Source organism: Lynx rufus, unplaced genomic scaffold (assembly GCF_022079265.1).
Source record: "Lynx rufus isolate CCGP_SWC_20201006 ecotype Redwood Valley unplaced genomic scaffold, mLynRuf1.p SCAF_2, whole genome shotgun sequence".
In the NCBI taxonomy this organism is placed as follows: Eukaryota; Metazoa; Chordata; class Mammalia; order Carnivora; family Felidae; genus Lynx; species Lynx rufus.
The window spans coordinates 51,908,020-52,196,377 of NW_025814834.1; the positions used below are offsets into that span (position 1 = coordinate 51,908,020).

General features: G+C 37.2%; 2 protein-coding genes across 7 annotated transcripts; both read right to left on the reverse strand.

The window, feature by feature from the left end:
• Positions 1 to 431: 431 nt before the first annotated feature.
• Positions 432 to 124,582, reverse strand: PPP1R1C (protein phosphatase 1 regulatory inhibitor subunit 1C). Of its 2 annotated transcripts, none has more exons than XM_047086072.1 (5): positions 124,502 to 124,582; positions 122,782 to 122,842; positions 61,350 to 61,387; positions 59,031 to 59,091; positions 432 to 520 (listed from the first exon to the last, which is right to left on the reverse strand). In XM_047086072.1, the coding sequence occupies exons 1-5, from the start codon at positions 124,580 to 124,582 to the stop codon at positions 432 to 434; spliced, it is 330 nt and encodes a 109-aa protein (XP_046942028.1). The 2 variants fall into 2 exon arrangements, with proteins under 2 accessions (XP_046942028.1, XP_046942027.1); XM_047086071.1 differs by having other exon boundaries at positions 122,782 to 122,855; positions 124,497 to 124,582.
• A 56,744-nt stretch (positions 124,583 to 181,326) lies between these two features.
• Positions 181,327 to 221,419, reverse strand: ITPRID2 (ITPR interacting domain containing 2). Of its 5 annotated transcripts, none has more exons than XM_047082513.1 (18): positions 221,116 to 221,419; positions 220,712 to 220,757; positions 217,751 to 217,800; positions 216,840 to 216,896; positions 214,503 to 214,542; positions 214,314 to 214,412; positions 212,928 to 213,136; positions 211,420 to 212,120; positions 203,120 to 203,192; positions 198,901 to 198,989; positions 196,074 to 197,282; positions 193,930 to 194,007; positions 193,722 to 193,849; positions 193,176 to 193,326; positions 192,049 to 192,102; positions 190,635 to 191,099; positions 183,053 to 183,170; positions 181,327 to 182,283 (listed from the first exon to the last, which is right to left on the reverse strand). In XM_047082513.1, the coding sequence occupies exons 1-17, from the start codon at positions 221,324 to 221,326 to the stop codon at positions 183,066 to 183,068; spliced, it is 3,765 nt and encodes a 1,254-aa protein (XP_046938469.1). In that variant the 5' UTR covers positions 221,327 to 221,419; the 3' UTR covers positions 181,327 to 182,283; positions 183,053 to 183,065. The 5 variants fall into 5 exon arrangements, with proteins under 5 accessions (XP_046938469.1, XP_046938468.1, XP_046938470.1 ...); XM_047082512.1 differs by having other exon boundaries at positions 192,037 to 192,102; XM_047082514.1 differs by lacking the exon at positions 192,049 to 192,102 and having other exon boundaries at positions 221,116 to 221,418.
• Between the last annotated feature and the right edge of the window lie 66,939 nt (positions 221,420 to 288,358).

Sequence of the window (288,358 nt, forward strand, 5' to 3'; positions counted from 1 at the left end):
GTTAAACATTCTTCTGTAAGTTAAACCCAGACACACAGTCATGTCTAAATGTATTTAGCGTTTATTTTTTACTCTTTAAAGTGAAGCTATTTACATTTGACCTTAGAAGGCAAACCGCTTCAGTAGGACATCAGGGATTAAGCTGGGCAGTATTAAAGTTAGAACACTCACATGTATGCAAATGTCATTAAAAGGAAAAATCACCATAAAATAAATGTTTATTCTTTAATTGGATGTAATATCGAACAATCTGTACTTAGTTCTAAAGTTCAATCAGGGACAGCTTCCCAGGAGGTGTATTACTACTGTATGAGTGTGGAGAGAAGAGGTGGAGAATGCTTCTGGAAGTCAAGGAGTGGCCTTCCATACGATATTCAGAAAAGTTAATAGTTCAGTTATTCCCAAGAAGCCTTCTTGCTGCAGACCCGTAATTAATGGTCCCACTGCTCCTCTCTTTCGTTTACACCTTCTTCTTCTTCAGGGAATGCTGATTCATTCTGGCCCTTCAGATGCTTAACTCCTGAAATTATAAAAAATTCTCTATTTAAGTGAAATTTATTTCTAACAGGTTCACTGCTTTGCTGCAAGAGGTGAAGAAAATGAGTGGAAAGTATTCTCTGGTGTATATGTGTTTTCTCCAAGAATTTCAATAATGTAACCCTATGTAAACCTTTTAATTCACTGAGAAATAAAAACACACCCAGCCAAATTTCCATTCGAGACAGGCTCCCTTTGTAATTATATCTTCTCCATGAAGAATTGCATCACAGCCTATTAAAAACCTGTTAACTAAAAATCCACTCACAGACTCTTATTGTAATTTTCATATATCATTTAGTTCAAATATTTCTTTTGGCATCCCTGAAATCTAGTACAATGAGAACCATTGAAGAAACCCCTAGGAACAAAAGGGATGTGTGTGCCGTTTCTGTACCCTGTAAACAACAAAAGAATCACAATATTGTTAGTCTCCTTTAGGAATCAGAATATACTCCTTTTATTACAAAAAATCTGTACACAAAATTCTTCAGTAACTTCCCCCACAGCCCACAGAGAGGCAAAACACTGGCACCCCTCTCAAGGTACACAGGCTTATATGATCCAGCCTCTCCCTACCTATGTGGACTCATTCCTTCCCAGCCCTTCTAGCTTCCCCTTTCACAGTAATTTAGGAGTTAGGAGTTAGCAACACTAATCTCTTCCACATTCCCTGATCACTCCAGGCTCCCTCAAGCCTCCCAGCTCTTCTCGCTCTGTTCTCACTGCCAAAGAGCTTCTTCCCACTCACCCACCTGATAATCTCCCACTCATGCCTCCGCCTCAGCCTGCCTCTTCTGTGAAGGCTCCTCTTATTTTCCAAGCGGACTTGGCTAGATCTTCCTTATATTTCACTACTGCTCTTGGATCATTTTCTCTTGTATCAATTACCTTATAGAAGTGATTTGTTTACATATCTTTCTCATTAGAGCAAACTTCTTGATGTCAGAATTATGTAGTTTCAGTTTGGGGTCCCAGGCACGATGCCTGGCAAATAGTTGGTGCTCGTTAATACTGATGGAATAAATGACTGATATAGTTAATTAATAAACAACTTGGCATATGTCTTGGCATGTTTTTCTTTCATAATTTCAAATTAATCCAAATTTTGAGTATTAACCAGAAGGCAATTACCACAACCATAGTCAATCTACAAAATTACCTTTCATTTCACTTGGATCTGTTCTGTTAACACATAATAGCTGACACTTCATGCATTGATACTTAAAATGAAAAATTTTATACATCTTGCATATTTTAGAAAATTGGTTTATGAGATTTTTCTAAGTATTACTGAAAAATATTCCAGTTAGAATTGGTAAGTGAAAGGAAGTCCTTGCTCTTGTTTCCTATGAAACAAAGAAACTCAAAAAAAAAGTGTAGATTTGCATGCACTGTAGTCAGCAAGCCCCAGTGTGCTGTTTGGCAAAGAATGACATCCTTGGGCTTGGTGGATTTTCTTGCAAAAATATTTGATCAGTTGTAATAATATTTAAATACTTTAATTTCATCTGTAAACACAGATCACTCACAATTCCTGTTGACCCAAAACTGAAGAAAGAGAGACACTTATTATTAACAAATGGAACTTATTTCATATTATTACAAATTACAGGGTGGGATGAAGAGGTCTAAATGTTAAGAAGGGAAGAGAGTTCTTTCAATCAGCATCCTATCAGTTACTCTGCTAGAGTCTTATATACCTGAGTCACTAAACCTCACAACTCCATGACGATACCTGGATGGTAAAATTTAGACTTGAAGAAAGTATGTGATTTGTTCAAGGTTGTAAGGATAGTGTAGTATATATATATTTTTTTTACTGTTTATTCATTTATTTTGATTAAAAGAGCGAGCGAGCAAGCAAGCATGAGTGGGGGAGGGGCAGAGAGAGGGCAGGTAGAGAGAGAATCCCAAGCAGGCTGGACCCTAGTGTCAGTGCAGAGCCCAGTGCAGGGCTTGAACTAATGAACCATGAGGTCATGACCTGAGCCAAATCAAGAGTCAGATGCTCAACCGACTGAGCCACCCAGGTGCCCCAAGGATAGTGTAGTTTTAAGATAAGTTATGACACATCATATTCCTGCAGTATATACTGATTTACTGAATAGATGAATAAGTGAATGAGGCATAAGGTTTCATTGTCAGGAGACCCTAATTCATTTTCACCTTTAGCTTTTTGGTTGCTGACCTAGATTTTCCTATCATTCTCTAAGATTTATTGTAGATTTACAGTACCTATTAACCTGGCTCAGACAATATTGGGATTTCCTCTGAAATATTAAAGAACAGTAATCTTTCAGCCACCTCTTAGTCCCCTGAGCTGAAATGTCTGTACCTCTCTGAGTTTGAAAGGTTCTATTACCTCCAGAGCTCATCCCTTTCATCCACAAGGTAACTACAGAGCAATAAAGTTGTGTTCAAGACTACTTTCTTTAAATTAGGGTTAATAGCTTAATGGACACATTGATTTGTTTATATGAGGGGCTCAAACATTAAAAAAATACGGTAACCAAAAAAGTCCAACTTACTAAACCATTAGTCAATCACTTCCCTTACTTGAGTATAGACCTACTTGCTTATCCTGATCCACATTTATTTTATAATAATGGTCACAAAGTTATAATGGGAAGCTTTTTTAAAAGTAAAATCACTCGGGCAAACCTTGGAAGATGCCTTTCTTAGCCTTTTTTCAGGTGTGACATTAACTATTTCTGGGTGAAAGATTTGGTGAGGCAGGAGTTGATAACATACGAACATCTCCACAGAACTGACACATTCTTTGGATCTCAAAGCAATTTACATTCATGTCATCTTTCCCTTGGATAACAGATAGTTGGTTAACTTGTGCTTTGAATCTTTTCTCCTATCAGCAACAATTGTTTGCTTATCCATGCAGTAACACTAAGATTAAAGTGTGAGGTCCATGAGGACTATCTAATAATTTCTTTCTCCCCACTGTCTCCTCCTATTCCCAAACACACATATACTTTGTGCTTACATTTTCTTTAAACCTTCGTTTAATATTAAGGTCATTGTAGAGGTGGAAGAAAATAACTTGGGCTGAGGACTTGCTAAAAAGTCCTCAGAGCCTCCTCCTCTGCCAAATGCTAATAAGCACGTATTTAAACACCTTGGCGGCACCAGCAGACTCGGCACGGCGCGGCAAAGAGTCTCCCGGAGCACGCACAGACTCAGCCAGCCCTGAGCACAGGCAGAAGGCAAAGCGACCCCCCAAAACACAACTGAGGTTCTTTTCTCCATGTAAGACCAAAATATGCAGTACGAACGCATGAAGGAATGAAGAAAACAGAGGGTGAGTAACAGAAGGAAAGGAAAGGAAATAAGTGTTGCCCCAAAGAGGATATAATCCCTCTGGTCTTCTCCAGTCTATAGATCAGGTGAGTAAATGTGAGTCGGATGAAATTGTAAAGCGACTGAGTGAGGGACTATGAATAATGAATCCACAGAGGGAAGCTTCTATTTGGCAAGCCACAGGTCAATATGTTTACCAGTTAATTTGGAGTGATGGAAGGCAGGCTAATTATTTACATCTGTAGACGACATAACAGAGGAAAAGATGGCATAATGAAAGACAAAACTAATACTCCAGAAGCTTTCTAAGAGCTGGGAACAGGCTGATGGGAGGAAGATTCAGGTCAACAGGGAGTTTCATTTTTAGAAAGATTACATTGCTTCTGGGGGTTGCTTCTGGGGCACCTGTGTGGCTCAGTCAGTTAAGCCTCTGACTTTGGCTCAGGTCATGATCTCACAGTTCATGAGTTCGAGCCCCACATTGGGCTCTGTGCTGACACCACGGAGCCTGCTTGGGATTCTCTCTCTCTATCCCCCTCCCCCGCTTGCCTGTTCTCTTTCTCTCTCTCAAAATAAAAATAAGATAAACTAAAAAAAACAAAGAGGGGCACCTGGGTGGCTCAGTCGGTTAAGTGTCCAACTCTTGGTTTCAGCTCAGGTCATGACTCATAACTTCATGGGTTCGAAACCCACATTGGGCTCTACGCAGGCAGGGTGGAGCCTGCTTGGAATTCTCTCTCTCCCTTTCTCTCTCTCTTTGTCCCTTCCCCATTTGTGCTATCTTTGTCTCTCTCAAAATAAACAAATAAACTTAAATTAAAAAGCATATATTGAAGAAAAAATACAAAACAAAAAATAAACAAAAACAAAAATAATAAATAAAATTATGTTGCTTCTAAAAAATACAGAATGAGGGCAGCTTCAATTGATTATAGTTAGGGGTTTAAGGTGACCACAATTCCAACATGACTCAGTAGAATCACCTGTTTAGGGACCAGGCTCTTGGTGGTGTCAGCACAGCATCCTAACAGCAATCAGTAGTTTAATGAACTACTTCCCACCCGTGGGTTGTCAGACCTTTTCTGGAATATGCTGCCTAATTGTGAGCTCTCTGTTTCAAGAGTTCTATTAACTGAGATTAAAAGTAGTCTTATGAAATCACTTTTCTAGAACAATTGTATCTGAAACTGGAGTGCCTGGCACACAGAAAATTAAGAGAGGACAAAAGAGGCTGCCTTTGAATTCCTAAAAGACTGGAAAAAGAACTAAAATGTATCTATGTAGCTTCTGAGAGCAGAAATAGGATCAGTAGCTGACATTTATGGGGTAGGGGCAGATTATAGTTTAGTAGAAAGAAGAAAATCCTAAACTCTTTATGTATGTCCAGCAGTAAACATGTGAGTGAGCTCTCATCACTCTGTGGGTTCAAGTCTAACCTAAATGTCTATCTCTGAGAAGAGTCATAGAAGGAGTAAATGTCTATCTCTGAGAAGACTCATAGAAGGAGGCCGGAATTGTGGAGCAGGAGGGACAGACATCCTCGCTGGCCTTGAGACACTAGTAGTCCATAAAAGAGATCTCTTCTACTGAAAAATTTGCTCTGCTGTGAGTACTTTAAGTTACAAAAAAATAATTATGACTTCTAATGACATAAATGGCCCAAATCCACATTTTAAAACTAATTCACATTGAGAGTAGCAAATGGATTTTTATTTATTTATTTATTTATTTATTTATTTATTTATTTATTTTAGCCACATACTTTAGACCTTAAAAATCATTCTAAAGTCCTCTAGGGAATATGTGGGTGGATTTTACAGAGCCTCTGACCCTCTTGGAATTCTATTTATAGTCGTATTTGTGCTTTAGGGGGGAAAAGGCCCATGGTTTTCAGTAGAATCTCAGAGGAGTCTGACCCACAAATAATTATGAGCATGAATCCAGGTTTAATCCCTTTAGTTTAAAGATGAAGGAACAATTTCAGATGGCAAAGTGACTTGCTTAAATTCACACAGAAGTCATTGGCTGATCTGAGACACAAACCTTGGCCCCTAAATCCTACTGGGGTCTTTTCATCTGGGTCACCAAGACTCAGTCTTGCCCTGTCATTGACTTTTCCCAAGTTAAAAACTGAAGAAAAATAAAGGGACAAGATCACAAGGCCCTTTTCATTATCACATTCCTTGAAAGGACCTTACATAGCTGATAGAGTTAGATGTAACTGTTCAGTCTGTTGTTGTTGTTGTTGTTGTGGCTGTTTTTAATGGAATTTAGAATAAAAAAGGTGTAGAATTTAATCTCACCCAGGAACATTCCCAGAACAGAACCAAGTTACAAATAATGTTCAGAATATTACAAAAAAGACAGCCTTTCTCTCTGCTATGCTCAAACCTGATACAGGACTCTGGGAGACACAAAAATATATCATGGTCTAGTCTGGCAGATGAGACAGTAATCATCAAGCAAAATGAGTTAAATATAATAAAGTTATAAAGCCCCTACTGTGTGTTGAGCATGGGAGAGACACAACTACAGATTAGATGGGGATGTAGGTCAAACGGTGATGATGTATACACACATGAAGTTAATCCTGTGAATATGTGTTATGGACCAGTACTACAAATAAAACATTTGGAGAGTTCTGCTATGAGAAAAAAGGCTTCCAACTTGGGATATATAAATCTGGAGAGCTATTTATTGAGGAATACACTGGATAGAGTAAGGGAAACAGCAAGTCTGAGTTCTATATATGAAAACTATTTGCAAAATACAATTAACAGCCATTCATTTTCGGAAGGCCTACTTCAGAAAATCTCAAAAGACTGTCTTTAGTGGCCCTAGAAAGATGATTTTCTAATGGTTCCTTGTGTATTGACCCTTCAAATTTTATCAAAATAATCATACTAGATATATTCAAGGAATGTAAGGTAACCTATGATATGCATAGCAGGGCCCAACATACCTCAGGATGAAAATGTGCTGTTTCCCCAAATGCTTTTGCATGTATTTTGTTAATCTTCTTGTCATTCACTTATAATGCACTGCTAATACAGTAATACACTTAGGGTCACAAAGATCAAGAGACATATTGATTTCATTCCACAGCTAAATGCATATCATCTCCTGAATTTACCTTAAATCTATCTCTTTCTACTTTATTTGAAATAAATTACATACATGCAGCATAGTTAATCTCTGTTCTGAAATGGTGACTGGTCAGTTAATATAAACTGCAAATCAACACATGATCATTTCATTTGACACCCTATTACATAGGGAAGCATTTTTCTGGAGAGGAATAAATATGTAATATGCTTCTCTTTCCATCATACATGGGAATCGGGGTGGCATGTTTATGTGATACTCATAACTATTTGTAAGTATTATATGTCTTATGTGTAATTTTACTATGATGTATTTTACCAAAGCTGTTGCCCAAGAGTAAACCCTAGGTAAATGATTTAGCAGTAAATACAGAGAAGAAGATAGGGGAGGAGGTATACTTACAGACTGTTTGTTAGAAGTGTGAATTCAAATAATATCTTTGGGGAGCAGTTTAGCCTTACTTAAAATGTAAAGTGCTCACATCTTTGCAGTAAGTGTGAGGTGGGGGCCAGAATTTTGCAAAAGTCCTGCTACTCAGCCTAGGATGAGAATCACTTTGATAGCCTGAGTGTCTCTTTTGCCCTCTACAGTCAAGTGCCCTTCTAATACCCCTTTTTGATTCTAAGCTAATGCATTTCCTATGAACTCAGAAATAGAGTTAAATTTTTAAGCCTACATATAATGGAGCTAAATGTGTTGAGCAATTTCACTTTAGAAAGGGACAGAATGGCTCCCTAGCTTGCAAGACTTGACTGCCATTGATTGAACACAATAGCATGTCTAAAATAAAGAATGCATCAATCAGCAGGAGTCAGTGGTTAGCCCTGAAAGCACTAAAAATAAAATAATGAAAGGGGAGTTGCATTTACAGCCACAGAAGCTAATGCTGTCTGTGTTTTTTAAGAATGCCCACAGGAGGATGTCCTGTGCTGGCATTTTAGAAGGCTCTGTCTTCTAAGCGGGGTACTTTTCTGTTGAAGCAATGATCACTATAGGCTACCATAGCCTGATGCCAATATATGCCCAAACATAATCAAATCATCCGGCTCTGATTCTAATCTCACTGAGAAACCTTGTGACAACAACAGAGCTTCCTCACAAGGAGAAAAGACCCTGACTGGACTGAAAGAAGGTAGGAGTGAGTTGTGAAGCTAAGTGGGAGAAGACCGTCCCAGGCAATGGAACAAAAATTGTAAAGGCTTTGTCTCAAGCATGCCTGCTGTGGTCAAAGGACAGCAATGAGCCTGGAGTGTCAGGAATGAGGTAGCAGTAGGAGGTAAGCTCAGACAGATGAATCCAGGCAGGGAGGAGGAGCCTGACGATGTAGGAAAATGTAGGACCTTGTAGGGGATATTATGAGCATTTTGGCTGTTATTCTATGAAGCTACTAACAGATATTTTTGTTGTGTTTGTTTGAGTAGAAGAGTAACATGATCTGATCTGCATTTTCAAAGAATAACTCTATGGTCCACGATATAAAGAGTTTAGACTTAGATGTCACCACTCTATTGTAACAAGTAAAAAGCTGAACAAGCTAAAAAAAATCAACAACTCTTAGATCTACCATTAGAGAAGTAAGGACACAAAGCAAACCACTGCCAAAATATGGAAACACAGAAAGGTGGATACAGAAAAACACAACTTACAGGAGCAGAAACCCATGCAGGAAGCACTGCCAGGGAGGAAAACCTGAGCTGTACTGGATGAATGGCTGAGGGCTCATTGTGGACAAGATGGACAGATTAAAAACTCCAGGGGCAGGAGCGCAGCCATTTAGGGCCCTCACCTTTTTGTGAATTTTACCTCCTGGAGCTCTACTAGATTCTTGCAATAAAAAGCAGAGAAAAAAATCTCCTCATGCTTTTTAAAAATGTTTTATGTTTATTTATTTTTGAGGGAGACAGAGACAGCATGAGTGGGGGAGAGAGTGAGAGAGAGGGAGAAAGACAGGGTGGGGGGGCCCGTGGGGGGCAGAGAATCCCAAGAAGGCTCTGCTCCCGTCAACACAGAGCCCAAGGCAAGGGCTCAAACCATGAGATCATGACCAGAGCTGAAACCAAGATTTGGACATTTAACTGAATGAGCCACCCAGGTGCCCCATCCTCTTGCTTTTGACAAGGAAGACAAATAGTGGCCATTTTCAAAAACAGAGCATTCTGTTCTTCTTAACAAGGTCTGCTCTTAAGAGGTTTTTACCAGAGCTTAACCTTCTGGGGTTATCAAAGACTAACATACTTGGGGGTGGGGGCAGCAGAGAGAAATACCTAATTCCATTCCCTTCAGCCATCGTGTCCTACCTAAGTGGGGAGGAAGGAGACCGAGGTTTAAAGTCCAGAGGCACAGGCTCACTAAAAGGTTGAAATCTATTAATAGACTACAGAACACTTCCTCCCTGCCCCTCACTACCACATTACTGAAGGTCTGTTTGCCACAGTTCCTTTTACCCAATACATCATGTTCACCTTTCCACAAAAATTACAAGGCATTCTATAGGCAAAAAACACAGTTTGAAGAGACTGAATAAAATGAGAACCAGAGTCAGATATGATAGTAATGTTGGAATTATCACACCAGAAACTGTGTTTTAAGCTATAATTAATATGCTAAGGATGTTAATGGAAAAAGTAGATAACCTGAAAGAACAGATGGATAATGTAAGCAGAGAAATGGAAATTCTAAGGAAAAATAAAAAAAGAGACACTAGAGATCAAAAACACTGTAACAGAAACAAAGAATGTCTTTGGCAGGCTCATTAGCAGACTGGACATGGATGCGGAAAGAATGTCTGAGCTTGAAGATACGACAATAGAAAACTCCAAAACTGAAAGGCAAAGAGAAAAAGAAAAATACAAAACAGAAAATTCAAGAACTGTGAGACAACTACAAAAGGTGTAACATACTTATAATGGGAATACCAGAATGAGAAAAAAAGAAAGAAAGAAATAGAGGCAATATTTAAAGACATGACTTGAGAATTTCTCTCTAATTAATGTCAGACACCAAATCATACACCCAGGAAGCTCAGAGAATTCCAACACAGGATAAATGCCCAAATTACTACACCTACAAATACAGTAGTCAAACTACATAAAATCAAAGATAAAGAAAAAAAAGGAAAAACACAGGAAAACAAACAAAACAAAAGAAGAAGAAGAGGAAGAAGAAAGAAGAAGAAGAAGAAGAAGAAGAAGAAGAAGAAGAAGAAGAGGAGGGAGAGGAAGAAAGAAGAAGAAAAAGAAGAAGAAGAAGAAGAAGAAGAAGAAGAAAGAAGAAGAAGAAAGAAGAAGAAGAGGAGGAGGAGGAAGAGGAAGAAGAAAGAAGAAGGAAGAAGAAGAAGAAGAAAGAAAAAAGAAAGAAGAAAGAAAGAAAGAAAGAAAGAAAGAAAGAAAGAAACCCTGAAAGAAGCCAGAGGAAAAAAACATGTTACTCATAGTGGAACAGAGATAATAATCACATCCAACTGCTCCTCAGAAACTATGCAAGAGAGAAGAGAGTGAAGAGTAATATTTAAAATGTTGACAGAAAAAAAACCCAGCAACCTACAATTCTGTACTCTGAAATTATTCTTCAAAAATGAAGGAGAAATAATGACTTTCTCAGACAAACAAAAATTGAGTGAAATTTGTTGCCAGTAGACCTGACTTGCAAGAAATGTTGAAAGAAATTCTTTGGATAGAAGGAAAATAATATAGATCAACAACATGATCTACATAAAGAAAGGTAGAGCATCAATGAAGGAATAAATGAAGGTAAAAAAACCTTAACTTCTCTTATTCTTAATTGATTTAATAGCAGATGTTCAAAATTAATAATAGCAACAATGTATTCAATTATATATGCTTATGTATATATGTTATATATATGTTTATGTTGCTTATATATAAGTGAAATGAATGACAATGATGATTTAAGGTATAAGAGAGAGGAATAAGATTACTGCATTATTTTTATAAGGTATACTATCTGTGAAGTAGTATAGTGTTATTTGAAAGTAGTCTTGGATTAGTTGTAAATGTATGCTGCAAATTGTAGGGCAACCACTAAAAATTTTTTTAAAAAGTATAAGTGGGGTGCCTGGGTGGCTCAGTCAGTTAAGCGTCCAACTCTTGATTTCAGCTCAGGTCATGATCTCATGGTTTGTGAGTTCGAACCCCGCATCAGGCTCTCCACTGACAGTGTGGAACCTGCTTGGGGTTCTCTCTGTGTGCCTCTCTCTCTCGTTTATGTTCTCTCTCTCTCAAAATAAGTAAACTTAAAAAAATAAAAATAAAAAACAAAAATAAAAATAAAAAGTATACCTAATAGGCTAAGAAAGGAGAAAAAATGGAGTATACAAAATGCTCCATTAAAACTACAAAAGGCTGGGGCACCTGTGTGGCTCAGTTGGTTAAGTGTCCAACTTTGGCTCAGGTCATGATCTTGTGGTCCATGAGTTCGAGCCCTGTGTGGGGCTGTGTGCTGACAGCTCAGAGCCCAGAGCCTGCTTCAGATTCTGTGTTTCCCTCTCTCTCTGCCCCTCCCCAACTCGTGCTCTCTCAAAAATAAATGAAAACATTAAAAAAAATTTTTTTAAAACTACAAAAGGCAAAAAAGAGTGGGAGACAAAAATAGAGACAAAGAACAAGGGTAACAAACAGAAAGCATGGTATTTATTAATATAAGACCCAACTATAGATTGTCTATAAGAAATTTACTTTAAATAGGTGAGGTGCCTGGGTGGCTCAGTCACAGTTAAGCATCAGACTTCAGCTCAGATCATGATCTCACAGTTCATGAGTTCAAGCCCCACATCAAGCTCACTGTTCTCAGCACAGAGCAGCACAGAGTCCACTTTGGATCCTCTGTCTCTCTCTCTGCCCCTCCCCTGCTTGTGTGTGTGCATGCTCTCTCTCCCAAAAATAAATAAACATTTAAAAATAAATAAATAAATAAATAAATAAATAAATAAATAAATAAATAAAAAGACATATACAGATTAAAAGTATAAACATGTGGAGAAAATATATTTTGCTAACATTAATCGAAGAAAGCAGGAATAGCTATATTACTTTTTTACCAGCTAGACCCACAGATCTGACCTTTGTACTCCTGCTTGTACTCCTCCACCTTTGTCCCACACTTTTCCTTAAGCTTTTTTCCCCAGCTTGTCTCTAAACTCAAGCAAATGGAAAGTGAAATCACCCCTTGAGGGATACCAACTGCTCTTAACAAGACCTCCAGTTGGCCCAGACCACTCAGACCAGTAAACCCACCTCAACCCTGCACAGATGGACCATGGAGTGAGCTCTAGAATATCCGACAATTACATTTACCTCATTGTAATACTAAAATCTCCACCCAAGGAGGAGTATAAGCCTCATTTACATAACATACAATGTATATATAGGCATGTTTCACAACCTTATGCCTGCCTCTATATATGGTGACAAGGCTCCCCCTTTTAAATATTTATCCTAAGTCTAAATAAAAGGAACCCATCCACCCTTGTTCAGGGAGTCACGGCTTTGAAAGTTATTCCCTGTGATCTCCTTATTTGCTGCAAAAATAAAGTTTACTTTGTGCGACATTTCCACCTGGTGTATCTGTAACTCACCAAGGAGCGAACTCACTTTGGTTTGGTTTCACTTTCAGACTAAACAGACTTCAAAGCAAGGAAAATTATCAGAGATAAAGTAGAGCATTATACCTGACGGAACAATTGATATAAAGCCCAACTCTCTATAGTCCTAATGCCTAAACCTAGACAAGTAAACACAACTGACACAAAACTTACAACCATGAAGATGGCTTTCACATAAAACTTTTAACCACATTTCTTAAGTAAGCTTCAACATTTCCTGAAAGATATACTTCATTTTCCTGTTTCAATCATTCTTAATTTTTTCACTCCTAGAACAATGCCTTAACATCATAGATGCTTAGTTCATTTTAAGTGAAGAACTGACTTCAATCGCACTTTCATTAAAAACATTTCCTATTCAAAGATTAAATAATTTTCAATCTAGCCAATTTTTTTTTTCCCCAGATGAATGAACTTCTTTTCCACCGACTGAAGTCACATCTTCTATGATAGAAAAAGTAGAGTGTTCTTGGTCTGGAGTTATTTTGTTCTTCTCAGTTTCCTATGCTTTTTTAGGTTATCAGTCCAGACTCACTTAGCAATTATTATTCTAAAATTCCACCTAGTTCAAGAAAATGTGTAGTAAATCTTAAAGATGGAAACAAGAAATGGTACTTTCCCCAGTATACAATGTTGCTCTGATCACCAAACACAGGTAATTAATCCCATTGGGCATATGGCTTTTACAACAAATGGATTTAATTATTTTGGTCTCCTCAGTGTTTCTCTTGTTACTTAACATTTTCTTTTATTGGAAAGTGCTAATCTTGATGAGTTGATAGTTCTCATCCAGTCTCAAAACTCTGCTCAGTTCTCTCTATATCCTGAGGCTGTTTTCCTCCACTTTGTCTGTGGAGGGCCTCAGCTCAGTTTGCTTCTCATTATGCAGCTTGCTGGCCGCCAGGAAGCTTCTGAATGACGAGATTGTTCTGCTGTTTCATCCTCTGCCCGACCCAAGGACATGCAGTTCACACTCAGAGCCTTGCAACTGTTTTGCTCTGACCCTGCTTTTCTGTTCATTTACCATTGTTCTGTTAGCCATTCTGGTTCATAGCCAGTGTAACTCTCTGACCATCCCTTTAAATAACAGCAATTCTTTGTATTGCCATGGGGCTCACTGACCTACTTTCTTCTTTGATTTGCTGCCCTATAGTTGGTCTGTTTCACTTGTCTCCCAGATGTAAAATCACAGTATCTCTTCTTTTACATAGATCTTTAGCAAACTCTCCTCGGATAAACTGATACCATTTTTTTTCTTATGTCTTCTTAAATATTGATTTTATTAAACATACTTGATGCAAAGGAGCAATTGTACACTCAAGTTCTACAGGGAGTAGCAATTTTACATAGTTTACATGACGAAGAAAAATAATTAATACATTTTTTTGCTTAAAATGATAATATTCTGTTATTTCTACCTTATGATATTCAAATGTAGTAGCTAGGGGGAAAAAGCATTTACTTACCTCATTTCCTTAGTTTCTCAACACTTACCTGAATTTTTTTTTTTTCATTACCAAAACTGGAACCCCCAACTCTCTCGAACATTATAAATCAATTACTCTAAAATCTTGGCTTTGGGGCGCCTGGGTGGCGCAGTCGGTTAAGCGTCCGACTTCAGCCAGGTCACGATCTCGCGGTCCGTGAGTTCAAGCCCCGCGTCGGGCTCTGGGCTGATGGCTCAGAGCCTGGAGCCTGTTTCCGATTCTGTGTCTCCCTCTCTCTCTGCCCCTCCCCCGTTCATGCTCTGTCTCTCTCTGTCCCAAAAATAAATAAACGTTGAAAAAAAAAAATTAAAAAAAAAATAAAATAAAATCTTGGCTTTTGAATTTGCAAATTTCTCTCTTAAAAAGGTAAACAATCTTATTTTCAGTGTACAAACATTTCATTCAATTTATAAAAATGTATAATTATCTTCTAAGATTATTAATAAAAATTAATGTATGTTTTTTCAAAACCCCATGTTGAATTTCATTTAAACCCGCAGTTGGAGAGGAAGAATTCTCTTGAAGTATGTTTATGGCTTATCACACCCCCCAAATGATGTCAAAGCATTTCAGTTTGTTCCCCAAATTTGCTGTCCATTCATCTGTTTAAACTTTTCTTAGTTATTTATTTTTATTTCTCCTTCAAATAATGGAAACTACTCTGAAGAAAAATATAAGGTAATCACAAGATTTTTAGAAATAAAATGAAATTATTGAGAATAGACAGCACTTTTATTTTTGGTTTGATATACTAACTAGAAATAGTTTCCAGTTTACTAACACAAGGGAGCAGCACCTCACACACAAAATGTGAGACGGGTCATTTGCCTAGGACCTCTTATGCAACACTTGGCATGAATTGGGCTATTGATATAATCTCCAAATGGGTTCATATGTATATATGTGATTGTATAATCACAGATATATTTATTGACAAATTTAGTGATAATTTAAAAAAAAATCTCATAAAACTTTACACACATCTGATTATTAGATCATAGTACCTGGATTATGCCATGAATTATTCTTTTTTTGTAAATGTCATAATTATGAACAGTTTAATTATATTATATCCTAAGTATTTTTATGTCAAATGAAAATAATGACAAATCTATCATGCTTGCAATCCTGTTTTGGTATTACATCATTTATTAATACAGGGAACCTCAAAAAAAGGAAAGTGGCCAGAGTCTCCTGTCATCCAGATGGTTTAATAAGGAAGACATAGAAACCAATGGGCACAGAAGGAGAACAGCCTGTGTTCCTGCTCCATCCCCTTATAGTCTCCTCCCCATATAACTATTAGCCCAGAGAGTTGCCTTCCCTTAAGTAGCAATAGTGCTGTAAGAAAGCACATTTTCTCAATCACAGAAGTACAACCTTTAAGGGTTGAAAGAACTTTAAAAGGTAGTCTTGAATATAAATAGCAGTCCAGCTTCTTCCTAACACGTACATACCACCAGAACCACCACCAGCACCACCATCATATTAAGATGTAGAAACCAAGGCCCATTTTCTGAAGTCTCATAGCAAGTAGCAGTCACTCAATGCAGAATACAGGTCATCAGACTTTTATTCCATACTGTCTGCATCATACCACACTAGACATAGAGAGTGCCTAGGGATCCCAGCAGAGTTACTTTTCATGCCCTCTCTCACCCAACCATGATCTAGTTGCATGATGTCCACTAAGAGGTAAATCACTAAGAGGTAAAATGTATTCCATGGTGTGTGGAAGCTGGGCTCTTTAGAAAGATACTCTGATGAATGTTTGGTGACATTGAAATGGACTGTTACTATAATAATTTAGGCATATTATGGATTCTGCTTCTATAAACTGACTTAAAAAATACCACTCATTGGTAGCATTGATTCTATGTATTTTCAGAGCCAAATCCCTTACCAATTTTCAGAATGCGATCCTTTTTTATAATTGGAGGTTGCATGTTGTGAAAATTCACCAATAGTAATACCAGAATATAATTAGAAGTGGGCAGAAATAAGAGGTATGATTTTCTAAGTTTCTAAGGAAGATTTGTTTACTTTTCAACAAATATTATTACCCATGTATTCTTGATTTGTACTTTATAATGAGTATTTATTGATTAGTCTTTTCCACGATGCTTCTTACCCTCCCCTGCTTACAGGGGATGACTCTTCTCTTCACTCATTTTCTTTAAGGAACCACTCCAAACATGGGGTAATCATCAGCACTGCCCGGTTCTTATATTACCTTGCCCTGTGGCCATCGTTGCCAACACGAGGGGCACCTGACCCATGCTGGGCCAATCATAATGCTTCCTTTGTGATTTTGCTGTCTGAAACCAAGTCATTACAAGTGCATTCTGAAATTATAGGTGGTGTAAAATGTTAAACTTGCTTACTCTTGATGACCATACTTCCTACATGAGGAGACGGCCCGTCTGCCCTGGACCACAAGGAGGATGAAGTCAATAGACAAAGTAAAGGAAATAGAAGACAGGCAGCCTTTGATTATCCATTTCCTGAGACTCAGCTGCTTCCTTTCTTTCCTTTGCTCCTAGTTTGTTTACCCTTAACATAAGGTAACTGAGTAATCTTTCAATAAATTTCCCTTTTGCCTGAACTAATTAGGTTTGGGTTTTGACATGTAAAACCTAAAGTGTCCTGAATAGTCTATTCTCCTTATCTTGTATCTTCCCTGGAATCTTCTCTTGGCATGGAAGACAGAAAAGAGAAATGAAAGGCAACTGGGATATTTCTTTTTTGTTCTTTTCTTTTTTTTTTTTGCCTCTACCTCCAGCTTTGAATGAAACATATGATGACCTCAGAACCAGACAAAAATGAGAAATGTTCCCAATATGTCTCAAGAGTGTCCTTCAAATTAAATCTAAACCTTAGATCCATTACTGGTAAAGTAATAGAGGAGATTTAGGAGATTTTTTTTTTTTTTTTTTTTTTTTTACAAAATCAGTAATTGTCTCCTTATGGCAAGGCAAGTTCTGAAGGATGGATATCATAAACTTGCAGGTCAGAGGTCAAAATCATTGCAACTTATTTCATGGTTTCTTTGGTTCCTGAGGCAATAGTTTTATTATTACAAAACCCTGAACATTTATGGTCAGCTCTTATTGTGTAGATCTGTAAACAACCAGATGACAGAATTTTAGTGATTCTAAAAGAAGTGTTTTGCCCAGAATTATCACAACCTAGGCTTTATAATGCTTAAAATCTGTCAGTTTTCTCAGACGAAACATCTACTTCAGTAAATTGTGAAGATATACCAGGCATTGACACACATGATGTCATAACACATTAAAAGCAATCTCCTGAAGACTCTAGAAAAACATAGCAAAGAAAAACTTTTTTAAAATCCCCAAATTAGCTCTTCAGCTTCCTCCTTATCATTATTTCAATTGGCTTTGAAATACAAATAAATTGGATCTATAATTTTTGATGCCATACTTTTCTTGCTGTTCATCTATGTTTTCCCATTCACCTAATTTACCCTTGTATCATGATCTCCGCCAATTTGAGGCAATCAGTTTAGGCATGGTTTACCTCAACCCCCAGGTGGGACATTCAATCTGTCTTGGGGTAGAAGATTACTTTGGAAATTTCATTCTTTTCTTTTTTTGCACCTTCATCCTATATTATCAATTTTTGTGATTAACATGAGCTAACCTAATATGGGCCTCCCTTCTGCTTTCCCTATTATTTTCCTGATTCTAATTCTATCATCCTGTTTAATAATAGTAAGAACATATTATAGCACTTTTCAAATTTTCAAGGCAATAAATATATTTTTCTATCCTTAATATAATGCTGAAAAGTGGGAAGGACTACTGTTATTACTCCCATTTCACAGTTGGAGAAATTGTGTCTGCCAATTATTAAATGAGTTGCCCAAGATCCCCTAGCAAGACAGTATCAGAACTGGTATCAGAACTCAAAATTCCTAAATTCTAAGCTAGTTATTTTTACACTCTGGCACCCAATTTCTCTTTCCCTTTGGGTCAAGATCTCATTATTCCAGTCACAAGCTCTTCCTCCATTCACTTGTGACATAATATGATGAACATTTTAAAAATTTATTTATTTTTTCCTGGAGAATATGGATTCTTTTCCCAGACTTCTAAAGAAAGGTTCAAGTAATGGCAATTTTAATCCAGGTGTCAAGAAAGATCATGATAGGTGGAGATGATTTAGGAAATTAGTACTGTTCCTTTACATCACAATATTTAGATAGGTCTCTGTTCTCTGCTTGCAGGGCTGAGGCTATTTAGGAATAAGGCTGATATTTTTCCAGGACAGGATTACTTTCAAATATTCTTAAGTACTTTTCCATAAATTATGGAAATGTCCTAGGAATTCCAACATCTCTTGAACTACTTCCTACACCAATATTATTGCAAAATTGCAGATAACCTCAGGCCTGATTTTTTTCCTAGAAAACATCACTAAAAGAATGTAGAGAGACAGATTACATCTGTTGGAGAGTTGATTACTAGAATCAAATTTTTCATGTTTTTTTTTCTACAAAGTTATTTTAGGAAGATTATTATATTCTCCCAATTACTTTTAGGTATTTGTTTTAGGTTAATACTCTGTACACAAGTAACTGTAGATCAGTGTGTGTTGAGACAGAACAGCTTGTACCTTTTTGTTACATACCAAATATCATCATAAGAAGCCACATCCATCATATTTGAAAAAAAAATCCAAAATTAATGAGCATTTTTTTTTTGCTCTTTCCATTAGTCAAGAAGTCTACAAATTAAGAAGAGTTTGTGTTCCAAAAATGTGTTTGTAAGGTGTTTGGAACTCAATCTATTTTTTTATAAGGACAGATGTAAAATGTGGGGAATTTTGTTTTACTTTTCTAGATTGCTGACATACAAAACCTTCAGAGGAATAGACCTACATTTGCTGTTTTGATTCATTAATAGTGGAGGCTTTGGGGACTATGCTATCAACTGGCATCCAGGATTCAGAGAAAATTGTAGGATTATTATGCATGTGAAAGAAAAGGGAACCTTTTACTTTTGGAAGAGAAGGGACAGAATCAGAAGGGCCTGGGTAGCATCTCAGGGAAAGGAAGAGGGAAGGATATCGGTTGGGTCACATGAGAGGTAGAGAGACCTGAAAGGAGACCAGTATCTCATGAAAATTTAGAGAGTTTACCTTGGAATATTTGATAGCAGACCCTGTCCTCATTTTATCTTATGAAATTGTCAGTAAATACTACACCACTGCAATAAATGTACTTGAAGGATCAGGAAGAGAAAAATGGGAAGACATAGTTTGGGTTTCATGATAGTTATCCAGGGAAGACTTCAATGCCTAAATAACCCATAAAGATCCAGAAATGCAAAACCAGCATATCCATTTTAAGCCAAATCAAGACTAGCCTTATTTCTATAACCAAATACATTTTAAATTGTTTTGCAAATAATTTTTTCCAATTCCATTCTTTCCACGGATGGAGTAAAGGGTTGAATTGCATTCTTAGTCCCAGTAGTAAACTAATTTTTTTATTCCCATGTCAATTCAATCAGAATTGGTTTGGGAGTGGTGGGGAGGAAAGAATTCTCATCATTTGACCCTGAGTGACTGATTTCTAATCATTGTATTTCCTTATGATGTACTACAAAACACATCAGAATAGAAAGTTTGATATGTGTGAGTGTATGTGTACAGGAGTAAATATGTATTAAGTTTATCTACCCCTTAAGGATAGTTGATTAATATTTCAAGTACACTAATCAGGACTAACACTCCAGGGAGAGCTAGTTAGCATTTGAAGGACCCTAATGGAAAGTCCACTTCAGAAGAGCACCATTTGTAACTCCAATCAATATAAGAAAGTTTATTAATTAGTATACAATGTGCTAGAAATAGTTTTTCTTCAGGGAAATGAGTGGTAGTTAAGGTATTTCTGCTGCTAGATAAATTGACTGGGCACCCTTGCATTTGCATGAATAAGGTCTAAATATCTAGTAAGCCTAATAGAAACATTCTTCAAAGTAGAAGCTAGGGATTCCAATACGTTCTGTGGGCAGTCTTTGTCACTTGGCTCTGACTAGCAATTTAAATTAATCCTGCTACTAGGAAACTGTCCCGCTTGCCTTGAGTAAACCTTTCATGCAAGTTGCTTGTTGGTTAATTTAAAAGGGCAGAAAGATAAAATCCACTGAGATTTCAGAACAACTTGTGTGGTTCTCAGGGAAGGAGCTGCTTGTTAATAAATGTTTGCACATGTGGCAAAATTAGCAGCCAGCCATGTTGATTAGCTGAAAAAAAAAACAAATGCAATAAAGGAAACTGAAAATGTAAAGGCACAGAAACTGGAGGGAGCTTGATATATTTAAGAAAAGGGAAGAGGGCCACTGACGACAGAAAATAGAAGTGCATTTAAAGTCAAGTGGAGATTGTGAATGGAAGTCAGAGGACGGGAGCAGCCAGCTCATGTAGGGCCTGACTAGCCATGGTGAGGAGTTGAATCTACTTCTAAGGGTACTGGAAAACCTCACTGGAACACAAATTACTTGTTAGTTGAATACTGCAGACACATTTGCCCAAAGAGGCCAAGCAGGATGAAGGAGCCATATTATAAAAAACAGTAGCTCATGTTCCATAATAGATGATGATTGACAGTAGACTTAAATGTTGAGGATACAATAGTGAATGGCTAGGACTTTGGCAAATGAAGATCACATGCTTTATCTTGTGAGCCTATGTCCTGGAGGACGGTGGTGAGGGGACAGCCTCAAATCAGATCCAGGTGATTGAGGTCATACAGAGGTGTGAGTCAAGTATTGCCACATCCTCTTGCTTTCCAAAACAAGCCATACATCTGAAGCTTTGAGTTAAGTCTATTGTTTAAATGATGACAACTTATTAAAAATAAAAATAAATTATTATATGAGATAAACAAATCATGAACTTAAACAGGGCATGTGAGCTATTTAAACAGGGCTTGTGAGTTATTCCACAAATAACATCTGATTGATACAGAGAATGTTTAACTTTCAATATGTATGAAACCTTTCTTCACCTTACCGTTCTTATAAGTTATAGCTTAATTATTCCTACTTTGGAGGTAAGAAAATAAAATATTTCAAGCTAATCCCAATTTTATTTTTTTAATTCTACAATCCAACAGCTTTTCATTCAATAAGTATTTATTGCGTGCCCATCATGTTCTAGATGCTTGAAATATGCGAATAAAGAAAAGATAAACATTTTTGCCCCCGTGAACTTTGTAAAGCCCTGGGAAGACACTTCCATTTAAAGGATAAGTGGGAATAGCAGGAAATGAAAAGGTCACAAAGGATTGATGGGGGGGGGGGATGGGCATTAAGGAGGGCACTGGTTGTGATGAGCACTGGGTGTTACATGTAAGTGAGGAATTACTAAATTCTACTCCTGAAACCCACTATACACTATATATTAACCAATTAGAATTTAAATAAAAATATTATTAAAAAGGTGACAAAGGAGGTTGAGGGTGGAGAGGTGGAAAAGACAAGTGATAAATGTAACAAATACATATATTACATAGTATTATACAAGGTAACTAATGCTACAGAGAAAAGAAAAATAGAGCAGGGTAAGGGAGATTGGGAGTGCCCATTGTCTTGGGAGGATTCCCATACACATCCCCAGCTCTAGTCTGCTCAGGGATCTGCATTTGCTTTCTATCTAGAACTTCATTCTCTCCTCTCTCTACTGCTTTCTTCCACTCAGTTTGTAATACACACTCAAGTATCTTCTATACTAAAAATAAGCAAATAAACATAAACCTCCTTTAACCATGCATATTCCTCTTGCTTGTATCTCATCCTGTAAGAAATGAAGCTGTTTATGTTGCCGGGCCCAATTTCTCACCTCCTGTGCACTCAACCCATATAAATTTCCATATGATTTCCACTCCAATCTCTTCGCCAAAACTGTTTGTAGGTAACCTTTGACTGGCCTAACCCAACTGGCATTTCTTAAGCTTTCATCTTATTTCACCATTCCTCAGCCTTTGCCACTGTTTTTTTTTTTAATTTTTAAAAAATGTTTTCATTTATTTTTGAAAGACAGAGAGACAGAGCATGAGTGGGGGAGGAGCAGAAAGAGAGGGAGACATAGAATCTGAAGCAGACTCCAGGCTCTAAGTTGTCAGCACAGAGCCCGGTGCGGGGCTCGAACTCATGAACTGTGAGATCATGACCTAAGCCAAAGTCAACGCTTAACCGACTGAGCCACCAAGGTGCCCTGTGCCTTTGCCACTGTTAAACGTTCACTCTCTTTTGAGGATTCAACCTCTCTTGCCTTCTAAGATATCATTCTACCAGGAACCCCCATGCTGCATTTGATTAGTCCTCCTTCTCAGTCCCCTTTGTGTTACATTTTTCTGCTTTTACTAACTTCTTAAATGTCAGTATTGTCCCAACATAATTTATTACTTCTTCAAGATTAAAACATGTCTTTACCAATACAGGCAATAAACTCAACATATCTAAAACTATACACTCATTTATTCTCTTTTAATTTTGATCTTGGTTAACTGCTTTTAGTATTTGTTTCTGGGAAAGGAAAGCAAAACTTCTGAATAATTTGATCTGCCCTGGGAAACAGGTTACCTATTTTTATTTTCAAATTTTAAAGTTTTTATTTTTAAAATAATGGTTTATAGTCTCATGTAACTGTGAAGACTGTGCATATGCACACAGGAAAATTGGATGTTAAAAAATTTAGTCTGAGGCTTAACATGTTATGGGAAACTTACCAGTTATCATCTGAAAGCATTTGACTTTCAAAACCTGGCATATTACCTAAATTTATTGTCTTAGAGAAGTTAAGAATTTTAGAGAAATTCTTATAGAAATTAAGATTGTCTTGCCATTTCTGGGAGATTACATTCAGAGTGTTTTTATCTATTCATCCTAGACTATCTTTTTCAAAATATTCAGTTTAAAAATATTAAGCACAAAATTTAAAGAAACTGGGTTTATCTAGTCATCAGACGTTAGAGCAGAAATAAATTCTAATCTGGTTTTCATCTGTTATAAACAGCAAATGTCACCCAATTTACTACTTGTTTAAGATTGAAAAAAACTTTTATCCACCTGCAACCTTATTTTAACAAAGTATATTCAACTACATAGCTTCATCTATCTCTGTCTCTACTCTCTCTCTCTCCCTCTCTCTCTCTCTCTGTCTCTCTCTCTCTCTCTCTCACACACACACACACACACACACACACACACACAAATTTATAATTCAAGAAAACTGTTTAATAGTAATCTGACATAACATCAGGTGACAAAATGAATTTTGGCCTAGGTTTTGAACTGCTACCTAATCAGAATTAGTATTTATCTTTATACAAAACATTTTTTTGGATAGGTTTGTGAAATCTCCATAGACAAGAATGTCCAAATGAAACATATATACTATGCATGAATACTAAGAGAAAATAAATCCATTTCTTCTTGAAAGACTAAATATTTATACTTGAAATGATTTGCTTTTGGTCAGATGTTCAAATGAAAGTCAAATTCAAATGTATAACTTATAAATATGTGAGTAGTCAAAATAAACTATAAGCATGTAAACATGGAATAGATTTAAATAAATATAAATTTTAAAATATTTTGTGCTATTGGAAGATAATGCTGGGCACAGAATTAAACTAAGGAAACTTACTTGCCTAGATAATAAAATTATTCAATCTAATTTTCAGAGATTGATATGTACTATCATTCATTTTATTAGTAACACAGTATATAACCAAGAAGAGTACTAATTCATTAGCAATATAGTGATGATTATTGTGGTTAAAGGAAATTGCCAACTGGTTGTCTACCATGTTGCTCTGTATTCTTGCATACTTTATGCTGTGTAATTAAAATGAGACAATCCATAGAAATATCTATGCCTGCTTGCTATTTAAAAATTTTTTTTTTCAACATTTATTTATTTTTGGGACAGAGAGAGACAGAGCATGAACGGGGGAGGGGCAGAGAGAGAGGGAGACACAGAATCGGAAACAGGCTCCAGGCTCCGAGCCATCAGCCCAGAGCCCGACGCGGGGCTCGAACTCACGGACCGCGAGATCGTGACCTGGCTGAAGTCGGACGCTTAACCGACTGCGCCACCCAGGCGCCCCTCTGCTTGCTATTTTAAAAAGACAAAAAAACTCTGTCCATTTTTAAACTGGATTCTTTGTTTTTTGGGTGTTCAGTTTTATAAGTTCTTTATACGTTTTAAATACTAACCCTTTATCAGATATGTCATTTGAAATCATCTTCTCCTTTTCTGTAGGTTGCCTTTTAGTTTTGTTGATTGTTTCCTTTGCTGTGCAGAAGATTTTATTTTGATGAAGTCCCAACAGTTTACTTTTGCTTTTGTTTCTTTTGCCTCAGGAAATATGTCTAGTAAGAAGTTGCTGCTGCCAATGCCAAAGAAGTTCCTGCCTGTGTTCTCCTCCAGAATTTTGATGGTTTCCTGTCTCACATTTAGGTCTTTAATCCATTTGGCATTTATTTTTGTGTATGGTATAAGAAAGCAGTCCAGGTTTATTCTTTTGCATGAATACACATTTTTCTAAAGAAGACATACAGATGGCTAACAGACACATGAAAAGATGCTTAACATCACTGATCATCAAGGAAAGACAAATCAAAACTACAATGAGATATCACCTCAGAATGGCTAAAATTAACAACAAAGGAAACAACAGATATTGGTGAGGATGCAGAAAAAAGGGAACCCTCTTACACTGTTGGTGGGAATGCAAACTGGTGTAGCCACTCTGGAAAACAGTATGGAGGAGGTACCTCAAAAAGTTAAAAATAGAACTACCCTACTACCCAGCAATTACACTACTAGGTGTTTACGGAAAGGACACAAAAGTACTGGGGCACCTGGGTGGCTCAGTAGGTTAATAACGTGTCTGACTCTTGATTTCGGCTCAGGTCATGGCCTCACAGTTTCTGGGATGCAGCCCCACATCAGGCTCTGCGCTGACAGTGTGGAGCCTGCTTGAGATTCTCTCTCTCCTTCTCTCTCTCTGCCACTCCCTTGCTCATGCATGCTCTCTCTCTCTCAAAACAAACAAATAAATAAACAAACATTAAAAAAAAGCTGATTCAAAGAGGTACATGCATCTGGATGCTTATAGCAGCATAATCAACAATAGCCAAATTATGGAAAGAGTCTAAATGTCCATTGATTGAAGCATAGATAAAGAAGATGGGGTACACATCTTCTTCTCACACACACACACACACACACACACAATGGAATATTAGCCATAAAAAAGAATGGCATCTTGCCATTTGCAACAATGTGTATGGAGCTAGAGAGTATTATGCTAAGTGAAATAAGTCAGTCAGAGAAAGACAAACACCATACGATTTCACTCATAAGTGGAATGTAAGAAACAAAACAGATGAACATAGAGAAAAAAAAAAAACGAGACGCAAACCAGAAAACGGACTCTTAACTATAGAGAACAAACTGAGGGTTACTTGAGGGGAGGTGGGGGGTAGGGTGGGAAATGGGCTAAATAGGTGATGGGTATTAAGGATGAGCACTGAGTATTGTGTGTAAATGATGAATCACTAAATTCTACACCTTAAACTAATACTACACTTTATGTTAACTAATTGGAATTTAAATAAAAACTTTAAAAAGGTAAAAAGAGCTAATTGTGAAACAAAATGTACAATCCACGGACAATTATGACTATTGAGGAAATACATAAAAAGTTTATCTCAAAACTGGAAAATTTTTTAAAATTTCCTGGAAAAGGACTAGCCTTTCCACTTGGAAATATGCACATGTAGCAAATATTCATGCTCATGCTTGGAACAATTTGAGACACCAAGAGATTTGAGGTAGTTGGGCCAGTTAAAACCACAAGCAAGAATTAATCTCTTCCTCTTACTATCCTTTCCAAGCTCCTGCTGAGTGGGAGTGCTCTTTAAGGATTTGGCTTTTATGTACCTGCAACTCCAAACCAGAATTTACTACTGAGAGTCCTTTTTGTGGCAGTATTTAGCTGTTCTCGTGTTGAAATAATCTAAACAGCTGGAATCTATTTCAGAATTGTCTGGCTTTCCCTGGATATGCCTTTGAAAAAAAGGCCTTCTGTTCAGAGCTGGATTTTCACTGTAATCACAGAATTAAGTTTACAAAACCAAGCCATAAATGGTGTTCCTACACAGGGCCAGTTTGACCCGGTTGCCTAAATAGAAGAAACCGTAACTGCTTATTCATTCTCTTCCTCCACTATTTGAGATTATCTCACTCTATTAAAAAGGTCCAGAGGTCTAGTTCCTAGTGGAACTTTGTTAAGATAGTGTAAATGAATTTAAGTAAGAAATGTTGTGTGCACCACGTAATGATTCTGATTCATTTACAGTAAGCATGTTTACGGCATGCTTGCTACTAGAAACCCTGTGAGCAAAACTGTTTACATTAATTTTGATTACATTGAGCCAAACATGTAGAGCGAAGAAAAGAAACACACCACCAAGGAACAGGGGTAAAGGAATAATCAATGTAGTCGTAATATCCATTAAGCTTTTCAGGGCAAGATGAACTGAGTGATAAGAAAAATTGCCAAACCCTCAACCAGCCTTGCCAAATGTCAGTCTCTGCATTGTTATGGGAAATCACACATGTTCCTTAGTTAAAGCCTCACTCTGTGTCCCCATCACCCTGACTACTCTCCAAGAACTCTGATGACTGTGCAGGCAGATAAACATCACTTATGAGGCAGCTATGGATCGGCATCAACAATCCTCCTCTAAACTTTATACAACCGTGGTTTCCAGTTTAGTGACAGTTTAGAAGTCTCTTGAAATGTAATTGTGGACTAGAAAATTTCTATAGCAAGAGTCCCCAAAACATGTGTAAACTGTTTTTAATACTCCAAAGCATGATGATCAGAATCTACTGATGGTAAAGTCCTTGCATAGGAAATGGGGAGTCGTCACTGTCTCTTTACTGGTTATCCCAGTAAACCAGAGAGAGAAAATGTTCAAGGCAGTTGCCTGAGAAAGGCAGCTATCTGCAAAGCTTTAAATCTTCCATGCAATGTCTGTCTACAATTAGAGAATGCACGTAGGTTTTAAAATTTTCAAAATAAAACTAAGAGAGAGAACCACTACAAAAATTCAAAGAAGCTACTAAGAACTACTGGAAAGAATTTTATTACTCAAAAAAAATAGTAAAATAAAATTACTCTTGTGGAGCAACAAGAGATCTCTCTGCTCCCAGAGGACAGGGATAGCATTTGGATCAGTTTACTACAAATGATGTAGTAGCAGGTGATTACCTTGCTCCATTTCTTAGTCTATGGTTATGCCCTATGGGAATTCATTAAGTACGTACTATCTTTGTGTAGCTCATAAAGCTTTATAAGTATTTCTAATTTTGAGCAACAACAACAAAAAATTTTATCATAAACGATAGACTTATGACCAAAGGTTGTGTTGTAATTAAGTTCTCATTCTCATTCTTTCATTCATTCAGCCAATATTCATGTAGTATACTGAGTGCTAAACTGTGTGCTAGGCTAGGCTCTGAGTATCCAACAGTGACCCACACAGACATGATCACAGCTTATAGTCAATCATAGTCCATTAATTCACTCAATGGATATTTCTGGAGTATCTGCTATGTGCCAGGCATTCTTCTCTATACTGGAATATGCAAGTAAACAAAAAAGAAACAAAAAACATTCTTCACTTGTGGAGCTTATTTTTAGTAGAAAGTTTCCAATAATAATCACCAAACATGATAAATAAATAAATGATGAAACATGCTAGAATGACAAAAGTATTATGTCAAAATATAACCCAGGGAAAGGGGTCTCAGAAGTTCAGTTCAAGTGGCTGTACTTTAAATCTAGTAGTCTACATAAGTTTCATTGAGAAGGTGACACATTTGAGAAAATGTGACTCAAAGGTGACTCAAAGAAACTAGGAGTTGGCCATGCAGATATCTAGAGGAAGAAGGTACTGGGGCAGAGAGAATAGACAGTGCAAAGGCACTAAGGTGAGTGGATAACTGAAGCCACTGTGCTTCAAGCAGAGTGAGCTAGTGGTAAAGTGGCAGGTGAAGAGGTCAGAGAGGTAACAGGGATCTAGATCCTAGGCCTTGTAGGTCTTGTAAGAACCATAAAGAATCACTCTTGTTGATGTAGTTAGAATAGACTCTAGTATACAAAGTTAAAAACAGACCCATTAAAAAGTAATTGCCATAATCCAGGTGAAGAGAATTGATAGCTCAAACAAGAGTGAAATGTCTTCTCTAAGCAGAGCCAAAGGGATTTCCTATTAGACTGGATATGAAATGTGAGAGTAAAAAAGAAGTCAAGGAAGACTAAAGTTTTTGATCTGAGCAGTTGGGAGAATGGAAGTGTCATTCACTGGGAGGAAGAAGGTTGCAAGGCAGCAAGTTTGGCTTTTTGTTTGTTGGGTTGATTTTTCCTCCTTAGTGAGGGAGGTGGCTACAGAACTAGAGATCATGGTTTCTGTTAGGGATATGTTAAATTTGAGGTGTCTGTTACATATCCAAGTGAATACCCTTTTACTTCCAAGGTGGTTTGATATGTGAACATGGAATTTAAAGATATAAATTTTGGAATCATCTGCGTATACAAGTATTTGGAGCTACAACACTGGATGACATTATCGAGGGGGTGAATATGGACAGAGATGAGGACCCAAACTAATTGCTCGGCCATACCACCATTGAGAGGTCTGAGCAAGAAGGATAAAAAACCAAAAGGAACCAAGAAGGCACAACCAGTGAGGTAGGAGGAGCATTTGGTAGGTGTGGTGCCTAGAAGTCACCCAGAGAAAGTACATCGTGGAGGAAGAAGTAATCACACGTGTCAAATCCTGCCAAGTAAATCTTGTGGTAAGAATTCATGACAAGATTTAGCATAAAAAGGGAAAGACCAGAAAAATCATTAAAAATATGAATAAAGTCACAAAAGAACTGTTCACAATAGAACTTCTCAGTGATGTGTACTAGCTAATCACCATCTAGTAATAAATTTTCTTCTAACTCTACAGATATTAAGTTGTGTGGTGTTCATCTCTTCTCTCATTGATTCATATACAAACTTTAATGGCCTAATCTTAATACAGAAGGTTTGATGTCAAATATAGTAATATCCTAAGTTAATGCTATATAAGCTTACCTCAACAGAGAGAGAGAGAGAGACAGAGAGAGAGAGAGAGATTCTTTATACAACTTTTATATTACTATGGATATAGTGATATATATCACTTCCAATTTGTTTGCAGACTATATTCTTTACCTGACAAGAAAAATAGAAGAAAAATTTACTTCTTCAATATCACCCATCCATTAAAAATTGTATCAGTCATATAATAGGTCTTACATAGGTATTTCTGTATTAATTAATGGACTTACATGTTTCTTTTTTTAAATTTTATTTATTTATTTTGAGAGAGACAGAGACAGCACAAGTGGGGGAGGAGCAGAGAAAGGCAGAGAGAGAGAAATCTAAGCAGGCTCTGCACTGCCAGCACAGAGCCTGATGTGGGGTTTGAACTCACGAACTGCAAGATCATGACCTGAGTCTAAACCAAGAGTTTTTCCATTTTCACTATAAAATTGAGTTCAGATAAAGTAGGTATCATTGTCAATCTAGGTTTTTTTCACTTCATGTTTTAATTGGTTATTTTTTCCATGTCATGTTTATAACAGATTCATAAATGCAGAATTTTGTAATAAGAGGTTGAGTATTTTTCTGTTTCTTGCAAAAGTGGTACCAATTTATATTTTCCAATAACAATGTGTGAATGTTTCTTTTCCCACACTCTCACAAAGTTTGAATATTATCTTTTTAAAGAGATTTCTAAATTTATTGGTTATTTTATCTTATATTTCTTTAATTATGAAGGAGATTTAGCTATTTGGGAAAACAACATTTTTCTATAAAGTGTTCATACCTTTAATTCATTTTTCTTTCAAAGTATTAACATATTTTCCCCCTTGATTTATGAGAGCTCCTGATATAATGATGCTAATGTTTTATCTGCCATGTTTTCTAGTCTGCCACTTACCTTTCAAAGATATTTTTATTTTCAGATGTTTTTGTATTCATTTTTATAGTCCTGTCTTTCATTTTTTATTTTCTGTAAATTCTCACCTTAACTTTTCATTTATATCTTAGATAGATTCTGTAAATATATTTATTTTTCCAGAGCAATATTTCCTATGTACCCATATAGTCTTCTAGGTGATTTTATAGTATCATTTTAAAAGTTTTATTCTCTGATCCATCTAGATTCATTAAAACTTGTTTTTAAAAATTTTTTTTTGAGAGAGAGAGAGACAGAGCATGAGCAGGGGAGGGGCAGAGAGACAGGGAGTCACAGAATCCAAAACAGGCTCCAGGCTCTGAGCTGTCAGCACAGAGCCCCACGCGGGGCTTGAATTCACGAGCTGCGAGATCATGACCTGAGCCAAAGTCAGATGCTTAACCAACTGAGTCACCCAGGTGCCCCAAGAATTCATTTTCAAAATGTATTTATCAATATGCTTTCAGTTGACCAAAACACTAAAATAAGCTGGAGGGCAAAATAGACCAAACGTGTGTTATATGATCAGTTTTCTTACCTGTCCCTTCTCTGTTTTAAAACAATCTCCCTTGTGGCATGTTGCAGTGTAGTTTATTCATTGAAGAGATACCAAATATTTGAACTTGAAGAAGTATAACTGGGGTTGACTCTGTCATACAGTCAAAGCAGACAGTTGCATTACAGAAAAAAACATTCCACACAGGAAATTCTTTAGGGATTGTTTTAGTGTGAGAAGCTAGAGGCAATAAAATACAAGATATTTCCCAGTTTGTCTAAAGTGAATTGAACCAGAATTTAATTATCTCTTGGAAGTATCATCTTTGGCACCCATATTCACGTTTCTGTTACAGTGAGGGCCGGAGGGTAAAGCTACATAAAATACTGATAAACATTTTAACAAACAATTTTTAGTAACTACTTATTTCTTATGATGAAAGGATGGATTTGCAGAATGTTTTACTTTTATTGGAGAAAGCTGTATATTCCCTACAACTGAAGGACAGATACTTAGAATGTTTTATTTTTATTAGAGAGAGGTATACGTGTTTACATGCATGGACATAAGTGTGTTTAGGGGAAAATTTGCAAAATAAAATATTTAAAGGAAAATTAATTTTATCCTTAATCTAATTATTTAACTCTGTCAATGAGAAGACTCAAACTAGAAACCTAGAAACAATTGGAAATATGAAATTTAATCTTTTATCATTTGACTTTTCCTAGACTTTAGCAAACTGAAGAATCAATGGGATCTTAAAATCAGCAATACTTCAAATCCTTTTTTTGACTGTTGGACCCAGGTTAGGCCTCTTTAAAAAATTTTTTTTAATGTTTATCCATTTTTGAAAGACAGAGAGAGACAGAGCACAAGCAGGGGTGGGGCAGAGAGGGGCGGGGGTGGATACAGAATCTAAAGCTGGCTCCAGGCTCTGAGCTGTCAGCACAGAGCCCAATGCGGGGCTCCAACTCACGAATCGTGAGATCATGACCTGAGCCTAAGTCAGACGCTTAACCGACAGAGCCATCCAGGCGCCCCTCTCAGGCCTCTTTTAAAATCCACTCTGCCCTGATCCTGTGTTCCAAGGCATTCAGGACTTTTTAGAGTATAAGTGTGTGACAGTGTTCACACATAAGTGTAATCCAGTTAGAGTGTATGGATTCTGTCCCACCAGGTACAGCAATCTCCCACTGGGTGTCACCAGACTCCACTAAGTGCTGCAGCTTCCCATCAGGTACATCTTTGCTCCATAAACCATGGTCAGCTAAGACTCTTCTTGACCTCAGGGCAAAAGGTGGTCAGAGTAGGAAAAAAATGCCCTTTCTCCCTTCATCTCCTGGTTGATTAGAGAGGCCCCCTATCACATTGCTTAGGTCTTCCATGTTTGAAACAACTCTTTGAATCTCTTAGTCTTTCATATTTTTCATGCCAGCATAGTCAACATATATTCAGCACTAAATGAGCCCATCTTCTTCTGAACTCAGACATGGGGTCAATGAAAGCAGAGTGGGAAACAAGTGTGAGTGACAGGAGCAGGCCTCTTCTATGACTAAGGCTTACTGTATCAAGCTGAAACTCAGTGAGGTTGGTACCTTTGTCCTTCGGAGTAACTTTCCAACCGTGATTTCTATGCCATATACATGCAATTTTGCTTTACAGGTAATGCTTCCTAATTTTGTCAGATACAATCTGTATCCTTAAAAACCAGGTGAGCCTTTGCTACAAAGTATTTTCCTATCTGTACCCCCTCTGATCATATTTCTATCACTTTAAAAGCAAATGACTTACAGTATCACATGCATATATTCATCTGTTGCTTTATGATGTGTTTCTATCCTTTGCATGGGTGCAGGGAGAATTCCTAACCAGCTCATAATCTTCTTATGAGTAAAAATATGTTTTTGTGTGTCCTTTTGGGAGACAGAGGGGTAGGTACAGGACAATATACAACCCTGAACAAATCTCAATACGTTCTTATCTGCTTTGTCAAAGTAATAGTTCAGCGTTTATTTCTTTAAGCTGAGTAGAAAAAGTATTTTAAAATTGGATGTGTGTATATATATAGTTTGAACTTTTGGGTGTTTATTTTCCCATTAATATAAAGTTTCTGTACATGAGGCTTCTCTCCCAGACATTTACGACCTAGTGGTATGGAGGATGTTGTTAATACGCGGAATGAAATATGTATCCGTAGTGAAATGGGCATGGCCTTACATAGGATATGAGGTATTCATGAAATGCTGTCTGAATGGCTTTTCAACCACACACATTAGACTCAGTTAATGTAATTGCTGTTAAGTGCAGTTTTTATTGATGGTGTGACATTTTTAAAAGAAGTCATCCAGAAGTTATGAAAGCTCATCTCTATTTTAATCCTGCTAGTTCTATCTCAGAATTAAGGCTCTCATTCCCTTTGCTAGGTGATCACTTTCTGCTGATCCAATATGCTTCAGAATGCCAACATTCAATAGGTGCTGAAGGTATGTTGATTATTGCAACATTAGAAATACAGGGATTTTTAAAGTTTCTATCACAATGTTCTAATTCTTTCTGTCCAGAGACCTCATATAACTTCTGTGCCATAATGGATTGCATACTCCTCTAAAATTTTTTTTTGAGTATTTTTTTTTTGAGCATAGTTGACACACAATGTTACATTACTTTCAGGTGTGCAACATAGTGATTCAACTCCTCTGTATGTTATGCTTTGTTCACCACAACTGTAGCTATCATCTGTCACCACACACTGCTATTACAGTACCATTGACTATATTCTCTATGCTGTGCCTTTTATTCCCTGACTTATTCAATCTGTAACTGGAAGCCTGTATCTTCCACTCCCCTTCACCCATTTTGCCCATCTCCCCTACCCAGGTCTCATCTTCTTTTCAAAAGAATGAAAAAAAGTTAAGAGAATTTACCTAGAATCTGAGACCCAAAAAACTTTATTATGGACAGTCACCATTTATTGAATGCTCACTGTGTGCTGTTAAGTTCTTATAACACATCACATCCCTTCTTATACATAAGGACACCAGGGAGCACTCAGCTCAGGAAGAGTACATCCCTAGCCTAAGGATTTGCTCAACAGCAGTTAACGACTGAGAAGCCAAGTTCTTCCTAACAATTGCATACACTGCACCCAAATGACACTGCTTTGTTAAAATGCAACAGAATCTGGAAATATACTTTAAATGAAATGAGCCATCAAATGAAACAACAGATAGGTGCAAGATTTTTAGAGAATCAATGTCTACAGGAATCTAAAATTATATCTAATAGCTAACATTTATTAAGCATGTAGTAGGGGCAGAATACTATTCCAAAACATTTACATATGGTTTTCTCATTTAATTCTTATGTCAAACTTGTGGGTAAGTATAATTGTAATTAATGAATGATAAAGCATCATCTGTAGGATTAAAAAATGTAAATAACCCTTTCAAAGTCACATTTTAACGATAAGGGAACTGAGGCCAGACTTGTGGAATGTCTGGACAGAATCCATGCCAGATCACCATGCCTTTGTTTACATCATAGATTAGAAGCATAGTAAACATTTTCCTTTTTTCCCCTCAAAGTTTCTCTTTTCTCCATAATTGAGCTAGTTCACATGCAGAGCCACCAAGCCCTCTTTATTGTATATTATATTTTTTCATTAAATCATTAAAGTCAGACCTATTGTCTGAATTAAAGGAAATGTAGTTTTTTTAAAAACTTTTTAATGTTTATTCATTTTAGGGAGGAGAGAGAGGGAGCACGAGTGGGGGAGCAGAGAGAGAAAGGGAGACAAAGAAACTAAAGCAGGCTCCAGGCTCTGAGCTGTCAGGACAGAGCCTGATGCAGGGCCTGAACTCATGAACCGTGAAATCATGACCTGAGCCAAAGTCAGATGCTCAACTGACTAAGCCACCCAGGCGCCCCGGAAATGTAGTTATTTTTGCCCTCTGAAATGTGTGTGTGTGTGTGTGTGTGTGTGTGTGCATTTATTGTGATTTACTGTGTGACTGTTTTATGCTATTTCTCATCCGGGTGAATATTAAAGCAGCCTGACCTAGAAAGGAGAAATGGGAGCAGAACAAGTTAATTGCTTTCATGGTACACTCAATAGGACCAAATGGTTGATTAAACAAAACAATAAATAAGGAGGAGTTATAGCATAAGTAAACGGGGTTGGTAATACCACTTATAAGAATTGAGGAATCCAGTGGTTCTTGTTTGGGGTGAAAATGAAGGCAGGTTTTTTTGTTTTGTTTTGTTTTTAACTTTATTCATTTATTTTGAGAGAGAGAGAGAGAGAGAGCGAGCACATGTGCATGCATGAGTGAGCATGGTAGGGGCAGAGAGAAGGAGAGAAAGAATCCCAAGCAGGCTCTGTGCTGTGCCCAACATGGAGCTCTCATGAACCGTGAGATCATGACCTGAGTTGAAATCAAAAGTTGGATGTTTAACAGATTGAGACACCCAGGCACCCCATAAATGAAAGCAGTTTTAAGTGGCTTGTGTTTAAAGTACCGTGGGCCACTAGGGGATGCTGTCTAGCACATATTCATAACTGGGCATCTGTAATGTCAGTGAAGCTGCCTGAACTACAGATAAAGTTTGAGAAGTCACCTTAGCTAAAACATCCACAACAGGCATTGTTTTATCTAGTGCTTTAATTACAATTCATTTAATCCTCAAAACTATCCTGAGGTATGTAGTAAGTTAAATAGTGCCCCTTGAAATTCATGTCCACTGGGAACCTCAGAAAGTGACCTTATTTGGGAATAGGGTCTTTGCAGATGTGATTAAGATGAGGTCTTACTGGATTGGGTATCCAATATCCTCAATCCAATGATTAGTGTCCTCATAAGAAGGGGAGGGGACACACAGAGACAGAGAGGCTGTGACGACACAGCCACAGGCTAGACTTACACTGTCACATGCCAAGGTACAGCTGGGGTCACCAGAAGCTGGAAGAGGCAAGGAAGGATTCTTCCCTAGACTGTTTGGTGGGAACACGACCCTTCTGATAACTTGGCTTCAGACCTCTGGCTTCCCGATCTGTGAGAACATACATTTCTGTTGCTTTAAGCCAGCAAGTTTGTGGTAATTTGCTAAGGCAGCCCTAGGAAACTGATACAAAGCGTACACTTTTATATCAGCATTTTATAAGTGAAGACAGTGAAGCACAGATGAGGGTATCCCACGTGCTCTCTCAAGGTCACAGAGCTAAATAGAACAAAATTCAAACCTGGCTTTTCTGGCTTCAGAGTTTTGCACTTAACCACCACCTATACTGCCTCTATTATTTTTTGATTACCTCATGATAAAGAGTGACCTAGCTGTGTATATAGAACTAGAGACAGCACAGCATTCCCTAGAGGCAAACTGTTACTCAGAAAATATAAAGGTTAAGGTCAAACCACTTTTCCCTATCCTGCTATTTGATTGTGAAACCATTAGGTACTGTCTTGTCAAAACTTGATATAATGAAATAAACACATTTACTACATATGTAGCAAAAGGGAGCTATTAAAGACATGAGTTTATTTGTCATACTCTATGACAACTTCTACAACTCACTTTCTAAATACCCTCATCAGAATATACTGTTTACCTAAGTTCTTTTATAGCCCAATATAATAGAGGTTTCTTGGACCTACACTTATGTAGGGTCAACTATACTTCTGATCCTGTCTCCACATCAAAAAATAAATAGGATTAGATTATAGATTGAGTGACTATGGTGAAGTCAAATCATATTTTTTTTCAATAAAAACTATATGTTTTATACGATTGAACATATGTTATGTGGCCACGCTTTTTGAATTTTTGGAAGGGAAGTTGTTTCTCTTTGACACTCTCTAGATCATTTGGTTCGTTGGAGGAGAAACCCAGATTTCTCAGTAATAGGTTAACCACAATTAACATACATCTGCTACATGTTAGACACTGTACATACATTACTTTATTTAGCCCTCTGAAGCTAAACAATGACTCTCTGGGAATTTTATTGCCATATTATAGATGTGAACAAGAAGGAACAGAGAGAATAAATAACTTGAAGAAGACTACACAGATTTTGTCAAAGCTGGGACTCAAGGCCATGTTTCTCCAACTTCTGTCCTCTCTTTTTTGACTACGTTTAGCCTATAACTTTTAGTCTATACCAAATGAAGACAGCCATCAATGCCATAAAAATGAGAGGCACAGGATTTTAATTGATCAGTTTGAAAAAGATGTTTACATGTTTCACTTACCACCCCTGTAGCTGGAGTAAGGGTAACATAAGGCTCCCTGTGAATAATGCCCTGCCTTATGGAGGAATAGAGCTATTAGCGTGCAGCTGATAGGCTCATGAATCTTACTTGCATTGGAGTTGTCCAGAAAAATTGTCTGCCTACTGTTCTAAAGCCTGCCTTTTATTGCAAAGAGTAAGATAGTACAGGCACACAATGGTAGAATGATTAAAGACAGAAAGTGAGTAGGGTGGCTCACAACTTAAGAAACATAAAAATGAGAAGTCTGTCTATTGCTTATTTCTTTTTTTTTATTTTTATTTTTAATTTACTTTTGAGAGAGAGACAGAGATGGAGACCGAATGGGGGAGGAGCAGAGAGAGAGAGGGAGACACAGAATCCGAAGCAGCTCTAGGCTTTGAGCTGTCAGCACAGAGCCCAACGAGGGACTCGAACCCACAAATTGTGATCACAACCTGAGCTGAAGTCAGAAGCTTAACCGACTGAGCCACCGACTGAGCCACCTGGGTGCCCTGTCTATTGCTTATTTCTTTAGTTAACCCCCTTGCATACCTGAAATGACACATTTATCTCTTAAGAGGCTCTAGTTCTTTTTTTTTTTAATTTTTTTTAACGTTTATCTATTTTTGAGACACAGAGAGACAGAGCATGAATGGGGGAGGGTCAGAGAGAGGGAGACGCAGAATCTGAAACAAGGCTCCAGGCTCTGAGCAGTCAGCACAGAGCCCGACGCGGGGCTCGAACTCACGAACCGCGAGATGGTGACCTGAGCCAAAGTCGGACGCTTAACCGACTAAGCCACCCAGGCGCCCCAAGAGGCTCTAGTTCTTGAACATATTCTTTTGTACTTTTTAAACTTTGTAAACCAGCAGAGGGAGCTATATGGTCAAAAGCAGTTTGTTCTTTTTAAAATGATGTAATACGTACTGAATGTGAAGCTCTTCTTTCTGGCTTCATTGCCAATGAAGAAAATATGAACCCCCCCCCCCCCCCGCCTATATAGTGTTTACTTAAGGGATCAAAACCCTCCTGGGGGGTCTAGTGGCCAATTACCAGGGGGTAGAACAGAACATTATTTACACAGCACACACTGGAGTGGCTCCATGGGATCTGTTCTGTTCTATTGAGTAATTATATAATTACATGAAAAAATATATTTATCTCAGAGATCAAAAGGGATTAAAATGTCTGTCTGGAAAACTAGGAATGCTGATATAAATGCAAAGAATTCTTTGGTTTGGCCTTACAAGTAAAACATGGGACCTGTGGTAATTCAACAATTAATTAATCTTAATGAGATGAAAGAAAGCTTTGGCATTAACAAGGCCCTATGATATTTACTTTTGGAATATTTTTCATTGCTAACTTCAATAAATTGATATGTTAATTGAATTTATGTGCATTAAAATTAAGGCTATGCCAGTGTTTCTCTATTTTATCTTGGTTCAGCTCTTAGAAAATGTATCTTAATCCAAAAAAAATCATTTAAGTTTATGACATTTCAAGTTATTCAAAAACAAGTAGCAATGTTTAAGTAATAGGAAATTTGAAGCATATTTTGCCATGCTTTGGGATTCTTTGAGGTCATAAAGGGCAGTTTTAGTTTTCATTTTTCAAGTGTGCATTCATGTTGTACTTCTTTTTAAATTTGAACATAGGGTAGAGGTTTTTAAAGTTTTCATTATTTCTACAATATATCTGTATGTCCTAGTAATTATAGAAGATTAACTAAATAATAACCAAATGACATTTTGCCTATCATCTTCCAAGAAAGCCCAAAGTAATATTAATTCTATTATTATTTTTTTCACAATGTTTAGGATGAGCAAGATGGGTACAAAATGTAGAGTTCAACATTATCAAATATGCTAAGATTGGCAAACAAATCTCTTTCCCATATTTCTTCATGGTAGAATTTTCAGGTGTGGTATAAAAATCCAGTTGAATTACTTAATAGTAGAAAAATTGTAATGTTGAAGAAAATAGCATAAGCAGAATACTATAGGCTTATATAATTGGGAATAAGCCATAGGAAAAGTTTTGGAGGAAATTATTACCCAAGTGCTAATTAATTTATTGTTTAGAGGAGGAATTGCATCAAAGAGTAATAGTAGGGTTGGAAGCTTTGAAAAAACTCTGATCAACTTCATTAACCATGAAGGTTGAAAGAATGAAAGGGGAGCAGTATTGGAAATCTCAGTTCCAATAATCCTTCCCCCCATTTCTCTGACCTAATTTTTACATGTGTTCTCCTTCCATAACATCAAAGGTAAGGTCAGGTACCTTTTGCTTGTGAATTTTAAAAAGATGAACAAATGGAAGGAGAGGACTTCTCTTCTTGCCCCATTCTTCCAGAAGTTCAAAATCCTTGATAGAGACACTAACAACTGTACCGAAAGATCCAGACTAATTCCCACAATAATAGAATAAATGTTTTCAAGGCAAACATCAAAATAATAAATAGTGGAACTAAATTAAAAAGCTAAAATTAAAATAACATTCATTATAAATACACAGTAAAAATACATTTTTAATCAGTTTTCAAACTTTTTTTTTTTTTTTTTTGCCAAACAGAAAGCTGTACTGAGACCTATTGTTACACAAGGTAAGGGTTATCATGCAGTGGCGATTTTCAATACATGAAATACATTTATTTTTCACTTAACTACAATAAGAGGCAAAACTGATAATCTAGAGATTATCAAATGAACTCAAAATGGAAACTGTCTTCAAAATTTGAACTAGATGCTTAGACTTCACGGTTTCACATGAAATGGACAGAATCTTGCACAGGGTCAACAGTCAATAAGAATTTTAAATTAGGTGAAATATTTCTCCAAGCATCACAGTATGGAAGAAAGATTTATTATTGCTCTAATTATTACTTATTTTCTGAAAGAGTCCATAAAAAGACCATTTCAATGTGATTATCTGTGATAATGAATCCCTATGGCATTGGCAATTTGGCTCCAGAGAGCTCACCACTCCAAAGTGAAAAATAAAAATACTTCCTACTGTTGCATATTTTAATAAATTTTCCAAACCAGATGAAACTCTTTGTAGGGACTGGAATAAAACTTGAAAGTTGGTCTTTACCTCTAGATTTCTGAGAAAGATCTTAAAGGAAACCTCTGCTGTGAGTAGGAGGTAAGGTGCTGATGTAGGAACATTGCTTAAGTAGGCCAAATTTGTTTACATACCCTTCCCAATGTCCCGGAATGACTAGAAGGCCAATTGATGAGCTACTGAGCTCTAGACCCCTCCCTGTTTCCTGTCACCTCACATTCTCATTAACCCCGTCATCACTCTTCAAGATAACAACAGTGGCTGGGCATCAAGGCTTCAGAAAGAGGAAGCATGAGAGAGTCTACGTGTTTGTATTTCCATGGAATGAGAAGCACATACCATCCTGAATAGGAGCTACTAAAAAGGGGCACCTGGGTGGCTTAGTCGGTAGAGTGTCCAACTCTTGATTTTGGCGGGGGTCATGATCCCAAGGTCCTGAGATCGAGCCCTGCTTCCGACTCCACTCAGCACAGAGCCTGCCTAAATTTCTCTCTCCCTCTCCCTCTCCCCGGCTTGTGCATGCCCTTTCTCTCTCTCTCAAAAAAAATAAATAAATAAGTAGGATTTACCTTCCTACTTATTTATTTATTTATGCTTATTTATTTATTTTGAGAGAGAGAAAGAGAGCATGCAAGCAGGGGAAGGACAGAGAGAGACAGAGAGAGAATCCTAACCCGGCTCTGCACTGTCAACACAGAGCCCCACGTGGGGCTCAATCCCACAAACCATGAGATCAAGACCTGAGTGGATATCAAGAGTCAGATGCTTAATGGACTGAGCCATCTAGGTACCCCTTCCTACCTTTTAAAGTACGTATTATATTAAAATAGTACAAGTTTTTCCTTAGTGACTTTAGGCCACTGTTTCGATCACCTTTGTCCCATGTGGTGCTGTAACTATGTGCATAGTTAAAAAACTGAAACAGTAAACTTTCCTCAAAAATTTGGCCCAGGGTCATTTGCTTGTGCTTCATCCCTGCCCAGACAGCTCCTGTAGCTCTTGCAGTCACTTTACTTGTTACTTCTACTGCTTACTTCTTTTTTCATGTGCCTCCAGATTTCCAGGGTCCAGGAGGACCATAGGTTTTTAAGAATTAAACATTTAATAATAGACTAAGCAACAGCATCAAATGCAGAAGAGGCAGGATGACGTCATTTCAAATGCTCCAAGTCCTTTATCAATTCTAGTCCAGCTCTATTTAAAGCTAAGATGTCTTTTGGCTGCTATACTGATGGAAACATGTGAGAGCCTTGCCCTAAGACAGCTTCTTAGACATCAATAATTTTTTAAGACTTTTAAAAAAATTTTTAAGTAATCTCTACATCCAACTTGGGGCTGGAACTCATAACCCCAAGATCAAGAGTTGCATTCTCTATGGACTGAGCCAGCCAAGCACCCCTCAATAAGGTAATTTTAAGTTTGTTTTTTTTTTTTTTAATTTTTTTTTTAACGTTTATTTATTTTTGAGACAGAGAGAGACAGAGCATGAACAGGGGAGGGGCAGAGAGAGAGGGAGACACAGAATCGGAAACAGGCTCCAGGCTCTGAGCTGTCAGCACAGAGCCTGACGCGGGGCTCGAACTCACAGACTGCGAGATCATGACCTGAGCCGAAGTCGGACGCTTAACCGACCAAGCCACCCAGGCGCCCCTTAAGTTTGGTTTTAAAAATAAAATCTTACATAGTTACTCGAAAGTGCAGTGAGTAAAATTTCTGTTCAAAGAAAACAAAACAAAAAAAAATAGCTTCAGCATAACTATGAAGCATAAAGAAAGTACAGAATAGATCCCATTGGTGATTACTCCAGAAAGGAAGAGATGTACAATATAGATCATAAATGCAGGGAAGCCTGGGTGGTTCAGTTGGTTAAGTGTCCAACTCTTGGTTTCAGCTCAGGTCATGATCTCAGGGTTCGGGAGTTCAAGCACTGTCAGTGCAGAGCCTGCTTGGGATTCTCTCTCTCCCACTCTTTGCCCCTCCTCTGCTCGCACTGTCTCTGTCCCTCTCAAAATAAATAAATAAATGCAATGCATATTACGAAATTTTTATCTTGGAGGCCTATTAATTTCCTAAAACTGTAACCTTCTACTTGGTATTTTATCTTTTAATGAAAAAACTGAAACAGTAAACCTTCCTCAAAAAATTTGTTTAAGGTAACATACAGCTCAGAGCTTAGCACAGAGTTTGAGTTAAGTAAATATTTGTATACTGATTGACAGCAATGCTGATTCCTCTACTATCCTATAATAAACATGCCACAGAAAGAGTACAGCCAGATCTGGCAACTGAAATGTGGGCTATTTTGTCATGAGGACCTTTTGAGAAAGGGATTAGTGAAGCTGTTTTAAAAATTATCTTGAGGATCAGACCTTTTCTTTCTTTCTTTTTTTTTTTTAAGGTTTAGATAAGAATATAAGGTTCTAAGAGGGAAAATGTTTAGAAAAGTTATACGGACTGGCACAAATTTGTAAAGAATGTAATTCTATCTTAAATTTGCCCCACTAAGCACCAGTTTCTCAATTTATCTTGACATTTTTATATTACAACACATTGCTAATTGGGTTTCCATTACTTTATCTGGAAAGATAATATAATGACTATTTCGGCTTCTCACAAGTCATAACTGTTATTTAGAAAGTCTAAATGCATTAAAGAAAAAGAAAGTGAGGTTAGTACTAGCAGTTAGCCATTCTTATATAAATAAGAGCATTGCAAACAGGCAGATGAACTGAGGCAAATAAGATCTAAGGTAGACTAATCTTTAAAAGTTAGCTCTGTAAATCAACTTCTTTGTCCCTTCCCTGCCCCATATTTTCAAAGCACTCAAGAGAACATGGTACATATCAAGGACTCTTAAGAATTGTCCAAAAGTCCTCTGTGGTCTTGGGATAAATTCCCAACACCTGAGCACAAGACACACAGGAAGGACCTTTTTTTGACAAGTCCCCAGCATCTCTCCAGTATTCTTTCGTCCACACATTCTACCCTTGGCTTCACGATGTTCCAGGTTCATCAGCCCTTTCACATTCTGTGCCTCCACGTCTGCTCCACCCTTTGCCTGGAACCCATCCCTTGGGCTTCTCAATGAAAATCTTACTCATTCCCTCAACTAACAGATGAAGTTCATCTCTTTTGTGAAGCCTTCACTATCGGTGACAGGGAGAGCTAGCGATTTCTGTCTCTGCTTCCAAATACTGCTGTCCATATAATCATACAGAACTTATTGTTATTTTTTTCCATAACTTTCCTTTTCACTTGACTACATTTTTTCCTATGGACAGAGACTGCGTTTAGCTCATCCCAAACTAAAAGAGCCTACTACACGACCGGGCAGAGAGTAGACATCTATAAATGGTTACAGAATGAGTAAGTGGCTGAATAAAATATACACCAAATTTATAACTTTTTCCATATGGCTAAAATTAAGCTATTAAATTCACATTTTTAAACCAGAAACCTCATTCACTCACTGATTCAGCATTTACTAAAAGCCTTCTGAAGACAAATGGAAGACAAGTAAGTCACTGGTTCTGTCCCCAAGGAATTCAGTCTAGCTACGTGGGATTACAGACACACACAAATAAGTGTGTGTAATACATTCTGAGTCTCAAGGCAGCACAGCTCAAAGAATTTAGAAGCACGGGGAAGAGAGAGAAGTCTTTCATGCAAATGAAGCTACAGAGCAAATGTGCAGGCTAGAAACCATGTATTATTTTCAAGGAGCTCAATACAGCTCAGCATTGCTGCAGCCTGAAATACAAGGAGACTGTGGCAGGAGGTGGGACTAGACAGGTATGAGGGGCCAGATCTTAAACAGCTCTGCACATTCTTTCCAGGGCTTTATTCTAAAGGAATCAGTGCACATTTAAAGGGTTGTAAAACAAAAAGACATGGGGCCAGATTTCTGTGGTTCAGCTGTTGGGAGCTAGGTTGGGGGGTGCAGGAGGAGGTGGGTTGGAGAGAGACAAGATTAAAGGCAAGCTTAGTTTGAGTACAAAACTGTTATTATATAGGGACCTATAATGTGAGTTCAAAATACAAAACAATTAAGAGCAAAGGTGCTAAGCATTCTGTAGTAACTTTGATATAAAAGATCTTGTAAAAACTTTCCATTAAGTTATAAAGTTGAGGGATCACTGGATTTTATTAGGGCAAACAGGATAGATGGGTAGAGTAAATGGAAAAAATGAGTTCTATTGTTATTCCATCAGAAAAGCAAGAAAGGCTCATGTCACAAGTTAGCCTTGTAAAGAAGAGTGACATTTAATGGGGATTCTGCTCTTCCATGAACCTTTCTTTTAAAATAAATATCCTATTTATCTTACAAGTTTTCTGTAAAAACAAATGAATTAATCAAAAACACATATGTTGCATATATTGAAGCACTACACAAGTATAAAGTGTTATAAATGATACTTTCTAAAATCTTTGATTTAAGTAAGGCAAATAGCCAATCTCCAAGAAGCAAATGTATTACTAATTCCACATCTATAAAGTGGCAATACAAATGCCATACCAGAAAACATTGTATTAGGTTTTAAATGAAGGAAGGCAAGCCCATGAAGATGACATCTGCTCTTAGCTGCTGTTTTTTCCTTCCAGGAACTTCCATTACCATTAATAAGAGTAAAGAGTGTACATCTGTATGCTGATAGTGTAGCATTAACCCTCCTAAACACTAATGGATATGATCCACTTCTGCAGAGCAAGAGATAGATTTCTCTATTTTTAGTAACTATGTCCCGATGCAAACATATACTTTACAGTATACTGACTCAAATAGAAAACAAAATTGTAACTTGAGGGCTTCTTGGAGAAATGACTGATTCTTAGACCGGGGCAGAAAATACACAAATGAACCTGGAGTAGCATGTAGTGCCAGAAAGTAACAATATGCTAAAACAAACAAACAAAAATAATAAAACGACAACAAAAACCCCATAATGATGGGTATGTCAAAGGGAATGGCAATTAACTGGAAAAGCTTCCCAGAACTAGACCTGGAATAATCTGAGCAGCAAAATAAAGTAGCACTGGTTTATAATCTAAAGTATAAAATAAATATCTATGACTCAATACTGATAAAAATAAATTATTGAATACGTAAAGAAATGGAGAAGAAACGAATGTCCTGTGCAGAAGAATTTCAAATAATTTATACATTCTTCAAGAAGGTGGAACACAACTTCTCACTCATCAAGTGTAAGCTACACATAATGACTCCCTTCCAAAGAGTACAGTATGGACAGGAAGCAAAAAACAGTAACTGTACTGTGGAGAATCCTGGCAAATACCACCTCACCCGTGATCAAGGTCAACATCAACAGTGATAAGTCAGGTTATCTCTATGTACCCTGGATGTCATGTGATGAAAAGGTCACCTTATATCTGCAGTCTTCCTCCCCCAAACCCACAAACCCAGTCTAATCAAGAGAAAAACATTAGACAAATCACAATATAAGAGCATTTTAGAAAATACCCACCCACTGTTCTTCAAAACTGTCAAAGTCATCAAAAACAAGGGAAGTCTGAGAAACTGTCACAATCAAGAGGAGGCTAAGGAGACTTGATAACTAAATGTAATATTATATCCTGGGTGAGTACCTGGAACAGAAAAAGGACATTAGGTAAAAACTAAACAATGAATAAAGTATGGACTTTAATTAATAATAATGTGTCAACATTGGTTTATTAATTGTAACAAATGTACTATACTAATACAGGGTGTAAATGGTAGGGGAAACTGGATGCAGGGTACATGGGGACTCTGTACTATTGTCATAATTTTTCTGAAAATCTAAAACTGTTCTAAAATATAAAGTTTGTTTTTTAAAGCATAATTTGAGCTGGAAATTACTGTTTTGAAAAGAATATTATTGGAGTACCTGGGTGGCTCAGTCGGTTAAGCAACTGACCCTTGATTTTGGCTCAGGTCATGATCTCACAATTCATGGGATCAAGTCCCACATTGGGTTCTGCGCTAGCAACATGGTGCCTGCTTTGGGATTCTGTCTCTCCTTCTTGCTCTGCCCTTCCTCCACTCATGCATGCACACCTTCTCTCCAAATAAAGCAACTTTTAAAATGGAATAAAATGCACAAGGATTTCCAAATACTTTGGAAAATGTTGTCTACACAGTCCATTCGTGGGACCTACTTAAACCTTGTACTGCAGCAGAGGTCTTTGTAATGATCCATGCAGAAATTCACTCTATATTAGGGTATCATCTTAAATGCTTTCTAAGTTCATATGAACAAGAGGGATGAAAATGATGAGCCATGTATTATACTTTTCCATGACCTGGTCCATTTTACTTTCTAGGCACCTGTGTAAAGATAACTGTTCCTTCTGTAATATGAAAGTGAATTAATCTCCTGTCCCCCAGGCCTAGTGAGTCCTTTCAGACCCCCTGATACCTTTGTCAAATCTCTATTCCAAGATTCATTTGGGTGTGCTCTACCTGTCTACTTATGTGTTGCTTCCTCTAGACTGGTCTCCCATTGGGCAGAGAACTTTGCTTTTCATCTCTGTAGCAATGGCACTCTATTGCAGTACTTGGTATGCAGTGGATGCTGATATGTGATTTGTGGCAGTATATGATTAGTGCTTATATAACTGAATTTTACTATTTGCATATTTGGAAAACATCTTGACACTATATCTTAATTCATCTGTTCCAACCAAAGGCAAAAGTTCATCTCCTTCCCTGCTTCTAAGATAGGAAGCAACTTTTAAAGTTGCATCATTATTATTGGGGCACCTGGCTGGGTCAGTCGGTTAAGCGTCCAGCTTTGGCTCAGGTCATGGTCTCATGGTTCATGAGTTCGAGCCCCACATCAGGCTCTGGGCTGACACGTCTGAGCCTGCTTTAGATTCTCTGTCTCTGCCCCTCCCCCACACTCTCTCTCTTAAAAATAACATTTAAAAATATTAAAGTTGCATATTATTTATACAGAAATGTAAATGAAAAAGACTAACTTAAAGATAGGTAAAGAGAGTAAAACCTTGGGTTGAGAGTAACTTGTTCTGTGAGTGTTCCACAACACAAGTAAACATTTTCTAATAAATTTTAACTTGATAAACAAGTGATGTCTTGCAATATGAGTAGTATGTAATGCCGAATGTCACATGATCACAACTGAGTTGGTGGTTCTTCTCTCTCTCTCTGAGATTGTGGGTGATCATCTCCCATGCTCAGATACTCAGTCTCGGGCTATGGCGTTTGGCAGAAATCAGTGATTTTTCAGAATGTTGGAAGGTACCCACAACTGGCAATAGTGTTATTTTTTTGTCACTTCAAAGCACCTATGGGCAGTCCTTTGCTTTTTCAAACAAGAGTAAGCTTAGGAATGTTCTGCTTCCTTCTAGGTCAGTCTGCCTGCAGATATAGACCCTTTCCTCTGCACCTTATTGCCAGTTACATTAAATACAGTATATGACAAGAGTTTATTAATACTCTACTGTAGTCAGCATCCATGCACGTGTATACAATGGCCCCTATGCAGAAAGATTCCATTGAGCCAATAAATAGCAGTGATTCTGTTAGTGATAGTGAAAGTTGTCCTTCGCAATAACCCTCTTCTCTTGTCTCCCTCACACCAGTCACAAAGGTTTTCAAAAGTAAGTGCAGGTTATTTTTTTTTCTTTTTCCTTATATTTTGCATTTTCTTTACTATTTTGTAGTACATTACAGTATTATGATCATTTTTATATGAATATTTTTGGGTTGTGGAATGAATCATCTAAGTTTCCATTATTTCTTATGGGGAAATTCACTTTGATATACAAGTGCTTTGGATTACAAGCAAGTTTCTGGAACGACTTATGCTTGCAAATCAAGGTTTTACTATATACACAAACGCATGAATGGAACCATATTGACAAACAGTGGTCTCCTTTTCAAAGTATAAGTGGCACCACATGAGATTAAGTTTCTTGTCCCAAATACTAAATTTTCAACTTAATTCATCTCAAGATCTTTTAGACCTTTCAACCTAATACTCATCAGCAATGCTATGGAATATGAAGTCTACTCATTTTTGCTGGCCTTTTCCACTTGCTTTACTCTCTCTCAATGTTGAACTCAGAAAAAAAAGACATCTTAGTGGCTTTCAGGAAAAGTACATTCTCAGATCAGTTCTCCACCCTAACCCCACCCTCTGCATTTAAAGATAGGAGGAAAGATGTGCAAATACTTAGTGGAAGAAATTAAAAAGAAGTGAAGGAAGTGGATCTGGAAATAGAAGCATACTTGTTTTTTTGTTGTTGTTTTTGGATTTTTTTACTTTTTTTTTTTTTAGAAATAAGCAAGACTTGTGTACCTTATTATCTAGAAATCTGTTGAAATGTTTCTTGAGTTGCATAAATAAGCCGTACCCTACTAGTAAATAAATCAAGCCAGCACAAACAAAAACAGCTAAGTTTTAGAAAGGCAAATGTGCTGAATACCTGGCAAAACACCCAAAGAAGGATAGAAATGTTTAAGAAAAGAATGTAGTATGGTAGAGATTGCCTGATGAGAAATTAAAAGATCTTGTCTTCTCTCCCTGTCTTTGATTTTCACTGTGCAGGGGGTGATAAGAACAATCTGGTCTATTCCTTCTGAGTATTTTTTCAGTCACAATTATAAGAGACTTGAAATCAGGAGGAGAGACTTGGTTGCAATTCCATGTCATTATTGTTAGTCTACCTTCATTGGCTAATTATAGGCTGAATTTAGATGATGTGATTCCTGCTCATCCCTGTGGCTAGACATATATATGGCATAATCTTTAGCAATCCCTAAATTCACCATTAGCCATCACTTTGTTCTTATGCTTTCTTGAAACACAAGATTTATTAAATTAAATATAAATACTTCTGAGAGGGCTGTTAGCTGGGAAATAAGGTACACAGTACCTGAGGTGAAATGAAGGAAAACCCAGCTGGCTTTTGTTGAAAAGAAAGTGAAAGGTCAAAGATTAGCTGCACAAATCTACCTCAGACAGGGGCAAATAAAAGTGGAGCAAATGTTGCAAAGCTGGATAATCCACATGCTTATTGGGTGGGCACTCTTAGGTGGATGGGTACCTTATAGGATTGGGCACCTCTAACTCTGACTTTTCAATTGCCACCAGAGCAAAACCCTGGCAGGTATTTCATTCTTCCCCAAGTCTTTTTGTCTTCTCCTCCATCTTTCTCCTGACCTCCTGCCTCCCTTATACAGGGCTCAGTGGAAATGGAAAAGAAGTGCTTCTGACTTAATCCAGAGTTCAAAGAATTATTCAAAGTAATTCCCACATACTGCATGCCTGCCCTAAACATTCTCTTTTCACATATTGTTTCATTATGTCTCTAGGGCAATCCTTTGGGGTAGGTATCATCAACATTTACCAATGATAAAGAAGAAATTAAACTCATTGACTTGCTGAAATTGAATAGTTAATAAACATTGACACCAAGGTTTGAACCCTGATTGCTTGTCCTCCAAAGTCCATGTCTTTTCATGTTGGGTCCAGTAAAATCATTTTGATCAATGGCTTTCTCTGATTTGAAGATTATCCTTCAGTTAATATGACATGTCACATCCTTGCCACTATCATCTACCATGCTCTAAAAACCTACTTAGCCTTTTTTATTGATCCAGTTTTATTTAGTTCCCATCTTGCATTATTTGCATTTATTGCTTAACTATGAAAAGAGGCTGAGTTAAGATAAAATATCAAGATCACAATCATCCTTGGAGAAACAGAATGTAGGAGTTATAGTGCTGCAAGCATTCAAAGACCTGTTTGATATATGAACTATTGGACATATGAGAAGAACAATCTCTGGACACCGAAGTAACTACAATTTTCTCTTAAAGAAATTACAAAGAGTGAGAGAAAGATATTCTTCAGAAGTACATATAAAATCTGACTTGCTTTGCATTAAGAATGGTAATGTAACACGCTGCTATGCAATGCTATTTTTCAGTCAGCTGATTCGTTTCATGTTCAAATTTCCTTTTAAATCGATAGCACTTGCTTTGCTCTCTTCAGTTAAAGGCATTTGCATTCCAGTAAAACACACACACACACACACACACACACACAATGAGGATGGAAATGAGTCAGCTATTTCCTGTCCCAAGATTCAAATCTGCCTTGCTTTTCTGAAAAGGTGATTCAAGCTCTTCAACAAAACCTTAACTGGCTGTTCTGTAAATTACAAGGCTGACCACAATATAAACACAAAAAAAGTGCACATGAAAATTCAGTGATCAGCTATCAATTTCTGATAATCCTCAGAACTTTCTACTTATATAATTATGAAGCACTATATTACAAAAGGTAATAGAAAAGTAAATCTGTTTTCTATGCAAACTTCAACTTTTGTCATTTTTATGTTATAATATACATTATAAATTTATGATTCATCTGTACAGATGAAAAAATGTGGTCAGCATAAAAATAAATGAAACACAACAATGTATCTAACAATATCCTTCACAATATCTTCTGGTTTTAAGGACTGGAGTCCTGTTATATAAGTCTATTTCATAATTGTTTCAATGGTGGCATTCAGGGAGATCGATGTCAACTAGAGAGAGATAATGTGTGCTACAAGGCCCTCTCTTTGCCCTGTTCTGTTTGATATGTTTATTACAGATGTAGATAAAAATACCAAAGATAAGTTTATTTTATCTGTGGATGAAACGTGACTGAGATAAGAAATGGATGACAGAATCAAAATACAAAATATGACATGTTCATGTGACTGCCTGATTCTAACAAGAGAAAGTTCAATTGGGTTGACAGCACTGTCTTGCTTTTTTGGTTCAAAAAAGACATAATTTTAAAATGGGAAGGGACCCCTGCATGGCTCAGTTAAGTGTCAGAGTCTTGGTTTCAGCTCAGGTCATGATCTCACAGTTCATGAGTTCAAGCCCCATGTCAGGCTCTGTGCTGACAGCATGGAAGCCTGCTTGAGATTCTCTCTCTGCCCCTTCACTGCTCCTGTGTTCACATGCATGCTCTTTCTCTCTCAAAAATAAATAATAAAAAAGACTTGGAAGTTTTGAATTTACAGTAAGTTCACTATTTTTCACCAATGTATATGCCTGCCAGAAAAGTTAATAAGATTTTAGGTTGCCTTATTATAATTAAATAATCTGGGAAAAGGGGGTGATAGGCATCATTAAAGTCTCCATTCTGTTCTGATCAAACCACGTTTAAATATTAGGTTGATACTGAATGATATACTTCTATATATCAAAATGGAGCTTATTAGGAGATCAAGAAAGAATGTGAAAAAACAAAGTGGCAGGCATAACTGACATTGAGATATTTTAACCTTGAAAGAAGTAAATTAATGGTGAGGTAGGGACCTGATAGATGTCCTGAAATATTTAGATAGCTGCCATTTTTAAAATTTGTCATAAATAGTAATAAGATACAGAACAAGAATACAAGAATACAAATTTTTAGGGACCTCAACAGAAAAAAAAGGCCTTTCTAACAGACCAGAGATAAAGTAGATATCCACAGGAAATGATTCATTCACCAACATTTGTGTGTTGAGTATATTTTTAAAATTTATTTTAAAATATATTTATAAGCACTGCTTATGTCTCAAGCATTATGTTAAGCCCTGCAAATATAGTAGTAATTAAAATAGACACCTGTTATTGATGCTACTACATGCATTACTTCCAATCTAGTTGAAGACAAAGACATTAGTAAATAACTGGACATAATTACTTGCTATGAAAAAACCCTAGAGATTATAACTATCAACAGAATTTATAGCTATAGGGAATTTAGATAGAGAGTTAGCAAAAGCTCCTTTCAGGAACTGATCTCTAGGGATAGGACCTGAATGTTAAGTAGGAGTTAGCCAATGAAGAATGACAACAAGGAGGAGGTAGGGAAAAACATTCTAGGTGAAGGGAAGAATGTGTCAATCTTTCTTGAATCAGGGAAGAACTTGGTGCATCCAGAAGCTGGCAGAATACCAACATGTCTGAGACCTAGTGGAAAGAGAAGAGGCAGATTGGAGCCTTGGGCCAGTAAGCTTTGAAAGCTTTGCTCTGGAATAGGGATTTTATCTAATGGCAATGGGGAGCTATAAAAGAGTTTTAACCAAGGAAGGAGCATAACCACTTCTGAGTTTTAAATGTTCACTTTGGTTACAGTATAGAAAACTCATGGGAAGCAAGAAGAGAAAGACTGGATGTTGAGTAGTCAGTTATAGGTATAGCTTGATTTATTGCACTTCTCTTCATTGCATGTTGCAGATACTGCATTTTTTTTTTTTTTTACAAATTGAAGGGTTGTGGTAACCCTAAATCAAGCAAGGCTATTGGTACAATTTTTCCAATAGCATTTGCTCACTTTGTGTCTTGCACCACATTTTAGAAATTCTTGCAATATTTCAAACGTTTTCATTGTTATCACATTATGGTGATCTGTGATCAGGGGTCTTTGATGTTTCTACTGTTAAATGTTTTGGGGTGCCATGAACTGCGCCCATATAATATGGTGAAATTAATTGAAAAATGTGTGTTCTGACTACTTCACTGACCATCTGTTTCCTATCTCTCTCCCTCTTCTTGGGCCTCCCTATTCCCTAAGACACAGCAATATTGAAATTAGGCCAATTAATAATCCTACAATGGTCTCTGAGTCCTCAAGTGAAAGGAAGAGTCACACATCTCTCACTTTAAATCAAAAGCTAGGCATTATTAAGCTTAGTGAGGATGGCATGTCAAAAGCCAAGATAGATCAAAAGCTAGGCCTCTTGTGCCTAGTTAGCCAAACTGTGAATGCAAAGGAAAGTTCCTAAAGGAAATTAAAAGTGCTACTCCAATGAACACACATTACAAAAAGCAAAACAGTATTATTGCTGATATAGAGAAAGTCTGAGTGGTCTGGGTAGAAGATTAAGCTGGTCTCAATACTCCCTAAACCAAAGCCGAATCTGGAGCAAGGCCATAACTCTCTTCAATTCTGTGAAGACTGAAAAAGTTGAGATGCTACCGAAGAAAAGTTTGGAGCTACCAGAGGTTGGTTTATGAGGTTTAAAAAAAGAAGGCATATCCATAACATTACAGTGCCAGGTGAAAGAGCAAGAACTTACGTAGAAGCTGCAGCAAGTTATCTAGAAGATCTAGCTAAGATAATATAATGAAAGTGGCTACACTAAACAACAGATCTTCAAGGTAGATGACAAAGCCTTCTGTCAGAAGAAGATGTCATCTAGGACTTTCATTGATAGAGAGGAAAAGTTAATTCCTGGCTTTAAAACTTCAAAGGACAGGCTGATCTCTTGTTAGCGCTAATGTAGCTGGTGACTTTAAGTTGAAGCCAATGATCACTTATGTTCAGACAATCCTAGGGCCCTTAAGAATTATGGTAAATCTACTCTGCTTGTACTCCATAAATGGAAAAACAAAGCATGCATGACTGCACATTGTTCATAAAATGGTTTACTTAATATTTTAAATCTCACTGTTGGGACCTACTGCTCAAAAAAAAAAAAAGATTCCTTTTAAAATATTACTACTTGTTGACAATACACCTGGTCACTCAAGTGCTCTGATGGAGATGTACAATGAGACTGATGTTGTTTCCATGCCTACTAACATAATATCCATTCTGTAGCCCATGAGTCAAGGGGCAATTTTGACTTTTGAGTCTTGTTCATTAATAAATGTGTTTCTTAAGACTATAGCTGACATAGATAATGATTACTCCAATAGATCTGTGTAAAGCAAATCACAACTTTCTTGAAAGGATTCATTATTCTAGGAGCCACTGAGAACATTCATGACTCATGGGAAGAGGTCAAAATATCAACATTAACAGAACAGGAGTTTGGAAGAAGTTGATTCCAACCTTTATGGAAAACTTTGAGGGTTCAAGATTTCAGTGCAGGAAGCAGCTGCAGATGGGGTAAAATAGCTAGAAAACTAGAATTAGAAGTGGAGCCTGAAGATGTGACTGAATTGCTGCAATCTCATGATAAAACTTGAACAAATGAGGAATCACTTCTTATGTATGAGCAAAGAAAGTATTTTTTTGAGATGAAATCTACTCCTGGTAAAGATACTGTGAAGATTGTTGAAATGACAACATTGGATTTAAAATACTACATAAACTTAGTTGATAAAGCTGTGGCAGACTTAGAAAGGACTGACTTCAAGTTTGAAAGAAGTTCTACTGTGGGTAAAATGCTTTCAAACAGCATCACATACAACAGAGAAATCATTTATGAAAGAAAAGTCCATTTATGTGGCAAACTTTATTGTTGTCTGATTTTAAGAAATTGCCACAGTCACCCCAACCTTCAGCAACCACCACCCTGATCAGTCAGCAGCCATCACAATGGAAGCAAGACCCTTCACCAGCAAAAACATTATGGCTTGCTGAAAACACACAATGGTTAGCATTTTTTAGCAATAAAGTATTTTTAAATGAAGGCATATACGTTATTTTTTAGACATAATGCACTTAATAGACTACAGTATAGTGTGAACATAACTTTTATATTCACTGGAAAACTAAAATATTCATTTTATTCACCTTATTGTGGTGGTTTAGAGTATCTTCGAGGTATGCCTATATATCCTGGCAAAGACATGATTGTGATTTGAAATGTGGTGATGATGTTGAAGATAAGAGAAGACAAAAGGTGGGAGAGATAAGAGATAGTAATGGGGTGAAATCCATGAAACCTGGTGTTCTATTATTGAAGAGAGTGGAAGAAAGAGAGAGGTTCACTGGAGGCTCTCAGAACTCAGCAATATGCAGCTAGGCAGATGGATATTCCACTTGCTGAGAAGGGAAACAGTGCAGGTCAAACTGATCTGGTTTTGAAAAAATTCAAAGGTCAGTCTTGACCATATTAATTTTGATCTCATTATCTCTTTGATCTCCATGAGACATGTTAAGTAGGTGATTGGATATTTGAGTCTGGTCAATCTTTAGACTTGCTGCAGCAGAATCACTTGGAACTTTTGATTATCTGGCTCTACCTCCAGGCCTAATATACTAGAATCCTCAAGACAACACAGCCAATGTATTACCCTGAGGTTATATGCAGTGGAAGAAATTCAATCATCACTGGGTAGTTACACTAGTTAACCTTTAAGCTCCTTGAACACACTGAATGCCTACGATATTATGAATAGAAAAACAGCCAGATACAGTACCAAATCTATTATTATATCCTAAGAGTAAATGTGCTGAATGAACCACGAAATACCTCTGAAGGAAGAGAGCCATATCCAGACTCTTCTATTTACATTGCCATATTTATATCATATGGTGCTGCCACCCTGGCCATAAACTATTGATCCAGGCCCCACCTCATGGTTCTGGTGGTCCTTGAGATGATCTTTCTTAAGAAGCCAGCCCAACCGATGCACCATTCTGGATGATAATTAATGTACCAAATTATATGTTTCTCTTTGATCAGAGGGGACAGGAGTGGGAAAAAGTAAAACTAATAAAGCAGAAGTATACATATAATTAGGAATACAAGACTTAAGGGAGAATCTGGCAAAGAGAGAAGCAAAGAGAAATATAAGCAGAATACACATATGAAAATTAGTAGAACAAGGCTTAAGAGACATCCTCTTCTCAGCAGATGACAGTGTGACTGGATTTCCTAGTTCATTACAGTTCATTTATTCATCTAGTACTTATCAAGCAGCTAAATGTGTCTGTCAGGCACTGTTCTAGGTGCTGCAGATACTCAAATGAACAAAATTTATCACAGATACCTCCTTCATGATAAGTGTTATGGAAAAAACAAGGCAGCTTGTAAAGACATAGACAGTGATATAGGAGGAGTTAGTAACAGGGAAGGAAGGCCTCTAAGGAGGTAACATTAGCTGAGGCATCTGTGAGGCCACTGGGCAAAGAGTATTCCAGACAGACAAAATAGAAAGGACAAATGTTCTAGAACGGAATTTCTTTGGCATGTTTAAGAATAGTGAACACGCCCATGAGGTTGGGCTCCATTGAAAAGGGGCAGTGTGAAAGGAGATGAGGTCAAAGAGAGAGGCTGGTGCAGAGCATTTAGGGACTTGGTTGGATTTTCAATTTTATTCTGAACGTGATAGGAAGCCATTGAGGACTTTGATCAAGAGGAGGGTATGATATCATCTGTAAGTCAGAGGAATTACTGTGGCATCTGGGTGAGCACCAGATAGTGGAGAGAGGTAAGAGCAGCATCAGGGTGACCAGTAAGAAAAAGACTCCAGCAGTCCAAGCAAGAAAGAATGGTGACCTGCAGGGGCGCCTGGGAGGCTCGGTCAGTTGAGCGTCTGACTTCGGCTCAGGTCATGAGCTCACGGTTTGTGGGTTCGAGCCCCGTGTCAGGCTCTGTGCTGCCAGCTCAGAGCCTGGAGCCTGCTTCAGATTCTGTCTCCATCTCTCTCTCTCTGCCCCTCCCCCACTCACGCTCTGCTCTCTCTCCTACTCAAATATAAATAAAAAATTAAAAAAAGAAAGAAAGAATGGTGACTTGCATAAGATAGCAGCTGTGGAAGATGTGGGGAGTACTCAGATTAAGAGGTGCACTTTGAAATTAGAGCTAACAAGAACAGACAGTCAACTGGGTAAGGGAGAGAAGTCCAGGATTACATGAAGGCTTTTGTTCTCAACAGCTGAATATAATTTATTAGTATAGGGAAAACCAGAAAAGCGCCGAAGAGTTTCACTTCGGACATACTAAATTTGAGAAGGCTAATAACAATCAGGGGAAAAAAAATCAGAGGTTGGTTGGAATTGGCAATCTGAAGTTCAGGAGATATGTTAGGATTGCAGATATAAATTTGGAAGTCATCACTATATCAGTCTTGACAGTATGACTGTTAAAATGGTTTCCTCTGCTCTATTTCTTATCCACATACCTTCATATAAAACCCTCATCACAAGAGGTAACCTGGACATGTCTTTGTTTCCTGAAACCTGCTGGAGACAGAAGTGCCACCGTTACCGAAAAAGGAAAAACTAAATGCACTTAGGAGAAAGGAGATCAGTCTGTCCATGCATTAATCAAAACACTATAGGTAGGATGTCGCCTCTCTCCCTTCCTGCTACTTTGATCTCCGTACCTGGCAACTCCTTACAACTGAGTAAAGGAAGGGGAGAAGGAAGGAATCTGGCTAGTTTGTGTTTGTTTCATTGTATTTTGTTTTGTTTCACTAACCAGTTATTTGCTAGGTCCTTCATGAAGTCCTAGTTGGCCTTTTTGTCAGAGTTAATTTTTTCAGAACTATTAATCACATCTGTTGCTGCTTTGCTCTCTCAGCAAACTTTTTTTAATACTCAATAATGGATAATCACGTTCCACTCCAATTTGAAGAATTACACATTTTGGAGCAATTGTATTACTGTATTTAGCATCTCAATAACATTTCCTTTGCTAATTCATCTTTCTTATGATTGAAGCTTCTTAATGTGCTCACAATGCACCATATGTTACCATAGCTTAATTTTGTCTTGAAATATTCATTTCTAGCTCTTGGGGACAGGTAGACTGAATAAAACATGTGGATTTAGCTTTCTCTCTCTGTCTCTTTATTTTTTTATCAGAAGCAAGAGATTTACCTAGGTATTTACTGGTTAAAATGAGGACCTAGGTGGCTTATAGTAACACACTAGTATCCTCTTGAAAGAATTACTGTGCTTTCTCAAGGCTTTAACTCATGACCAAAATGACTGTCACTGAATAGCCATCTTGGAGGGATCGACAGTAGTAAGGTCGCCTGTGAAAATGTGCAATATGACTAACTTCCCTAAATGTTAGGATCCCACATTCTTATGATATTTGAGAGCTAAATATAATGAAAGCCCTTGGGGTTTTGATTTTAAGAATTTCCTTTAAAAATAATCCTATTATTCTCTGAGGACACGAGAACAGTATTACTTTATTTAGTTAAGCCAACCTAAAATAGAACAGAGGAAATCATTAAACAAGTGAACATATATTCTTTACTGTTGCCCACTCATGCCAAAACTTATGTGTATTAAAAGTACAAGATGACTTACAATAGGAAATATACCTTCAAATGATCATATTTGTCATCAGAGAGGGAAGCCGGATAATCTCAACAGTTACCCTGGAATAAACTACAATGTTGATGATTGTGTTATTTACTGCAGTCTTACAAACAAACAAACATGGGGTTTTATAGCTGCGCAGGAAGGAAGTTTACTGAGAGTAGCGATTAATGTGTCCATTTATATTCCACTTCCCTGAAAAAGCCTCAAATCTAGAGAGACTACAGAGTGGAAAATTTCACTCCCAATTTAGACATCTCTCCAGACTCCAGAGGAAGCTGCCCAGCTGGCCTCTCCTGTAGTTGAAACGGAGCTTGATGAGCCACTGGGCCAATGGCCCAGGTGACAGCCTGGTGCGGGAGCTACTGGACTGAGCACTCTGCCTCACGTCAGGAACATTTTTGTGTGAGAAATAAAAGAAGCCTTCCCTGGAACTAGTGTCAGTCAAAATTCTGATACCCTTAGATGTTCTTTTAGCAGTTCCAATTTGGGGGAAGAAATCTGGAAAAATGCCAGGATATGAGCTAGCATTTTTAGTTGTTATTTGAACAGCTGTTACATGTACAGCTAATAACTGGGTTTCTCAGAGCTGCTCTTGACACAAGGCAATGAGGCAACACTTTACATTAACTGTGCCCCCAATTCAAGTTATTCTACTTTGCATAAGCCTAGGAAAAAAATGGCAATTTTCTGGCAACAGTAATTAGGGATTCTGGAAAGATCCCTTCAAAAAAAATATAAGGAAGGGTAAAAGAAAAGCCTTTGTTATTATTTTGGAAAATGTGAATTTCCAGACTGAAATTCAGAGACCTCTCTAGTTATTCCTTCTTCAGTTACCTGTTTTACTCTTGATGAAACTAAGTTTTAAATGGATAAAGTATCTTATTGAAAGTAGCATTACCAAGTTGTAAAACTGCGACCAGATCAAGCTTATACTCAAGCATATGGTCTTTGAGAACAGACAGCGTACCAGCCATGAGCTCAACATTCACGGCAACCCGAAACAGTACCTGAACAGTACCTTTCATGGCCGGTGGTGTGTACACGCTCTGCTTCCTCTGCTTAGGGGATGCATTTTGTGACTGTGGACAAAAAGAAAAGAGGAAAAGGTGTATTTGAATAAAAATTGACCCTGTGAGGGAAATACACTGCCGTATTTCAAAGAGCTTTCTGATTCCCCGTCGTGAAATACAATGCAAATCAATGAGAAATTATATCCATGTTCATTGATATCACAGTTTTATTTATTTATTTATTTATTTATTTATTTATTTATTTATTTATTTTTTACTTTTTTTTCATTTTTGTTATTTTTTATTTTTTATTATGAAATTTATTGTCAAATTGGTTTGATATCACAGTTTTAAAAGTAAATGAAGCTATTTTATCATAAAACTCTTCATCCATTGCAGTCTTGAAATTACTCCTTTTATTTTCTCACTTAGTAATGTTTGTTTATTTTAAAAAGAAACAGAAAAAGAGACACCAATCCTTTTTGTTTGCCAGGACAAAGTATACTCAAAAAGCTATGTCCATGGTATAACTATACCTGCTCATAGGATTTTTGAGTGGTTTTAGGTACACAATGAAGGTTGTTGGTAAGTAATACCTATTTATAAACCTCTGGAATTGACATGTTCAATCTAATATCTCCATTGACTTGGAATTACAATGTTGAGATAATATTCTCTTCTATTTGTAAGAGATAAATAAGTTCTTTCCTAACAAAACTGCTATTTAACACTCTTACCTATGGACACTAGACCAGGATTGAATTATTGAAGAGAGAATTTTTGTATTAAAAATTATAAAAATTGGAACACAGAAACATATTTCAGGGTCAAAACCACAAACTATTTATATATATATATATATATATATATATATATATATGAGTATATATAAATTAAACTATCCCTACATATGACTATATTATTTATTATGATAAATTACATATGTAGTCTATTTTCTAATTGGATTATGTCAAAGATTCCTTTTTAATAGTGTATTGATTTATATTTCATTGTGGCAAAAGTAGGGGTCTTAATCAATGAGTTTTAGTGTGTAGAGCAATTATTTTTGCTTTGAAAAGGTCAGGTATAAATGGTAACAAGATGCTTTTTTGGGGATTATTCTAGGCTTTCATGTGTATTAGAAAGAACATAACCTACAGTCTGAAAAAAACTAGAAACTATTTCATTGAACAGTAAATAGAACTTGAGGTATTTTTCCTTGTACATACTAAAGCTTAATTGCCCTCGAAAGTATCATGAAGATGTAGACACTTACCTGATGCAAAAACAATATACTAAAAAGGAAAAATCCAACCAAATATTGCCAAATCCATATCAACAAGCAAATGGTCCAAGCACATTTCTCCAGAATGGAATATGTGAGTACCAGTTCATTATGCCCAGATGCAGGCAGAGGGACTCTATGCTAATGTTAAACATGTAGTGTAAACACAGACAGTTCTGGTGTTCCTTTACTGTATTCGTCTCATCCAGTTGATTTCAAGAAGCAATCACTTTTGGTATTTCTTATATATTTATCTCCATACATATATTCAAAGATCAAGTAGAAAATTAATTCGACAGAAAATTTTGCTTTGTAACACATAGTACAACTTGTTAAGTAATAAAAACTGATTTATATTTATGTAAGAGTTCAGTTATCAAAGCATTTTCACATTTATAATCTCTTTAAAAATTTAGAAAAGTCTTAGATATTATTTGGCATTTTGTTCTTTCTACATTTCCTCTGGGTATTGCTATATGCCTAATGCAGCTACGGGAGTTGACTACTATGTCTGCACAGCAGTCAATCTTTGTCCTATTTCTGAGTACAGTTTACTTACTTTTTTGTATTCCATATATTCTATATTATTAGCTTCCTACCCTCCCCTGGTTCCTATTTTCCATCTGAACTCCTACATGTGTATGTGAAACTCTGGCCTCAGGGTGTGCTCTTGGCTTCACACACCAGAAGACCCTTTAAGAGGTGTCGGCCCCCGTCTTCTTGCTCCAGGATTCCAACATTGGCTGGCCCTAGCCCGTAGATGGTCATAAACGAGTCACTAAATTGAAAATAACAACACCATATCTTGCCACTAAAAGCAATGGTTTATTTTACAAGTTTTTTCAGGGGTTGGCATTTCATAGGTTGAGAACCAATGTAGCACAGAGGCAGAGATTTAACAACCCCATTTTACTGTTTCTTCGGTCAGGAAAAGCAAACTAGTTTTTACATTAGTTATATTGATATATTTTATGTAACATCAAGCCAAGCTAATTATGTCTTTAATTGAACACCTATTTATACAAAATATAAGGAAACTTACTTCAGCTTGTGTGTTGGTCACCCTCTTGTCATCTATTTCTGTAACAGAAGTAGATATAATTTATTAGAAAGGTGATTTCTTTATAATATGCATATTAACATTTTTGATAACATTAACAATATGATAAAAAATAATTTAATAATTACCTTATATTTATACAACATCTGTGGCTTAGGGAAAGGGGGACAGAGGAGGTGGTTTCCTTCTGAGATAACCTTCTCCCAAAGCTTTAAAAAAGGCAGTTTAAAAAAAAAAGGTATCTCTCTTGAAATACAAATTGCCCACCTTCCAGAAATCAGAAAGGAAACCAGGGAAATGGCCCTTGAACCAACTGTTTGTGTCACCAACCTCACAGTGCTAAGGCATAAACAACCTCCTCCATGGATTTTGCTGCCTCTGTCTGCTCAACTGTAGTTTGTCAAATTTCCTCAAGTTTGCTGCTAGGCTGAACAAAGCACCTTTCCCACTCTGCCTGATCACTCTGATTCTGAGACAGGCAGCACCCTCTTGTCTATATGCCCCTGGAAAGAATCATTTGCTTTGTCAGAAATATTTCTTATGACAATGCTAGGGAAAATAGTACAAATGCTGTCTGTATAAAAACGAAAATGAGAAGGGGAGAGAGGAGGAAGAGGCGCTCACATACTGCCCCTTCAACAGAAGGAAGACCTTCTGAGTTTCTTTTGTACCCCCTCATCTACTTTATATGGATCTTGACTTTTCTTAATGGTTATTTGACTTCCCTAAAACATTCCTCCATCTCTCATCTGTACTGCAGAGGCTAGGTTTCTCAATATTTCAAAAAAAAAAAAAAAAAAAGACTAGGAAACTCTTTTCTCCAACCAAACTGCCGCCAGATATTGTGCAATCCCCTGACTACCATGTGCCAGGGACAACCACAGCATTGCAACTATTGGGGTGGTCAGTGTGGGTTCCCACATGGGACCTGGGGGGTGGAGGGGTTGTTCTCAAGTTTGAGAATCACAAAGCTATCCTATATTAGCAAAGTCATCTGACTTCGATTCTCCTTAAACATCTAGACATGGAGAACCTAGAGCTCCTTAGTTTCCCACCTTTTAAAATGTTCACAGGCTTTGGTTACCAGAGCCATCAATTGTAAGAAACCCTGCCCCATGCATGTTGGCACATCTGCGATCGGAAGGCATCTTACAAAGGCAAGAGGCAGGGCACCTGGGAGGCTTAGTAGGTTGAGCGACTCACTTTGGCTCCGGTCATGATCTCAGGGTTCATGAGTTCAAGCCCACATAGGGCTGGCTGCTATCAGCACATAACCTCTGTTTCCCCCTTCTCTGCTCCTCCCCCATTTGCACTCTATCTCTCAAAAAAACAAAGTTGGGGTGCCTGGGTGGCTCAGTAGGTTAAGCTGTTGACTGGGGCTCAGGTCATGATCTCACAGCTCGTGAGTTCAAACCCTGCATCAGGCTCTGTGCTGAAGTTCAGGGCCTGGAGCCTGCTTCAAATTCCATGTCTCCCTATCTCTTTGCCTCCCACCTTCCATTCATGCTCTGTCTCTCTCTCTGTCAAAAATAAATAAAACATTAAAAATTTTTTAATAAATAAATTAAAATTAAAATTAAAAACAAAAGGCAAGAGGCTTCACAATATTGGGTCCAACTGGGCGACTCTCAGGGACAAAGGTGTGTCTCACCCACTTTGAGCCTTCTCTGTCTTAGGAACATTGACAGTTCGGCCTGGAACAAAACGGTGCTTAACTGAGGGTGAAGGAAAACACTGTGCTGAGAAAAACGCTCAGCGAAGCAGAACACGTGTCCTTGTCTAGCCCTGGGACCACTGGAGGCTGGGCAGGGCTGACAGGCCCTCTGGCCTCTGTGAAGGGACAGTCTGGTGCTAACCCACCGGTGACTGCTAATCTCAGGGAACACCCGGCAGAGGTAAGAACATTGACCTGGTTTTCCTACAGCAGGCTGTGTTTAACCTTCCTGCACTTCACCCCACTTCTAGCTGCAATGGTGAAGGTAAACCTTTATTCCACTGAGTGGCGTATCCAATTCTGAAGGAAACCGAGCTGTGTTCGGTGGCATTAAATGTGTTCAACTGTAAGAGAAATGTCCCACCCTTGGCACCGTTTATGAAATTTGGCCTTAAATTCACACCCAAAGAAACGTGCGTGAACACGGCTCTGTCCACAGCTCCTGGCCTGGGTGGGATCTCAGAGGGCCTCGACCGGAAGAGCCCAGACATCCTGCTCAGTCCCGCCCCTTCCCCCTCCCATCCCCCACCTCCCCTCCACAAAGCAGGCAGAGGGCTCAAGAGTTGGCTGCTCAGTCAAATGTAGGCTTCCAGCGGAGCATTTTAAATATTTATGTATTGAGAGAGAGAGAGAGAGAGAGAGAGAGAGAGAGAGAGAGAAGGGATAGGGGTGGGGTAGCAGCAGAGAGAGGGAGAGAGGGCGCTGTTGGGGCAGAGCCCCACGCGGGATCCACCCCACTAACTGTGAGATCGTGACCTGTTGTGGAGCATTTTAGAAGCAACTCTCCAGATGTCTTTTGGCTTCCCCTTGGAGATGAGTGTGCACGGCTCGCAGGGCAGCTTTCTGGAACGGGTAGTCAGCACCTGCTTCCCTACATCCTGTTAGATCACAGGCCTGGACTCCAGGTTCAGCATGCCCATGGACATCGGCTACGTCTTCGTTCCCCGCAGCTCCACCACATCCACAGTCCCAGCCATTAAAATGAATTTCTTGATGAAGATTTCCAGGCTTCCTCGAACCTGGCCAGGGTGGGCGCAGGCATGGACTCACAAGAGGTCCACGTCGCCTTGGCTGTGGGGGTGGGAGGCTGGGCCGGACATCCAGTGGTGCCTGTTGAGCTCGCTGAGGGACAGCCTGGGAAACATGCCCTTGCCCCGCCGCCTGCCAACCAGTTCAGCACGCGCAGGGGATGGAATCTTCCTCCAAGAAGGAACAGCTCTTCAGTCCTGTCCTGACAGCGCATGGGCTCCGGAAACAGGGCAGGGCCCGGGCTGACGCTGGACCTGTCGTCTTCCAGCCTGGCAGCCTCCCGCCGTGCACTGCAATACCGATCTGTCCTCGTCCTCAGCTTTCTCACATGCCCAGGCGGCTCGGGTTCCCGGGAGGCACTTTCTGGCACATTCCACCAGGTGCTCATGCTCCAACCCACCCCAGCCAGCACCACGAAGTGGGGCGTGTAGTCGTTTCTCAGGCGGGAATTAAGTCCCTCTCCACAGATCTTTGCTGTATTTTTGTGGCGCTGAGGCAGTGGAGACCAACTGTGTTTTCCGGGTAAGCAGTCTCAGGGGTCACCTCCGGGAGAAGCGGTTCCGGGTCAGGACGCGGTTCGAGGTTCAGGCGTTCGCGCCGTCTCTGTGCCTTCGTCTGTGAGCCTGCGTGCGGGACCTCGCCGGACATGCCCGTCGCGTGCGGACCTTTACCATCTGCACGCGGTCCTGTCGCTGCCTGGCCGCCACCCGGAAGAGACCTGTGCTTTTGGAGGTAAGCAGAATTTCACTTGTGCTCAAATCCATTGGTTGGCGAAAGTGCCGACTTTTCCAATAACGTATTTGTCTCATATCTCGATTCTGAATTAATAAGAATTCCTACCGAACAAAATTCTCCAAACTTGTTTGGGGATGCCACACGAAGCGTGTTATCCAGCGTGGTGACTTCAATTTCAAACTTTTCTTGCCCATCCACTGTAGCCAAAATGGGCGTGGGCAGTCCGGATAAGGGAGGAGAGAGCCGGGATGGGGAAAAGCACCGCCACCGCCGAACTGCCTGTGGGGTGGGGCCGGGTCGGGACCCGGCCTCGCGCGGTGCCGAAGCTGCTCTGCCGCCACCACCTTAGCCGCCATCCCTGGTCTCGCTGCCTTGACCTACTGTCCGGGTTACCCTTTCCTGACCCTCAGGTGAGCGCCAAGGCTGAGAGGCTGAAGCCCATGGTCCAAACACTGAACGAGGTGTTCATCAAGGAATAACTGTCTCAAGTCAGTGATACAGATCTGCATCAATTGACATGAAAAGATGTACTAAAAGGATTTCAAAAGCAAAGGAATGGTATTTTTATTTCATAAAGTATAGATAACCCAGAGAGAGATGATAGAGAAGTGCATGTATATTCATAAAAGGATATATTCAATATGTTAACTGTAGTTATCGCTCGGTGATTGAATAACACTCTACCTGTACTGTTTCTTTTTCTAGTGAACATACATTACATACATACAATGAAAAACTATGTGTACGTATCGTGTGGATATATAGAAACACGTATATAGGTAGTAAAATTTCTATAGAAGTCCACAATGCATACAGTCGATATTTCATGTAGTAAGAGACCAAAATAGACAAGCAGCAAAAACAAAACAAAACAAAAGACAAGCAGCTAGAATGAATAGTATATGGAACTATTATTTATTCTAATCTTATATCTTGATTTCTAGACTTTTAGAAGTTATGGAATTATGGAACCTAATAAATTTGCCCTCCCTTGTGTAGGGGTGAGCAGACAGGAACTATTGGCTAAGGACAGCAATCACAATTGTTTGACATTCCTGGAAGTATCTGGGTCATTATCAGGTAACTGTGAATACACTGAATTGAGCAGTTATATCAAAGCAAAATCTTTTGCTATCATCTTTTAAGTAAATATGAAATATGATCCACTTTAACAATGCATGTACTATGATCCATTGGTTGGTTAAATGTCAGTTGTGTTTCTTAAGATTTTATTTATTCCTTAGGAGTTTTCAAAATTTATCCCAGGACTCAGAACCTATTGTTTTGAGAACAAAATGGTGTCCAGTCATTCAGCCTTGTGCCTTCTTACTGTCTGAATATAACACACACTAAAATAATGTCTTTTCAAGACAACTGTATAGACTTCACCGTTTCATAATTCAGTGAAAAAGGTTTTTTTCTTGTTGGTTAGTTTTTCTTATTAATATCAGTCTCGAGCTGATTAAGTTAGCCAGTTAAAAGTACTTTTAAAAAATATACAATTTTGTTTTATATTATGAGTCTGTTTTTCATGATTCCAAAATAGCTTCTGTTTCTTCTCTCCTCTGAATTTTTGGGGAGTATCAAAAAAGGTAACATAAATTACATTTTTTTTTTTAGAATTTAAACATGTTTTTTTTCCCACTTCACTCATTTGGGACTTATTTTAGTTAGCTGACAGGAATAAGTAAAATAGACAGGAATTTAGTCTATTTTAGCCACTTGACAACAAATTATAATCATACATGTTTGTTATATGATCATATAATCATTTTCTTTTACTGAAAATATTAGAACACAATAAAAAAAACCTGCATATTTTGTGATTTTAGGTAATTTCACACCAAAAGACCAAATCAGGAATAACTAATCCTAAAAAGCAGTAAATAATTTCCTTTCCTCAGTTTACAAAATTGCAGGTTGAAACAGCAAAACAACATTCTTCTGTGTTGTTGCAATGATCTCACATTTGTGTTATTGATGTGGGAGAGTGTTACAGGAGAAACTAGTGTGTCTAATCATCATCCAGTACAGTAGAATTCATTATAAGAGGATTGAATTTGACAAAACCACCATTATTATGTATGATGACAAGTCTCATACACACGCGCGCACACACACGCACACACACACACCAGCTAAATTATAGATTGTTTTATTTATCACGGCATTCCTTTGGCATTGTCTAAACATAACTTAGCAGACAAGGTAACAGCCAAATATAACTGCTCAAACAGGAGGAAGGAAATTGAGATTTCCCAATATCCTTTTCTTTCAATGACAAAGACTATAGGTTTGTTTTCACGGGTTCTTATTTTATCTGTCCAATTTAGCATGGAGTCAGAACTCTGGCCACCTAAAGCATATGCAAAACCTTATTACAAATAACAATTTTGAATTGTTTTGTGACACTCACATGATTAATGTGTCCACTCCATCATTTAAGTGCAGTGTAATAAATTCAGTTTCCATAGTTTCTCTTCTCTGTAGCCAATTGCCATAAAAACCATGCTTTAATCTGTTAGTTGCCTGTGACTTTGTTGGAATTATAGGTTAAGAAAAATCAGATTCTCCCATCCCTATTGTCTCTACCAAAGGAAAGTTCAGGAATGAACATTGGAATGGCCTCTTTTAAAAGTCTGTTTGCCATCCACATTGAGTTTCTACTGGATTGCTTTTTTATAGGTATACTTGAGATTGTCACTTGATGTTCTAACTAGTATATATTTATCTACTTAGGGAGATGGTTACAAAGTCAAGTGAAAAGGATTCTAAAATCTAGAAAAATTTTGTATGACAAAAACCTGGATGAAGATTGATTCAAGGTTCTTAATTTCCTATCAATTGAATGTTTTGTTGTATGTGGAATTAAGTGTTCAATCCATTAACTTACAGCACTTTCCATAATTTTTTCATTAATAACTGAAAAAATCTTGCATCTCTTCCATATTAAGCAATCTAAGACAGTGCCTCTGCAGACAGATCCTTCTAAAGGCAGCGATTGTAGGAGCAGAGGTCATTGACACCTTTATATTTAAACTATAATTATTCAAAACCATCCCTTAAAATAAATCCTGGAAGAGATCAGACTAATTTCCTGAATTACCTTTTTTATTTATTTTGCTAAAATTTTTGTTTCAGTGTCATTTCATACTTTACTAAATTTATCATTAAAAATCCTTAATCTACAATTAGTGCTTTATCGTATTTTCAAAAATGTAGGAAAAGTATATACTATGAATCATTATATTATCACATTTTTAAAAATTTTTATAAAATATTAACCATCTGTCTTCACTAAACCTGAAATATTTCATATACATCTTTAAATCCAAAAATTGATGGTTTAAATATATTCAAAGAGTGGAGATAGATATGGAGAGGTTATTTTTTGGCTGTCAACATTCACTCCTATATGCTAGTCAAGTTTTTGATTAAAAAATATTTTCTATGTGTCTTCTGAGGCAGTGAGACTCATCTAATAGATCTATAAGAATCGCATATGCGTTTAGCAAAGTTTGAATTGAAAAATAGAGGTCATGTAAGTTTACAAGACGTGATGACAAAGTAGTAATTTCTTGACTGATTTTTACTTTTTAAAAATGTCCACCAATGGAAATACTACAACCCATGTGGTAATGATATTTAGTTACCAAGAAAAACCAGGACTGGCTCTTATGAACATTACCACTTTGTGCTCTAGAACTCTGAAACGTCCCTCATTAAACCACAGTATTCCAGCTGCCATACTAAATATTACTAGAAATTGATTTTTCCCTTCTTCTACTAATCTACCAAGAGAGTAAACGCTACAATTGCACAGATTTTACACACTAACCAGCATCTAAATTATTCTTCCTCTTTTTCAGGAACACTAATAATAAACTGGGCACAGAAAATATTAATAAAATTGCAGAATAAATCTCATTCATGCACATATTCTTTCTCCCATTTCTTTTTCTATCCTGTTAAGCTAGTGTTCGAAGTGAATGCCCATCTTTTGCCATCAAATTCCTTAGTAAAAGTAGATAAGGATAAGGATAGGTAGATAAGGATAGGTTATTTTTGCATCCAGTCTGTGTGTGTTGCTGGATTATAAAAGGCTTAGCTGCCGTTTTGTTTTTGTTTAAAACCAGAACGTACTTCCTTCTCTATGGGAAGCTTCTCTGAACATTCAGAGAGAATGTTTTTGATTCTCTCCTTTGTAAAGTTAGTCAAGAGAGAATGTTTGACTGCTATAATACAATCTGGTTGAAATTGTGGTCAAATGTGTTCTGGGACTCACACTCTAAGGAAATGTATGCAAAGCACACCCAAATTGATAAATGATGTGGAAAAAGCCTTCTACGTTAAAATGTTTTTCTTTTGAAATTTCCTCTCAGCTTTGCAGTTGTTTTGCACTCCACTTTATTGTAAAAATACAAGTGCTGGTTTATAGATGACGGGAAGACAGATATAACTAAGTGAAGCAAGGTATTTTGGCAGGGGTCTGGAAGAATAAGGTAATTAAGCCAGGCTGTGGGATCAATGCATGACGTATTACCAGAGTGTGACACTGATCAGAGAACTGATGAGGGTGGCATCCGAACAGGTGGTCTGGAGGTACCATTAAGAGTTAACACTTGGGGCGCCTGGGTGGCGCAGTCGGTTAAGCGTCCGACTTCAGCCAGGTCACGATCTCGCGGTCCGTGAGTTCGAGCCCCGCGTCGGGCTCTGTGCTGATAGCTCAGAGCCTGGAGCCTGTTTCCGATTCTGTGTCTCCCTCTCTCTCTGCCCCTCCCCCGTTCATGCTCTGTCTCTCTCTGTCCCAAAAATAAATAAACGTTGAAAAAAAAAAAAATTTAAAAAAAAAAAGAGTTAACACGTGGACAAGCAGAAGATTGCAGTGTTGAGTAGGTAGTAGAGGCAGCATTTTTGTACCCAAAATACTGAACTGGAACAATGTCAGCAGATAGATTCGAATTCTGAGAGGCAATTCAGTCCTAAAGACCAGAATTGGGATTTCAAGCTATAGTACAAGCTGGCAGGGTCATATAAGTAGGTGGTAAAGATCAGCTTTCATGAAACTAAGCATTAAGATTAGGGACACAGCCACTGAGAGTCTGGACTATTAGAGAAAGATTACTAAAAGACTGAGTTGAAATTAGATGGGATAGTCACAGAGCTAAGAAAGTAAACAGAATAATAAAACATGCTTTAATATGAAATTTTGAGGTTTTGCTTGGAGTGGTATGTATCAGTTCACCACAGGCCAGTGATACCACTTATCACAACTAGAAAAGCAAGATAAAGTAAAGAATGCATGAAGATCTGCAGAGCAAACTACAGAGACCAGAGACATTGCAGAGTGACAGGCCAGGCCACCAAGTCCGATTTGGCCCCTGGCAGAGGACTACTGTGGGGGAACAGAATCCAGAGATTTTGGTGATTATGTGGGACTGGAGTAACAAAACTGAAGACTTGCCCAGCATATCTTTCTGTTCTATGTTCCACTTTTTGTCTAATAAATGGAGTTATCCGCCTTGGCAGATACTATGCTAGATCCCTAGTGTATTTTCAGTCAGTGTTTCCTTTTCATTTTTCCTAGCACTAATTTGTGAAAAAAGAATTAATTCTCTCCCATAGAGGAGTAGCAGCAGAGAAAAGCAATTCATAGTCTTCTTTCTGAGGTGCCGTGGAGACTAAATCACACGGGCATTGGTGCCATCTTTGACAGTCTCAGAAGGAATTTACCATCAGATCTCTGAAAACAGCAGTGAAATCTAAATGATTACCTTTCTGCAGATTCTCTATTTTGGTATCTAACATATTTGAAGGTTGAACATCTTCTCAGAAACCCTTGGATCACAACTATTGACGAGATCATCTATGGCTGTGTAATACAGAGAAAGGCGGAGTTAAAGACAAAAATTGTATAGATGGCACTATACTGACTGTATAGAACAGTCACTGACCCGTGAGCCTTCAGAACTGAATAAGATAAATCAAATGCAAATGAAAGAAATTGCTGTGCACAGCTCAGCTCTTCATTGGGCATGTAAATTTGTCATTACCTTGTGGTTTTAGCATTCCAGCATAGAATCAGTCAGTTAAAAGTGCCAGAGAAATCTATCATGTGTTTCTTACATAGAACACTCACTGTTTCTTTTTAGTAGGGCAATGCAGAATCTCCTAAGACAGCTATGGTGAAACCTCTTTCTGACTTGTTATCAAACTCTCCACTTTTCAAAATGAGCTCTAGTCAGGGGCCTTTTTGCAGAAAGCCTGCTGGGCTCTGTTGGAGGCCTATCATTTGAGGCTGTGAGTTAAGCCACTAGGCAGTGGTTTCAGCTGTGTTTTTCTTTGAGTTCTTAGATTTAGCCAAAACTGGGGCCCAAATTAAAAACACCAGAGCAATGAATTTATATGCGCTGGAAAGGAGACATGGGGAAAAGAAGCAAACAGTAGAAATAGTTTCATCCTGTTGTGCCAAGATTCACACAGCTGTATTGTTCTTTCAGTATTATTTATAGCTTTCTACTTTTAACTGATAGAAGTTGGGATATAACCTCATTACCAAATAGGTTTTTATCTCTCAGAATCCCCTACAAAATGGTTCATTTCTGTGGCAGTCAGTGAGAATCAGATATATATTCTATGTGGAAATAGTGAAGGAGATGACAAGGAAAACAAAATGGATCATGTTGGTTTATTAAGAACTCTCAACCAGCAATTGTCTTATGAGAGAGGTTAGAAATCTTCCAAACTGCTTTTATGCTTATATTTCATCATTTCTGCTGCCACTTCCAAACACAGTAAAAAAAGAACAGAAAAATCAGATCATTTAAAACCTCAAAAGTCTGCTTTTCATTAGTATTCTTGATTTTTATAAACTTGGTTTCTCTTATAAAACATATTTTATCCTACCACAGAATCAGCTTACATGAGGGCCAAAGAACTGTTGCGTCATCCTATCAGTGGTGATTCTCAATCATAGGTAAAGTTGTTCTGCCTATCTGGAGTTTGGATTTCTCACATTTGCTCCAGGAAAATAAATTTACTCCTTTAATGCATGTTTTTTAAAATTTTTTTCAGGAGAGGGTAGGGAATGACATCAGTTTAATCACCCACACTTGTTTTAGTAGCTCTAATTTTTTAAAATTCCGTATCCTTTGGGGTGCCTAGGTGGCTCAGTTGGTTAAGTGTCCGACTCTTTATCTTGGTTCAGGTCCTGATCTCATGGTTAGGTTCATGAGATCAAGCCCTGCATAGGGCTGTGTCCTGACAATGCTGAGTCGGCTTGGGGTTCTCTCTCTGCCCCTGCCCTGTGTGCTCACATGCATTCTCTCTCAAAATAATTAAATAAACTTTGGGGGAAAAATTCCATCTCCTTTTCTTAGAATTACCTAGAGAACTGATGATAAATTATACATTTTATTTTTACATCAATTTTATCCATTTACTTAAAAATAATTATCAGATGTTTCAGGTAATGTGGACAACCAATCAAGTAATTATTTAATGAACACTTATCTTCCCCACAATGTGCTCTATGTCATTTTGACCTAATAAAATTAAATCTAGTTAGGATTTGAATAGGTTTTAACCAATTTAAAACACTAAAATTTCATTATTCTATCACAGAAAATGTCACAAAGATATTCTTAGCAGAGTCCCCAAATGAAGTCCCATAACTAGGCACCTTATAAATAAGAGTAGAAGAAATGATTGAGGTGAACATGAGAACAATATTCAGAGGTTAATCATTTGAATGGTAATGATAGAAAATTTTGAAGAAATTTTGAGAACTTTAGAGATGGATCTGAGTGGCATTGGAGTTGGAAAAGAATTGGCTGTTTACCAATATTTGGAATATTTAGTACTCTTTGCACTCCATAGAACATTTCCTCTTTTTTTCACACTGGCTGTCAAAGTTGACAAGACTTATTAAATTTGCTTTGCAACTTACATCAATCATTAGAGAAAATATAATAGTTTCAGTTCGTAAAAAAGATAATGGAATATAAAGTAAACTTCAAAAATATTTCTTTATATCTTATAAATTTAATTACTTGACATGATTATTCAACTTGAAATTATTTCTAATTTGAATTATTAGCTCCTAATTTTCAAAGGTCAAGTTGGGGCTACAGTTCATGCATAAAAACTGGCAGGCAAAGCTAAACTTAAAATTAGGTTTCCATGTATTCTTATGAAGCCAAATATAAGTGGATATTTGACAATTTTGGAGTCTCTCTACCTTCATCAAACTGCTAAACTACAGGATTTCTTGTTTAAGTCAGATTCTTACTTCTTAATCATGCTATTTGATATTCTCTATTGAAAAAAATTTAATTTTTTTCCAAATTCCTCTGTGTTTCAACTGTGTAGACACACCACTGTGAATTTCAAAATAATTTTATCTGAGTAATTCTGTTATGAGTAGACCATTGTAAAATGACTTAAAATGAAGCACCAGTCTCCTCCTTTTAATGAGAATTTTCTATAACAAGAGGCAAACATCCCTTTTTTAGTTTAAATGGAAGATAAATTCCTAAAAATTACAAGGTGTCACTCAACACATTGAGTACATGTGAGTACCTATAAACAACAGGATAATATTTTCATGGCTTAATCAACTGAAGGCATTCCTATCACTGATGGTAAATACGCTTCTGTTAGTTATGGAAGGAAAGGTCAGTAGAACTATAATTCTCCTCTACTTTACATAACTTTTTGTAGAAAAAGTCTTGAAAGTCTTGGAAAGTACAGAAGTTAGCTTTCGTCAGTAGATCATCTATAAACATTATTTCACATTCTAGGTAATATTTCTCACAAAAAAAGATATTTCATTCACTCAGTTTTATTTTTATTTTTTAATTTTTTAAAACCTTATTTATTTATTTATTTATTTAATTCATTTTGAGAGACAGAGAGAGACAGAGCATGAGTAGGGAAGGGGCAGAGAGAGAGGGAGACACAGAATCTGAAGCAGGCTCCAGGCTCTGAGCTGTCAGCACAGAGCTCCATGCAGGGCTCGAACCCACAAACTATGAGATCATGACCAGAGCCTAGGTCAAACACTTAACCGACTGAGCCACCCAGGTGTCCCTCATTCACTCAGTTTTAAAGATTGAAGGAATTAAATATCTGTGTAGTCAGGTTGTCTTTTCAACTCTTGGTATTTTTCCTGTCCTGGAAACCTTAACCTTCATGCTGTTTCTCAAAAAAAAAAAAAAAAAAAAAAAAATCTCAGATATAGTTTACTTGAGGATTTCACAGTATAGAAAGAAATGACTATTTATAGTAGATACATGGAAGAACTATTAGAGGAAAAAGTATTATAATTAGATACTACTTCAACATGTTTATCACCAAGTTCAGATAGGAAAACAGAAAAATCATGTGTGTGTCTGTATGTGTGTGTATCAGGAGGGAAAAATAGCTTTATATTTTAAACATTTTTAAGTCTTAAAACATTTTTTCCTATGAATGGTGATATAAGAAGAAAATTAAATGAAAACACATAAATGCAGTTTATCGGTTATATGATAGATTGTGTTTTTTAGAAGGCTGTCACCAGGGATCTAAAATGCATCCAGTATTTTAATAATAATTTATTGCATGTATAATACGTTTAGGGCATCCTGCTAGGAACTGGGGTTCAGCCTGAAACAACCACAGTACAGTGTTATAAATAAAGACTGTGATGGAGGAAGCACAAGGTGTGGTACAAGCATATGTCAAGGACATCAAGCTTAGTTTTGGCAGAGCCACAGAGACTTCTCAGAGGAAAGGACATCCAAGCTGATGTGACAGCAAAGGTAGGTGGGATAGGGAAAGTTGATGGGACAAGGAAGTTAGATGGGGGGGGGGGAGAAGAGATTTTAATCAGAAGAGGCTATTTTTGGGGATATCCCGAGGTGTGAAAGAGCATGACAGTTTCTTAGATATTGAACAAAACTCAAATATTTGGACTGTTGAATGATAGGAGTAGGTTCAGAGAGAACAGAGTGAAAACTTAAGAAGGAGCTAGATAATTTGGAGCTTTGTAATGATATTAAGAAGTTTGATGTTCTTTCTAAAGTGATGAGAAACCACTGATGGGTTTTAACCAGGTGAAGGCATGATCAGATTTCCCTTGTAGAAAGATTATTCTGACAATTGTGTGGAGAATGGATTGCAGGGGTCCATCTTGGATATATAGCTAATTCAACTAGGACAGTATTTCAGTAATTCCCATGATGGAATATGATGATTTGAACAAGGTTAGAGAGATGTTTAAGAGAAAGAATGGACTGGACTTTGTGACTGACTGGATGTGGGAGGGGAGTGACAAAAGAGGAGAAGGAAGTCAAATATTATATCAATTTCTGGGTCATAATTGGAGTACTTATGGAATGTTGATTTTGAGGTACTTATTAATGTTTCAAGTGGGAAGAATTCAGAAATCATCTCTTGGAAGTGAAAGCAGAGCGAAGATACAGATCTGGGAGTCATCAGCATGTAGGTGGTCAGTGATGCCATGGGAAAGGATGACAATGAGAGAGAGGGTGGAGAATTAGAGAAGCAGAGGGCCTACATGACAGCCCTAAAAACAAAGGGAAGAGGTAGGCTGGGGAAGACATGCCTATAAGACAAAGGAGCAGCCGAAGGGTAGATGGGGAAACTCCATTGGCAATGTATATGATTTAAGTCATTCTTTAGAGTGGACCTGAATTTGTCCTGGGTCACCCATTCCACTTTTAAACTCATATGTGTAAACTGCTTACACAAAGCTTGCTGTCTAGATAATTTGTATTGTACTATATCCGGAATATATATAATAAAAATAGATACTATGTAGATCCTTTTCTTTTTGTGCATATTTTATGTTTGATTTCAGTATGAGTGGCATTGTAACAGGCAAATCAAATACTCTTTTGCCTGTTTTTAGTTTTAATTTAAAAAAACAGCATATTTGAGAAAGTTCAGTACAATAACTATATTTCAGACTCTGAGCAGGTTTGGCAGGAGGTTGGGGATATCATAAGACTTGTTGGAAATCAATTCTTGTAAAACAAAATGTTGGTGGTTTAAGAAAATAATTCAGGGACAGATGGATCAAATTTACTTCCACACACTTGAATTTGAATATGAAGTGGTTGACCAAATGCATTTTTCACTCATCTAAACATAACTCTATAAATACTGAATTTTTAAAATGCTGATTTGTGTGTTCTTTTGCTCTCCCAATAATTGGCCATCATCCTTTCCTAGTCAATTCCTTCTTTGATTTCTCTGGTGACTCAATGTTTGGAGTTGCATACATAGTTTTAAAGGAAGGAAGTACAAATCAAAACTACAAAACTACAATGAGATATCACCTCACACCTGTTAAAATGGTTATCAAAAAGACAAGAAGGAACCAGTGCTGGTGAGGGCGTAAAGAAAAGGGCACCCTTTTGCACTGTTGGTGGGATTATAAATTGAGAGCAGTCACTATAGAACACTGTGTTGTACTTTGTCAAAAAATTATAAAAAAATTATATGATCAAAAAAATTTATCAAAAAATTATATGATCCAGCAATCCCAATGCTGGGTATATATCTGAAAGAAATGAAACCAACAATCTCAAAGAGGTATCTATACCCCCATGTTTATTGTAGCATTATTCATAATAGGTGTGACCTGGAAGCAACCTAAGTATATGTGGATGGATGATTGGATTAAAAATGTGATTTTATACACACATGCATTAAAATATTATTCAGCCAAAAAAAAAAAAAGAAGGAAGTTCTGCCTTTTGTGACAACACTGATGGACTTTTAGGGTATTATGTTTAAGGGAAGTAAGACATATGGAGAAAAACAAATACTGTTTGATTACGCATATATGTAGAATCTAAAAAAAAAAAAACCACCTCAATTTATAGACACAGAGTAGAATGGTGGTTATTAGGGGCTAGGGGTGGAGGAAATAAGGAGATGTTAGTCAAATGGTACAAACTTCCAATTGTAACATGAATGAGTTCCGGGGATCTAATGTCCAGCCTAGTAATTATAGTTAATAATACTGTATTATATACTTGAAAATTTCTAGGATAGCACATATTCAGTATTCTCATCACACACATGCACAAGCACACACAAAAGGTAATTATTGATCATTCTGCAGTATGTACATGAATCAAATCATTACATTCTATACCTTAAACTTACACAATGCCATATGTCAGTTATACTTTGATAAAGCTGGGAAAATAAAATCCTACTCAAAGCAAGAATCTTTTCTGTGAATCCTAACAGACTGTCTGTCTTTCAATATCAGCTTAAACAGTTTTAGTAAAAGGGAGTGAATTGAGGAATTTTTATGCAATCTGTTATAAAATTTAACCATTAGAATATTGTTTTCTGTTCTGAGCTAAAATCTACCCTCCTGGAGGTTCAGCCCACATCCACATTACTCTTTGTCAGTTGATGACCCTCTTAAAGCTGATTTTCAGAACTGAACACTATATCCCAATGAGGTACATCATAGTTCTCTTAATGTTGCAAAATACTACATCAGTTGCCATATATAATAGGGTCACATAGCCTATTTTGTGTAAGTCTATGGATTTGATTCACATAAACCTTTCTTTCTTTTTCTTCCTTCCTTCCTTCCTTCCTTCCTTCCTTCCTTCCTTCCTTCCTCTTTCTTTCTTTCTTTCTTTCTTTCTTTCTTTCTTTCTTTCACTTTCAGTAGTTAAACAAAGGATCTTATATTCTTCCCTGATGTATTTAATCTGGAAGGCTTTCAACCTTTGTCTTTGATTCTACCATCCGATATCTACATAAGTCTTCCCAGCTTTGGGGTTTTAGCAAGACTTCACTTAGAGTCATTAATAAAAATGTCAAACAAAATGGCTTAAGAAGAGGCAAATCATTTAGTTACTAGGCCCGTATATATCCACTGATCTTTAGGTAGGGTTACATGAAAAATTATGAACTAAGTGCATTATAATCCAGAGTTATTTTTCATCCTATATATATGAATATCAGGAGATATTTGCTAGGTGTCTTATTGGTATACATATGTTTTAAGCATTGCCTAGATCAATTAATAGTGTATATCTGCTAAAAGAGTAAAAATAAAGTTGTGGGAACATGATTTGTTTTTAATGAACCTACTTGTGTCTAGGAATCAACATTTTAGATTACTGAGAAGTCTGGAATAGAGTTTGCTTCAAATTAAGGTCAAATTAATTGTTCACAGTTTCTAAACTCTGCTGTTCTCTCAGCTGTAAACATCAAGATTCCCTGCAGTCTTCTTCCAGTTCATTTATTTTACTTGTATCTTTAAATGTTGACAGCAATAGCTCTTTGGTCATAATTGCTATTTTTTTATTATCTTATGATATACTTTTTTTCTGAGCCTGGGAACCTGAACTTAAAGTAACAAGCAGTACTCTCTCTCTCTCTCTCTCTCTCTCTCTTTATTACTAAGCTTATCTTCAGGTCTGTTTTAACAATGCTCATAGCACATCTTCACTTAGAGGTAAATTCTCCTTACAGAAAGGGATGAAGGAAATATAAAAGTTGAAGACCTCTTTTTGTTTGTTTGCTCTTGTTTTTAAACTAAAATTACTGCATCTTAAGACAATTGGGAATGCCTTTTTTTTTTTCTTGCTCCTAAAGGATCTAAAAGCTATTTTATATGTGTGTTTTATTTTCAAGCTTCAACTTGTTCTGGTATTTAGCCTCTCTGATAGAATTTTTACAGATCCACAAAACTCTCTGAAATTTATGTGTTGCTAATATGTTGCCTCTTTCATCTTTGTGTTCTCAAAACTGAATGTATAAGACTTTATTCTTTTTAAAATTGCTAACTAGCATAACAGAAGGATAGGCTAAGAAATATAGGCCTTTAGTGAGTTTACCTTGAAAATGTGACTTACAATGTAAGTACTTATGAATGGATCATTTCATGTTTTGTATATATATTCACACATTGTATACACATATTTATATATACATGCACATACCCCTATAGTGATCTTTAAAACAATATTTTGATAAGATACATTATGGCTCTATATCAAATATTTTGTCAGGAAGTGCAAGTTATAATTATTACATTGTCTTTGTTCTCAATAAATTTAGAACTGTGGAATGTTGATATTGGAACTGCATAGAAATATCTTAGGAATCACCTTCTAAATGAACATATTCCAGTTGATTATTGCAGCTGTCCAAATAGTAAAAATTATGCTGAAAATCAGAATTAAGTATTAGTATGCCTGTGTAGTAATTTCATGTTTAAAATGTCTGTTAATTTTATATATGCATATGGAAGTGAGCAGTAAATAATAATAAAATAATCTAATAACTGCTGTTTGAGTACTTACTTTGTATCAGGACTTGCTAAGTCCTTTACATATGTTATCCTATTTAAGCCTTTAAACAACATTATTGGGTAGTTTTCATTATTCTCAGTTTATAGGCGATGAAAGGGACACATCAAATAGTAAGTGGTAAAATCAGGATTTGAAAACAGATCTGAGCAGACCCACTGAATCATTGAGAGGAGAAACTTTGTAGAGTTACAGACTGTAAGAGGGAAAGGAGCTCTTGTTCTACCAAATAAATTTAAAAAAATTTTTTAATGTTTATTTATTTTTGAGACAGAGAGAGACAGAGCATGAATGGGGAAGGGTCAGAGAGAGGGAGACACAGAATCTGAAGCAGGCTCCACGCTGTCAGCACAGAGCCCGATGTGGGCCCGAACTCACGGACTGTGAGATCATGACCTGAGGTGAAGTCTGATGCTTAACTGACTGAGCCACCTAGGCGCCCCTCTACCAAATAAATTTAAACCCAGTTTGCATTGACTTTGTAGCTCCAGCCTTCTACCTCGTTTCATGGAAGGGGCTTGTTTTGGAGAATCTACTCTCCCTTCCACCACTTAGTCAAACCCCTTGTCTATGAAGAAGCAAAATAAGTTGTGTTTAAAGCACAATGAAATTAATGAGGACAACTTAGGTCTCTATAGTAAAGCCTTTGTTGGATGATTCAGAAACAAATTTAGCTTCTTTTATCCCCCTAGCGTATTTAGAGTTGGCAGTAAGAATGCCAAGAAGTAAACTGTATGTGGAAAAAATATATACATAAATCCTCATGGCAATTATTTTTTATAACCGAGGCACTTAAATGATTGGTTAGAGGTTTATTCTTCAAAAAATAAGTTGAGCAGTTGTTAAAAACTGATGAAACATTGTAAAAATGTTTTACTTAGGCATTTGATTTTAAAACCTAGCTTTGTATCATAACAACCATTTCTTCATTCATTCACTCATTCATTCATTCAGTAAACTTTCTTTGTGAATCAGGTCTCCTGCTCCATGTGGGGGTGAGAAGAAGCAACGTGATATAGTGATGGAGATTCCAGATTCTTAGACTGCTGAGATATTTAACAGATACGTACATGGGCACATAGTCACTTGTCATTCCCTCTCCAAGTAGTTATTGAGCAACAAGGTACCAGGCATTGGGCTAGGTACTAGGAATACAGAGTGAAATCAGATACAGTCCTTTCTTTCAAGAAGACACAGACCAAAAAATCACAGTGCAGCGAAATAAGTCGTATGTTAAAAGTGTGTAAGGGCTATGGGAGTGCAGTTCAATCCAACAAACTTTGCATTCCTAATATGTGCCAAGGACCATGGTGAGTGTTGTGAATCTTTCTTGATTGTGGTCAACACATGTTGATTCTAGTCATTTGTTGATTTATTGGCCTAGCATCTCATTTTCTGCCCAACAGCAACCTGATAGATTTTGAGGAATAATGATTTTCTTCTTGGGATGAATGTGGAGAGATTATAATTTGCTTTCTTGACCCCAGGATCTACTTGAATTCAACCTGTTGATCAGCATTCCCACCACGTCTATGACTTCCTTATATCTTCCAACTTAAACTTTTTATTTAAGTTGGCCCAAATTGGTTTAATAGGTATGAGTGACTAGAAGATCAGCTGGGCCAGTCCAGCCCTCAAAAAAGCTCATGGTGTATTGATGGAGAAATAGTTTCAATATAATATGGTAAACACTTCATCTCATGACACTTTTGCTGCACAACCTTTGCTCTTTAGTCTCAGTGGCCTTGTCGTTCCTCAGAAGCACTATTCTCTTTCCCAGTCAGGGCTTTTGCATATGTTCTTCCTTCTACATGAAAAAGTTTATATTCTACCTTGGTCCCTTTTTACACATCACATATTAATTCCTGGAAGAAGACCTCTGATTCCTCAAACTAGGCTACATATATTTCTCATTATACAATCTGATGACACCTTTAAGTCTTTTTGATAGCATTTATCATGATTATCATAAATTAATCATTTGTGTACTGATTTATTTAATATTTGTCTTCCCTTCCTAAACACACACTCAGTAAGGGAAAGAACTTAGCCTTTATCCCAAGTAGGACAGTTTCCTAGCTATAGTAGGCGCTCAGAAATGTTTCATTGCATGAATAAATCAATGATGAAGTATATTATGTACACACAGATTTAAGGAAACCTGGAAAAGACACACACATTAGCCTAGAGTTAAAAAAAGAGCTTCCAGAATCCATACCTGAATCATGACAAAGAGGAAGAAGTAGATCACTGGAAGATTCAGAAAAGCCTGGCAGAAACAAACAGCATGAATAAAAGGATACATTTATAAAATAGTATGCTGTGCCCTGATACCTAGAAGCAGTTCAGATTGGTTTAGGGTAGGGATGAGAATAAAAAGAAGTCTTGTCATAGGGAGTCTTTAACATCATGCAAATGAACTTGGTTGGACCTTTTCTGCAACTTGGACCTTTTCTGCATTTCTTGGGGGCTGGTTTTAAAGTGTTTAAATAGGGCATGGATCTGGTTAGATGTTTATTTTAAGACTATCACTCTGTTAGAAAAGAGAAATATAAAATCAGAGTTGGCCTGAGTCGTGCAAGGTTATTGCAGAACAAAGATGGTAAGGGCCTGACTTAAGAATTGGTGGTAGCAATGGAGATGTGGGGTACATTTGAGAAATAGAATATAAAATTGGCAGTAATTGGGGATTGGTTGGATGTCAAAGAATACACGAGAAGTGGCAGTTGTGAGGAAGTGCAAGGAAGTGTTAAATTTACTTTCTTATATGTTAAGTTTGATATACCTCTGGGACACCCAAAATAAGATGTCTAGACAATTTTTAAACATAGACATCTAAAAATCAGGCAATATTTTTGACTCAAGACACTGATTTGGAAGTCATTAGTATATGTTTGACAGTTTTCTAGTTTTAATAAATGCTCTAATATTTCTACAATGTAACAGGAGGAAAAGATACTGAGGTTGTAAAACTTAGAAGTTGGTAAAGTTCAGGGGTGCCTGGGTGGCTCAGTCGGTTGAGCGTCCGACTTTGGCTCAGGTCATGATCTCACGGTTTGTAGGTTCGAGCCCCACATCAGGCTCTGTGCTGATCTCTTGCTCCGAGCCTGGAGCCTGCTTCAGATTCTGTGTCTCCTTCTGTCTCTGCCCCTCCCCTGCTCACACTTTGTCTCACTCTGTTCTTCAAAAATAAATGAATGTAAAAAAAAAGAAAATAAATTAAAAAAAGAAGTTGGTAAAGTTCAGTAATTTTTTTTCACCTAAGAGGTAATAGCTCTTTAAAGATCACTGTAACATTATGAAAAAAAAAGTAATAGACACCATTATTTTAACTAATATTTCAAGTTATTATCAATTGTGACTATACAATGAAAAATGAAGAAATTAGAACTTCTGTCTTTCCTCGAGCTTCTTCTCTAAACCCTGAACTTTTTCATTCAAATTCTTTTATTTCAGGATTTGTAATATTTACATTCTTTTTCAAAACACAGTTGTTTAACCTTAATGGTAAGAATAGATAGCTGCTTGCAAACATAACAGTTTCTTCATCCTGAATATTTTTTGTTTTAATTTCTCTTTGAGTTTGCTGGATATCATTATTGTTGTTTTTTTTTTTTTTTTCAGAAGACCTCAGAGAAGTTCAGAAAAACTCTTTCCTGAGTTCTTGCATGTTTGAGAATATCCATACTTTGATATACAAAGATAATTTGACTAGAGTAAATATGTTGAGTTACATTTTCCTTTAGAACTACATAAATGTTTCCCCTACCACCTTCTGTGAGAAGGAGCAATTTTTTTTTATATGCCTGCACATCGGAAAAATCATTTACTATTGAATTGTAATAATGTAATACTAATGTTATTTTATCTTAGTCACACTACACAATCTTTTATTGGATCATCAAATTCCCTTTCAATCTTCAGTTATTTCTTCCATTATTACAATAAAAAATTTGCTGCTATAACTTTGGGTTTCTTATTTCATTGTCCTTTGGTGGAGAGAGGAAGTTGAGACCAATTGTCCTTAAATTGGATTGGATTGTCTTTGCCCTCTCTATCTTTTTTCTAATTGTTTCCATCTGTAATTTCCCTTTGCATGAATCCAAAGTATCTCAAGCTTTTCTTCCATATTGGGAATTCTATTCTTGGCTTGCCTATTATGTTTCATTTCTGTTGGTAAGGTATTCATCAATCCTATAGTGGTGTCATGCTGGCCTATAATCTCCTTTTTATTTTATTCTCTTTTCTCCTCATCTGAAGTTTTAGCTATGGTACCATGATATTCATGTTGTTAGTAAGCATTTTTGTATTAAGCATTGATGAGTATATTTTCTTCTGTTCCTTGCATACTATGTTCTTCCATACTGGCTTCTTCATCTGTATTAGCAAGCTGCATTGTAGTGTTTATTTTTTTCTCTGTATTATGTTTACAAAATTGCCATCCTATTTCTTTTTTATTTCATATGATAAACTATATATCACTAGTCTTGATAGAATTCCCACTTTATATTTGACTTATTTACCTTCTTGCCAACTTACAGTGGAGGACTGAGAATTTTTATATAAATTTTAAATAACTTAAGGATTTAATAAGGGAGGAGTGGGGAGGGAGAACTCCATTGGTCTTGGCTCTGTTATTTCTTCAACATCTTATTAAATTCCCTACCTCAGGATTTACCCCACCAGTTAGTAATGTATGTTATTCATAAGGGTGATAACCTTATTCTTCCCATGATCTATGGAAGTGTGATTATGATGATCTCTAACGGATTTTCAAGCTTCTACTGAGACCTTGAGATTTTACAGTAGTGGATGACAACTTCCTACTCATCAGGGTTTTATTTTCTTCCCTGTGATTTTTATTGGATGCCCCAGAATAGAGGTCTTTCCAAATTGAAGTTTTTAAATAAAAATAAGGATGTATTATTGCACTTCTTATGGGGGTGGGGTTGAGGACAGAGGAGGAATGAGAAGCTACTCTGTGTTGAGATAGAATCATCTATTTCTTTTCTTGGCTGCCACGTTTTAAAATTCATGGCATGTGATTTTACTTTTTAACTCTTTTAGGTTCTGCTACTTTTTATCTTATTATTTTCTTGCTGTTTTTACTATTTAAAAAGAATATTTTGAAGAACTGAGAGGGTACAGAATGTAATGCAGCTTCATTAAACTTTCTCTACCCAGGTTTATGAGTTATGCTCTCTTAATCTCTGATTCCTCGCACCCACCTTGCACCCCCCCCAAACCTAGCACAGTGGTTCAAAATACATTTTGAATTTCATTGAAAATGTAAATTGACTTGAGTGTAAAGACTGTATTAACCAAAAATTTTCATCTATTTGTTTTCTACAACGTATGGTGGGGACTTCTTTAATTAAACTATTCATTTCATTTAAATAATAGCATAAATTAAGCATTGGCTACTAATTCTGTTCAATATTTCTGAAGAAAACCTACAGTTTAGGGGCACCTGGGTGACTCAGTGGGTTAAACATCTGACTTAGGCTCAAGTCATGGTCTCACAGTTCATGGCTTCCAGCTTCACCGCCCCACCTCCTGCTCTGCGCTGACAGCTCAGAGCCTGGAGCCTGCTTCAGGTGCTGTGTCTCTCTCTCACTCTCTGCCACTTCCCCACTTGTGCCCATGCTCTCTCTCTCTCTCTCAAAAATAAATAAGCATTAAAAAAATACAGTTTAAAACAAGACTAGAAGAAACATCTACTCACAAGTTATTCATTGACAACCAACCCGCTGTAGAGTCTGTCTTATCATCTAACCCTGATTGTAAACCGTATGAACTTAGGCTTTTCAACTGTGGTCTCTCCTTTTCTTGCTGTTTCTGACTGTCTCATTTACAGATAATTATTGATCACTTACAGTATTACAGTGAGTAGCTCTGATATCTAAAATGTTGGTCCCTTTTTGTAATAATCACTTTCTTTTTTTCTGGAAAGGGATAAATACTTTCTTGATACTTTGTAGAGTTTCCCAGATGCCCCTTTGTCTGACATTATTTTTCATCATTAGCTCCCTTCTGCCTAATTGTTCTTCTTTCTAGGAGAAGTTTAAAAAATGCAAAAAGAAATAGTTAATGACTGTTTTCCTGTATTAGAGATTCTAACATCTTTTCTTTCTTCCTTCCTTCCTTCCTTCCTCCCTTCCTTCCTTCCTTCCTTTCTTTTCTTCCAAAGTCCTTAATTGTTTGGGGAAGTCTGGGAGCTGCCCATGGATTGGTGTTCCAGTCCCAGTCTTCCAGCTTCACCAGTTTTCAAGTCTCTGGCACCCCTGCTTCTGTTCCTGGGTGGGGCAGGTGGTCTCTTCTGACAGGCTACTTGGTTGGCTCCTTCGGGTATTCCCAGCACTCCTTTTATTTAGTTGATAAGGTTAGATGACTTGAGTTTTAGTAATAGATTCTCACAGCTAGAAGAAACTTTTTAAGAGTCTACGCCCCAACTCCTCTTTAAATAATGGAGGGCGCTTTTCTACCACATCTCTGAGAGACAGTCATCTGGATTCTGCTTGAGTTACAGAAGATTCACTTCCATTCCAGCTCATATTTCCCATGGTGGAGACTTTGATTGTTATAATGTAATGCTTTATATTGCATTAAAATGTGTCCCTATAACCTCAGCCCATATGGTCTGCATCAAAATAATGTACTTTGCTTGGTCTATTATGTTATACATATTTTGGATTATTAGAAGGGCTCCCTTGACATTAAAAAAAATTTTGGGGGCACCTGGGTGACTCCATTGGTTAAACTTCCGACTTTGGCTCAGGTCATGATCTCCCGGATTGTGAGTTCAAGCCCTGCATTGGGTTCTGTGCTGACAGCTTGGAGCCTGCTTCAGATTCTGTGTCTCCCTCTCTCTCTCTGCCCTTCCCCCACTCACACTCTATCTCTCTCAAAAATAAATAAAACATTAAAAAAAGGTTTTTTTTAAATGTTTGTTTTCTCTGTTGAGGTCCACAGCTGGTTTCTACTGTGCTCTTTCCTTAAGACACTTGACTTTCACTAGTTGGAAAATTCTGAGATTGTACTGATATTATTAGAAAAAATCTTTACTGCCACTCTCAAGGAATTGTCAAAATATACAGTTCTATTTTGTCTATGATGTAAATGTACTCAGGAGGCTATTTTTTAAAAATTCATTTCAAAAATATTTTGTGACTATAAGTTTTGGGGCGCCATTCAAGTTCAGGTATATCTCTCAGACAGATATATCCCAGAAAAATTTTAGAACAGAAACAATTAGAATGATAATTTTTCCATTTACAAAACTCTAAATTTGAAATACATTTGGAAAATTCAGATTTTTCAATAACTATTTTAAAGTGGAAATATAATCAGCAAACATCGATTAACTCCCTACCATTTGTAGAACAATCTCACCCTGTAAATCTGTCAATTGGAGTATACAGAGCACATCATAGTTGTTTGCATTAAAGAAAATTGTTATTTAAATTGGTAAATGCTGAAGGGATACAAAATGCAGTGGGTAAACCATAAAGACTTAGCTGGAAGACATGCAGTTGGTGACGCTTATTCTGAAGCAGAGTAAAGAATAAACATTTGAGTGGCATCTGGGTGGCTCAGTCAGTTAAGGGTTCGACTTCAGCTCAGGTCATGATCTCACAGTGCGTGAGCTCTAGCCCCACGTCAGGCTCTGTGCCGACAGCTCAGGTTCCTGAGTTTGAGCCCCACATCGGGCTCTGCACTGAGAGTTCGCAGCCTGTTTCAGGTCCTCTGTCTCTCTCTGTCCCTCCCCCATGCTCGCTCTCTCACTCTCTCGCTCTCTCTCAAAAATAAACATTTTTTTTTTAATGTAAACATTTGAGCCCTGGAAAATCACCATTTCTTGGAGGTGGTCAGGACAAAGAACCACCTGTCAACAATACAGAGAAAGAGAAGTTATCCTGGTCATGAGAAAAAAGGAGGGCATGGAATCACAAAAGCCAAAGGTGGAGAGAATTTCAAGAAGGAAATTGTTAATAGTTTCAAAAGTAGCTGAGAAATTGAGAAAGAGAAGCACAGAGAAAAGTCAAGTATGTTTGGATAAAATGATCTTAGATGATTTAGTGAAAGCCAAATGGAACTGGAATGAGTGATTAAAGAGAACCTAAAAGCAAGGACAGGCAGGCTAACCTTTGAAAAGTTGAGTCATAACCGGCCAGAGAGAAATCAGGCAAGAAAGGGTGGTATAGAAAGGGGTGGCCAAGATCGGACAAGAGTTTTCATCTTCTTAAGATATAGGCTCCTATTCGTGTTACAAGGCAGAAGAAAGGAAGAGGGTTAAGATGCCAGAGCCTGGGGGACTAAGAACTTTAATAAAAAGAGAGGAAAACAGTCTAAGAATAGAAGGAGAAACTACATGTTGAGAAGAGTTATGATTTCCTCTGAGGCTGTCAGGGGAAACATGCAAAACAGTGGTCAGGGTGGGAAAGACCTCAAGGGGCTACTTATTCGACTTTAGCTTTCTTCAAATGTCTACCTTTACCCTTAGATCCCTCATGGTCAAGAAACCTTCTGTGATTCTCAGAAAAAGAGCTAGGAAAGTACAGGTTGTATAGTCTCTTTGGGGTTCTTATACCCCAAATCTAGAATCTAACAGTTTTTATTATTTACGATATTACTTTTCTTTCCTCTAATTCTATGCAATCATAATGTGGAAATTAAAAAGTATAATCTATTTACCTCAGGTTTTCCTGTGAAGACTCATAGTATGAATATTTATGAATACATTAAAACAATTATCAATCAAATCAAAAATCAAAATAATGCTTCTTTTACTTAAATACCTATAGGGGATTGTAATCTTTTTCATCTTTCCTTCAGTTATCTGTAATCTCATGCTCTAAGCTGAGAACCAATGATATCGAATGAGTTTTCAATATTAAATGTCAAACAGACATCTAATTTTTTTAAAACCAGTTTCAACATGCTCATATTTTTGGGGAACTGATTTCTTAATTTTTTTAATGTTTATTTATTTTTGAAAGAGAGAGAGACAGAGTGTGAGTGGGGGAGGGGCAGAGAGAGAGGGAGACACAGAATCTGAAGCAGGCTCCAGGCTCCGAGCTGTCAGCACAGAGTCCGACGCGGGGCTTGAACCCGCAAACTGCGAGATCATGACCTGAACCGAAGTCGGACGCCCAACCAACTGAGCTACCCAGGTGCCCCTTAGGGAACTGATTTCTGAAGCTTCTCAATTATTTAATATATCTGATATATTAAGTTGCTGTTACAGAGATGTATCTACATGTCATTGCCTGCTTTGAAGAAAACTTCACCAAATTAGTTACTAAGCTTGGCTTCAGTTCAGGGATTTCTGTTTCTGTCTTGTTGATTTAATAAGGCCCTGGATATGATCCCCAGATCTTATTTCTATGCTGTCTTATGAGACTGAATAACATTCATAATTATTAAAAATTCTATGTTTAAGAGTACAGGGTTTACAGTCAAATCTGAGTTTGAATCCCACCTCTGCCACTGATTTGTCATATGGCATCTGCTACATTACTCAATTTCTCTGAACTCATTTCCTCACCCAAAAATGGGGAAAGCAGCTGTAAACAAACCCTGAAAGAGACACAACTCGTAAGTGTTTCAGAGCCGCACTAATGGGTTAATACCAAGAAGAGAGATACGTATTTGACCAAACAAAGCACGGTGCCATTGAATGACATGGAGGCCCAGGGCAGAGGGTGGCTACTAACTGAAAAAAGATGTGCCTGGTGGTTGAAACAGCTGAAAGCAGTAGCAGCTGGGCCCAGTGAAGCAGTAAAAATAATGAGAAGTGGTACATATGTGATGCTTCACCCAAAGGATCCAAGAAAATATTTGATTAGGGAAAGCACTTTGCATGGGGCTGGAGGACTCACATTAGCAGGTAATGGCACAAGGGAACTTTAGGAATTATTATAAAGAAAGTAATATCTGTAGCCATAGACTGGCAAAATGTAGAGAACTTCAAGCTGCATCTATGAAAATACAAACCTCTACTTTTTTTTTTAATTTATTTTTTTTCCCCAACATTTATTTATTTATTTTTGGGACAGAGAGAGACAGAGCATGAACGGGGAGGGGCAGAGAGAGAGGGAGACACAGAATCGGAAACAGGCTCCAGGCTCTGAGCCATCAGCCCAGAGCCTGACGCGGGGCTCGAACCCACGGGCCGCGAGATCGTGACCTGGCTGAAGTCGGACGCTTAACCGACTGCGCCACCCAGGCGCCCCAAACCTCTACTTTTTAAAAGAATCTCATTTTTAGGGGTACCTGGGTGGCTCAGTTGATTAAGTATCCCCCTCTTGATTTCAGCTCAGGTCATGATCTCATGGTTCTTGGGATCAAACCCTGCATCGAGCTTGCACTGACAGTGCAGAACTTGCTTGAGATTCTCTCTCCCTTTCTCTCTGCCCCTCTCCCTTCTCAAAATAAATAAACTTAAAAAAAAGAATCTCATTTTTAAATAGATTCTATCATTTGCCTTCATTTTTGAAGTTGGATTTTTGTGTATAAGCATGTATATATCATGACATAAATATGGTTATAACCATAATATATATAAAATATCAGCAATGTGTGGGGCACCTGGGTTGCTCAGTTGGTTAAGCATCTGACTTCTGCTCAGGTCATGATCTCATGGTTCTTAGGTTTGAGCCCTGCGTGGGGCTCTGTGCTGACAGCTCAGAGCCTGGAGCCTTTTTCAGATTCTGTGCCTCCCTCTGTCTCAGCTCCTCCCCTGCTTGTGCTCATTCTCTCTCTGTTTTTCAAAAATAAATGTTAAAAATTTTAAAAATATCAACAATGTGTATGTTACATATACTATATGAATTTGTTTAATGTGTCATTATGTAGCTACATAACCATTACTTTTGCACTTATGATTAATTTTAATACAAAATTATTTCCCTCCTCTGGGTTTCCCAGTCTCCCCATTGGAACCCTGCTTTACTCTCTGAGCTTCCTTATTAAATGCCCATTCAGGCAGTCAAGGATTCAGGTGATAAATTGATTCATTTTCCTCAACGCCTCACAACTTAGTGTTTCACAATCCATTACTTTGCCATTGCCCAGTTTAGAACCTTACCACGAATTCCCAGACCACTATTGGTCTCCCAGCTGACCCTCCTGCTATTCCTCATTCCGCACCATGTTCTGTAAGACTGACCTTCATTTGATTACAACATGCACTAGTTCATACAATGCCAGTAATGTCCACTTTGCAAGACAAATTCAGAACTACTCATTTTAGCTTCCACACATTGGCTCCCACATACCTAAATTCTCATTAGTCTCCTGTGTGGACCATCTGCTGCAGTCCAATTGACCTGAGCAATCAACTTCACATGTTCTGCCTCTGAAAATTCCCACAAGACATGCCTGGAATGAAACTCCACCTATTCTATAAGAGCAAATGAGGGTTCTCACTCCTCTGAACTCTTATAAGCATATACTGTTGACATCATTCATTAAATAATGAATCATTGGGGCACCTGGGTGGCTCAGTCAGTTGGGCGTCCAAGTTTGTCTCAAGTCAGGATCTCGCGGTTTGTGAGTTCAAGCCCCACGTCAGGCTCTGTGCTGACAGTTCAGAGCCTGGATCCTGCTTCAGATTCTGTGTCTCTCTTTCTCTGCCCCAGCAAACTTGAGACATTCTATCTCTCAAAGATAATTAAACATTAAAGAGTTTTTTTAATTAATGAATCATCTGTCTTACTGCACCTACTTTATACTGTTTCTCACTTCTATTATTTGTTCTAATTTCCATGTCATTTCCTAACACTAGTTTGTAAGCTCACAAATCAGATCCTTGCAATCTATTTTATCTAGCACACATAACACAGAAACTGGTCTGTTACATTCTCAATATTTTTATTTTGGTTTAATTTAGATAGATCATTACAGCCAAAAGGTATACAGTGTGAAGTCATTTTTTTATATTAGTGACCATTTTTTTTCTTTAAATATTTAAGAACCTAGGATCACAAAGACAAAAGTTGAGAGATAGCAATAGAAATGTTTATTATTGATTAATCTAAATGGATATAAAGTCTCAAAAAACTTGAACTATAACCATGTTCTTTTCGCTGACATTAACTCAGAGTAACAGCCTTTCATCAATATAAACAGTACATAATTTTAAAGTACAAAACAAAAGAGCATGATTTTTCTTTTTGTTGACTTATCCCAGAAATCTAGAACTTAAGCATCACACGTCTATTTTTTTTTTTCAACGTTTATTTATTTTTTGGGACAGAGAGAGACAGAGCATGAACGGGGGAGGGGCAGAGAGAGAGGGAGGCACAGAATCGGAAACATGCTCCAGGCTCTGAGCCATCAGCCCAGAGCCCGACGCAGGGCTCGAACTCACGGACCGCGAAATCGTGACCTGGCTGAAGTCGGACGCTTAACCGACTGCGCCACCCAGGCGCCCCTTCACACGTCTATTTTGAGACTACAGAGGGTTTGCAGTATGTTAGTTTTAATGACAACAATGCATTTGGTAGTAAAAAATGTGGGTGAATGACTGTATTTTGCCAAATACAGCACAGGTCATACATTTTAGCTTATTTCTCTGATATGATGAACACAATTCCACAGAAACTTCATACTGGAGATAAGGACTTAGTGACTAGACTCCTTCTCCCACTAGTTCTCACTGGAATGTGTGTATCAAAAGAATGCATCACTTTACCACTGCATCTTCAAATACCTAGAACATGTAGTCAATGCTGAAAGTCTTTTAATTTATTGAATAAATGAATGAATTAAAAATTATTTCAATTTAATTCTGGAAGTCTTTAAATGTTAACATTCTAATGTGCAAGCAGGGCTGGAGTCCATGAAGAATAAATAAGATGAAAAAGACGGAACTGTTTTTCAGTAGTTTACAATCAAATTGAATTAACTGAGGTCTGTTCTAGAGTCATGAGATTTGAGCAATTATAAATACCCCTATCCAATCTCATTCTGACATCACTAATTTTTCATTTGTATGGAAACCTAAAGCTGTACGGGCAAGAACAGTGAACAAGGAGAAAGTAGTATGAATTTTGTAATAAGTAGGATAAAAAGTGAAATGAAAAATCTATTTTGATAATATTGAATTTAGCATTATGAAAAGGTAACTGGATAATGGTTTAAAGAGTCAAAATGTGTAGCTCTGTCAAAGATTAAAGAATACTTTGGCACAGCTCTGAGAGTTCTTTTAAAGAATTTCTACCATGGCATATTTACTTCACATTATGTAACCTTCATTTGTGTTTTTGTACAAATTTTTTTTCTCTCCACCTATAGCTAAGCACGACATTCACTAAGAAGAACTCCAATGAGGGGCGCCTGGGTGGCTCAGTTGGTTAGGTGTCCAACTTTAGCTCAGGTCATGATCTCTCAGTTTGTGAGTTCAAGCCCTGCATCAGGCTCTGTGCTGTCAGCTGAGAGCCTGGAGCCTGTTCCAGATCCTGTCTTCCTTTCTCTCTGCCCCTCCCCCGCTCACACTCTGTCTCTGTCTCTCTCAAAAATAGATAAACATTGAAAAAATTAAAACAAAAAAAACCTCCAATGAAGCAGTAAGCAACCTCCATCTTAAGGATCTACCTTAGCCTTCTGGAAACCTCCTCCTAGGTCCCCATAGTTTTCTTTTCTTTTCTTTTCTTTATTTTTTTCCTCTATTGCCTTTTTTCATTTTCTCCCTAGCTTTATTGAGGTATAATTGGCAAGTAATATTTCTTTGCTCCCATACCCCCTCTCCTGAATATGAGTGATCACATGAGCATACACACACATGCACACACACAGGCGTGAACATGTTTGATTTGCACAACGATTTTGCTTTCTCTCCTGTCTTTGGTTATACCTCAAATCTGCTCTGTTGAACAAACTTCCAGTATCACCCTCACACTTGCCTAGCATCGAAACCCTAGCTGTACCATGATTTGGACTTAGCCTTGATTCTGAAAGCCTTCCCTGGTCTCATCTCATCAAGGAAAATAAATGACACACCTTCATTTTATATACAAGCAAACCAAATTCCTGGAAAAGTTTATTAACCTGCTAAGTACCATAACAAATTGGAAGTGGACCTAGACTAGAACTCTATTAACTGTCTTATGCACAAAATGTAAATTATTAACTCTAAAATGTGTTGACATATCTTGGTTACATATATGTCCTTCCAGAAATGTAGCTTTTTTTCTTAATTTGTATATAAATAAATTCATATGAAATAAATAAACAAATGACCTAAAAGTAGAGTTGATCCACTTGGAGTGCTCACCGCTAGTGGAAACTTACAAAACCTGTTGGCCTGCCAAGCATTTGGCAAAGACTTCAAAGATGGCTGAACCTCTGCAAAGATGGATAAACTGTATACAGTCATGTATTTATGATGACAAAGAAAGATTCCTTTTGGATCATGGATGAAAGTGAGATTAAAACTTTAGTTCTATAATTGGAAATTTGGCTATGAATCACAGAAATTTAATATTTTAGGACCTGGCGTATAAAATGACACAAAAATTAAACAGATGTCTAACCACTTTTAAGCAGTTAATAGACGGATAAGTGTAATTGACCATATAATCAGGAACCTAGACTCATTGTTAGTTATCAGAAACAGAGACAAAATTAGATAGTCTGACTAAATGATGGTTTAAAGAAGCTGGAATGTTAACATGTTTTATCTATGAAGAATAGGAATCAGTTTCTCTTTCAAATATTTTATGTATATAATTATTTCTTTTAAAATGCCAAATTAATCAAATTTTATGTTTAAAAAAGGAAACTAACATTTCATTAAGAAACTACATGTGCCAGTCACTATTATCTCATTTAATCTTCATGTAATAGTCACATGAGATGAATAACCCTGTACTGCTTTCCAGATGAAGAAACTGTGTTTTAAAAAAATTATGTTACTTTTGTAACATAACTACTTAACTACTCAGTGGTAAAACTGAGATGCAAACCTACAACCATCTTACTCCAAAACCCTTATGCTTTGCCCTACTACTTTCAAAGATAAAGTTATCACAAAATATTTTGTAAGTTTTCTTTGATTGCAAACCATCAATAATTACAATAACAGCACTTTAAAAAGTGAACATAATCCTTTGATTATGTTCTTTGAATGCATTGATTCTGTTCCCCTTTAGCAATGTGCCTTTACCAAAGGTATAAGCAGTGACTTGGAGGGGTCTCTCCTATATCTTATCAGGGATATCACATATACTCCGCTCACATTAAATATAATTTGTTTATAACTATATTCTTTGAGTGCAGATAACTAGCTGATATTACACTTTATAGAAATTTACTCAAATACATTGATTTATATTGAAATATTTTAAAGGGTGCCTGGGTGGCGCATTCAGTAAAACAACCAACTCGTGATTTTGGCTCAGGTCATGATCTCATGGTTTGTGAGTTTGAGCTCCATGTTGGGCTCTGTACTAGTGCAGAGCCTGCTTGGGATTCTCTCCCTCCCTCTCTCTCTGCCCCTCCCCAGCTCATACCCCCACCCCTCTTTTCTCAAAATAAATAAATAAACTTTAAGAAAATAAGAAATATTTTAAAATACACTAAATCCATTTAAAAATTTTAGGCCCTACATTTTTCAAGATCGGTAGAACTCAGTCTCCAGGCATTATACCTTTATTGACTAATGGGGAAAAGCCAGCACTGAGAAAATAAAGACAAACTGCCTTACCAAACTTACTTGCTTAGTGGAAGTAAGGATGAGAACCCCTGTTGTCTAGTTTTATTTTACCATCATATGCCTCAATATGTCATTATTCTCAAAAGCATAGAATTCTGTATAAGGCATTATATATAAGACATAAAATAAATGGTCTCTCCTATGATGCCCAGGCTTTGAGCAGAATTTCAATTGAATATTTAATGGCATTTGGATTTTAAAAGAAATGTAACTAAGGTATTAGTAGTATAGGTATTTTCTAAAATCATACACAGTCATAGGATGATGGAACATAATGAGCAATCAGTTATATCATATGCTAAAATATCTGTATAGGTGATAAATATCTGTGTGGATGTGTGTATATACAACGATAATATAAAATTATTAAATTTCAATACAGGGAAAGTTAGAAGATGTCATCTCATCAAATCTCTTCAATAGATACAGAAAATGACACTCAAGGCATGAGGTGATTAACCCTTTAATGGCCAACTTGAAATTAAATCCAGATTTCCTGAATCCTAGTGTACAAGTCACTGGTTTTGCTTTTGTTTTTAATTGTTCCCATGCTGCTGCTGCATAAATAAGGTAACAAAAAGCAAACAATTTCTGTAGATGAAACATGATAATATAGGCAAGGAAATTTGTACTCTACAACCTCATTTGATTTTTTAATTTTTAAATGTTTATTTTAAATACAGTGTGTGCATGTGCATGTGTGTGTGGATGTGTGGCAATGGGGGGAGGGGCAGAGGGAGAAGAAGAAAGAGAGAATCCCAAGTAGGCTTCATGCTGTCAGCACAGAGCCCAACGCGGGGCTCAGTCTCACAAACCTCGAGATCACGACCTGAGCCCAAATCAAGTATCAGACGCTTAACCGGCTGAGCAACCCAGGCACCCCCAGCCCAGGCACCTCATTTTAAAGACTAATATGATGAGTACTCTGAAAATCATTAACAAGCAGTGAGACAAGCCAAGTTAACCAGTTCAGATCCTGATATGTCAGTGTTTCTTCAGCCCATCGTTTTTACTTTGATCATTGCACACAACTTTAAGCTTCTTGCTTTTTTGTAATACCTCAAATATTTCAATACTGGCTTATGTGTAAGGTTGGATTTCAGTTTCTTTGTATTTCACTCATAATGTACATGGCCTCACATGCATGTTTTGGCACATCTGCCTTTCAAGAGTAAACTGCTTAAAACTCAAGGCCACTGTTAACAAAAGTAAAGATAAAACAGAAAAGATGTCAGGAAAGTTTAAAGACAATTTTGAAGTTAGTCCATGCGGTTTTATTCAAAATTGTAACCACATTCAACAATAACATATATCCTTCAATCTTGAGAACCTTCAATCTGTCACCATCAGATACAGACAAACTGGCTGAAGTATCACTTTTTTTTTTTAAGTCTTCTTGTTCTGTTCATGCTATAGACGATTTGTGAAGATCTGATTAACTTGAAGTCCACTTTTAGTCTCTCTCACCTAATCCTTTTTTTCTAAGAAATTACAAGACCGTATTTTTAAAGAATCTTGGGAAGGTTCCAGTGAAGATCAAAGTAAATGTCTTTGATCTTTCATAACCACAGCCTTACTTTCAAATACCATTGTTTTTGTTTTGTTCGGTGAAATCCTAGGCAGTAATAACAGATATTAGTCCAAATTCTCTTTCAATGATTTTTGAGTTACCAGCTCCTTAATTTCAACCAGTATTCTTTGGGGACACTTCATCCCCCCAATTCCTAAAATCATCATTAAACACAACCAACAAGTGCCATGACTAGATTGACAGGATTTCCAGTTGAGGAAAGTGAAGTGCACATATTCTTTGCTTCAACAATCTAAAGTATTAATGTTTTATTCTTATTGCTATTGACTCTAATACTGTGATGACATGCCATTTTTATTCATTTTTATTTTCAAAACAACTCTGTAAGGTAGATATTATTAATTTATATTTTATATGTGAGCAAATTGAAGTTCAGAGAGGATGGGTGACTTACTTTAAAGCCACAGAACTAGTAAATGACAGAGCTGGGATTCAGGTCTAGGCCTTTCTGCTTCCAGACCTTACATCTTTTGATTATACCATGCTTCTAGACTTATAATTTTTCTAAGATTGAGATGAAATGGACTGAGAACAACAGAATGACAAAGTGTATAGTGTAGTCAGGCATTTATTTGAGACTTGAAAATGATAGAATAAATAACACAAATGATAGAAAATGTGTGTGTTTGTATGGACTATAACAAATGCCCATAGTTACAGATTGAAATAATTTGCTGCTTCTGACTGCCCCAAACCCTTAAAACTTCCAAGATCCATACTTAGATAACTTTTTCAGTCACACATACTCATTTTGTTAAATGTTGAAAATGAGAAGGACATAAAACTCATCAAAGAAGAATAGAAAATGTTGTTCTAATCGGGACTTTGAATTTAAGTAGATGTGTTGAACTGAGGTCATACACTTTGGGATAAGTTATTCCTTGGAGCCTGTGCATATGGAACAGCTGTCAGAGGCAGGATAATAGCCATGCTCTAGATAGTCTGGCAGCATATTAGTGACTCAGCACATAAGTAGATGTGAGTAGTTAATGTTAATTGCTTGACTGGCGATGTATGTGTCTAATTGGAGTTTTTTAATGATTAAGAGCAATAATTGTTTTTCAGGTAGTTATACTGAGCCTATAGTAGATGTATTGCCAACATTATTAAGATAGTAATTACTAGGTAAACATTTCCTTCTCATAAGCACATCGTGCTTACTCTTAAGAGACTCTAGTAAATTGGTTTTTAATACCAGTGGCTCCATTATTGAGGTATTACTTCCAGGGATGTTATGAATATTTCATATGGAATTAGAATGAGAGCTATTTATTTTATCCACTATAACTGAAGTAATGTGTTCCACTGTGAAGTCATCACCTTTCTCCACTCCTCTGCAAATGTGCTCTGCCTTCTTAGGAAAGGCCCTGGCATACATAGACTTAACTCAAACTTCTTTTTTATCACCATCTCCCTCTCTGCCATTCAATTAATCAAGTCCACTGACTCTCCATGCATTCAGACTTTCTCCTATGTACCGGTTCCTTGTCTGCAGCCTCAGAGACCTTTTTAGGATAAAATCTGAGCATGTGAACCCTCCTGCTTAGTGGTTCCTAATCTTAACTCCTTAAAAATGTTTACAACAACCCCCAACATAGTGTCTGCTTGATTTCCACCCCCACCTGATGCCATTCCATGCTGAATCATACTGGACCCCTTTCAGTTCCGTGAATCTTCAGTGCCTTGCCCTGCTTATGAGTCTTTATCTTGTTTTCCCTTTGTCTTAAATGATCAGTCTTCCCTGACTTTCTTTTTTTCCAAGTTTCTCCACAAACTTGTTTTCTCCATTAAGCCTACTGATTGAGTTATGTCCTTTTACTGTGTGCTTCTAAAGTATCTCATGTTTCTGCTAGCACAAACTCCATTGCATTTCACTGTGAAGCCTCACATTGTAGCACACTACATGGCCTATGATAGATGATCAATAACTAACTGTTAAATGAGTAAAATTTTGGTCCTCCACTGAAAAATATGAGTATTACCATGGGGCTGAACAGTGAGATTTCTGAAAACCATATCATGATTGTAAAGCTAAATGTAAGTGAAAGTTTTAGAGAAGAGAGAACTGAGGGCAAAGGAGATATCTGTCCCCAAACACATGAAGGGTTCTCAGTTGGAAGAGGTATTAAACTTTTCCTGGTATATTTTAGAAGGACATACCAGTATCCAAGAAGGATATTTCAGCTAGATATAAGGCAGGACTTTATAACGATTAGAGCTATCCAGTCATAACCATGGTGTTTCAAAAAGAGCTAAACTGTTCATCACTGAAAATGGTCAAGTAGATCAGACTAATCATCAGTTGGAATTCCTAGAGAAAGTAATCCTGCATAGAGTTGAAACCAAAGTAGAACCAATACCACAGTTTTTACCAGTTTTCCTTCATGGTTCCTTTGCTTGTCAAAATTAATGAAAAAGGATGGTTTTAGTGGAATATAGGGTGGCTATTGAGCATTCCTTTTTTTCAAAGATTATTTACACTATTCCAAGTCCAAATGGTAAGATTCATTTTTTTAGGTTTATTTATTTATTTCCAGAGAGAGAGAGGAGGGAGGGAATCGCAAGCAGTCTCTGCACTGTCAGCGCAGAACCCAGCACAGGGCTCAAACTCACGAACTGTGAGATAATGACCTGAGCTGAAATCAAAGACCCAGATGTTTAACCAACTGAGCAGCCCAGGTTGCCCCAGTAAGGCTTATTAAAACAAAAACAAAAACAAAAACAAAAACAAAAACAAAAACAAAAAACATGGTAATTTGACAAAAATCATAGAGGTTATCATTGAGTTTATTAGGTTGGAGATGCCACAAGACTGAGTTAATGTCCACCTGTAATGAAATGTAGGAAACTTGTGAATTTAAGCCACTATAAAACTGCACTTACAGTATTTTTCAGCTCTGAGCTGCTAGAAAATATATTTCTGATAAATATCTATTTCTAGAAATGAGTGAAATGAAATAGAGCTGAGTATTTTAAAAACTGCAAATATTTGGTAAAATAGAGTCATAGTTGGGGGCATTCTAAGTAGGACATAATTTCTGTTCAGAGATTTTAGTGGAGATGAGATAGTGAGAGGTGAAAGGTAGCCTGTCTGACCAGAGATGTAGGCTCAAGTCTAGGAATAAAGTGGAGTTGGGGAATTTGGCTTGACCCAGACTGTCAAAGATTTGGATATTAGGCTAAGGAAAGAATCTAAGTATTCTTCTGTAAGGAGCAGAAAGTGAGCCAAGGCAGTGAAATACAAGAGTACTAACTATCTGGAAAAGATGAGGCAAGAGTATCTAGAGTGGATCTCAAATATAAGCACAAATTACATATGCCTTTATCATAATAGTTTAAAAGTTTGACGATTTAGGTGTTCCTTTATAATTCCAACCATGTTGATAACAGTTGATGCTTGAACAATGTGGAAGTTAGAGGTGGCAACTGCTCCTGCACTCGAAAATCTGCATATAATTTTTGACTCCCCCCAAATTTATTTATTTTTTTGATACTAACCTTTTCTTCCTCTATTTTTTTTTATATGAAGTTTATTGACAAATTGGTTTCCATACAACACCCAGTGCTCATCCCAAAAGGTGCCCTCCTCAATACCCATCACCCACCCGCCCCTCCCTCCCACCCCCCATCAACCCTCAGTTTGTTCTCAGTTTTTAACAGTCTCTTATGCTTTGGCTCTCTCCCACTCTAACGTCCTTTTTTTTTTTTTTTTTTTTTTTTCCTTCCCCTCCCCCATGGGTTCCTGTTAAGTTTCTCAGGATCCACATAGGAGTGAAACCATATGGTATCTGTCTTTCTCTGTATGGCTTATTTCACTTAGCATCACACTCTCCAGTTCCATCCACGTTGCTACAAAAGGCCATATTTCATTTTTTCTCATTGCCACGTAGTATTCCATTGTGTATATAAACCACAATTTCTTTATCCATTCATCAGTTGATGGACATTTAGGCTCTTTCCATAATTTGGCTATTGTTGAGAGTGCTGCTATGAACATTGGGGTACAAGTGCCCCTATGCATCAGTACTCCTGTATCCCTTGGGTAGATTCCTAGCAGTGCTATTGCTGGGTCATAGGGTAGGTCTATTTTTAATTTTCTGAGGAACCTCCACACTGCTTTCCAGAGCGGCTGCACCAATTTGCATTCCCACCAACAGTGCAAGAGGGTTCCCGTTTCTCCACATCCTCTCCAGCATCTATAGTCTCCTGATTTGTTCATTTTGGCCACTCTGACTGGCGTGAGGTGATACCTGAGTGTGGTTTTGATTTGTATTTCCCTGATAAGGAGCGACGCTGAACATCTTTTCATGTGCCTGTTGGCCATCTGGATGTCTTCTTTGGAGAAGTGTCTATTCATGTTTTCTGCCCATTTCTTCACTGGGTTATTTGTTTTTCGGGTGTGCAGTTTGGTGAGCTCTTTATAGATTTTAGATACTAGCCCTTTGTCCGATATGTCATTTGCAAATATCTTTTCCCATTCCGTTGGTTGCCTTTTAGTTTTGTTGGTTGTTTCCTTTGCTGTGCAGAAGCTTTTTATCTTCATAAGGTCCCAGTAATTCACTTTTGCTTTTAATTCCCTTGCCTTTGGGGATGTGTCGAGTAAGAGATTGCTACGGCTGAGGTCAGAGAGGTCTTTTCCTGCTTTCTCCTCTAAGGTTCTGATGGTTTCCTGTCTCACATTTAGGTCCTTTATCCATTTTGAGTTTATTTTTGTAAATGGTGTGAGAAAGTGGTCTAGTTTCAACCTTCTGCATGTTGCTGTCCAGTTCTCCCAGCACCATTTGTTAAAGAGGCTGTCTTTTTTCCATTGGATGTTCTTTCCTGCTTTGTCAAAGATGAGTTGGCCATATGTTTGTGGGTCTAGTTCTGGGGTTTCTATTCTATTCCATTGGTCTGTGTGTCTGTTTTTGTGCCAATACCATGCTGTCTTGATGATGACAGCTTTGTAGTAGAGGCTGAAGTCTGGGATTGTGATGCCTCCTGCTTTGGTCTTCTTCTTCAAAATTCCTTTGGCTATTCGGGGCCTTTTGTGGTTCCATATGAATTTTAGGATTGCTTGTTCTAGTTTCGAGAAGAATGCTGGTGCAATTTTGATTGGGATTGCATTGAATGTGTAGATAGCTTTGGGTAGTATTGACATTTTGACAATATTTATTTTTCCAATCCATGAGCAGGGAATGTCTTTCCATTTCTTTAAATCTTCTTCAATTGCCTTCATAAGCTTTCTATAGTTTTCAGCATACAGATCCTTTACATCTTTGGTTAGATTTATTCCTAGGTATTTTATGCTTCTTGGTGCAATTGTGAATGGGATCAGTTTCTTTATTTGTCTTTCTGTTGCTTCTTTGTTAGTGTATAAGAATGCAACTGATTTCTGTACATTGATTTTGTATCCTGCAACTTTGCTGAATTCATGTATCAGTTCTAGCAGACTTTTGGTGGAGTCTATCGGATTTTCCATGTATAATATCATGTCATCTGCAAAAAGCGAAAGCTTGACTTCATCTTTGCCAATTTTGATGCCTTTGATTTCCTTTTGTTGTCTGATTGCTGATGCTAGAACTTCCAGCACTATGTTAAACAACAACGGTGAGAGTGGGCATCCCTGTCGTGTTCCTGATCTCAGGGAAAAAGCTCTCAGTTTTTCCCCGTTGAGGATGATGTTAGCTGTGGGCTTTTCATAAATGGCTTTTATGATCTTTAAGTATGTTCCTTCTATCCCGACTTTCTCAAGGGTTTTTATTAAGAAAGGGTGCTGGATTTTGTCAAAGGCCTTTTCTGCATCGATTGACAGGATCATATGGTTCTTCTCTTTTTTTTTGTTAATGTGATGTATCACGTTGATTGATTTGCGAATGTTGAACCAGCCCTGCATCCCAGGAATGAATCCCACTTGATCATGGTGAATAATTCTTTTTATATGCTGTTGAATTCGATTTGCTAGTATCTTATTGAGAATTTTGGCATCCATATTCATCAGGGATATTGGCCTGTAGTTCTCTTTTTTTACTGGGTCTCTGTCTGGTTTAGGAATCAAAGTAATACTGGCTTCATAGAATGAGTCTGGAAGTTTTCCTTCCCTTTCTATTTCTTGGAATAGCTTGAGAAGGATAGGTATTATCTCTGCTTTAAACGTCTGGTAGAACTCCCCTGGGAAGCCATCTGGTCCTGGACTCTTATTTGTTGGGAGATTTTTGATAACCGATTCAATTTCTTCGCTGGTTATGGGTCTGTTCAAGCTTTCTATTTCCTCCTGATTGAGTTTTGGAAGAGTGTGGGTGTTCAGGAATTTGTCCATTTCTTCCAGGTTGTCCAATTTGTTGGCATATAATTTTTCATAGTATTCCCTGATAATTGTTTGTATCTCTGAGGGATTGGTTGTAATAATTCCATTTTCATTCATGATTTTATCTATTTGGGTCATCTCCCTTTTCTTTTTGAGAAGCCTGGCTAGAGGTTTGTCAATTTTGTTTATTTTTTCAAAAAACCAACTCTTGGTTTCGTTGATCTGCTCTACAGTTTTTTTAGATTCTATATTGTTTATTTCTGCTCTGATCTTTATTATTTCTCTTCTTCTGCTAGGTTTAGGCTGCCTTTGCTGTTCTGCTTCTATTTCCTTTAGGTGTGCTATTAGATTTTGTATTTGGGATTTTTCTTGTTTCTTGAGATAGGCCTGGATTGCAATGTATTTTCCTCTCAGGACTGCCTTCGCTGCGTCCCAAAGCGTTTGGATTGTTGTATTTTCATTTTCGTTTGTTTCCATATATTTTTTGATTTCTTCTCTAATTGCCTGGTTGACCCACTCATTCGTTAGTAGGGTGTTCTTTAACCTCCATGCTTTTGGAGGTTTTCCAGACTTTTTCCTGTGGTTGATTTCAAGCTTCATAGCATTGTGGTCTGAAAGTATGCATGGTATAATTTCAATTCTTGTAAACTTATGAAGGGCTGTTTTGTGACCCAGTATATGATCTATCTTGGAGAATGTTCCATGTGCACTCGAGAAGAAAGTATATTCTGTTGCTTTGGGATGCAGAGTTCTAAATATATCTGTCAAGTCCATCTGATCCAGTGTCTCATTCAGGGCCCTTGTTTCTTTATTGACCGTGTGTCTAGATGATCTATCCATTTCTGTAAGTGGGGTGTTAAAGTCCCCTGCAATTACCACATTCTTATCAATAAGGTTGCTTCTGTTTATGAGTAATTGTTTTATATATTTGGGGGCTCCGGTATTCGGCGCATAGACATTTAAAATTGTTAGCTCTTCCTGATGGATAGACCCTGTAACTATTATATAATGTCCTTCTTCATCTCTTGTTACAGCCTTTAATTTAAAGTCTAGTTTGTCTGATATAAGTATGGCTACTCCAGCTTTCTTCTGGCTTCCAGTAGCATGATAAATAGTTCTCCATCCCCTCACTCTGAATCTAAAGGTGTCCTCAGGTCTAAAATGAGTCTCTTGTAGACAGCAAATAGATGGGTCTTGTTTTTTTATCTATGTCTTTTGGTTGGCGCATTTAATCCATTTACATTCAGTGTTATTATAGAAAGATACGGGTTTAGAGTCATTGTGATGTCTGTATGTTTTATGCTTGTAGTGATGTCTCTGGTACTTTGTCTCACAGGGTCCCCCTTAGGATCTCTTGTAGGGCTGGTTTAGTGGTGACAAATTCCTTCAGTTTTTGTTTGTTTGGGAAGACCTTTATCTCTCCTTCTATTCTAAATGACAGACTTGCTGGATAAAGGATTCTCGGCTGCATATTTTTGCTGTCTAGCACCCTGAAAATCTCGTGCCAATTCTTTCTGGCCTGCCAAGTTTCAAAAGAGAGATCAGTCACGAGTCTTATAGGTCTCCCTTTATATGTGAGGGCACGTTTACCCCTTGCTGCTTTCAGAATTTTCTCTTTATCCTTGTATTTTGCCAGTTTCACTATGATATGTCGTGCAGAAGATCGATTCAAGTTACGTCTGAAGGGAGTTCTCTGTGCCTCTTGGATTTCAATGCCTTTTTCCTTCCCCAGTTCAGGGAAGTTCTCAGCTATTATTTCTTCAAGTACCCCTTCAGCACCTTTCCCTCTCTCTTCCTCCTCTGGGATACCAATTATGCGTATATTATTTCTTTTTAGTGTATCACTTAGTTCTCTAATTTTCCCCTCATACTCCTGGATTTTTTTATCTCTCTTTTTCTCAGCTTCCTCTTTTTCCATAACTTTATCTTCTAGTTCACCTATTCTCTCCTCTGCCTCTTCCATCCGAGCCGTGGTGGTTTGCATTTTGTTTTCCATTTCCTTTAAAGCGTTTTTCAGCTCCTCGTGACTGTTCCTTAGTCCCCTGATGTCTGTAGCAAGAGATTCTCTGCTGTCCTGTATGCTGTTTTCCAGCCCAGCGATTAATTTTATGACTATTATTCTAAATTCACTTTCTGTTATATTATTTAAATCCTTTTTGATCAGCTCATTAGCTGTTGTTATTTCCTGGAGATTCTTCTGAGGGGAATTCTTCCGCTTGGTCATTTTGGATAGGCCCTGGTGTGGTGAGGGCCTGCAGGGCACTTCCCCTGTGCTGTGGTGTATAACTGGAGTTGGTGGGCGGGGCCGCAGTCCGACCTGATGTCTGCCCCCAGCCCACCGCTGGGGCCACAGTCAGACTGGTGTGTGCCTTCTCTTCCCCTCTCCTAGGGGCGGGATTCACTGTGGGGTGGCGTGGCCCGTCTGGGCTACTTGCACACTGCCAGGCTTGTGATGCTGGGGATCTGGCGTATTAGCTGGGGTGGGAAGGCAAGGTGCACGGCGGCAGGGGGGGCAGGCTTAGCTCGCTTCTCCTTAGGTGATCCACTTCAGGAGGGGCCCTGTGGCAGCCGGAGGGAGTCAGATCGCTGCCGGAGGTTTGGCTCCGCAGAAGCACAGAGTTGGGTGTTCGCGCGGAGCGAGCAATTTCCCTGGCCGGAGCCGGTTCCCTTTGGGATTTTGGCTGGGGCATGGGCGGGGGAGATGGCGCTGGCGAGCGCCTTTGTTCCCCGCCAAACTGAGCTCTGTCGTCCGGGGGCTCCGCAGCTCACCCTCCCTTTGTCCTCCAGCCTTCCCGCTTTCCGAGCAGAGCTGTTAACTTATGACCTCCCAGACGCTAAGTCGCGCTTGCTGTCGGAACACAGTCCGTCAGGCCCCTCCGCTTTTGCAAGCCGGACTCGGGGGCTCTGCTTGGCCGGCGAGCCGCCCCTCCGCCCCGGCTCCCTCCCGCCAGTCCGTGGAGCGCGCACCGCCTCGCCGCCCTTCCTACCCTCTTCCGTGGGCCTCTCGTCTGCACTTGGGTCCGGTGACTCTGTTCTGCTAATCCTCTGGCGGTTTTCTGGGTTATTTAGGCAGGTGTAGGTGGAATCTAAGTGATCAGCAGGACGCGCGGTGAGCCCAGCGTCCTCCTACGCCTCCATCTTCCCAGAATCCCCCCCCCCAAATTTAATTACTCATAGCATACTGTTGATTTGGAAGCCTTACTGGCAAAGTGACATGTAAACTATGATTCTTAACTTTTGTTAACCAATTTATGACTACCTTCTTTTCTGAATTTTTGCTTTTCCAAACCTCCATATTTAAATAACTTCTGATCGAATACAGTGTATCACAAAGCTGTCTGACTTGTATTTCACTTTCTACAGAGGCTATTTCTATGACAATGACAAGGAGTCTGTGAAATGTATGCACCCTGCATGTGGTCAGGGAATTGTATTTGTTTTTGTGCATGCACCTGTAATTATTTTTCAGTTGAGTGGAGATACTGTTGTACTTATAAAATATGGCATTTTCAAGCATTACTGGTTTTATTGTCACTTTTTGTCATTATGTATTATTTTCAGCTGTGAGTGCTAAAAATACAGCTGCATGTAAGTATTCTCAAAGTCATTTTCTGTTAAAAAGCCTTCATTTGGAAAATGCACTATAAGCAGATCTCACAATAAGTAAACTAGAGACAAGAAAATGTTATTTTTTTAACGTTTATTTATTTATTTATTTATCTATTTATTTATTTTATTTTGAGAGAGAGTGTGTGTGTCTGCAAGTGCCATGTGCAAGCGTGTGCATCAGCAGGAGAGGCAGAGAGAGGGAGAGAGAGAATCCCAAGCAGGCTCCGTGCTGTCAGCAAAGAGTCTAACATGGGGCTCACACTCATGAGCCATGAGAGCATGACCTGAGCTGAAACCAACAGTCAGACGTTTAACTGACTGAGCCACCCAGGCTCCCCCAGGAAAATGTTATTAAGAAAATCATAAGGAAGAGAAAATAGATTTATAATACTGTACTGTATTTATAAAAAACAGAAAAAACAAAAAACAAATCCATGTATAAGTGGACCCAAATAGTTCAAACCCATGTTGTTCAAGGGTCAACTGTAGTTGTCATGTTATTAACCACCACCACCTTTCACCTGAGGAAGCTCCTTGCTCTGCTTGGTTATGGGAGAAAACACAGACCAATCCTGTCCCAACAGGATGGTTGATGGCAGTATTTTGGGTATTGCTTTTGTTTTTGTTTTCACCATGGCTCTGCATGGAATAGTTCTACAGGTTACAGAAGAAGAAAAAGAATTACAACATACAAATACTTGGGACCAACTTATAAGCACATCTTTTCTCATGTACACTTCCTACTACCAAAGGTTTGGTGGCAATTAATATTGGGTATTACCGTATTTGTAATCTGGATTTGAAGTGTCTAAAGCGTGTAAATCAGTGTAGATAATGGAGCATATTAATGAACAATGTTAAATGCCAATAATTTTATTTTCCAGTTTGGAAATATCATTGCAGTACCTTCTGTCTTAGTAATTTTCTTTTTTCTTTCATCAAAATGTTAAATTAAAGCTATTACTAAAAAGCAAACTCTGAGTATTCTAAGAAATCTTACTGATTGTTGCATTATTAAAAAATATAAATCTGATGGCATATATAAATTGTTTTAAGTTGTTTTATTTTTTGTTTTGTCTTGCTTTCTTGTAGTTTGCATATATTCATTAGTCTGTAAGATTTGTAGTAGGAAGTCATATTCTACTTCATCTTAATTTTTTTTAATGTTTGTTTTATTTTTTAGAGAAAGAGAGAGAGAGGGAGAGCAGGGGAGGGGTAAGGGGTAAGGAACACACAGAATCCAAAGCAGGCTCCAGGCTCTGAGCTATCAGCACAGAGCCCAACGCGGGGCTCAAAGTCAGGAACCCTAAGATCATGACCTGAGCCAAAGTTGGTGTTCAATCAACTGAACCACCAGGCGCCCCTCATCTTAATTCTTTTATGTCAGAGTTTCAAATTTCTTTTACATCTAAGAAAGCTGTGTTCTCATAAGGAGCTTAATGCTAAAGTTTTTCAGATTTTTTTTACTGAAGTGAACTGTAGACCTATAGCTCTAAAAACAATGAGAGCAGTTCCAAGTTCTAGCTGCTGCACAGAAAAACTTAATATTAAAAGGGAAAAAAAGAATCTCAGTAGAGAGTGGGTTGTGGTATGTCTGGAAAAATTGCCAAGAATGTCCAACTAAGTTAGAAATACGGAAATGGAGCTGATGCCTGCAATGAACTCATTTTTATGTAATATACCAACAGTATGCCCGTAATGATGGACATGTTAAGAAGTACCCAGATAACAGAAATACATAGACTACAATCTTATCTGACTCAGTCAGAAAATAATAAAGCAGCTGGAATGTTGTAATGTGAAACTATGTATCAGTATGCTTACAAATAATTCACTGGGGCCAATGTAAATTATTTCAATGGTTTCCTTGTGTAAAAAGTGAGGGAAAGGAAGAATATGGTACAAGGTCCACTCTGAAATTATTTTTCTTGTAGTTACTAAGTTCCGCTTACAAAGGAATCTTATATGCAAACCAGTCGAATGGATTTTTTTAGGTAAAGTTGTGTAATTTTAAATGCTTTTGACAAGTAATGGACTGTTTGATTTTCAGTATTGGCTACAGGTTACTATTTCCTGGTAGCTTATTGTTTAAAAAAGGAAATTGTTTAAGGGGAATTATTAGGTAAAATGTTTATTTCACAATTCAATGGAAATGAAAAGAAGACCTACCTCCTATTTATGGACTCATACATTAGTTAACATAGAAGGAAAGTACATAGCCATTCAGAGGGATAGATTGCTCCTATTTGAACTCTCGAACTCCCATGCTGTTAGAAGAAAGCAACCGAACTGATAATACTACATTTTCCACCATCACCATTTTACTGACATTTTAAAATCAGTTTCAATAATTTGAAGACAGCTAAAGAATAAAATTGGTCATTAAACAAAACCTACTGAGGCTTTATATTATCCTATAAAACATAAGAAATCCCCAAAATATTATTATTATGCAAAATGATCTATGTATCCGCAGTCACTAGCTGCCTGTGGTGCTTAATTCAGAACATTTTCTATATGAAAATAATGAAACAAGCAGCTCAAGTCTTCTATTAAAATTTACTTTCTTCAATCCTTAGAACCTTATTCTGCAGCCCTGCTACCCAGAAAGGACTTACTAAAGCTTGAGAACACATGGAAGGGCCTTGTGACTCAATCTTTCTTCCTCTGACTCACATTAAAATGTATTAATTCTATAATCCATTCCTTCAGTGCATTACTAGGTGACAGAAAGTCACTGACAATCGTTTGGAGCAAATGAGTTAATGGATCCACTGACTTGTTACTTTTACTGGAATAAAGCCTTTCAGCCGGAGTGGCTAGTGAAGGTTTCACAGAGAAAGGGGGATTTGATCTTAGTCTAGGAGGATAAGAAAAACTACAGTAGATACAGATAAGGGAAGATGACATTCTAGTGTACAAATCAGTCATGTTCAGAGTTAACTAGAATCCAAATGTAAACTGTTAGCTTTCCAACTAAAGTTTTAAATCAAGACAGTGTTTTTTTTAAATAAGTGAATTCATATAGGTAGGCAACCAGAAACATGAATAAATAACAGAATCCAACTATAAGAGTGGAATAATGGGTGAGATTTATTTTTCTGTTTGGCTATCTTTCTGATTATATAATAAAAAAAAATCTGATGTTAGTAACTCTAAGAACGCTTATCTAATAAATTATCAAAGAAAAGAAAAAAGTGTAGTATGTCCTCTCCAAAATGAACTCACTTACATTGGGATAGAAAGAAGTACATTCTGTTATTACATCAAACAGGATCTCACTTGGCTGAGCCACAATGAGGAATTTGCTTATAGTTACTTCCATGAGGAAGATAGAAATAAAATAGCAAGAGAATAATGTTGCTTATTTGTAGAAGGAAAAATATTATTATTGAAGTGAAAAGTGCATTAACCTGGGATAGATAACCTATGTTTAAATTTCAGACCTACTAACTTACTAGCTTCTTTAACCTTGAGCAGCTCACCTATCACCTTCCTTCTGTAAAATGAAGGTTATAATATTTATTTCACAGAGTTCTTGAGCATAAATATCATAGGTGAAAAATATGTTTTCAAAGTATAAAACTACCAAAAGGAAGATAAATTACTATTAATCTCTTTAAATTTGCCTTTGAGTTTGTACGGGTTTTTAAAATTATTTGTAGCTTAGAAGTATTCGTCTTTTATGTCCTAAAGATATTTCAAAATATATTTGAATATGTTTTTTATACTGTAAGTGTCCTTATAAACAGTACAGCTGGTTTTTGCCTTGACTCCAATGATGGCTGTGAACCATGGAGCTAGCATATGAAAATATCTTTGTCTCCAAGACCTTAAGCAAAAAGGTGCCCTTCATTGGCTGAGTAAAGCGGGAATTCTGGGCTATTCACCAAGTAAAATGACCTGTGGCAGAATTTGAGATGAGCCATTTTAGCTCAATCATTCATGACATTTTACTTCACTGAAATGTGATGGTGAGTGGGTCTCTGGCATTATTTCCTGAAAACCTTTTAATCATTGGGGGGCAAGTGGGCAGTGCTTAAGATCCATGAAGGGAAAGTGGATAATCCTTAGAGTACTTTGGAAACCAAATCCAGTCTGAGTCTCTCCTGCTTGATCTGAAATTCCTCCACATATGGAAAAGTTATTTTCAGTAGGAAGGTACCTATGGCAAATGAGCAAGTTTCCTGTATTCAGTTTTAGAGCCCTCAGCCAAAAATAAAGAAGGCAATAGAAAAGAAATTATAAAGCAGTAATGTTAACCATAATATAACACAATTTTCATTTTGTCTGTATATTTCTTTTCTTTAATTAAATCTCAGCCTTAGTACAATTATAAACAATTTAGGTAACAAAGATTCCATAGACTATGGAGGAAACAATTGACTTATTTAAGCAAGAAATAGGAATGATGTGTAAATGATATTTAAATATATGAGCTCCTCCTGAGAAGACCTCATGTGCCTTATCATAGCCAATTAAGAGCTTGGACAGGTAAATTATAGGATACAAATCAGAGCTCATAACAAATGAATTATGAAAAGTAAAGCTGCCCCAGTCCATCACCCGTTGTATAATTACATCTTCCAAAGCCTCTCACACAAGCCAGAGTGGAAAAAAAGCAAATTTACCACCAATAGTGTTGCTAGCATACATCATCTTACTTGATTCCAGCAGGAAAACTAGTTTTGGAGTTACCATGCATGATCTGTGCTTCGTGGAATTAGAAACTAAGACAGCGTTTCACAGTCATGCCACGATTTGATTTTAAGTCATGCCACGTTCACTTATTCTAACATTAGGGCTCAGCTCTACACAAACCACCTCCCAGTGTTAAAGTCATGGAAAAGTGGTTTGGAAGCTACTGTACTTTATTTTGGAATAAAGCAATAACTGTCCTAGCCTGAGCAGAGGCAGTAAAAACATGGGGGATAGAGTCAACCTTCACAATAGAATCAACAGAAAAGCCATGGCTAGATTTAGGGGGCAGGTGGGGAGAGAGAGGTGTCAGAGGTGATTCCTAGGTTGTTATGGTTCAGATTAGAGGAATGGGGATACCATTAACATAGTTGCTGAGGTTAAGAGTTTAAATGTTGATTTTAAATTGGATGACACATTTCAGCTAGACATTGACTTTTAGGTGGTAGCAGGAGGAGCTCACTTTTTATTTGTTATAATACTTCTTGTATTCACGAATTATGAAACTGGGAATACAAAATCTACCCAAATGAGAAGATAGTCTTAAAGCAATTAATATTCAATACATGTAACTTATTTTTAAATGCTCTTTTGATTTAAAAAATAGTCTCATCATTTAAATCCATAATTTCAATGTTTTTTTATTCATGGTTTTCCAAACATTATGATTAGTTTTTGATCTATTGGTTTTAAATCAAAGGATTAAGAATTTAAATAATTATTTTAAACTTTATTCCATTTATAAACTGAATTCACAAAGCTTTTCTAGATACTTTATTAGGTCCTGGCCTTTTTGTAAGTCAGATCACTTAGTGGAGGTTGATTTTATTACATGAATAAATTGCCTGTGATATTTGTACACATAATTGGGTATTCAACTTATGTGTGTGTGTGTGTGTGTGTGTGTGTGTGCACATGTATATCTGTGGATATGTTTCCTAATATTTCATTTTTTGTCAGATAGCAAAGAAAGCATAAAATGATACTGCATTGAACCAAATTATTCTAAAAATTGAATTCTAAAATAAACATTTTTTCAATTTTCATTTTGTGCATTCAGTTCCATTTTTACAAACAAGTCAATATGTATTTATATGTAAAGAATGTGATTCTGAAAATTGTTTCCTATAAACGGTGGAAAATTACTCCCAGAGAATGAAGAAGGAAGGAAGGAAGGAAGGAAGGAAGAAAGGAAGGAAGGAAGGAAGAAGGTAGGTAGGAGGGAGGGAGGAGGAAGAAAAGCAACCCATTTCCTAGCTTTTCTTACTTTATATAGTACTTTTTCCTTAGCATTATTGCCAAGGTCAAACTGTAATTGTATTCTAACCAGACTGCCAATATATTTCCCTTTGATGATGCAGATTTGGCAACTTATTTGGCTTAACAAATTAGTTTTATTAAGCACTATAATTGTCACTATATCAAATTACTCTGAGTGATACAAAGTCATTGAGTTAAATTCAAAAATAATCTTCTATCCACAGGACAGGGAAGACTCACAGATACAGACGTAACATTTCCCAGTATGGGCTTGGGGCCTCGAAATACTGGGGAAGACCTGAAGGGAAGAAAGCAATGACCACAAACAGACTGGGAGTAGGAGATGACTCTGAGGTCCCTACTTTGCAGCTGAAATATTTGCTTCAGGATATTCCTCTCTCTCTACCTCAGGCTTTCACAGGTTCCTTCTGAGCTCCAGGTAGAGTGCTTTTCTAGTGTCAGGGACGATGTGTTACATCTGGTCAAGTTCTTACAGTATAGAAGATAGGGTATAGTAACAATAATAAGAACTTTGAAAGGTACAATTTTAGGTAGCGTGGAGACTGACCACTTGGGCGCCCCTATTGCTCACAATGTTGGTTTTGTTTTGTTTTGTTTTGTTTTGTTTTGTTTTGTTTTGTTTTCTTTCTTTCTGCGTATTTCTGTATGTTTCATTTGAAAGACTTGAATGGAGCTTGTACCCTCCAAGTAGACCACAGTCCCCATCACAGTGTCCCACACAGAGCCTAGGTACTCATCTATGTCACCTGCCTGAGCCCTTGGGGCATTTCAATTCTGCTACCAAATTGTATCTGGAATTTCTGGAACAGTTTCAGATCACAGTTTGGTGGAACTCAAGAGTAGAAAATGGTGGGAGAAAGGGGGGAAAAAGTCCCAAAGCTTGAAGGCTTGTTCCTGAGCAGTTCTAAAATAAACATGGAAATGGGGCGCCTGGGTGGCGCAGTCGGTTAAGCGTCCGACTTCAGCCAGGTCGCGATCTCGCGGTGCGTGAGTTCGAGCCCCGCGTCAGGCTCTGGGCTGATGGCTCAGAGCCTGGAGCCTGTTTCTGATTCTGTGTCTCCCTCTCTCTCTGCCCCTCCCCCGTTCATGCTCTGTCTCTCTCTGTCCTAAAAATAAATAAACGTTGAAAAAAAAAATAAAAAATAAAAAAATAAAAAAAATAAAATAAACATGGAAATAACTCCTCTCTATTCATTACACAGCTTGGCTAGACTTTTTCATTAGAGGTTGTCAAGTACTACTAATTTACTATTTGCCTTAAATGTGACTATGAACTAGAAACAATTAGAGCTGTTAGTGACTTTTTCAGTCTTAAATTTGAAACTGAACGTGCCCTTAAACTCTCCAGAACAGCTGACGATGACATATGTAGCCCATATGTATTATTCTGCAGACACAAAAATGTACATCTACTTATTCAGTGGACTCAGAATAGCCTTATTTCTAATGAATGTATTTTATATTTAGTGAAATACGGTAGCGTTGAAAAAAGAAACATGCATTTCAGAGCCACTTGAACCCAGCTTCCTCACTTAATGGGCCTTGGGAGGATAAGCCACTTCCCTAGGGTAAAGACAGGGAGGGAGTAAACGGCCATCTGAGATCCATATCCAGACCTAAGTGATTCCAACATCTCTACTTCTAAGTGCTATGTGCCTGCCTCCCCAAAATAAGAGTTGCCATTTATCAAGCACCTAGTCTTTATACTGTACTGTCTAATATTATAATTGAATTTCCCAAAATGTCCATCAGTAGACATTTCTGTGCCGAATTGAAATATATTTTGTATTTTTGCCACATGCTGTTGATTCCACTATCAGTATACATGTATCAAATTATAGATGTCTCAGGTAGTTTTCTCCATGAGGGCAGAGATAGTGACTTAACCTGTTTTATCTCCGAGAGCAGCTAACACTGTGTCCTAATCAGAGTAAGTACCCAAAAAGTTTGATGCATTGCCATTGGATTTGAGGATCTGTTTTGGTTTTTTTTTTTTTTTTAAATCCATTTAAATTTAATAGCTCACAGGTATGTAATATCTACTCAACTAGATATTCACTCTACTAGTTTAAGTAGATATAACTATTATACTAGTTTGAAATAAATAGTAGAATTTTAGTTCTGACCCTAGTCATTAAAAGGTTAAAGCCCTAAGATCAAAGTAAGTCATACAAATGCTTTGTAGATTAGTGAACATGAGAAATAAGTGCCTCTAGGTCTTGGCCAGAATTAATTTTACCCTGGTCTGAGCAGTTAGAATTTATATTATTACAATTGTATTCTGGTTCATGGAGATATATTATTTATTCTCTATTACCTAAATCGCATGTTCCTGGAGGATTTAGAATAAGGACTGAATAGGGGCGCCTGGGTGGCGCAGTCGGTTGAGCGTCCGACTTCAGCCAGGTCACGATCTCGCGGTCCGTGAGTTCGAGCCCCGCGTCGGGCTCTGGGCTGATGGCTCAGAGCCTGGAGCCTGTTTCCGATTCTGTGTCTCCCTCTCTCTCTGCCCCTCCCCCGTTCATGCTCTGTCTCTCTCTGTCCCACAAATAAATAAACGTTGAAAAAAAAAAATTTATAAAAAAAAAAGAATAAGGACTGAATAAATACTTATTGAATTGAATTGAATATATAATCCAATAAATAGCTTCAATAGTTGGAAGTGGGAAGAGAGTATTAGAATAAAAAGCTAGACAATGGATGAAACCAGTCAGAGAAAATTTTTGAGATTTAAGTGAGTTTCATACAGTAATTTAAATAAAAGAAATTGTTGGAGAAGCTGGAGACTGATTTACACAAATGAGTCTGTCTAGACTAAGCCTTAAGATCTGGCAAAGGAACCAAAAGAAGGAACCAAAAAAAGAAAGCTTAGCCAAAATATGGCATTAGGATGGTGTATGGAAGGAAGTGAGAAGAAATGGAGTGGAAATAAATGTGAGCAATCAAATGAATGTTTGATAGATATCTCTGAAAGATTTTTATACTCAGTAATCAACCTTCTTTCTGTCCACATACCATTAGAATATGAATTTCATTTTTGGTCAAATACAAATCTGCTACGAGGATCTCCACTGCTTTTTGTAACTTTATAGACATCAGTACCTTGTTTTTTTAAAGAAAATTCTGAAGGACTAATATTTCAGGAAAGTATATTTGTAAGCAAGACAACTCAGTTGGACAAATATCACAGTATAAGATACATAACAATTCCCTAATTGTGTATTCTTATCCTAATGAATTAGGAGATGTGATAGATACATCTTCTCTCTTGTCAAGAACTCCAACTCTTGAGGACACTTTGACATGGCCTAATGCAGTCGAAATCAGAAAGGAGCTAAGCCATCTTCCAATAAGAAATACAGGTTTTAGGAGAACATGGTGTTTCTCAGCAGGGGTATAATAATGCAGGGGGGTTGCATGTCTTCAGTATCTGTCTGGTTGCAGGCACTGTGCTATGCATTTCATTTTACTGAGAAAGGAGGAAACTGAGCCCGTGGAGGTTGACAATACACACAATGTCTCACCACCAGTAACTAGCAAAATTGAGATTCGAACCCATGCCTTACTCCAGTCAGTGCTTTACCTACTACCAACGCTGCATCTTTACATCATGCAAAAGTACCTCAGAGTTATTTTCATCTGCAGTATCCCTCCACAAGTAGGCAGACAGAAAACCAGAAAAATGAAATGAATTGACCCTACTATAATTCTCTCATATTTCACTAAGGTATTTCTAATTAAAATCAACATAAAAAGTAAGCAATATATGTTATTATTCAAAATAAGCAAAAGTAGTAATCTTGCTGAAATAAAATAGAACTATTTCGTAGTTTTATGATTTTCCCTTTAATTTTTTTCTTTAATTTAATTTGAAGATTATATTAGTTCCTTTGAATACTTAAAGTGTAGCAAACCTTGGCATTACTAAGAACTGGAACCTCATCCCTGGCTTATAGTTATTCTGACTGAATAGGTGATTTGGCTGCTGCACAGATTGAGTCTTTATGGGAAAACAAGTCAATCAGTTGTGCAGTACATGAATCTCTGAAAGCCACATGCATCACTTGTCTTTAAATCATTCAACATAGTTTGGCATTCAATAACTCATAGAAATAAATGCTGAGGAGAAAAAAAAGGCGAAATAAATATTGAGACTTTTCTGAAAATTCCTTAGAAATTAATACCAGTTAACTCTTAAATAACCTTCAAACTTGGGCTTTTCTTTGTTTCATATTGCCATTCACAATGAGAAGGCAAAATAAATGCTGAATAATCAACAAGGATTGTGTATCAGAATGATTTAAAATGACATTCCCACAGAAGATGAGAAAACAGAATGAAACAAAACTGTATGGACTGTGAATCCCTTTCAGCTCTTATTTGAGTGCATTTGATTGAAGGTCCTTGGAGGTGACAGGCACCACCAGGTATGGGGTTGATGATGTCTTACCCATCCTTAAGTCCCAGGAAAACCCTCAGTGGTATTCTTGGAGCTTGCACTCAAGGTGCCCATTGCCTTTTGACTACAAATCATTTATTTGGTAAAATAGAGGGTCTCCATGATAAAAGATTGTTTGCATATGAATGCCCCAACAACTGGATATAAATTTCCACTTTAACTTTGTTGACCCTGAAAAACCTCTCATTGGTCAGAGATTCCTGGGGCCCCCTATGTTAAATAACTCAGTCTCAGTCCAGCAATACTCTCTAGCTATCTATCTATCATCCACTGTCTCAGCGTTATTAATCCAGAGCTTTCAAAACCTTATTAGGTATCTTAGTGTTGGAGTCTGAAAGTGCAGGCTTCATTTAGAAAGTCATATGCTACATCCAGAATGGACTGTGGCTTCTTTCTCAGTCTGTGGAGCCAAAGAGCCTGATCAGTTGGCAACCCCAGTTCTCTCTACTGACTAGACTTACTGTCCTACTCCCTCAAGGTTGAAGAGAGATAGTGTGATATTTAATTCATGTGTCTCAATTAATTTTCAGGATCCTCACCTATGTGAAAATGCTTTTGTTTTATTCTTCATTTCTAAGAATGTTTAAAGCCAAAAGCATCAAAGAGAAAGTCAATCTCGGGGCGCCTGGGTGGCTCCATCAGTTAAGCGTCTGACTTCAGCTCAAGTCATGATCTTGCGGTTTGTGAGTTAGAGCCCAAGTCAGTCTCTGTGCTGACAGCTCAGAGTCTGGAGTCTGCTTCAGATTCTGTGTCTCCCTCTCTCTCTGTCCCTCCCCCATTCATGCTCTGTCTCTCTCAAAAATAAATAAACATTAAAAGATTTAAAAATAAAAAAGAGATTCAATCTCTCCAAAATTCAGCTGTGATAGAAAGTTCAATAAATATCCCCAGAAAACTATTACACATTGTAATTCTGGCCCCACTTTTTAGATGTACAACAAACTTTTAAATGATGCCAAAACCCTTGGGTACTTATCCAAACCTTCACTAAGCTCCAGACCTCTTATGGTTCACTCATGCATAATAGGCATCAGATCCGTTAAGTTTAATTGTATCTATATTGTCTCTGGCTAAAGTAAATGGGAGAGAATGAATGCCACAAACTTTAATATTCAGAAGGCCTAGGATGGCTTTTTACTGGAAGACCATGTCCAGCTCTGGCTCCAAAGGCCGAAAGACAAGGAAAATTTGGGTAGAATTCATTAAGGCCCTTATAGGGACTGAAAGTATTCAATTTAGGAAAGAAAATAATGAAGACTTCTTTTGTGTATTTAAAGAAGTGAGTAAATAAACTTTTATTGAAGAGCATGAACAAGGAGTTATTTTAGAATAAACTGGGGGTATTACTGATGTTTGATGAAACTATTTTCTAACATCTAAAATTATTGGATCTGGAATTGAAAAGTAGGGGTAATTATAGATTTTTCTTTGACATATATAAAATAAAACAAGTCTCAGGGACTTGGGTTCATTTATGCATCTTTCACAAAGATGTGTGGTTAGATTAGGTATTTTCTGAAGTTCTTTTCAATTCTAGATTTCTGATTATGGTCGCCAAATATACAGTTTTGTCATAGGTCTACTTAAAGTAATGTTTAAGTAAATCTAGAAATGTGATGAAATAAATTGCAGAAAATGGCATTGCCATTTACTTCTAAATGGAGAGGATTTGTGTGTATTCCTTTAAGTAAAAACATAGAAACCAAACCAGTCAACTACAGATTATGCAAGAGTAAAAGCAAACAGCACACAGTATAAGAGCAATGAAGCTCTGCTGTATAGCCTTTGAGAGCTCATCATAAATATTCCCTTAATTGGAAGGTGAGCTGAAAATAGAGAGAAATAAGCAGTTTGTTGCAAGGTCATTCACACTAGCAGCCCAGAAAACATTTGGAAAAATGAAATTTGTCTTTGGTGCTTTTCTACTTTACATTTTAAGCTTCAAGTATCTTTTTACTGCCATCTGGCTCTTCAGAGTCATTCCTAGCAGCAAACGCATAGTTTCTGCTCCCTTTATCATAAAGACACACCCTTTGTTATTAAATTGTTTCAGGCATGATGACTTCAACGCAGATTTTTTAGTGATATTTCCCATTATTTTGAGTTAAATTATGGTTTATGTATGCCCAAGGATGACATATCCTAAATAGGTTATGTGTCTGTTTCCATAGTGCTTCACTGCTGAGAATTCTGGGCCATTGCTTAGAAAAGGACTAAGGAGACATTTTGCTGTGCCTGAAATCCTACCAATCACATGCCTACCTCATCTATGTGTTTTGACCAGCATAGATGAACTAGCAAACCAACAATCTGGATTTACATGTTCAAATATCTTTCTCTTCTATTTCCCCTTTATCAGATATAAACAATGCATATGTTTTTCTGAATCTAAAAGCAAATCAGGGACATTGAGTGGCTCAGTCAGTTAAGTGTCCTACTCTTGATTTTGGCTCAGGTCATGATCTCAAGGTTCATGAAATTGAGCCCTGTGTTGGGCTCTATGCTGACAGTGTGGAGTCTACTTGGGATTCTTTCTCTCTCCCTCTCTCTCTGCCCCGCCTTGCTCATGCACTTTCTCTCTGTCTGTCTCTCTCTCTCAAAATAAATAAAATTTTTTTAAAAAGCAAATAATTGTGGGGCGCCTGGGTGGCTCGGTCGGTTAAGCGTCCGACTTCGGCTCAGGTCATGATCTCACAGTCCGTGAGTTCGAGCCCTGTGTCGGGCTCTGTGCTGACAGCTCAGGGCCTGGAGCCTGTTTCAGATTCTGTGTCTGCCTCTCTGCCCCTCCCCTGTTCATGCTCTGTCTTTCTCTGTCTCAAAAATAAATAAACGTTTAAAAAAAAAAAAGCAAATAATTGTTTCAAATACTTTTTAACTGTTTCTGCAAACTCTGGGAAAGATTAAAAAAAAAGGAAGTTATGTTTAATTCATTTAACAGTGATTATAATATACCTGTCTCATTATATGAATTGGGAGGGTTTGTTAATTATGTCTCTCTAATGGAAAATTTAATTTTCTTTGCTACATTAATTGGAAATAAAGATTTTTGGGGATTTTAATTTTAAACAGCATTAATGACAGATGATTCCAAGAACATTCAGTTACTTCCTGGGGAATCTCAGTAAAATTGAAGAGATTTGTTTATCTTACCAGGATTTAGTGCTGCACACAATTTGTATTTGTCACAGTACATATTGCTTTTTAGGGCTAAAAGAAACAATTGCTTTAGGAAGGTCATTTAACACTTGAGGTTTTTGTTGTTGCTGTTATTTTGCTTTGTTTTGTTTGATAGGGAATGGTCAGATAATATTTGGAACATAAAGAATTGTTGGGTTGGGCAGAAATATTTAGTATAGAGGAGATTATGAAAATTCTATTCTTAACTTTTAAATATCCCATGCAAAGGTTGTATCCCAGAGCACATCAACTAATAACACCTAATATTTTTTGCACTTTGCAGTTTTTAAGGTGTGTTCACAATAAGTCTTTCAATCATTACAACAACCTTGTAAAGTAGAAAGGATGAATATTATCTCTGTTTTATAGATGAGACCATAAAGTTTGGAGATGTTGTCCCTTACCCAACCAAGACCACACGGGTAATAAAGATTAGTATCCAAGTTTGGTTTGGTTCAATGTGGTATTTGTTCTTTTGTTGCCATTGTTTTGTTAGGTCCTTAGATTTATTTCTTTAGTAATCATGGTTCTAGATCATTTTTGCTGGGGAAGCTATATAAGTGATTTTTTTTTTTCCTGCAGGAACCCAAGTCCAAAAATCTCTGCTTGCCATACACATTGCTATACACAGGCATAGGCTGATGGGTCTCTTCTAAACTGTTCTGATTTCCAAAAGGTTGAAGATGCAAGGAGATGACATTACTAAAATGACTTGGTTCTCGGTGCGATGCTATTTGCATCTAAGTTCTTTCCAATGCTGCTTAAAAACGTGGAGAAGTATGGAGTCAATAAGGGAAATAGGACAATGCCATCTCGTGATTAGGAGATCTGGTAAGAAAAAAATTTCTAGAGAAAATCTAAATATGATTCACAGGGATATTTAAGTATAATTCTAATCTGCTAAATGTAGTGGTCTAGACAGATTTGTTTAAAGTTTAGGTTCGCTTGTCAATAGGGCCTCAAGTCTGGTCCCATTTACAGAGAATTCATACTGAAATGCAAACTGAAATTTGTAGGGCCAGCATCATGCAGTAGAAAATGCATGGGCTTTAGAATGACCTTTATCTGAGTTTGTCTGTATAATCTGACTCTTATAGTAGAGTAACTTCTGCAGAAATTACTTTACCTCTCTGGTACTTACTGTCCTCATCTGTAAATGGCACATATTTGGCTTTTAAAAAACATGAATTCCTATTCCGGGGGCTTGAATGAGAGCCACAAGGGTCGTTTATGTGGCTTCACTATGTTCAAACAGTAGCAATACCCATAGCAGAACACTTAAAAATCAAGCTAGGCAGTACCTTTTAAGGATGACTAGGGAGTTAAGTTCTAGGACATTGTGGAAAAATTGCCACTGTAAGCAAAGACAGTGGTGGAAACTTGCTGTAAAATTACCTTCAATCTGAGATTTTAGTATTATGTTGACTTCCTTGTATTTATTTGTGAACTATAAATGCAAACTATTTGCACCTCTTATTAAACCAAAATAAGTTAACATTTATTAAGTGAGATAATATATTTGAAAATAATTTTTGTCAGTTTATTTATTTATTTTGAGAAATAGAGAGCAAGTGCGGGAGGGGCAGAGAGAGAGAGAGAGACAGAATCCCAAGCAGGCTCCGCACTGCCCATGCAGAGCCTGATGTGGAGCTTGAACACATGAAACTGTGAGATCCTGACCTGAGGCAAAACCAAGAGTTGGACGCTTAACTGACTGAGCCACCCAGCCACCCCTGAAAATAATTTTTAAGTGCTATAGCACCTTAAGGAAGAAGAAATAGAAAAAAAAAGTCCTATTTTCATCAGTAATATTTTTGCTTTGGTTTCCCATTAGCTGAAGACCTTCTTGTATTTAGGCTCAATGATATATATTCTATTCCAGCTTCACTTTCATATGTATGCTTCTCTAATTAGAAAGGAATCTGAAAAAAATCAAAGACTGTTTTGCCTTGGTATTCTTAAAATAACTGAGCTTAGACTTATTATGTTTCTACTCTTCAAACTCCGTTTGTCCACCTGTATTATTTAGACCTGCAAAAACCCAAAACCAAGTCCTGCCTGTGTACAAATTAATGCCATGACCTCTGCTGTCTTGTTTGCATTTCTAGAAACAGCACTTAAATGTGTGATTAAAATCATGTCCGTTCAGTAAGTAACTAATAATGTTTGCATCTTGAAGATCACAGTCATTTATCAGGAATAAGGCAGCTTTACTTTTTTACAGGAAATAGAAAGCAAAACCTCAACAAATGGATGCAACCCTTCAGAATGGCTCTCAAATGGGCAGTGCTGAAAATTGATCTGGTTACTTGTCAATTGCATTATTCAGACATGACATCAGAAACAAAGCTGTAGCCAGTGCTAGCTCATTGCCCAGCCCATGACAACCTTTCATAAATAAAAAACCTACTCTGTAAAGATAGAAGCATCTCTTGGACTGTAAATTGAGCTTTGAAACCTAATTAAACAACTTTCCACCAGCCGCATTAATAAGCACTGAACCAGACTCTACGTAAACAACAAAACACTTTATAGCATATCATCACAAATGTGTCATTATCTAGAGGAAAAGCAGACTGTTGACTGAGATAGTTCCTATATTTATTTCTGATTTTGCTTATGATCCATTTTATAGACTAGCTTGTTAGATTATAATTTGGCTGAAATCCTAAATTGAAATCTTTTGGCAATGACACACTCTTTCATGTTCTTCAAACAATTCTGTTCTGTCCCATCAGTGCAAAAAACATCATGCTTCTTTACCTGGGGGATTATGTTCATTGAGAATCACAAGTGATGCTGGTGTAGGTCTTCTTTTTCTGATCTGTAAACAAAAAAGGCCCAGTTGAGGTCAGTGAGAATCAGACACTGCCCCCGGTTACTCTACAGCTTGCAAAGCTATTCCATCCTCATCTTTTCCCAATATATATATAAAAAAAAAAAAAGCAAACTTGGGGAGAGCACACAGTAGGTTCTCACTATTGGGAATTATAGAAAGACAGATAATAGAACCGTCAGGTTGTAGTATTACCTTCTTTGGTCTAAAAAGGTACCTTTCCACAGAAAAGAAATAGTTGTATATGATCCAGTGATGCCACTAGAATAGTATGCAGTGTAGGTAGGAGGATGACTTTCAGTGGCTCTCTTGGAGCCTCATAGTATTGATGATGCTTTCGAGATTCACTGTCCTTATTCTTAAGCAGAGTAAAGACACTTGCAAAACTTAAATTTCTAGCAGGTTAAATTTAACAGCATTAGTTCTTAATTTCAATTAATAAGGCTTTCTTATTTTCTAGTAAAATATTTAGGACAAATAAAGAATGAGTATGGATTTTATGAGACTAATTAATTTAAAACTAATAGGTTTGATGTAGGTTTTTTTTCTTAGTTAAGAGTTACAGAAGCATATTAAGATTAGAATTTCTAACGTGCTCTTGATTTCTTAAACATACAGGTAAACTCTTAAAGTCTATGTCAGTAGAACAGAAGATAAAATTTACCAATGACATTTTGTCCAGGACAGAACCAATGTCCCATTCAACATAGATACATGTTCAAGGTTATGTTTATCTGGGATGATCTACTTCAGGTTATCAAAATATCCTAGAAAGTTATCAGCCCCAGATTCAGTAATCATTTTTAAGACTTTGTATAAAGTATTTGTAAAAGGATTCAGGGATAATTTAGACTTTAAGAAATTAATGAATTAGATTGATGACCCCATAAATTGTATCTGCTTTTGCCCCCCTACTGTTGTAATTTTACCACAAATGGTCTTTTAAGTGGTTCCATTGCATCAAGAGTCTAAGTAAATCCGAATATGAAAGGTGATACATGTAAATCAATCTTACAGGAAAGAGAGAAACAGAGAAATATAGAAATATAGATACATAGATATATTAGACATAGAAAAGGAATCTGGTAAATGTTTGCTACTATTTAATATCTGAATAAAATGTGTTAAATTATACATACACCTGCAAATCCTGTCTATCGTGTATTACATATAATTACTGCTTTGAATATATAATGAAAAGTCTTTAAAAAAATATTAACCCTATAATCTGAAATTATTCCAAGGTTTAATGTTTTCATTGTTAAATGAATCTTTTTTATTTTATAAATAATGAAATAAAAGATTGCTAATTATGAGAATTTTTAAAGTTTCTCTGAATGTTAAACATGTTAATTTAGTAAGCAAAAGCAAACAGATTTCTGGATCCAAATCTGAATCACTAATATAAGCATTTTTCTCCTTAACTGGGGCTAATTTTTTATCACACGAAGTGTTACATTTTAGCCAATAGGTCACCCAATGCAACTCAAATACAAGTGCCATATGGAAACCAACTTATTTCTCGTTCACATAGCGTGGAACGTCACAACAAGGCAGATTCAAGAAGCAGAAAAGCTTTCGGTTAATAAGAACCTATGTCCATGTTACCTTAGATACAGGAACTGGTCCCCACCCAACCCCACCTACCTGCTCTGCTGCTTCAGGAGCAATCTGACTCTGGAATAAAGGCACAGCAAATTGTATCTTTTTGGGACTGTTGGGCTCCATGATAATGATGAGAATTAGAGACGTGAAGGGCTCAGAAAGACTAACCCCAGGTGATGTCTGGGATGTCTTTCCTCAGGCACACTCCACCCAGCCACACAGGGCACTTCGTAATAAATAGCTGTAATTCCAGAGCGAGCAAGTGAAGATGCAGAGGTCTGAGTAAATCCCTTCTTCAACTCCGCAGTGATGGCTGGCTTGCCTGTTCCCCCACCAATCCCTTGGAACCTTTCAGCACAATACAGAAAGGAACAATAAGCTAATTGTGTGCTTCTTCACTAATACACATGCCAAGCATTCACTCAGCAGCTAATTGAAAATGCAATGCTAGCCTTGAAGGACCCGCTGCCCTGGGATTTGAAAGAAAGGCTCTATCCACTGTACATTACTAACCGGCTGCTCAAAAGTGCAATGTAAGCTCCCTCTGAGTATTGCAGGGATGGGCCATTCATTATTGATGAACATAAAGCAGGAAGTTTATACGGTTGGGGGAAGGGTTTGGGTATGAAATCATTTCATTTCTCTTGTAGCAACTTGTAAGTCAGACACCTTTGCCATTTCACATTCAGCCACCAAACTGATGAATGGTCACAGACAGTAAGCCACAACCAATAATATCAGGTATATTTACGCTGTGAGATCTGGTTAGGTAAGACTGACCATGGGAAGCAGACTATCTGTGGTATAGTAAGGACACTGTCGTCCCAGACTGAGCAGATTTTAGTTCAAGTTCCATCTCTACCATTAATAAGCTCTGTGCCCTGAGGCAAATCACAGGCTATGTCTAGGCCCCCCAAACCTTCATCAGAAAAACGATGAGATCGGACTCGGTGACCTTTAAGCTCCTGTTCTGTTCCAGCATTCTATAATTGTAGTTCACAGTTTTCATTAGAGTGGAAAGTATTGGACAGCTAAATTTAGCAAATAGCTTGAAAGTCACTGCTGCTGTAATGACCTCTATTTCATTTCCTGGTGGAGCCAGTTATATCCTCTGATTTGGAAGAATACAGAAGTGACTAGAAAACATTAGTGGCAACCTAATGATCCATCATTGTGGTTTATTGTCAATAGTGGGGATATATGTAAAGAAAAGGACTTGAAAAAAAAAAGCATAAAAGAGGTTATCTCCAGAATGATAGAGGATAATGGTCATGGTGGGTGGTGGTGAAGGTAGAGGGAGACAGTGGCCTGATCTCCACATCTGTTAATATCTAAGGGGAGGCAGCAGCATAGCTAGATGGCCTTCCTGCGTTCAACTCCTTTTGTGAAGGTAGCCTGAAAACGAAGTTGTTTAAATGCAAGAGAGAACTTGAGTACTCTACTTTCTTATTTGAAAGATTTTGTTTGATGAACATTAGATTTTTAATATGTTTTTGCATTTATATAATACATTTAGACACTGAATATTATACCAGGCACTTACAAATGAGGTTTTCTTTCTTTTGCTTAAATTCTGAGTCCATACTAGGAATCCATCTTAATGATTGAAGTATGTGGTGTTCTGTTGAAGGAATATGGAAAGTAGTATGCATTATTCAAGTAGTTTTCTATACCCACTAGGGGAAAAAGCAAATGAAGATGTGGATGTGAAAGCACTTTCAGTCAGAGAACAGTGCTGACCAGCAAGACATCTTGTGATGCACTCATCCTTGCAGTGTCAAAGGGAAACTTAGAAATTACATTTTGTGTTACCGTTTACAAAGTCCCAGAGTGGAACCTGAATCAATATCATTAATGAAGTAAATTTCTCTATTTCTTCAAATTATACAAAAGGAAAACAAGACAGTATTTCTAGTGAATAATCAATCCAGAACTTCACTTGGCATAGTAATTTCGAGCATGCACTTGGCAGCCTTGGGTTCAAACCCTGGCTCTGCTACTTACTCAGTTTATCAACTTGGCAGGAAGAGAACTTTCTTCTTGTGAGTTTTAGATGAATTAATTCTTTAGAAGAGCTCATTGTAAGGCCAGTACATGATAACTACTCAGAGAGCTATTATTTTTTTTAAACTGGACTTCAAAAGACTTGAAGATGTACGTTCTTAATCTGCATTTACTAGGCTCTCTGCCTATTTGGAATATTTTGATACCAATCAGAACACTAGGTGATAAAGTAAAATTTATTTCTATCCACAGAGGGTCTAGACTCATCTTTGTGTTCCCAAAGCACTCAGCTTAACCACTACTTAGTATAATAATTACCAGTTTATCTTTTCTGTTTAGCATTTCACAATGTCACTCATTGACATAGTGCATATTTATTGAGTAGATAGTAAATCTACTCCATGCCAGGCCTTTTGCTATGGCATTAGAAAAGAAACTGTGTTAAAAGATCGTTGGGGTCCTTTTCAAGCAAATTGCTATTTCAAGTATCACTTAAAATGCAACTTAAATTTGAAATAATCAAAAACTTAAATATGTTTATGTGGGCAGTATAATTATACTAAATATTAGGTGTACATTTTTTTCTCCCTGTTAGAGATAATAGTAATAGCCTACCCTTATATAACACTTAGCACATGCCAGGTGCTATTTGAAGTGCTTTATCTGCACTAATTTATTTAATACTCATAATCCTTTCAGGCAAATATTATTGCTGTCCTCATTTTTAATTTAAAATGAAGAAACAGAATCAGAGAATTTAGGTAATTTGCCCAAAGTCATCTGGCAGAAACAGGATTCAAATGCCATCAATTTTGCCTAGAGCCTGGGCTTTAATCAGATGGCTGCTATTCTATAAGGGTCTACAGAGAGGGGGGTGGAAGGTACCAGAACCTACAATGGCTAGATGTTCTACCAGTTCAAGTTCCATGGTAAGAGATCTTAAGATGACATGGCATATGGATAAAAGGAAAGAAAGTAGCATGATTATAGGATCCTAGTAATCAAGAAGATCTTACATTTCATGTTAGATATCAGAATAAAATGGAAACTCTAGAGTTGGGGGTTTTGTCACCAAGCTGACTTAAAAGAAGGCAGTTTTACTTTCTCTCTCTCTCTCTTTTAAAGTAATGGGTTCTATCATTAAAGATTAAAAATGCCTCTAGAACAAGCAATAACTGTAGTCTCTCTTCAAGATAAGTGATACTGTGAATAAAGAAGGTAGTACATTAGGAGAATAGTCCATTAGGCCTTCCTAATTTTACTTTATAATCTCTGACCCTATTTTCCACAGCCCCTTCAGGCCGCACTTGACCCCACAGCCAGCTTTTCTGTGGCCTCCTCTACCTTCCTGAGAAGCTTTCCTGCCCTCCCTCCTTTTCTCCAAATTGAATTCATCCTCTGACTGCACTTCTTTAGGATGTCACCCTCAGATTCTTCAGATAAGATGCACCACTCCTTTCATTCTTCTCCTAGTATTTACTTACATGTACTTTTATGTTATTCTACAACGTCCTATGTGTTCCTTCAGCCTCCCCTCCTACACTGCAAACCCTTTTCTGTTCTATCTTAAACATATCCAGAAAAGCATAAGGTTGGCCAGGTAGTAGTTACCAAATAATTCTACTTAGGAATCTCCTATCTGATATTGTCAGGAAATGAGATGTTTCAATATAGTGAATTTTCCCCAAGACTACAGTTCAACCTTTTAAGCACCACGCCAGGCTTTTATTTTGATATTTTAAGTGGACATTTAAAACATATTCAGGGGCTCCTGGGTGACTCAGTCGGGTAAGCATCCGACTTCAGCTCAGGTCACGATCTCATGGTTTGTGGGTCCAAGCCCCACATCAGGCTTCACGCTGACAGCTTGGGGCCCGGAGCCTGTTTCGGATTCTGTGTCTCCCTGTCTTTCTGTCCCTTCCCCACGCATCATCTGTCTGTCTCTCTCTTTCAAAAATAAATAAATATTAAAAAAAACATATTCAGTATTTTCATGCCTTTTAAAAGAGTATATATCAACCGCAATTTGTCTTTTTTCGTTCATAGCATTCATATAAACCTCAGTTGTACTCGCATATACAAAGATGCCATCTGAAGCTATTGGTATTCCTTGTTACCCTAACTGGTTCCAAATTCCATAGATATATAGTTCTATGACTGTTCTGGAGTTTTTCTTTATCTGATGATTTCCAGTAGACATTTATAAATTGTCATTTGTCTTAGTCTGTTCAGGCGGCTGTAAAAAATACTAGAGACAAGGTGCATTATAAATAACAAACATTTATTTCTCACAGTTCTGGAGTCTGGGAAGTCCAAGATCATGGGGCCAGCAGATTTGGTGACTGGTGAGGACCCACCTCCTAGACAGCTGTCTTTTCACTGTGTCCTCACCTTGCTGAAAGGGCAAGGAATTTCTCCAGAGCCTCTTACATAAGGACAATAGTCCCATTAATAAGGGCTCTACCCTCATGACCTCACTTCTCAAAGGCCCCACTTCCTAATACCATCACCTTACCAATTAGGATTTCAGCACATGGATTTGGAGGGAACATAAACATTCAGTCCATTGCATTCACCTGACATATAACAAATGCTTTATTTTTGGAAAGAGGAAAGAAAATGAAAGGGTAGGGAAGAGAAGGGAAGGGAGAGGAGAGGAGAGAAAAAGGTTTGCTAAGAAAATCAAACAATTTTTAAAATTTTTAATGTACTTCCTATTCAAAGTTCTGTTTCAGATGTCTTGATTTCACAAATCTTGAGATATTTTATTTAACATTCAGATGGCTATCACCAAAAACAAAAGCAAATATTTATTGCACATGTTTATAAATATATAGGATTACATTAAATGCTGAAAATACCATAATGAACAAAAGCAGACAACATATCAAAGTGTGTAGATACATATTAGTTGGTAAGGTTTATAGCCCTAATATAATGGTTTTCAACCTCATGTGTTCAACATTTTGACGATGGCAGGCATATATGAGATGCACTGCCTTCCCCCCTTCAGTTCTAGCTGTAACTTTATTCACTTCTTCCATTAAAGAAAGCCTATCATAATGCAAGCAAGAATGACATTATTATTGGGATCGTGTAGAATAATCTTGATTGTTTTTAAAAAAAATTTTTAACATTTATTCATATTTTGAGAGACAGAGCATGAGTGAGGGAGGGGCAGAGAGAGAGGGAGACAGAATCCAGAGAAGGCTCCAGGCTCTGAACTGACAGCACAGAGCCCAATGTGGGCCTCGAACTCACAGACCATGAGATCATGACCTGAGCTGAAGTTGGACGCTTAACCAACTGAGCCACCCAAGGGCCCCTCTTGATTATTTTTAATGAAAATAGATGGAGAATTCCCAAACTTTGAATATTGTTTTAACAAATTACTAGTAAAGCACCGATACCTAATAGAGACAAATATGTGCCTCTGTAAAATGTGGTTGATACCACTAATCTAAATGAAATGGACCACTGTCTCCCAATACCTATTTAAATTAAATTTCTCCCAGAGAAATCATTAATCATATTAATTCCCTCAGAACATCTTTTAAATTCATCCATGCCATTTTAAATATTATATTTTGGGGTGCCTGGGTAGCTCAGTAAGTTAAGCATCCAACTTCAGCTCAAGTCATGATCTCACAGTTCGTGAGTTTGGGCCCTGCATCGGGCTCTGTGCTGACAGCTCAGAACCTGGAGCCTCCTTCGGATTCTGTGTCTCCCTCTCTCTCTCCTTGCCCGCCCCCACCCCCCTGCCCCACTCTGCTTGTGCTCTATCTCTCTTTCAAAAATAAGTAAACATGCAAATTTTTTCTTAAAATATTATATAATTTTTTTTCAAATTCTACACTTAAAAGAAGACTCCTGAGATTAAGCTCACTATATTGCAATCTTATAATAAAATCTGAACTCCACACTACTTAACTATAGAAATGTACTTGCAATCACTCTTGTGCTTAAAGGCTGACATCATTGATACATTCTTTCATTTATTTAGTGCCTGCCATATTCCTTAAAACTGTTCCTTAATTGCTTTATGTTTGCATGTTTTTATCTTCACTTCCTCTAACTTAAATTTTGATTTACTCTGGGATCCTCATATCAATTAATGCAGTTTTTACAATATGTGTTGAACTGAAGAATCACTACTGTGTTGTTTAATGTATAATATTTTCCTGATCATCACTCAATTGTTTCATCTCTATTCTTGTTGAGGCAGGTTCACTAAAGAAAATCAGAAGCTGATGAAGGGTTTTCAGCAAGTGCATAACATGAGGCTAGAGCAGTAAGTTCACCTGAGAGAAAGGGAACTCTTGGGATTTGTAGAGCTGGGGCCTCATCTGAAGGACTATGGGATTTTGTTCACGCCACTCTTAAGGAAGCAATTTCCTCAGGCAAAGGAATGGCATGCAAAGACAGAGTCAGTCACAGCTTGGTGTGGACCATGGGACCTCTGAAATGTCAGGCCAGGTGAAATATTAAGAAGATTTTTACCTCAGGTCCAGGAAAGGCACAGGAGTAATGGGAAGAAGAGTTGGAATCCATTCTTGGTTCTCTTCATATCCATCCCCTTTTTCATTTGTTTTGGTAACTTTCACTTTCATTCATTTCCATGGCTTAATTTTATTCTTCCCCTGCCTTTTATTTGGAGGAGATGATTATTATATGAACTCTAGAAATTGTAATTCTTGAATTTACATAAAAATGTATTAATTTATAAAATATTTTCATAAATATTATTCATCCAACAACTATGTATTGAGCGTCCTATTCTATGCCAAACACTGGGACGTAAACATGAACAAGATAAAGTTTCAACCTTCAGAGAACTTATAGGTAAGAGAAGAAAGCAAAATCCTAAACAAGTGAGCAGCATAGAGCTAAAGATGCTATGTTAGAAAGAGGTAATAGGAAATAGAAAAGAGACCTTGGTAGGAAGTTGATGGGTGACTCTGGGTCACAAACAGTTTTTATTTGCCTACCCATAATTTTTTTTAATTGAGATGACATTTTAAGACAAATAAAAATAAAAGATATCCAGCTTCCCTTAATAAAATAGATAGAAAGCTGGGCTCTCATATCCACAAGGTTACAATCAACTCCAGTGACATAAAGCTACCTTCTGTAAGCATGGCGGTGATTTCTACACTGGTAATCACTCTAAAACAGTATATGCATGGTATTGCTACATAACCCAACTAGCTTCAGCTAACCTCTGAGCTGGAGAAGAGGAAGATAGGCATGACAACATTGCATACTATGCAAAGAAATGTGGGATTTACTGTGAAGGCAACAAGTATAACTAGAGAGATTTAAGTAGGAGGGTATTATGATCTGACTTGAGTCTTAGAATGGCCACTGTGATGTCTGTGTGGAGGATAGATTGGAAGGGTACAAGACCAAAGGTGAGAACATCTGAGGATATTACAGTATTCTACTCAAGGGATGACAAAAGCCTTATCTAAAGAAATAGTAGTGAAGATGGAGAGAGGGAGATATAGTTATTTAATGGAATTGGATGGTGACAAGGGAAAAGATAAATGGAAGAATGTGTCTAATAGTTTAGATTCAGCAGCTTTGCATATGGGGATATCACGACTAAAATGTGGATGGTTGCAGCATTCCACATATTTGTCTGCAATGTGCCCTTACTGTTCCCTCATTAAGAAGTGAAGTCAAATTCCCCTGCCCTTGACTCTGCCTGGCTTTAGTGACTTGTCTGTAACCAATAGAATACAAAGGAAGTGATGCTGCATGACTGCAGAAGCTATACATAAAAGGCCATACTAATTTCTCTTAGTTCTCTTGCAACACTTACTTTCTAGAGACTCCCTCCATCTGGGAATGCTCCCTCTTAGAAACCAGCCACGGCACTATGAAGGTTGGGGGATTCACATGGAGGGTACATGTAAGCACTCTGGCTGACAGCCTCAGATGAGCCTAACCTTCAAGTCATCCTTGTCAAAGTGCCAGACATGTGAGTTAAGAAGCCTCCAGAGCATTCTAGTCCCTAGCTACTCAAGTCATCCCAGCTGTTTGAGTCTTCAGAGCTGATGACATCAAAGTGCAAAGAATGCATCCCTGCTCTGCCTTGTCTGTCTACACTCCAGATACTCCCTCTTATAACATTTCTTTCAGAATCCAGTTGGTATGCGTGAGAAGCCCTAGCCATATGGAGAGGTCATGTGTTGACGCCAGTCAGTTGCCTCAGTGAAGACCAGCCTTTGAATCACTACAGCCATCCCATGAGACATTAAGTGAAGAAGCCTCCAGATGATTATAGCCTTTAACTGTGAGTCACCTCCAGCTGTTTGTGTGATCCAGCTGAAACCCCAGACATCATGGAACAGAGATAAGCTATCCTCACTTTACCCTACCTGAATTCTTGATCTATAGAATCTAGATGAAAATTGATTGTTATTTGTAGCACTAAGTTTGGAACAGGGATATAGAGGCAAAACTCAGTAATTGTTGGCTACTTTTAAAATCATTATTACTTCTTACAGCTGGCCATTTTATATGTGTGTTTATAACTCAGAAGCAAGGTCTGTCTTAATAAAGATATACATATAAATACATGAGTTATTATCAATTAAGCAATTAGGAACATGGAAGTAGATAAATTAATCCAAGCCGTATGTAGAATGCAGAGTAGGAAGTCAAAAATTTTAAGAATCCCAAAGGTTAAAGAGAAAAGGCAAGACAGAATGAAAAACAAAAATCTATAGAGGTAAGAAGATCAGGGAAGAATCATAACATGGAAATCAAAGTTGAAGATAGTTTATTTAGGAGCATTGTAATCAGCACTAAAAAATAATGGTAGAGGATGTAATTGTGATCATTAAAAAATATCTGTTGTGGGGCGCCTGGGTGGCGCAGTCGGTTAAGCGTCCGACTTCAGCCAGGTCACGATCTCGCGGTCCGTGAGTTCGAGCCCCGCGTCAGGCTCTGGGCTGATGGCTCAGAGCCTGGAGCCTGTTTCCGATTCTGTGTGTCTCCCTCTCTCTCTGCCCCTCCCCCGTTCATGCTCTGTCTCTCTCTGTCCCAAAAATAAATACACGTTGAAAAAAAATTTAAAAAAAAAAATATCTGTTGAATTTTAGTAGCTAGACTGAGGGAGAGAGTGAGAGATTATCTAAGTGAAAACAAAAATTGAAACTAGTCCTTCAAAACAAACAAACAAACAAAAAACACCATGGCAATTAAAAAAAAAGCCTCCTTCAAACACAGGACCTAACAGTAGACAGCAAGAGTGAGAATGGGGATCTTTAGGTTTGTTTCATAGATGAACAAGACTCGAGTATATCCTGTGTTACAAGGAGGTGGCCAATAGAGAGGCTGAAAATAAAGAAGAGAGAGGGGAAAATTTCTAAAAAGAAATGTAAATATAATTTAAATTGAAGAGAATAAAATGTAGGCAATTTATTTCAGATTATGCGTCTATTTTCTGTTCTGGAATTACTACTCATGGTTCCTAAATAGTAGGCCAGTTTTCCTTCTAGGAGGTCATAGAAATTTTCCTCTTAAGACAAATAAGGAAATGAATGCATAAACAGTCCATTTGTAAAATTCTTCACATTTTACTAATTTTTGATGACACAGTGAGATAAAATCACACTCTTGGTTGTTGGTATGGCTTTCAGTAATTAAATATTTTTCATGGTGTATTGTTAACCACAGTTAAGTTAAAAAAAAAAGGTTCTTAAACAGTATGTCTAATGTAATTCCATTACATATTTATATGGGTATATACACACAAACACCTACACACACAAGTACGATGCATAAAACACATATTGATATATATATACATAGACACATATTTGTATTTTTGTGTGTGATGTGAGAAAAATGTTTGGGATAACCACTTCTGAAATGTTACTAGGAATTATCTCAGATGATGGGATTATAGATCCTATCTTTGCTCTTTATGTTTCTGTATTTTATATAATGGGCAGGTATTAATTTTGTAGTAAAAATCAGCTTTCATAATAACAAAGATAATTTTTAAAATAATATTTTCTTTAAAAGGTCTTAATTTTCATGTATAAAGAGATTATTTTATACACTCCCTAAAATCAGAAAAATTAAACTAAAATAGTTTTTAAAAAAATGGTATTTTGTCTTTTAATTAAAGACAAACTGCTTTGGATGAGATCATTGTTTCCATAAGCATACTGAATTTACTTCACCTATTAAATGCAAAAGAACACAGTTTTTAACACTTTTATATTGACCTATAAGAGCAATATTGCAAGAAAGACTGTAACTACACAAAAGCGTTTCTAATATACTTGCTGATGTATGCAGTATAATGCATATAAGCTACAATGAAATTAGGAAAACATCAGGAGCAATTTGTTTTCTCATAATCTCCTTGAAGACCACTATTATTTTCTTGTTTAGCTTTGTTGATTTCATTCTCTAAGCTATGCGTAAGTAAAACATATCCTTACTTTTATTGTTGCATAATTATGATAGTATGAATGAATGAATGAAAGAGAATTAACACAGAAGAAAATGAAGCTCCTTAAACTTTAAGGAATTTCAAGTCTTCTACTCAAAAAAAATGTTCGAATGTAAATGGTATTACATACATACAAAAATGTGATCAGGCAAAGTGTGAAATATATTCAGATAATACTTATCAGTCAGAGAAGCTTGAAGGAACAAGTTTTCTCAAAGTCCTGCCCAGTGTTACTTTTTAAGACGCCTTTCAAAAGAGAAATTTAAATGGACAATACATTCTGAAGAAAACAAAATAGGCAACAGATAACTCCCAGGTAAAATACTGTCTTCAATTTAGTTCCTTAAACATGTCATCAAATGCCAGCTAGAGAACAATCAATATCAGTTACTGCCAAGATTTTAGATTCATAATTTTTCTAAGTAGGGTTTTGTGAGTCACCTAAGGTAAGTGTCTTGTAACTTAGTTTGATTGATGTCAGGCACAATCTTGATTGTCATAAAAATTTTGGTAGACTCTTAAATCCTTTCATTCATTTTACAGATATCAGGAAAAACATTTTGTGCCCTACCTTTATTGAGAGATTATTTTTAAATGATTGAAGAAGACAGGGAGAGACTGTACTCCTGAGATGGCGAGGCACTTTACTTTAAAATCTTTGCAATCTTTTCTGGGGCACCTGGGTGGCTCAGTTAAGCGTTCTATTTCGGCGCAGGCCATGATCTCACAGTTTGTGGGTTCAAGCCCTGTTTTGGGCTCTGTTCTGACAGCTCAGAGCCTGGAGCCTGCTTTGGATTCTGTGTCTCCCTCTCTCTGACCCTCTCCCACTCACGCTCTGTCTCTCTCAAAAATAAACATTTAAAAATAAATAAAATAAAATGTATTTAATCTTTTAAAGGGTACTCAGGTGTACCTAGTAGAACAGCAGGTAGATCCCAGCCAGTTGCTGCTGCCAACCTAATTCTGGGAACCAGAGAGGGTTCTGATTTGTGCTTCTCAGTTTAGGGGATTCTGACACCCAAAACCACCTTCCACTGTTGCTTCAGTTCATCTCCCCTCTCACCCCTTCATGCTTGGACTGTCTCAAAGTTTCTTCTAACCCAGGACACAGCTGGAAAACCTGAGTTCCCCAGAGGAATTCCAGGAAGGGTCCATCCTGTGTGTAAGGTTGTGATTGATATGCTTCAGATTTATCTTAATTCTAGAAAAATCACATCTCAGAGTGGATACTAAATCTTTGTAGAAGAGGCATCACCAAAGTTCTTCCAGTTACAATTTGTGACCAAAAATAGAACTTAAGTTCTGTAATGACATAAAAAAGCAGATAAGATTTTTTCATTGAATTTTTGGTGGTTCTGTCAAATGTTTTAACATCATCTTACCTGCAAATATACTCTGTGAAATCCAATTTGAAATGGATATAACAAGTAAGAAACAGTCTCACAGTATAATCTTCTGTATGTTACTTTAATTAATATGCACACCCATCTCAGATTCCTGTGGGATGAGTGACAAACAGCACATACATAATTCAAACCAACTCTAAATATTGGTTCCAATTTTCTTTCCATGATGATTTTTTAAACCTAAAACTCTCTCTATACATGTATATATAAACCTTGTGTTAAGGAGTACTCCAAGGTGGCATAATTGACTGACTTAAGTCTCATCTCTTATCCCTAAATCTTCCTGCCTCGGGTAAAATGCTAATGCTTAGGAGATCGCTTAAAAGGCAGGATACAGGGAAGATAAGACTGGAGGCAAATGTCAGCATAAGCCACAAATTAATTCATCAATCTCCAGAAACAGAAAGCTGATGCTAATAGTAATTGAATTGACAAGTTTCTCAATTTTTTTTAAGAGAACAAGATGTAAATTAAGTATATATGTGATTTCAAAGTTGCATGTAATATAGAAGTCAGTGAAGTCATGGTATTATATGAATGATTATTTGGTTCATATTGAGTATGTTTTCCCTTTTTTAAAAGTATATTTGATTAGAACATCTCTGTGGAAGGAAGCCAATTGTTTCCTGTGCTCTCAGTATCAGAGAAAGATCTGCTTTGGCAAAAATCCTTTTCTTCCAAAAAAAAAAACTAAATCAAGAAATGATTAAGTTGGTACTTTAACACTTAACCATTTTGCCTCTTTTTATTATCAGTATAAAACTTGATACACATTCTCTTCTGTCTTACTTTTCTGCTCATCTGTATTCCTACTACCTAAATATTACTTACACATCTGGTACTTTGTGTATGCTCTTTGTTCTAACTTCCATTTACACAAAAGTAAATTCTTTTTTAAGATGATTACAACTTTTGGCTTCATGTTGCAGTTTAGCGATCTTCTGGGTCTGAGTGGAATCTAAAAAGGCACATGATAGCTATTCTTGAGTGTTTGCCTGTGTTTCCACACATGACATAGGCTAATTCGTATCCACAAGTAATCTTAAGTAATGGAAATTAAAAAAATAGAATAATTCACTGATTAGGATGAGTCACTTCCAGTAAACGCAAACCTTTTAGTAAGAACATGAAACCTATATTAAACAGCTGAGGGCGTTTGCCATGGTTTCCTGGTCGTGTTGGACTGCAGTGACAGGAAATCAGTTGGTCTGTAAATCAGAATTGCTTATTGATCACATTTATTTCTTAGCAACCTATTATGGGGATGATCAGTGCTATCTCACAGTCTCTGTTTCTTGAGAGTTCAAAATGTTATAAACCTTTTTTATGATTTTCTAACCACTTAGTTTTAAGAGAATATGACTCACTAAACTGTTTGTATAATATATGCATAATGATTTTGGAAGCAAAGAGATATTCTTAATTCAGAAAGAACATGAAATATCTATCAGGTTGTAATGTGCTGAGCCTTATTTTCCAGTGCACATAATGAGTCATGGAACAAAATGGATGATAAGAGTAGATAATTAAGAAAGTATGATAAGGAAGTCAAACTTACATCATTACCTGGCAAATTAGAGAAACAAAAGGTTAAGAAACCTTATTTTCTAGACACATCTCAGGCCATGCATCCTACAGCCACCACTGAACTTCTTACTCTATCTCGAATAATCCAGGCCCTTGCACAGTGCTGCACCCTTTTTACATGGGGACACTTTGTTCAGAATATCCTTCTACCCCACCTTTGTTATTGAAATATACTTCTTCCTATAGAACCTTGTTCAAATGCCCCTCTTCTGAAATGTCTTCCCAGAATCCTCTGAGCTTTCACGAGTCTTTGTTCATACATTGTTTCCTTTTAAAAATTGATTATACTAATAATTAATGTAATAAATAATATTCATTCTCAACATCTACCCCCCCGGAAAAACAAGAAGCTTAGCATGCCCTTTTCCCCAGTCTTCACTCACCTGAGATGGTAAAAGGATCTTTTATTTTAATTTCAGGGTGTCGTTTTTTTTTCTTTATAGTATATTCTGGCGGTTTCATTTTATTGGTTTCTTTGCCCACATTGTTCCTATATCCTACTTCTTTAGATTCATTATCTGTTTTGCTGAGCTGTGTTCTTCAGTAATTTTTAAAAAAATGATTCATAGGTAGTAAATTCTCTGTCTTTGCATATTTAAAAAAGCAAATCTATATTTTGCTCTCCCACATGAGGGAGTTTGGCTGGGTAAAGAACTCCAGGTTAATTTTTTTTTTCTTTCAGAATTTTGATGATATTTCTCTTTTGTCAACCTGTATCCAAGATTGCTGATTTTAATTAGAACTCTTTCATAGGCAATCTGTTTTTTTCTCTTGAGAAACTTTTAGGATTTTGTCTTTAGATTTGGCATTCTGAAATTACATTGGGGTGTGTCAAAATGTAGATAGTATTTTTCTCTTCATGCTACTTTTTGGATCCTTTCAGTATTTTGAATGACTCACTTACATGGTTAAGCTTCTTCAATTAGTTTGTAGTTTGGGGTTGCTATTTATATTTGTGGCTGAGTATCTTTATCATAACAGGATATTTGAAATGTATTTTATCAGATCAAAGGAGAAGCGCTTTTGCAGTAGGTGCCATTAAATTCTGAATGTAGATGACTGCTTTGGATGTTTGGAAGGGGAGGTCACACTGGGAAAATGTGCAAATAACTTTTATTTAGGGTCTGAGGGCTTCTCGGCCCTGCTGGTTGTTACACCGTATCTGGGGGTATCCTGTGTCAGAACTCGCATTTCAGATTATCCCATTCCCAATTTGTTCCTGTGGACAAAGAGAATAAGTGGTTCTCCTTCCTTCCATCTTTGCTGTGGATTCAAAAGTTCCAGGTTAGCTCAGACTCTGCTTTCCTTCATCTCCAGCCCCAACCTTCATACAAGGGACTCTCTCCTAAGGAAGTAACTCACTGTGTGTATGAAACAGTCCTCTAGGATTTATCCCAAGGCAAACACTACTATTGCCATCCGCTTTGGGGGGTTGGGGGGGGGGCAGCCGGCTGGCCCAAGCTATTCAAATAAGTCTTTAATTAATTGCCCTAACTGTCCACAGGGGCCCCTCCCTCTCTGATTTGTTCAGTCTGAGCACATTTCTCCTAGTTTTCTTTAGGAAATGCTTAAATAATGTAGAGCTATCTCCAGTTATAGCCTTTATATTTTTTTCTCTTTTCTGCTTTCTCCAGCTAGATGATACTATTTATCTGTTTCTTACCATCAAAAAATTCCTCAAAATTTCTGGTCTGCTGAGTTTATCTTTTTTTATTTAGGCTGTGTTATGGATTTATTATCTAGTGAAACATTTTCTATAATGTCTATGTATTTCAGTAGAATCTCTGCAATTCCTATAGGTACATAACAGTAGCTAGAGCATGTTTTCATTCATAACTTTCATGAATGTATTGCATTGTACACTAGAGTAATTGTTCTCTGCTCACATAAGTCTCATTTGCTGGAAAATCACTCCTGGATGACAGCATGGTAATTGTAGTGGTAATCTGTAAGTGGAGAGACTGCATGAACAGAGCACAGAAATAGAAAAACATGAGGCCTCATGGAAGAGAGAATTCTTATTTTTCTGTTAATGGAAAACAATAGAAACTGGTGAGAAGGATGGGAGGGAGAGGGTGTATATGGAGAAAATAAAACTCTAGAATAATGGGAAACTTTTCATGTGGGATTTAGGTTGTTCTTTTTTTTTCTTCTTTTTCTAAGTTTTTATTTTACATATTTTATTTTTTTAATTTTTATTTATTTTTGAGAGAGAGAGAGAGACAGAGAGAGACCGAGAGAGAATCCAAAGCAGGCTCCAGGCTCTGAGCTGTCAGCACAGAGCCCAATGTGGGGCTCGAACCCATGAACCACGAGATCATGACCTGAGCCAAAGTTTGATGCTTAACCAATTGAGCCACCCAAGTGTCCCTTATTATTATTTTTTTTCAACGTTTTTATTTTTATTTTTGGGACAGAGAGAGACAGAGCATGAATGGGGGAGGGGCAGAGAGAGAAGGAGACACAGAATCGGAAACAGGCTCCAGGCTCTGAGCAGTCAGCCCAGAGCCCGACGCGGGGCTCGAACTCCCGGACCGCGAGATCGTGACCTGGCTGAAGTCGGACGCTTAACCGACTGCGCCACCCAGGTGCCCCTATTATTATTTTTTTAAGTAATCTCTACACCCAACATGAGCTCGAACTCACAACCCTGTGATTAAGGGTCGCATGCTCCACTGACTGAGCCAGCCAGGTGCCCCTCATTCAGGTTGTTTGTAACCCTTTTCTGAGCCCCAATTCTCCCATTTGGGAAAGAGAACATAGCTACAAGACGCCTATATTCTTTTCCTGTTTAAATCACTGTGTGATTGTATGAATTAGATATTAAAACTCAATAGAGTTTATCAGACCACTGATCTTCTCCCAAAACCCTCCAGATAGAAACCATATGATTTGCACTCATCCTAAAATGGGTAGGACCAGACTTCAGTAAAATGGGAGAACCTGCTCTTCTCTGTGATGTGTGAGCAGTTCTCTTTTCCCTCAGACACTTCTCCACTACTATTCTTGATTTTCCCTCTTTCAGGCATGATTTCCCAGTGATTTACTTTGTGGCTAATTCTACAAATTTCTGATAAGGCATTAACTGATAAGGAAAGTGTTAGCTAGTAAGGGCTGAGGGCAGATGCTTTATAGAGTTATATACAGTTTTTTGAGGCAGCATTTAATTAAAAGCATTATTTTTAAATTTTTCAAGACTTTTTCAGTTAAATTTTTTTTAATGTTTATTTTTGAGAAAAAGAGAGAGAGAGAGAGAGACAGCGTGAGTGGGGGAGGAGCAAGAGAGAGGAAGACACAGAATCTGAAGCAGGCTCCAGACTCTGAGCTGTCAGCACAGAACCCGATGTGGGGATCGAACTCACGAACTGTGAGGTCATGACCTGAGCCGAAGCCGGAAGCCTAACTGACTGAGCCACCCAGGTGCCCCCAAGACTTTTTCAGCTGTAAGGAGAAAGATCAACATATAAAAATGTGGTTGAACAAATTTGCCATCAAAGACACACACACACACACACACACACACACACCCCATTGGAGCCTCCTTCAATGACACGTGATTCTATAGCATGATTATCTAAATTAAAAACATAATTAATGCAGAAGTCCTAAAATGCTAGTATAATGATATACAGTGACATTGATATTTGAGAACAGGCATACTCCTGTAAACCTTTTCAAGTTCTAGTCCAGGGTCAAATAGACATTTCTCTCCTGCCTAACTATCAAGTTTCAGTCTATAGCAAATCACAGCGCTTTTTTTTTAATAGTCTTATGCATCTTCATTGAAAGTGTGTTTTGTTTTGTTTTTTTCCTATTTGAGGCTAAATGACTTGTTTCTGATTCTTTGCATTCATACAGATATCAAAACATTTCCACATATTTCTGCCAGGATGCTATAGTCTTAAATTGGAGCTAGAAAGTTTTAGGGTGAAAGCTAGTCAACATGAAATATTTCTTATAAATTTTCTTAGTTGATAGCATTAAACTTTGCTCTACACAGACCAAATTCAAACAGATAAAACCCTTGATTTCTACAATGAACAATATAAGAGAGATCTTGTTGATTCATACCTAAATGACTTAAAAACTTAAAAAAATTATCAGTTGAATGAAGAAATATTTAGCACCCACAATTTTATTTGTGAGAAGACAAATTACTCACCAATATCAGCATTTATCAAAATGAGGTTGCTATCTTCAAAAGTTTCTACAAAATTTTTAACTGTGAGTTTTCAATTTAACCCCAGTTTAAAAAACAATCTACACACCCAGAATGGTTAGAAGCTACAGACCAAGACCACTAAGTGGGGCTGAGAATACAGAGCAACTGAAATTCTTATGCGGTGCTAATGAGAATTGAAAGGGCACAATGGCAGTATCTACCAAGGCTTAATAAATGCACAGTCCACGCAGGCAACTCTACTCTCAGGTACTTACCCACAGACCTCCCAGAAATGCACACATTTGGGCTTCAAAATACACTCCCAAGAAATTTATATCAGCATCACTTATAATAGCCCCAAATTGGAATGAAGCAGGGCAAACACAGGCCAGGTATGAATCATGAGATTGAGACATGTTTCAAAAATCCATGCGGCACGAATATTAAATTCATGAATCACGCTGTGTATTGTACAACTTTATCACACAAGTTAGTTACACAAGAAAGGTAGAAGAGGGAATTAACGAACTACTTGGAAGAGAATCTGGCAAGGAGGCATCAAATGCCAGGAGCGAGGCACACGTGTGGTCCTGTGACAAACATTGGCCAGAATTGTAGTCAGGCTGCCTTCTGGACTGACAAAGCCTCTGGCAGTCCAGCTGGAACAGTATCTCCACAAGTACAGCATGGGTGGTCCTCCAGTCTTTGAGCCGCTACTAGTCAGCAACTTCTTCTAGGGAGTCTGTATAGCTGGGTGTAATGGTTACACCTGAGGGTCTTTGCCATGTCAGTTCGGTCCACTGGGCCTCACCAAAGTCTTTCCGAGGATGTTGGCAAACTACTCTAGCTTATCTCTAGGGATACTTTAAGTTCTACGCTGGGGGCTGACAAACTGCTAGAGAAGTTCACATTGGCTGCTGTGATTTCCTTTTGTCATATTGTTAGTTTATTCTCTATCTTCTAGGAGTATGTATCACATACAGGGTATGTGACACGGAAACAAACTAAATGCCCAGCAACAGTAAAATGAATTGTGAAACAGCCATATAATGGAATACTCCAAAGCAATGAAAAAGAATGAACTACCACTAGATGCTACAACATGGATGAATTTCACAATAAGTTGAATAAAAAAGCCAGGCACAGTAGAGTATATGCTGTAAGATTCATTTATAAAAGGGTAAAAAAAAACATGCAAGCAAAACTATAATCAGAGAACTGGTTACCTTTTCAAAGGGTCTATTGATTGTGAGACAGTACCAGGAAGACTTCTGGGGTGCTTGTATTACTCCATATCCTGATCTGGAGTTGCAATTACCCCTGGGAAGAAGGCTCCACTGCCCAAGGTATGGCTGCATAGGCATTGCTCACCCACTGCGCTATAGCAGATATGGAAGGTGCTCCACCCATATCCTTTTAGATCTCCTCATAAGTCTTGTGCTTCCTTATGAGTCCCTCAGCTTCTATATGTTGCACTTTTGACAGCACACAGCTGTAATCTTCAGAAGACTACCCTTTGGCCAAACCTGCATAGAGCTGGAGGTGCCAGGGAACTTGTGTCTCTCAAAGGGCAGCCTACATCCAGTGACTGACCGATGAGGAAGAGTGAAAGCCCAGCTCCTTTTCCTCAAGATAAGGTAAGCTCTGAAATGTAATGTCCTCTGCATAGCTCCCTGTAAGATCAGGCTGAAGCTTGACCTAAAACTGCTCTCTTGCTTAACCTCTTTCCCTTCGTTGTTGGGCTTCCTGTATGCCTCTACTGGATTTTCTTGGAAGTACCGCCTTAACAAATCTCTTGCTCACAAATCCTCATGTCAAAGTCTTCCTTTGAGAATCAGACCTAATGAGAATCAGACCCCCCAATGGTCATATTGGAAATCCAGTATCATATGGATGTAGATTTCTTTCTCCTGCTACCCTTCCAAATACTTACTACTATTTTCTTATTGCCTAGAGTTTATACCCCAAACAGTTCCTTTTAGGAATCAAGGTCTTGAAAGGTTTCCATTAACTGAATGGGAACACAATCTGGGAGGCATGATTTATGAAACCTCTGTCAATGATTTGCAGTTTAGCAAAATGCAGTATGATTAGCAACACAGTCATCTGACAAGTCCCTCAGCCACCAAGAGACCCACCAAAGGCTGTGATGATGGGGGCAAGGAATGATGTTCAGGAAAGGTCTGAAGCACAAGCCTTGCCTGGAAAGGTGAGTTGAGTAGGGTAGGAGAGACACATTCCTCAGGCTATAAGCATCAGTGTCAGATTTTGATCACTTGGCCGCAGAAAGGGAAGGAAGAAGACCCAAAACGGAAACAGTTTTGAGCAGAAGATGATCCAACCTCATTTGTGATTTTTACGTAGGACTAGCCCTGAACTAAGTAATGTTTGTTAATTCTATGTATAACCAATGTAATGAATGCATTTTATGATTTAATAAGTCATAATATACTATATATTATACTATAATATTTTTCAGTGGTTGAGAATGGGTAAGTTACTACCTGTCCCTCAGGAAACCCAGATGACTTCATGAATTGAGTGAGATTTCAGGAGCTTGCTTAGTAAGAGTACAGTTATCCAGTGGGAAAGTACGTCAGTACTACTTATTCCAATTAAAACAGCTGATCAAATATTTTTTGCCCAAAATCCATTTTAAGTTTTAACAACGTGAACAGCTGGTGGTGTGAGCTTTAGAATTAATTACAGAGTGAGTCAATAAACATTAAGTTATGTAACATTTCAGACAGGGATCTTTAAAATAATATATTTTAAATCTATATCTCTCAATTTCAACTTACTTGTATCCAAAATAATCTTCGATTGACCTTTTTAAATAGCTTGTGCAAAAAAATAAAGGTGTTAAATATTGCATGATTGCCTTAATTGGAGTAAATGGTAATAAACATTAACAAAAGAAACTGACACACAATGAGGTGAATAAAACAAAAAAAATGTGTATAACATAAATATGTGCCTAGAAAAAAGGCTAGACTGAAGCACACCAGCAATTCAGTAGTGTTTCTCTCTGTATCCTAAAATGATTGAGGATCGATTTATTTCCTTCATCATGAAAAGTGTTGTTTATGAAAAAGATATCATAGAAGATCCTTTCTCCAAATCAAAGTTCCCTCAAATAATGGCTTAGTTGTTTGATGAATGTCACCTGATCACAGGCATGTTTTATGAAAATATATTATTAGAAAGGCTTGTGCAAATTAAGTAGACTCACTTTGATCTCTTTCAATTACCATATACTGCCTAGGAAACATTCTAAAATAAAGGAGTGTTGCAGACCAAAATAGAACTGTTGGTAGTGGTGAGATTAAACAATCAGATATTTTTCTAACATCTGTTTCCTTGATGGACAAATACTGAAAAGGAAAGGATAAATATATCCAAACATACACACATGACCTTTACCTGGTGGAAAAGAAACTATATTTGTGCAGGGCTCCCTTAAGTAATTGCTCAATGACTCCCTTGCAGGTTATAAATGTCAACCAATTTGAAGGTATGGAAAAGGAGAGAGAAAAATGGAACAAATTTCAGAGAAGAGGCACAGCTGATGAGAACAGCATTCTTATCAATGAGGTTTTTAAATATCAAGTTTCCATCACACTGAAAGGGATCAGCTGTGAATCTGTGGGACGGTTTCTTTCATACTTGGCATTTCCTGTGAGTCACACCTTTCATCTGAGCATCTTAGAATATTTTATAAACACAAAACCTCAACAACATCTGCATTATTTTCTTTGTTTTATAAATGGATAATAAGTCATCAAAGAGCTTGTAAAGTTGACAAAGGTCACCTAGAATGAGATTGATTCCATATCAACACCTCCCTCCATCGTGGTCTCTATTAGGATTCGAGAACTCCACAGCTTCCACATTCTGTAACGTGAAAGCTATGTCTTTAACCTTTTCAAAGTAATTTTTAAGGAGACATCTCTAGAAAAAAACTTCTCTATGTATCCATATACATAGATAAATAGCATCTAGCATCTAGTATCTAGTATCTAGGGCAAAAGAAATACCTAATAGTATACCACTCAACACCAAAAGAAACTGACACAATGTCAAAAACAAATAATCCAGTTAAAAAGTGTGCAAAAGACATGAACAGACATTTCTCCAAAGAAGACATACAGATGGCAAACAGACACATGAAAGATACTCAACATCACTCATTACCAGGAAAACAAATCAGAACCACAGTGAGATATCACCTCACACCTGTCAGAATGACTAGACTCAAAAACACAAGAAGCAACAAGTAGTGGCAAGGATGTGGAGAAAAAGGAACCCCTGTGTTCTGTTGGTGGGAATACAAACTGGTATAGCCACTGTGAAAAATGGTATGGAGGGTCCTCAAAAAAATTAAAAATATAAATATCATATGTTCCAGTAATTGCACTACTGGGTATTTACCCAAAGAATATGAAAACACTAATTCAGAAGGATATATGTACCCCTGTGTTTATTGAAACATGTTTTTAGTCAAGTTATGGAAGCATCCTAAGTGTCCATCAATAGATGAATGGATAAAGAAGATGTGATGTGTGTGTGTGTGTGTGTGTGTGTATATATATATATATATATATATACACACAGTGGAATATTATTGAGCCATTAAAAAGAAAGATTTTGCCATTTGTAACAATGTGGATGGAACTAGAGAGTGTAATACTAAGCAAAATAAGTCAGAGAAAGATAGATACCATATTATTCCATTCATATGTGGAATTTAAGAAACAAAACAAATGAACAAAGGAAAAAATAAAGAGATAAACCAAAAAACAGACTCTTAACCGTAGAGAACAAACTGATGGGGGAGGCAAGTCAAGGGATGAGTGCTCTTGACAAGCACTGAGTAATGTAGAGAATTGTTGAATCGCTATATTTTACACCTGAAATAAATGTGAACTGTGTTCAGTATACTGGAATTAAAAAAAAAGAAAGAAAGAAAAAAAAGAAATACCTAACAGTTTTATTTACTAAGTAGTTATGTTGGAACACTGTAATAATAGTAGTTGGTGTGATGTCCCAACAGATGGTGCTATGCTCATCCCTGACAATTTAAACTCCCGCAGGGCTCCTGACAGTTCCTTGTGAGTGACTACTGGACACCTGGGTTCCATTTGGGACCCAAGGCTTTACATCATCTGTGAACCAGGTGGAGTGAACAGCAGAGCTGGCGTTGGAGGAATTTGAGAATAGGTGAAAGAGACTCCACGGAGTTCTCATTCTCTCATTTTAGGAATTCTAGAAAGTTACCTGGTTGCAATAAAAATGCCTACTGCTGCCCTTTAAACTTAATTACTGCTGTGCTCTCCCTAGGAGAGAGGGGAACAGCTGGTCTCTCCTACCCAGTATGTATAGCCTATTGCTGTGTGAGGTTCAGCTATCTCCTCTTCAGACGAAAACCTCCAAAATTGTAAACCTTCTAAGTTGGTTTGCTTTACTCGTTTTACTTTTGCATTGTCTATGACTCATTCTCCAACCCACATGACCTTTATACCTATACAAATAAAATCAGTCTCTATTTATATCTGAATCACACAAAAAGAACTAAACATGTTTTTGTAAATACTAGAAGTTTGTTTGGTTCAGCCAGATTTAAAATATAAGTATAAATGCAATTCGTTCCCAGGGACCCTGAAGGGACACCCCAAAGAACTAGGTAGTCCTCTGACCCAAAAACGAGCTTTGATAGCACATCTGTGTGCTTGCTAGTTGAATGAGAGGTGCTGGATGCAGTAAGATGCCCTGGACACAGGAAATGGTGGTTTTAATATTTTTTTAAATGTTTATTTTTGCAAGAGACAGGGACAGAGCACAAGTGGGGGAGGGGCAGAGAGAAATGGAGATACAGAATCTGAAGCAGGCTCCAGGTTCTGAGCTGCCAGCACAGAGACAGGGCTTGAACCCATGGCAAGATCGTGACCTGAGCTGAAGTCAGACGCTTAACAGAGCCCCTAGGAAATGGTTTTAAAGGAAACTGCAGGTGAGCAGTCACAAGAGCGGGATGCATAAACTACAGGCATGGATTGGCCACGGAACAGTTTCTCACACAGGCAAGTCTGTGAAGCATGTATTTGGGAGAGGAGCATCAAGGATTTGTTTTCTTTAACCAGTGATCGGTGATTCTCCTAAGCCACACCAAGAATGGCAGAGAGTTTCTAATTAGGCTCTGGTGAGGACAGAATACTCTGTTCAGAGTGAAATACAGTCCTTTTTTCAAATAAGAACTATAGAAAGAATACCTGCCAAGTGCCAGGCACCATGCAGGTTGAGCAGAAGATCAAGTCCCATGTTGGAAGATGAAAAGGAAAAGGACTTCTCGCCTATCAGAGTTGGGCCTGGAGGTTCAGAACAACAGGAGGTTCTTCATCACAACTCGGAGGAAATGGAGGAGATGTTAGGCACTTTTCACTTTCCTCTCTGGCCTCAGTTTACCCTTTTTTAAATGAGGGGGTTGGACTTCATGATTTCTAAGCCCTAAGGTTCTGATTCTAGCACCACATAAAGTTCACTTCAAAGTCAGTGAAAGATTTGCAGCAACATAAATAGACCTCAGGGTATAAACACTATGTTATCCAAAGGGAAAATAAAGATGACAGACTACATGTTTTAAAATAAACTCACTGTGGTTTTTAATTCTCAACTCCAACCTTGAGTTTTATGAGTATTGATTTCCTAAGAAAAGAAAGCCTACAACTGCTACCTTCCCTAAGTACCTTTCTATTCATTTTAAGTAGAGCCATTAAAAGTTTTCAGGCCCAATTATACATAACTTTCAGTTTAAATGTCCTTCTTACCCTCACCAAAAGGACCTTTCTTATGTAACTAAAACAAATGGTTTGATTTTGTACACAAAAAGTCAGGCTTGACATTTATTGGGCATTTATAAGAAAACGATACTGATGGGGCGCCTGGGTGGCTCAGTTGGTTAAGCAGCTGACTTCGGCTCAGGTCATGATCTCGCGGTCCGTGAGTTCGAGCCCGCGTCGGGCTCTGGGCTGATGGCCCAGAGCCTGGAGCCTGCTTCCGATTCTGTGTCTCCCTCTCTCTGACCCTCCCCCATTCATGCTGTGTCTCTCTCTGTCTCAAAGATAAATAAACGTTAAAAAAAAAAAATTAAAAAAAAAAAAAGAAAACGATACTGAAAAAAAAAAAAGCCATCTCAGCTGTGCTTCAGACATTGACATGAAGTGTCACTGACAACACAATGGGCACATCAAGAGACCTAGACCTAAGCATTTGTGACTTACTGAAGGTCACACAATTATTTTATGGATCTGCCTCATTCTCATGTTATGTATCCCTGACAGTAGACCTATAGAAATTTCCCAGCTCTACAGACAAGGAAATTGAGTTTCAGAAATACTACGTTCTTGCAATAGTACTGTATTCAAAACAGATCTACCTATCTCAGAATCTCTTGCAGTTTTCCCCTCTACCTTGTGAGATTCTAGCATATAATCCCTACTTTCCAAATTGGACATTCTCACATGATCAAATGGGAAGAATACCTTCATTTTTTTGTCAGAGAATGAGAAAGAGGCAGTTGTAGAGGAGGGACAAGACAAAAAGTGATGTTAAAGATCTGCCACATTACTCTAAAATGTTTTCAGACTTACTTATCCTCAGCCCTTCCAGACCTTCTAGACTGCTACAGCCTCACCAGCCTCTGCTTCTCCATTTCTTCCTCTCAGAACTCCCTTTCTCTCATTTCCACTTACTAAAAAAGTGAACATCTTTTAAAGTCCATTTCATGAGTCGCTCCCCTTTCATGGGCTCCCCAATTACAGAGTGGAGAAAAGAATTCTTACTGACATAATAATACTCACCTGGCAGCATCATTAAAATGATTATATGACACCTCAGTCAGTAGTAAAATGTAAAAAGAAAATAAATGTATTATTTCTCACTGTTAAAAATAAAACTTTAGTATGTCTGTCCATAGTTTTTATACTCACTCTTAGATAATGTTTTGGTATTGAAAGTTCCAGTCTAGTCTAATTATTACAAAACTGGCATCCAGTTCAATAAAGAATGAAAATATCTATAAACTCTTATTCAGTGCCAAGCTTTCCTCATTCCTCAGAGCAAGTTGAGGTGGTGGGTATGGTTGGCTGCTTAAGCAGTTCCTCCTCTGCTGCTTTCTTACTGTGCAAGCCACAGTTTTGGTCTCTCCAAAGTCAACCTAGGGAGAGAAGGACTAGAGGAAAGGGACCGGGTTCCATGCCTGGTGTACTGCAGTCTGACCTCAGTGCCCTCAGGACTGTAGAAGTATTGCTGACTTTTCCTCTGATGGACATTTTTGTTCTTTGGAGATTCTCACTCAAGATCACCAATGAAATTCCTTTGCCCATGGCATGCCCTCCTCTGGGTAGCTCTGCTCTGAGCATTCAGCAACTCACCATTTCTTTATGTATCGTAACCCACTGAGGAGTCCTCTCAGAAGAGATTCTCTGTTAAGATGACCCGGGCCAGCTCACTTTTGGAAAGTGTCTCATTTTGTGCTCACAAGCCAATTTGAGTAGAAGTGCATACTACCCCAGTGGATTTGCTATACACTTCTTGACTTTAGACTTTTCAGACTTAAGTCAAACAGCATTGTCTATCTCCCTCAATCTCCAGGACACAGAAACTAAAATTGCCTCAGAGTTTTCACTCATCGGCTAGTTGTGAAAGGAAAGCATCCTATTCTCATGAGGAGGGAGCAGAGAATATCACACCAAGTTCACACAAGGACATCTGTCTAATCAGCTTTTTTCTGTCTTATGAGCTGCAGTGCATGATCAAGGTGGCAGGAGCATCTCATTATCCCTCAGTACATTATGCACGGGTGGTCCAGCGCTTCACTTTAGTATCCAGGGCATTAAGTGGGGGAAGAGAAGTATTCTTTGGAATCTACTACATTGTTCTTTGTCTTTGGGTTCCATTTTAACAACGTGTTACATAAATAGTAGGCTTAAGTAGTAATTGGACCATGCATGTGAAGGTCATCAAGAACCAAGGAAGCTTTTCTCTAGTGTCAAACCTTAACTCTGCTTCTCCCTGCTTAGAATCTCTCTAAACTGTCTTTGTTTCTCTGTGCACATATAAAAAACAGCTACCCCACAGCTTCCAATGTTTTATGTGTGCTCCCACAGACCAGCAGAGAGACTAACTAGTTTGAATCCCACTTCAAAATTCCTAGAGAGGAAAGATAATTGGCCTAGTCTGGACCAGGTGTCTGTCCCTGATCCAGTCATCTTTGTTCAACGGGTGGGTTATCAGAGACTCTCCCTGAAGGCAGGGAAATTCGCAAAGAAAGGAGGTAATAGGCTGGGTAGACACTCCCCAACAGTGTTAGAAATACATGTATTACCTGGCATGAGACCTAGCATAAGTGAATACTTAGCGTGTTTTTCTCCCCTTTCAAGACATTTATTCTCTTCTGAGGAAATAGATATGCTGGGCATTGTGGTTAGCTTCCCAGCATTACTCTCCCTTTTCCTTAGTCACGAATGAAATATTCATTCTGATATCTTCACCTCCGCTGGGTATCTCACAGTAGCAGTGGGAAGAGTGACTGAAGCTTAAACTAATGAACACAAGAGTCCCTCTCCTGGTCACAGTATTTGTTCCAGAATGACTCATCTCAGGCTGACCAAATCAAAGGACAGGTCCTCCCCCTCCTGAGAAGAACACTCTTGGAAACGATCCCTTCTATCTCCATAGATGTGCCTAGAGAAACACATTCCCCAAGGATGTTAACACAACCATCTTGTGACAATGAAGTAGAACCAGGCTTAAGAAGAAGCTGAACCTGCATGAGACAGAGAGGGGAGATAAAAAGAAACTGAACCTTGAAGACATGATTGAGCAGCTGACAAACCAACCCTAAAGCCAACTTATATGTCAAATTCCACTTATATGAGCCAAAAATCCTATCATTTTGATCAACTTGGATCGGATTCCAGAAAGATCTAATTTGTATGTTCACCCAAAATCCTAACATGTCAGGACAAACTGTCAGTAAGTATATTTGCAAACAATTCCTTTTTTTTTTTTAATGTTTATTTATTTATTTGAGAGAGAGAGAAAGAGCAGAGAGAGGGAGAGAGAACATCCCAAGCAGGCTCTGTGCTGTCAGCAGAGCCCGACATGTGGCTTGATTTCATGAACGGTGAGATCATGACCCAAGCCAAAATCAAGAGTCAGACACTTAACCAACCCAGCCGCCACAGAGGTGCCCCTATTTGCAAGCAATTCTGATATTCCCTAAGAGGACATTATAAAAGGACTCTAGAAAAAAAGAATCCAAGAATTAAATCCCTCCAAACTGAGGATAAAAGCAATCTTAAAACCTCTTAGTGAATATAGCAGATATGCACAAAACTCAGGGAAAGGAATAGGAAGATGCTTGAATTGAATCATAGGAAACTGGCTGATTTTGTAGTAAAAGATGGTATTTCCAGGTGACCTTATGGGATCCCATATGGGTTGTCTTCTAACTCTGCCAATGAAGGTTATTGTTCTAAATCTAAATCTCTGAAGAAATTAAAGAGGATATCAAGAAATATGTCACATCTGGTAATACAAATAGGACCTGAAAAATAAAAAGTGTTTATTTTCTACATAGAAATTACATACAATAATAATATTGCTAAGGGGAGTACACTTTCTATCACCATTAGTAGGCTCATCTAAAGGAGCCCTTGCTCACCTGAACCCAGGACAAAGAGGAGACACGGAGACCTCAGCAAACCCTGTATCATACTCCAAGGTAAGATGTAGATAATGTCAGACAGGCGGCAATCCTGAGTCCATGTGGGGGCCATGCAGGTACTACCCATAAGAACTCTATACCAGAAAACCCTGCCAGAGAAGAGAACTTTATCATAGGAGTTCTAGCAATACCAAGGGATAGAGACAGGTAAGAGAAGTAGCTTAGAAAAGAGTGCTGCTTTTTTTTTTTTTAACCATTGTTGTTACTTAGTTCCTCTCTCTCTCTCTCTCTCTCTCTCTCTCTCAAAGAGAGAGCAGCAGAGTGAGAGAGAGGGAATCTTAAGCAAACTCCATGCCCCAGAGCTGGTTCTCATGACCTTGAGATCATGACTGAACTGAAATGAAGGGTCAGATACTTAACAAACTGAGCCACCCAGGCGACCCTCTTCTCAATTATTTCTTATGCATGGGTAGTAAATCTGTATTACATTTGTGCAATGAAGTAATATTTTGAATTACATTACTATGCTTTTCTTTTTGGCACTTCCTTGTATTTGTTGTTGTTTTTATTGTGTAATCTTATCCTCATTCAACTAGGGCTGTTCATTACCTTTGAGAGGATTAAGGTTGTTATGATTGAAAAGGAAAAAGAGTTGGTAATTAGAGTTTGGCTTTTGGCTTTCAGAATTAGGTTTCCAAAATCATATTCAGTAAGGACAGTCTTGAATTTGGTCTTCAATTTCAAGAGGCAAGCAAGAGATTGAGATAGAGAAAGTTTTTGTATTTGTTTTTGTTTTAATGTGGATTTCTTGCTTTTTTTTAACTCCATAATTTTTCCTTTAAATGTTAGGAAAAAATTTCTGGAAGACGAGAAAAGCGTTTTTATCTGAAAACCTTTAAATATGAAAAAAATATAGGTGTCAGGAAGGCAATTTTCTAGCCCAAAGAAAGGAAACAAAAAAATAACAAAACCTCTATTAGGTGTGATACCTTAGACTGCTTGGGCTGCTGTAACAAAATATCACAGACTGGGAGGCTAAACAATAAAAATTTGTTTCTCACAGTTCTGAGGGTGGTAAGTCCAAGAACAAGGTGCCAGCCTATTGAGTTCCTGGTGAGGCTCCTCCTCCTAGCTTGTAAATTGTCACCTTCTCTCTGTGCCCTCACTGGCAAAGAGATCAAGCATGTGGGTGTCTCCTCTTATAAAGACATTAATCCTGTTGGATGAAGGCTTTATTCTTACGGCCTCCTTCAACCTTAATTACTTCCTTACTCTAAATGCAGCCAGTCTGGGGGGTTAGGGCTTTGATATATGAATTTGGGGGTGGGGGACACAATTCAGTCCAGAGCATGTGGAAAGGATCCTCAGGGTGAGTAAAGCAAGTAAGTGAGTCATAGATGAGCTTCTAGAGAGCCCCCTGCCCTGCCTCTTCCCCAAGTGAAGAGAAGAGTGGATTAGACAAAGAATAAGACAGAAAACTCTCAAATAGCTCAGTTCTATGGGCAAAAGGAACTTGCATTTGATTAGGGCCTGGAATTCTAATAGAGGCAGCCTCAAAGAATTTTCCATGCCAAACTGGCATGGGTGCCATAAATTAGAAAGCAATCAGGAATATTTAGACTGAGAAGACCTATGATAGCACCCTGCGTGCAGCACCATCCCTTCCATCCGCAGAAATTTCCACATTTCTCAAGTTGGAGTTGCTGCAACCCTTAGCAGAAGACTGTAAGGAGTCCCCTAAACCAGGCACTGAATGGGAATCATGGACAATCTCACCAGATCTGAAACACTAACAAAGCTGAAATAGGCTCTAGTCAACAATGGAAGGTGGTCTATTTCATTCAGACACAGTGGCTGCTACCATTTGTTGGCATTCTACTATTCCAATATACCATGGTGTATTTATGTAAGGAAACACTTATTTTTTTTGGCATAGTGTCGTTCTTCTGGAATTTTTTTAAATTAATGTATCCTGTACCAAAGCACAACTGTGCACAGAACTTACCATCCTACTACAAACAATAGAAAACTGAACAAAATGGATGAAACAAGTGTTTTTATACATTGAATAACTGTGCTTTCTGAAAGAAGAGAACTAACCAAGATGAACCCTATGATTGCTTTAGCAATTTCTGGACTGTCATCCAAGAAGGATAAACATAAGCAGATGCTGGCAGTCACAATCAGTTGAGAAGACAGAGCTTAAAGATGAGGGAATCTGAGGCAGCTAGAATTTGCAGGGAGGCTTACCAGAGAAGAGGGAGCTATGAAAAGAATGAGCTCTAGAAATCTGCATAGAGGTCTTTGGAGTGTAAGGTGAAATTCAACATGGCCAGACAAAAAATAACTGCTGGGAGAAGATAGTTACTAGGAAGTGTAAATTAAATTATCCTCAGAACTTATGTAAACCTGGGAATCATTGGAATTCACATCAGTCTGAATACACATGGCATTTCATTAGAGAAACCAGAAGACTCAGGGATAGCAGTGGATTTAAAGGCTACTGTCGACCTCTATGAAAAACTGAAAGGCAAACATTTTTTTTTTAAGTTTATTTATTTTGAGAGAGCGTGTGTGTGAGAGCAGGGGAGAAAGAAAGAGAGAGAGAGAGAGAGAGAGAGAGAGAGAATCCCAAGCAGGCTATGCACTGTCAGCGCAGAGCCCAACACAGGGCTCTCATTTGTGAAGTGTGAGATCATGACCTGAGCCTAAATCAAGAGTCAGAGTGCAGGCAAGGGGTAGAGAGAGAGAGGGAGACAGAATCCCAAGCAGGCTCTGCACTGTCAGCACAGAACCCAACACAGGGCTCAAATTCATGTACTTGAGATCATGACCTGAGCTGAAACCAAGAGTCGGATGCTTAACCAACTGAGCCACCCAGGCTCCCCAGAAGACAAGAACTTTAAAACAGTTATTATAAATATGTTTAAAGATTCAAAGAAAAACATGAACACAATGAGGAGAGCTATAAATGGAAGCTATAAAAAGAACCACCAAATGGAACCTCTAGAGATGAAAATATGATATTGCCAGTTAAAAGTTTCATTGAATTATATTAATGGCAGATTAGATAATATAGAAAAAAATCATGAATTTGAAGACATAGAAATTGAAATACCCAAAATGAAGCATAGAGGGATGCCGGGGGGTGGTGGTGGTGGTGGTGGTGGGGAGAACAGGAAGAACCTCAGTGACCTGAGAAGCAATATCAAAAGTTTAACGTACATGTAGTTGCAGTCCCAGAAGGAAAAGAGGGGTAGGAGAACAGAAAAAAAAAAACAAAAAAAAAAAACATTAAATGGCTAAGAAATTCCCACATTTGATGAAAATATAAACCCACATATCCAAGAATCTCATCCAAGAAACTCAAACCACACCAAGGCAAATCATAATCAAATTGCTGAAAACTAGTATTGAGGGAAAACCTTAAAAGTAGCCAGTGTTGAGGAGTAAGGAATAGAATTGGTATCATTTATATGTTGAGATATTACCAGAGAATCACTATACACCTTTAAAATTTTGCATTAAACAACGGTGCCCTCATTTAGAAAGCATCCTCTTAGACCACCACAATGCTCATTGAAGTTACTTCATATTATCTTAAATAAAAGTCAAAAAAGACATTTTCAATATCTGCAACAATTTACACAAAAACAACCTTGTCATTTAACTATACCAGTATACAAGGGCACTTTTTTCCTTTAATTGTAATTAAAAATTGAATAATATTGTTTCTTATGATTAATTAAACTCTCAGAATTGTATGAACCTTTGATTTAATATTTTAATTTTTCTTCCGTCTTTATCTGTTAAGTTATAGTAGAGTGACAAAATTTTTGACATTTATATTTTTATGCATTGAGCTTTATTTTAAAACATACATTTATTTATTTATTTATTTATAATTAGAGTATAGTTGACATACAGTGCCACATTATTTTTAGGTATGCAGCTTAGTGATCCACAAGTTTATACTTTATGCTGTGTTCACCACAAGTGTAGCTACCATCTTTCACCAACGCTATTACAATATCATTGACTTTATGCTTTTGCGTTTATTTTCAAATTTATGATTTATAATTTTTCATGAAGTTTGTATTTAGACTCATAACCATTTAATTTCATTAGCTATTTTGAACACATTGTCAAAATTAAAAAAAGTAACATTGATAGTGGTTTTTAATTTGCATAAAGTAAATGCCAACATATTTGTGTCATAATTTCATTCCCTTATTAGAATCACAACTTAGAAATCACAGAAAAAAAAATCTCTGCATTTCTCATTTTGAGAGAAAATATAATTAATTGCATCAGCACAGTAAAAAGAAAAATTCCAAAGGGGGAAGAGGAAAAAGATTGATTCTTTAAGGGTGTATAGTTTTGTTTTGACGTACAATTTCCATTAATTAGGGTAAATTACAACTGTAAAAAAGTAAGTGTTAACTTAGAAAAACTGATAGCATTCAAATAATTTTTCCTTACTAGCATTGCAAATGAATTTGTCCTATAGGTATGTGAATGGTTTCTATATAGTAGAAAAAATTAAAACACAATTTTTTGAATTCAGTTTAACAATCTTATTCTATATTCTTTTTCCTTTTTTTTTTTTTCAATTACAGTATTTCTGCCTGTCCAGTACATTTTTCAATTAGCTTTATTATCCCTCTGGTTCCCTCAGTAATGAACTAAATCAACTTTGACGGTTGTTAGTTTTAGATTTATAGAAGAGCCATGTTTTTTATTTTTTTGAAAATTAGATTTTGATGAGTATCAAATGCAGAGATGATGAGCAAGCTCTGTTTTAGAGAAGAAAAATCTGCAGTTCTGCACATTTAATTCACAATAAATGAATTAAAAACTCCTCTTATTTGGGAATTTCTATTTTCAATTTCTATTTTCCACATTGTCCCTTAGATTTATCTCCCAAGAATATCTCCATACTGGGCACAATCTCACTAGCTGATCCCAGAACAAGTACACAGATAATTTTCAATTCATATGTGTCCCTGGTGTTCATTTTAGGAAAACAGATGATATAAAAAACAACTAAAACATGGGAAAATTACAAATTTAAGAACCACCGCCCTCCCCCCCACCTCAAATTGGTTTGGACATTATCCTTTGTCTGGAGTTCCTAACTTCCTTCTTACCTAGAGATAGAAAGTTCTATTAGATTATTTACTTCTGTAAGAACTTTGCAGTTCACAAAGTTTCTGAGAATAATCTTAAAAGGATGTTCGGGCTTCTTTCTAAAGAAGTCCTCTGAAAGCCTGTGTTCTACATAAGTCATAAGAGTTGAGCAGTGGAAGTATCTGGTCTGAGAATATTCAGCCTACACCATTCCCACTTCTCCAGAGACCCTGTCTTGGAAGGGTTATGGTTGCTGTTTTGTGGTATTAGTGGGTTTTCTTCAAAACAGTCAAAAGATGAAAGCCAGAGTGGAATCCTCTTGAGTGCAGAATCCAGGACAGCAGGCTCTCCTCTAGTGTTGGAGAATCAGCCCCTGAATCACAACCCCGGAGCAAGGGATTATAAGTCTTGGCTGCTGTCTTCTGATTGGAGTGAGAAAAATACTAAGGAGATAAACATAAAGTAATATGAAAATATTATCCCGTCAAAGTAAATCAGGAATAAAGATCTGACACATAATGACTCTGTTAAACTGTACAAAACTGAAGTAATCAAATGACAACTAAAAAGTGAGCTTCCACCATTACTCAACATTAAGTCTTGAATTAATCATTGGATCAAACTAGGCTTGTTTCTTTGTAAGTAAGTGACTTTGAATCCAGAAAAAGTAACTAGTTGTTCAAACAGTAGATCATGGTGTCTCTATGAAGCTTGGGAAACAAACAATGGAAACTCATTCACATTTTTAGGCTTTCATAAACAAGGATGACAGAGAAAAGGATGAGCTGCTGATGGTTTTCCATTTCATCTTGTGAACACTTCATTCTGGAAATTATCACCAGGGCTCAGGTCTTCAAGTTTGCCATAATTAGATTGCTTTACAAGGAATGTAGCTCAACTGGTACTTAGCTACTGTTGACATTGCAAATGCATGCTGCACAGGGAAGAACATACTTCACAGAGGGTCTGAGACAATTCCAAATATGTACCTGCTGTGACACTGGTTTCCAGTGCCAAAATGCCAAATGCAAAGGGAAGTATTTCAGATATATTTAAACTTGAATTCACCTTCTCAAACTAACATAGTTGAAGTGAATAAAAGGAAACACATGGAATAATCTTTTCTCAGTATTTGAATAGGATTCTGGCAATATTTACTATTTCTACTGACCACAGTTGTATGATATTTGCTTGCTTCCTGCTTTAGCTCACATTATCCATGAACTGCTTCTAATAGAGCCTGTTAACTATGCGATCTTCTTGTGCTGGGATTTATGGCTAAAGGTATTTCTAAAAAATCTCTATTACATAAAATTTAGTAAGACAAATACCATCTCCATGATCAGCAAGAGTACTTTGTTTGTAAACAAAAGACACAACCTTGCCTTGACCTTTGACAAAAACAGCACATCATAGTTAGGTTTCTTTTGAGACCACTGTGGAAGAACACCCTGAAGAATCTTAGATGCCCTAGGAGTTAAGATGGCAGAGAAGTAGGGGGACCCTGGGCTCTTCTTGTCCCTCATACACAGCTATATTGAGGTAAGATCACTTGGAACACTGGGAAAAGGACACTGGGAGAAGGATCTCCATGGTTGGAGGGAGACAGCATGGCTGATGCAAGGTGCATGGAAGTGAATTGGGGAAGAGGAAAATAGTGGTGCCTCAGAGGGGAGGAAAACTTGTCCATGGAGAGACAAAAGGGAGAGAAAAGAGAGAGGTTGAGAGAGTGCAGTGTTGGGTTTGCACAAGAGGAAACCCTCTCAGGACCATGCACTGGGGAGAGAGAGGTACTAAATGTCACAGGTTTTTTTGCAAAGAGCACATGTAGGTCAAATTTTGAGGTTTTGGAAGTGCATGACTTTCTCCAGAGTAGAGCTGTGGGAGTGTTCCTGGTGAGGAGGACCCTGGCCTCTGAGTGCAAGTGTGGCTTAGGGATCTCCTGAGTCACAATAGCAGAGAACATTTCCCTTCCTGGAGCACATTTGGAAGAGGGTATTTTGCCTCTCCAAGGACAAAGGACCCTGTAGGCTCCAGCAAAAGGCCTTTCGTAGGTAGGGGGGTAGGAAGGAGGCAGAGGCACACACAGAGGGCATATAACCTTGTTACTGCTTTTAGCGGTGCTACACCATAGATTCCATGAACCATGCAGGTGTGGGACTATTTTTTCTGGGACAAAAGATGTCAGACACAACGTGGAGAGGCTCTACTCTAAAAGAGGAGGTGGGCCTGTGCTGTGCCGGGTCCTTTAAGATTTTGAGTTTTAAATGCCAGCTGTTCACCAAAGGAAATAAATAAATAAATTCAGTAGAGCTGTAATACAGGGACAGCTGACTGCCCTCGCTATTCTGTGAGGGTTTCCTGAACAGTGTGGTGTGTGTGAGATCCCCTGTCTAGGGAAAAGAGAGTGGGGGGCACCATTTCCCCCCCAACACCAACATGTTAGGACTTCAGAGAGCAACACAACAGCCCCCAGTGGAGGTGGGACCTGCTTACACCAAACCTCACACCAAACCCTTACACCAAACCCTTTGCTTACACCAAACCCTGCCTCTCTGTGGCTGGCAACTGCTTATTTACTGGGACAAGAGAGACTCTCAGCCAAAGCAGAAGATCTCTCCTCCAGAAGACCCCCATGCTCCAAGTACACTGAAATTCAAATGCTTCAAAGCAGCATCTGCAGTTCTGGTAGAAATAGGACCAGGCTTACCTTTTCTTCTTCTTCTTCTTCTTCTTCTTCTTCTTCTTCTTCTTCTTCTCTTTCATTTGGAATCAGGGTCATAGTTTCTTGTTTGTTTTATTCATTTTCTTCTTTTTTTTTTTTTTTTTTTTTTTTTTTTTTTGGAATCAGGCTTCTTCTCCCTCCCACCTTTTTCTTTGGAATCTGGCTTAATAGTTTTTTGACAGTCTGTTTGTTTTTTCATTTCTTTGCCTTTTCTTTCTCTCTTTTAATTTTGAGGGAGATGAGGCTTTTTTTTTCCCAGGCTTATTTTAACAAACATTTCAAAGCACACCCAGTTAAAGTTCCAGAAACTCCCCACTGCAAGCAAGGAGGAGCTCTGTAGAGGACTGAGCAGCGGGAAAGCGCAGCCCAAATGCAAGAGCAGAGGGCACATTACATACACCAGAAATACTTCCTGAAGTGCCAGACCCTGAACAGTGCATGACCTCTTTTTAATGTAGCATTATTCTCAGGTGCAGGAAACATAATAAGCTTTCAAAACATGCAAAAGACAGAACTTAGCCAAAATGACAAGATGGAAGAATTCTCCCCAAAAGAAAGGTCAAGAAGAAATCATAGCTCGGAACTTGCTCAAAACAGATATAAGCAATATATCTGAATAAGAATTTAGAGCAACAGTCATAAGACTACTAGCTGGGCTTGAAAAAAGCATAGACAACACCAGAGAAAACTTGGCTACAGAAATCAAATCCCTAAAACTAGTCAGCTTAAAATAAAAGAAATGCTATAACTGAGGTGCAAAATCAACATAACTGAGTTACAGTGAAGACTGAAGAAGTGAAGGAGAGAATAGATGATACAGAAGATAAAATAATGGAAAATAATGAAGCTGAAAAGAAGGAAAGAAAACTGTTAGATCACAAAGGGAGACTTGGGGAACTCAATGATTCCATCGAATGAAACAATATCTGTATCATAGGAGTCTCAGAAGAAGAAAAGCAGGAAAAAGGGTAGAAAGTTTACTTGAACAAATTATAGCTGAGAACTTCCCTAATCTGGGTAAGGAAACAGACACAAGAAGAAACAAGAAGGCACAACAGAAACAAGTCCAACAGGCACAGAGAATTCTCCTCAAAATCAACAAAACAGGTCAACACCACAACATATCATAGTGAAATTTACAAAACACAAAGAGAATTCTGAAAGCAGCCATGGACAAAAGATCCTTAACCTACAAGGGTAGACACATAAGATTACCATCAGACCTATCCACTGAAACTTGGAAAGCCAGAAGGGAGTGGCAGGAAATATTCAATGTACTGAAATAGGAAAAATATGCAGCCAAGAATGCTTTATCAAGCAAGGCTGTCATTCAGAATAGGAGAGATAAAGAGTTTCCCAGACAAAAACTAAAGGACTTTGTGATCATTAAATCAGCCCTGCTCTGGGGCTCTTTGGGTGGAGACAGAAAGCCCCCCCCCCCAGATAAAACCCCGCAAAGCATTAAAGACTAGAAAGGATGAGAAAATATCACCAGAAATGCCAACTCTACAGGTAACATAATGGCACTAAATTCATATCTTTCAATAGTCACCTTGAATGCTAATGGACTGAATGCTCCAATCAAAATAGGTATGGTATCAGAATGGATAAAAAAGAAAGATCCATCTATATGCTGCCTACATGAGACACACATTAGACCTAAAGACCTGCTGATTGTAATTGAGAGGATGGAGACATCTATCATGCTAATGGACATCAAAAAAAAAAAAAAGAAAAAAAAAAAGAAAAACACCAGAGTAGCCATTTTATATCTGACAAACTAGATTTTAAAACAAAGACTGTAACAAGAGATGAAGAAGGGCATTATATCATAATTAAGGGATCTATCCATCGAGAAGATGTAACAATTCTAAATATTTATGCCCCCAATGTGGAGAAACCCAAATATATAAATCAATTAATAACAAACATAAACTCATTGATAATAATACAGTAATAGTAGGAGACTTTAACACCCCACTTGCAGTAATGGACAGATCATCTAAGCAGAAAACCAACAAGGAAATCAACACACTAGACTGAGGGACTTAACGGACATATTCAGAACTTACCATCCTAAAGCAGAATACACATTCTTCTCAAGTGTACATGAACATTCTCCAGAATATATCACATACTAGGTCACAAATCAACCCTTCAACAAGTACAAAAAGACCAAGATCATACCATCCAGATTTTCAGATCACAATGCAATGAAACTTGAAGTCAACCACAAGAAAAAATTTGGAAAGCCCTCAAATACATGGAGTTTAAAGAATATCCTTCTAGGGGCACCTGGGTGGCTCAGTTGGTTGAGCGTCCGACTTCAGCTCAGGTCATGATCTCACAGTTCATGACTTCAAGCGGCATATCAGGCTGTGTGCTGACAGTTCAGAGCCTGGAGCCTGCTTCAGGTTCTGTGCCTCCCTCTCTCTCTGCCCCTTCCCCCTTGTGCTCTGTCTCTCTCTCTCCCTCAAAAATAAACAGTAAAAAAAAATTAAAAATAATTTAAAGAACATCTTACTAAAAAATGTTAACCAGGAAATTAAAGAAGAAATAAGAAATACATGGAGGCAAATGGAAATAAAAACATGATAGTCCAAACCATTTGGGATGCAGCAAAGGCAGTCCTAAGAGGAAATTATATTGCAGTTCAAGCCTATCTCAAGAAGCAAGAAAGGTCCCAAATACACAACTTAACCTTATATTTAAAGGAGCAGCAAATAAAGCCTAAAGCCAGCAGAAAAAAGAGAAATAATAAAAATTAGAGCAGGAATAAACAATATAGAATAAACATACAAACCAAAAACAGTAGAACAGATCAATAAAACCAAGAACCGATTCTTTGAAAGAATAAACAAAATTGATAACCCCCTAGCCAGATTTATCAAAAAGAAAAGATAAAGGACCCGAATAGATAAAATCACAAATGAAAGAGGAGATATCACAACCAACATCACTGAAATACAAATTATAAGACAATACTATGAAAAATTATATGGTGACAAATTGGACAACCTGGAAGAAATGGACAAATTCCTAGAAACTCACAAACTACCAAAGCTGAAACAGGAAAAAATAGAAAATTTGAGCAAACCCATAACCAACAAAGAAATTGAGTCAGTAATCAAAAATCTCCCCCCCAAAACAAGAGTCCTGGGCCTGATGGCTTCCCAGGGGAATTCTATCAGACATTTAAAGAAGAGTTACTACCTATTCTTCTCAAACTGTTCCCAAAAGATAGAAATAGGAGGAAAACTTTCAAACTCATGCTTGATGCCAGCATTACCTTGATTCCAAAACAAAAGACTCCACTAAAAAAGAATTATAGGCCAATATTCCTGATGAAATTGTGTGCAAAAATTCCCAAGAAGATGCTAGCAAACTGAATTCTACAGTACATTAAAAGAATTAGTCACCATGATCAAGTGGGATTTATTTCTGGGCTGCATGGCTGGTTCTATAGTCACAAATCAATCAGTGTGATACACCACATTAATAAAAGAAAGGATAAGAGGCATATGATCCTGTTAATTGATGCAGAAAAAACAGTTGACAAAACACAACATCTATTCTTGATAAAAACCCTTGACAATTAGGGACAGATGGAAAACACCTCAACATCATAAAGGTCATATATGAAATCCCCACAGCTAATATCATCCCCAATGGGGAAAAACTGAGAGCCTTTCCCTTATAGTTAGAAACAAGACAACGATGGCCATTCTCATCATTACTATTTGACATAGGACTGGAAGTCTTAGCCTTAGCAATCAGACAACAAAAAGAAATAAAGGGCATATAAATCAGTAAGGAAGAAGTAAAACTTTAAGTATTTGCAGATGACCTGATACTCTATGTAGAAAACCCAAAAGACTCCATCAAAAAATTGGATGGAGTCCAAAAAATACAACTAATACATGAATTCAGCAAAGTCACAGGATATAAAATCCATGTGCAGAAATCTGTTGCATTTCTATATACCAATAGCAAAGCAGCAAAGAAATCAAGGAATCAATCCCATTTACAGTTGTTCCAAAAACAAGATACCTAGGAATAAACCTAATTAATAAGGTAAAAGATCTGCACTCTGAAGACTATAAAAGACTTACAAAGCTAACTGAAGAGGGCACAAAGAAATGGAAAAACATTTCTTGCTCACAGATTGTAAGAACAAATAACTGTTAAAATGTCTATACTACCTAAAACAATCCACACATTTAATACAATCCCTATCAAAATACCACCAGCATACTTCACAGAGTTAGAACAAACAATCCTAAAATTTGTATGGAACCACAACAGTTCCCAAATAGCCAAAGCAATCCTGAAAAATAAAAACAAAACTGGAGGCATCACGATTCTGGATTTTAAGCGATATTACAAAACGGTAGTCACCAAGACAGTATGGCACTGGCACAAAAACAGACACATAGATCAATGGAACAGAATAGAAAACCCAGAAACGTACCCACAAGTATATGGCCAACTAATCTTCAACAAAGCAGGAAAGAATATACAATGGAAAAAAAAAAAAACCTCTTCAACAAATGGTGATGGGAAAACTGGACTGTGACATGCAGAAGAATTAAACTGGACCACTTTCTTACACCATACACAAAAATAAATTCAATATAGATAAAAGACCTAAATGTGAGATAGGAAAGCATCAAAATCCTACAGGAGAACACAGGCAGCAAACTCTTTGACCTTGGCCAGGCAATGTCTTACTAGACACATCACCAAAGCCAGGGAAACAAGCAAATATGAACTATTGGGACTTCATCAAGGTAAAAAGCTTCTGCCCAGCAAAGGAAACAATCAACAAAACTAAAAGGCAACCTACAGAATGGGAGATATTTGGAAATGACACATCTGATAAATATGATAGGGTTAGTATCCAAAATCTATATATAAAAAAAAAAAAACTTATCAAACTCCACACCCAAAAAACAAATAGTCCAGTGAAGAAATGGGCAGAAGGAATGAGTAGACAATTTTCCAAAGAAGACATTCAGAGAGCTAACAGACACATGAAAAGATGTTCAACATCACTCATCATTAGGGAACTACAAATAAAAACCACGATGAGATACCACCTCACACCTGTCAGATTGGCTAAAATTAACAACACAAGAAACAATGGATCTTGATGAGGATTCAGAGAAAGGGGAAACTCTTGCGCTGCTGGTGGGAATGCAAACTGGTGCAGCTACTCTGGAGAATAGTAAAGAGGTTCCTAAAGAATCCAGCAGTTGCACTATTTTTACCCAATGGGTACAAAAATACAAATTTGATGAGGTGCATGTACCCCAATGTTTATAGCAGCATTATCAACCACAGCCAAACTATGGAGAGAGTTCAAATGTCCTTTGCCTGATGAGTGGATAAAGAAGAAGTGGTATATATGTAGATGTACAATGGAATGTTACTCAGCCATCAAGAAGAATGAAATCTTGCCATTTGCAATGATGTGGATGGAGCTAGAATGTATTATGCTAAGCAAAAAAAGTCAAATAGAGAAAGACAAATACCGTATGATTTCACTCAGATGTGGAATTTAAGAAACAAAACAGATGAACATATGGGAAAGTGGAGGGGAAAGAGAAGAGAGGGAAACAAACCACAAGAGTCTCATAATGAAAGAGAACAAACAGAGGATTAATGGAGGCAGGTAGGTGGGTGATGGGCGAGATGGGTGGTGGGTACTGAGGAAGGCACTTGTGATGAGCACTCGGTGTTGTATGTAAATGATGAATCATGGGATTCTACTCCTGAAACGTATACTGTACTGTATGTTAACTAACTAAAATATAAATTAAAAAATAAAGGAAATCTTAGAAGCCCTATTAGCTGAAATGATGTGGCCAGGCAGGCATTAAGATCCTTAAAGGACCTTTCCTCTGTTTGAAATATTCTATGAGTAACTGTCCTAAATCCTTTTGAGATACTAACAAAGATCTTACAGACTTATAACTGGGTTTGATCTTTTCCAGAAGTCATTTTTTTAAGTTACTGTTTTTAGAGAATCTGGGTATAAGAAACAATTTTATTTCAAACCCAGTAAGTTCTAGCTCTTTTATGTTTAATAGTTTATTCTTCAGCTCATCTCTCCTCACATTTTATTGTAGGCAATAAGAAAAACAAATGAGGTGACATTTTGAATATTCTGTCTGGAAATCTCCTTAGCTAGAGCTTTGAGTTTATTAAAGGTACATTTTCTCTTTGCCACATTCACAAATGACTATGTTGGCAAACTCTCTGTGATCACTTAACAAGAGTCCCCCTTCCTTCAGCTTCCAACATTTTCCTCTGTTTCCTTTAAGGTTTTTCTGACAGTCTTTTAGGCCTTTTAGGCTTCCACTAACAATCTACTTGAGACACTTTGGGTTTCACCAACAGCCTCCTCAACACCATTTCAACTTCTTCCCACAGTACAATTCCAAAGCCAGTGCCACATTTTAGGTTTCTGTTATGGCAGCATCCCATTTCTAGGCTCCAAAATTAGTAGCAGTTACATATTGAAGCATAAAAGTTAGTGGCTTGAAGCAACATCTATTGTTTACTTTGTTCATCAATGTACAAATTGAACAGGCTTAGCAAGGACAGTTTTTCTCAGCTCTATAATGGCAATATCTGGGGTGGCATGACTGACAACTGGAGAATCTATTTCAAGGAAACTCATTCTCATGGTTGGCAATTTGGTGCTGTCTGTTGGGTAGGAGTTCATCCAAGGCCAGAGACCAAAGCTTCTGCTCTTCACATAGGCCTCTTCTTCCTAGATATGTTGCCCTTCCTTACAGCATGGTGGTTGGGTTTACAGATCAAGCACCCTGAGAGAACCAAATGTCAATGCATGGCATTTTTTTTAATGTTCTAACCTTGAAAATCATAGATCTTCACTTTTATTATAGTCCATTGTTCAAAGCAGTCTTAAAATTTCAGCCACTTACAAAGGAAAGAGATATAAACTCCAGCTCTTGATGGGGAAGTGGCAAAGGTTTAGAAGACTATGTGGGACAGGATGATATTGTTGAACCCATCTTCAGAAAATATAATCTACATCAAGTAAAAACTGATTGCATAAGGAAATTAATATTGGTGGGGGAGGTATGTTAACTAACATATAAATTAAAAAATAAAAGAATCTTATCAGTCCTGTCACTGATGCCAGAATTATGGAGAAGAATTAAACATTTTATAATATAGCTTTTGTTCCCCTGAAAGTGAACAATATCTGTTGAGATGGATTATAGATCTAAACCAGCTTGGGGATCTTTTTGTGTCCTTATAAAATAGACATATCCTTGTAAAATATAATTATCCTAAAAATCAAATAATTTTGCATATTTCAGTCAAAATAACTTACTGTTTTATGGTAATAATGAAAAAATGGTCAAGTTTTCCATCCAGTTAATTTCCATTTAACAAGTATTTATTGACCATCTACTACATGCCAAGCACCATTCTAGGTATACTAAGGTAAATAAGGCATGTTCCAGTCTTACTGTAGTTTGAAAGACATACACTATACAGTTAATTACACAGTAGTAAAATAAATGAAAAAAACATTAAAGGTATGTACTATATCTCCATGAAAATTAATGAAGTTGGATCTCTACCTCATGCATATAAAAATTAAAACTCAAATCCATAAAGATCTAAATGCAGGGGCTTAAAGTATAAAACTCTTGAAAGACAACATAACAGTAAATCTTCATGACCTTGGTTAGGCAATGATTTTATTCAAATTAAAAACTGTGCTTCAAGGACATCATCAAGAAAGTGGAAAGACAGGACACAGAATAGAGGGAAAATTTTGCAAATCAAATATAAATCATACATCTGATACAGGACTCATCTAGAATATATGAAGAACTCTTACAACTCAATAATAGAAAGACAAATGACACAATTTTCAAAATGGCCAAAGGATATGAATAGACATTTCTTCAAAGAAGATCTACAAATGGTTAATAAACACATGAAAAGATGCTCAGTATCATTCGGAAAAATGCCCATCAAAACCACGATGAGATACTATCACCCATCCATTAGGATGTTAGAATAATAATAATAATAATAACAACAATAATAATAATAATAAAAGATTTATGGAGAATGTGGAGAAATTGGGCTCTCTTACAGTGCTAGTAAGGATGTAAAATGGTTCATATAGTAACTCTATTTAATCTTTGGTAACTATGTTTAGCCAGCTACTTTGGAAAACAGCATAGCAGTTCCTCAAAAAGTTAAACATACAGTTTTCCATATGTCCCAGAAAATCCACTTCTACCCTAGATAAATAAAAATATATGTCCATCCAAAAACTTGCACATGAGGGGCACCTGGGTGGCTCAGTCAGTTGAGTGCTAACTCTTGATTTCAGTTCGGGTCATGATCCCAGGGTCATGGGATGGAGCCCTGCATCTTGCTCCCTGCTGAGCATGAAGCTTGCTTAAGATTCTCTCTCTCTTGGGGCGCCTGGGTGGTTCAGTCGGTTAAGCATCTGACTTCAGCTCAGGTCATGATCTTGAGGTTCGTGAGATTGAGCCCCACGTCAGGTTCTGTGCTGACAGCTCAGAGCCGGGGCCTGCTTCGGATTCTGTGTCTCCCTCTCTCTCTGCCCCTCCCCTGCTCATGCTCTGTCTCTCTCTGTCAAAAATAAACATTAAAAATAAATTTAAGATTCTCGCTCTCTCTTTCTCTCTCCCCCTCTCCCTCTGCCCCTCTCTCCAGCTCTCTCTAAAAAAAAAAAAAAATTCTAAAAAAAAGCTTGCACATGAAAGCACTTAGCAACATTGTTCATAATAGACAAAAAAGTGAAAACAACCCAATGTCCATCAAATGATGAATGAATAAACAAAATGTGGTATATTCGTACAGTGGAATATCATTAACAATAAAATGTGAAGTGCTGATACATGCTGTGACATGGGTGAACTTTGAAAATATTGTTAAATGAAAGAAGCCAGTCACATAAGGTTACATATTATTCCATTTATATGAGATGTCTAGAATAAGCAAATCTATAGAGACAGAAAGTAAATTTCAGTTCCCTAGGATGGAGGTGGGTTGAGAAAGAATGGGGAGTGACTGCTAATGTATACTGGGTATTCTGGGGTAATAAAGTGTTCTAAAATTAACTGCGATGATTGTTGCACGACTTTGTGAATATATTAAAAACCATGGAATTTACACATGAAATGGGTGAAATGTAGTGTATGTGAATTATATTTTAATAAACCTGATACAAAGACACACACACATGCGCATCCAACACACACACACACACACACACTAAAACATAAAGGTATGTACTTCGTAGAGTGGAGGCGTAGACAAAGAAGTGATGTTCATTTTGTAGACCACAGTGGGTTTCTCGGAGGAAGAAATGCTTACAATGGGTTACATTGGAGAAGAGGGAAAGGATTTCCAAACAGAAAGAACAAAACATGCAAATACAGGGAAGGATGGAGAAGCATAGTTGAGTATGGCCAAGGCACAGCTGCCTATATCAGGCTTTCCAGATACAGGCTTGGAGATGCAAAAAGGGGTGCATTTGGACTTTAACTCAAAAAGACTGGGACATCATTGGATGGCTTTGAGCAATAGGGGTTAAGGATGAGACCATATTTACATTTAGCACAGTCACTCTCATAGTATGGAGGAATATGGACCGCAGGTGAACTACTGTAGGCAGAAAGGCCTAGTTGGCAAATAGTGCACTAAGTCAGGCAAGAAGCAAGAGGGCCTGAATTAAGGTATTAGGAGTGGAGATGATCAGATATGAAGGAGTTAGACACTCAGGACTTGTGAAGAAATAAGGTACCTGGCAAAGAAAGACAATTAGTATTTGGTAAGTGGAACTGGAAGTTGGTGGGACTTTTACTTAGTTGTTTCAAAAAGGGAAAAACATGAAAGGTAATCTGAGATGGTTCGTGCTTCAAATGATATGATATTTGCATATAATATTTACTTTATTTTTTATTTTTTAAATTTTTTTTTAGAGAGAGAGAGAAAGAGCAAGCAGGGGGAGGGGCAGAGAGAAAGGAAGACAGAATCCGAAGCAGGCTCCAGGCTCTGAGCTGTTGGCACAGAGCCCGACGCGGGGCTCAAACTCATGAACCAGAGATCATGACCTGAACCGAAGTCGGATGCTCAATGGACTGGGTCACTCAGGTGCCTCTACATAAATTTTTTTCTAGAAGGGAAAGAAATGACATGGCACAATCTATAAATGTATTTTTATGTACTTAGAATCTATAAATGTGAGCTCAACTATATAAAACGTTTATACATTTCTTCCCAAGCAGCAGCCAAATATATATATCTTAATAACTATATAACCGGAGACTTGTAATAAATATTGTGAAGTTCTTTTCATAGTTATTTTTGTAGATCAGCATTATTGTTAATTAGAATTCCCATCATCTTTGAGAAATGATGATATTTTATACCAACAAGCATAAATATAGGTGGGCTGGGAAGAAACACCTGCTGCATATGGCATGTTTTTCTAGTATTATACCAGAATATTTTGGAGATCTCTAAATGTTCCTTGTTTAAAGAAGAAACCAGGAAGTTGACAGTAGCCATAACTTCTCAAAAGTGCCTCTTCTTTTTCTTGCCCGTAATGAGATATCAAGGTCATGAAATACCGATGTCCACACTTCCTGATTTTCAGTCTCTAAGATATACAAGTCATGGTTAAGTAATTATTACTCCCTTAGCAGTCCTTGTGACCCAGAGTTGTAAATTCTTCCCTCTAGATAGAAGATGCCGACTGTTCCATTGTAGTGACTTTAAAGAGTGTCAAAATTTGTAGTTTCTACGAGTTGAATATTGATTCAACCTTAAATTGTGTGTCTTTCAGAATTATATTAACTTGAAAATATCTTAGCAATTACAAACCAGTTAGAATTATAATATTGCAAATAGTAGAACCTTTCGAAAGTAAATTATAATGCGCTCTGTGTATTATAGTACATCTTATTTGTAATATTTCTAAATTGATACTAAATTGGCTTAATTTGTTAGTTTTTCTCAACTTTTTAAAACCCATACTCTGCCAGTTCAGAAGATTTTAAAAAGTTGCATTTTCTATACATTTCAAAAGAACATTTCTCCAAATACACAATTATAAAACTGAATAAAACAACATGCCATGCTTATGTGCATAAGTACACATACATACAAATTCACACACTACACATTCTGTAATGCTCTTGTCCAGCTGAGAATTTTTATGCTTAGATGGTTTTTAAAAGCTCAACTCAGTTGTTCATTGATTCTTTTTTAAAAATGGGAGATGGAAAAGAAACAGGAGAATTATGCTAAGAGAATGTTGTTACCAAGGGCATTTATATAAAAAACAACAAAGGTCTACAAATAGCTAAAACTAAGGATTCTAATTTTCTGAAGCCCTAAATCCTTTAAATAAATAAAACAGGGTAAAGTATCTCATCATTGACAATTATTCTAATTGGTCATTTATTGTGATGCCAGCTAAGTGTATTAAAAATAACAGAGAAGAAAGGGGCACCTGGGTGGCTCAGTGGGTTAAGCGTTCTTTTCTTTTTAGCTCAGGTCATGATCTCGCAGTTTGTGAAATCACAGATCTCTGAATCTGGTTCCTCGCTGACCGCTCAGAGCCTGCTTGGGATAGTCTCTCTCTCCCTTTCTCTCTGCCTCTCCCCTGCTTTCCCGCCCACCCCCCCACCTCTCCTTCTCCCTGTCTCTTTCAAAATAAATAAACTTCAAAAAAATAATAGAACAGATAAGCTTCTGACAAATGTATCTAACATTGAGCTTTTCCTGAATTAAATAAAACTTAGGCAGGACAAATCACACGATTTTGATAGTTAATGGTTTGTTTAACATAAAGATGGAATAACTTCAGATGTATTTTCATTCAGTTGATTCAGATAATCAATACAGTATATCCTGATATTTTAATAGTCTGCTATGTTTGTGCTTTCTCTTCTCTATCATTACTACCTCTTGCTAATAGCTAATACTTATTGAGCTCTTACCATATGCTAGGCAGTATGCTAAGTATCCTTATGTTATTAGGCCTTGTTAATCTCCCCTCATAAACCAAAGAGGTATGTGCTGATGTTATTTTCAGGAGAGTGAGGCTAAAATGAGTAAGAAAGTGGCAGAGCTAAGCCTGGAACTGAGGCCTGTCTGCCTCTATATTGGGACATCTTAATGCTTACTTATGTTCTTCTACTCCCTTCAGTTATGTATATTTCTAGCAATATTTTCTTGAAAATAAACATAAATGTCTTTGATTTTTAGCAAACGCAGTACAGACTCAAACATGCAGCCCAGATCACATAAAAACCTAACTTGTTTTGTAAAACCTGAAGTGTCAAATTTAGTGTTCAGACTACAATGATATTGAAAGGGATATTTGTTGGCAAAATGTGATATTTAATCCAGTTCTATCAGATACTGTAATGCACAGATTTGAAGAATAAAACAATATTCTCAGAGCAGAAACGTGGAGTGCAAGAAATCCCTCAGTAAAGGGGCACCTGGGTGGCTTAGTTGGTTGAGCATTTGACTTGCGGTTCCTGAGTTCGATCCCTATATTGGGCTCTCTGGTGACAGATCCTCTGTCTCCCTCTCTCTACCTCTCCATCACTCACTCGCTCTCTCTCCTCAAAAATAAACACATTAAAAAAATCCCTCTGTAAGGAAATAATTTCTAAGTCTTGAAGAGAAAGAAGTGAAAAAAGAAGACAAAAGCAGAAAGGAAATACTGAAATTGAGAACATAGTGTAAAAGAAATCTGTATTGCTGAATAGGTACCTGTGGTTAAGATTTTTTCCATCATAGAAGTATTTCCTCACCAAATGGCTTAAATTCAGGCTATTACTGATTCCCCCAACTGTCTCTTCCTCTTCCCTTTTTTTTGTTATTAATTGGAGATTATAAAGAAATTTGCTTTGTTGCCAGATTTGCTATAATTCAGCTAATTCATAAACCAAAAGATAGTGTAAATGGACTATTATCAGTTTTGCTGATGTTCCTTATTGAGTTCTGGGTTGGTTTTTATGAAGCCAGGCATTCTGTTACATGGATTTCTAAACAAATGCATTAATTTAGAAAATAATAAAAGATCATTTATCGAGGGGCAAATCCAAATCCAAAACCTTTGGGAGGTTAAACCTATTTTAGGAAACTGTCCCCAAAATCATGAGTGATAATTACAAGTGTGTTCTATAACTCACATAATGGATGAAGTTTCCTTCGCTGTTGTGCCTTTCTACAAATAATTTCTGTCAAATGTGTATCTAGAGTCTAAAAAAGTAGAACATTTCACAAGTGATGAGCTGTTTCATTCATTTCCCTTTCCCATTATGGGCATCACAGGTAGAATGGACCAAGTAAATACTTTTCTAGGAAATTAATATCTATTCTAAAAAATTGATTAGGATTACACCTGACTGATCCGTGATATTATTTATGCTCTACTTTTGGCTTCTTCTACAGCACTTGAAAGATAACACGAACAATAAAAAATTGTACGAAAGTAAAAATTCTCCTTTGCGAATCTTGAGAAACTTGATTCAAATGCTAGTAAAATTAGCAAATTAGCAAACGGTAAATTAAGGCCATATAAAAACCAACTTTGGCATTAGCGCCTTGTACTCGACAGTTATTCACTCAATGTGTGTTCAACGAATTTGTGGTGAAATTTCAGAATTAAAATATGATAAAAATAGGAATGTTCAGCATCTGTCATTTTAATCTGTCTGTTTCCAGGAGTAAAAAAGAACTAGTCTGTGCCTATGCACACTAATGTGTGTTCACGCTAAATATTTAGCCAGGCCAGTTTGGTGTTTTGGAAGACAGCAAGGGGGCTTGCTGGCACCGGAGGAGAACAGGGGATGGGAAGGACGGCAACGTGTCTAAGTGCTTTTCACCCATGGCCAAGCCCCTTGGAGATGGTCGTGAAAGTATAAGTGATCAAAGACACACTTGCAGGGGATTCACATGAGAAGGCTGGGTGACCAGCAGTGCTGCTTTGCCGACAGCGGAGTGAACAGTGAGACAACAAGAGAAGTTCTCCACTTGCTAGGGCACGGGAGCATCAGGACTTTGGCCGGTTGGGGACCCCAGGAGAAGAGCAGCGGAGCACTATCACCCCTGATAAAGAGAAGAGGAGATCACTATATGAAAAGTTCTTGAGCACTTTCCAGTATAAATGAATGAGATACAAGTAAACACTCTTCCCGGAAGAGGATATCCTTCAGCAGTCCTGAGGAGGGGATGGAAAAAGATTAAAAAAAAAAAAAAAAAAAAAAGTCTATCATCGTTAATACAATTCCATGTGTCCTCATAGACTGAGGAGGCTTACATAATATATAACAAATATACTATACTATACTAGACTATACTATACTATACTATGCTATACTATAATAATTGTTTTGCAGTGCCTTTAGGGATTTTTACCTCGGGACTGGAGAAATAATAAAAGGAATTACTTGCGATGTGCCAAACAAAACCATGAATCACCTGAGGATGAATTTACTAAACAATTAATCAAAAACATGAATAACATATTCCAGTGTGTTTGACACAGGTGTAATTGTTTTTATTCACTAATCCCTTCCCAAAAGGAGTGGTAACCTTCTTCAAGCACCAATGACTGGAACAAATTCCACACTCTAGAGATGATCTCCTCTTTCTGCAGCATCTCCAAAGCTAGTTCATTGCTTTTTAGATCTCATCCTGGTTCTTGAGTGGTTGACTCTCAAAACATTCAGACTGTCTGCATTTTCTTAATTTCCAATCAACACGGTATAAAGACTTATTACCTGTTACCATTAACAGCACGATAGCACTTAGGCTGCTGTTGTTGCCGACAGGCCTGTCTTGACAACTGTACATTTCCATGAGGTCTTAGGTACTTCCCCTCATAGCTTCCTCCTTATGTGCTGTGCTTACCTTTGTTCTCAATTTTGAATTTGGGGCTGTGATGAAAAGTTTCCTGAAGGGAGCCTCTTAGGTGACATCTCCTTGGAGATATAAAGTCCTTTTCCTGCTTAACCAATTTCTCTCTTCAAAGCATCTAGCATACATAGGTAATTAAGCCCACTAATCTAAATCCTTGCTACTAAAAGTACAATTCATAGCCTTGCAGGATCAATCTCACCTGGAAGCTTCTAGAAACACAAAAATTTGGATCCCCAAAATAGGACCCACACCTACTTAAACAGAACCTTCATGTCTACACAATCTGAGGTGATTTGACTTCTGTGAATTTTAAGGTTTGCTCTAAGTGGTATTCCATGAGCAAAAATTTTTGTTCCAAAAAACTAAATGTCTTTTGTATTGTGTTTTGAATACAATAATGTTCACCTTTCACACAGTAGGAGAATCAGGGGTCTTTTGCCAATCTCTGGTCCTGTTGCTTGAAAGAACATGATGAAGATGAAAAATTCAGACCTGGATCTATAAATTCATGTTCTCTCTTCCAATTTGTCAAACCTCATATACCTAACACACTATTTCTACCCGTCATGACCACCATCACCACAAACCTTACTGAGCTGTGCCACGCATGGTACTAAGTGCATTCATGGTACTAAATTACATTCATCTAACAATTCTATAAAAGAGGCACTGTTATCACCTTCCCAGTTCTACGTAGCAGAAATTGGAAGGCAGCTTGAGCCTTAACTACTGGAAATGTGTGCATCAAGTCAGTGATGTTCTTGCATCTCATATATACTAGCTCTCTTGCCTAAAACATTTTATTACCCTTTCTAATAATCAGGTACCTTGTTTTCTGAGAAAACACTTTTAGAAATATAATGTTTAACCACTTTTATTTAACAAAAGCACTCCTTATGACTAGCTGTAAGCTTAATTACACTGGAGTAAATAGGTGTTTTATCAATATGTGCATTTGTGAACAAAAAAATAGCATTTACACTTCCTGTATTTTATGAAGCTAAAGATACAACATTTAACACTAAGGAATCTAAGAAAATTATAAAGAGGTTTACTTTATAAAGTGTGTTACAATGGCAAATTGCTTTCTTAGGAAAACTGTAAGATTTATGCACATTAGAATTAAGAACAGAAAATAACTTAGCATAAAAACATTAATCTCTGCTTTAAAACATTCTTTCTTATTGATGTTATACATACCGTTTGAGTGTCCAAATTAAATACACTTGTCATTCGATAGTATTTTTGTTGATTTCATAAAAAATGTATGACATCAAGGTTGATTCAAGGGACATTTTTGTAAATCTAAATCAATATGGGCATCAAAACAACAGAATGCAGGTTTTCTAAAACCACAAGAACATACAAATATTTACAAAGTGCATGCTTTCTCTATAGTTGTATGGTCCTCATGTAAGCAGTATATTTAAAGTAACTTCTCAAGTTACCTTTAATTATTTTCTCCTTAGCATATGGATAAATCAGTTGTTTTCCTTAGAATATTTTATCACTACTCGGGGCACCTGGGTGGCTCAGTCGGTTAAGCGTCCCACTTTAGCTCAGGTCATGATCTCACTGTTCCCAAGTTCAAGCTCCACGTTGGGCTCTGTGCTGACAGCTCAGAGCCTGGAAACTGCTTCTGATTCTCTTGTCTCCCTCTCTTTCCACCCCTCCCCTGCACGTGCGCTCTCTCTCTCTCTCTCAAAAAATAAACATTAAAAAAGTAAAATATTTTATCACTACTTCCAATATTTTTATTTCTAAAATAAAGCAACATTCTTTTCTCAGTCCCACTTCTGAATCATTCTGAAGTCTACTTTTCAAAAGGTATTAGCTTTCAGGGGCTCCTGGGTGGCTCAGTCAGGCAAGCATTCAACTTCATTCGGCTCAGGTCATGATCTCACAGTTAGTGAGTTCGAGCCCCACATTGGGCTCTGTGCTGACAGCTCAGAGTCTGGAGCCTGCTTCGGATTCTGTGTCTCCCTGACCCTCCCCTGCTCGCACACTCTCTCTCTGTGTCAAGAATAAATAAACATTATCAGACAAAGCGCTAGTATCCAAAATCTATAAAGAACTCACCAAACTCCATACCCGAAAAACAAATAACCCAGTGAAGAAATGGGCAGAAAACATGAATAGACACTTAAGAAGACATCCAGAAGGCCAACAGACACATGAAAAGATGCTCAACGTCACTCCTCATCAGGGAAATACAAATCAAAACCACACTGAGATACCACCTCACGCCAGTCAGAGTGGCCAAAATGAACAAATCAGGAGACTATAGATGCTGGAGAGGATGTGGAGAAACGGGAACCCTCTTGCACTGTTGGTGGGAATGCAAACTGGTGCAGCCACTCTGGAAAACACTGTGGAGGTTCTTCAAAAAATTAAAAATAGATTTACCCTATGACCCAGCAATAGCACTGCTAGGAATTTACCCAAGGGATACAGGGGTGCTGATGCATAGGGGAACTTGTACCCCAATGTTTATAGCAGCACTTTCAACAATAGTCAAGTTATGGAAAGAGCCTAAATGTCCATCAACTGACGAGTAGATAAAGAAATTGTGGTTTATATTCACAATGGAATACTACTTGGCAATGAGAAAGAATGAAATATGGCCTTTTGTAGCAACGTGGATGGAACTAGAGAGTGTTATGCCAAGTGAAATAAGTCATACAGAGAAAGACAGATGCCATATATTTTCACTCTTATGTGGATCCTGAGAAACTTAACAGAAGAACATGGGGGAGGGGAAGGAAAAAAAAGAAGAGGGAGGGAGCCAAACCATAGAAGACTCTTGGAAACTGAGAATAAACTGAGGGTTGATGGGGGGTGGGAGGGAGGGGAAAGTGGGTGATGGGCATTGGGGAGGGCACCTGTTGGGATGAGCACTGGGTGTTGTATGGAAACCAATTTGACAATAAATTTCATATTTTTTTAAACAAAAGCAGAAATCAACTCTCTAGAAATACAAATATAAACTGCTAACTAAAAACTTTAAACAATTGTAAGATTAAAGGCAAGACAAATTTTAAAAAAAGAATAAACATTAAAAAATTTTTTAAAAGTTAAAAATGTATTAGCTTTCATATCATTACAACTTGCATTACCTACAATGTATTTAATATATTTTTTATCCAAAGAACTCATTAGATTTTTAAAAAATGGACAAAAAAGAGACAATCTAATTCCTAAAATTAGATTTCTTCAAAGGTCTGAACAATGTACTCGATTGCCTGTCCCTGGAATGTGATCTTATTCCTTACAGATCCATCTTCATAAGCTCAGAGCCTTGTAAAGGGTGGCTATCCAGCAAACTTTTGAGTGAACACAGTGAGCAAGTAAGCTAGTTAATCATTGTTCACAAGATTTAGTCTCCTTTGGGGAATCTAAAAAGACCCTTGTGAGGATATGGACACTGTTTGGTACGAATGTTTGAGTACATTTCTAATGTATTGCTGAGCATACTGACATTCTGTATGCAAGCTATTATTTATTCAACGTGTAAAAGCATCAGTTGTGAAAATGAGAATAAAATGAATGAGGTAAAGAGCTCAATTTAACAGTAATAAACAGTAATAAAAAACCATATAGGAGAGGAGCTGTTAATGAGATATAACATCCTAACTTTCTACATTTAGAATGCAGCTAGAGTTAAGTGGTAATTAAATGATTTCAATATTTATAAAAGATTCTGAAAACCAGTCATACATAACTTACTATAACTTAGATCCTCAGCTTTAATTAGAATATAGAATGTTTCCTCTTCTCGCTACCTAGAAGCTACCAGTTCTTTTCCAGAAGAAAAAAGAACCTATGCATTGGTTTTTTATTATTTTTGTATTTTGTATTATTTGTACTATTCTTCCACAAGCACCACACGCCCATGTAGACAGGTGAGGAGCACCTCTTCAGGAATCCCTCAAACGTACTTTTTCTTTACATTATTTTACATGCATTTTACTACATTTTCATTGTCCTCTAAATAAGTTGAAGTGTGTTGTAAACCTAAAACTGCTCTGAAAATATGTAGTTATTTTGTTTTTTTTTTTAAGTTGAAGATGGCCAGCTGAGCAAATAGTCTTAGCTGATGTAATGCATATTTTAAATGTTACTGAAATTCAACTGAATGTTCTTAGAGGAACAATATGTACTTCAAGTCTGAGAAGCTGCCCAATTTTGTCCATGGTATATCATTCACGGTAAGTCCCAACTTCCAAATCACCATTTTCAAGATTCTTTTTCTTCTATGCTTCCTTTGTTCAGGTTTTTAACAAAGTATGTGAAAGCTATAGACAACTTGGATTCTTAAAAACATTTCTTCATCGTGCACAGAGTAATTCAAACTCAGTTTATACATTCTGAATAACCTTTACTAATACTGATTATTTTAACCCCTTCCTTTCCACCTCCCATTCTTAAGACTTTACACAAACCAGGGGCACCTGGGTGACTCAGTCGGTTGAGCATCCAACTTCGGCTCAGGTCATGATCTCGCGGTCCATGAATTCAAGCCCCACATTGGGCTCTGTGCTGACAGCTCAGAGGCTGGAGCCTGCTTCAGATTCTGTATCTCCCTCTCTGTTCCTCCCCTGCTCACAATCTGTCCCTCTCTCTCTCTCTCTCTCTCAAAAATAAAGATTAAAAGAAAATTTTTTTTTAAAAGACTTTACACAAACCATTATCTTCTCGGTAAAGACTTCTTGGACCACCCAGGCTACACTCTGTCAAATTCCTTTCATGATTCTTCATATTTTTCATTTGCTACTTGTAAATTTACCTATATAAAAAAGATGCCCTGTTCTTCCATATAGTTTGTAGACCCTCTCTCATTCATTTCTACATAGCAGCAGCTAGCCTGGTGGCTTTTAAACACAAAGTTTTAAAATGGAGAGAAGAAAGATGAAACTCTAAAAGTGAAGTTTATTTTATTTCATTTATATGCTATATAAAATGATTCGCCCATTGGCTCAGTCTATTACTGCAACTGTTATATCTCTAATTTTATCAGATTCTGGGTATCTTGTATTGTCAGAGAGGAACTGTAAGTGGCTACAAAGCTGAATAGTTAAAAGCATTTATGCCTGTATTACTATCAATATGGGGTGTGTGGTTTATATGTATCATTATCAAAATCAACTAAATTGAATTAATTTGACCAAAGAACAAAATAATACTTTAATGTCTATTCTTTGGAGTTTAACAGTAATTTTTAAGGAAAGTTTTATTTGGCCTCAGATGGTAATCATTAGGACCACAAAACTAGATGAGACCAAGAGGCATCAGTACAAGCTCTTTCTCCAGGGTGGTCTAGTCTTAGCTGTATTTTTCAAAGCTTCATAGAAGCCTCTTCAGGAAATGAGAACATCAACCTATTACCTATATGCTCCAGTTCTTTCGGACCTTATTTGTTACTCATCAAATCTAATCCAAATTCTTCACATTATACTAAAAGAAAAGAAACTATTAAAAGACATTAGGCAAAATAAATACTTTATTGTTTTATTTTTAGAAATCAGCCTTTGTGTGAAAATTCAAACATTTATAAACCTTCCAGATATTCTTTCAAAGAATATTGTTAACATCTCAACCACTTTTGATTAAAATTTCACACAAAGAAATAGAATAAGAATTGAAAATTATAAATGCTAAAGGAATAATTCCAATAAATTTCGTTGTTACTTTACACATTTATTTAATACATACAAAACCAACCAGGAAACCACTTTCCTTTTTTTGTCCCTAAAAACAAATAGTTCTCACTGGTTAAAACTGAATTAAAACCATCTATTTTGAAGAGAACAAATCTAAATTACTTTAATTTTGAAAAAACAAAACAAAACCAGCTTATTCATTTCTATCCATTCAAGTCAAAGGCTCCATTATTTTGGCAATACTCTACTTAATTAGTCTAAAGGATAGAAGAAGAAACATCTCCTTATAGGAAGTCTGGACAATGCAAAAAGTATAGTGTTTAACATAAGGCATGTTTCCAAAAGAAAAATAGTACATAAGCTATAATAAAATTACATTTGTCTTGGTAAAGTAACAAGGCTTACAGTGTAAGAACATTAAGTAGTTGTAGGTAACCTCATACAATTCTATCCTACTGCTATTAGTAACCTCCTCAAGAATTAAGAGCAATTTTTACAACAGAACAGTTTTTTCTTCTTGGAAGTGACACTAATTAACAGCAGTGGAGGGAAAATCATTGGTTGCTTCAAGCTCTCAAAAAATGAATCAGTTATTGCACAGTAAATACCTCATAGAGGTCAGTGTTTTAAGAAGCTAGTCTGAAGAAATAGGTCATTTATAAGTTGGTTAAATCTGGAAGTTTTCAAGTTTTAAAATTAATTCTACATAGGGAATCAACTGGAAAATAGTGACATACAAATAAATATTAGGCTTTCCAAATGGCTATAATTTTGGTAGTTTAGAAAAGAAATAAAGTCAGCAAAGTGCCTAAGTTTCTATGTACGTTTTTAAAAAAGATATGCATAGAAGAAATAAACATTATACACTGTATACAGTAGCCCAGCTCAGCAGCAAGTATCTTCTGAAGCACAAGTAACACCTCCACCAGTGTCAGTCACTGATCACTCCAACATCACAGAGCTAGCATGATCCGTGCCAACCTTGCAAAAGAAAGAGAAGTGAACGTTAATCATGTTTCAAGTATCGTTATTAAAAGGTTCTTCAAAAACAGGATGAGAATGTTCTATATACAGTATATGTATATAAACAGTATACACACATACACACATTTAGACAAAAAAATTAAGAATTGACACTAAGAATTTGTGATTAATTCTCAAAATGCTGGTCCATAAACTGTACACTGAAATAGCATTATAATCAATGCTATCAAAATAATACCCAGGTTTGAAAGTTCTGATTTTTTTTCAAAAAATTTTTTTAACGTTTATTCATTTTTGAGAGCAAGAGACAGAATGCAAGCTGGGGAGGGGCAGAGATAGAGGGAGACACAGAATTGGAAGCAGGCTCCTGGCTCTGAGCTGTCAGCACACAGCCTGATGCGGGGCCTGAACTTATGAACCGGGAGATTACAACCTGAGCTGAAGTCAGACACTTAACTGACTGAGCCACCCAGGAGCCCCTGAAAGTTCTGATTTCCTCAATTCCAGTACTAATTTAAGTACTATAATGAAGTTTCAGTAAGATAACACACTATCAATAATCCCCTAGAAGTTATTATTATCAGAATTCACTCGCTTGCATTTCCAATGCAAGGGGTTGTAGTTTTTCACACTGTAGGATACCATATTATATACATTAAAAGTTAAAATTTAGCCACAGAAACAGTCCTGGGTACTAAGAAAACAAAGCATTAAAAATAAGCAATAATTTATAATTGGCTAAACAAAAAATTTCAGAAAATGTTACCTATAAATTCCATTTAATGACTATCTTGCTTAGAATTAGATGCTTTACTTGAAGACACTGCTGCCAAAAGTCCACTTACAATTTCCCGTCTGATTTCCCCAACAATGGACTCTTTAATCTAGAATAGAAAAAGAGAAAAATGAGAACTCAACAATATGACCATAATCTACTTTTTTTGTTTTCAGAAAATCATAAACAGCACTTAATTCATACAGCCAGCTAAGCCACAGAGAAAACTATAGCCTTCATATGAAACCCTCAGGAAATACAGAGATAGTGAGGAATCATGTCCATCTCTCCTCAAGCCCAGGTCAGACTGTAAGGTCACTGTGCAGTCTAGCATAACTCAGATAACTCCACTATGAAACATCACAATTCTTAAGTTAAAAACATTAAAAGTGTTACTCCATAGATTAAAAAACTTTATTTGCTTCATGACACAAAGTAACCCACAAGAACTGTTTAAACGTTAGATTCACTTTTATGTTTTTTATTAATGTCTATTTTTGTATGGTAATCAACAGTATACTCAAATGTTCTCATTGTTAAGAAAATTCATTAGCGGAAAAATAATATACAGGTATATTGCCTGTTTATACCAACTGAAGGCAAAGTATCTAAAGAAGTTAAATATTATTAGGATCTAATATCCACATCTGAAGTGGAAAGAAAAAATGAAAATTTAGTACAATTTATTTTAAAACATGAAAAACATCCTCTAAACAACCATAAACTAAAGAAATAAAAGTTTTCTTGGGGCGCCTGGGTGGCTCAGTTGGTTGAGCATCCGACTTCAGCTCAGGTCATGATCTTGCAGCTTGTGGGTTCGAGCCCTGCATCAGGCTCTGTGCTGACAGCTCGGAGCCTGGAGCCTGCTTCAGATTCTGTGTCTTCCTCTCTCTCTGCCCCTAACCCACTCGCATTCTGTCTCTGTCTCTCTCAAAAATAAACATTAAAAAAAATTTTTTTTAAAGAAATAAAGTTTTCTTTACTTGTATGGTAAGTTTGTCACCTGTCTAAAAACTTTGTTTCAGATAAGGATATTAAATCTTATTTTATTGTTGGAAAAGGCACATAGACCTAGGGACAATGATAATTCCATCAAGATTTTCTTGTCCAGATGCTCAAACACTACACATGCCTATCCATGCCATTTTCTTTCTAATGATACAGCATCACCTCCAAATAGCTCTTTGTGAAGGCTTTAAATGTGGATTTCCTGAAATAAACTGATAATGTGTTCCCAAATTAGAACTTGAGACACTTTCAAACCAGCTTTTAAAAATTCTACATATCCACAGTTTCCTGTCAGCCTGATCTATTTCCTAAAATGTTCCTAAGTACATCCTGAACACATCTCAATTGAAGTCTTTCCAAGAATGGTTCTGTATTAATCTGTCATGCAAAACTGGTACATAATACATGGACTTATACAGAAGTATTCATAGAAACAAATGCTCCTTAGTTACCAACCATCTGTATTGGAATATATTTAAATAAATACAAGATTCTTTTACCTCCTACCAATATTTCTAAACTTTAAAACATCATGAAAGTTTCTGACTTTCACAGTACTTGAGATTTATTTTTAAATGAGTACGTGTTGGATACAAATATTATGAAAACCAGAATCTCTTTGCTGCAATGTACTATATGCACAAACACAATGTGTTGAATCAGAACCTCTGCAAATGTGTATTTACAAAAGACAATAAGTAGCACAGTGTTCCCAGTCCTGTTATTCCATGCAATATGGTAATTTTATTAACTTTCCTTGTTTTGTTTTTGTTTTGTTTTGTTTTGTTTTTTTGAGAGAGCGAGGGAGAGCACGAGCAGGGGAGAGGGGCAGAGAGAGGACAGACAATCTTAAACAGGCTCCATGTTCAGCATGCAGCCCGATGCAGGGCTCAATCTCATGAACCTGAGATCATGATCTGAGCAAAAATCAAGGGTCGGACACTCAACCAACTGAGCCACCCAGATGCCCCCATTGTTCTTTATCATCCAAAAAAAACCCAAAACAAAAGCCAAAAAGTATTCTTTTCAAACCAAAATGTGTGCCAACATTTTTTGAGTAATGTCCAGTGCGGACATTACTAGAATAAAGCATAACAAAAGTGTGTTATAATCTGAATGGGCACAAAATAGATACTGTTTCATAAAATATTAATATTAAATATTGTTTCAAATAATATTAAGAGGAAAAAATAAAAAGCGTTTAGAGAATAACAGACTTTAAAATACTAGGTCATGAAAAGTAAGGGCAATCTCAGATGATAGTGAGGACAGAAAACTGTAGCAAGAGCAGCTTGGATGAGAGGGGAGCAAGAAAGGAGTGCAGCTAACAGATGGTTCCTACCAGGGAGAAGGAGACTGGAACAGGAAGGGTGAGGCCAAATGGGGAGTGTCTGTGCTATGAGTGTTGTAATTCAGGGAGAGAACTGGGTCTCACTAATGTATCCCAGAATAAAGTAAGTGCTCCATAAATGAAAGCACCAATGAGAGAGAGAGAGGGAGAGAGAGAGGGAGAGAGAGAGAGAGAGGGAGAGAGAGAGGGAGAGAGAGAGAGAGAAGTGAGAGAGCAGAGGCACGAGAGAGAGAGAGAGAGAGAGAGAGAGAGAGAGAGAGACATCTGACACTAAAGGGAACAAAGTAGAAAAACAAAGGGTTAGAGAGAAACCAGCACCGAAAACAACAAAATGCACTTAATAATTTGCTGAAGGAAGAAGCATATGGACAAATAAATTAGCTCCAAAGTCTCGCATCCTACGGATTAGGAGTAAGAAAAGTCCACTGGGATGGGAAAATTGCCTTTAGGAGCACAATTTCCAGAAGAAGTGGCACAGGGGGAGGACAGATGTGAGTGAGATTAAGAAAAGAATGCTCGGGGCGCCTGGGTGGCGCAGTCGGTTAAGCGTCCGACTTCAGCCAGGTCACGATCTCGCGGTCCGGGAGTTCGAGCCCCGCGTCAGGCTCTGGGCTGATGGCTCAGAGCCTGGAGCCTATTTCCGATTCTGTGTCTCCCTCTCTCTCTGCTCCTCCCCCGTTCATGCTCTGTCTCTCTCTGTCCCAAAAATAAATAAACGTTGAAAAAAAAAAAAATTTAAAATAAAAAAAAAAAAAAAGAAAAGAATGCTCACTGGCAATATAAGCAGAATGCCAGTGTGAAGTGTGGGGTACTAACTACATCCACTCAACAGGCATCTACTAAGTGACTACTTCGGGGCAGCCATCACACCACGTGATCACTACAAGAAGTTACACTAAGAATACAGACAAGCTATGTATTTACCAAAATACACATTTCAAGTGTGTTAGATAGACTGTAAGAAACATATAGGCATGAACCAAACCTAGGAACTTCATTCAAAAAGAACTCTCTAAAGAGAAAAGCAATCTATGTTTATTCTTTGATATTTAACTTCTGTTGATCTGCTTCTATGGCACATGCTCATTTATTCTATTAAGTAATCTTTTTATTTTTTTTAAGTATCAGGCCACTGATTACATACATCACAGACCACCTGGGCAAATTCTAAGAGAGTGTAGTTTTCCCTCCAACAACATATACAATCTGAAAAATGGGTTACCTTTAACCTGACAAAAGCTTTGTTACTGAATGAGCATATTAAATATTTGTCTGAAAGGACTTTCAGAATTCTCTTTCAAAAGAATTCTGCTGTATTAACACATTATAATGAAAGCACACTTTTTAAAAACATCACAGATGGTGAAATGATGCAAACAAAAGCCTGACAGACATCATTGTTTTCATGCACCCATGAGTGCAGGAAGAAAACTTCCCTGTTAAGTGTCTCCCAAACATGCCTAATCCTCACCTGCAAAACTGTTCAACACAAGCTCAAATCCTGCTGTCCTGAAGAGCGGCTTTGTTAATGACGTCAGGGGCACAGAATTTACTGGAAAAGCAGAGTCTAATTTAATTTTCTTGGTGGTTGATATGATAGCTCTGACAAAAACTGGAATTCAGTACCATGTGTATTTAGGCAAAAAGATTATGGATTTGAAATGAATAGAACCAGGACTAATCTGAATTTTACATATTTTGTAAATAAAGTTGAACAGACCACCACCGTAACTGAGTTAAGATCGTATCAACACAAATTACTTTTTTAAAATTATAAATGGGATTGGATTAACTTATTTAATAACATGTTTTTAAGGCGCTTCAAAATAGCTTATTTTCGTAAGTACATCAATGTTCCACTTCACACCGTGTTTGATCTATATAGTTTGCTTGATAAATCCTTATTTGTAAATAGCAAAAGGATAAATGTTAAGGCCAACGTCCTACAGACTCTGCCAAATTTTGAATAGTAACAAATTCTGAAAAATTCCTCAAACATTTGCCTTGCATGCCAATTTAAATGTCTTCAAAATCAAAAGATCGTTCTTATTTTATGGGAAGTTCTTATAAATGATTAAGTACTACTGTAGGACCAAGAAACAACCGTATTTTCTACATGCTGTGTTGTATCAGCCAAAGAATCAATGTTCTGGTCTAGGAATACCTTATTCCTAGGAAATTACTCACAGCACATATCAGGTCACCTGTTAACAAACAACTTTAAAAATGAGGACTCAAGTGTGCATTAAGGGAATATTTATGCCAAATGAGCAATATTAAGTTGAGTTTTCAAGGAAAACCTATTAGCTAAAGCAAGCTAAAAGGAACAAAAATACCACATTTCTAGAGAAAGAAAAAGTACCTTAAAACTTACTTCCTCAGTTAATTAATATAGTGTGGAGAAAAATAATTACTTAATTTTACTCGACAATTGATCTTTGATATTAAACATATAAATAAGAATGGATTATAATCATTTGCACCTAATGAGCAAGGTGGATGTACAGAGCTTGCTAAATGTTCACCAGGTACATACAATGAACTTATAAGAATTAGGTTTACAGAACAAATCAATGTCAAGAATTACAACCTTTTATATGTTTTTATTTGTTTGTTTTGTTTTGTTTTGTTTTTAAGTAGGCCGCATGCCCAGCACAGACCCCAGTGCGGGTCTTGAACTCACAACCCTGAGATCAAGACCTGAGCTGAGATCAAGAGTCAGACACTTAACTGATTAAGCCACCCAGGCACCCCTAGGACCTTTTAAACTTGAAGTTGATAATTCATGTCATGAAAAGAAATTACAAACATGTAGTCTCTTCTGCTAGAATGCATATTTTTAAAATGTAAATTTGTCTCAACATGAGTTACTGAAATATTAGGAAACGAGTATAATATAAATTTCATGTCTGCTTATATGTAGTTTCATCCATAAGAAACACGGGACGAATGCAGAGAACTGCACTCAGCTGAATACAGGAACAGAACACACAAAGTGCACACATAGAAACATCTACGAGCTATCTCAGGTCACTGTGTTAGGAGCCACACCTACCCACATCTGCTATTAAAACTTTCCGTTGGATTTCATCTTACTCTCCTCTGCTACTTTGCAATACCTCACAAGCTGCAATCCTTCCAAACCCCAGTTCCACAAGCAAATTTCAGGTATTTTTCAAGGTCAAGTACCATATTCATTGTAGTACTTAAATATTTATTAACCATTTCACATGTATACTATTGTGCTATTTTTGCTAGATTTCTATCTTTTTAAAAATATGTCACATACAAAGTTTTAGTTATGCTTCTATTTTCCAAATAAGCTCTGTGGTTTTTTACTGCACCAATGTGCACAGCCCAACAATTTTTAGGAATATATATATATACATATATATATATATATATATATATATATATATATATATATATATCATAGCAAAAAAGACTGTATTTATTTTTAACATACTTCTCAAGCGACTATTATGCAGCTATGAATGATGGCACCCAATACACATGAACTAATCTCTGGACCCAGAGGATCAATGGCCCATTTGAGGGAAGAGTCTGGTCTGCTGCCACCATTCTTGACCTATAACCACTAGAAATTTGTTCTTTCTTACTCACGAATTAATTCCAAAAATACGTTAGGCTCATATTGCTGAATTTATTGGAAATATGCAAATTAAAAACAAGAAGCCACTGACCCTAATTTCTCTGGCCCATTTTGACCTTTTCCATTTCTAAATTCTTAGTTCTTAAATACATTATACTACATGTTTTTCTGTGTAATTTTTGGATTGTTTCCTGAGTTAGTCTTGTTTGTCTTCTTACTAGTCTTTAAGCTTAAGAATTTCACATCATTCATTCATTTATTTGAAAGAGTGAGTGAGAGGACGAGAGCATAGGAGTGGAACAGAGGGGCAGAGAGAGAGTATCCCAAGCAGACTCCACACTCAGCACAGAGCCTGAAACAGGGCTTGATTCATTGACCCCAGGATTATGAGCCAAGTCAAAATCAAGAATCAGATGCTCAACTGACTGAGCTACCCAGGTGCCCCAAGAATTTCATATCTTATATGAAATCCCTTACAGAGCATATACTCATTAAGACTCTTATAAAATGATTTTTTTAATGTATAGGCTATCTCCCCCTTTTAACTAATGGAAAGATCCTTTCTGATCATGTTTTTAATATATCAATGGTAAAAAAAATATATTCAACATGTGTTATTTTTATCCTGTGCATGCTACTGCATTTTGTTCCCAAGCACAGTGTAATGTGGGAAGGAAAGGAAAAAAAACAAAGCCATCAAAACTTTTGATCTGTAGTCTCATTTTTTAAATGATATAGGGGCGCCTGGGTGGCTCAGTCTCTTAAGTGTCCGACTTCAGCTCAGGTCACGATCTCGCGGTCTGTGAGTTCCAGCCCGCGTTGGGCTCTGGGCTGATGGCTCAGAGCCTGGCCTGCTTCCCATTCTGTGTCTCCCTCTCTCTCTGCCCCTCCCCCGTTCATGCTCTGTCTCTGTCTCAAAAATAAATAAACGTTAAAAAAAAAAAGATATATATATATTACTCCTTCTAATTGCCAGTTCCCAGTGCCTGAAACAGCTATTTTACTAATCTTCTCAATTAACTTTTGACCTCTGACTACTAATCTTCCTAATTTTTTACAGTCCTTGTAGTAACCTAGAACTATGGTTAAATGCTTCAGGTTTACACACTATCACCCAGGATAAACCTTTTCCTTCTGTATTTCTATCTTTGAACAACTCATGTATCTTCCACATATCTCCACCCACTAAGCCAAATCAAATTCTTTATACAAATCACAACACTATTTTCTCATGTCAATTGACATTACACAGTGATGATTTTTAATCCTGGAAGAGATCTAAATCATAGTCCCTATTTTACAAATGTAGAAATAAGAGGTCTAAGAATTTTGTCACATGTTTAGATATTTTGAATCCTACAAACACTTTCTTCATCAGAGTGAATATAGAAAATTGCAATTATTTCACACTGGAGTATAAAATTTGTAGAAATGCCATTAAAACCCTATCTTAATAGACACGAGCTAGATCAATGGGAAAGTTCATTTAAAAGCTCAGAAAATTACTGAATACAGTGAATCAAAGCAGTATCTTATAATGTTCAAGTAACATTATTATCCAACTCATATCTCCAGATGAATTAGGCATAGATTTTACTCACCTCTCGTATGACTTGCTGCAACTCATCTTGCTCCACATTTTTATGCATTTCCTCAGTAGCTGGCATTAATGGGATTTTTCCATTCCCTTCTTCCACTACAGATTTAGGTCCTACAGCCTCTGACGCTTCTTCAGCTGCACCAACTTCCTCAGAACTTTCCACATCTGGAGGTGTCTGCACAGAGCCCATTCTAGAAGGAGCAGTGGGCGTCAGGGCCACTGACGCTCGGAATACTTTCTTGCTTGGTACCAGATGGGTCTTGGGTTTGCCCACTGAGTCACTACAAGGTACTCCAGTTCTTCTATTAGCATGAGAGGGACCAGAACATACAGAAGAGGACTCGGATGTTGCTTGGGAGAAAACGGATTCTGAGCTTTCTCCAGGAGGAATTTCAAATGCCATTTCTCCAAGTCCCATGCCTAATTCAGACTTCAGATAGGACTGTTCCCGCATCAGTTCAGTGACCTGGAAATCAGAAAAATTGCAATTCTTCTCTCTTGAAATTAAGACTGGTAGTTAAAAGAAGATTAAAATTCTAGCTGTGATGACTGCCAGAAATCACTTAGCTTGTAAAGACATGATACTAATTCAATCATTTAGGAACTAATCAGTTGCATTTGCAACAATATAGGAAAATATAAATTCATGGTGAGATAAAACCATGAAGTATGTAACTGGACTATACAGGTGGATGAAATTTTACTTGTTACCACATGGTATCCAAACTACTTGTTAAGGAATAGTAAAGAAAAACAAAATAGCTACTCATAATGCTTCTGCCCTCAAATTAACCAATTTCTTTAAAAGATAATAAAAATTTGGGGCTCCTGAGCAGCTCACTTGGTTAAGCGTCTGACTTTGGCTAAGGTTGTGATCTCATGGTCTGTGAGTTCGAGCCCTGCATCGAGCTTTGTGCTGACAGTTCAGAGACTGGAGCCTGCTTCGGACTCTGTATCTCCCTCTCTCTCTGACCCTCCCCTGCTCACGCTCTGTGTCTCTCTGTCTGTCTCTCTCAAAAATGAATAAACATTAAACAAATTTTTTAAATATAATAAAAATCAGACTTTTGTTCACAAAGTAGTCATCTTACAGATCCAACTACCTAAAGGACCCGTAATCAGACTGTAAAAGCATATTTCCCCTGCAGCATAAACACTTTTTATACCGCATTACTTCCTTTACACCATAAAGATAAATCACTATTGCAATTAACTAGCTTTCTACTAGTGGCCTAATATGGCAATAGACTTTCACAAGTGCCAAACTCCCTTCCAATCAATTTAGATAATACCTATTTCTGTATGTAAAAACAAAAAACATTTCATATACACTAGGAAAATTGTGTGTTTATGAAATGTTTTATCATTCCCTTCCCCAGTGATTTGAAAGGAGAGAGGCTTACTGGTTCCATTACATTCAATGGAGAAGGGCATGACAAGTTATCAGCGCTTCTACTGCCACACATTCCCTGGAAAAATAAGAACAATATATATATATATATATGTGTGTGTGTGTGTATGAATAAATTGTTTTTTCAAATTGCAAGTGTTCCATAATAAAATGAATTGGCTAATTATTACCCTGAAACATTCCTTTATGTTGCAAAGGTCACTCTCAACATGGCACCCTATAAAATGTGTTATTATGACTAAGTGCATAAAAGATGTTCTGGTTCTCCACTGTCACCAACACACATTTCTCAGAATAATGGATTGAAACATTTTATGGAAAAATATATTCATCAATGATAAATAATACTCTTATTCTATGCTACTCTTATTCTACATATACACATGTAATACACACACATTCTTATTCTACTCCATATGTGTGCATATGTATATGTATGTACAGAATCATTCACTGTTAACAAAAACAACTGTGTTGTTCAAATAACAAAGAGAAAAGCTCACAATTTCAACATTTCAAAACAATGCATTTTATGACTGCAAAGGTCATAGCAAAAATAATCCAATGCTGAAGTTTAAATTTCATGGAAAGAAACATTAGAAATTTGAACAGTGATACAAAATAAAGAGTGTTTTATTTTCTTGGCTGTATACATGTTTTTTGCCTTTAAAAAGATCTCATTTGATTCCGTAAAAACCATAAAGACTGGAAAAAAATCCAAAATAAAGGAAAAATTTATAGGGAATAGTTATTTACTCAAAGGCAAAAAAAGCTGAGTGAAATATATGTTTATGTTCTTGGCAGTTAGTTACACGCAGTGATTAAAATCTAAATTAGTCATGTGTTAATCCACTATCATTTTTCTTCTAAAACTAAAAAATTTTGTATTGCTCCTTATTATTATTAAGCAAATATGATTAACAATTTTCAATATATTTCTAAATACACTCAATATTTAAGAGAAGAATCACAACTTGTACATTCAACTGATTTGTGGGAAAGGATCCTTAAACATTCCGTTTGCCTCACTGCCATTAAAATAAGTGGTTTTACATTAAGGCATTTGCCCTAAACTGTGCGGCCCGTGGTAAGTCCTAAGTGAAATCCGCTGGCAACCCCCACGGCACCTACCGCAAGAGCTGAGGCGCGGAAGGGAGAGGGCATGCGCACAGCGCGGAACTGCTCCTCCAGGCCCAGCAGGCGCTCTTCCAACTGCAGCTCCAGGTCCTGAAGCTCCATTCGGACTGAATTCCTCAGACTCTGAAGCTGATCAACTTCATACCTGTCGGTACAACGATAGGCACAAGGTTGAAAAGAGCAGTTCGGAGATTCACGTTCACAACTCTCTCACAAACTGCTAGAAGGTACTGAGATTGCAAGTTCTGAAAATCAGCACAACAGTGACTGCCAAAGGTGGGACCAGGAGGACAAATGGTCTTTCTTCCTCTACCCTCTCTCCCAAACAGTGAACAAAGATTACAACCACCGTCTTCCTCAATACATGGAAAGCGGTTTCATTAGTAAGACACTCTGCCTAATTTCACTTACAGGGGTTCACAAAATAAACGGTACACAGCAGTAGGCATAAAATCCAGCTTAAAAAAAAAAAAAGGCTGATGATGCTTTTTCAGAATTAAAAATATTTTGAGTTACATTAAGACAAAATGAACTTTTTACCTTTCCTCCTCGGTCATATGATGATAAACCATGGTTTGCTGACGTAGCATTGCCAACTCTAAATCCATCATTTGCGTCCTAAATAAATTCAGGCTCCGCCTCATTACCTGGAGCTCCTGAAAAGTATTCTAGAACACAATATGACAAACTTATACTTCTAAATCAGACAAAAAAACTTTGTAACACAAAAATCTAAATAAGCACTTACTTCATACAGAGGTAGAACAGATGATTTCTGAGAACTATATGGAGCAGCAGCAAGATCGGGTCCTCTCGTCACAGGGTACTTCAAAAAAGTAAGAGTCTGATTACAAATCAGTGTTAAAGTGCTTACCTCCAAATTATCTAAGGTGTTAAAAAGGTGCAATTGGGGGTCTATATATAGTTCTCTTGGAGACAACAACAACAACAACAACAACAAAAAACCAAAACCCCACTTCATATTGTGAGGAGGAACCAAATACCTCAGTCCCCAATGCTACCTATATTACTCCTATCTGTGTCAGGTAGAAGTCTGTCTATATGGAACAAAGAAGAGGCAAAGAAACAGGTATATTTCAAATCTACATCTTACGGGACTTCCCTCTTGCCTTGAGAAAGAAGAAAACAAACAAAACTCAAAAATGTATTAGCAATAGCAGATTCGGATTATAGGAAATTACTGAGTTGGCTGGCCAGAGTAGCAGGCAGTCATCATACTGCTCACAGACATTTGAGCATCTACTGTGTGTCATTATTTTAGACAGTGAAGAAAAAAGACAAAAGAAAGCACAAAAGGCATTCCCAGCCTTCAAATGTTTTCACAGTGCAAGGGGAAAAAAAAAAAGGGAAGTGGGAAAAAACTTACAATGTTGGGGTGGGGGAGGGGAGTGCAGTGATGGAAACAAACAAAAATCTAGATTAGGTGAATGATCCTGGCACTGATGACACCTGAGCTGAGCCTTAACAGGAAACAGGCCTTGATCAGGCAGAGAAAGGCAAGGGCAAGGGACTCCAGGTTAAAACAAACAAACAAACAAACAAACAAACAAACAAAAAACAGTGGCATTTGTAAAGACAGACACAGGAACGCACACCTATTTAAAGAACTGCACGCAGTCCAACACTGCTGGAACACACACATGAAGAACGAGACTGGACAGTCAGAGACAAGTCATGAAGAGCATCTGTCTACTGGGGGGTGGGAGGTGGTGAGAAGATTATTTAGCTGAGTTACTGATGGGACACCCAAGAGGAGCAGACCACATGTAGAGCTGGTCTAGAAAGGTGCACCATCAAAGCGTAGGTGGGTTGAGCCCTGGAAACCCTGTGCTTCACGTAATTACAGCTGGAGAGTTAGGTATCTCACTCACAGATTTTTATAAGGAGGAAGAAAAAAATACCCACATTCTGGTCAGACCGGGAGAAAATCATTAGGTGACCATCCTCATGAGGATAAAATCTGTATTTAAAAGAAAGTATACTTTGCCACTTAATAAGTTGCAAATTTGATTTTGCCTTTCCTAGTGGCATCCTTCCTATGATGTCATCATAAGAGATCTATTATATACACTGTAAACCTCCTGACTCCTAGCTGAACTCTGTGATCAGGACATTACACTGTCATTTTCTTTATTTCCTCAAACTATCTAAACACAAGTAGTGTGGAGACAGATTTAGAAAGGCAAACCTAAAGACAATTTGTTTTCAAAGTTTTTTTGGAACATTTTTTGCAGCCCACCAACATATCTGAGTGCAGTAATTTTAAAAGTGACAAAACAGACTATTTTTATTCAAATTCACACTTTACCTGATTTTTTTTCTTTTCTGGGGCAGTTCCAGTCTTTGAACCCAGTGGAAGCAGACTAATTCTGTGCCAGGAGACCAGCATCAGGAGTCAGTAGATGAAGGGGGAAACTTAGACAGCTATGAGCAGAGCCAGGGGAACACACGGCGACACAGAGGTCGAGGGAAGGAAAGCTTAGAAAGGAAAGAGGCAGTAAACACGATCAAACGGCAGAGAAAGGGAGGCAGCATTTGAGAGGGAAGATTTTTTAGTAATAGGTACAACCTGACTTAAAAAAAAAGACAACGGAGGATAGGCTAAAGAAGGGAGGTTACCTAATGAGCAAAATCTCTTCTCCAGAAGAGAGGGAGATTATGAGCAGAGAAATTAACCTTGTTCAGGATTAATTATAGCTTTTCCCTTAAGATAGGAGGGAAGAGTACAGGAGGAGGGCAGGTTCAGAGAAGTTTAGGCATGTAAGAAAATGAGGCTGAGGTGGTTCATGCCTGATGGGACTTTGCTTCTTAGTGAATTAAAAGGTGCTCAGATCAGTAAAAGAAAAAAAAACCATTTTTTTCCCCTCATACCTGTGAAAGATTCTGCAGTGAGTTTCTAATATCATGCAATACTCTTCGCAACTGCATTTCAATGGCGGAAGGGGGGTTCACAGAGCACGCTCGGTAAGGGTAGGCAGCATGTCGATGCGAGTTAGGACACCCGAAAGGGGTAGTGAAGGCACTACAGGTGGCGCCTGATATGTTGGGAACACTGTGAGTGCTCAGAGTTCTCATGTGCTCACACAGGGGCCTCTCCTGCCACTCCGAGTGGGCAGAGTGAAGAGAACAGGTGGACTGAGATACTGGTGCCGGAGCATAGAGCGAACAGGAAGGAGTCCTTCGATGATGGCATTCCTCCAACCGGTTCACCTCGCTCTGAGAGGCTTCTTCTTTCTTCACAGATGATGGAGAGATGAAAATAGTGGATTTAACTAAAGACTGACCATCGTGCTCAATCACCTCCTTTTCTAATTTCTGTTCCTCTTCAGGTGTGTACTTGTAAGTGAAGGACGGTGGACTGCATCTGGTCTCTTTTCCTGGGGACAACCGAACATTGACAGAGGATACGACTCTTACCGGGCTCAATAAGGTTGTTGGTAAAGACTGAGACCTTCTTAGAGGATAGCCAGCTTTTGCAAACAAGTACCTTTGTTTTAACAGATCTTTCGATTTTATCAAGCTACGCCCTACTCTCTGATTAGACAGACTGCAAACCTTCATTTGAGCTCTTTGCAAAGCGGTATTAACTCTGTCCACAGAAGAGGGAGGCCCAGTTGTATTTTCCGAGCTCTTCTCACTGCATCTAGCTTCAATGGAAGCCAGTGATTTGAGAATATGGTGTGTGGTATACTGGGCAAATTCACATTCACTGCTTTTATCCACATCACTTTCGGCACTTGCTTCCCCCAGCAGATCCACTGGCTGTGCTGGAGACAAATCCTCTTTCACTTCAGTAATTGCAGTAATGTGGTCCCCTCCCCCACAGGGGGACTCTGTGTTCCCTGCAGGCTCAACAGTCTCACACTGGGGGAAATTCTGGCTATCTGACCTTCTATCAGCAATTGTTGCTGCCTTCTCTCTTCCCTTCTGAAGAGGGATCAGAGACTCCTCCTCTGACTCATGAAAATAAGGCTGGTCTTGTGCTGTTGGTGTGACAAGGTCTTCACCAAATGAGGTGACTGTTGTCTCACTGTCACAACTGTCGGCACTACTCCCCATAGCCTGCAAGGACTCATGAACCTGTGAAAGGAAATGGGCGGAAAAATGGAGAATTTGGATAAGAGGGATCACTAACAAAATGCCAAACTGATATGCCATTTCTATACTTTCAGGGTCTCCCACCTTGGTGACGGCCCTGGTGCTGCTCAAAACTGTGTTTTACTGCCCCTAGTCAGGAACTCCTTCACTTTCCCACAAAGCTTATTCCAGACCTTTACTATTTACCTCAGGTCCCCTTTTCAGCACCCATTTCCTTTTCTTCCAACACATGACACTGAGTTACTGAGAAGATGGACCGAAATTTCTTAACTTTCTTCCCCAACACCTACAAATGTTCCCCTATCTCTCCCTACCATTCCTTCCTCTCCGTTCTGAAAGGAAATTTGCTTTTTTTCAAAGCAAATCCTCCAGTCTATACGTCTGATCACTTCCTCTCCAGGACTGTGGTATTTCTGCACAATTTTATCCCAGATTTTTCTGCATCTGTCTTCTTAGAGCTCCTTCCCTTAGCCAAACAACTTTCCTGAGTCATCCCCCTTTGAAAAAGACACAAAGACCTATCACCCTTATTTGAAAAAAACAGTCAACATCCGTACCTTCTTTTCCTTATCATCACTTTACTCTGCCCTCATGCTTCTGCCTCATTTCTTACCTCAAAACCACTCACTCAACCACTCACCAAAAAGCTGAATTCTTACCTTTCTATGCTCACGTCCACAGATTTCCTTTTAAAAAACGCTCTCCTCCAACTGCCAGTTGTTCTGCCCACTGGATTATTCTTTCTGAGCCTCCTTAAACACTTCTCTTGTCTGTGTGCCCCTCAGGTACTATGTTCCTGGAGGCTCTTGTGGCTTCTCTTTTTCTCTTACCTCCAATTTTATTTAAAGTTTGCTCCTAGATATTTTAGACTAGACACTTTCAAAATGCTTCTGTACCTTTGCATACAAGGGCTCCATATGTTACACACACAGAGTATAAACTCCTTAAGGATAAAGATGTGCCTGTTACCTGGGTTATCTAACACACTCCACCATTAAAGTCATAGAATATCCAGAAAGCTATGTAACACAACGTTAGCTATTAAATAAACAAACTGAAGCAATAGTGGGAAAATAGAAGAAAAGTATCAGACAGAATAATGATCAAAATAACCTCTATTTACTGAAAGTCAAAAAATAAAGAAGGAACTCTCTTTGTTTTTAAATGTTCAGTCAGAGAGGGGGCATCTGGGTGGCTCAGGTGGTGGAGTGTCTGACTCTTGATTTTGGTTCAGGTCATGATCTCACAGTTCGTGAGACTGAGCCCGCATCAGGTTCCATGCTGACAGCACAGAGCCTGCTTGGGATTCTCTCTCGCTCCCTCTTTCTCTGCCCCTCCCCTGCTTGCATCATAGACTCTAAGTAAATAAATAAACATTTTAAAAAATGTGTCAGTGCTTAGTCAGAAAGAGATGCAGAATTAGTGAAAACTAAAACCCGTAATCAAATGCTTAGATAACACCTACGTCCTGGAGTTTTATTCTTACTGTCATTTGAAAAATAAAGATTATACAGATTCAGTCTTGAAATATATAGGTAGTGAAAAATCACCTAAATAGGAAGAAGTTGATCAGAGTGCCTACTACAATGGAAATTTTTACCTGAAGATGACTGAGGGAGAGGCAGTCTGTCGAATCTTCAGCAAAGCCACTGCTGTCAGAGTGTTGACTTGCAGTACGTAACAAATGATCTATCAAAAGACATGCAGTTAGGGCAGAACTGCTAAATAGGACTTCACTGGAAAGAAGGTCTTACAGATATCTAATTCCTGATACATGTCTGATACGTATTGATTCCTTCTTAGAAAAATATGCATCACTTATGCAAAATGTGGCTTCAAAGCACAGAAGGAAGCTTGAGTTCAACCAAAAACTGAATCACATCTATCAGAAATTCTGTGTTCAGTTGCTAAGTTCCGGTTTCAATATATTTTGGTATAACCAATTAATTTCCTATCCTTGGAGGACAACTGGCTGAAAACAAGAACCACACTGATAAAAACAGGAATCCCAAAGGAAGCCACTTCCATTATGTAAATATGTAGATATTCAGCAGGTGAAATTAGAAGTTTAAATGTAGTGTGCAAAAAAGTTCTATTATCTTCCTAATAACAAAATAAGAATATACTTAAGGTGCCAATAAATTAAATAATTTGCAGGCAAGAGTACTTAAATGTTTCTGATGTTTCAAATGATGCAAACATTTGTAAGTCATGAAACAATGATTTCATAACAATTGCATGAAACTCAAATAGGTTCAACTGATACATAATGTTGTTAATCTTAAAGAAACCCTGTTTGCTTTTTGGCCTAAAAACTCTAATTCCTGGTTAGTATAACCTGAAAACACTTTTTAAAATAAAAAGGCCACCTAAGCACAGCAAGGATGATCACATGGCCATCCACACTGCAAGTTTGGGAGAAACTTTATAACATTTACTAAGGGAGAAGCTTCATGACAAGGTCAAGTTCTGCAGAACTTCAAAAGCATCAAGCTAGGGGCACCTGGGTGGCACAGTTGGTTAAGTGTCCAACTTTTGATTTTGTCTCAGGTCATGATCTCATGGTTTGTGGGATTGAGCCCCATGTCGGGCTCTACTGATAGCTTGGAGCCTACTTAGGATTCTCTCTCTCCCTCTCTCTGCCCTTTTTCAGCATGCATGCATGCTCTCTCTCTCTCTCTCTCTCAAAATAAATAAATAAATAAATAAATAAATAAATAAATAAATAAATAAGCAAGCATTAAAAAATAAAAGCATCAAGCTAAACAAAGTGTGTTTTACCAGAAACCTGATAATATGTTTTAATAAAATCCAAAATCAATTAAACTTTGCCTCACTTTGAAAAATATCCCACTTGTAGCTTCAGGTTTAATCTAAGAGTATCACAGAATGGCATAATTTTTTCTCATCATAATTAGAAAAATTCTGTAATATTGCTTTGAAGTGAACAAAATTGTATAATGACATATAAAAAATTGATCCATACCTTTGATAGGTCTAGGTAAACTGGAACAACTGTGAAACTGAACTGGAATGAGCTGTTACCATAGGTACTAATTATGCATTATATCAACTGAGAGAATGATTAACATCTTAACGTCACAGTAGTTATCACCATAATTATGTGTTTGCATGTCTTTTTTTAGACTATGAGTCTTCTGAAGACAGAAACCTCATTTATTCTATTTTGTATCCCAGTACCTAAAACAATTAAACAATAAATAAATGTATGCTGAATGAAACAATAACTTTCTTTTTATTTTTTCTCATGTTATTTATTTATTTAGTTATTTATTTATTTATTTATTATTTTTTAATATATGAAATTTTATTGTCAAATTGGTTTCCATACAACACCCAGTGCTCATCCCAAAAGATCCCCTCTTCAATGCCCATCACCTACCCTCCCCTCTCTCCCACCCCCCATCAACCCTCAGTTTGTTCTCAGTTTTTAAGAGTCTCTTATGCTTTGGCTCTCTCCCACTCTAACAATAACTTTCTTTTTAAAGCAACAATAAAATTAAACAGTCCCTTAAAGGATTTAGAAGTGAAACTGCCTATCATGTTGGGCAAAGGGCAGCGGCTGGAGCCCAGGGAAGCCAGTGATTAGCTCCGCTCAGGTCAGTTTTATTTGCTGCGGAATACAGTCTATGCTGAGTTCACCTCTGTGGTTGTTAGCCTTGAGTTCACACAGACTAGGTCAGATTATAGCCTACTCAGCCTTCACAGCAGGAGTTGGGCTGTGGAAAGAACAAGGAGGCCTGGGTTCAAGTTCCTACTTTATCATAATAAGCAGTGACTTCTCTCCTCCACAAAACAGAATAATCCTTCTATCTCACAGGGCTACTTCAGGAACTAAGTAGGGTGTAGGCGAAACTATTCTGTAAACTGTAAATCACAACCTATGTTCTTCAGGCAGGTATTTCACAAAAAACACTGTTCTCCACAGAAAAATGTGGAATTAAAAACAATCAGACCTCTGTCCTAACTGAAGAGATTTAACACTATTTCTAATTAAAAACGAGGATGTTAGAGCAAAACATTAAATTGAGAACAAAACAAAACCTAGAATTTGTATTTGTCCAATATCATAAAGAAATAGAACAGAACACCTGTACACTCTGCAGGACTAAAGAAAATTTGTACCTCTTCTATAATAAGGAATAAGCTCTCAACATAGCTTAGTGAATGTTTGTTGTGACAAGAGTTGAGTCACTAAACTTCTCTAGACTTAAATCCCAGGACTGGATAGGAGAATTAAGATCACTCTAACTTCAAAAGTCCTATCATTAAGGTGCAAGTATTTTTTTTTTTTATATACATGTACTACTACATGCACTATAGTGCATATATGTATAGTGCACTATATGTACTAAACTTGTGAAATGAATATTTTACCAGTGATTCTAATTCTGTAATTATAATTAATCAAAGATACTTCCATATCACACTATCAAAACTTGATAGAAGCTATGCTTAAAAATGATGAAAACACTATATTGGTCCCTCTCCCTCTCATGTACACACGAAACGATTTTACTGTTAATTTATAAAAATGTGATTCATAAAAATGTTAACACTTTTACACATGCCACCAGAAATAAGAGACCTCTTATTGGTAAGAGGAAGAAACTCAGATGTGGATACAAACCACATTCTGTTTTTTTCTACCACAAGGAGCTTGCTCTTGAAAGACCTTGAAGTATTTCTAAAGTTTTTAATCCCTTTTTTGACACAAGGCAAACTGCTTTTCTAATGTACCCCTTGTCAACCTATCCAAAGGAAAAAATTCTTGATGGCTGTGAAGCCTGCCTTACAGCTCAGAAACACATACACATATTTATGGACTTAAAAAGGGGACAAAGAACAGGAAAGCTCATTTTGTGTCCGACCAGAACTGTAGTGACCTAGTGAGAGAGGAGCACTTAGTACCACGATGCAATAAAAGAAAAATTATATGCAAATTGTCTCTTATGAAGTCATTTCAGAGATCAGAAGAGAACAAACATGCAATTTCCTATTCCAGGAACATACATATGATCCTTTGTTTAAAAAAACAAAACAAAACAGGGTGGTTCAACATGTGTAAAGCTTTAAAAATAAACAGCCACCTTCAGTGGCCACTTTAACTTCTTTCCTTCCTCTCTCCTTTTCTCTAAATCTCAAAAGCTTTGTGATTTTAAACATCAGGCAAGTTTTTCTTGTTGCAAATTAAAAGTGAAAGAAATGAATTCAAAGGCTCTTTGGTCAATAATTAATAATTCAAGAGAAGAATGGTATCGGCAGACACTCACCTTTGATCCATAGTTTAAATTGAACTTAACTAGCTTTAACCACTACTGAGAGATGGGTATTTTTTTGGCAGAGGCATATGCATGTTTAGTAGCCATGTTTAAATTATGGAGCCATGTTTAAATTTAAACATTAGGAGCCATGTTTAAATAATGAAAAGCAGAGGTGGATAATACAAGTGTATATTTCAATCATAACCACGTTAAAAGCAGACCTGAATCTGTTGCTCTATCACTTCCCATCTAGCCCTTATGCAGAGCTGAAGAACAATTAGAGTACACAGAACTGCATTTCAGGATAAGCAAACAAAAATTATTTTATGGGCACAAAAGTCTTCAAGAAGATACAAAAAATTCTATAACCAAAGTATAATGAAGCATCCATACCTGGATGCTTAAGGTTAAGCATCATAACCTTCTTTTCCACTAATAGGTACTCAAATACTGATAGGTAAACCCCTTTTCCAAACCAATGAATGACACACTTTGGTAATGTGCTTGGGAACTAGTGGACATTAGTCAACTCACCTCTTTTTGACTTGGTGAGACCTAGCTGGTAAGCGGCTGGAACGTGAGGAGCTTCTCCCTCAGTACTCTGAACCTAAAAACAGTTTTAAGTAGTTACAACTTGAAAAATCTATGATGAAGAATACCTCTTGATAATTACTTATTAAACAAATCAACACAACTAAAAGGGTATCAAAACTTTGTATTTAAAAAAGGCAAAACATCTTATCTCAAAATTGTGATAGTGTCTCACATCTCAATTTTACAGTCTATTTTCCAGTTAACAATAGGACTGAATGTCTGTAGCTAGCAATGAAAAATGACTACATGTGTAAACTACTTCATTTAAAAAATTTGCTATTAAAAAATTGACCCCTAAGAAAAAGTTTTTCTATAAATGTTAAACTTCAAAGTGTAAGGCCAATCCTGGGAGAAATGCCAATAACTTTGCAGCAGACCATGACTGACATACAGCTGAGGCAACTACAAGTCTTATATCTTTAAAAAAATGCATATTATGCTCCCATTAGAAAAGTTTGTAAGATCCCCCAAATTCAGAGTTATGAAAAGCCACTCTTGTATACAACTGCTTTGTCCTAACATAAATGGTCTTTTAAGATATAAACTAGGAGTTCCAAAAAAAAAAAGAAAAAAAAAAAGCATGTTTCATTACAGAACTAAACTGTTGAAAGATCTTCCATAAATCCTCCCTGAAAACTATATTCAGAAAAGATATAAACCAAAAAAGTTTTCTTTTTATGCTATCTCCCCCCCACACCTGTACAAATACATAATTTAGGAATTTTCAGACTCCTTATTCACATCTATCCCATTCTGCAAATACTCTATTTTATAAAAAAATGTTTTAATGTTTATTTATTTTTGAGAGAGAATGTGAGCGAGAAAGGGTCTGCAGAGAGAGGGAGACAGAATCTGAAGCAGGCTCTAGGCTCTGAGCTGTCAGCACAGAGTCTGACATGGGGCTCGAACCCAGGAACCCATGAGATCATGATCTGAGCCAATGTCAGACACTTAAACAAATGAGCCACCCAGGTGCCCCTGCAAATACTCTATTCTAATATAACTAACTCTATATTAAAAATAAACATCTGGGGAGGGTGCGACACTAATTTCTAACACTACTTTGCAATGATTAGTACTTGAAATAATAAATCACATCCTAGTAAAGTAGACAAACTAGCCAAACAAGGTTTTCAACCTTGAATAAATAAGAAAGCAATTAGCAAACAGGTTTTAGGTAGAATGCTGGTAGTTTTGAAGTATGAACCCCTTCAAGAATAAGAAATATTCCATAGGAATGAGAGTGGAATGACAAACATGGGGAAAAAATGCTCAAAGGCTTAAGATATTACCCAATTTAAAAACTGCTCTGGGGGCGCCTGGGTGGCGCAGTCGGTTAAGCGTCCGACTTCAGCCAGGTCACGATCTCGCGGTCCGTGAGTTCGAGCCCCGCGTCAGGCTCTGGGCTGATGGCCCAGAGCCTGGAGCCTGTTTCCGATTCTGTGTCTCCCTCTCTCTCTGCCCCTCCCCCGTTCATGCTCTGTCTCTCTCTGTCCCAAAAATAAATAAACGTTGAAAAAAAAAATTAAAAAAAAAAAAAACTGCTCTGATTTGTGATATTTTTGTTCTACACAGTTCCATGAACCCAAAGTTCATGAATCTTTTGAGAAATAAAACACACTGGTCATTTAAAACCATCACCTATAAATTATTATATAAAATAGTTTCTAACCTCCTTGTTATTACTCAGAAACTATGTATATATTCTTCAAAGCAGCAGACATAAGTTCAACAGGAAAACCATTGTTTTGTGTGCAAGGAAACAAAATGCATTTTCTTTTTAAATTCAACAAAAGCTCTATTATTAGTCTCTATTCAGGCCTACCCTACTTGAAAGAGTTTTCTGTTAAAGGAAATATCAAACAGACCAAAGAAGTATAACAGAAATCCAAATTCCTCTTTAATTTTATTCTAGGATTCTCAGTTAAGGTACGGCGTTGTGATATACCAAATTATACTCTCCCCTTTTAAAATGTAGAATTATCACATAGTCCATTCCTTAGATTTATAAAATTAGTCACAACCTTAGATTTATAAAATTAGTCACAAAACATGTCTTTAATGAATATGTATCTTCAATAATCTTTTAAGATGCTACTCAATGCCAAAACAAAGTAAAAATTTTAAAGTACAAAAACTACAAACTCCATTAATTAATTCAAAGAAAAGGGCCCTTTAAAAAGAACTGAGGGTCATTTTTTACTAATAAAACTACTAAAGTGAGGATTCTTCTTCCCACTTAACAAAAAATCATCAATCGCTTGTTGAAGACAGAAGAAGACATGCTAGGGACAAGTTACATTTCATAGCTTAAGCATGTGTTAGTACTGGTCACAGCTGTGCAAAGGAAAGTAGTCAAATCTGACATGGAGTACAGCACAGAAAATTATGAAGCAAACAAAACTTGGATCTATTTATGTGGCAGGATACTCAACGGTTTCAGATCCTCAGTGGAGTTCTGGTCATTCGTTACAGATTGCCTTTTATTCAATTAACTATAGCTGAATATTGATAACTGGATTGGGTAATGGAAAATGGGTATTCACTACACAATGTTTCTAATCTCTAGGTAAGTTGAAACTTTCCATAATAAAAATTACCCCAAAACCCCCATACCAAAATGATAAAATCGCTTGGTCTCAAATGTTTTGAGGTTTAAAACTGTATTGAAAGGGCGCCTGGGTGGCTCGGTCAGTTGAGCATATGACTCTTTAAAAAATTTTTTCTTTTAATGTTTATTTTTAAAAATTTTTAAAAAATGTCTATTTATTTGTGACACGAGAGACAGAGCATGAGCCGGGGAGGGGCAGAGAGAGAGGGAGACACAGAATCTGAAGCAGCTCCAGGCTCTGAGCTGTCAGCACAGAGACCGATGTGGGGCTCGAACTCATGAACCACGAGACCATAACCTGAGCCGAAGTCAAACACTTAACCGACTGAGCCACCCAGGTGCCCCAAATGTTTATTTATTTTTGAGAGAGACAGACAGACTGAGAGTGGGGGGAGGGACAGAGAGACAGGGAGAGACAGAATCTAAAGCTCTGAGCTGTCAGCCCAGAGCCTGACGTAAGGCTTGAACTCACGAACCACAAGATAATGACCTGAGCTGAAGTCAGAGGCTCAACCACCTGAGCCACCTGAGCCACCCAGGTGCCAGAGCACGACTCCTGATTTCGGCTCAGATCATCTCACGGTTTGTGGGACTGAGCCCCGTCGGGCTATGTGTTGTGTGTGTGCTCTCAAGATAAATAAACTTTTAAAAAGATATAGTTTTAATAAATGTTTTATTAAAACTTTCTGAGAGAGAGAGGAGAAGAGAGCAACATGCACACATAAGTGGAGAAGGGGCAGAGAAAGAGAGGGAGAGAGAGAGAGAATCCCAAGTAGGCTTCATGAGGGCAGTGCTGACCCCAATGGAGGGTATGAACCCACAATCATGATCTGAGCCAAAATCAACAATCAGCCACTTAACCAAATGAGCCACCCAGGCACCCTTAAAACTGTATCCTTCTGAATCAATGTCCTGCTACCTTGGCAGGCACCTGCTTCGGGTTTTTTTGTGGTTGTTGTTTTCTGTGTGTGTGTGTGTGTTGTTGTTGATGTTGTTGTTGTTGTTTTAACATCTGTCACATTTATTCTGACTAATATACATCTTCTGAGCACAACACAACACTACTGTACTGTGTTCTACAGAGCAGCAATATGTGGAATGTTCTAACTCAAATAACCCTTCCTCTAAGGTTTAAGGAGACATTTATAGCAGTTTAAAAAAAAATAAGAACTCAAAACTGGAGCTTTAGAAATTATAAATCTAATTTTTAATGACATGTCAAAAAATTTAAATGAAAGAATTATTTTCCTGAAGTAGTAGTATGAGGCTGTGCACCAGAGGACTTGAGTTCTTGTCCAATGTCTGACACTTTATCAACCAGTCTAACCTTTACCAAGTGGTACTGTGTAGTCTAAAGTGGCATGTGTGTACAAAGACCCAAATTCAAGTCTTATTCATGTCGCATAGTGGCTAAATGGCTTCAGATAGTTATCAGAATTATCTGTGACAATTATGTCAGTTTTCAAAACTGAAAAATAAAGACTAAAACTCCTACTTCACAGGTCCTTGGGATAATCAAATATCTTGAAAGAGTAAAGTGGTAACAATTTACAACAGATCTCTCTCTGATATGACCCAGGGATTCCTTACATTGACACACCCTCAGCCCTCCCCAAAGTAAGGCACTGACATAGACGGGAACATTACATCCCTCAGAATGATGAGGAAGAATCCCTGCTATCAAGTAATATCCAATGTTAGAGGAGGAAAAATGCTTCCTCATCTGTAAAAGGAGAAAACTGGAGAATGAATTCAAAGATCTCTTTCTGTGCTAGTTTATTATTCTATATTTGTTGCAAATTTTTACGTAAAACAAACTTTCCGGTTTTACTTGCAAGGTTTACTTTTTACTGTCACGTAAATACTTCTTTAAAAAGTTACCATAAGTCTTTTAGATAAATGTCAAATAAAATTTAGTGGTTAATTGGGCTTCAAAGTAACAGACACTGGTCCATGTATCATGCGGGAGAGTTCATATTCTATTGCAAACACAATGCTTGTCTTCAAAACACAGTCAAATTTGAAAGGCCAAAAGAACAATTTAACTATCGATCAAGTATTTGATGGATTTCGGATTATTTTAACTCAGGCCAATAAATAAAACGGGAGAAAATCCTGAAACCTAACAACTAAAAACAAAGAGACGTAGTACTTAACTCAACAATCAGTGCAGAGACACTACCAAACTTCAGTAGCTTAAAAAATTATACTTCCAGTAATCCCTCTATTTGAATGTAAATTCATTTGTTGAGTGAGAAGACACAGAACAACCCATTTACAAAAATACACAGCTAAAAGTTCTCCTTCCTCTAACATTTAAGTGTGAGAAAGTTTTCCTTGACATAAGAGATGAACGCTTGCTTACTGAGTAGGATCCTTTTGGTTCAACTGTGAATCATTCATCCATAAGTCTACGGCTCTAGACAGTTACCATGATGTATTTATTAAAAATAAACCATTTTGAGAACCCAAGCATTATTTAGGGAAGTCATTAAAAATCTGAAAACTCAAGAATATAGTTTTACAACTTTTAGACACACTAGAATACTTTAAATAGTCTACAAAACATCTGGTAGTCTACAAAAACATTTTCTCATAAGGCAAACTGACTTTTAATCGAAAGTAGTCTCCGGCCTTTTATTATTTTTTTTCTTAACATGAGAAATAGTCACTCTCACGCTCCAAGGCCTGAGTCAGTCTTGTCATCTACTTAACTCCCTTTACATTTAAATATTTCCTCTCTTCACTTCTGGTGGCTGTCAGATCTTACCTTAGCCTCAGGAGTAGGCAGCTTCACGCACAGAGCGCAACATTTTCTCCTCCACCCAGCTACCCAAAGCAGCTGGCATTCAGTTAATCTGTTTGAGAACTGGTTTACTGAGAGAGAGAAAGGGAGTGTCCTCTAGCTTACATTTATTTGCTGTTTTTACAGGAAGAAAGTTCCCAACAGGAATTAAACCTCAAGGGAAAGGAGTCCAAAAGAAAAACAGCAACAATCTACTTTGAATGGGATCTAAAAGTTTGCTTCGGTAAGATTGTTCTCTTCATTTGTCAGTATAATTCAAGTCACACTTGGGAGAAGAGGAAATTAAAGAAACACATTATTTCCTTTCTTTATCCATTGTTCTACAACTCTCTTTAAAGTTCCCAAAGGGATAAAAACACAGTTCCAGGAGGTTTTTATCCATGTTTTAAATATACCTGAAGAACAAGGATTCATTACCCTTAAAATTCTCCATATACACAATGCAGCTATGGTTGACTATATCCATATATCCTTTTTTTGAAAACAAAAATCTTCTATTATTCTTCAACCACCAATGCCTGGAATTGTGTACTGAAAACAAAAAAAAAAAAGTCAGGGGTGCCTGGGTGGCTGAGTCAGTTAAGCATCTGACTCTTGGTTTCGGCTCAGGTCATGATCTCCTGGTTTGTGTGATTTCAAGCCCACATCGGGCTCTATGCTGACAGTGTGGAGCCTGCTTGAGATTCTCTCTCTCCCTCTCTTTCTGACCCTCCCCTGCTCACTCTTTCTCTCTCCCAAAAATAAATAAATTAAAAAAAAAAAAATTTTTTTTTAAAGTTCACTTCCTTGTGACATTACTTTCTTCATTAATTGCTTTTGCCAGCAGAGGGAGCAAAGGAAAAAAAAACCTGTAAAATCATTAAATGAAAACTTGCCACCAAAGCATATCTATTTAGCACTTTATGTTTTTTAAAGACCTTCTGTGTAGGGTACCAACAATTTAAAAAAATATATAGTTCAAAATTCAGGAACTCTAGAAATTAGAAAGCAACACATAAGAGTGACTTCTCATCTGAGCTGCCAACATCAGATTTGCAAGTATCTGATATATTTTGTTTAAATTTTCATATTCTGCTGTTAAATTAACACCAGGAAACTGACTCTCATATCTGTCATAGAAGAGGGGCCCCAATGGATGGCAGGAAGTTACACTTTATTGGTGGTAGGACAAGTTCAGACCAAAACAAACTATTTGATAATAGTGAAATAGAACAAAGAGGTTTTAATTTAGCCAAGTACTCAACTTATGAACTCATTATAATGAGAAATGTATTAGGGATTAAACAGGAAAAATATAAAAAAATATAAAGAAACAAGGGAAGGGGCGTCTGGGTGGTTCAGTCAGTTGAGCGTCCGACTTCGGCTCAGGTCATGATCTCATGGTTCATGGGTTCAAGCCCTGCATCAGGCTCTGTACTGACAGCTCAGAGCCTGGAGCCTGCTTCAGATTCTGTGTCTCCCTCTCTCTCTCTGCCCCTCCCCCACAAGCACTCTATCTCTCAAAAATAAAATAAAAACATAAAAAAAAAAAAAAAGAAACAAGGGAAAAAAAAGCCTACAAATAACTACAAATAATGTAGACTATTTCAAAGGGCTACTTCTCTCCCTTTTCATTTCACTTTTTAGCTACAATTAAAGTAACAAAAGATACATTCAAAGACCACAAGGTAAATAGCTATTATCAGCAATCAAAATTGTGTGATAAATGCCTGATATTCATTAATGTGAGAGATACATACTCACCTAACAGGACACTTATGGGCAAAATCAATTATCCCATTTGCCAACTCCCTAAAATAATGGCATGTGATTCTAAAATTACTCAGTTGCTACTATATTACTAACACCATTCTGAAATAAATTTTAAAAAGAAAATTGTACATTATAAAACTCACGGCCACAGCTCTTCAGCAGTACACAGATGTCTGTTTTCTAATGTGTAAAACAAGACCAGCACTGCCTGCCTCATAGACTTAAAAAGAAAAGTACCTGAAGGGCCTAGTACAGTGCCTGCCACAAGGTAGGTGCTTGATAAACTTCAGTTTCCTGTCTCAGGTCATACAGTACCAATGCATAAGCATTAGCTTTGGCCATTCAAAAGGTGTTTTAGTTGACCTCATCAAAATGAATCTCTTTATTTTGCCAATTTGAAGCTTCTGTAAATATAGTAATACCTCCAGGTAGAAATGAAAAGTAAGCAAACATTGGTCTTCTAGGCTAGCAGAATTCATGTTCCCTGACCTGGTGTTTCAAACCTTATTCCTTGAGGTTCCTATCCTTCCCTTCAGATACACAATATCTTCAGGTTCTTTCCAATCCCACTATAAAAATCTATCCTTCTCGAAGCCTTATTCACACTTCACTTATCCTTTCCACTAAGATACTTAGTGGAAAGTAAAAGTTTGCCCAAAGATACATAGCAATTTAGCAGCAAAAAAAGAACTCAAACTCCTGTTTGCTTTCAGAGCCTATGCTTTTAACTATTATGCAACACTGACTGTAATTTAAATATATTCTCAAGGGTTTTCTCAAGGCATCTAAATCTTAAACTGAGAGAGAAAGGGGATAAAAGTTCAAGTATCAGCAGTAAATGACAGAGGATGCAGAGGAGCTGATGAAGTAACTGTCTCATTACCCCGGCAATGGGCGGTCCTGTGACCAATTCTTAGTTTGTGAAGCACAGAACCAAAATTTGAAAACTCAAAATCAGACTGATTTTTTTTCTAGTATAAATCTATTAGCCACCACTCATCTTATAGACATGTTTTGCACTTTCTTTCCTAATTCATTATTTGAAACAGGTCTCAGTAATATTTTACCTACCTCTTCCATTTCAAAGGAGTCCTTCTGCTGTGCCATTATATTTCTTATGGATGGTATCGTCAGTGGTGCACATGGCTCTTTTTCAGGTGTGGACACATGGACACCCTTCAGCTCACTGCCATTTTCCAGCTCACTGTGGCTGGACATGCTGAAATCATTACCTAAGTCAGATTCTAGAATACCAGATTCCTCACCCAGTTTATTCTCATGGCTTTGGGTTTCTCCGTTTTGTTCACTTTCAGTTTTTTGGTTAAAATTGCTATTTGCTACATCAGAAAGTCTATCAATGTCAGAATTCTCCATAACAGTTGCTGAACTACCTGATACTTCTTCTTTAACTGTAGCCAACATAGAAGATGAGTCTTTCTTTTTTACAATTTTTTGACATTTTTGATCATTTTTATTGCCACTTTCTTCCATCACCGAAACATTCGGAATCTTTCCTTTATCAGTTGCTGGGGAAGGACTACTACTTTCTCCTTTCTCTGTTTTATCAACACATAAATTTAGTTTTGATAGTGTTTTCATTAAACGATTTGCAGTGTTACTTCGGGTTAAAGGTGGAGGTGAGTCTGTCTCCTTGTTAGAAGTCACTGAGGACATACTTCCAATTCTCTGCAGGGGAGTCCCAGAGACTTGGGAATATAAAGAAGAAAATGCATTGGCCACAGTAGTAAGCACTTCGATTTGACGAAAACGGCCTACAAAAAGAAAAGGATGTTGATTTTATATATGTTTATATATGTATACATATATTAAACTATTACTACTTTTTAGTATGCCAAAAATCAAACTTAAATCACAAAGATTATAAAACCAAAACTTCTTTCCTTATCCAACACTTAAAGTTTCTCTACATTTACCAGGGAAAGGGAAGATTTTTCACTCTCAACAGCAGAAGTTATGTTTTAAGAATTTAAAATTTTATCTTTTATGATTTAAAACCAAAAAAAGCACGAAGTGTGACAATACTGAAGAGAAAAGAACAGCTATTGTTCCATAGCGTGATTCTATTTTTATGTCTGACTTAATTAAGACTCTTCCAAATGTTTTCCTATGGAGGGAGGATGGTAGGATTGGATTTACAGATCTCTTAAAGCTGTTCCAAGGACCATCTGAGGATCCCTATTTTGGAACTTCTGTTCAACAGAGAAAAATAAGCAAAGATATGATATAAATAAAAATTATCAAGTTAGCTATGCTATTTTAGATTTATAGAAAATGCCTAAAATTGACTGACTTCAGTTAACAGTAACAAGCCTCTGCTCTATTTCTTTCCTTTTTGAACATCAGCAATCTGGAGGGAAGTTTAAGAAAAGTACAAGGTTTCATACGTCAGTTATGGTAACATGTAAGTCAAGAATGAAGAGAGGGAAAAATTAACTTTTAGTAAAACAGCTATTGTGTTAACCTCAATAATTAAGTTCCCAGTGCTATTCCTAAAACTTAGCAAGGTTTTAAAAAAATAAGACCATTTCACTGTGGATGCTAATATTTAAAAACCTTACTTGTTAAAGCGTAATTTGGATTTTCTACTTCCATCCGTTGCATTTGAGCACTCAAAAATACTTTAATATCTATCCCTCTGGCAAATGATGATGAATTAAAAAATCTGGAGGGGATTTTGGAAGCAATATCTGGTTCATCTCGTCCAAATCCAAGATTATAAAGAATTTCTTCAGGATCTTCTTCATAAAGTTCCAGCAATTCTGAAACACTACAAGAAAAAAAAAGAAACATCAAGATATAAAATAAGTGTATAGTCCACATCACATTATAAAAAAGAGCTTCTGCTCTTTACACCATTATTATTTATTTCTTCATACATTGTGTACTAAATGTGATATATTACTCTTAAAAACAGTCCATTCTTTCAAACTGTTAGTATTGGAAAAAAGAGCTAATCCCCAAGAAGACACTCAATAAGACTCCCTAAATGATTTCTCACCTTATATTTTTTGTCATTTTAAGAGAGTCCTAGCAAAGCAGCTAAAACAATTAGAGAACAGGTGAGGGAGAATAAGGAATAAACAGATGAAGGAAAAGATGGAAAGGGAAATACACTGGGAAGTTGGTAGCACAGGACATTCTGCAGAACTCGAGCTTTTCTGCTCTCTTTGGCTGTCACTGAAGATGCAACACAGGTAACAAGCTGAACTCAGAAAAGTGAGGGAGGAGCTTACTTTCAAATTTTCTCTAACCACTTTCACTCAGGAAGTAGGAGGAGTAAGGTATGGAGAGAATGGGTTACTCAAAGGAAAATCTTGTTCTCATTCGATTGGGAATTAAACATTTCTTATCTCTTCTTCCTCATACTAGTGATAATCCACCTTCTGAGACTCACTGAGGAAAACAGGAATGTTAGAGATGAAGCTTGAACAGAAGAAAATTTCAATTTGTTTCAGAGAAAATGCTCAGGTTCCAATACAATAAATTGGGTAACAATTTAAACTGGTTCCATGGGCACATGTACTTGCCTATTTCAATATATATTTTGAAGATCTTTGATTTAATATGTTGAAGATACATCTATGCTTAAATATCAAGCTTTAAATTAGAAAGGTTTATTCTGATTGTTATGTAAGAATAATTTAAGACCACGCCCTCCCCCAAAATGGGAGAATTCTGGAAGAAGTTATTCCACTATGGAGTTCCGATTTCAAGTTGTTGATAGGGCTCAAAATACTCATTATAACAAGAATTCCAGCAGCGTTATAAACACATCTGTTGCTTTTTATTTAATCTTAATTTAAAAAAAAGAAAAAAGCAATGAATGAAACATTTTGTATTCTTTTGATTTCATACTATCAAGCCAAATCCAAGACTGAAAAAACAGTAAAGAGAAGATTGCCTATAACACAATGTAACTGTAGTATAATTTCAGAATAAGTCACCTTGAGACTGTGCCACTACTTTTCCCAGATCCAGTGGAATTCATACTTCTCCCTTTCTGATGAAACTGCAGTCTTCTCTCTTTGGCCAAGATATTATTGCTATAAACAAAATTAGATTATATGAGACCTTATTTTCATAAATGTTCTTCATCTTTGAAAAGGAAGAGAATAAACACCACAGCTACCTACCAGTTTTCAATTTGAGTATCCGTTTCATGGAGGTGGTTGGCTACATGTATAAAGAATAAATGCAGAGCATAATTGTTAGTAGGACAGTAACTACTGTGATATAATCATCAAGAAAGCATATTAGCCAAATATTACAGCTAAATGCCTAATATCCCAAACTCATGTCTTGGTTCATTAAATCTAGATCATTAAAAGTAATATACAGATCGATATGAAGAGAATCAGTAGCTTCTAGATGGTGTTTTTGTTTGTTAGCAATATAAAATTAACTACTTCCTTCATTGAATGTTTAAAATAAAAGCTATACAGATAACCAATTAAATTTCTATGTTTAACAATTAAAAATAAATGGTAAGAAGACATACAGCATCTGTAGTAAATGTGTTTCTAATTATTAAATTTAAAAGCTATTACTAAAGACCTTTCAAGAGCAAAAACATGACTTAACATTATTTAAGTGTGGCAACAGTATATCTAAGTTTCTAAGGTGCTTTTTCAAAGGCTGAAAATTCATCCCAGTTACAACCAATTTTTCAGGCATGTATTTTGAAAATTTCTACTCGTTTCAAAGTAAATTTTCTTTAAAAAATTGTTTTTAAACTTTATCCTAGATTTACAAGTCTTAAACAGGTAAGTATTGTTAAGTGTAGAGTCAGTTAAATTTACTGCACTGAACTTTTATAGGCAAATATAAAGAAGGAAAATAATTATAAACATATCTATTTCAGCACACCAGATTTTTTCTCACTTCTGATTTACAAAGTCATGGCAATTTGTTAGTTTGTTTGTACATCCACTCAGAAAGATGCCTAACACGTAATATTCAATAAATATTTACTGAATGAATGTAAATAATCTTGAAATAATTTTCAGTAAAACAACATAATAGTTCCATTCCTCTCTGAAACTTCCTTTTAGGTTCTGGTTTCCAGAAAAATCATTCAATATGGATGAACAAGCAGACGGAGGCAGTTTTTAGGGCAGTGAAAATACATTTATGGTATGATAATGATAGATACATGGTATCATACATTTGTCCAAACCTACAGAATGTGCACATGCAAGAGTGAAACCTAATGTAAACTGTGAACTTTGGGTAATTATGATGGCTCATTATGGGTTCATCAGTTGTAATAAAAGTACCACTCTGGTAGGGGGCGTTAATTATTGGGAGGGCTATGCATATATGGAGGCAGGAAGTACAGGGATAATCTCTATACCTTCCTCTAAATTTTTCTGTAAACCTAAACCTGCTTTAAAAAAAAAAAAGTCTTAAAAAAATTCCATATTGTGAAATTAAGGCAGATATCAAAAGTGCTATTTACTGTAACATTGAAATGCATTTTCAGTAAGGGGTTGGCAACATGCTCAACTGTACTAATTAGGAAGCAGTAAGTCTAAGCTCTTTACAGAGTTTATTCCTTGAAAGCACATTAACTTCAATAATAAAAACTAACATATTCACATATTCTAGAGTCTTAAATGTTAGAAGTAATATACATACAGATTGATTTAAAATAGCAAAAGATCAAGGTTATTATATTCAGTGGATAAATTCACCATTCATCAACTTATAATCTAAAAAGATTTAATAAAATCCTTAATTTCTTTTTGATAAAAAAGTACACATTAATAACCCAGCTGTACAACTACCAATAATCTTCAAATACCTGTAAAATAATAAAAATGTTTAATTCTACATTGTGGAAAATTTTACTATAAATCCACTGGAAAAGATGATACAATCTGTGAAAATTTAAACATGGTACGACACACTTTTAAAATGTTAATGCAGTCTGGAATAGACATCAGCATAATGTTTTCTAATTAAATTCTAATAATTCTAATTTTGTTTTTGTTCTTCAGTGTTCTAACAATCTGGAAAGAGAGTAAGGGGGAGGGGGGAAGATGGGAGACACTTGAATGCAAGGAGATAGACAAGCCACAGCTGTAAGTCTGACATAAGGCTACCTCACACTAAAAATAAGCTTCAATTTAGTCTTCTCATGTATAAATATTTAAGTTTCCTTCCTTCTGCGGGACAATTCTTCCCTCAGTTCTATGACCATTGTTTGCCCCCAAACAGTTCCTTTAAGCAATTAAGTCCAAGGAAGACAAGGACATTCCACAACGATTTTTAGAGCCATTCCTACAGCTATCCTACAAGCTCTGACTAGATTACTAACATGTCAAAGGTTCTGTAAAATGTGTCTCAGCCATTTTCAAGACCTTTAACTTTGGCTGAGGACTGTAAACCTGAAAGCACTCAACCTTTTTTTTTTTTTTTTTTTAATTTTAAACCTGTATGAAAATGCATTTCTTCCAAAAAAAACTTACCTTCAGCTCCCAATGACAAATCATCTTCAAAACTGCCTCCATTTCTCACAAGCACACCTGAAAGAAACGTAAGATTCATTCTGGTGTTCTGTTCTTTTGGACTCACATATAAAATCGTAGTTTTAGCTAAAATTGACCAAACAAAATGTAAGCTACAATAAGGTATTTCAAACCTGAATATACTCATACATTATTCTGATTGTATAATTTCAAAAAGCAAGTATAAGCTTTACTTTATCGCAAAGAAACCATGATCTGCATCAAGGTAATATTGTTATAAGCCCTGACAGAAGTTATTCTATACTCACTATGTCTTTGAAGATACTCATTTAGCTAACATCGTATCCAAGAGTTTCAAGGAAAATCAGATCCTGGAGCAATCACTCCTTTTAACCTCCCTTAATAGTCAGAAGCTCAAGCTAGATTTTTCTAATACTGTAAGTGTTTTGTTGTTTTTTTTTTTTATATATGCCTTGCCACTACCTGTACATTCTTGTTGTACTTTGAACTTTAGAACTGTGTCTCACACAGGTGGTAAAATTTCAGGTGTGGCAATTTCGGTTAATGTAATGTAAGCAAAGAAATGCTGTACTAAAGCTGACCCAGTTCACTCAATATTTTCCTTAAGTTTACATATTCTATTTCTGTATTTAATTAGTTTTCATAATATCTAACTGGATAATAAAAATATGAGTTTCACACTGTGTAAAGGTTTAGTGATTTTCTTAAACTATTCACTGTTTTACGGTTCATGACAAGGTTTCTTTCTTTTGGCTTTTCTCTCAGAATGGTATAGCTTATAAAATGAACATCACTTTTATAATTTACATATGTATACTTTCACTCAAAGCAGTGAAATAAAGTAGGACCTTCACATAAAGAACAGATTTAGAAAGGCAACTTTCTCTTACCCTTGAGTGTATTACTGCTTTGCTCATCCAGTGAGGCTCCCAAAGGGGTACTGAAACCACATAAACATATAAACCTCAGTCTTGAAAAGCTGTCTGGAGAGTTGTCACTGCACAACTTTATACTTAAAAGGTCATAGCCAGCAAGCTTCTAATCACATTTAACTATCCTCCCCAAACACAAAAGGAATGCAAGAGTATTACATAAGTAATATCCTCCTAACTAAGCAAATACCTATCCTCAAGTCAGTTCACCAGGAATGATTTAATCACACATCTGATCTGCCAGCAATTAAGAACAAGAATTATAATTACAAATGATATGAATTAGCATTTTCTTTACAAAAACAGAAAAAGAGAATGTCAACACGCATTAAAAAAATGTCTGCTCCCCTCAATCCCTTCCCTAGAAACAGGAAACAGAATTAAAAGAAAACAAATCTTTATCTAAATAAAAGGTAAAAGTCAGGGTCTAGTGAGAAGTAAGGTTCAACAGTTTTTTAAACCTCATCTGTTAAATCTATCACCAGCATTTTAGAGTATCAATTAGTGCCTCCCTTAACCCCAACTACTATCTTTTTTGGTCTAATGGAGAAACTTGAGATTATTTTTTTCTGCTTTGAAACTGTAAAATACATATATCTTCATTCAACTCTGTAAACTAAAAAGCTGGCTTGAGAATCAACCTTAAGAACCAGCCATTGCTAAAATTCCTACACATTCTTCCCGTTCAAATGCAGATAACTTAGAAATCTTTTTTCAATGTGAAAATGTTTTTCACTTCTGTCTAAAAACTGAATTATATTAAGAAATGTTTTATTTTGAACGTTCTGTTTTATGATATAAACCTTTCATCAGTAACAATTTATACCTCTTACAAATTCACATAAGTCATGGAATCAATCATAAAAATATCAGTCTAAAAAAACTTATTATTGAAATGGTAATTTAATGTTAAAACTTTCTGCAAGCAAATACACAGGCAATGGTAGTTCTTCGAAAATTAGTGCTTTTGAAATGTTAAAGAATCACAACTACCATGAAAACAATAAAAAACTGAGCCAAGTTTTTACATATATTTTAATGAAACTTGAATTTATGCCTCTATAAGGTCCTTCTTTCTTGATGGCTACTTTCTTAGGATAAAACACTGTATTACTCCTGCAGATGTCTCTGCTGGTCTATGCACTAACAGAAAATGGCAAATAAAGAGACTGTAACTGCCATTCTCCTTCAGAAACAAGTTTCTCACTCTTATAACTGCTTTCTTCTAAATTCGTTCAAAAACTATCCTTTCTTAGATGTTAATCCAAGCAATTATTTCCACTTAGCAAAAAAAAAAAAAAAAAAAAAAAAAAAAAGATTATCAAAGACCCCTACACCCTTTAAGGAACAACAAATGGAATCTTTATTCAGAATATGGACAGCAGTACAAAAATAAATAAATAAATAAATAAGAACGTATCCAGGGGAAAAAGCTAGCTTTAGATCATTTCTAAATACTGTATACAAAGTAGGTAAATGCCCAACTTTGAAAAGCCTGTTAGAGAAAAAAACCCTAGAGTTGCGTATGTCCTAGCAGTCAAATCTGCAATAATACAGCTAGCATTACAAGACTATTTGTTCCAGCTTTCCCAGGTACAAATGAATGTCCCTTTTGTACAGAATAGATGCAACTGTAGGGAACAAGAAGGAAACCTATGCAGGAAACCTAAGAGGGAAGGAGCAGCAGACCAAAGAATCTGCCTACATAAGACCAGCAACAAAACTTGAAATTTTCGGAGATGGTATGTCTGATGAATAATATTTGCCTACCGCATTTACAAGATAAACTTACTTATTTACTGTCTACTTGATGTGATCTTTTATATAATCTTAATTCCTATACATCATAAAATAATGTGATTTTTCACTTGCCGACAGACCATATATTTCACCGTATCTCAAAGAGTCAATGATACTCCTAAATAAGAGTATTTATTCATCATTACTCAAAAATCCAGGTAATTCATTAAAACAGGATATCAACAGAGTAGTGGCCAATATTTTATCTGTGCTTAGGGAAGAAAAATAAACTGGCATATATGAAAATCGCTTCTCCTTCCCCCCCAAAACACTTCCCTACCTCTAGTATACTTGAACAAAAGATTAAGAAAAGCCCAAAATGAGATGGCAGAAATATGTGCAGAAGCAAACAAGTTAACCAAAGTTAAAAAGCAACATTCTTCATATGATATTCTACAAGTAGAAAATAAATAGAAAAAAATTAAAATAGGTAACAAGCTTTTTTACTGTAGTAAGATTTACTTGCAAAATGATCTATCTCCCCTTGTACTTTATCAACCAGATTGGTACCAGTTGCCAAAGTATGCAATTAAACAGATTTATGCCATTTGAATGCCTTCAAAGCTCTCTATGTCCCTTCAGTGCATTCCAGTGCCGTCTGACAAATGCGTGCCCAAGGAGTAAACTACGAGAAAAAAAGTTAGCTGGTTTTATAGCTATCCAAATAGAATTAAGGCACAGAAATAAAATTAAGGCCAGTTAAGTTGTTAAGTAAATTAAATTCATCTAAAACACATTTGAAAGGGAAATCATTTCATGCCAGATATACAGATGTCAAAACAAAAGCAAAGTAAAATACCGTGTGAAATGTGAAAATCCTTTCGAATAAAAACAAGGCAAGCATATAACGAGGCAAGGCATCCGATGCTAACATCACGCAAGGGGGGCTGAAGTCCTAACAACTGTAAAGTCAACACGGTCACCAAATAATCAGCGGTCACAGTACTTCCATTTCTAATCTTTCAAAGGAGGAAGCTATCTGCCGGCTCACTTTCCGGTTTATAGCTCACACCGCCATGGGACCCACAGGGACTGCGGCCCGGGTGACTCTGCTCAACTCGGGAGGGCCATCTCCGCGGATCTCCCTCTGGGACGCGAGAGGCGAAAGCGAGGACTCACCGGCAGTCCTTGAGCCATATCGCGATCTTCTCGTTGGGCACGTTTCCTGCGGGGCAGAGTGAGGGGACAGCGTGGTTACCGACCCCTGGGGGACTCCGACGTCGGGGTCAACCTGGACGCTCCCATGTAGGAAAATCTACTGGGGGTAATATGTAGCCTGAGCAACACGTCCCAGTGTCCATCTAAAGGAAAACGAGATGGCACCGGGGTGTCTATGCTGACTCTGGAGACGCCTTGTCAAGGGCGCGCATTTAAAGGTCCCAAGTGTCCCCTCTCCCCCGGCCTGCCCGCAGGATCTGCCAGAACTTAGAGCAGTTGCCCAGAGCGCACGAGACTTTCTCCCGCCCGCCAGCCTGCACTTCCCCGAGTCCCCCGCCCGCCGCGGCACGGCCGGGCGCACAGACCTCTCCCCGGGGCCGCCGGCAGCTTCGCGCCCGGGAGGTCCTCCTCGTCGTCCTCGTCCTCGTCCTGCGTCGTCGCTTCTGTGGACAGGTCCTCCGTTTCCGACGCCTGCCAGGAGCCGCGGCACTTGGCCCAGGCCTTCCTCCTGCGACTCGCCACTTGCCACTCCAGTTCCTCCTCCGCCTCCGCCGACGCCACCAGGGGCCGGTCCATGGCCGCACCGGGAGCTCTGCTGCCCTAGTCGGAGCCTGCTTGAGACACGGTGGCGGCGGGACCCCCGCCCCTGCTGTCAGCGCCCAGCCGGGCTGGGGGGCCCCCGGGAAGCGGGAGCGGGCGCGGGAGGGGGCGGAGGAGGAGAAGAAGGAGAAGAAGGAGGAGGAGGAGGAGGAGGGGACGGGAGGGAGGGAGGGAAGGAAGGGGAGGGAGGGGGCAGAGGGCCGGCGCTTCACATGAAGCCGGCCCGGCGCAGCGCGGGAGCGCTAGTGGCCCGAACGAGCGCGGCAGAGAACGAGCGCCGGCCGGCCCCCTGGCCCCGCTCCCCGCCTCCCGTCCTCCGCCCTCCGCCTCCGGCCTCCGCCCGACGCGCCGGAGGCCCGGCCGGCCGCGGCGTGTCTGCGCGCCCCTCCCTCGGCGGCGTCCCACGCCCCCTTCCGGCCGGGGGCGCGCGGGGCGGAGCGCGGCGCGGCGGCGCGGACTAGGGCGTTGGGTTCCCCTGAGGTGGCCCGCGGAGTGGGCGAGATTTGTTTGCTTGTTTGTTTGGTAGCAATCTTTGTTTCCTGTCAACTTCTCTCACAGAAAAAATGTGGAAAGGCCAACTGCCCGTCTTCACCGCGTCAAAACAAATGTCTGGTTGGGCTCGCCGAGTTACTATTGTTGGCGAAGTCCAAGGAATTGAGGATGAAGATGAAAGAAAAGAGCCTCCTAATTGGTATTTGTCAAAATGTCAAACCTGGAAAAGACCAAACTTCGTGAAATGCTACTTTCGTGCCTTAAGAAAGTTATTTATCGTGGTTGTGTTATGTATGAAAACGAATTGAGAAAGAATGTTTAATCTGGAGATTCCACATTGACGTTGGACGTGGAGAGATGAAGATAGAGGTTGATGTCAAGATTCAGAACTATTTTAAAAATGCATTTGGGCATTCTCCCCCTTTTAAAATCTCATTAGCATAAAGACTCTAAAATCCTGTTGAAATCACACACAAACTTCTGATGGTTTATCAATACCTACAAAATCCTATCCAAAATCCAGACTAACTTTCCAGAACTACCATTATATTCTGGGTCTAGGTAGAGGTACTGTGAAAATACAAGGGGAGCTAGAACAGTGATACTAGAATCTCATCGGCTTTAAATTTCATTATTATTCTTTCCTTGAATCTTAAAGACTTTTCAGCCTACAAGAGTCCTATATAGCAAAATGCAGCTAACAGTTTAATGGCCCTTCAGAATAGACTAGGGCCTAGCTGCCTGTAGGAAAGGTAAGCAAGAGAGAGAGAGGGAAGTAGCTGGAGAAGAGACACTGAAAAGGGTGGTCAAAAGCCACAGAGAACAAAATATACTGTCTTTACAGTTCCATGCAGGGCCCTAACAGACCCCACCCTACTCATCTGGGGCTTCCAGCTTCAACTCCATTATCTCCACGTGCTGTTTGCTGACTCTATGTCCTTGCCTCTCAATTTACTCCTGTTCTTTTCTCTCCAATACCTTTATGAACTTCAAGATCCACCTGAGCCAGAACTTTTCCTAAACCGTATCTTTCCACCACTTCTGGTCACATCTCTCCCATGATGCCCTGATTCACAACTCAATGTCTGGATCACTTATTTTAAGACTGCATTGTGCAGTAATATGACTGGCCTTTGAGGGTATGTTTGACTTCCCAGCCAGATTGGAGTGTAAACCGTGAGAGATTAAAGAACATTCTGTATTCCTCTTGTACCCCTTACACTTTTAGTACAGAGGACTGATGACTTTTCTTGAGGTAAATTTTTCTGTTCTTTATGTTCTTCAGCATGGACAAATGGATAAAGTATTTGCTTTACATTGTTTCTCTAAGGCCTATTATTTTTTATTTAGTTTTGTTGTTTAATACTTTTAAACAACAAAGAACTTTTAAGAAAGGCAATAGTGAAGTATATTTTATATTTAAAAACCAGGGGCACCTGGGTGGCTCAGTCAGTTAAGTTTTGGTTTCTTGATTTTGACTCAGGTCATCTCGCAGTTGATGAGTTCCAGGAGCCGAGCCCCACGTTGGGATTCTCTCTCTGTCTCTGTCTCTCTGTTTCTGTCTGTCTCTCTCTCTCTGCCCCTCAAATACATAAACATTTTAAAAAAATAAAAATAAAAGCCAACCACCAGAATCAAGCTATAAAGAAAGGAGGGGGAAATGCCAGCAGGTAGCATTAGAATAGAATACAGAAATTGCTTAAAATCTAATAGCGCAATTGTATGTTTTCTTCTATGTGATCATTTTTAATGTAATATGTTGAGGGTACAGAAGTAGTAGGGAAGGAAATCCTTGAAACAGCAAGCTGTTTTGAACTGTGAAGGGTTTTAATTGTATTCTCAACTTTGAGATATTAAAAAATGCCCAAGGTGTTTCCTTTATTCAGTGAGGAATGCCGTGTTACACACGAGGAGAATCTATTTGCTTCTTCAAGGATTTTTTTCCCAACAAGTACTATATTGTTGACCAACTGCATATCCCCATTACAGAAGCTCTCCCTAAGGAGTAATGTCTGATTCACTGATACTTGCAAGGTAGAGAAATAAACAAATTTAAGTTAGTTGTGGATAATTCCATCCAGCAAGTTGTAGTGGAAACAGTAGGGTCTTGAATGTCAGATTGAAGTTTGAAATCTGTTTATCTTTCTAGTTTTATGGCCTAAGGCAAAACAGATAATATCTTTGGCCATCACATTCCTCATCTGTGAAATAGCAATCATGATAACTGCCTTCCCAAACTGATGTGAGCATCACATGGAATCACATGGAAGTAGGCGCTCAGGATAGCTGCTGGAATTGTTATATTGCAGAAGGCAAAAATCAATGTCATAATAGAAGGATTATTCTTATACCGTTAAGTGACATCTATCCTCATGTGTATGCAGATGAATTTTAAAAATCGCATAAATTCAGGCTAGGACAGAAAACCTATTCTGGTTAGACACTTTTAAATGGAAAAGCTTATCTCTAGAAATGAAACATCATGCTCAGTTTAATTACTTTAGTTATTTTTTACTCTTCCAGACCTTAACACATGCCTTAAAATTACTAAGCAAGATTTACTATTGAGTAAGCTAAAGCATCTTGTTCTAGTTATTGTTTGTTCAAGAATATTTATGTAATCAATATTTTATTTTATGCCTCAAAATCTTGATACAGACTCTGATCAGAAAGTGGTAGCATTTGCAGTTTACCAAATTTTCACCCCTTATTAAGACAAAAGGAAGTTGGGAGGTGTAAGCTAAGTAGAATTGCAGGTTAAATAAACAAAGCAGCATTATATATTTCAAAGGAGTGCATGGAGAACAGAATTCTGTATGAAATAAGTTTAGAAAACACTGTATATTGTATTCTCACCTCTCCCACCCAACCCAGTCACAATGAATGTAAGAGACTTGAGAAGTAAGTTCTCAAGGCTTATTAAGGGAAAAAAAAAAAAAAAAACCTGTTTAACTTTGTTTAACCCAGTATTTCTAAAATTCATTTCAACATGAAATATTTTGGGCTCACTCAGTATAGCTACTAACATTTCCAGGGATACTTAGTGGAATAATTTACACTAAGGTAAAAGAGGGTGAAAGGAAAATATTACTCAACAAATGAGTTCTTTGAAAATTTTCAAAGTATTATTTACAAACCATACAAATGAACTATGAGGAAAGGTGGTTAGTCTGATTTAAGATTGTTTTTTTTTATATATTTGAGTCATTATTAATCATTACAGTATTTCTAGTTGTGTATATTTTAAAGTGATAAAATTCATTTATATAGTCTATAACTTGAACCTATTATTCTTAGGATTTTTCCACATTAGCAAAAATTGAGGGATTATTATGCTAGTTCATTGTCCTCATAAGTAAGCATTAATATAGCGTAACAATCTGCTATTTTTATTTCCCTTATTTTCTCAAGTACACACCAGAGAGAGAAGCAGGTGTTTATACCACTGGAACTTTGCCTTGCAGATTATTTACAAAATCTTGATAAGTTTACATACTTTCTGATTTTGTGCGTGTTGAAGACTTGTCATTTTATCATCCATTTCACTGTCCTCAGATCACCATTTCTTTTTGCCACATACTGCTAAATTTACCCTCTCCATGGTAAAACCTTGTAGATAGCTTGTTTTCTTTTCAGTGGCTCAATTCTTTGGTGTTTCTGAGCAACAGGTAAAAATAGCTCATCTATTCTTCATTAACAATTGACTGAAGCAAGATTATATAACAGAATAAACTTTATTTGGTCTGTTTCATGAATTCATGAAAGTTTAGATCAGTTCTTTTTTTTTCTTTTCAGTCCTGCCCTAAAATATTGTTTTTAAAGGTCCCTGACATTTTGAATCATAAAAGCTTTTCAAGAGGTACATCTATTGATGTTGAATAATCAGTGCCACTTGGTATTAAACATTTTTATGCAGTACACAAGAGGATGTCATTATTGCACTTCCCAGTTTTAACACTGCCCTATTATGTGATCAATGTATTGATAGACATTTTCTTCCTATTTTAAGATTAATTCTAGCTTGTGTTATATATATGATTATTTCCTATTTGAAGCCATTTAGCACTTTAAAAAGTTTCACAATGCATGTATTTGGAATTATATATTCACAGATAAATCTTCCTTTCACATTTTATGAGAATCAAAAGAAAGAGGTTGGTGGCTAGATGAACCGTATTTAATACTGATGTATCTTTAAGAACTTTAAATGGTACAGACCTCATAGACAACTGTCTTTCACACACACACACACAATGCATTTTTTAAAAATAATTCTGATGTGTGCCTGAACTGCACTGCCTCTCCCACCACATTTCCCTTCTCTAATCTCCTTTCTGCAGCTCCTTCATGCCCATCTCAGAACAAACACAATCTGCATTCAGAACAGGACCGTTTACAAGTTCAATGGAGTTATTTTGGGTGAGTCATTGAAAACACAGTACAAAACCTTTCCTCACTCACCAGAAATGCATTTTTAAAATAAAGCCAAAGTGAACAAGGCTTGGCAAGTTTGAGGGTGGACAAAATGGGGAGAGAGCAAGGTTTCTGCCAGACTCAGACAGCATTTTGCTAAACCATTTTTGTCTATTCCTTACATTCAACTCTACCAATTTCTCTTACCATCACTAACCAAAAAGTAGAAGATTGAGCAGGTAGGACATCAAAACAAGGACACTTCATATCAACCACCATTGTGATATAGAGCAGAAACGGCAGATCCCTCTATCTTGGCGTCAGTTTTAAGTCGCCCTTTTTGTCATTCTTCAATTCAGAAGCTATAAGATGTATCTACTGAATAATCTCTTTATTCTAATTAAATCAATTTTGACAAGTTAATAATAATTGTAGGCAATTTTTAGAAAGTTGTATATAAATTCAGTGTATAGTCCTTTAAAATTGCTTTTAAAATAAGTGAAGTTCCATGAGAGTTAATTAAGCAATGAAATGTTAAAGGAAATAGAGCTACAGAGACAGAAAATAATAAGCTAGCTCCTAAGAAACTTTTGAAATTTAATTCATGTAATGAAAGTCTATTCAATGGCTTGATACATTTTAGATATTTAACAATCAGGTATTCAAGATTTATGAATCAGTGTAGATTCTTTATCTATATATTACTCACCCTTTATCCTGCAGAGAACTTTCTAGCAGAAATACAAGGAACTATTCTTCCACGACTTGGTACAAATCAGTTGAGGCTCACATCTCATGAATGAGGAGAAACCTGGAATCAAAAAAAATTCTTAAACATGTAATGATAATTCAAAATTCCTTTGCTATAAAATTTGATAGTCCATAAAAGCCACCTTTAACACAGATTGATCCAGCAAGTAACTCTGTGGTAATTGACACACCCCATAGGTAGCCCTACAGTTAGAATTGTTCACAAAGGGTCTATCTGCAACCTGTGGGGACAAGCCAGGTTCTACCAGATGGAATTATGCAAATGTTCTCCTTGAACTCCCTGCAAAAATTATCGGTTTCCACAAGTCGGGTGACAGTTGTTGGTTAACAGAATGAAAACTCTGTGTTTGAAAGTTCATCTGGCCTGTGAAAGCGCTAGGGTCATAATAAACAAACACATATTTCCTGCTGTAGTTTAAGAACATCGCCAAGAACTCTGCTTTCCCACATTTGGGGAATTTTTTCCTTTTATTTTATGGTGAGGCGATTGTTTTTAAATTAAAAGATAAGTACTTATACAGCCTTCAAAGCTTACCTCAACCATCTAAGAATGATTTTATCACATTTAGTTGCATTTAAATATAATCTACAAATGATCAAAAGTTAAAGTGACTACATATCTACTGATGGGGACCCAAAACTAAGAACTTCCCACAATCTTATTTCAAATCAAACAGAAACGTGAACCAAACCTCCATTAAAATTTCTTTGGAGCAGACAAGAAAGGTAGCATATTTGGCCTGGATTACATTAGCACTAAATCAAACAGCTTAAAGTTATATTTATTAATAGACTGTTATTAAATAAAAGAACTACAGGGTAAAGGTCAACACACAGGTTGTTTTGGTTAATTTTTTAAAAATCCCCTGAGCCTGTATCTTTCCAATTTTTTTTTTACTAGTCAGCCAAGTTGGCACCTTAAAACCTTTAAATACTGTAATTATAATAGTGCTGATATTCAATTTGGAGAAATGCTATTAAAAGAACAATTATTTCAGTGGACCCAAGGAAATAACAATGTGACAAATAGATACTTTTGATTGAGTACTTGCCTTGTGCCAGACACTCTACTTAGGGCTAGATTTATAGTGTCTCATTTAATACAACAACTATAAAAGCATTTGTATTATTCTCACTTTATAGTTAGGGAAACTGAGCTTCAGAGAGATTAATACTTGCCCCAGGCTGTGTACTAGTAAGTGGCAGAGTGGAACCAGGATTTTCCCCTGCGAAGCCCATGCTCTCACCTAAGATATGTGACTGTCTCCTAGTACTCCAGGTCCACTGTTAAAGAAACATTAGTAATCACTTACTTTCCTCTGACTGAGGAGGTTCTTCACCTATAGAAGTGGGCAGAGGGGTCAGTATGACTCATAACTGGAAGGAATTCTACAGAGGCAGTTACCCTACAACAGCTCCCTCATTTTACAAAGGGAGAGAAAATGAGCTTGGAAACTTAAGAAGCCTGCCCAAGGTCAGCCATTTAGTTAGTGACAGAATTAATTAGGACAAGAATCCGTATCTCAAAAGCCCTACAAACATTGATAAAGGCAAAGGTAGAAAAACTGCTTTTATCTTATCAAATGTTCTGAAAAACTTGGAGAATATAAAAACAAAGATTTTAGTATGTAGGCTTCTTAAATTATCAGTAAATTTTTGAGTCCTTCTAGGATAACATCATATTCCCTGTTACATAAAAAGGCCCAAGACTATAGCATCCCTGGGCCAGCCACATTCTTGTACTCAGAGAACTTTCTCAAGAGGAATCACACAGATGATCAAGAAGAATTTTTGCTTCTCAACCTAAAATCTGGCCTTCCAAGTAAGCTTTAATTGCCCAATAGGAGACCTGAAGTTTTTAAGATTTCACTTTTCACCTAAGAACTATTTAAAATTCTATTTTGAAGAGAAACAATATTCAGAAAGATTTTCTGAAGGGTAAAATTCAATCACTTCTGGGGCACCTGGGTGGCTCAGTAGTTGAACATCTGACTTCAGCTCAGGTCATGATCTCACGGTGAGTTCAAGCCCCACATTGGGCTGACTGCTGTCAGCAGGGAGCCTGCTTCAGATCCTCTGTTCCTTTCTTTCCACCTCTCCCCTATGTGCCTGCAGGCACATGCTTTCTCTCTCTCTCTCTCAAAAATGAATAAACATTAAAAAAATTCAACCACCACTGTGACTAATATATACTACATATGAGCATTTCAATATGTTAATATTTAGCCATGATTTAAAGCAGATCAGCAAAGAGCTGGGTGCTTTGATAATATCAAATGATTTCCAAAAAGTTGGTTTTCACAAAATCACTCTGATTTGTAAAATAGCATCTGCCTATATTGATTCTCAATATGAACAATGATGTGAAATGAGATATGCTACTTCTAATAAGGAGTCTTCCCACAACTTGTTAAGTACATCACCCTGCCTTCTCTTTAGGAGAACCTCAGAAGTCTTTTTATAATATTTGTTCCAAGATGAGTTGAAATTACTGGGACATTTTATTTTAATCTCATGGGCACTGGGACTTGGATAACTAACAAAGTTTCTGTTTTTAACATTGGTTAGTAGAGAATTGAGAGCCAAATGTGTGGCTCACTCATGGTAGATGAGTAGGTCATCATGGTATGCATCCTAAACCTTATTCATACCTCTAACTTGTCCCCACCTTTTTTCTTCTTTTACTTCCATTTTTTTTTCTCAAAATAATATTTCATAACTTTTATATTCCTTTTCTGCACCATGACAAGGAATAGCTAAATATGTAAGAATATTATGCAAAATTATGTTTACTATACAAATATGTATATCCATAGGGGAATGTTTGGAGTGAAACAAAGATGTTCCATTACCATGACAATATTATAGCTAACTTTTTTCCTTTATTTTCCAAACATTTTGAAATTGTATTTACAACTTAGGGAGGAAAACATTATTTGAACTTTGAAAACTCTCGTTATTTACTCCAGAGATAGAAGTATGGGAAATATTTGCATGACCCCTCACAATGTGTACTTCAGTTGATTATGTTAAGGCAAGTGAGAAACTATCATAAAGTGAGGTTGGAATTGTAAGTGACAGCCAAGTTTTAAAGGCCTCAGAGTGCTATTCTAAGACTATCTTACTGCAATCTTAGAATAGAAGTTGAAAGCAACTTCCAGTTTTTAACTAAAGTGCTTTATTGAAAGATAACTAGTAACTATATAGCAGAAAGAGTCAGGCATGGAAGTTGTTAGGCAAGGAAGCCAATTAGGAGGCTTATATGTATGGGGCCTGGGGACAGGGAGGTTAATAAAAATTCAAGTTAGACTGAGGGAAATAGGGGATGCAATCAGATTTGACAAACTACGAAATGGGTGGGAAGGAAGAAACAGAATGATCTTCAAGGTTTGTTTTCCACTGCAGGTGCATGGATAGGTATTAGTGTCATTCAACCTAATAAAGAATTTAGGAGAATCGGGTATTTGGTACTAATTTGTTTAGAAGTGAGAGAAAAAGAGGAAAGGAAATGAGTTCATTATAGGACATGTTAGATATGAGGTACTTCCAAATCATACTGATGGAAATGTAACCCCAAGCATTCAGAAATACAGCACAGAACTGGAACTCTGGATGAAAGTTTGGTTAAAATATTGTAGGGTGTGTTGTGTGTGTATTGAATCCTTAATACTAGACAGCCTTCTTTCTATTTCCCAAGTAAACTATTTCAAACCTACCAAAGTTATCCTTATAGTTTTTGCAGGATTGACTATTCCTCTCATTTATTTCTTGATCTTATATTTTCCTATTCTCCTACTTCTCAATCTCCTTTACTGGCTTTTATTCTTTTACCAGCTTTATTGTTGTGTTCTTGAGAATTCCCCTCTATTAAGTTTACACACTCTCCCTGACTGAGATGGAGAAGTCTAAGAGTGGAGGAGCTTAGGGAGAAATGAAAGTTTGTTGAATATATTGTTTGAAAAGCCTGTTAGACTTCCAAGAGAGTATGTTGAGTAGGCATTTAGATATATGAATATAGACTTCAAGGGAAAAATCTGGACTGGAATATAAATTTAAAAGTCGTCAGCATATAAATAGTATCCAAAGCTCAAAAACTAGTTGGGGCCACCAAGGGGGAATTGGTGAAGAATTGTTAGAAGAGATGTCCAAGGATAGTGCTTGGGGTACTTCACATTTTCAAGGCAAATAAAGGAGAAGAATCCAGCAAAGGAGGCTAAGAAAGATCATCTAGCACAACTAGCAAAGTAGAAAGAGAACTTAGAGAAGTGGTATCTTGAAGGCCACTGAAACAAAAAGGTTTTAAAGAAGAGGAAATGATTAAGTCTACCAACTTTCTGAGAAGTTGATTAAGATGAAAACTGAAAATCGATCCCTGGATTTTGCAGTACAGATGTTATTGCTGCCCTTGACAATAATTGTGGTGGAATGGCGGAAAGTGAAACCCTGATTATAGTGCGACTCTGTGGGGCTGATTCCTTTTAGAAGATGGAAACAGGAAATAGCAGGGGTAGTCAAACTAAAACAATTAATTGGTTGGTAAAGATAGAACAAAAGAGCAAGAAAGCCATTATATAAATATATGGTCATTCCAAATCATGATTACCTATGTCTGGACTTAGTTGGGGAAAGCCAAGTTCTAAACTTTTGACTCTTCTGAGTTTATTTCCACTTAATTTTATTATTAGACCTTCTTACAATTATTATCATTTCTCAAGAATAGTCTTGAGAGATGTAAAGATAGAAACAGTAAATGTAGACATCTGATGAAGAAAAGGATGAAGATAGGAAATAGATAAAAGGAAATAGAGTTGAAGAAGGATTTCTGGTTATTCTTTTGAGGAATAAAACATGTTTACTGGTTAAAAACAATAACAAGTAGACAGAGAAAGATTAGATATACACAGAAAAGGCTAGGTATTTGAAGGGATGTGATCTTGAGAAAGGGAGGAAAATTTATTTTAGAAGGTCATTTCTTTCTTTTAGATCGGAAAGAAATACAACGTACCAATGTAGTTAAATTTTCAGGGGAAGAGTATTTAAAGGAGTTAACGCCTAATGTCCTTTTTGTACTCGGAGAATTAGCCAGATCATCTGCTGAAGTAATGGATCATGAGCTGTTTGGAAAATTTACAAGAGCAAAGGTTTGGGATAACTGTTATTAAAAATGGAAACAAGAGTATAGGGGAGAAATAAAATATTTAACCATTATATATTCCTCTAACACCTTATAAATATCAGCTTATTTATTCATCATAATATGTCTATGAGATATGCTTGATTATTATTCCCTTTTTTCAGATGAAGAAAATGAGGCACAAAGTGGTTATGCTATTTTTCTAAGGGTACCTAGCTAGTAAGTAGAGGAGCCTAGAACTGAGTTTCCATGTTCTGGCTCCAGGGTCCATGCTCTTAACCACTTTACAATGCTGATTGATGGCAATGGCATGACTTTACTTATCAGGTTTAGGTACATAGGTCTTAAATTCCAAAAAACAAAATTTTAGACACATCAAGAATAGGAGCTCAGAGGTTGTGTGTGATGGAAGTTGAGGGATTAGTTGATGAGATGAGCCACAGCAAGCAGGGTTAGTTGGAAGACATAGGGCACGAGGGAAAGAAGCAAGGTTATATAGGGGTTCAGAGACTTGAATCTTTGCTATATTCTTAAGGTTGAGGTTCCTTTGAAGTCAAATAATTAGAAACAAGGAAAAGGGATCACTGAAAAGAGCAGGAACTCAAAGACAGTAAGATTGTGAAGTGTAATTAAGGGGGGTAAAGAGTTGCTGGGAATGAGTAGGTAGCACTGGGGAATGGCACTGGTAGTAGATCACTGAAGTCCAAAGAGGTTAAAGGCCTGTGCAGCAGGAGAGGTCAAGAAATGATGAGTCTAGGGTGTTGGGTGGGGCACATCTATAAATATTGAAGTCACTTATGAATCATTCAAGATGAGACAGGAAATGGGGTGGAGAAAACGGCTGCAGAAACCAGTGGATTGCAATGTGAGTGTGATGTGGGAATGAAAGATGGCATAAGTGAGACCAAACAGCCATAATGAACATACTCCAAGCGGCAGAGTCATATAGGCCGAACTTTCTTGTAGCCACCTGCCTCTGGAAGTGTGTTGGGAAGCCAAAAGTGCCATGTCACTAAGATGCCTAAACTGGCTGCATTCCTGAAGAGCTTTTTAAAGAGGTTGAACTGTTGAAATGATTAAGGACTTAAATTACCTCAGAGGTCCAACACATTAGTAAAGTAAATATTAACACAGCTTGGTTTATCTAGCCCACATAAAACCATTATCACTTAAGTACAAATATGGCCTCATGGATATTCTAAGTTTTCAAAGGTGGGAGAGTGGAAAGAGGAGGAGAACATAGGAAATTGAGATGTAATTTGGCCATGCATAATGTGAACAACCAGCATAAAGGAGGAAGAAAGAACCGGCAACCGTGAACATGGAGAAGCTCCTATATGCGCCCTAGGAATAAAGTGGGAAGGGGAAATGTGCAAATGAGCCATATTTTTCCCTTGGTTCAGGATACTCAATAAATATTATTTGTTATTTTACATGTGGTGATTGGGGCTTTCCTGGTTCCAACAAAGAAACTAAAAAAGAAAGAACATTTTTTTATAGAAAAAAAAAAATTCCTATCCCTGAATCAGAAGGCAGGCTGAATTACATAGTAGGATATAATTACTTAATATTAGAGGAAACTATGTTTTGATCAACAAAAATTCAGATTTGCCTTGGAGACCTATAGTGTTAGTTGCCTACCAAAACACCACTCCTCCACCTTCTTCCTTACCAACAGAATCCTTATTATGCCACTGGATGTTGGCATCTACATATGACACTAAGAGATAAGGCAGCCATCTTGTGACCATAAGTGGAGCTAGCTTAGAAAGAAAAACCAAGATGCTGATAAGCATCCCAGATTTAGGAAACAGTAATGCAGGGACCTAGTTAAATTTGAAATTTCAAATAATGAGTAACATCACAAGAGACATGTATAATTTAACTAAAATTCAAATTTAACTTGATGTCCTGTATTTAATGACAACCCTAGATTCTCAGGATGACAAATGCAAAGTTAAATATATCCTAAGTCATTGATGAAGTAATTGAGCTGTTGAGTTAGCCACCTCTGGGACCACCTCAACTCAAAACATTTTAGTATCAAGTAAATCTTCCTTAATATTAAGCCAGTTCTTATTGCATTTTCTGTTATTTACAGCCAAAGGCATCCTAACTAATGCAGTTTTGTCAGCCTTGTCTTTGAGCAAGTCAATGCACATATTGTTCATCCCTAAGTATCAACTTACAAATTCTAATTGGTATTTTCAAAAGGTTTCTTTGTGAAAATCCCTTAGTATGAAATACATCTATGTTTTCAGAATTCATAGTTTTACATCTTTATGTAGTACTCCATAAAAATTACTTTCATGAAATATGTAACATGTGATGTCTTTCTCTGCACAGTTTAGCTGGATTGGATGATCTCTAAGATATATTCTAGTTTAGGAAATATTAGTTATTATAGAACAAATGTAGATATGAAATAAAGATAGGCAGATATTTTCTTACTTGATAAAGCACATAACAATAAAGCTATACAACAGAAATTGTCCAGTGTTAAAATTAATTATGTAACAAAGGACTTCTTTTGACAGTAGTTATTTGTTTTAAGAATTAGCAGAATTAGATTCATAATAACACCACCATGAAAAACAGTAATACAACTTTGATGTGATGTTTCTCGAGTTACAAATAGAAGTTAGAATGAAGTCCTTTATCTGTATAGATACATAGCTTTTATTCTTAATATCCTCAAAGTACAAAGTAAATTTGGGCAAAAGAAAGGAAGATAAATAATGGAAATTTTCAAAATGATTATAGTCACAAACTGTGTGGTTTGCACCAAAAGTTGGCATTTTCCATCTGTTTCCAGTGGCTTATCAGATGGCCAAGTCAGTTTGTGAATGCTGTTAAAATTCTATTTTTTTACTATAAGTATAACCACAGTGATTCAAGTAATCTTTACATGAATTGGTCTCCCCTAGTCAATGGAGAATGGCTTAAGTTGACAGGAACCTTTTTGTATGATGATATACACTTGTGTGCATGTGTGCACAGGTCTGCAAGTGTGTGCACATGTATATAAGTGTATGCACACTTATGCTTGTGAGTGATCCAGAGGTTATTTGATCAAGAAGCCTCTGCTTTTTCCCCCATACCCCTGGTCAAGGCAGATCCAGCTGCACAAAACCAAAGCAGGTGAAGTCAGTTTTCAGAGCTGGGAAATGGAGTGAGTTTAGCAAATTTATAATTGAGATTATCTGGTATATCAGTACTCTTCAAAATTATGTTCTGATCTAAAACTATCCTTATTGCTACTCTTCTCTCCTTCCTTTCATAACAGTCTTATTTAAATGCAATTCAGCTCTTTTTCCAAGCTTGCATTCTAAGAAAAACAAACACTACAGTTATAAAAGCCATTCATTGAAAAATACTGCCCAACTAACACTATTCTCACTCAAGCACACTTCGTGACAGAATTCTATGCACACCCCTAAGCAAGCATATCACAGTATTTATTCAGCAAAACTAGGTAACTCCCAAGATGGAAAAAATTTGCTGCTTAAAAAAATATTCTCTGTACCAGATTTTAGAAAGGAGAACCATGGCATGTACATGCACGTATAGCCACAGACCTCAACAATGAACTTGGGAAAAGAAAAAGACAGGAGGGGGGGGAAACATGTAACATTTTGAGTTGGATGTTCTGAAAACATTGCAGATTGGAAAATTATATTTAGGAGTTTAAAAATCTTATTTGTGAGATAATTTTCATTTGAGACCTATTTTATGTATATACAGGATTTATTACTTTTAAAAAATAATGGTTTATGTTTTCCTCTAAAAATTAAGAATCATATGATACACTCTTTCTAAAGACCATTCATTGATTTGACCTTGGAAGGATATTCCCAGTCCATTGATTACCTTTTCATATTACTTATTTTTTTATACTAGGTAAAATTTTTTCTCCATGTGCTGCACAGTGAAGAAGCAGAAATAAAAACTATAAATGGAAAAGAACACTTCTCCAGGGTCATTTAATCCAAAATTTTCTAGGGAAAGTTCTTTCCTCAATTTTAATTGTCTAATAATATGCATTATTTTTCTAATGTATCCAAATATTTCTACACCACCCTAGGAGAGACTATTTTATTTCAAATATTTCTCAAACCTGAAGCACTTACTTTTAAACAAAATTTCTCATTTTCCAAATGCTTTAAAAGGGGATGATAAAAATTAAAAATGATATGTAATATGTAAATCTGATGTGAAAGAGATAGATTAGGTAACGGCATATGCCTCCTAAGCTTTTTTTTTTTTTTTTGCCAGCACAAGTGTGAAGGAGTATAAAATATCCATCCATGTGATCCATTATTGCATATGTGATTTTAAATCCATGAAAATGATCTAGCATCTTTTGAAGCATCACCTAAATTTTTTCCACCACCAGTAATTTAATACAATAAAAGAAAAGTGCCTTGATAATTCAGAACACACTACCAGGTTGCTAGCACTAAAATACTTCTTTTGTTGAGTATCAAAGGTAGTACCATATTGCCCCTTATGTATACCTTAAATTAAATGTCTTCCTCTATTGCCTTGAAAGGGCTTCTTCAGTATAACCCCATTTTACCAATTCAAGCTTATATATCACTGACACAAACACTCCTCTCCATTTGGATCTATCTTTCTCTTCAGTAAATATGCTTCCACCCGCCCCCCTCCTTCAGCCCTGTTCACTCCACCAGGAATGTAATTTCCTTTACCTCTACTCTTACTTGAGCACCTCTTTTCCAGAAAGCTTTTCCTGACTGTTTTGCCCATTTAGTTGGTTCTCTTACTGTCAACATGTCCATTTAGCATTCCATTGTTCTGATTTCTGTTAGTTTATTCTTGTGCTTTTCTGTATGCTCCACCTGTCCTTGTATTCTGAAACATTGGAAGTTCCTCTACTAAACTTTGTTTATTCACTGTTCATTTCTGTGTGATTCAAATTTCTAGAAACACTAGGTCAGTAATTAAAGTACAAGAAAAAAGGAAAAACTAGGGCACCTGGCCAGCTCAGTTGGTTAAGCATCTGACTTCGCCTCAGGTCATGATCTAGTAGTGGTTTGTGAGTTTGAGCCCCCGCGTCAGGCTCTGTGCTGACAGGTCAGAGCCTGGAGCCTGCTTCAGATTCTGTGTCTCCCTCACTCTCTGCCCTTCCCCCCACTCACACACTCTCTCTCTTTCAAAAATAAACATTAAAAAAATTAAAGAAAAAATAAATAATAAAGGTTTTACTTGTACAAAATCTACATTCATGACCTCTTTTGCCTTATTTTGAAATACAGTTTCTAGGTGTTTCTCATGGTAGGTATTAACAGTGACATCATTTCAAGTTTGAGTCCCCATGATATTCCCCCTTTTTTCTTACCAGGGTGCACGGGGTAATGCAGTGGTTTTCAAATTTATTTTTGAGGAACAGAATTGTTTTTTTTTTCTTTTCAAACTCATTCTTACCCAGAATTTCAAATATGTCAACAAGATGCAAGCTGAGCACCTCTTGTTAAAGACAGTGCAGTGTGTGAGGGGAACGTAAGGTGTCCAGACCACCTAGCCCTTCCACAGTTGCACCCCCACCCCCTGCCCCTACGGTGGCTCCTGTGGCTCCTTGGAGGAATTCTGGAGGCCCGATGTAGAAACTTCAGAAACCCTGGCCTTGGCTCTGCTGTCTTCTCTTTGTTCAGGCTGGAGCAAGTCTCTTTCCTCAAGCATAAAAACAATGAACTTGATCTTCAAAGAGCATTCATAGAAATTATAAAGCTTCAAAATGTAAGCAGCATTTAAAACCAGTGAAAAAAAATCATGCCTATTTTGGTGTTCTGTTGTTGTATTGGGTCATTATTTTTAGACACTTTCTTAGGAAAAACATTGGTTGATGTTTGATAAAAATTAGTATTGAGGGTTGATTATAGATTTAAACAATTTTTTTTCTTTGGTTTATCTAGATTCTGGTTTATGAGTGCCTTTTATTATCAGTAAATTTCAGTTTTGAAAACTCTAGTTTGAGGTGGCATTTCAAAAAAAGAAACCAAAGTTTGTATTCAACATTCACAGCTTCTAATCTTTTGTATTCCTTCAAGAAAACAAACAGTGTAATATAATGTTCTTACATAGAAACTGGTATAAATATCATTAAAGTATTTGTTTTGGTTGGTGTTCATTTACAGAATGTGTGAAGAAATACATAAACCCAGTATCAGACAAATACCATTAAAGAGAACTATCATTCTAGTTAATAAAATATATTAGTGAACTTGGGACTTTTCATTTTAACTATATTTTAAAGCTATTTCTATTGGGCACTGATTCATTTGTAAATGGAAAAAATCAGGCAAAATACCAAAACAGTAAGTACTACTTGGTTCTCAGCAACCTGTTAAATAAACTGTTGCTGCTTTTAACTGCAGAGTACTTAAATGTAACTGCTGTCTATAATTTTTTTTAGAATTTCTGGTTTCCCCATAAGATAAACTTGACTCAGCTATCAATATAAAAATCCCTTACCTGTCAGTTTGGCTTAATCAAAACAATTAAAAAAAATTTTTTTTAATATTTATTTATTTTTAAGAGAGAGAGATAGTGTGAGCAGGGGAGGAGCAGAGAGAGAGAGAGGCAGACACAGAATCGAAGCAGGCTCCAGGCTCTGAGCTGTCAGCACAGAGCCCAATGCAGGGCTCAAAGTCACTAATGGTGAGATCATGACCTGAGCCAAAGTTGGACGCTTAACCGACTGAGCCACCCAGGCGCCCCAATCAAAGCAATTTTTGATGCCACTAGTCTTCTACCAAAATGTTTTATTTTCCAAAATATGTTTATAATGTGAAAATTTCAATAAAAAACCCAGTTAACCTATGTGTATATATGTATGTATGTATGTGTATATACATAAAACTTTAGAAATATTTATTGTTAAATAAAGTTACTTCTGGTGAATTAAACTTTGTAAATCAAAGTAGGATATTTAGATAGGATATTTAGGTAGGATATTTAGTAGGATATTTAGGTAAAATTTGTTTTTACCATAGTACCCTCATTACTAAAAGGTTACATAAAAATTTAAATAAATTTAACTTAAGAGTCATTTAGTCCACACACATTTTTACTCATTAAATAAATAGTTGTATTGTGCTTTTGTACAAGATTTACTTGACTCAGATAGGAATTGAGTGCTAAGATTTTGTTTCTGATACCCAGGAACGTGCACACTAATGAGGGCTATAATGTGGAACTGCAGTTTAAGTTCATTATCATTTTAGTGGTACAGGCAAGTGCTTTAATGTACCACTTTAAAAAATGGCAAAAACCAAATGAGGTCTGAAATGAATCAAAGGAGAACTTTTTTGCCTGGAGAAGCTGTGAGAGATTCCTAGTCACATTTTCTTTCCCTCGTCCTATGGAACCAACATCAATCAGCTTTAAAAGCACGATTATTGGGGGCTTAAAAAGTCTGGCAATGGTGAGAATAGTGACTTTGAGATTTGAGGAAACCTGTAGTAGAAGGGAAGGATAAAGAAGTAAGATAAAAAAAAAAAGAATCTAACATTTATAGAATACTTAACAATTGACCTTTTATGTCTGTTATGACATTGTGTTTCGTCTTAAAGGGAAATCATTACAAAGCAGCTGAAATCACTGAGGTGAAAGCAGGAGAAGAAATTGTACAAACAGACTAGAATTTTTTTTTATCTTGGCTCTCTTCAACCTTGTCCCTATTGACTAGTCTTTGAGGGAAAAATATCTAGCACCAAACTAATGGAGAATGTCAAGTAAGATTTTCTTTCATACTGTATTCATGCCTTGATTTAGGAGATCATCAATATTTTTACTTGGTTTAACAAAGCTGTAAGATACAAGGAAAAATGAGTAAACCTAGGTAATGCAAAAAATAAATAAAAGTAATGCTCAGAAGATACAGGAATATGTTTTTGGGCTGGATGCTACCCATAAGCACTTGCTGTTGATAAGGCCAACAAGAAGTATAGCATAGCCATCAAAAGACACTCGATGGAGTCTATCGGATTTTCTATGTATAGTATCATGTCATCTGCAAAAAGTGAAAGCTTGACTTCATCTTTGCCAATTTTGATGCCTTTGATTTCCTTTTGTTGTCTGATTGCTGATGCTAGCACTTCCAACACTATGTTAAACAACAGTGGTGAGAATGGGTATCCCTGTCGTGTTCCTGATCTCAGAGAAAAAGCTCTCAGTTTTTCCCCGTTGAGGATGATGTTAGCTGTGGGCTTTTCATAAATGGCTTTTATGATCTTTAGGTATGTTCCTTCTATCCCGACTTTCTCAAGGGTTTTTATTAAGAAAGGGTACTGAATTTTGTCAAAGGCCTTTTCTGTATCGATTGACAGGATCATATGGTTCTTTTCTTTTATTAATGTGATGTATCACGTTGATTGATTTGCGAATGTTGAACCAGCCCTGCATCCCAGGAATGAATCCCACTTGATCATGGTGAATAATTCTTTTTATATGCTGTTGAATTCGATTTGCTAGTATCTTATTGAGAATTTTTGCACCCATATTCATCAGGGATATTGGCCTGTAGTTCTCTTTTTTTACTGGGTCTCTGTCTGGTTTAGGAATCAAAGTAATACTGGCTTCATAGAATGAGTCTGGAAGTTTTCCTTCCCTTTCTATTTCTTGGAATAGCTTGAGAAGGATAGGTATTATCTCTGCTTTAAACGTCTGGTAGAACTCCCCTGGGAAGCCATCTGGTCCTGGACTCTTATTTGTTGGGAGATTTTTGATAACCAATTCAATTTCTTCACTGGTTATGGGTCTGTTCAAGCTTTCTCTTTCCTCCTGATTGAGTTTTGGAAGAGTGTGGGTGTTTAGGAATTTGTCCATTTCTTCCAGGTTGTCCAATTTGTTGGCATATAATTTTTCATAGTATTCCCTGATAATTGTTTGTATCTCTGAGGGATTGGTTGTAATAATTCCATTTTCATTCATGATTGTATCTATTTGGGTCATCTCCCTTTTCTTTTTGAGAAGCCTGGCTAGAGGTTTGTCAATTTTGTTTATTTTCTCAAAAAACCAACTCTTGGTTTCGTTGATCTGCTCTACATGAGTTCAGCAAAGTTGCAGGATACAAAATCAATGTACAGAAATCAGTTGCATTCTTATACACTAACAATGAAGCAACAGAAAGACAAATAAAGAAATTGATCCCATTCACAATTGCACCAAGAAGCATAAAATACCTAAGAATAAATCTAACCAAAGATGTAAAAGATCTGTATGCTGAAAACTATAGAAAGCTTATGAAGGTAATTGAAGAAGATATAAAGAAATGGAAAGACATTCCCTGCTCATGGATTGGAAGAATAAATATTGTCAAAATGTCAATACTACCCAAAGCTATCTACACACTCAATGCAATCCCAATCAAAATTGCACCAGCATTCTTCTCAAAACTAGAAGAAGCAATCCTAAAATTCATATGGAACCACAAAAGGCCCCGAATAGCCAAAGTAATTTTGAAGAAGAAGACCAAAGCAGGAGGCATCACAATCCCAGACTTTAGCCTCTACTACAAAGCTGTAATCATCAAGACATCATGGTATTGGCACAAAAACAGACCAATGGAATAGAATAGAAACCCCAGACACATAGACCAATGGAATAGAATAGAAACCCCAGAACTAGACCCACAACGTATAGACAACTCATCTTCGACAAAGCAGGAAAGAACATCCAATGGAAAAAAGACAGCCTCTTTAACAAATGGTGCTGGGAGAACTGGACAGCAACATGCAGAAGGTTGAAACTAGACCACTTTCTCACACCATTCACAAAAATAAACTCAAAATGGATAAAGGACCTGAATGTGAGACAGGAAACCATCAAAACCCTAGAGGAGAAAGCAGGAAAAGACCTCTCTGACCTCAGCCGTAGCAATCTCTTACTCGACACATCCCCAAAGGCAAGGGAATTAAAAGCAAAAATGAATTACTGGGACCTTATGAAGATAAAAAGCTTCTGCACAGCAAAGGAAGCAACCAACAAAACTAAAAGGCAACCAATGGAATGGGAAAAGATATTTGCAAATGACATATCAGACAAAGGGCTAGTATCCAAAATCTATAAAGAGCTCACCAAACTCCACACCTGAAAAACAAATAACCCAGTGAAGAAATGGGCAGAAAACATGAATAGACACTTCTCTAAAGAAGACATCCAGATGGCCAACAGGCACATGAAAAGATGCTCAACGTCGCTCCTCATCAGGGAAATACAAATCAAAACCACACTCAGATATGACCTCACACCAGTCAGAGTGGCCAAAATGAACAAATCAGGAGACTATAGATGCTGGAGAGGATGTGGAGAAACGGGAACCCTCTTGCACTGTTGGTGGGAATGCAAACTGGTGCAGCCACTCTGGAAGACAGTGTGGAGGTTCCTCAGAAAATTAAAAATAGACCTACCCTATGACCCAGCAATAGCACTGCTAGGAATTGACCCAAGGGATACAGGAGTACTGATGCATAGGGGCACTTGTACCCCAATACAAGCAGCACTCTCAACAATAGCCAAATTATGGAAAGAGCCTAAATGTCCATCAACTGATGAATGGATAAAGAAATTGTGGTTTATATACACAATGGAATACTACATGGCAATGAGAAAGAATGAAATATGGCCCTTTGTAGCAACGTGGATGAAACTGGAGAGTGTGATGCTAAGTGAAATAAGCCATACAGAGAAAGACAGATACCATATGGTTTCACTCTTATGTGGATCCTGAGAAACTTAACAGAAACCCATGGGGAAGGGGAAGGAAAAAAAAAAAGAGGTTAGAGTGGGAGAGAGCCAAGGCATAAGAGACTGTTAAAAACTGAGAACAAACTGAGGGTTGATGGGTGGTGGGAGGGAGGGGCGGGTGGGTGATGGGTATTGAGGAGGGCACCTTTTGGGATGAGCACTGGGTGTTGTATGGAAACCAATTTGACAATAAATTTCATATATTGAAAAAAAAGACACTCGAACATTGCATATGTCTTTTTAGAAAAATGTTGAGTTTGGGGTCTTTGAGGAAAAGATCTCATTATTTTTCAGTAGCTCAAATATATCAAAATAAAAACAAAATGCCTAGCATCCTGATAGTTAAAATGTAGTTACATTAAAAGAAAAATCTCTAACTTTACTATATATTTGTGTTTCATTTATCCACATCGGTTATTTTATTCTCCAAATTAAATTTCCCTGAAATTTCTAGCAATAATAAAGGTGAGTCTGGATTTTACAGTTTCACTAAAGTTAAATATCTTAAGAGTAGAAAATCAAGGGGCAGGCAATAGTTGGAAGTTATGCATGCCTTCCAGAAAAATCCACATTTAATTCATTTGTACATTCAACTGGTGAGAATCTATTATCATTGGTATAATTTTATATTACAAATAATAGAATTATAGCACATCTTGTCTGAAGATGTTTCTAAAGAAAAGAGCCAAATATTTGTACTCAAGTGTAAAACTCCCTAATAGGGAATAATGTTCAAAAGTAAGGTTAAATAAACCTTACTGCACATTTTAAGGCTGTAAGAATTATTTAGTATTTGCTTCTGTTAAGAGCTAGCTAAGTACAAGCTAATCTTATTGTTGGCAGGAATGGAATTGCATGCTATACTAAATTAGAACTCTCTTAGTTTCACTTTAAGAGGAGACATTTTTATACCTCTCTGAATACATGGTAGTCACATAATTATCAAGAAATCAAAACTTCCCCAATTATTTTACTGCCAGCATGAATATTTTGATACGTTCCTTCCTATATTATAAAATATTAACATTAAAGGCTGGGAAATTCTATATTTCATCTCTCATGCTCTACAGATTTCTCATGGAAAATGTACCACATACTATTAAATTTGACATCATGAAGTAAGAAAAACAGTTTTAAAGTAGTTATTTAAATATGATTTTTAAGGACAAATTGCTATAGAACAGAGTCAGACTTGTTAAGGGCCCAGCAAGTAAATGGTTTAGGCTTTGCGAGTCTCTGTCACTACTGAATTCTGCCATGTATCACAAAAGCAGCCATAGGCAATATGTAAATGAAAGAGTAGTGCTGTCTTCTTTTTTTTTAAATTTTTTTATACATTTATTAATTTATTTATTTTTGAGAGACAGAGAGAGACAGAGCACAAGTGGGGGATGGGGAGAGAGAGAAGGAGACAAAGAATCTGAAGCAGGCTCCAGACCCCGAGCTGTCAGCACACAGCCCGACGCAGGGCTCGAACTCACAAACCGCGATATCATGACCTGAGCCGAAGTTGGACACTCAACAGACTGAGCCACCCAGGCACCCCTAGAGTAGTGCTGTCTTCTAATAAAACTTTATTTTCAAAAACAGGTGGTGGGTAGGATTTGGCCTCTTGGCTATAGTTTGCTGACTGGATATAGATGATAAAAACTTTCACATTTTGTCTGTTTAACAAAGACGATTTTTAGGAAGCCTAGGTAGCTCAGTTGGGCGTCAGACTCTTGATATTGGCTCAGGTCATGATCCCAGGGTCATAGGATCAAGCCCCACATCAGGCTCCTCACTTAGCATAGAGCCTGCTTGAGATTCTTTCTCTCTCTCTCTCTCTCTACCTCTGCACCTCTCCCTCCTCTCTAAAATAGAAATAAATAGACAGATAGATAGATAGATAGATAGATATATTCCCTCCCTCTACCTTCTACCACCCCCCACTTGCCCATGCATGTACTCTCTCAAAAAAATAATAATTAAAAAAAGAGATGATTTTGAACCATATTTCCCACTCTCTCTAGTTGTTATGTATTTTATATGTATAATATATAACATTATATATAGAATATGTTTGTTAATATATATGTTATGTATTATAAATAATATATGTTTATATATTGAGATTTTTGAAGATCAAACACATGGGAAAGCACTTTAAAAACTAGAAGTATTGGGGCGCCTGGGTGGCGCAGTCGGTTAAGCGTCCGACTTCAGCCAGGTCACGATCTCGCGGTCCGTGAGTTCGAGCCCCGCGTCGGGCTCTGGGCTGATGGCTCGGAGCCTGGAGCCTGTTTCCGATTCTGTGTCTCCCTCTCTCTCTGCCCCTCCCCCGTTCATGCTCTGTCTCTCTCTGTCCCAAAAATAAATAAACGTTGAAAAAAAAAAATTAAAAAAAAAAAAAAACTAGAAGTATTGGTCAAAGGGTACAAACTTCCAGTTAAAGATGGATAAATTCTGGAAATCCATTTTATACCATGGTGATTACAGCTTATGATCTGTATTATACTTGTAAACTGCTGAGTAAATCTTAAATGTTTTCACCACAAAAAAGAAATAGTTATTATGTGATGTGATAGAGGCGTTAACTAACGCTATAGGTGGTTATCATTTTGCAGTGTATAAATGTATCAAATCAACATGCTGTACACAGTAAACTTATACAGTGTTAAATGCCAGTTATAGCTCAATAAGTCTGGGGGGGGGAACTAGAAGTATTTCTGTCTATAAGTGAAAGGCAGTATGATAATAAAATGAGATGTTCAAATATTCATAGCTAAAATGGGTATTATCTACCTTCAACCTATCAGGATGCCTTTCTAATATTATGGTTGGTGAAAATTATTTCATGTTTCTAACATGTGAGGAGATTTGACATATCTTCTTTTTAATTTTTTTAATGTTTATTTTTGAGAGAGAGAGAGAAAGAGAGAGCTAGCCGGGGAAGGGGCAGAGAGAGAGGGAGACACAGAATCTGAAGCAAGCTCCAGGCTCCAAGCCGTCAGCACAGAGTTGACATAGGGCTGGAACTCACGAACTGCGAGATCATGACCTGAGCCAAAGTCAGATGCTTAACCAACCTGAGCCACCCAGGTGCCCCTGAAATATCTTAATATTATAATATATATAATAAATGTAATAAGTATATAATACAAATATATAAAGTGGTATTATTTATGACCTTCTGTATAATTAATTCTGTCATAAATGGGAAATTTGTTTGAAACTAATTTGGAATGTTTTAACATATTTGACATACATGGAACCAGTATCATTTCTTTTCCTCTACACGTGAAAAAATAGGAAGATACTAACTTTTTACATAAAATATAATTCCCATAGCCAACAATGTCACTAGTTTACTGTAAAATCAGTGTCACTGTCATATTATTAATGGAGTTGATGAAGTTAGGAAAGAAAAAATGAGGTAAAGAAGTGACAGTAACAACATGGCTGACAGTGAAGCTGATGTTCTCCTCACATGAAAAAGTCAAGAAAATGCTAAACCTGAAATTCTCCATGTAAACTGGGAAATGTGAGTTCTAACACAGACCAGTCAAATGACATTCCTTTACATTATTCCAATGTGAAGACTGTTCAGATTAAGAATTGTGATTTATCCATAATGGATTAAACAATTCAAATTAAACTGACAAATAGCTCACAGATTCACATTAAAACTTTTCTGCTTCAAAGATAACAAAATATTGCTTCAGAGTTTTAAAGAAATATTTTTTGTAGCTTTCCGAGTATCAAAATCTTATTCTATATAAGTTGTGATAGCCACATTAAGTATTCTTAGAAATACTATCACCTTTAGGCAGTGACTTGACTTTAAAAGTATTTTATGATATATTACATAACAGAGGGAAATAATTCTAGTTAAGCAGGTACAGATCACATAATTTGCATTTTTAGAACACTTACAAGGGAGACCAAGGTGTTTTAAAAGATAAGGGAACTAGCAATTCCAGTAACATTATCACTCATTTGAATTATGAACACTAGACAAGTTAGTGCTAATCAGATGTTTTTCTGACCTATATAAAATGATTCAACCTTCCCACATCCAGCTTTGAGAGAAAAATAAAAATATTACCAAATTGGTTTATCTTTTTCTCCAGGTCCAGGGATCGTCTCTCTTGATTCTCAAGTCTGATATGGATATGATGCATACTTCTAAATTAGTGCTTATCATATTACATCATGGAAACTTTATATTTTTATATGTATAAAATGAGCTTTAAGAACAGAGCTAGATCTTACAGCATTCCTAGTGCATAACACGGTACCTGGTACTCCCTCATACTTGATTGGTTAAATTGAATTAAAGACTATACCACAAGGAGCTCCACTATCACTGATTTAACCTTGTTAAAATATATGGTTTCTCATCGTAGTGGCACCATACAAATAACTTTTCTAGAAACTATTCGGGGAGGCATGAGATGGACGAAGTTGTCTTTCAGAGTAAGGAAGGTACTGTGCTGAAATTTCCTAAGGTGCTCAACGAGCGTATATTTCAATTACTTCTTAATACATGTTTTTAAGGAATAAGCTTGCACTACTGAAACCCACTATTATCTTGAGATAATCTATTGTTAGGAATACAGTTTAAGGAGGCCCTTAAACCCATACTTCTCTGTAGTGCACCCATAGGGCATTGAATGTAACCTATGCTACAGATTATCTTCTGCCGTGAAAATAGATTAATACACCACACATATTTTTTAAGCAGGATGTTGGGAAGATGGTTTCCCATTAGAAACAAAGGAATTTGAACACATAATTCTAATATAGATTAAGTTTCCTTGAGAAAGAATACCTGGAAGAAGGAAGTAGGGGTGATTTCTCTCAATTGTTAATGAGGTTATTTTCCTTAGAAGTATACACTACCTATAGGCAAATATGACTTCCCCAGGCTGGAGGCATACATTATATTTAAAAGGATTTGGACCTATGCCTCACAATTAACAAGTACCAGCTTGTACATCTAAGGAGATACTAGTGGTTTGGGGCCAGTGTGTACATCATTGTGTATAAGCATTTGTGCTGCCTCTTCTTGACTTGTGACTTTCATAACTAGTAGAGAAGAACTGCTTCAACCTTATACCCTTAAAATCAGGCCCCTGCCCTACCCCAAATTCTGCATTCCAGCCTAGCTGACCTCTCGTAAATACTGAATGTTCTGTGTCCTCCCTCACAGCCTGTACCTTTGCACGCAGAACATCCTCTCCACTCTTCTGCCTGCTATTTCCTTTGCTGAGGACACTCTCCACCACACCCAAACCTCCTTCTAATTTCTACCCATACTTCAAGACCTGGTTTAGCTGTCAACCTCTGAGTAAGGCATCCCCAGCCCTTCCAGGCTTGGGTAAATACCCTTTTAACCATGCTCCAGAGCACCTTTATAGAACTGTCCATTCACTTTTGTTTTTCTGTCTATTTAAAGTGCTATCTTGAAGACGGGGCCAGTTTCTATTATTATATCTCCAGCAATACAAAAACAAGGAAGCAGTATGGATATAGAGTGAAAATTTTGGACTTGCTAAGGCTGTATGGCTTGGTGGCAGTGTTACCTTCATCAACTATCAATCTTCCTATGGCTCCGTTTCATCATCTATAAAATACATGTAATACTTTGCAATACTTGCTGTTAATGAGTACTCAGATATGTATTTTTATAGTTAAAGAAACTGAAACATAAAAAGATTAAGTAACTTGCCCAAAGAAACTCAGAATAAGAGCATAACCAGGATTTGAACCCTGGCAGTCTGACCCCAGAGCACTCATTGATTCTATACTGCATTTCACTGTGTTTCCTAACTCCTAGAATTAAGTTGTCAGTTCTACTACATAAGGATACTGAATTTTGATGATCTTCGTTTTTATGTATTTTCACCTTTTAGCACGTTCACGAGACACTTGTGTTTTCTGTTTAGAGTAAACTTAAAAGAAATTTGTGCAGATTCAGAAAGGATTTTAATAACAATTCCTTCTTCAAATATGTGTTTTATTCCAATTTGTGGAGCACTATCAAATATTTAGAAGAATTTCAATTTTCTTAACTCACGAGTCTTTATCATAAGACTTAATACATACATGCACTAAATTCTTGCTTCCCTTCTAGTTGGACCTTGATACTAAATGCTCTCATTTAAATTATTACCTCCTCAGACTCCCAAACTATCCTAGTGTGTCTGGGAGGCTCCAGGCTCACTCATGCAGGAAGCCAAATCCCTCTGCTTTCTGCCCTTATTATTCCTTTTGTCAATGTGTTTATTCTAAAAAATCTATTTCCATAATTGTTGATTCTTATTTCTGTTTTCAGAGAAAGATCATCTCCCAAAAAACCTATAGATAGGAGATGAAACAAACATACAAACTATGCTAAGAATCAAAACTCCCTTTATGCTAAAATTCTCAATTCTAAACAACCCCTCTTCCTTTCAAAAGTGGTTTAACTTTCCTTGAAGAGATCAGATAGTTGTTGTGGTCTTGCATGTGAAGGGTTTAGACTTCATGTTGTAGTCATTGGAGAGCTACTGATGATATGAAAGTATGGTGTAAAACACTTCACAAAGATTCAGCTGACCAGGGACAGCAGAGACTTGGAAGGGAATCAGGGATTGAGATAAAACTTAAGACTGTTGCAGATGCAGGTGTTCTCACTTGGGGAGGGACCAAGAGAATAAAGAGGGATGCTTTTGAAAAATAGGATGAAGCAAGGATCCACGTACTGCCTGACAGGATACCGGAGGCCAGGGAAGAGGGAAGGGGAAAAGCCATATTTTATCTGCTTTCAGACTGAGTGACCAAAAGATGATATACACAGAGATGAGAAGAGCTGATTTGGGCAGCAGGCACGGAAACTGGTTCAGGGTGCTGAACAAGGAAAGGAGAGAAAGTGAGTAATGCAACTACAGACATGTTTTATAAGGCACTACATCTGCATCTTATATTTTTCAAACAAAAGCAAGCTTGAGTTGAAAATTAATATAGCCTAAAAACCTATTATTAAAAATTCTGTTTCTCCTAATTTCTAAATCATAAAAAACATGAGTTATTAACTCTTTAAAAATAAGATATCTAATTTAGTCCTGTAAAAAACTGAAGATGCTTTTAAAAATATCCAGCAAGTATTGAGACATGTCATATAACATTTCTTTCTAGAAATGATGTATTGAGAAAACAATTTCTCAACTTCTCCACTGGCCCTAAAACAGTCCTTTCATTGTATGTACTCTGTCCAGTAAATGAATGAATGAGAATACAGTCAGTGGGCAGTTAGTTTTAAACTGTACAAAAGTGACAAAAAAAATCAAGAGGCTAATTTTGGAGCTGTCCACATATTAGTGACAATTTGTCAAGAACATGCTAAGGGAACAAGACCCAATACAGAAAAGCAAAGGGTCTGGGAATATATCTTGTGCTATACCTATTTTTAAAGTGTGGAGAGAGCAGTGAGACCCAAGGTATAAGGTAGAGTAATGTCACAGAAATGGAAGAGTATAAAGAATAAAGGGAGGACTGTGGTGGTAAATGCAGTAGAAGACTAGGAAGGTGGGGGGACTAGAAAAAGTTGCTTAATGTGTGTATATTCTAGTAGAAAAGCCAATGAGTAGGAGAGTGGAAACTGCTGAAATAACAAAACTGAATAGATGCATAAAGAAACCATGTTATACACCCTTGATTTACGTTGGTTTGCTTCACAAATGCAGGTAATTGCAGATCAGCCCTTTCCTGCATTCTGCACCCTGACAATATATAGGGTTTGCTTAAATTCTCAGTGCAGCTAACCATGTATCATTGTGCCAATCACAATCCAAGAACCTTTCTTTATTTGCCAGGTATTGTTTGAACATTAAAAAATAAAACCAAGTGACGCAAGTAGCTTTTCTGTGGCTATATTGTTTGCCGAAGCTGTGATTGGATAAGATCCAGTAATACCTTTAGGATGGGCCCAGAAGTAAGTAAAAAAGCAATGTGTATTTTGATAGAGACCTCTAAACAAATCACATGATTTCATAGCTTTAATCAATCTTAGGAATCAGAGCCCAGCTCATTTCCAGTGAAAAACATTTAAAGCCACAGGAGGTCAAATGACTTGCCCAAGTTCACCAAACTAGTCATTGGCAAAGCTAGAACCAGAAATCAAGTGTAATTCTTGTTCCCTGCTTGTTTTATAAGCCATACTGCCTTCAACTGAATTCATAAAACTCCCAAATGCCATTTCAGCTGTGACATGTTCTAAAGCTCTTTTTTTTTCTATGTAAACCAATCTGGTCACAACATGCAAGTAGTGTCCAAGGCATTCTGAAATTAACATTTTTTTCTCTTCCAAACTAACTCTTGGTAAGCAAAATTTTAATCAAATATTTAATATCAGGTGTTTAAAACAAATTAGTTCAGTTGAACAGTTTCTCAGATTTTATCTGCCTGTTGTTTAGATTCACAGGTTAAGAACTAGAAAATGTTTTACCTTTCCATGAGGACTTTGGCATGGTTTCAATGACTAATACAATTCACATTTAAGAATGAGTATTTTTTTGAGTACATATCCTTTTACAGTAAAACAGTCGAGATAACATTAACTCAAGTTTTTGTTAGGGAAAGCCTGTTAATATTTTCTCCCTCTCCCTCTCTGTCCTTGACAAATAAAACAAGGCTTTACAGATATTAAAAACATGTGATTTTGTTTTTAAAACTGTGCTTTTTAAACTGTAGCCATCACTGTCATCCCACGTAAAGATGCTTGTTGTTAATAGTAGGAACAATATCTGACTTGGGTTCATTTGGTTTTCATCAGTGTTTACAGTTCAGATTTTATTTTCTTTTTCACAAGACCATTTTGTATCACTTCAAACTAACATTTAACAACACCTTCGCAAAACAACCCAAAGTTGATCCAGTACCCATTACATATGTACACACACACAAACACACATACACACCTTTTGCAAATGTAGGGTATCGGTAGATAAAAGAAAATGGTCGCCTGATACTCTTCTTGAAAGTTCATCTCTCAGGCCTATCTAAACAGAGGGAAGACCCGTGTAAGTATTATAATGGAATAACAAAGAAGACCATTTAGAATAAGAGCTAATTTATTTCTTTTTAAATTTTTTTAATGTTTATTTTTGAGAGAGAGAAAAAGCGTGCGCGTAAGCATGAGTGGGGGAGGGGCAGAGAGAGGGAGACACAGAATCCAAAACAGACTTCAGGCTCTGAACTCAGCCCAGAGCCTGACACAGGGCTCGAACTCATGAACTGTGAAATCATGACCTAAGCCGAAGTCAGATGCTTAACCAACTGAGCCGCCCAGGTGCCCTGCCCTTAGAGATAATTTACTTCCTAATTTTTCTTTAGAATCCTAAGGTTTTCTGCAGTTCATTGCTTATGTGGTTATGAAGTTATGCAAGCCAAGAGAACACACAGAGGAGTCTAACTAGCCAGGTAGATTTTGGCAGATACCATAGTTTTAGAGCTTCAGGAGACCATGGGAGGTAGATACAAGGCTGGGAGGGGCACAACGTTATTATACTTTAGGCTAGAGTCCAGGGAAGTCATATAAGGCCAAGCACAGTTGCCAAAAGCCATCATTCTAGGTAACCAAGGCCCAGAGTCCAGGAAGTTAGAGCGAATTGGAAAGAAAGATTCTGGAGAACAGGTGACACTTTGTTCTTTCTGATCTGTGTGGCCATTACAGGCTCCTGTTGTTGATTGTTACCAGAAAGAGGTCAGAAGTCAGCCTGAGAATTCTGCCTCTCACTGAAGCAGAGAAATCAGGATCACTTGGTGTAGATTTTTGCCATTTTAGATCACTAATGACTGACTTTTCTATTTCAAACTATGCTGGTAACCTTGAAAGGAGGCTACTGACTATATATCTATCATATTCTTGATATGCCTATTAAAGCTAACAAGATTTAAATTTGAAATAATAAAATGTCAGTAGTTTGTAGTAAGTCCATCATTTCACAAGCTGTGCTATCTTGGGTAGGTCATATAACCTCGTTGATTCTCATTTTGTCTGCTTATAACAGAAGGTTTAATGCCATTCAATTTACAAAACACTGATCAAACTAAAACACTAATCCCTGGACCAGAGTCAGTACTTGATATAAATTACTTCCCTTAATTCACTTACTCTTTTGTTAGCCAACAAATACTTACTGAGGACACTACTATGGGCCATTGTAGATTCTAGGTTCTGGAAACAGGGTGGTAAGCCAGCAAGATGTTCTTTTCCCCAAGGATCTGGCATTTCTGCTTGCTTCCTTTGTTTGTGTACTATGCCAATTACCCACTTTCTTCTTCACAAAGTAATAATATGTTTGAGAACATGGTTAGGTAATAAGGAAACCCATAAATAGTTACAATGATCATGGGCCAGTGTGTGGATCACTTAAAATATCAGTAAAATATCTTGACTCATTACAGATTCTGGAAAATCCAATCATGACAAATTAAATTTACTACTTCAAGTTATCCAAGATTATTAAATATAGTATAGAACTGGGTAGTTCAAATACATGTATTTGTAATATCTGCTCAAACACCGGGTTCATTTTACTAAAAAATTCTTAACTGCACATTGTATTTCTTGATGTCTTCCTCTATTACCTACACTCCAGTCTGTCACTTCTCTACTTCCAAAATACACTAGCTGGAACATTACCTCTTAAAAATTAAAAGCCACAATCACACGTAAAAATTATTTTTCTCTTATTTGCATGTTTCATTTTCTTGATTATCTCCTTTCAATATCACTGTATCAAAAAAGTAAATACAGTTAAATACTCTATGTTCAAAAGACTTAAACTCTCTCATTGCCAAAGATAGTTGGCAGTTCACAGATTAAAGAGTTATCAAGTTTTAAGAAAATCCTTCCAAAATGCATACAAGAGCAGCAAGGAGACTCCAGGGAAGACATGTGAAACCACCAATGAGGGTAGGAGACACAAAACTGAAGGAAGCATCCCCATGTCAGCCTCCTGCTAGGCTCTGCTCAGCAGGAGATAATAATGTTCTTCATTTTCCCACAATGCACAGCAATATAGTAGGAGGTGAAATGAAGTTGATTCTTCAGTACGTAAGGAAACTTGACAGCTTCCCAGGCCTTTCCTGAGAGGAACTTCAATCTCATTAATTTATAGTTATCATTATGTATTTGAAGAATGTAGATATCTACGGTCAACTAATCATTGAAGTACACCCAGTGACAAATATGGTATATTGCTCATCCTTTTCGATCATCCATAAGGTTATACCTCTTTCTTAGATAATAGTTACAGGATTGCATATTAAATTTTCCATATCTTTAAAATATACGTAGGCAACAGTGCTTGGTGCACACGTACACACACACACACACACACACACACACACACACACAGGCAAGATGGGCCTCTGATCTCTGGGCCTTAGGCATCAGAGAATCTCTCTGCACATCCTCTAACTATAGCTCATTGCACAAGACAAAGAATTCAGGAACTCAAGGATTGTGCCCATCCAGAGCCTGAGCCATGCCCCCTTCTATGCCTTCTCTGGTTACCTAATATCCTAGAATTCCCCACCCAAATGGCCATGGAGCCTGCTTCAGCTTTTTCCCCAGGACTGTTTCCAAGCATGGGTTGTTCTATCTATGTGAAACTCCCCTAGGTTTGAGGGATGCCCAAGCAGCAGCTGTTTGCAGGGGATCAGATATGTGGGTTGATGTGGCCACCTGTATAATCTTGAGGTCTCTCACCTTGTCTTTAGACCTCTCACCTTGTGGGATAGAGCTGGGAATGGGAAGAGAAGGGGGGCTGGGCTGTGTACTTTTGAGTAGGCTCTCCCAGGATTTCCACTTTTTAAACATGAAACTCCAAGGTATCAAACAATTTTAACTTTGAATTTTGCCTGTTGCCTGAAGATAACTTTAAGGTAGGAAGACAGAATACACTTCATTTACAGATACTTACCACAATTTATAACTAGATATATTGTATGTGGTCTCTCTTTGTACTGTTTTTCAGATCCCACAAATGTTAGCCAAGGGGGTGTATATATATACATATATATTAAAAAGTTAATTTTCCCTATTATTTCTGATAAATGAATTTCCAAGAGGATGTCAAAAGATCTCTAAATTTATAAGGTGTGCTTCAGAGTGATTTCATACTAAGTCCACATTACTTTGGATTGCTTTTCCCAACATGTCTCAGCAAAACATTATACAACCTGATTAAACAAAGCCTCATTCCCACACAGCTCCACCTTCCTTACTTGGCAGATTTAATCTGGTGACACCCTTTAAAGACCATTATTCCAGCCACATTTAAAAGAAATAGCCATTAGAACTCAATATAACTTTCTTTTCAAGGTTATATTCTATTTCTGACCACAGGGCAGGTAAAACCAAAGAAAAAATATCCCTAAAGGAATAATACACTTTAAACTTTTCTTCCCACTCTTCCTCTCCTTTTTTTAAAAATTTTTCTTTTCAACATTTATTTTTGAGAGAGAGAGAGACAGAGACAGATAGAGACAGAGTGCGAGCAGGGATGGGGCAGAAAGAGGGAGACACAGAATCTGAAGCAGGTTTCAGGCTCTGAGCTGTCAGCACAGAGCCCATTGTGGGGCTCAGACTCACGAACTATAAGATCATGACCTGAGCCGGAGTCGGACGCTTAACTGACTGAGCCACCCAGGCACCTCTCCTTTTTTTTTTTTTTTTTTTTTAAATCAAAGCCACACAGATTAACCAAACAAGACTAAAAAAAAAAAAAAAAAAGCAAAATAGAAACAAAGTTGAACACCATGGGATCATTCTGAATATTTATCTCCCTAATACTTCTAAGTCATAATAATGCAATAATACATGAGTAAATATTTATTAACAATTCTCTACAACCCTAGCATTTGCTCCTAGATAATAGCAGTCAAAGGATGTATCTATAATACAGTGTGGAAAATAAGACACAAGAAATGCTAGGCAAGGCAAGATAAAAGGTTTTAATGTGAGTTCAGGGGCAAGAAGGATTATTTTACTTTAGGCAGTGGGTAGGAGTTGAATATATTTTGTGAAAAGACATCAGGGCATTCCCTGATTACTTTTTAATTTAGTTTAGGGCCGTCTGGAATATTACAAGTTTAAATATTGAAGGTATTAAAGTACCTTGCTTTCGTATATCCAGGCCACTTAAGATTTGCCAACTGCCTAAGGCAATCTGCAACAGAGATCACAAAAATGGGCAAGGAGGAATAGAAAGGTCAGGCATTGATTTTCAGGGCATTAGTCCGGAAAACTGATGACTTTTTAAGAAAAATAATGGACTGCAAAATGCATTGAAATTTTCATAGTAAATATATCTTCTCTTTGAATATTGATATTTAGTGGGAACATAATATATAGGCAATAGCAACTGATTTTCTAACATTAATTCCAATGAGTCATTGAATTTTCCATGTTATATGTGGCATAACTGATGAACTGACCCATGATACACACCCAGTGTGTCATAGCCAATGATGCTCAAGGTAGGCTGTTCATAAGCCATACACATTCCTGAACATACAGCTCCTTGAAATTGAGTCAGAATGCAAACACGTTACCATAAATTTTTGAGACCTGACTATCTTTAACTGCTTAAACCATTGTCAAGTCCCTAGTGAAAGCTCTGAACCACAAATATGGCCTAACAAATTATGATTTGGGAAATATCACCACAGGCATTCAGTTTAATTTGTTGAATTGAAATGAAGTTGCAACATTAGAAAGGGTGCTTCAGCAGGATGCAAAATGTAATGTAGGAAAATGTTTTTTTCTTTGTTGTTTTTGTCTTAGTCTTAAATTTATCTAATTTTGAACATTATTCAGACTGAATCTTCCTAGGTATGGTAAAATGTACACTCCTTTATGGCAAATTAGTTGTAGAAAAGAAACTATGGTGAAAGTGGAATTTGTACAGAAATTATGCTGTTTGTTTTAGAAATACAGAGGGAGTGGGAAAATTGGAGCTGAGCCAGGTATGTACCCTCTCAGGTCACTTGCCCTTGTTCCCACTACATGGAACACTCTTGCTTAGTATATCTGCATAGATACTTTCCTACAACCTTCCAGTTTCAGACTAAACGTTGCCTTAATCAAAGAGACCTCTGACCACTCTTTATAAACTAATAACCTCTTTGTGCGTCACTCTCTCCCTCTAACTCTACTTATGCTTTTAATTTATTTAATGTTTATGTATTTTTGAGAGAGAGAAAGAGCACAAGTTGGGGAGGGGCAGAGAGAGAGGGAGACACAGAAACCAAAGCACACTCCATCCAGGCTTCGTGCTGTCAACACAAAGCCCAAAGTGGGGCTTGAACTCACAAACCGTGAGATCATGACTTGAATGGAAATCAGTTGCTTAACCAACCTAGCCACCCAGATGCCAGCTTTTAATTTTTTTTAATATGCTTTTAATTTAATGTTCTTCTAAACATGTATCAAAACCTTGCAAATTCTATATCTACCTGGGTATTTTTTTTTAATTTTTGCTTCTTCTCCCTAAAATATGTTTCTTGAGGACAAGGGCTGTTTAGTTCATTATTATATTTCCAGTATTATGTCCACAACACATAGTACAGTAAGTACTCAATACATTTTTCTTGATGAAATGAATGGATAATTGCTAGCTCTTTGTAGGTCAAGATTCATTACTTGTAACAGTTCTCACCCATTTTAACTTTAAATGTGTAAATGATATATTTACTTTGGGTAAGAGAAATTCATCCAAACACCTGAAATATTCAACAGAACAAAACTCACAAATTATTCAGAAACAAGAAGAGAAGTACAGTGTATACAAATCTATAGAACCAAATACTAGTACCTGAAGCCCCTCAGGGTGGAATTTGCTTACTAGAAACTCAGTGATGGATAGCTAATATAACTGCTAACTTAATAGCTTCCTAGGTATGGTTTAAAAGCATATGTAATTTTGAAAAATGGTGCTGGAATAACTGGTATCTACGTGAAAAAGAATAAAGTTAGACACTGACCTCACACATGTACAAAAATTAATGCAAAATGGATGCTAGACCTATAGTTAAAAGCTAAAATTATAAAACTCTTAGAAGAAAACATAAAAGTAAATCTTTGTGACCTTGGGTTAGACAATATTATCTCAGATACAACTCCAAAACAATGAGCAATTTAGACTTCCTCAAAATTAAAAACAATTGTGCTTCAAAAGAAACCGCAAAAAAGTGAATAGACAACAAATAGAATGGGAAAAATATATGTAAATCATATATCTGGCAAATAACTTATATCAAGACTATATAAAGAACTCTTACAACTGAATAATAAAAAGACAAGTAACACAATTAAAAATGGGCAAAGGATGTGAATAGATATTTCTCCAGAGAATGCAAACAATGGCCAATAACAATGGAATAAACAATGGCACATGAAAAGGTGATCAATATCATTAGTGATTAGGGAAAAGGAAATCAAACCCATGATGAGATAACACTTCACTTCCACTAGGATGGCAATAACAAGTGTTGGTGAAGATGTAGAAAAATTGGGATTCCAACACATTACTAATGGGAATAAAAACAGGTATAGCCACTTTGGAAACAGTTTGGCAGTTCCTCAAAATGTTAGACATAAAATTACCATGTGATTCAGCAATTCTACAACAAAATATATACCCAAGAAAACTGAAAACATATATCCACACAAAAACCTGTCCAGCAATATTCATAGTAGCATTATTTGTGATAGACAAAAAGTAGATATGACCCAAATGTCCATCAAATGATGAATAGATAAACAGTGGTGGTACATCCATATAATAAATTGTTATTTGGCAGTAAATGGGAATGAAGTACTACAAGATTCATACTACAACATGGATGAATCTTGAAAATATAATACTAGGTGAAAGAAGCCAGTCACAAAAGGTCACATAGTATATGATTCCATGTATATGAAAAGTCCAGAATAGACAAATCTGTAAAGCCAGAAAGTGGATTATGTATTATTACCTAGTGTTGGATTGGGGTTATGGGAATGGGGAATGACTGCTGATGTGTACTGGGTTTCTTTTCAGATGATGAGAATGCTTGAAAATTAGATACTAGTGATGATTGCACAACTGAGAATAACTAAAAATTACCCAACCGTACACCTTAAATACGTGAATTTTATGGCATGTAAATTACATTTAAGTAAAGCTATTTAAAAAAAAAACATAAATATGAAGCACAGCTGTATAGCAAAGTATCACCTTAAGTTGCGCTACTTAATTGGGTTCCATGGAGAAGCATGAAACCCACTCCTGAAGGATGCAGTTTATACAAAGGCAATGGAATTCTTCCCTTCAGGGCCACTTCTATTCAGAGGCAGAGCAAGAGCCTGAAGTTAAGAGGTGTTCAAAAGCCCATTTGCTCAAGTTTTCTCCTCAGCTTGTTGTTTCAGGGTTTGAAATGCCTTTTATAGGTCATCTTGTGGAATAAGTCATGAAGAACCTTATTAAAATAGCAACACTGAAGGTGGAAATGCATAGTACATTAACTTGTAAACACTCATAAGAATAAGCTTATGAACTTACTTAGCCAAGCATTTCAGTAAGGCCCTAGAGGAATGAATTAATTAAAACTGAAGGGAAGAGAAAAAGATTTGGAACCTGGAACACTGCCTGAAGCACTGATTTTAGAAATAAAATCTGAGAAACATTGACATAAAATGTAGGGTGGAACTAAAGATTAGTTTTTGTATGTCATAATTTACCTTTTCTACCATGTAAATAAACTCTAGCCACATATATTAGACTCATACCTTTTGTTCTTTAAGCTTTAGTAGGCAAGTGGTAAATCTAGGGTTATAAATCATAATCCTTGGCAGTGGAAAGCCACTGAAGTGTTTTGAAGAAAGGGAGTGTCATGATCTGGTGTTGTAGAAATATCTTCTGGCTACAGTGTGGAGAAAAGATTTGTGGGAACGAGATTGACTGTAGGGAGATGGTGGAGGGACCAACAACCCACCAAGATGGTATGAAGATGACTTCAAAGTGAAAACATCTGCAGAAAGAAATCTTATCTGTGCTACCCTTACATGATTAAAGCAGGGCTTTATGAGCATGGTTATCACAAACCTCCTCTCCAGGGAAGTCTCGACTCAGGGAGGCAACTGGCCTTGGGCACTAGGACATTCTAAAAAATTGTGTAAAGAAGTCTCATCAGAACCTTCCATCTTTTGAAAGCCTAAATTCACACTCCTTTATTAAGCTGGTATATAAACCCTTACTCCTACTTGTTCAGGGAGTCAGTTCTTATGGGGTGTTCTCACAGGCATGTGAAAATAATTTTTTCTATTAATCTACTGTCAGTTAATTCACAGGCCCCCAATCACATTGACCTAAATTGGTAGAGGATAAATGTTTCCTCCCAACAATAGGTTAGGAAGCCATTACACTAAGCTAGTAAAAAGACCATGCTGATTTGGATTAGGGTAGCAGCAGAGGGAAGAGAGGTGTTTCAAATAAAATCAACAGGGTTTGGGGTGTGGATATAGTCAGGACGGAATAGGGAGAATGTGGGAATGAATCCTAGGTCTCTTCCCAAGGCCCTTCAAACTTAATACTCTGCAGGCTGAATAAACTTCAAAATATAGAATGTGGTATAACACCTGTATGTGTGTGGGCAGATAACTCAAAAGCAGATGACACAATTCCTCATGGAAAAACTGCCTTGTTAAGCAGAAACACTTTGATGAGCCATCATTGGCTCTGCACTTGGAGCTTGTCAAAAATGAGCTTAAAATTGGACAAAGAGGGGCGCCTGGGTGGCTCAGTCGGTTAAGCGTCGACTTCGTCTCAGGTCATGATTTCACAGTTTGTGAGTTTGAGCCCCATATCAGGCTCTGTGCTGACAGCTCGGAGCCTGGAGCCTGCTTCAGATTCTGTGTCTCCCTCTCTCTCTGGCCTTTCCCCTCTTGAGCTCTGTTTGTGTCTCTCTCTCTCAAAAATAAATAAACATTAAAAAAAATTTTTTTTAATTGGACAAAGGAAAAATTGCCCACATAACAAAGTGAGAAGAATATTTTGCTTCAGCAAGAGATGGATGAATCAAGTGTTTCAAAACCAGGAAAAGCAGGGGGAGATTACAGGAAATAGGGAAGATGGCCCAGCAAGACATCAGGAGCTAGATCCTGAGCAAAAGTGCTGGCTACTAGGGATCACTGCCAGTGAACAGGGATGTCTGCTGTTCAGTGTAACATTATTTGCTGTGCTGTGGTATAATGTCCTCATATCTTAAGATATAACCCAAATCTTTAACCCAACTGCCAGGTATGAAAACCCATGTGTTTCACATTTGGGTCCATGCAGAATGGATAGAAGAGGATAGCTAGGAAAGGAAGGATGCAAAAGGCATAATTTAGCAATAGTAGGAACTGAGAACAAGGAGTAAAGCAGTGAGGATGTACCCCTTGACATTCACCACATCTGATGGGAAGTGGGGGAGGAGGTGGGGGATGGCAGCAGGGGAAACCAGAAAATTATATGTGAAACTCATGGTCGGAGCAAAAGCTGGGCCATTTCCAGTCAACTATTGTATAACAAGGCAACTCTCAGAAAACTGAATGACTAGAACCATCAGGCAGCTATTCACATGAGTGAATACCTAAATGAGAATCTTTTACATTCTTTTCAGAAATCTAACTTCTGAATTTCTTTATCCTTCATATCTGTGCAAAACTGAATGTATTCCTCTATTTGTGAATGTAGGTTACATTGGACACACATCTAATGGCTCAGAGTATTAAAAGACCTGTTATTTGTATCATGTGCCAATTAGGTGAAAGCTGAGTGTTGAAACACAAAAAAATAATTTCTGGGGTAAACAATACTGGATCATTTTCAGTCTGCAGATCATATTCATTCATCTTATGACTCTTCTTAGTAGTTCATCAAGATATAGGTTTTTCTTAATTAAGACTTCTGGGGACACCTGGGTGGCTGTCAGTTAATCATGTCTGACTCTTAATCTCGGCTCAGGTCATGATCTTGCCATTCATGAGATCGAGCCCTGTATTGGACTCTGTGCTGACAGAGCTGAGCCTACTTGGGATCCTCTGTCTCCCTCTCTCTGCCCCTCCCCTGCTTGCATGCACTCTCTCGCTCTCAAATAAATGTATTTTTAAGAGACTTCTGAACTAATTAAAATGTCTAAATTCCAATTATAAAACTAATGGCTTCTTACTTGGAATATATACTAAGTCAGTGAAATAGATTTTGGAAAAAATATATTGAATGTCTTATCTAATGTTTTAAAATTTGTTTTCTTATTGCTTGAATTATTCTCCAGAGAGGTCTCCTTGAAGCACAGCAATCTAGAAAATAAATGATATACCTGGAAATCTTGCAAAAAAATATGTTCTTCATTCAAGATTTCCACAGAGACATTACTATATTCACCAAGTTACTGGCTTTTACTGTGGTTACCACCATGAATCCAATGAAAAATAGACTGTTTTCTCTTCCTATTGAGTTCGATATTATCTGAAGTATATTCTTAATTTTCAAATAAGAACTAACAGAACATACCATGAAAACAAACGAGAAGATTGAAATTGAAGGGTTTTTGAAGTTGCAAGCCACAGATGCTGTTTCAGAATGTCCTCTGAATTTGTGTATTCCACGCATAAAAGGCATAGAACTATTTATATTATTTTGGTTCTATAATATGGATAAATTTTTTAACTTGGCATAATCAGGTTTTATAGATACTGTGGAAATTTTTAAATTAAATTTATCTTTTCAGAGTGATAGAAAAATATACACATGAGCATTATAATTGGTTACCAGCTATTCCTGGAGCTATTATCTGTCCATGTACAATTATTTACAATGGTTAATAATGCTCAATGGTGTCACTGAGCTAACCTAAACTTCATCAGCCTGACATAATAAGTAGATGAGAGTTAAAATAAAGTGGTGTCTTTGAAAGATTTAATGTGTCACCAAGACTGATTCTTAACATCATCTAATAGAAAAGATATGCTCCTAGATCATTCACATGAACCAAGTCTACATTGGCATAAATTTAGTAGGCTTTCCACATACAGCTTTTAAGTAAAACTCACTATCTCTCAGATTTGTGATGGCAGGAAATTTCTGCAATAGCTCCACAAAATGGGAAGTGGACAGAATGTTTCTGTTTTTAGACATAAAAATTCAGGAAATGAAACATAACTAGATCTTTTATATGAGCTCCTTTCTCAGTCTGTTAATAATACTGTCTAACCAAAACTGGATATTTTATTAATATTGGAACTTTCCAATAGTTTCCAATAGCTATCGGTGTGTCTGCCATTTGAGGAAAGCTCAAAAATAGCAGGAGGTTTATCAATAAAATATTCTCTTGTTTTCCCCATACTCAAAGCCATTAATAAAAAGAGAAAATATTCTATTTGTACATATGGAATAAAATCATTAAAAGTAAATTTTTAGGGGTGCCTGGGTGGCTCAGTCAGTTGAGCGTCTGACTTCGTCTCAGGTCATGATCTCGTGGTTGACGAGTTCAAACCCTGCGTCGGGCTCTGGGCTGACAGCTCAGAACCTGGAGCCTGCTTGGGTCTCTGTGTTTCCCTCTTTCTCTGCCTTCCCACTCATGCTCTGTCTCTTTCTCAAAAATCAATAAACATTAAAAAAAATTTTAAGTAAATTTTTAGCAATATTTTCTTCCTGGAGTATATTTTCAACTTTGTGTGTGTGTGTGTGTGTGTGTGTGTGTGTGTGTGTGCGCGCGCGCGCGCGCGCGCGCGCGCACGCACGCACGTGTTTTGAGGATTTTAACAAAGGAGTGTTAGGAAAAAATACCTGGCATTTGCAGAAGTAATCACATTTATCCCCCAAATATGAGGAAAAGTAAAAAGGTATATTTTATTAATTAGAAGAATTCAATTCCAATGTTAACTACTAACTTCAGTTAGCTGTTGTTTCTTAAGAAACTAACACATGATATGTTATTCAGTATTCTATCTTAAAATAGAACAGGTTTTGGGGTGCCTGGGTGGCTTAGTTGGTTAGGCATCCAGTCAGGTCGCTTTAGCTCAGGTCATGATCTCACAGATCATGGGGTTTGAGCCCCACGTTGGGCTCTGTGCAGAACAGCTCAGAGCCTGGAGCCTGCTTCGGATTCTGTATTTCCCTCTCTCTCTGCCCCTCCCCTGCTTGTGGTCTCTCTCTCTCTCTCTCAAGGTTTTTTTAAAATAGAACAGGTTTCGAGTCATGAAACTGGTCAAAAGTGGGAAAAATAAAAGATTATAGCTTAGAATTTCTCTCCCTTTCAGCTTTAAATACATAAGTTTTGGGTGAAACTTTACCCAAGTTAATATACCTACTAAAGTTCTGAGTCACTGATGTTAGCCATTTGCAGCATTTGTGGAGTGGGAGAAATGAGAAAAATTCCTAACATGTTTCTCTCCCACTGCCCTTTCTTCATGCTAAAGGTCACAATTTTGCTTTATGATAGATTGCATTATAGATTGTTGGAGCTAAAAGAGACTCTTTCAGTAATCTAGGCTCATACTCTTATTCAATACAGAAGAAGAAACTGAGGCCCAGAGAGTTTAAATGACTTGCCCAGGACCACAAACTAAAAATAATGGGATAGGAGCTAAAAAAATATAGAGCAGGAAAGAGTTTTCTCTTTTAATTGTTTTTTTTTTTGTTTGTTTGTTTCTGGTTCTTAGTTCAAATGGGTTAGCCCTATAAGAGATTAATTCAGGTAAGCCAGCTAAAAATACTTGTACTTGTTGTTTCTCAATAAAACAAGAAGGGGAAAAAAATCATAGGAATGAAAGCATAGGAATGAAGAGAGCAATGGCCCACAGAACAAATGAGACACAGCATATGTGCTTTGGTTTTTAAGCCTCTGGGCCAAAATCACACTTACGATCTTGGTAACCAAAAAGAATCTTGTTCCTGGAATGCTTGTAGAGACCTGAATTAGTCATAAGCTTCTTAGAAAAGAATTTATCCTTTGTTTGATATTGCAATGATTCTTGATCAGAAAGGCAAGCAAGCCTCTTTTATTGTTATAGGCCTAGTCATACTCCAGTTGCTGGTGTAACAAATCCCTGGGAAACCTGTGACTAAAGAACCATGTATTTTGAATGATTTTAGTATGGATTAGATGATCTCATAAGGTCCCTCGCAGCTCTATCATTCTTTCTCTATTGGTGCCAGCACAACAAACCTCATATGCATGTTTCAGGGAATTAGGCTAGCCAGCAATGATAGAATTTCTAATTATAGACTTATTCAACTGGGGAAATAACTATAGAAAGTTTATTTCCGAGTGTTGCTAGAATCATTATTCTGAAAGGTTTAAATGAGGAGGACTCAAATGCCCACATCCAGGACAAAACAATTCAAATGAAGTCATTGCCTTTGCACCAAATATTTGGACCATTTGATAACTTAAGTGATAAGTCTAGCTTCTGGTTTTCCTTCTGCTCCATTACTTCCTCCACCCTGACACGTAAATCTGTTCCTGCCTGTAGCCAAAGGCTAAAAATTCCTTTCTAATCTACTTTCACAGGTAAGAGACTGACCAAAAGAACTATTTGGTCCTTAATTAAAGCTTTCCATTTTGCTAAAAGATAAGAAAGAAGCACCCTACCTTTATCTCTGAAGTCTCTAGGAACAACTTTAGCTTCATATTATATTAAAATACAACATTCAAAATAATATCTGGCATCTTCTTGACATTCCACAGGCATTCTTGAAATAAATGATGCCAACAGTAGCTAAAAATGGTGAAGGAAATTACAGAAGTATTTGACTATCATCCAAAAGATTCCAACAGAGGAAAATTTCCCTCCACCCCACAAGCATCTTAAGGCTTGGTACCAAAGAATGCTAAAGATTTTAACTGGCTGGCAAAATACATAGCAGGTGGCAAAATATTTTTTGACTTGGTAGCTGAACAGTTTCTTTCTCTTTCTTTTCTTTTCTTTCTTTCTTTCTTTCTTTTATACTTGACTGTATTATAAGCAAAAATAGTAATTAGAAAACAACAAAAATCAGGAATAATTTATGTATGATAGAGTCCATTCTATTTGAAAACAGCAAGTTTCTTCAATCTTTCATAGTAAATAGAAACTCTTAAGTGCTCAAACATTTGATTCTCTGCTCTCCCCTTGTGCTTCCCTGCCCGTTGAAATACGCAAACAACCTTTCATGCTTACACTTATGAATCAACATGAAATTTGACAACACTTTCCCTTCCTCATTTCAGATATGACTCATTGCTCTTGGTGTAATCCCCAAGGACCAGAGAAGCTCTACTTTAAAGTAAGGAAACAAAAGAAGCACCTTTAATTCAAGCTGGTTTACCCAGAGAACTCTAATAGTTATTATTCACCAACTTCTTAAGTACAACATTATAAAGCTAAGTGCTTGAAGAGTCCTCTCTTCATCTTTCCCAGGGGAAACCACTGTAGAAAAGCTGGAGAGGTAGCCTGACTGATAAGTCTTGGACTTGAAGTTTATCAGCAGTTCTACTTAAACCATCTATTATCTCTAGGATGCTATTGGATTTTAGCTTTGGGAACATTTTCTTTTACTTCCAAGATTTTGGATCATCTTCCCTCCAGACCCTTCTGACTTTGCATACAAGTAATAGATCTGAGCTACTTGTTAAGAGTCTTTCTATTTTAAAACTTGACCCTTTTTCTGCTGTGGTTTACCCCACCTCCCAGTCTCTCTCAGAAAGGGCTGCAAAGCTCAATTCACTACAGAAATCTTAAATCATCTAGAAAAGCCTGTGGTCTTTCAAACAATATTTAAATAGAAAGGAAAGAAGAACATGGCACTCTGAGTAAAATTCTACTTACCCTTACTTGAAAATAGGAAAAAGTAAATAAAAAGCTGAGGTCCCTTTACTTTTCCATATCTCAGAAACATCTAGTCCCAAGAGAAACCGTTTCTTGGTTGAGAAGATGAGAAGAGTTGAAGTTAAACAATGATCTTTTTTTCCATTTCTTAAAAAAAAAAAAAAAAAAAAAAAGGCCAGCAGAGGCAAATGCTCAGTTGGACAAATTGTTTCAGCAGATGTTCATTGTCCCAGGGAGAAAACAGCCTCTACTTTGCAGCTTAACACTTGCAAATTTAGAAACTTACATATTTTTAACTTGAGATGGTCCATGCGGTATGAGATGTAAATATTACAATCATTTGTATGAATAAGTGGTTACAATCTACTGTTAAAGTCTACAGAATGCTGGTGACTTGTTTTATCCTGATATGGTTGATGCAACAATTATCACCCATCTGAGCTTTTCAAGCATCTGTAAGTTTTTATTCCCATTTACAATGGCACTCTGAAAGACTATTAATATTTATAGTAACATTTATAGAGTATTTATGATGTACCAAGCACTTATAATTGTTCTATGAAGTCAAGTACTATTAGTGTGCCTATTTAAAAATGTGTAAGCTAAGGTTCATACAAGTTAAGTAACTTACCTAGAAGTATTGGCATTGGCATGCAAATACAGGCAGTTTGACTCTACAACAGGGGTCATCAAACCTTTTCTGTAAACGGCCAGGTAATAAATAATATTTTAGGCTTTAGAAGCCATAAAGTCCATTGCAACAACTCAACTTTGTCTTTGCAAAACAAAAGTAGCCTGAGACAATATATAAACAAATGAGTTGTTCCCACTCATAAAAAAATTTTTATGGTCATTGAAATTTGAATTTCATCTAATTTCCATGTGTCACAAAGTATTATCCTTTTTTGATTTTTTTCAACTGTTTGAACATGTAAAAACAATTCTTACCCCATGGGTTCTACAAAAACTCATAGCAGGCTGGATTTGGCCCACAGATTAGTTTGTCAACCCCTGCTCAAGGCTTTTCTTGATTATACTATTTTTCTAATTGTGTCTTTTTATAATTTTTTCAAACAGCTAATGGAACTGCATTTACATTCTAGCATTATCAAATTGTGGCAGACTTATCATATGAAATTTTTTTGGGAAATAAGATTTGTTTTTTATATCTCTATATATAGAAAGCTGAATCATATGAAATTGGCCAATATGTAACTGTTTGACCTATAAAAGTGGCAACTTTGTATGTTTCAACATAACATTTATAAATGTCCATTGCCTTAGGAGGTTAACACTTCATTAGCATGAGGAAAGCATAGGCTAGTGGTTAAGAGAACAACACGAAAACGAGCATCAGATGTGTAAGGCACTAGTTGATCTTTACAGTTCCCAGGGCACCTGGGTGGTTCAGTCAGTTAAGCATCTGAGTTTAGCTCAGGTCATGACCTCACATTTTGTGGGTTCGAGCCCCGCATTGGGCTCTGTGCTGACAGCTCAGAGCCTGGAGCCTGCTTCGGATTCTATGTCTCTCTCTCTGTCTGTCTGTCTCTGTCTCTCTGTCTCTCTCTCTCTCTCAAAAAGGAATAAACATTTTTTTAAAAAAAGTTAAAGTTCCCGTAGAGGGGTGCCTGAGTGGCTCAGTTGGTTAAGTGCCAACTTTGGATCAGGTAATGATCTCACCGCTTGTGGGTTCGAGTCCCGCATCGGGCTCTGTGCTGACAGCTCAGAGCCTGAGCCCGCTTCAAGTTCTGTGTCTCCCTCTCTCTCTGTCCCTCCCCCACTCATGCTCTGTCTGTCTCTTTCTCAAAAATAAATAATAAACATTAAAAAATTTTTAAGAAAATAAAGTTCCTTTAGATTCTTTCTATGAAATGAATTAGGATAGCCTATGACTGACTGAGTGAGAAGGGGGAACACTTACTATTATGTAATTTCTCTGTGACAAGTACTAAACTGTGCCATCTCATTTCGTTTCTGTAATGACACTGTGAGATCAGTATTTTTACTCAATCCATTAAGAAATTTGCTTGCATTCAGACCACTAGATAGATGGCAAAGTCTGTACTTAAACAAAAAAGAAAATACTTCTCTTTGTTTTGCTCACACAACAAAGGCAATTACACTGCTGTCAGTACCACTAAGACTTCTGAGATGAAATTCAACCTTTTCTTCAAATTCATTGCTAGAAAACCAGTTATAAGCCATAGTATTAGAATTTCTCTCATTTTTCAGTAAACTCCAGGAAATATACTTACATAATTTAAAACCACTTTTTGTAGCCACATTTATATTGTTCCTTTGGAATTTCTTACACAAATAACTCCCTAGTTGGGTAAGATCTCAACTTATGTTTAAATGAAAAAGAAGAGGGAGGATAAATCTCAGCTTTTGGTAAACACCATCTTAATAAGTTAAACGATTACTTAAAAACTGGTAGGTTCACAGAGCCTGAGAATTTTAGAGCATCAAATCCTTTTATTCACATTTTAACATATTAGTACAACATTTAACTCCTGCACATCCTAATAAAATAATTTTGCATATACTAAGAAAACAAGCATTAGGAAAGGAAAGAAACTATAAAGCAAAATCAAAAGATGTATTGAGACCAGAACCTTAAAATTGTATTATATTGCTTCATTTATGTTTCTCATTTTCTATCTAAAGAAGAAACCAATAATCTCATCAATGACTACAGAGAAATAAAGTATAAAACAGATAAGGAATTCTAAATAATTCACCAGAGACAGAGCTATGTACCAGAAGAAAAGAATTATTCCAAGTTACACTTATACTGGAAAGGTACATTACTGCTCTTTTTCTTTTCTCCTTTTTTTTTTTCTTTTCCTTTTCTTTTCTTTCCTGTTACCATTTTTCTTGGCATAGAAAATAAAATAAACTTCAGGCATGACTGGCCTCTTTCCTCTCACAAGTTTCCATCTTTATTTTTATGTCTTTTCCCCCCTAAATGCCAGATTGACTATTCTTATTAACATTATTTCAACTCATCAAATATTCTATTTCCTTTCATTCAAAATTTACTTCAAAGTCAGTGTTCTCTGGAATGCACACCAAGCAAGTTGAAAATAGAGACATTTGCCAGAAAGTGAAGCTCAGAAATTAATGAAAAGGTTCTTGGCAGTCCCCAAGAAACAGAGTTTACATGCAAAAAAAGTATCAACTTCTGCAACCATTTATATGCACCAGATTCTGTTGTTGTTTTGTTTTGTTTTGTTTTGTTTTTGGTATATTATAGACCAAAATCAAAGATGGTTGACAGAAAAGGGGATTTGAGATCTTCCCATCCTCTATAACATAATCACTACAAAATTAAGGTTCATGTATTATTCACTGCTGAATTTCCAACATAAAACTATTTCTGGAAAATGATAGGTGCTCAATAAATATCTATAGAATTGTGAATGTTTGTTGAAGAGTTGACTTTACACATGAAATCAGGAACACAGCAATTAAATAGATGATATTAGTGCCTTGCCTTAATAAATCCTTCCTTATCCACGAGTTGAAGCAATGAGGGAAATATTCTACAAATCATGAAAACATAGCACTATTTAGTAATATGGACACAACACGGGCTTAACAATAATGTGACCATTGTCATTTTGCTACTAGTCATAATAAAGAAAGGGAAAAGTGGATAATCCAGTCAGATCATGATTCCTAGGCAGTTTTCAGAAAGTTCAATTAAAAATTAGGTGTGATCCTGTAGGTCAATATTTATAAGCAAGTGGAATAAAGAAGGAACATGAGATTTCAGGATGTTTGAAAACAAAAATTCTAACCCATAATCATGCATTTAGCCACAATAAAGTATCTGAGACCTGTAAAGCGGGGTTTCTCAGTTTCGGCTTTATTGACATTTGGTATCCCATACTTCTTTGTTGTAGGGAATGTGCTGGGCAGGATGTTCAGCAGCGTCCTTGTCCTCTACCCCCTAGATGCTGAGTACTCCACCCCCTTTGTTGCTGAGACCAAAAAATATCTTCAGACATTGCCAAATTGAGGACAGCTGCTCAAAAAAAGAAGGAAAGAGACACAGAATTCTCAGGGTTTAGAAATACTTTTAAGCAAAAAAAAAAAAAAAAAAAAGAGTGATTCAAAAATATCATTGTAGTTGAGGAGTTAAAAATCTTAGTTTAACAACAACTTTAAGGACAAAAGAAAGAAATATCCCCAGTGCCTTATCAGAGCAAGGTAAAGTTTGGTGCTGATTATGTATCAACAGTAGGACAAATAATATTACTAAAATATGTTGCATATGTCTTCTCCATTTTGAAAATAATTTTCTAATATTAGAGATCATTTTAGGTAAGAAGAGAATAAGAAAACACTTTAGTACTTTATATATTATTCTGAATTTCCAAAGTTAGGTAATTTCATATCAAAAGTGCATGGGAAAATTAGTTATCAAAAGCACAATGTTTTTAGGAATCTTTGAAATGATGTTTATGAGTAGTACCATGAAATAAATAATCCCATTTTTCAAAAAAATAAAAAAATAGATGATGTTAAAAAATTGATATGCTGATTAGTAAAGATCCCTAACATACTTGTAGAAGATGAAAGAAATGTTAAGAGCCTACAGTAGAAGAAATGATTGTCAAAAACCTTGAGTTCACTATAAAAGAGATATGTCAAATTAATCTCATACTTGACTGGGTTTCTTGAATTGTACATCAGGGTAATGCGATAAGTACAGTGTATCTTGATTTCTGTTTGTCAAATAGTCTTAGGATGTTCATATTCTTGCGACAAACAGGAAAAGCATGCTCTCGTTACCAATACGGTTTATTTCCCCCACACCATCAGCTAGCCATTCTCCCCACCTTCCAACATTCACCCACTCTCTCAAAATAAAGGGCCAAAGCCGTTAGAATCACATATCAGTAAATGCCCTTAAAAGTCTATCATTTTGTAGTATTTCTGTCACTGTGACCCACAAACTACTAATGAATTCAGTGTCTTCTCAATTAAGGTTGAACAAAATTTTATAGACTGATTTCCATCCCAGCCTAGATGGACATCATTTTTTTTTTTTTGCAAAACTCCTAATTCACAGAGAAGCAAATCAACATCAGTTAATATTTGTTTAATTAAAAAAATACCATTCAGAAATAAAATCAAGACTTTTTGTTATACTATTAAATATTTTCTTTATAGCTGTTTTATTAATATCACAATTGCTGTTATACTGATAAAAAAGTTGTGTGCTAGATATGAGAAGTCTGCTTATAAGACACTGTATCAGTCTTTCACTCCACTCTATCCATCCCACATATTCACCTGTCACCTTGCTCCAATAATTGCAAAAATGAGCAAAATCTTTAGAGTACAGATATTTTAAGCACCATGGTACCAGTAATATCAAAAGTGTATTTTCAGGGCAACCAGCACTTTTTGACAAGGTAAATAAAGGAATGTAAACTAGAAAAGAATTGTTTAATTACATCTTACCTGAAAACAAATGCAGCTCCAACAAAAAATAGGAACACATTACACCAAGTATACATAACCACAAACCATGCATTTATTTAAATGGCTGCTTCAGTTTCACTACTACATAAATAAAGAATAGAGCGTAATGAAAATTTGTGAGAACTAATAACACTGTGATTCTTTATTTTAGTTAATTAAAAAAGACGGAGGAATTCAAAAAAGAAGACTCCCGTTTGGCACATTAAAAATAAATGGATTTAACTATCACTTCATCAATATCATTCCACATAATAGTTTCATTGCCAGGGTATTGGTTCACTTGTGGAAAACCCAAATCATATTATCAGGTAAAGGCATGCTGCAATGATTTCTTTCCAGCATCAACTGGGGTTCATATTACACAGGTCATATTTATACTCAAGTGTCTTCAAACTCTGAACAAATGGAAACTTCCCTAACGAGACAACAAATATTTGTCCTGACTTGTATCCATTTTGATGATTTTTCTTGTAAAGGAACTATATTCCCAGGAAACCGAGAGCCATGGAAGAGATGAAGTAAAATATGACTTTGAAAAAAAGATTAATAACAGCATTCAAATTTGCAATTCAAATCAATTTGTTTTCAGCGTATAGTACACATGAACTTTGTGATGATTTAAGTGTAAGTTCATGGGATTGTAGGGTTCAACCTAAATCTATGAAAATATGAATTCCTTAAGAATGGAAGGATGATTTAGGGGCGCCTGGGTGGCGCAGTCGGTTAAGCGTCCGACTTCAGCCAGGTCATGATCTCGCGGTCCGTGAGTTCGAGCCCCGCGTCAGGCTCTGGGCTGATGGCTCAGAGCCTGGAGCCTGTTTCCGATTCTGTGTCTCCCTCTCTCTCTGCCCCTCCCCGGTTCATGCTCTGTCTCTCTCTGTCCCAAAAATAAATAAACATTGAAAAAAAATTTTTTTTAATTAAAAAAAAAAAAAAAAGAATGGAAGGATGATTTGAACCAACAAACTTGACTCACAGAGTCCCTTTCCAGTACTTGTACCCACCATGAGCACTGTATTAAGTAAGCCTGGGAACAAGTGACTTTAAATCAAGGAATGAGGTTTTCCTTCCTGAGGAAGAAAGGGGACTTTTTTGTTTGGATCAAACATGTTAGTAGTATTACTGTTAAGTACAAGGACCCTGATTTTAACTTCAAGACAAAATTATGAAGAAAACAGCCAACAGAAAACGGATAATGAAAATATGTGTGTTTTTAAGAGATGAGTAACCAAGTTATAAATAAAATCAACAAGTCTTCCTATTGAAGTTAACAAATATAAAGCCCCTTTCTCAGTTGGAACAAGTCAAACAAGATTTGAAATCTTTTCTCCAAACAGAAGTAGTGATATTCTCTTCCATAGCAATGATTTTAATATTTCAACTCTACACACACTGACAACTTCTTGGTTTACACGTATTTGCTACTCTGAAATCAAGAAGAAACAAACTCTAGAGCTGGTCTCACAAGTCTATTATTATCTCTACCTCTTTTTTTTTTTTTCTCTCAGAAACTTCAGCTGGAAGAAAATCAACTTAACATGATTTTACATGAAACCACCCTAAGTATTTAAAGTCATCATTTTTGATCCCCTCATTCACTCAACATAAAAGCATTTAAATGATTTAGGAAAAGTTAAGCATTAGGAAGGTAGCACTTTCAAATCCAAATCTTACCTGGTCAATTGAAATGGAACAACACCCCTGAAAGCCTTCTTGATTTGTGCTCCTCCTCAAGGGACAACTAAATCAGGCAGCCTATATTCTTAAACCCTCAAAGAAAAATCAGGAAGCTTGATCTGTGCACATAATGGCCTGCATAATGTAAGAAAGCGCCGTTTCTTGGCAACTAGAAAACAATCCTTTTCAATTAACTCACAGCAATTGGCCCACATTTGTTGTTAAACACAGAGTAAAGAAAATGTTTTAAGAACTCAAAAGAACTTGGTAATAGCTCACCAAGAAAGTCAGATCAGTTTGTTCATTTTGAAAAGCATTTTTAATTAATTGACTGCCCATTCCAATTGCCTAACCCTTTCCTAAGAGCTTTCATTGACACACCTGTCTCACTTCCTTGTTGTATATTATTTACTTAAAACCCAGTCCTGAATAGTTGCATCTGTTGCTGCAGAAACACAGCGAAAGCAGGAACAATGGTTCTAGCAAAGCAGAGGCATGTAATGTTACTCTGCTTTTGGTCATTTTGTATGCCATATTTCACTTTCTAAAATGTCAGCTTCAGTGTGGCCCTGGATGCTCATTAGGATACATAATTCAAAGCAGTTGTATGTTATGGTCTTGTAGCCGCTAAAGACCACCTTCAGCAGGCACACATTTAGGTGATATATAAGAAGTGCAGCTGGGCTATATTGATTTTCTGCTATATCAACTGTTTTGAAAGGGCTCATATATACTTATGAGAATCTGGCCTTCTTCTTACGGTGCTGTGCATTCTTACATATAGATTGGAAATTTCATGTTTCAGAAGGGATCCTGTATTGGAGCCCTTTTTAAGAATCTCTGTTCCAAAAGGCAAGTGGTGAGGAAAATAAAAGTTATACACAAATAATTTTTGCTGTTATACTTTACCATTTTAAATAGAAAAGATTTAACTATCTGTATGGTTACATCTCCCAAATGAGAAGATAGCTTAAAATGGATAATTTCCATATCCAACCAAAGCCAAATTGCTTGAAGTTTGTCTTTATCACCCCTTCACTTTGCCAGAATTGACTAAGAGTGTATATTATGGTGTTGAACTTAAACAGCTCTTTTATTTTCCTTTTTTCTCCTTTTATCATCCGAATTTCTATAAAATGCATCTGCCTCATCTTGCTATCATTAACAGGCAATTTTTCTTAGGTACTATTTTAAAAACATATCCTTTCGGGGGCATTATGTTTTCATAAAGCACTTTCTCTGTTGGTGGGAATTGGAGGCAGTGTTGTATAGTGTTGAAGGTGATGTATTTAGGCAGACCTTCTGGCACCTTCAAATCATACTCTTGACAGCTGTGTCCCCATGGGAAGTGTCTATCCACTTCCCATGGATAGAACAGCCTGGCATAATTTTACAAGTGTTTCTTCAGCTTTAGTGCTAACCCTTACCCTTGCTAGCTCTATGTCCTTAGGCAGATTAGTTAAACATTTTGCGTCTCAGTTCCCTTATATGTCAAATGGATTTAATAATATTTACATTATAGGGTTGTTGTGATGATTGACCAAGATTACATATGCAAAATTTCTTAGAACAGTGGCCAGAAGATGGTAAGGGCCCGAAGGTTAGCTGTGTTTTTAACATCATTGTTGTTGTTGTTAATATTCCTAAACTAAATAACTTTCAAGGTCCTTTTCAGATTTAGGATTTCAAAGATTCTATAGAATTCTTAGGTAAAAATCTAAAATAACATAAAGAAAGTCTCTAGAGGCATATAATATAAAATTATCTTTTCTTTTTAATAGTTAATCCTCATTTACTGTCTAATATGTCTAACATTTAGACCTTTTATATCGCTTTTCAGTAATAAAAGAAAATGCACACTTATTCTGAAAAGTGGGGAGTTTCTTTACTTTATGAAAAATGCCCTCATATTAAATACATTGCCTTAGTTTAATCAAAGGGATAGAGAAACAGAAATTCTGTAAGAATTTTTTTTCAAGACATTTTATTTCATGCAATACAATTATTAAAAGGTTCACAAGCTTTTGCTTCAGCTTTTGGCATTCATTTGGATGTATTTTTAGCCAGCAGCTGCAAATCCTAATTTTTAAGGAGAACTGTATGCTTTTGAGTATTTGCTATAAACATAGTCCTGCCAGAGTGGGCCATAAAGACTCCATCGGATCCTCTCCAGCTTGAAAGGCAAGTTTAACCTGAGGTCTCTGCTGAATCCGTTATGCAGCTCCCTCAATCAAAATACTCACCTTCTCTCTGCTAGGAAAAAAATTCAAAATTAGTAAGAGGCCAAATGAACCAGTCTTCCTCAGAGAGATTGGATTCAGCTACTTAGGTAGATATTTACTATTATCTGCTTGGTATATGACAGTTGCATCCCTTGGTCTTTATTTCTGACCGTCTTGTTTGCCTCAGTATCCTGAAATAGCAAATTTTGGCACAGGGCAAATTAACCTATGAAATCTTAAAAAAAAAAAAAACCTGAAAGGACAATATTTGTGTAAAAGTGCTGAACTCTGGAGGTTGTAACAGAAATACTCTGTAAAATATCAATCTAGTGTCTCTCTTCACGGAAGAGTGCATGTAATATGAAAGCAGTGCTGTATATGCTGCTGGGAAATGTGAACTCCTCCCCACAAATTCTGTGGTAATCTAAGTCACTGAATGAATTTCCTTCCATATAACTCTGAAAAAAGTCTTCAAAGTTCAGTACTACCAACTTGAACAGCACAAAAACATAGCATAACCTATGGTATTTAGTAGTAACGTTTGGGTATCCTTATTTCTGATTCAAGTATGATGTTGAAAAATGATTCAGATGGGAAATATTAGCACTTAAACAAAAATAAAGTCAGTGCTGTTGTACAAAAACATGTAGAGGTCATAGATAATCCCCACAAGTTATCAATTTGCAAACAAGACATTGTCTCACATGACACAAATTGATAAGGACAGTGCAAAACAATTCTTATGGGTAGTATTTAATGATGAAATATTTTGCAAAATAAAATATTTTATAAGCATTTGCTAAAAATACGAATAAAATTTTAGTAGGGTATACTCAGTCAAAATATAATAGAGCCCAACCAAATTTTCTAAGTTCTCCCTTTTGGAGCAAGGAAAATTCAGGCATGAAAATTCAGGTATGAGAAGTTGCTTGGATGCCCATCAGAAGGGTGCTGTTTCTGTAAATTAGAATTCTAATCTGCAAGCCTCACAGTAAGAAAGAACTGACCTTGGGAAACTTATCAACATGAAGATTCTTTGGCCACAAACCCAGAGATACTTATTGAACATCTTCAGTGAGGCCAAGGAATCTGTATTTCAGTAGGTTTTCCTCACATGGATGCAGGTGAGTTTAAGGGCACAGTTGAGAACTATCCATCCAGAGAAACACAGTTTGGCTCAATCTCTGCTTCTCTGACAGAGGGAACACTTGGACAATTGAAAGAGGAGGAAGGTGGCCCAAAGGAAGAAATGCAATTGGTCATGAGGAAGAGTAGAAAAACACAGCTCAGCTTCCCTGGGCCAGAGACAAGGATGGAAAAGGGTAGAGCATGAATCTTGAGAGACAAAGGGAAGATACCTTTAATGATGTCCTATTTCATACTTACAGTGATATTTAATGTAATGGTATAAAAGTTAACATCCTTAAAATAGACTACCAGGCTGCTTCTCTTATCTCTCATTTCTTACTATTTCCCTAGCTGACTCCACTTGCCCTGCTAACTATTCCTTAAAACAGGTTATCTTTTTTCTACTTCCTTTACATCTTTCTTTAAATGTCAAAAGTCCTTCTGTCACCACACTACCTAAAATCACACCCACTGCCAACCTCATTGACACTCCCTAATCTCTTCCTGTCTTAATTTTCCCTTTATCATTTATTACCATATTCATGTTGTTCATTTTCTGTCTAGACTGTAAGCTCTGTGATGGCAGGGATTTTGACCTGTTTTGTTTACAGATATATCCCCAGCATCTACATGTTACCTGATAAATGATAACTAGTACTACACAGGATTAAAGAGGTTTCCCAGTAAAAGGAAAAGGATTTTATTCAGCACTAGAAGTAGAGAAAAATGTCATTTAAAATATTTGATTTTTAAAAAATTCTCTGTGTTTCAGAGAAGAAGATGGGTGCCAGGGTGGTTCAGTCAGTAAAGCGTCTGACTTCAGCTCAGGTCATGATCTCACCGTTCATGGGTTCAAACCCAGTGTTCGGTTCTGTGCTGACAGCTCAGAGCCTGGAGCCTGCTCTGAATTCTGTCTCCTTTTTCTCTTCATCCACCGTTCTCTCTCTCTCTGTCTCTCTGTCTCTGTCTCTCTCTCTCAAAAATAAACATTAAAAATTTTTTGAAAAAAGAAAAAAGAACTGAAGTATGGGAATCTTTTCAACTGTTACAGTGCTCGAAGGTATATTTGTTTTCCCTTCTTTAACAAAAGTAAGCATGGGTAGTTATTGTTTAACCCTATCGAAAGCTAATAATTGTGTCACTTTAGCCTTGGGGAAATGAAAAACAGGAAACATTTTATTGAGGTGCGTAGATTCATGAGCAATATTTTAAAAGGTTATTTGAAGGTTGTTAACAGAATTGTTTTTGAACAGAGCTGTGGTAAGGTAAAATAAAAATCTGTATTTTTGAAAAACCATTAAAAATTAGAAATTGGCCACTGATATTCTGTTTCTTAACATACATGGCTAAACTTGAATATTATTTTTTGAATAAAACCATTACAGAAATAATCCTTAAGCAATGGAAATTATTATTCTAATTAATAATGGCAAGATTACTGTATTATATTGCAGAATGTTTCTTCCAAATAGTCTGACATACAAAGATTAAAGATAGGAATGACCTCACCAGTTCACTGAAAAGGGAGAAAAGGCCTTGCCTACCTCAAAATCTTTTCTTTACTCCTTTCCCAATTCTTGTTCCTTAGAAAAGTCCACTTTTATTTGTATATCACAGGGGACTTTCCTCCCATAATAACAGAAAAGACCTCTAAGTTGTTTGTAGTGACACGGTAATGGCTTGGTGGCTTTCCAATTGTCTTACCTAGTGGACAGCTGAGTCCTGTTCAATGGACAGACCTCTGAAACTGGGTACATAGAAGTGCCAGGGCAGGTGCAAAAGTATACTGTGTCTCCGACAGTGTTCTTCATATGTGTATTCCAAAATATTGTCTCTCTATGTCTCTTTCTTTCTTTCTTTCTTTCTTTCTTTCTTTCTTTCCCCCATCTCTCTTCGCCCCCTTTCTCCCATCTCATACACACCACACACCCACACCCACACACACCCACCCACACACACACACACACAAAATACCTATTGAAAGTGTTTACTCTTATCTGCCTTGTTAACTGTGCATCTACTCTGTGCCAAGCACTGGTGAGTAAATGACATGTGTTATCTCATTTAACCAATAAACCAATCCTAGAAGGTGAATACTTTTATCTCCATGTTACAGATATGGAAAATGAGCCACAGAGAGCGTAAGTAAATTTCCCAGTCACATTTATTAGTCAGAGAAGCTAAAACCAGATCTGACTGACACCAGAACTTATGCTTTTAGCCATCGCACTATATGGCCTCTCCTTAGCCTCCCACCACATCCAACATGTGAGTGTACTTGGAAGACCCCTGACCTTTGTGTGTTTAATAAATAATAACATAAAACAGAATGCCTGGCAGATCCACTGCTTGTAGCTCTCAGAATGGATTTCTTTAGTGCAATTACTTTTTTTTTTTTTTTTTGCTATTTATAAAACACCATGAATTTCTTTTAAGGACAAAAGAAGCAAACATTTTTATGCAGTCTTATGTAATAATGTGCAATTTAGAACTAATCCTTTCAGTCCAGGGACGGAAGACTGACACTCTTAACAAAACTCATTGTGTTCTTTGGTGCTGCCATAACAAGGTATGTTTCAAGGATGAAATTCTGGCTGGCAGATGGATTTCTTGGCATCACTATACATGCATCACAGAAATTATTTTGTTTCAGAGGATTCAAACAAGATGCCTGACATTTTTTGGAAGATATTTCCACTTATAAATGTGGTAATTTGTTAGATAGTGGTGTTAATGGACAATAACAAAGGTTTTAATGGCTTGTGTCCTGTTTATAATTTTGTATGATGGGTAAAATGCATTTATTGAAACTCATCCTAATTCACGTCTTGGTATATAATATTCTTGTAGCTCCCCTCGTCCACATGTAGAATTGCTCTGTATCCCATGGCACAATAAATGGAAACACTTTACTACATACTTAAGCTAACATGGAGCAGAGAGGAATATTCAGCTGCATATCTGTGTGGCCTGAGTTGCTCCCTATAATAGACCACTTGAAGAGCATCCATAGTTCTTCCACATCATTTCTTTGCCATTTGTTATTCAAGGCTGCTACAAGGTTATCAAAATGCCACATATTATTGGAGTATGGGAACCTGACTGTCATTCTGAAATGCAAGTAAAATCTCTGATAATGTAGGAATCTCCCTCAGGCCTAGAATAATCAAAAACTGAAAAGGGTCAAGAGAAGAACATAAGGGTCAGCCCTCTGCTTTTAGACAAATGACTGCTTACATCACCCAAGGTAGCCAGTAATGGTGTCCCCTCTTCTTAAAGATAGAGGTAGAGAACTCTCATGGTGCCTCACCAGTTTTAACCTAAACCACAGAACTCCCTTTCTTTTCCTATCAAAATTCATTATTTCAACAGACACTTAAGGAGCATCCCCTATGTGTCTGGCATTATTATAAGGGTTGGTGATACAAAAGAAAGCAAGACAGCAAAGCCCTTTTGGTGGGTTTTAAAAAATGACTGCAAAATTCTTAGATATTCCTCACATTGAGAGGTGAGTATACATTCCTTCATTTTGAATGTGGGTGGGTTTATAACTACTTTGACTATAGACTAAGGAGAAATGATGCTATGTGATTTCTGAGACCAAGTCATAAAAGATGAAACGGCATTTACCTTGCACATGAGAACACTTACACTCGGAGTCCCGAGTTCTAACTTAAGAAGTTCAACTACCCAAAGCTACCAAGGTGTGAGGAAGCTAAGCCACATGAACACGCCCCAGTTGATAATCAAGCTGAGCTCCCAGTCAACAGCTAGCTTTCAACTGCCAGACATGAGAATGAGCGCTCCTGGATATTCAGCCCAGTTGGACCTTCACATGACCATATAGTTCTGGACCACATTTGACAATGACTGCATGAGTAGCTCCAGGTAGGATCTTCCCCAAATTACTGGAAACAAAATCCTGAGAAGAATAAAATGAATGTAGATTTTTGTATGGATTTGCTATCTAGCAAGAGTAGCAGACTTTGTTACCTGGACGTGGGTTTTACCAGCACCGGTGAGCCTCATGGTGACTGTCAGTGAAGACTTGAAGGAGAGTGAATGGAATAGTATTGGGAGCTAGAAGATGGAAGATCTTTGATATATAGTGGTAGAAAGTTTGGGAAAACTGCCACCTGCAGAAAATAGAAATGTATCTAGTGAACTAATTGATCTGGCTAGGGGTATTTCTGAGCTAAATGTTGAAAGTGACAACTAATTCCTTTTAGCTGCATAAGATAAAGAGATAGGAGCTAAAGAAGAAATTATTCCATTTTTAAGCAGAATGTAGGACAAATAAAAGTGGCTCCTGATTTGTTAGTTTCAAAGATAAAAATTTTTCTCATCCCCAGTTTCTTCCTGAAGAAGACACTCAAAAAGTGACACAGAGCCTCTAGGCAAAGATCAAATCCAGGGTGCTGTCAGAAAATGTGGTCTCAAACACTTGTATGAAGCAAAATGTATGGCTGTAAAGCCTTTTCTTAAGAATTGAATTATTTGAGGTGATTTCTCATAGACCCTTTCAAAAAGCCTTTTATGGGTTTTCAGGATATGCCTATTAATTTTCAATTAATAATAGCTCTTCTAAGAATCTTAAAGGAATGGGTCCCCAATAGTCTCAAAAGGAACCCAAGGTAGCAGTCTATTCTGAGGTCAGCTTTCCAGTTTTTGCATAGGGACACACTGTTTAAGATTGAATATTTTAAGCAAAAATCAAGGTATCGTATCACTATATAAAGCCAAAATCATGCCAAGTTACAGGTGAGATATATTTTTAAGAGGTTTCCCCAACAGATTCTAAAATACAACTTTTTTTATGGGAAGTATATACATGGCTATTGTGCTTTTGCCTGATCAAAGGCTCCTACAAAGGTATGTTTGTGGAGTCCTTAAGATGCAAGGACAACTACTGTTGTAGCAGGCATCAGGCATGCGTTGGGATCCCCACTAGAGGCTGCTAACCTGTTAGCCATACACTGCATATATTCTCAGGCAGTCCGATTTCAGGGAACAGGCAGAAGGATTTCGAGTTTGAAGAGAGCAGGCTGTGTTGCAGTAGTGGCAGCTTTCAGAGTCAGAGATGTGAAGATTAAAAGGAATTTTATGGACTTGGCATTAGGAGGTACACATGATCTCAGTCCTGCCAGAGCTTCACATCTGTGACGAAATACTTGACAGCATCGAGTAGCGCACTTGATAATGGGGAGAGTTGCTGGGACTCGTAAATCCACTTCCCCACCATGCATCAACAGGAAGGAGAAGAGTTCTCTGGAAATGTGTTAATAGAGAGTCTTTTGCAATGAGCCATATGACAAGGTGTTATTGAACAGTTTGGAAAATCGGATTCAGTCAAAGCATGTTATTACAAGAGCAACATACAGCAAGGCATTATTAGAGAAGCTTTAGAATTCATGGGAGATCTAAATTCTCCTTGTTAGCAAGGCTTTATTCAAGAAGAAAAGAAAGGAGGGGTAACAGATGCTGTCTTTGTGGCACTCAACCAAACGGCAGAGTTGAACCGGAGGCCTTAGTTGAAACGTGGGGAGTTGCAGTTGATGATGCTGGTTCATTAGCCTTCCTAGTAAGTCGACTGTCCTGCAAGTAAGGTCCCATAGAGTGGCTTACAATCTCCAGCTCTGATCAGAAATCCAGACAAAAATGGGAACCCTGGTGAGAGACTCCATTAATTTAGTTTTAGCGTATGACACCTGAGTTCAGAGAGAGAACAGCTGGGATCATCCAGGCACAAACCACCTCTAACTACCCATTTGTATGGTGCTTATTCAATGCATAGTGTTGCCTGGTGAAAGAAAAGTATCTTCCTTTCCATTTTTGAAAAAAAAAAACAAACTTGGGTATAGAAAAGATGGGTATTTTTTAGCAAACAACACTTTCCATGGGTGACTTTCCTTCGCCATGTAGAAATTAAGATCAGAAGGCAAGGAGGAAGCAAGGAGGTGAGTCGTCCCTGCAAGCAAAATTGCCCAATAAGTATTCTGGCTCCTTCTGTAGGAGGCAGGGATCATGCATGCAGGGCCTGAAAAGAACAGAAGCTGATGCTTTTTCCTGTATGTAGGAGTCATTAACTTAGAAGTAAGCCTTGATCCTGAGTGGAAACGATGATAGAAGGCACTGGTGAGAATTTTATTTTTTTCAGGCCCATATTTTATAATGCTGTGATCTGCAAGCTAGGGACAGCTGCATAGCCCCTAGAGAGCCACATGCCACAGAGGTGTTTGCTGGTGCAGGGAGACCCTGCTCAATTGGTCTGGGGCAGTGGCACAACTGGCATGGGTGACGAGCATTGTGGAGGTGAGTGTGAGAAACTTCTCCAGTATCCCAGTGACAGGGCTGAGCCAGAAAGAAATGCCTCCAGTGCCAGTTCAAATCCTCAAAGAGAAAAAGAAGTTGTTTGGTGCTCAAAGGAAGAGTTGGAGGCTTGGGCGTTAAAAGTAAATTCCCTCTTGTTTTCTCAGCCATACCTTAAGAGGATTTTTATGGAAGGTGAGAAAGAGGCTGCATTTTCACCTCAGGGAAGGCTGTATAGATGCTGCCACATACCACCTAGATGTCTTTTAGAATCAAGGTAGGCACTCCCCTTATTGGCTGGGATCTGGGTGCTGAAGGGTCACAGCTGCGTCCTCCTTCAGGCATTGACCTTGGCTCAAGGAAGCTGCCTCACCCAAGGTTATGCCCTCTTCCTGTGACACAGCACAGATCCAATGCCTGGGCAATGCAGGATACAAAGGCTTGCCCCCCTTGCCTTGATTTGGGACATATCTAAAGGGCCACTCCACCTTCAGAGATCCTCATGGGATTCACTGAGCCCATGAAGCTGTTCCTGTAATTACATCGTGGGTCAACTTCTCACATGTCTTGGATTCTCACTAATTCCCTTAACAAGTTAATTAAATATTTGTTCGTAACTCGATGTTAAGACACTTTATCAGATTCTGTGAGAATCAAAATTATGATCTGGTTGGTCTCTGCCTTCAGGGAGATTTTAACTTACAGAAATGATAAATGACTATAATAAAATGTAATACAAGGCTGTGTGGCCTAAGTGTAAGGTGCTAAGGCATTCATTCAGCACACCTACCATGTGCTTTGTGTAGCAGTGTGAGGATAAGTAAAATAGCCCCTGTTGTTAAGGGTTTCAGTGTGTTCAGGGGAAGGGAAATCCATTATTGACAGGAGTTTCTTCACGGAGCCTCAATTTGTTTGTTTATTTAAGTCCCCACACACATACAATTTTGAGTTGGATCATAAAAAGTAATTAAGCATTTCATGGAGGGTTGAGGTGTGATGGAGCGGGAGGAAAATTCTAGGTCGAAGTAGTAACATGAAGGCAGTAAATGGAAGACTCTTTTCTCACAGTAGTTTCTGATAGGATCTTTCAATGTGTAGCTGTTAATAGAATGTTTACCGTGCAACTGGGGTCCTAAGTGGGGGAGAGGCCTGAAAACAAAGATAAGGAATAATGCTGTTGTTTAGTATAAAGCATAAAGATTTTTTCTAGCTTATCTCCTATATTTATTTATAACTTCATTGTCTATCTCACAGTCTCTCTATCTCATATCCTTTCATTGTTTATTGATGGTGATATCACAGTCCCTATTCTTCACATCCTCATTTTTTGACTTTCACTTTCATTCCACCTCATGTGCCTTCATCCTGGACTATGTTTGTCATCTCTTTTCCAGAAACAATACGCTGCTGTTTTAAACCACTTAGTTTTGAGGTGGTGTGATACACAACAGGAGACAACCCATATATCCTTTGGACTCTTTCACAATAGCCTCACTCACAGGTGGCCTGGAGAAAGGGCAGAGGGGGCAGTCTTCCCAATTGGCAGAGGTTTGGGTGGTGTGGATCATCATCTATTTTGCGTCAAAAGACAAGTATGTTGGGGCGCCTGGTGGCTCAGTTGGTTAAGCGTCCGACTTCGGCTCAGGTCATGATCTCGCAGTCCGTGAGTTCGAGCCCAGCATCAGGCTCTGTGCTGACCGCTCAGAGCCTGGAGCCTGCTTCAGATTCTGTGTCTCCCTCTCTCTCTGACCCTCCCCCGTTCATGCTCTGTCTCTCTCTGTCTCAAAAATAAACGTTAAAAAAAATTAAAAAAAAAGACAAGTATGTTGATATAAGATTAAATATATATGGGGCACCTGGGTGGCTTAGTCGGTTGAGTGTCCAACTTCGGCCCAGGTCATGATCTCACAGTTTGTGAGTTCAAGCCCCACGTGGGGCTCTGTGCTGACAGCTCAGAGCCTGGAGTCTGCTTCAGATTTTGTGTCTCCCTTTCTCTCTGCCCCTCCCCTGCTTGCTCCCTCCTTCTCTCAAAAATAAATACACAATTAAAATTTTTTTAAAGAAGATTAGATATATAGACTCAATAACAGTGACAAATGTTTGGGCTTGTTGGTCAAGGGCTTGGAAGGAGAAATGTTAAAAAAATGAGACAGAGGGGTCTGAGGAAGGAACATGCAAATTGACATGTCACCATAGGTGTGAAATATGATAACTCTGATCCACCTAAACATGTAGCCCGGAGAGAATCTACTATTGAAGGTTATAGGAACAATCTTATAGAATAACTTAGCTAGTTGATACTAGTCAGCCTTTGTCAAAAGCCACCCCAGTGTTGTACAAAGGGCTTATATGGGAGAAGCTATGTAGGCTGTGTACGGGCCCAACAACGTGAATTACCACTCACCAAGGTGGACCTAGTACTGCTGCTGCCAATTACCTAACCTGAGAGCAGTGATACTAATACTAACAGAGCACCCTCTAATAGAGCACCATCCCTTGAGGGGACCAACTAGCCAAAGTTGATTACATTGTGGCTATTCCATCTTGGAAGGCAGAAATTTATTTTGAGTAGAGTTCTCTATGTGATTGCCTTTTCTGCCCATTAGGCACACAGGCAGCATCATTACTCAAGGGCAAATAGAATTTTTGATTTACCAACATGTGATCCTACATAGATTACATTGGAACAAGCAGTGCACTTTATGACAAATAAGTCGTGACAATAGGCACCTGACAATGAGATTCACTGGTCCTATCACATATCCTATCACTCGATTCTGCCAGCCTGATGGAGTGATGGAATGGCTTTTTTAAGGTACATCTAAGGTGGCAACTTGGAAATTATACTCTACAAGGATATGGTGCCCATCTTTATTCTCCAGGATAAAGAGCACACCCTAAATCATCAACCATCAACCATACATCGATCTGGGAACTAGGGAGAAGGGACTCCACTTATTATCACTCCCAGTGACCCATTTGGAAAATCTGTACTTTCTATCCCCACAACTCTAGGTTCTGTAAGTCTAGTGGTTGTGATTCTCAGAGGGAGGATGGTTCTGCAGGAGCCCCAGTAAACTTTAGCTATGACTGCCACGAGGTTACTTTAGGTTCTTTGTGCCAGGGATCCAGTAGGCCAAAGAAAAGATCCACATCCTGGCAAGAGTAATTGTCTCTGATCATCAGAAGAGGGTAGGGCTGCTTTTATGTAATAGAAACAGAGAAAAATACACTTGACACCCAGGTGATGTGCTAGAGAAAGGGTAGGGTAGAAGGGGATTCTTGGTATTCCCTAGACTAACTTTTCTGGTAAACAGACATGTGCAGAAGCCACATCCTAAGAAGGTTCTCAGGGCCTGGGGTGAGCCTGGGTCATCCCACCAAGTAAGTGAGTGAGACAAACTGATGTGATAGTTGAAAGTAAGCAGAATCTAACAGATGATTTAATAGATGAGGGAGACTACAAATATCAGATGCATCCTGGAGAATATCTGCAAGGGGCACCTTAAACTTGTCCCATTAAACTCCTCATAATGTTTTCCTAGGAAAGGATATCAGTATTAATCCTGGAGTTGTTCCCTTTGTGGAGACAATATGCTATATGAAGCAAGTAGAACTGAATGGTATACGGATGGATTATAGTGGATGCATTTAGACACTGCCCAGATTCTCCTTCATGGTCAAGGCTTCATGGTCTCAGATACTAGTAGTGCTTGCTAATGATCCACAGTTACCTGCAACTCTGGGATTTGCCCTTATGTGAAGGAAGCTGCCTTGAGCAAGTCTATGCACCTGTCCCCAGCTGCAGCTGTATCCAATGATTGTAGGGTATGTTTGCTAATGTGGGACATCTTTGTAGGATCATCTCAGCCTTGAGAGACCTCTGTGGGGTTGACTGAGGCTACTATTTCAACTGAATCTCATTTTAACTTCTCTCTCTGCCTGGTCTTGTCTTCCTTGCTTCTTCACATATACTGATTCTAAGAGCACTTCCAGTAAACCTCCTGCATGCAAATCCTGGGGAGACTACCTGCAACAGTGGGGTAAATTCATAAACCTAAATGGCTGGGAAGGGGAAATCCTGAGGCTTTCTTTATTCTAATAACCTCCTTAAGGGGTTTTGTTTATATAATGCTGAGTGTGGGAGACAGTTAAACTCCACATAAAATAAGAATTCAGAATTCACAGGGAGCAAGTTCATAAGGAGGGAACAAAAACTACATGAAGGAGTTTTATTTTATTTTATTTTTTAAATTTTTTTAACGTTTATTTATTTTTGAGACAGAGAGAGACAGGGCATGAACGGGGGAGGGGCAGAAAGAGAGGGAGACACAGAATCGGAAGCAGGCTCCAGGCTCTGAGCCATCAGCCCAGAGCCTGACGCGGGGCTCAAACTCACGGACCGCGAGATTGTGACCTGAGCTGAAGTCGGACACTTAACCGACTGAGCCACCCAGGCGCCCCATGAAGGAGTTTTAAAAAAAGAAAAAATCAAAAAAGAAAAGAAGAAACTTGATAAACATGAGAGGGAAAGATTTCTTGTTGAAACCAGTGAAGGGACTGAGTTTTGCATCCAGGTTGATGAGAGGAGGTAGGCATATGTAGATACAAGAGTCAGACAGACTCTATACTCCTGCCCTGACCCTGGGACTTCTAAGAGGTCTTTAAAATTGGGGCTTTGAGGGGAAGAAAAATACATGGCAAATAAGCAAATTACAAAATACATT

Bases quoted from the DNA above. Each gene is read 5' to 3' on its own strand.
- ITPRID2 (XM_047082512.1), bottom strand. From the start codon at position 221,326: ATGGACCGGCCCCTGGTGGCGTCGGCGGAGGCGGAGGAGGAACTGGAG. The intron at 220,758-221,115 runs GTCTGTGCGCCC...TCTGCCCCGCAG, and splicing joins GCCGGCGGCCCCGGGGAGAG to GAAACGTGCCCAACGAGAAG. The intron at 198,990-203,119 runs GTGAGTTGACTA...GTCTTTTGATAG, and splicing joins TCTCACCAAGTCAAAAAGAG to ATCATTTGTTACGTACTGCA.
- PPP1R1C (XM_047086071.1), bottom strand. From the start codon at position 124,582: ATGGAGCCCAACAGTCCCAAAAAGATACAATTTGCTGTGCCTTTATTC. The intron at 122,856-124,496 runs TGGGGTTGGGTG...TCAACTGGGCCT, and splicing joins GAAGCAGCAGAGCAGGTAGG to TTTTTGTTTACAGATCAGAA. The intron at 59,092-61,349 runs GTAAGTTTCCTT...TTTTGTCCACAG, and splicing joins TGACCAACACACAAGCTGAA to TCACAAAATGCATCCCCTAA.